Source organism: Anopheles coluzzii, chromosome 2 (assembly GCF_943734685.1).
Source record: "Anopheles coluzzii chromosome 2, AcolN3, whole genome shotgun sequence".
NCBI lineage: Eukaryota > Metazoa > Arthropoda > Insecta > Diptera > Culicidae > Anopheles > Anopheles coluzzii.
Window position 1 is genome coordinate 96,633,935 of NC_064670.1, and position 254,990 is coordinate 96,888,924.

A 254,990-nucleotide genomic window follows, 5' to 3' on the forward strand; every position below is an offset into this window, starting at 1 on the left:
ATACATTACAAACACACTACGCCGCCGTGCATATAGCAAACAATGAGCCAAACGATCTCCCAATGTCTCCACATGCCGCCCCCGGCGTGAATCAACACGCAATGTGTATGAGAATTTGAAGTGAAAATTTGTCAAGCGAGAATTAATTGGGTCTGCCGTCAGCCCGTCACATTTGCCGTTTAGATCGTTTCCGGCCTTACTGGCGTGGTTCGCTCGACTCCCTTGACTGCCGCGTTTGACTTCTGCTCGATGTAGTGTTAATCCTGTACAGTTTTTTGTTGTTCTTGTTGTTGCCTGCCCTCGCACCAAAATCAAAACTCACAACATCAGGAAGAAAAAAAATTACACCTTCCCGTGTGCCGAGTTCGCCTGTTTCGTGGAACTGTGAAATAATGGATTCGTTTGGCGGGACCGTTTTCCTCATCATTGGAGCCAAGCTACCGAGAAAACCCTACCGGTAGCTGGGGTGTCGTCGGTGTGCCCCAGGGGTTGGGGGAACAGAATCACTTTCCGAAAAACGGTTTTTCGCAATGTCGCACGCAGCTGATGCGGGTGCGAGAAGTCATTCGGAGAATCGGTCTTTCTGGCTTGGGGGCGAATTTTCCACCATGTATGTGAAATGTGTATGGGTGTATGGAGGGTTTTTTTCCGTCACTTGATTTTGGAACCATAACCAGAATCATAACACTCGGAGGAGCGAAAAACGCACCAACGGGGTGTCCCTTCAATCGGTTCATGGGGAGGTGTGGTGTGTGTGTGTAGCCAGAATAACAGCGGCGTGGGCCAGAGGCAGAGGTTCAGTAACACACACTCCCCGCTTGGCTCTGGCTGGTCTGTTGCTGTGCTGGGCGTATGGAAAATGATGAAACGCTTTGATGTTTTCACCGTCTACTCTGCGCTCGACGATGAAGGGTAATGTTGGGGTGTGACTTTTTGACTGCTGCCCAAAATTCTCTGGCCATCGGGGTACAACATAGTTAGTGCGATCGGTGGGAGGAGAAAAGGTCAGCTTTGACCCACCCCGATGCAGCAAAAACACCACCTGCCGAGCACACGTGTGTGTGTGTGTGTGTGGGGATGAAGGTGTGCAAATTGCAGCCATGTGTGAACGGGGTGCTCGTTGTAGTCGTTTTGGGAGCAGGCAAAACCGACAAGTTGATTGTTTTGGTACGCATGGACAGTTGGAAAATTGCTATTTGCGAGCAAAGAAAAAGGAAATTATCCAGTCAGTGCAAAGGTTTGAAATTTATTGACTATTAAGCCATGTTTTTGGGTTTTAAAATGAGCTAGAAGTACGAAAGCACAGTAAAAAAAGAAAGAATGCCGCCATAAGACATCGACACGGTGCCGTTGTTGACTTAAAAAATTACACACCGACTGTACGTGACAGCTTCATTCAGGTTGAATAATTGTGCGTTTTTATGACTCGCTGTAGTCGCAGTACAAAAGGGTAAGAAATCGTTTGAAATCCCTTCGTTTCTGCGTTTCACATTTTTCTATGTCTTTTTTCTGGAACTAAACAATAAGGACACCATCGTACAAGCTCTGTACTGTTATTACAGCTTGAGAAGAAAGTAGTTCGGGATGGCGACACGCAATAAACCTTTTTGAGTTTTAGGAAAAGGTAAGTGTCCAACACTTTCACCAGCTTCAATCCATTCATTTCGCTTCGTCCTGTTCCTTCCCTTTGTCTTCCTTATGCCTGTGAGGCAGTGCCCCCGTGGAACGACGGCTAATCGACCCGCCGAAAACGGGAATGTAACGACAATATTTTGACAAATTAAACTTCGATTTCATTCATTTCAATGTGTCGTAAAACTTTAAATTTATGACTTTTCATCCCCAGCCCGATGTCCTTTTTCCGGTGTGTGCTAGAGGCGCGCCGTACAAGAGTATCGATCACGGAGCGAGCGAACGGGCCTTTTTGTGAAAATAAGGGCTCTGACAGTGCCGACGTCCGGAGGTTTTGTAATTGGGACGAGGTGTTTGAGCTTTTCAAGTGTCGCCTGCCAGCCAGCATGCAGCTACAACTGTCCCCGCGTATGGGTAGCTGTTTCCCATGGGCTTTGTTGAACGATTGGTGCTCGTGTTCGTTCGGGTGTTACAATGGGACGGAAGCGGTTGCTGCTATGGGGTAGTGAATTAATAAAGCAAAATTAGTTTCCATCATTATGATAATGGGTTGTTAGCGATGCTGTAAAACGGCTGTCGGTTCTGTAAAGGGTTTGGTATAAAATGGTTAAGCGTTTTTCATAAATCGGTAACATTGTCACACTGGTGAAAAGGTGTAACTGCCTGATGAAGAGGCAGGGATGTTCTTTTTGGTGTGTGTGTGTGTGTGTCGTAAGTGAGCAGGGGAAGCCGAGCGAAAGTGTTGTCAAAGGCGTTATCAATTAGAACGAGCATTTTGAAGAGGACTCTCGGGCAGAGAACAACAAACATGAAACTGATTTACGTGATTTTAATGTAGGTTTATTAAATTTAACGAGTGGAATGGGAATGAGGTAACATACGGCAAGGGAAAAGGCCGTGTCCTTTACTTTCAAACAAAATCATTATAAATTATTGTTAATTTACTTTTCCTTATTTACTTTACTTTACTTATTTACTTTTACTCTGGAGACTAATAAATGTTATAAAATTGTTTACTTACAGTAAAGTCTTTTATTTTGGTTGTTGTATTAGGCGTATGTTTTTGGAAATATATGTTTAATTTTATTCAACATTTTAATGTGTCGTAAGGACGTGTTTGATGCTAAGTTAAATTAATGCTTGTAACTAACATCGAGACTCAAATGTACCGACTTCATCATAAGCTTAACAGATTATCTCATCAAAGGACAGTCAATAGGCTATAAATAGTCAGTGCACACGGAATAAAACCAAATGCCACCAGCAGTTTTAACGCCAAATAAGAGGAAAAAAATGCTATAAATATTACACGTGATCATGAACATTAAGTCCACGCAAAACTATTCGCAAAAATAATTTATCTAGCCTCTAGGGATCAACGCAAGAAGAAAAAAAAAAACAATCGCAATATAGAAACAGATTGTACCAGTAAAGCCATCACATTTATCATAACTTGTGTGAACATTAGTGTTTGCAATCAGAATCAATAGCAAAAAATATGGCCAAATGGTCGTCGTCCCCTCTGTTGCATTTTGTGCCCAAAAGAAAACGTACCAAAAAATCGTTTATGAATCTTTGCAAAAAAGGTTTCTGGTAAGTTAAAAAAAATCCCGCCCTTTCTTGAGCTCCCTTCCGGGTTTTGTCACTTAGGGGCGTGTACACGGTACGACATAAATTGATCGAATGGCACAGCGAGCCAGGAGAGCTGCACACATTAGCACGCGGATGTATTGAACCATGTTCGGTCGTAAATTTACATTCAATGTTACATGCGTTTTTCCCAAAACCACGAAACGATGCACACTATTTGCACGTGTTAGATTGTAGTTCCATTGCACGTGTGTGTGTGTCTGTGTTTGTTCTTTTCCCTCCAATTCTTCCCCACACAGCCGGAAGCAGACGCTCTAATTGAGGTGTTATTGATCGTGTTATTCCCGCATCAGTACAACACTTAATTACTGCACACGGATGATCCTCGATTTGTAGCAAATTGTCTCGGCAAATCGGGCGCGATTGATATCAGACTGATTGCTGAGATCCACATTACTGATCGCGATTGTAATCCAGCACCTGGGGAAACAGTATTTGCATCGAAATAGAATGTTTTCGATGAAGACGAAGCGGAACTGAGCTAGTACGCGTGGTCCCACCTACGTACTATTTACTGGTGCATTGTGAGGGATGAAAATGAGCCTTTATTGCTGCATCGTGTGCAACATTCATTACAGTATTTTTTTACTAACCTCTATTTGTTACAGGCACGTGGCATTGCTGTGAGAAAGAGGATGACCAACGGAAAATCTAGAAATGCGTGATATGTATAATATGTTTTGTATTATTATTTACTTCTATTTGTTTGTCCTTTAGAACATGAATAGCAACAATTTCTTAGATTAGAGCGTTGATACGTTTGTTACGTTGGTAACTTATTCGAGCCTGATGACCAGGGATCCCATAAGTCTTCAAGCAGTACAGTCGAAGAAGTGTGTATGTCATTAGCCAAGTAGCCAATGTCATTAGACAAGTGGAGGAAAACATGGAGGAAATCTTGGATGGTTCCTATTTCATAAAAGGGCGACAGGACAGATGCCATCAACTACCAGGGTATCACATCTTTGTGTGCCATTGCCAAGGTGTTCGAACTAGTGATATACAAACATCTGCTATATGCATGCCGCAGCTACCTAAGCCCGTATCAACATGGATTCGTGCCAAAAAAGTCGACTACCACGAACCTGGTTGAATTTGTAATCCATTGCACTAGCCAAATTGATGCCGGAGCTCAAGTCGATGCAATTTATACAGATCTGAAAGCAGCATTCGACTCTCTTCCGCACGCAATTCTTTTCGCTAAACTCGATAAGCTAGGATTTCCCTGCTCTCTCGTACAGTGGCTTAAGTCTTACCTAATTAATCGCACATAAATCGTGAAAATTGATAAGCACAGGTCCAAAGAAATAGTCAGCAGCACGGGTGTGCCACAAGGAAGCAATATTGGCACGCTTCTCTTCATATTGTTCATCAACGATGTAACCCTCACTTTACCTCCCGACAGTGTCAGTCTGTTTGCCGACGATGCAAAAATTTTCTCGCCTATACACAACACAGGTGATTGTATATTCCTGCAAGACTGCATCAAAATCTTCTGTTCGTAGTGCAAGCGTAATGGACTGACTATCTGCATCGAGAAATGCTTCTATGTATCTTTTAGTCGATGCAGGAGCCCAGTCACTGGTACCTACTTCATGGACGGCACTGCAGTTAATCGATAAAATCATGCCAAAGACCTAGGCGTTCTGCTTGATTCAAGTTTGAACTTTAAATAGCATATCGATGACGTTGTAGCCAGAGGAAATCAAATACTTGGCGTGGTTATCCGAAAAACTAATGAATTCCGCAACCCCATGTGCATCAAAGCTGTCTACAACTGTATCGTTCGTTCAGTTCTGGAATATTCGTGCGTAGTCTGGAGCCCAACTACTGCTTCTTCTATTGCTCGACTTGAGGCGATTCAACGTAAGCTCACGCGATATGCCCTACGCCTACTTCCCTGGCAGGATCCCAATAATCTTCCTCCGTATGCTGCGCGGTGTCGTCTTCTAGGCCTTAAACCTCTTTCGGTTAGAAGACGCAATGCACAGTGCTCTTTCATCGCTGGTTTACTAAATGGCTTTATCGACTCATCGCCTTTGTTGCATCGAGTCGATATCTATGCACCATCCCGAACACTTAGGTCTAGAGAGACTCTACGGCTCGCTATTATCTTATCTTAAGTAGGCCATACGGCTCGTTGAAGATTAAACAATAAATAATAAATAAAGTAAATTACAAGTAACTTTAGTAAATAGAGAAACAATTAAACAAGCAAGGTTTAGTAGATCTTTGCTTACATATTTAATAATACATCTTATCATCTGGCTCTATCTATCGCTTTATCTATTTAAAGTGGAAGTAAAAGATGAGTCAATTGCAGAATGATTAGCGTTTAGAGATATAAATTGGCTTTCTTGCCTCACTAATATATGCAGTTTAAACACAAACCCTTCACAGGAACGATTTGCTCATGTAAACACGCGGTACCTGAAGCAACAATTACAACCGGATTCCGGATGTCAATTACATCAGCGCCCATGTGTCCCACAGCGTCCTTGGTATGTTCTGATGTTCGCTCATTTTTGGCATTGTTGTCGTGACAGCATGAATTATGGATTCCCCGGGTGTACATTACACGAGCAACATTCGGCAAACAAAAATACTTTGAATTGTGTTTCAGAGAAGAAGCAGAAAAAAAACGGTTATCTTTCGTGACCCGCGACAACGGGGAGGCTTCGGTTCATTAAAAAAGCGAAACAAGCGTGTTTACCCTGTCGAAGCCTATCATAATATCAACGCTAATGTTGTGTACGCACTACTGATATGGTTGCTGGTAAGAGGGAGAGAGAGGGACCCTAGGGAAGGCATCGAACTCATCTCCATATCGTTGACTAGTTCCCGCAAGGGAGTTACCGAACAATTACCGCTCACCGTCGCCGTTGAAAGTGACAACAAATTAAGGGTGTAGTTGCGTTGTAATTATCCCGTCCCAATCACGAATGAAAGGGGGTAATGCTATGGAAATGTATCACATATTTAGCTGGCGAGAGATGTTCCTGTCCTGAGGTTTTGGCACGCCGATAGTGCGGTGTATGTTTGACTCGGCTTTTTTTAAATTAATTTCCACCCGTCAAACCTTGAAAACGGGTTCGGTGTCGCGATCGGGTACACTGAATTCATGGAAAATTCATGGAAAATCAAATAAAATCAAAACATCACGCTCTATTCGATGGAGATTTATGCTAATTGAATTCGTCTGTGTTTGCATTCGGTAGCAGCAGAGTGTGCCTGTGTGTGTGTCTGTGTGCAAGGTTCCTGATTCAAAGTTGGGCGAAAAAAAGGGCCACCCGTGCGGCCGGAAATACGGGTCGCTTTTGAATGATTTCACCGACGCAAAGCCGACCGTTTGCCGAACCCTCCCGTTCGGAGGCTTGCTGGCCTGAAGTTGACGTTTGATGAGCCCACAGATGGACAAACAACATAGGGGAAAGCGGGGCAAAATGGGCATGTGGGGCAAAATGGGCACCCTCTATTTAAGCATTATTTGACTACAAAGCTACTTTCCAATGCTCAAAATGTATTCATTAGAGTGTTTTATGAACACCATGTAAGTTTCATAACCCTAACACAACAAATAACCAAGAAAAGTGCAAAATAAGGTTTAGTAGCATATTGATGTAATTTTTGTCACTTCGAAAATAAGCTTAACCCAGTGTCACAGGGATGCGTTGAAGTTTTACATTATATATTATTAAAGATATGATATTTCTATACAATTTGTCTGAAGAAAGCAAGGCGATCGAATGCGTATTTATACTAATATAACATAAAATACAAAAATGCTTCACGTGGGGCAAAATGGGCAGTTACGCTTGGGGCAAAATGGGCAGATACTTTTGACAAATGGCGTTTGGTGAGGCTATGGTGTTGTATTTGTCGCCTCAATAATGATAACAGACACAGCTTCAAAAGAATCGATTTTGTAGATTTAAACGTGTAAAAACTGTTTTAATTTTGATAACATATTTTTGGTAGAATTTAAAGGGCTTTCCTGACCAGCAAAACAAAAGATAGAACGAAAATACAATTCACGAAACGGTGCGCAAAAGCATAGACCATTACCTAAGCGCAGTTGTTGTGGCCCATTTTACCCCAGTGTTTTGACGTTTCACAGTTTGTTTACATATGCCCATTTTGCCCCAGGGCTATGCCCATTTTACCCCGCGTGTCAAAATAGCTTCTCGTAAAACATCAACTTTTATTTTACTCTGTTTTCATGATTTTAAGTTGTTTTCATTCTATGTGGCAATTTAAATCCATAGATAAATAGTGGAGGCATACAATAATGCATGAATAATTGTGTTTTGTGGCATATTCAATGGAATATTCAGTAAACTGCTAAACATGCCCATTTTGCCCCGCTTTCCCCTATTTGACATGTTGGGATGGTTGGTGGTGGTGGTGGTGCTGCTGCTGCATACATACCAGAAACTTCAGACATCGAAGGTTGACTTCCCGAAAAGGGGACCCGGGGAAGGGTTCTGAAAATCTGCCATCCCTAAAATAAAAAAAGCTAAAAAAACACGATCCGATGGTTTGACTTTACAGATTCCTGGTGTACCTTTTTCTTGTGCCGCTCGTCGACATCCTGCGGCAGGGTGAACCTATCCTCTTTTTTTTAACCCTCACTTTCACGTTTTGACATTGAACAGCAACTCTTTAGCAGTTGAAAATAATGTTGGATCGACGTGAAAAAAGCTGACACTGGAGTAGAGCACAATCTTAAGACAAATGCTTTTGTATGGAAGGATTAAGAAACAAGTGAAGCTAAGAAGCAACAACAAAAAATACCGTACACCTTCGACCCTTAAATCCCTTTTCTCCAGGAAGTGCCGAAAAGTTGATCTTGACTTTTATTAAAAATTTGCCCCTCTCACCCCCTTGCTGCCGCATCCTTGCCCTTGGATCTACCCTTTGCACCCGCTAATGCTAATGTTACGGTGGCAATTAGAGGCAAAGCGAGTTTGGTTGCCCACCACATGTAACTCAATTCTCCTTGCTACTTTCCCATGGCACATGGTCAGGAGGAGCAGCATCTCGGATAGAGAATGGTCAATCGGAACGAGTCAAAATTAATTAATTTTTGACACACACAAAACCCCCGGATGATACCCTCGCCGGAACTAATTTTGCTAGGCAGCGGACCCCGAGCGAATGGTCTCGGCGCGCCTGTTGGCGTTGCGAGGGAATACCCCTTTTTTTGGGGTGAGGAAGAAATTATTAGAAGTATCTGCGCACCCTCCAGCTGAACCATCCGCTCGTTAAGCAGTCATGAAAAATGATAAAACAGGAGAAAAGATAATACCGAAAAAAAGCCCCGTCTTTGCTCTCGATTCCGGTCATCCTCGGCTCGGCTGCTGGCTGCTTGGGCATTCATTCAGGGGCGGTGTGATTTTTCCCTTGCAATTGACACGTGACCAGAACTGATTTGTTTATATTGAGCTCTTGCGTAAAACGTATTTAGTGTTTAATAGGAAGGGAACAGGCGTAACACAAGGGACTGGAGACTCACCCGTGTAGGTAATAAAGTGTATTTTACTCGTTTTTAATAGTTATTGTGAGAATTAACTGCAATAAAATATTAAAAGATAATTCAATTGTGCAATCAATTTTTTTAATTCAATTTCAATAATTTCTAGCAAATTTACGCCTTAATCGAAGCAAAAATCACTTCTCAGAATAAACCAATCCAACCGTCAGCAGTTAATTGTGTCAGGTTTTATGCCCTTCTAATTGTTTCAAACCACCCCATAAGCCCATGACCACGACGAATACGAATGTGTGTGTGTGTGTGTGCGGCTTCAAATGCCATACAGAATGGTTAAAGCTGCATGGCGAATGCCACCGATCCGCTTGGCATCCCTGGCCCTGTCTGCCGCCGCGCAATAATACGCTTCATTATGCTTTATTAGTCAAGGTATCATTTATTAGAGTTTTCGAGCAGCGCAGCAGTGCGAGAAGGCCCAAGGCGGTGGCGGTGTGGTAACAGACCAATAAAATACAGAAAAGGATGCGACATTTTTTACTATCATCTTTCCTTTCGATATAATCTAGCAGCTAGACGAGCATTCCACTCTCCACGGCACAGGATGGTGGCGTGTGTCGGGTTGTGTTTTTCAGTGCAATGGTTCTTCCCCCCTGAGGGAAGGTTTAGATGCGGAGAGATGTCATTTGCAAGCGTCACACTTTCGATTTCATTTCCCTTTTTCCATCCACATCCACCCCGAAAGGAAGTGTCCGCTGTCCAACACAAGGGAACGGGGGTTGGGTAAGGTGGTAAGAAAATAATACAGCTTGCCACCGTACTACGCACGGTGACAATATGCTTTGCTGCTGGATTGGTTGTGGAAAGTGTGTTAGTGACGTTTATGTTTCAACGATGTCATCGTGACGATTTAACTTAAGCGGGAAGAGAAGACGCAGAATAGGGACAGGATCCGGTCTGCGGGACGTATTGAATAAATGACACAGATTTTCATGTGTTCCCACACACACACGCGCGCGCACATAGTGGCTTAGGAAATTGTGGACACATAGATAGACAGACGGGTACGAGAAGAGAGAAAAAAAAAACGGAAGCAACGTCCTAAACATGATAGTGATTATCGGGTGGGCTTGGCAAGTGTGGCAATGCATGGGAAATCAAACGGAGTTTTTTTTTAATTTGTCGATGACAATCGAGCGTTGTTGTGCCATTTGTGGGTGACAGAACCATTTACTGAGTGTAGCGAGGAGGAGGAGGAACGATCAGATGGCTAGCTTTGATTTAGCTACATATATTGTATTATGAAGAAATCGTGGTAAACTTAGAGAAAGAAAAGAAGTATATAAAAGTAAAAAATGGGTTAAACACTTTTGTTTAATAATTTATTTGAAAAATTAAAAATACAAACATAAAAAAAAACTTATAACGAAGTAAAACTACTAGAGTAGTAAATTTAAAACAGGTAAAGGTAAAAGGTGAAAAAGATGTTCAGAAAAAAAAGAAATGTAAATAAGAAATATCGTATTGGGAAAACATAAAACTATAGTAAGTTAAAAGAAGGAAGATGGAAAAATGTAAACAATTAGAAAAAAGTAAAATAGAAACACTAATACATGTACTACACGTAGATTGCAAAAATAAACAAAACAAAATTCATTTTAAACTGCACAGAAAGGAGAAAAAATATTGAAAAAAAAAAACAAATAAAAAACATAAAATACTTTAAACAAGACAACACAAACAAGCAGTCTTCTGCCGATGCACACATATGCTGCATCACTGGAAAATAAGTTCATACAAAAAACGAAACCGACACAAACCTCCCGCCATGCCACGATCGGGATGCAATTTTTGTTTTCTTTGCCAATGCACCGCATTCACACCGCAACGCAAAAACCACAAACTACCCTCACCGTTGTGGCCAGTCGGCTCATATCATTCGAAACTACACTGCAGTACCTCCCCCGGGGAAGGGGGGGGGGGGGGGGTAAAAGGAGCTCCCAGCTACGCAATTTTCGTGCGTGCGTGGTGGTGGATTGGTTGGTTGTCCACCGGAATCTTCCCAGTTCGCGTCCGTCCTGAATGTGCATATTGCAACAGAAAACGGATACGGTGGTAGGCCTATACGGCAATATTGAACCACACTTTTTGCTGCTTGTGGAGATGAAAATTATCCAACCGGAAAGGATACGGTGCATACGGTGCGCGCCCGAAAAGATAACAAACGACCAACGAGCTTGTAACGAGTGCTCGGCGGAAAAAGAACATGAAAATGCGGGTCTTGTGAGAGTTGTTTCTTGTTGGTTTATTTTTAAAGTATAGTCCATTTCAATGATTGGGAATACTTTTGGTGTAGGAAAAACAAAGCGAAACGATCATAAAAAGATCAACCATCAGCAAAATAAGTTTCATTGTAGTTTAGCTTTTTCCATCTTTTTTTTAGCATTATAAATTCATTTTCCACCGTATCACAATTGCACAAATGCAAAGCCATCAGTTTTTGCCCCTTCCCATTCGGGCGTAAATAAAAAAGACGTTAAAATTAATTTCCATTTGCCAACCGATCATTTGCCTGAAAATTTGTCAGGTGTGCCCAATGGTTTGATGATGAAGCTCACCACTGCTTTTTGTTACTGCTTGTTTGTTCCCCAATTTGGCTTCTTTCTGTCTCTCTGGTTCTCTCTATTTGCTTTGCCTGTCGCTTCCAGTCTGGAAAGCATGCAAGCGTACTGTGTGCGTTACCATTTAAGGTACCATTTTTCGGCAGTCAATTGATTCGGTTCGCTATTTGCCATCGGTGTTTATTTTCGCTCCGCCGTTCCCATTCGAGTGGCGCTTTTTGCTTTTATTTTGCGCGCGTCCACGCGTCCACTTTGGTGCATTCGAATTTGGTTGGTACACTGCACCCGCAATGCCGGCTGCATATGGCCGGTTCAATTTAACAGTCGAGTTAATAATGCCTTTTCAAATATATGTTTTTGAATTCGGTGTGTGTGTTGCTTTTTTGAACCGCATTTGTTTTTATTTTGCCCTTTAATCGTTTTTTTTACCAACGCTCACCTCTATGGCTTTGAGGTTTATTTTGTCCTATCGACTTTCAATTTCAGCGTTGGTTGGGACTGGTGTGCTCATGATTTTGGGCTGTGAATAAATGTGATTTTAAAAACTGTGCTTTATTTTTTGTTCGCTTCTCTTTGGTTGGTTTCGTACCACAATGCTGGAAACGAGTGGTTTTGATTGGGACGGAGAGTTTTGTTTTTGAAATGATGTTCAAAAAACGCTTTGAAGACTATTGCAGATAACAATATAAAAGAAGAAAGCATCAACCCGAATGCAAATACTAGTCTTGTGCAAGGTTGTAAGAATTAGTGCTTGTATTACATTACCTATAGTAGAATGGACCTAAAAGTAGAGGACATTTACACAATTATTTATAAGAAACATAAGCTGTATGCCACGCTGTATGTTATGACCTTAGAGTACGTTTAATTTGCCTGTTTTGTTGAATTTTTGGTTCAGCTATATAAATATTTATGTTGCATATTGTCCACAAAAAACGACAAAAAATGAACGGTTAAATATATTCAAGAAGAGAAGCCTTCCCTGCAGCCTTTGCGTTCTATATACATTGATTTGTACCTTTTATATGTCAAATATGTTCCTGCTACTTACATCTGTGTATCTTTTAGAATAATGTAATTGAATTGTTTCTTTAGTGCTTTATGTGTTTTGTTCCATGCTATTAAATTGATTGATTTTCTATGTGTTAATAATTATTAACAACCGATTCGCACAGAAGGTGTTGTTCCCTGTAATTGCCGACAGAGGGCGACGCGGTAAATGCTTAGTGTGGACAACGTCCAACACTGATCGGGCAGAGTACTCCCGAAGGCTCACGATCAGGGCTACGGGAGAGAAGAAAGTTCACTCTTTCGCCTTAGCCCGAGACAAGTGACGGATTTTTTAGCGTCTCCTAATAAAATTCTATCTCAAAGACAGCTTAAAAAAACGCTTGTTTTATTAATCATATTTTACTGCGGGCGAAAGAAAGAGTGCTGTTGATAACGTCTCAACACTATGTATTTTTCTCCTTCAGTGTGGTGAAGTTGATTCCTTTGACAAAACTAAAAATATATTCGGCAAGAAATATACTAGAAATCGTATATCTAATTTTATTTTTATTTTCCTTAAAATTACTCTATAGCTATCTGGATAAGAGGGAATTTAAGGTATCAGATAAACATGCTCACAAAAAAGGCTCGGATGTTAAGCATAAGCATAACTTAAAAGATAACTGGCGCAGTTCAGCTTAATTTACTATTCAAACTTATTGTTAGAACACAACTGATATAAAACCGCTCATATCAATGTAAAATACTTATATAAAACAATATAAAAAGTAATGTGGTTTATTTGACTGGTACTGGACAGGTAAATTACTGGGTACAATACACATGTTTGGACTTTTGTACAAACACACTATACTTTTGGTACAACATTTTTTGTGTTGCTTCATTTCGTTTTATTCTTTCCTCGGCAAAGGTAATTGATTTAATTGATTTATAAACTTTTTATCTTCTTCTCTTCAGTTATATCCCTCAAACAAACATTGCACATACACGTCTAGTGCCATTTTCACACACTGAAATATTCATAAGTCGATGACATTCCTTCGCTTTTGTCCCCCAAAGCAGCCCACCCGTCATCCTTCGTCCACCTCAATCGTCTCGGCAGCAGGTGTGACAATCGCTCCTTTGCTTCTCCTTATTTACCCCATCACTTAGCACCTCTTACGAAACCGTCGTACCGGTACCAGGGATGACAGTCACCGATCAATCGCGGTGTGTCGCACTTCAGAACGATCCAATGTGCAGGGTGTAATTGCTCCCAAGAACCATAGCGACTATTTTATTGAACTCCACAGGCTGAGTGTAAGTTCGCGATAGATAGCTATATTCGCTATAAATACGTTACCACGCCGTGTGCAATCGAGTGGACGTCGTTGTGCTATGAATTTGTAGCCTGCTGCCTTTACTTTTCGCAGGCAGTTTCACTGTCTTTGATGATTCCGGTTGCGCCAGCGACCCTGACAGTGAACCCCGGCGAGGATGTGACGAACCATAATCAACACACTTCATCGACATCGTGCCAATTTTCTAGCGTATGTTACCACTCTGTGGCAGTGCGTGCCCTAGCATTACACCGCACCGATGGTGCTGTGGATGTGAACAGAGGGGACATAGAACATCAACCCTAGTTGCCGCAGACTTGCAGAGACAATTTCCAATGCGAGAAAGCATCTGTTACACAGTCATTTAGTGGAAGCTAATAGGTATCGTGCCAATTGTCCTGCAAGATCTCTTGCGAGGCGCGATCGTCCCCTTTTGTAATTCCCTCTTTCGGTTTGTGTCATTCCGGAGGAAAGCAAGGAGAAACGAAAAACCAACACGGAACGATGTCTGACTGGGAAAAGCAACGAGCAAAAAGGAACAAAAAGTGAATTTGTGTGTATTTTTCATACAGTTTTTTCAGCACAGATTTATCAACTTGCCTTTTTCACATAACTCAACGTACTATAATTGAAGATAATGGCGCCTTTCCGACCAAAAACCACTCGCACTCGTAGGTGGCAGATAATTAGCTTGGTATGAAAAGCGTACCTTCCACACGCGAGGACGCATCCTTTTCTTGTCCTTCGACCCAATCGATCGAAAGAAACTGCGTCATTAAGGACAAGCTGTCAATGGTTGGCAAATGTGGCCAACTCCGTCTTGTGCCGGATTTTGGTTGCTCTATGTTCCAGCCATCGTGCCGACGAAACGCTTCCAAACACACACACCGACACACACTAAATTAAGATTCATTTGCACACACCATCACCAGCTTTTCGAAGAATAATTATCCCACCCCACCGGCGGGCTGCCATCCGGCCAGGGCAGCAGATTTTGTGTCTAGGTCCGAGCCTTGTTGGCTTCTGTCTGTGACCGATTTGTGCGCCGTTTGCTCGCACCGCCTCCCACCCGGTTGCCTCGCTAATTAAATGCAAATTTTCAGACGATCAATTTCCATTCAATATTCGCACGACCGAGCCAACCGTCCGGGGAAGGTTTTGTTTTCTTTCGCCGGGGTGGGCGCATCCATCATTTTTTGACGCGCCGTCCGTCAGGCGATGAATTTGACAACGGGGAAAAAGGGACCCATCACAAGTAGCCGGCAACCGAGCAGCGGTAGGTGTATGGCAGGGACACCTCAACCATTTCTCAACCGTTCGGCCCAACGAGGGTGTATGTGTAAGTGTGTGGACAGTCACAAAATGGGAAAGATGCAGGATGGATCCGCCCGCTCGCTAGTTATTGGGCTACATTCACAGGTGATGCAAAAATCAACCAACACACACTTTTGTTTTTCACACTTACCCGTCGGTGGCAGCACAGAAAACAGAAGCAATCGATCATTGACAATTAGAAAAATCACTATTATTTTTATGCATTTCGTACGATTGCAAATCAAACGCGGGGAATGAATAAGTGCGCCAGCGCTAACGATGGGCCAATGGTTTGGTTCCACTTTCGGCGTGATTGCTGTAAATGAAAAAGACTTTTTTTGGGGTGGAAAATGGGAAAGAAAAGGTAGAAGCGAGGAAGAAGCTGAACAGCAGCCGTTGCTGCAGATGATGCACGATAATGGGCGTAATGAGATTGATGATGTAACGGTCGTCAAATTAGTGATTTTGTTGCAGTTTGCGCGATACGGTATTTTTTTTCGGGGTGGTGCTTTATTAAAGGGAAGAAAAGATCTTTCAAAGACGACATGTTTTTTCTTCCCTGAGTGAATATTTCATACATTAGTTTACACGTATTAAGGACTGAGATACAGATAAAATAGATTCAATTAAAGGTTGAAGATCATCATGAATTGAAGATCACACTATGAATCAAAATCTGGATAGGGGGAGCTACTATATCTACTATAGAGGATCTTACCCAAGGAACATGGGGATGTAGCTCAGTGGTAGAGCGCTCGCTTCGCATGTGAGAAGTCCCGGGTTCAATCCCCGGCATCTCCAAGGTGGTGTGTAATCAAATATGACAATTTTTCCGATTACTTTTTTGTAGTGTTAGTAATTCTGTTTGTATTAAGTTGTTGTTTCTAGCTGAATGATAAAACTTGTTTTTGCAAAATAAATTTGCAAATATTATTCTGCAACTAACTGAAACACGGAACTATTCCCAGTTTGACGTGATTACATCCGTTTTTTACCATTTTAAAACAGCATGGACCTTGTTCCAGTTGCAGTGTTGTAGATTGCTATAAAATCTAAAAAATTGGCAATCCAAAATGAACATTGGTGTGGCTCACATAAAAAAAAACGTGAAAAAAAAATCGCTCAACAAAGAGAAAAAGAGAATATTTTATTTTAGAAAACCAGTATAAATTAAATTTTCTTTCATTTTTCGTATTCTCATTCTCCTTCCTCTTTTTCTTTTTTCTCTCATCCTTCTTCTTCTTCTTCTTCTTCTTCTTCTTCTTCTTCTTCTTCTTCTTTATTCTTTAATCTTTCGTTTTTCTTCTTTATTCTTTCTTTTTTCTTCTTTTTCTTCCTCTTGTTCGTCTTCTTCTTCTTCTTCTTCATTATATTTTTTTCTTCTTTTCTTCTTAATTTTGATTATTATTTTTCTACTGCTATTCAAAATAAGCTATACGTAGAAAACATACAAACAAAACATACATACAAAATAAGCAAGTATTTTCTACGAATGAGGAAAGAGTATTAAAATTTATCTAACACACCATTGTACCTATTTAAATAATTTATTATACAAATCATTTATCATCAAATCATTTATCATTCTCGATCTTTTCTTTGAGAATACTCGTTATTCATGGATTTGCAAGTGCAAAGGTATGAAGTATTGGAATAATTTCATCTAAAAATTACCAAATTCCATGTATAAATAGCTAGCTAGAATCTTTATTTATGATTTCTGCCTGCTTGAAATATGTTCGCGTACAGAAAACAGACACATCAATGCGCCATTTCATCTCATAACAGACATAAATCATTTTACATCAATCGCGTACGAGCTGCAGCGGATTGGGCAGAAAATTGAGAAAAAGAACCGTACATTTCGCCCTCCCATCAACCTATCTTGATGAAGTTCCGGTTTTATGGGACAATTAATTTCTTCCTTCTCCGAAATGAAACCGTCCGCGCGGTCGTGTGTATGTGTGTAATGGAAAGTTGAAAGCAGCGATATTGGGTTTTATTCGAAATCTGTCAAAGCTTAAAGGAACGGGACGCGATGGCGATGGGGAGCAAACTCGAAGCCTTTTCATCGCTGCACATAACATTCCATCGCCATCTTTCTCCCACCGCTCATACATACTTGAGGTAGTTCCATTTCCAACGCAATCCACTTCGCCCACATTTCCCGCTTCCAGCGTGGAGTGGATGAAAGAAATTCTATTAAAACACGAGCGTAACTTTGCTGCAAAAAGCATCGAAAAAAGTCCCATCCTGACAACGGCGCAGCGAGGAAACCAGGTTTTCCCTTCATTTTGTGCTATGTACCAGTGGGTAAAAAGAATCGCGAAAGTGAAATTAAATTATGCTGTTCTCTCTTCATCACCATATACCGTGTCTCCATACCGACAGTGACAGTACGTTTGGTGCTGCTGGGTGGAGTAAACGGCAACGGCGATGGGTTTGTTTTTTCCCGCCAGGTATCCTCCTGCTACGGCAGCGTACGGAAAATTTAGATTATTTCTTTTCATCGTTTTGAGTGTCTGTATGCAGTTTTTTTTCTTTTATTCTCCCATTTCTTGCCATTTTTACTTCCACGTAAAAGTGTGTGGAAAATGTGTTCGTTACCAGCGTGCTCCTCCATCGCTTCCCCTTGCGAAGGTACACACCAACAAAATGCTCCCAGCAGGCACGCAGCCAGCCAATACACCCAAAGGCGCAGTGAAGCGTGTACAGAGGCAAAGGACTCGCTTTTTATATCGCCCGCCTTTTGCTAGTAAAAGTAACTTCTGCCCAACAATATCCCCCCTTTTTATGCTCCCCTCGCTCGCACGGTGGAAGCTCAATTTTCTCCCAATGCCATCAGTCAGATCGTTTCTCCGTGATTTCGTTGCTCGTGCGATTTCCACGGGCCACCACCCCATGCCACAGCCCGCCGAAGCAGCCAATGGCATATGACGCCCGCCCGCTACGGTCCCGGGGAACTAGCGCACGCCGTGAAGCAAACCGAGGCAAACAGGCAAACCCCGAAGGAGAAAGATTATGCTGGCGACATCTGGTTTAGACATCTTTTAATAAAATTTTCATTTTTATTGCTATTTAAGAGGGATGATAAAATATATTATTATTACAAAAGTTGAAATAATAATACCGTCGAGATACTCGGGCACGGGTGCTGTGCCTCCGCCATCGTCTCTCCACTACGGAACTACAGCAAACGATGACGATGGCAATAATAATAGGTTTGACGAGCTTTCCTCGCGAGCCTCGCGTACGCGGCTGCTTTTCCGGCTTTCCGGCGTTTGTTTTCTCCATCCTTGCTCACGTTCTCCCCGGGAAAGAAAGTAACAGCAGATCGAAATAAAACGTTGTTCATTTGCTTTCTTTCCGTTCGTCGTTCATCAGCGGGCAAATAAACACATATCTATTCAGTGTGCCTTTCGGAGGCTCTAGCATTACTAACGGAAGGCTTAGGTACATCCGACTGAAAAAAGGAGATTGAGCACAGCAGCACCCGAGAAGCGCTTATCATTTATTGAAGGGTGGACATTCGGAGCATGTTTATTGGATTGGTAAGCACATTATGGGTTTTGTGCCGTATGACGGATGGTTCCCGTGACTTCATGAGAGGAATGGTCGCGCAGAAGGCGCGTATGGTGTTGACAGATTGATTTAGAAAAAGCCGTCAGCTTCAGGTGCTGTTTGCTTGTAAAAGCCAATCATTTGTTTATGAATATGTTTGAGCCTTGAATTATGGACGGAAACTAATGATTTTATTTGTAGCTTCATTTTGAATCAAACTCCATTTGGTAAGGCTAATTACAATGATATTTTTAAACAATAAAAATATATAGATTTTTTTTACTAAAATAATAAGGTTGCAGGCAAGTAGGCTAACTAACAATAGTTTTAAAAGGTTTAGAAAGATGAAGATATTAATGTGTAGGGGAAGGTAGGTAAAGACGGACACTACGGGTAAGATGGACATTTCTCATAAATGCATGAAAAAGAGAAATTTCGACAAATTTAACAATGCAGCATCATAACTTAAAGTAAAAAACACATTTGAGAACATTTTTGCCATAATATATGCAAAATTGGATAAATTCATGAACAAAATAAATTTTCAATAGTGTATCCCTTGTGTATCTAATTTGACTACTGTGGATCTTAAGCTCTGTAACTTGCATTGTTTATATTTTCGAAATTTTTATGACATGAATGAATTGTCGTGACTATAAAGCAAAAAACTGGCGAAGTAACGAGGCTGAAATTATGAAAAATCTTTTTTTGTAGTTTAAACATCCTGTCACCAAAGCGTGAAAGACGGACACTCTGGCGTAGGGAAAGATGGACACCTAATTTATTGATTTATTCTACTTCTTATATCAATTGGTGATGAATAGATTTCATCAAATACCTTAATTAAGGGTATTTCGAAGATATAAACCATCCAGCAACTAGAAAAATCATGGAAATATGCGAGAAATGAAACACAGGTCAAAATAGTAGTAATTCGTTATGCTGCATGCTCCATACTGATTAGGTACTTCCCCAAACCCAATATCTTGCCTGGTCTTCGATTACTTTAATCAACAAAAAGAAGAGGCATTGGTATGGCATCGCTCAGGATAGATCAGAGTTTCTATGGTGTTACATAGATCAAAAATTTAATAATAATACTAATAAATAGTTAATTTAAATAGACTTGTGGCCTTGGAAAATGGCCTTGGCCTATTTGACAAAGTCTATCAAACGTGCTAGAGCCTTGGACTACAGTAATTTCCTAAAGGAAAGGTCTAGACTGTTGTTCTGTAAGCTGGAGCAACTGTCCGCTGTTAGTGAATAATATTTCAAAAATTCCATAAATTCTGCATTCAATGATATGTTAGAAACGGTGCTTAAAATTCCTAAATTCCTGGCTGAATGAATCGTCGTTGAAATTGGTCAAGAATTGGTTTACGTACGTACCGGGACGTGGAAATCAATGAGATATATTAAAATACTTAATAAACCTTTTCAATTCTCAACGTTTTCTAAAGGTGTCAATCTTACCCTTCATGGAGTCCATCTTTCCCATATCAGCTGTCCATCTTATCCGAACATTTCAAAACTGAACGAAAAACCCATGTTTTTATTTCATGAAGAAAACGTAAAAATCGATAGAAACTTGAAAGTTTCAACACATTTTCTGATAAAACATGAGTTTGCACTTTTATGCATTATGCACTGGTATTTTTTGCAACTGACTTGCATCAAGAATGATTGAAATGAGAAGAGTCAAAAGAGTAGATTACTGATCAGAGAGAAGCGAGTGATTTGCATAAAAAAACATCGTGCAAAGAGTAATTTACTTGAATTTAAAAACGAATGAGTCGCTGGTTGGCGCATCATAATGACTGAGTGAGAATAGAAGAGCCACGTCAATCACTAGTCGAAGTACCGCCTGTGAATTGAATCACTTTTTTAAGCGATTCGTAAGTCGGCCTAGAGAGTGTGAACCATTAGAAGATTTGCTGTCGAGCTCAATTGCAAAGGAGCTGTTAGATGATTTGAGGAGAACATTTAAAAAAAGAGCAAATCCTCAATGTATAACTCACATTCAAATGTCAAAGAGTAACTCTCCATCTTTCTGAATTCCCATCTCTTCTTTTAAAACAATGTATGACTATTCATCCAAACCATTCCCTAATAAATATATAAAAAATAAAACTGCTAGTAAATTACTTTATTGACCTTTTTATATGCCGTAAAAAACACCACTTTATCTTATTGTCTTTTTTCAAAGCACTCAATCCTAACATAAAATCATCACACATCATCCATGCTTCTCCCAGCTCTGTTGAGCTGTGCCTCTTTACTGTCCATTTTTATTTCGATGATGATCACTATTATTGGTCCATTGGTCTATGCCCAATCAATTGTTCAGTGAAAACAAACGAAAAACACCCCCACACAAAGCTCCAAAAGTCCTAAACCACGGCCCCCTCTACAATCCCACTTCCCAGCCCAGCGATGATATATTTGTGCCGGAAATAATACATAAAAATATTATTATTATTATCGTTATCATGCTTTTAGCAATGGTGAATAGGTACCGAGTGATGCTTTGTTTGGGGTTGTCGAGTGAAATATTCAAAATGTGGGCCACTTATGCCCTTACACACACCCACATACCATCACACGTTGAAGTACGTAGAAAAGGTTCGGTAATAAAACATTATGGCACCGGTATGGCAAATGCTGCTGCTGCGGAAGTTGCTGCCCGTTCGATAAACGCTGACAACAACTGTGATAACTGTGGATGAGATTACGTTATTTTTCAAAGCCCTCTTCCCCCCGCCCCACTTTCCTTCATGATGATATGTGTTGTTCTTCGTGTGAGGATATGAAAATAATAGACATATTTCTATGCTATGTATTAAAAAGGTACCAGAGCGCGCGCGTTCCCAGAAGTTCGAGTTGATGAAGGCAAGCGGAGGAAGCAGCGACAACGAGTAAAAAAACAACAACGCACGCGTCCTCTATTGGGGACTTTTGTTGCATGACAGGGAAAGAGAGAATGAAAAAGAAAAAGAGAGAAAGATATAGAAAGAGAGAGCGAGAGACACGAGATAGAAAGAGTGGTGATCTCCCCATCTCGAACGGATAAAGTTAAATGAGATTATGCAAAACCCTATCCTTGATGAGCGTGCTCAAGTGGGGACCAGCCATCCCAGCCTCAGAAGTGGATCGGCAATCGAACCGTTCAGGCAAACGGGGGGATAGCCAACACACCATTCTTCCCCTCGCCCCTTTTTTTTGACTCGCCTCTACAACAGCCCACCGGAAGGGATGAATTCTAAGTACATTAGGGCTGATGACAACGAAGAAGCAGACCAGATAGTAGGATGTTGGTTGTGTGAAGGGAGGAGGCGAACAAAATTGGGGACAAAACAGGGAATAGAAAAAAATAGAAAACCTTCTCCAATATCGATGCATCACCCCATCCCCATAAGGACTCGTGGGGAATGGCGCATGGTGCGCATGTTGTGCGGTCGTGTGTAGGTTTTCTCGCACTATATTTCAACCTTCAATTCTCAGCATAAAAGGCGCAGGCAGAACAACAAAAAAGAACCTAGCCAAAGAACACGCTTTTTGCAGGATCTGAAGCATTCCTCCATGCATAAAAGCACGGTGATAGGTAATGAGAGCTTCCCTTGCGCGCCGGGGGTAAATAACAGCTTCATCCCCCAAAAGCTCGCTGGGAGGACACAAAGATGGCCGTGTGGGAGCGCGCGGTTTGATCTGCACGCGCGGTCCCCCGCGCTTCGGGACAATGTTTTTTCGTTGGTTGGTTGGTTAGTTGGGGCCAAAGAGAGAAAGCGGCTGCACATAACGATGCAAGTGTGGAAGGTGGAAAAGGAATCCACCAAACAAAACAACAACAAAAAAACGATCAAACCGGATCAGAAATGAAGTCCTTATTCACGGTTGTTCTTGGATGGAAGCAACAACAGCAAAAAACAAACACACCAGAAATCCTTCCACCATGTGCATGTGCGTGCTGTGAATGTGTACTGGTGAGAACGGAAGGGAAAAGAAGTTGAAAAGGAGCGAGCGTAGCTCCTCCCATTTTGCATACTTCTGACACGGTTTATATACAGCCACTGTGCACAAGGATACGCAACCGAACGCGCGACCGGCATGCTCTTTACGTCCCTTTTTCGACGCTCAGTTATCCTGCTCTTGCGCGCCGTGCGAATATCCTTCGCCCGAGAAAGGAGGAGTGAGATTTTGAGCAAATGAATCCCGATGATGCTGACGATGGAAATCATGATGATGATGCTGATGACGATGCCTGAGAGCAAATCACGGGGTTGAGATTACGTACGGAGCGCTTGCCGCTTCACAGGGTGATGAATATGAATTGAGGACGACCACGGGCGCACGGCACGGCGTCATCATCATCGCCGCCGTCATCCGTCGTAACGGATGCTGTACGTACCTTGGTTTGTGTGCGGGAACCAAATGCAACCGGTGTGGCCTATGGGACAAGGGTTCTCGATTGTTACACAGCCCATTCGCTAGCGTTGACTCGTCCTGTACGGTGCCGAGTCCGAGTCGTCCCTATTACGGAGGAGCCGCGAAGGAAGCGCGCAGTGTCGTTCTGGTGCAGTGTGTGTGGCATGGTCCTCTCGTGTGTTTGTTGGTAGCAGTAGCGATTAGTTATTTATTGGTTTTGCAATTAAGGCAAGCGTGGTGTGCAATTTTCGATTACTTTCTGATCAATGCAGCAAGGTCCGAGTAGGTCGTGAGAAGTGTAATTTTACTTCTTTTGATACAATCGTTGGGGAAGATCCTGCAAAGAAAGCCAGTGCTCGTGGAATAGAAATTGTTTTTAAAGTGTTCGAATTGTGTTTTTGAAAGGGTAAATTGCTGTGTGTGTGTGTGTGTGTGTTTCTGTCCGTGTCTGTTCACTTCTTTTACTCCCAAATGTTCTTCGTACAAAGATCGCGCTTGTAGTGAAAATAGTGACCAAACATCCCGGTTTTTTTCGGGAGGTGAGAGTACAATCATGTCCACGGCCATGTCGACAGCGTTCATGGTGGACAGTCTGCTGCAGGGCAAGGACTCTCCGAGCGACCATGGGTCCAGCCCGGTACACGCAACGCCGGGCGTGACGCACGGTGATGCCGGCTCGCTAGCCTCCATCTCGGACAGTGACGAGTTTGACGAACCGAAAGACTCCAGCAGTCTGTGTGACTCGCCAAAAAGCTTCCACAGTCTGCACCATCCGGCAAGCGAACATCAGCTGCAGCTCCATCATCATCATCTCCATCACCACCATCACCATCATGCACTGTTGGTGCAGCAGCAGCAGCAGCAGCAGCAGCAGCAACAGCAGCATCACCACAATTCGTCCTCATTCTCGGACGACGAGCTGCCGGCGGCCGGACCTCCGGTTTCCCTCAGTGCGGGTGTGAGACGACCAGGTGCAACGTTTCGAGCCCACCCGGACCCGGACGGTGTGGCGGCGCTGGAGCCGATGGATTTTGTCTGTGCCAAGTGTGGCCACTGCCAGGCGGACCTGAACCCCGCGGCCGCTCGGGAGGGCAGTCCCATGGTGGTCGGTGGGGACGGTGGGGGAGATAAGCGGGCGGGGGAAAATAACAACAATCACAGCAAGGAGGAGGAGGAGTGCGATAGTGTTGTGACCGAGCGGCGTGCCGGTGACGGTGAGGGGATTGGTAGTGAGTACGAGTTTCGGTGTGAAAAGTGCGGGTTCGGGGAGTACGTGGTGCCGGGGAAGCAGACCATCCTGAAGGAGAGCAGCAAACCGGTGCTGAAGTTCAGTGTGTCCGCCATACTGGGCGACAGGAAGGAGTGTGTTAAAGTTAGGAATGGTAAGTATGTTTGATGTGAGAGTGTTGGAGCGTGATAAAAGCCTACTCATGGACTGGGATGAGAATTGAACTTGCTACTAATGCTGTATATTTAAGAACTCGTAGCGTAGCTTAAAAGGGACCAGGAATCTGTAGCAAGAGCTATTTTTGGTATTTTTTTGGTCTAAATGTGGTGTTTTCCTAGCGTCGTTGTGGTATCTTGTTGTTGTTCACATTCTCTTCTGCAAAGCAAAATAGTGTTCTACTATTCGTCCTCATTTCATATCTTTTGCGTCCTCACATGGAAGGCTCTCTAAGATCTGCTTCAAAAAGATCTACGGCGTAAAGAGAGATCGATTTAAAGAGAAACCAACTGAACATGTTGCTAGTTTCAACAAACGATGTTTTGAAAGACGATCTTCTATGACCGCAGAATAAAATATAGCTGTGAGTTCACAGTTTAGATGCAGTTTACATTAGAATATTGGTGCTTTAAGAAGTATCATCACCATATTCTCAAATCAAACAATCATTGATGGTCTAGGTCCTGGGAATAACACTCATTCGTTGGGTTGTCTGTGACTAATTCGTGAACTCTTTAGCACCCTTTAGTCAATCCTTCAATATGGGAGCTGATATTTATATGGGACTTGAATCCATGATGGGCATGTTGTTAAATCATACGAGTTGAAATACACCGGAAAATCGGATCGAAAAATTAAACAATGTATGTAAAATTGCGAGACCGTTTGCTTTTTCTTCTTTGGAAATCTTTTTTTTTTTATTTTATAGAGACTTTGAGCCGATTGGCCTCATTTACCTCTTTTAGTTAAATTAATCTAACATTCTTATGATGATAATGGGAAATAGCCTTATACCGTGTAGTCTCGAATTACTTGAAGTTATTATCTGTTGATGTTATTAAAAAATAAGTAACTATTACAAATGTGGTTTTGGTAAGAGTTCTTTATAAAGGTTAGTAATGCGAAGGAAGGAGGAAGGTGTCGATGCTATGGTCCAGTTTGCGTTCCGCAGTATATCCATGGCATTCGGTTAAGATGTGGGTGATGTCGACGCCACATGCTTTTCAGGAAAGAGCGGCCGCTGCTAACCCAATAACCATTCCAGCTATTGACGATGATGGATTTGCTAAGACGAATGAAATGAAGGCGTGGAAGAGTGTTATGGCAGCAGGCCGGGTTATTAGGTCCTGCGTTGGCTAGTCGGTTTGCTATTTCGTTTCCCTGGATTCTTGTGTGACCAGGAACCCAGCAGATTGTGACTTCTAGTGAATTCGGTATATTGCATAGTTGTTGGAAGTTCGGGTCACGGTTGGTTCCAGATTCAAGTGCTTTAAGAACACTTGCACTGTCTGTGAAGATGATGTGGGGGTTGTTTCTGCGTAGGCCTTCATCAGCAGCAATAACCAGGGTTATTGCTTCTGCGGTAAGATTGAGGTTTGGTCTGGTAGTCGGATAGCACTATTGTCGATGCTGGAGTAGATTTCACAGCCAGTGGAACCGTTTTCTACTGATCCGACAGCGTAGATGGTTTGCAATGAAACTATTGCAACCAGCTCGAAGCTGATTTTTGATGGTCCAGTCTATTTGTGGTTGGCGGCAGTACCAGGGGCGAGGAAATCAATTAATCGCAAAAAATCCTCAGATCATTCTCCGTATCTATTGCTATCATTTAAAAAGTTCTTTACTCCAACAAACGCTATATGTAAACCTGATAGTCTCAAATGGCTTACAAAGAAGAATGTTAGATTTTAAGATTAGATTTTATTCTCAATTTAAAGATGCGGATGAGGCCAATAGACTCAAAGTCTCTCGATCTAAATGAAGAGTTTATTATGTTATTTCTATTACCAGAAATAACCACTTAGATTTTTCAGAAAGTTGTTGCATATGAAGGTATGGTTTTGTGTATGGTCAAATGAATTGACAGATTTTGTAGTCAATTCGAAGAGATCAAAACAGTTTCACATTAAAATCAAAACGTGTTATATTGTGTGCAATATCTTTTGATGTCAATATCTTTTCAAACCAAATTGCTCTAAAGACTACAATGAAACGAATTCATCGCTTAAAGCAAGCAAGAGAATGATCAAAAAACATAAAAAATTAACATTTGCATGTTTTTTTTTGCAATTTGCTCTGCAGCTTCAATATATTTTCTACTGTTATTTATCAAATGGTTGGTTTAATGATTTCGTTGATAAATAAAGTTTATTATTTTTATGTACATGTGATTGTACAAACCTTTATAGTTTGTTTCCTTCCTTATAACTAATAATGATTTTAAATGTTTTCTAAATGTATTGCACAATCGTTGTTTAATATAATCTCATCCTTGATTTCTAGCCTAGTACAACTTGTCATACTTAAATTTAAACGACTCTTTGGTAAACGATCACTATTATCGCCATTCACTGGCATCGATTTTTCCGCCTCAAAAAGCCTCAAAAACAACCATTTTGCGTGTCAGCGTTTTTCGTCCCCTGCTTTACTGTTCCGAATGGCCATTCCAAGCCACAACCCGTTGGAAAAACCCATCGTGACCGTCGAAAGGACATTATTCCTCATTTTCACTCTCGTACTGGAACGTACTGGAAATTGGACCCCCGGCGATTGTCCTGATCATCCCCCCATTATCGCATTGGCGTGTGTAATTATTATGATCTGATTTCATGCAGCCACCCCCCGCCACCACACCGTAGGAAGGTTGCAGCTGGGGTGCAGTTTTGCTCATTCCACGGCAGGACAGTGGCAGCATCATCACCGTCCGGTACGCGTGTAAGCGTAGCTGATGAACAAGCGCACCGTCCCCAATGAGGATCTCCGTTGCATCCGATGCACACACATAGGGATGCTACCACCGGTTGCATCGCTTTCAATTATGTCCACCGTTGCACTGCTCATTTGTCGCCGCACTACTTGAGGCATCGAGAGTCATAGCAGTACTCGCACACACACACACATGCTGTACGGTGTGTGAGCGTTTGGAACTGCGTTGAAGCAGTTTATCATCCCCGGTCCGGTCCAGTCGACAGTGGTGCTGGTCGACGTGGTTTCGGCCTCCGTCCACCGTTGGGATGGGAATAATTTATATGCAATTAACACCTCATTTATACAAATAGATGAACAACAACTGGCCGAGTCGATAATCAGTCGATGGTATGCGGCAGTTTCGATCGGCATGTTGCGGTCGTACGCACGTCGAACCGAACGCATGCCGTGCCGTGGCGGGATTGGTTGATTGGTTTTGTTTGATTTTTATGCACCCGTCATTTGGTGCCTGAAATGCGTGTGGAAAGTACGTGTGCGGTACATTTTGCGCACTAGAACTTTCCCGCTGTTTAACAACTTGTTTTTCGGGGTGAGTGGGCTGTCGGGAATCCACCGAACGTCATCCTGGATGGATGATTGACGTAAGGCTAGTCGAAGGCTGATATATTTATTTGCTTGGTGGCTTTGCAATTATAACTTTTTGTGGTTAGTTAACATTAAGACAAAGTAATTTAAATTGAGAATTTATATCTTAATTTTGTGTTTTGTGTGTTGCACAATATTTAAGAATTAAACTAGTAATAACACAACTCGGGATGCTTTAGAGCATTCAATAATATTACGAGAATTTTGTGAAAAAACAGACATATACGTTTGTAGAGAAATTTTGCAAAGTTTTATGTAGAAAAATACGTAACTGTATTGTTTTGTTTATATCCCAATATTAAAGCTTTCGATAATTTACCGTTGAGTCATAATTAGCTTTACGTTAAAAATGTATTTATTAAATAAGAATACAGGTGTTTATTAATTTTGCACAATTTTTTCATTTATTTTGAACATTCATTCCATACATTTAAAATATAGTATTTGATAGTATCATTTTAGATAGGATGTCTGACTATGTATAGGAAAGCAGTGATTACTTCCTGATTTTTTAAAGATTATATTGAATCGTTGACACAATGTAATGGTAATGTCCCAGAATTTCTGACAGATGTGATTAATTTTAGTTATTTTGTTTAATCGGTAACAAAAAAAATGAAACCATCTAATAACTCTTGGCAGCAACCAACATCTATGGAAATACTACTATACTACAGTACTATACTACTATACTACTGGAAAAGATAGAAAGCTTCAGAAATTGTTTGAACGATTATTTTGTTTTACATGCCTTTTTTGGTGCGCAACATATGCTGCAAATTGAGCATTACAGAAAACATTTTAAACTTGTTTTAGATGGTAATCTATTCAATCCCTATATATTGTAATGTACATAACCGGCTATCTACATGCAAAATAAAAAAAATGAGGGCAACATGATTTATTTTAGAAGATTTTCAAGACAAACTGTTTCAAAAATACAAAAACTCCGTACAAAATCACCGTTCACATAACAATGGAAAACTGAGCAAAGTTCAGCTATTTTCTTCTTCGTGCTATTTTTGCTATCCACTGTTGGTTGGATGGCACGGATTCTTAGCTTGTAATCTTTCGACAGGAGCAAAGAAAAGCTGCGTATTTTAGTATATAAAGCTAATGTTTTGATCCGTGCGCATAGGAGAACATGTGTTTTAAGAAATTTCAAAACGGTGAAAACCTATATACTTACATGTATGCTGCTAAAAATTGCCACTATCTAATTTATAAAATAATTGTGTCATGAAAACGCAAAAAGGATCGCTAAAATTGTTTTTATGGCGATGGAAGGGGAAAAATCCCCATCAAACAACTTTTCCGTGGAAAGTTACCTAATAGCAGACATAAAAAAGCACCTTCTGCTACATTTACGACAAATGCATCTTAATGATTATTTTTAAACGGAATAAATCGGTTCTTGCATGTGCTTTTCTTGCATGTGCAGATAGAGAGAGAGAGAGAGAGAGAGCAAGAGAGAGAGAGAGAGAGAGAGAGAGAGACCAAAATAGTAACTTAAAAATTGTTTAATTTACTCATTATATTATACATTTGATTTGATAATATTTTACATGAGTATCAGCTATGAGATTTCGAGATTTAGCGTCATCGCTTTTGCCGTTTGGTAGCTTAATCTAGCTTAACGTAACGAAACATAAATTATCAACTACTATTTACATTACAATTGATTCATATGATTAACCATCTACTTTGAATGTAGAATACAACTAAATCATGACTATAAACATGAGATTTTCTATCCATTTCTATAAGCAACTTAAAATAAAGCTAGTACATTCATGAGGAGTACAAACTATTCATGATCTATTTCCAGCCATGTTACCAACACCTAACTCCAGCAAATGTTTCATTATTTTGCTGCAAGCTACATTTTAATCATTCTCGTTCCATTCCTTTAATATTGTCTCCTCGGATTGGATAAAAATTCACATCCATCAACCAGTAACACCACTCGCACTAATGCTACTAGTACTGCCAGTCCATCAACAACCGATTTCCTTCACTTAAAGAGAAAAGCTGACTAAATAGGTTTGCTATATTTTTTCTTCTTTATCGCCGCACAAAAAAATCACCCAACTCCTCCAACCGAGGCATGCGTACCGAAAGCCCGAAAGCTGCCAAACATCGAGGATCTGGCAACCTGGCAGCCCGGATGAAATTGATTATGTGCTGCCGGATAATTTATACCACACTTATTTTCGGGGCGTCTCACCCTGCCCTGTTGCTGCTGACCGTTGTGTTGTGTATTGCCGCTTGCGTTTAAACAGCCACCAATCTTGGGGCCGGGGCAGCTTGCTGCATTAATTTCTTCCCTTCCTGGGCAAAATGAGGCTATCAAAAGTGTCTGACTCCAGCGGGTAAGCTGGTGGAGGGAAAGCTAATTTATATCGCTTTGATTTTCGGAATTTCGGACGGCACCGAGAGAGGTGACGAATTTCGGAGTGTGTGTGGTTTTTCTTCCGACACCCATGGTGTTCCAAGGTCTCGTTTTGAAGGTGCTGCACCGAAAAGGTACTACTGCCTGTGTTTGCTGTGGGTTTGAAAAAGTTAAGCGAAGGAGTGGCAGTGTGCGCCCCGCTACCCAGCGGTTCCGATCGTTCTTATGCGCTCGTTTATGATTATCGGCGTCTGCAAGTGACAGATTTTCGGGAAGCGAAGAATCGGGATCGATTTGCACAGTCAGTCGGCTGGCTCGAAAGTGGCGATGTGGGAGGGAAAAACATTGGAAAAACGGCCCATCATCATCATCATCTTTGTCGTCGGTTGCCGTCGTCGTTGCTAGTGTACTTGGCTTCGATTGGCTTTTCCCTTTGCTGCTAGGGCTATTCGGACAGACTTCCGGCTGGGTGATACCGGTTTGTTCCGTTGTCGGACGGAAATGTGTTACACGCTGTCCTTAGCTCCCGGAGAAGAAGAAGCAAAAGAGCACCGACCGCATCGAGGTACGCATCGTGTGACGTGCACATGAAATTATAAACACATCTAGCGAATGAACCCGATGACCACATAATGGCTACCCCGGGTTGTCGAAATTTGGGCAAAACCGTCTGGCGTCGCAAACTCTTGGATTCTCTGGACACTGGAGTTGCTCCAAAAATTGCTCTCTCCTTGGGGATGGGACCAACAATCTCTCCCCACCCCCCATTCTCCATGCCATTTGGCGAGAGGCTTAAGATGCGAAATGCGCGTTCATGTGAAGGGTATTTAACGTGCCTCGCAAAAGCAAAACGGGTTCGATCTGGGGGGAGGAAACCGTGCGGTGCTAGAAAATCACATCAGGCGTATGAACATGTTCATACTGCTAACGAGCTGTTCCGTTTCTTCCCCTGTAGCCTTCCTTTTCCCCCCGCACTAAGGGTGTATTTTTTGTTGCAGTGGAAAATGAAGCAAGAGCTCTGGCAAGCAAGACTGGCGCATTCCTTCTCGGGGAAGCAACACCGAACGGCGGTGCCAATTTCATTCGACAACTCAACTTTCCCGCCCGACTACAGCACGGCTGCGGTGGTGGTGGTGGTGGTGGTGCCGAACGATCCTCTAAGTGAGCCGCCAGCTGACGCAAATTATATTATTTTCCACCCTTCGACGACGACGACGACGACGACGCTTCAGATTTTCCGGGACCCGGGGACGGGGGAGAAATATCTTTGGTCGTTTTGTTCTGTGGGGCCGGTTTTTCGGTGTTTTTCTTCCGACACACACACACACCGGGTGGGAGAGTGTTTGTAGCGTCCCAGGCACAATGGAAGGGGCGCTCTGACTTTATGTCTTTTGGACTAGGCGTAGCAGCAGCAGCAGCAGTCGCCTCACGCAGCGCCGTAAAGCAGGTGGGAGGGGAGAACAGCATACCAACAGCTCGACATTTTGTGGAGTCGAAATCTGGTACAGTTTACGTGCTAAGTGTTTTTCTCGTTTAACTCAATTTAGGACCGAGCATATGTTTCAGCAATAGAGGGTGTGTTGTGGGGGCGCATTCACCGAGTGTGAGTGAATTTTCTACCATTTTGCCTCCTTGCCAATGCATAGATAGTCCGCCGCGTATACAGCAGAGCGGCTGAGAGCGTTCCGTTAAGAACTGTTTGGAAGCTGAGCCTAAGGACCGGAAAACTTGGCAAATGGCGGTAATGATTACGATGATCGCATGCCTTTCGCTCTGTCTGTCTGTGTTCTGTGTCACATGACTACGGAAAGCCCCAAAATCGATATTGTCACTGTGGAAAAAAAACAAGCTCAACAGAACCTACCGAAGGGGAGAAAAAGTTTCTGTTTAAGGAGAAAGTTTTCTTCACCAAATGATACTTTGCACCCAAGTCAAAAACGAAAAAGTTGCCTTCGCCCTTTAAATGAGAAATTCAAAATGAATAAACGATCTGTTTATGACGGGTGCAGGACGGGACGAAGGTGAAGTAAGTGTGTAAGTAGTGGCGGGGAAAATGGTTTTTCAGCAACATGAAGTGAGCAGCAAGAAGTGAGCTGCATAAAAGTGCAATTAAAACAAGCCCAGCGCTCGAATTAAAGCCTTTCAAGCGCTCTTTAAAATCGGCTAGCTCATCCCGATGCACTTCGTGGTAAACCAAATAGGCGTGAGCGTGTGTGAATTACAAGGCCTGAAGTGTTTTAAATGATTCAATTTGTTCCAACCCTTTTCTCCCCGCAAAGGCCTGTGGGTGGCGGATGTGTCCAAAACCTCCAAACGCCAGGCTCCGGTTTTTTTTGTCCGCCTGCTGTCCAATGTTGCGGTTTTTGCCGGCGTGTATTATTTATGCGTGGTGGATATAATAACACAAAAAAAAATAAACACACACACGCGAGCCAGCCTTGTAAATGTCCATTTGATGGAATACTGATAGTGATAAAAAGGATGGAACGAGGTGCGTGTGTGATGCTTCCGTTCAGCTACATGATTGTAATAAATATTTATAACGCGCGTACAAGTCTGTATCCTCCCGGCGGAATGGGTGGATGGGTGGAGGGCAGAGAGTAACATTTTTGGGTGCACGGAATGTGTTATTTAAATTGTTGCAGATTGTTGGGCGTTTTTGTTTGTTGTGCGCTTGATTCATTTATTTTATATACTTCTTTTTCAACTATTTTCATACGCTCTATCAAGCTTTTAAATTGTTTCTATTTTCGTGTATGCTCTTGTTTACAAATTTTAATTTTTTGTTGTTGTTCATGATCTATATTCTATTAGGGTTTTTGTCTGTTTTATTGTGTTTTCATTCTTTTTCGTGCTTTCTTTCATTCTATCTTTATCAATAATTTTTTTAAATGTTCGTATATGCGGATGTTATATTGCAAAATCTTTGACATATTGTTACATTCTTTTTCATTTAATTTTTTATTGTTTTTATGCCACGGTACTTTTGTGACCTTGTTATTTTATTTACTTTGATTTCACTCTATGCTAACGAATTGCTTTTTCTATATTATATCACTTTTTGCTGGCTTTGTTTTTTGCCAAAGCATGTGCTCTTGTGTGTTCAACATAATATTTTGATGGCCTTTTCCCAAGAGCTTCGAGCGCTGTTCTGGTGAAGTGTGTTTCGTTGGAAGCTCTCCAAACCTACGAGATAGTTTGTAAAACATGTGAACCAGAGAATGAAACGAAAAAAATACATCCTCCAACCAAACAAGCCTACAACCCGTTGAGCAATGTTCGGGGAAATGGTTAACATGCTCTTTTTTTTTTTTTGTTGTAAATATTGTTTCACGAAAAATCATCCCGCATCTTCACCACCTCCACTGACAGGGATGCAAATGCAGCCCCAAAACTGCAACAATGGGTAGTTATATGTGCGTGTGTGTTGTTTTGGCTGCGATGCATATAAATTATATCACCGGTAATTTGTTAATGTAATACACGATGGCTCGCGCTTGAGGCTCGAGTGGACCGGAGTGGGAAGCACTTTTTGTGTTGTCGTTTTCGGGATGACAGGCGACGAATGAGTGGCGCCATTTATTTTGCGGGTTGCTTTTCCAAGGGAGGGTTCTGGAGCCACGTGTGTCCGAGCCAGTTTGTGGTCAACCATTTCGGTGAAAAACACGGTTATGATGTGCTTAATTAATTGCATATTAATTATGCTGCGAGCGTGCATTATGCTGGAGACATTGTTAGGAGCCTCTTGGGTTGCGGGAGGCCTTGGAAGGGGTTGAGCAATTGACGTCATAGTTGTTAGAAATTTGCTGGATTTCTATGCTGTGTTTGGTTTTCAAAAACACACATTTTAGTTCAATGCAAACACTTCAACACACTGCTTCTTTTATTCATAGTAATTGTAAAACTGTCAGCAGAACCTTCCTCCAGCACTTCAATTTATCATTTTATGGATTAACAACACAACCACAGTGTGGATTAAAGCTGCTGCCATAAAAGTAAAGCCCAACTACAATGAAAAGGAAAACACATTGCCAATGGAAAAGAAACAGTAAAAAAAAAAACAGTCCTTCCAAATTTGCACTTCCCGGGGCGTCCCATCAATTGATCATATAACTGCGTTTAATCACCTCGACACACCACATTGACAGTCCATTTTCGGTGATTCTCCGTCCGTCCCCGTTTTCTCTACCCCTCTCGAGCTGCAGTTTTGCGCAAATCAGTAAAAACATTGAAGAACAATAAAAGCACAGTTAAAAAAAACACTGCCAGACGCACTTTATGCACCAGTGGCACAACAATAATCGTTAAATCGTTAGAAATGAGCAATAAAAAAAGGAGAGGTGGTGCGGAAACGCGCGTGGTGCCCATTCCTGCCACACCCGAGAACCGTTTGATTGAAGACATCCCGGAAAGTCCCGGGATCATCGATCGCACGTTGAAGCGTGCAAAGTTACGCCCCGTGAACGGGCCGGCAAACGGCGAGTCCCTTTAGTTTTCAAAGTACAATAATAACAATTCAGCACACACACACACATTCGTCCTTATGCTGGAGCGTTGAAATACACCACGAGCTATGTCAAAAAAGGAGGATATTCCCGTTCCCGGTGGGCAAGTATCTCGGTGGCCCCGAGGGGTTTTTAGCAACCAGCTGGAAATACCAGAATCACACACAGACACACACCACCGCCCTATACCGGTTAAGCCACACTCTATCGAGCAGCTTTACGCGGCCAATCGAGACAATAATTTAAACATGATTATAATCCAATGTTTTTACAGCCCAGCCTTAGACGGGGCCTGCTGCGGGATGGCGTTCGGTTTTGCTCTGCTCTGCCTAACGTCCTTTTTTAACAGCGGTTGCTGCACGGGCTCCGTACACCGACGGAAGTTTAGGCAGACACGTTGGGCTTTTGTTTTTGTAACAGATTAGGACCAGGATTGAATAGAAAATTGAGCAACTTTGGCATCATCCTTTTTTGTGGGTTCTTTTGAGAAGGATCGCAATTGATGCTTGAAAGGTGCGTTTCGAGGGATTGCTGTTGTACGGGTTTGTTGATTAACGATTGTTACCTTTGCTGAGTGTGGTAAAACGAGCAGTATTTTAGAAGCAGTTCGAAACATAGCAGCTTAAACACAGAATGACTTGGATATCAAAAACACGTTGCCTCTGTCGAATTCATTTTAAATATGTTTTCTGTAACTGAGCATCAATCAATGTTTTAAATGTTTGTTCATTTTTGTTTTAATTGCCCATTTTTAAATTAGCAACGACAAAATATTGAAACGTAGCTACACAAATTCAAATAACATTTCTTCCACATGGTCCTTGCAAAATTCATCCAGCCGTTTGTGGCAGCATCTTTCTTTGAGATCCTTTTTTAACGGTGGTAAAGCAACAATAACTTGATGAAATGTTAAATCTGAACTGACCTGAACTAAACCCAATCGATTAATGAGACACGCGAAAGAAATCGCTTTTACCGTACTGCTTTGAATTACGGACACTTATGGCATTTTTGGCATGTAATAATTTCAGACTAATTCATATTTAATTCGTCGTACCCCAGCATAACTCAATTTACTGAAGCAAACCTTTTACAATTAAGAAAAAAAATTAAGATTTCCAATAATTTTACTCGAAATACTGCAAAAACTTCAAAAGCTGCAACGATATTTTAATTCATATTCCAAACAGTTTTGAGCTCATAAGTCAAATTACGGACGAAAAACAATTCATATCCCGGACAGCCTCAAAATTTCATTTATAATATTTATATTAACACACACACTACACTTTTCGTGTTTTTAACTTATATTTACGTACGGACAACAAATTCATTGCACAAATCATTGTACTCCTAGGCCGACAGGACGACGGTCTTACTGACAATGGGGTTTTTCGTGCGGTTTGAACCGAACTACTGTTGCGCGATTCGAAGATCTTTCCTGTACGGCCATTAAGGCATTGGGTACATGTATCTTCAAATATCTTTGTTTTATTGATAGCACTGAATCTTTGTTATTGTTATTATCACTGTCAAAGACCATATTTTTATGCAATTAATGACAATTTACTTCGGCTGTCCGGACTTAAAATCAAGCTAAACAATAATGCTCCGAATTCCGGTCAGTATTAAATACGTGTTTTAATGAAATTCAGATCACAATATGATAACACATATTTGTTTTCGCGTCGATTACCAATACTACTATAGATTCCGATGTATTTCAATGAACGTAAATGCGTTTAAAAGGAATTATCGAAGAAATAAAACAGAGTCCCAATAATCATTGAACTTTTCAAGTAACTTCATATGAGTAGCAGTGCTGGTTCACACATGGAAAAAGGGCATCTATGTCATAAAATATCCTGCACCGATATTTTGCGTGTAACTAGCGTTGATTTTCAAATATTGTGACAGATAAACAATTACAAGGTTTTCTGAGTCAATTTCCAATGTCTACAACATTTCTCTAGCAAATGATTTTCAGTTCTTCGACATGATTTTCAACACGTCTCAAGGTGGATTGAGTTTGACAGATTGTTATGATATGTTGAAAATCATGTGTAAGAATTGAAATTTTATTCAGATGGAAAATACAATGTGTAACGGCTGTCGAAAAACATCTTGCTGGCGCACATTTGAAAGTGACTTAGAAACCTCTATAAAAGGTACATTTATAGGTTTCTAAGTCACTTTCAAGGTAAAGGTTCAAGAATCTTTAAAATTCAATGGGAACAAAAGAAAACTTTACCAGTTTTAGTATCGTTTTGTAATACTACTTCAATAATTAGAAACACAAATCAGATCTCACAAATTAACTGCTTCAGATGTGTCATCTACAACTATTCAGCCATCCGTGATGTATTAAGTTAAGAATGGCTTGTTAGAAAGATAATCTCAGATATGTAGAGAACATTATCGTGGTTAAAGCTATCATTAATCAAACAGCCTTAAACTGTATATTTAGCTCTCAACGCTAACCTATGGATCATTACGTGAAAAATTTAGTCAATTCAAGCTTATTAGGGTTAGGAAACAGAAAAATAAAGATGATCAATTAAAACATCATCTACAATCCATTTCCCAGTATCACACTAAACCAGAGAAAACTAAACCCGCCACTGCTCTCAGGTTCTCGCTCTGAGCTCGCCATTTTTGAAGTGCTTCCAGCATCTGCCACCATCACTTTGCATCCTTCATTTAGCATTTGAAATATCCTTATATGATAATTTTGCTGCGCCTTTCACACAAAGTACCCGTGTTCCGACCGTGTTTCTCCGAAAGCGGGAAAAACGCTCCAGGCGCCTTCCAAATTCCAGTACTCACGCCGGTACTGTCTGGCGCGTCATCACGGAGTGAAAGTTAGCCGGCCCGATGTTTTGCACCGTTTCCTGCAATCAACTCATCTGCCAGCGTCACTCCAAAAGGCTCCCGTTGAAAGGTGAACCGCACATCCTCACACACACTCATTAGCAGTAGGTGGAGCGGTGGAAATTTAGCGTAACATGCAATAACAAAGAGCGGGCATAGGTAACTTCTACCAGCATACACGTCAGCTTACTTGTCAGTATCCGGTCGGTACGGGGGGAGCAGGAGCCTTTCCACCCCCGCTGAAAGGATTAGGAACAAAGGCACGAGTCGATTAGAATGTTGTTTTGTGCGAAACAAAACAACACGCTGCCTGCCTGCTGCCGTTCCTGAACTCACCGAACTTGACGCGTTGATTGAGTTCCAAAGAGATACGAGCATATCAACCACAATAATCTAAACGGTTCTTAACGTGCAAATGAGAGTTTCGGGAAAATAGCTTTTCACTGCCTGTTCGGTTCCAAACTCATCCCCAAGACGTTAGCATGTCAACCTTTGTGCAGCGTTTCTTCGTAGGGGGTTTTGTGGCGTGATGAGGACATAAGACGGCGGATGCTATCTTGCGCTTCGAGACGGGATCACGGTACCGAGGCAAAGGTGTTAACGCGGAAGTTTTTATGTGAAAACTTTGCACCAGCCAGCGTTAACGTGTCGCGAGTGTCGGCACCTTTAGTGCGTTTAGGTCGTAAAGTGTGTTTGAGTGTCAGCAGCGAAGCGTTGCGTAGTTGTGGGTTAAGGTCGGTACCTTCCAGAAGTCATACGTAGCGGCGAGTTTTGATAGTTAGATCTCGTAGAAGAAGAAAAAACCTCTCAAAAACATGCGAACTATTTCCGGACATTTTGGGACGCAACAGCGCAAGCAAGAAGCAAATGTATGTCACCTCTACCGAGTACCGAGGTATTAATGTAAACTTTGGAACTCTGGGCTTTATGGAGTTGTTTGTTATTGTCATGAACTGAATGTAGGGAATCCCCAATGCTATAGCTTGCCGTTGAACTCTTGTGCGGTCATTCTCCTTCGCGGGGGTTTAAGCTTAACTACCTTGGGTGACACTGACGCTCATCGCAAAAACAACAGTTAGATCTAGAATGTTCAAAACGTCTCTTTGGGTTTGGATTCGTTTCAGAATTTATTCAACCACAGCACCTTTGGCCTTACATTCAGCAGAACCTGATCCAACAGAACCACTTGGCGAACCCGGCCTTCCTCGGCGCCCATCCGCACCATCCGCATCATCCTCACCAGCAATTACCCCCGCATCATCATCATCCACACCATCACCCGCATCATCATCATCCCCACCACCACCATCATCAACCGGGCACACATCCTCTATCACCTCATCAGCAGCAGCAGCAACATCTTACCGTTGGACCCAACGGTAGCCCTACTGGAGGACATGTAACTAACAACAGCAGCAGTAATAGTAGTGGTGGTGGTGGTGGACCCCACCACCACCTGCACAACAGCAACAGCAGCAACAGTACGAGCGAGTCGGGCAGCCTGCCCAACAGCCCGGAACTGCAGGAACCGTCGGCCACCGGGTCGGGTCCGAGAGATAATAAAATCATTGCGAAACCACTTCCGAGTCGACCGACGCCCTTTCTGCACCACAGCCTCAACCATCCGCATCTGCACTCGCTGTTGGCCCACTGCCGCAATCCTTACATGCCAGGTAAGTTCAGTCTAGGCTAGTCGGTGAAGACGTCATGCGAGTTCAGTCATTACACGCGTATGCTCTTCTGCTCTTCTGCCAGGTGGACCACAGGTTTTTCCGCTACCTCCCGGGCAGGGATTCCCCTGGGCACACTCGACGCGAGGGAAGCCCCGCCGGGGGATGATGCGCCGAGCCGTCTTTTCCGGTAAGTTTTATAAAGGGAGGAGTACACATCTTGCAAGGATGTCAACTGGGTGGCTTATTCTACGACTTATTTCTTTGCTTCGTATAGACTCCCAACGGAAGGGACTGGAGAAGCGGTTTCAGCTGCAGAAGTACATCAGCAAGCCGGACCGGAAGAAGCTGGCGGAACGGCTCGGCCTGAAGGACTCCCAGGTAAGATATATCTGTAGTGAGGGTTATGATTTATTCATGCCATTTGGGGCATTGCTCTGCTCAACGGGGAAAAAACCCCGCAAATAATGACCACACAACATATTGTTGGCAGCCTCTTGAGCAGGGCAGCATGTAGGAACTGCTCGTGTGCTCTTTATTGCCGGTGCGCCATCGCGGCTATTGACATCCATAGTCAGTAGCTCCGCCCTGGCTAGAAGTGAGATCTTCTGGAAAACACTCCAACAAAAAAAAACTCCTCAGAAAACTGAATTTTCCTCACTGAAATCAACGCTCGCAACCGGGAAGGGGGAGCGAAAAAAGAAAGATGGCTTGCCTATATACTGTGCCGGAACTTTCGGCAACAACCCCCACTCCACCAGAGGACAGAGGAAGAAAACAGAGAGAAAGAGATGGTTAGTATTATTTGGCTGGAGCACTCTACTTTCGAGGGAGTAGTGCAAAGTGCGCAGACTCGCCCTGGCTTGGGTCGTATTCGTCTTTCGAACGTCCACTGATTTGTCTGCGGCATAGCCATTTCTTTGAGGAAAAACTTTGAATTTTCCAGCGAATAAGGGAAGTTTTGGGACGGATGAGGGCTTTCGGGAGAAAATGGATCCAACTCTCCACTGATTAATGGTCAAAGTCGTTCGTGTTGTGGGGCACGTTAATGGATTGTGTGTTGTCGATGATCGTCGTCGTTGTCGGGTGGTTTTCTGAAAAGGGTAATGGGTTTTTATTACCAACTCATTCGCCCGGGCAATGACTGGGCAGTAGAATGCGCTTTTCGAGGCTGCTGGGGGTTTTGTTTAGAGGATTGATTTCGCGGTTGAACTTATTCCGATGTAGAACCTAAAAATAAAGCTCAAGCTTTTAGAGCCTTCATAATAGCAAGACAGTTTCTTCAAAAGTTTCCCCCAACCGGCCAGCAAGCTTGCCCTCCTATTGGTCACGATGCTTGATTAATGGTGGCTCCGTAAACGTTCCGTTGTGGTCACCGTTTTCTGCACGCCCCACATAAGACTGCACAAGACTTTGTGTTGAGAAATGAACCTCCTTCTGCAAATGCTATCCCCTTTTCTTTTTGCTCCCTTTGTATTTGCCCCTAAAATCTCGTTTTCTCTTGCCCGGCGACCTCCATCCCTCCTGCCGGCGATAATCTGCACCGTAATCCGAGATTGCACTCGACTGGAAAAAGACCAGAAAACCAAAAGCCATTAACTTCATGCTTCATGCCCGAACCGAACCGTTCCCCCGGTTCAGCCTCCCCATTTGCTGGAAGGAGCTTGGAAATTGAAAAGTTTGCCCACCGTACCTCGGTTTCCTCGGGAAAACTGAGGAGAGTATAAGAAAAAAAAGTCCTCCTTCTCTTTTTCACTTCCATTTTCTTCATTTTCCTGTTCTGTTAATGGGAAAGGAGAGAAGGAAAAAAAAACAATCAACCAGTGTACGACATGACAAATAAAGAAACGATTATTTCCTACTTCACTTATGTGGAGAGAGAAAAAAAACCTCCTGAAACAGAGAAAGCGGCAGTTTCTTTTTCTCCTTTTCCCACTCACACTCACACGCACAAGCAGGCCCACATACATAGGTTTGCCCATGCACACGCCGTGCGCACGCTTCCGGCCTGCAGGGATGGAAGGAACCCCCACACTCACGCACACACACACTCATTGAGAGCGCACGTCTGGAGATGACATTTTTCCAACTTTGATAATGTTTTTCCCGCTTTTTTCCTCCCTCTTCCTGTGTATGAGGATTTCTGTTTTTCTTCACGGAAAATCAGGCACCAGAACGAAAAATCTGCGAGACGAGGAATATAAAGAGAGAGAGAGAGAGAGAGAGAGAGAGAGAGAGAGAGAGAGAGAGAGAGAGTCTTTATGGTTGCTCCGAATAATGCTCTTCGGTGGTTGCTCCGAATAATGCTGGAAATTGATTTAATCCGATTGTTATCGGTGGAAGCGTAATGAATATTTTCCACCCACTTTCTTCTCCATCTTCTCGACATCGTGTCCCCGTCCTCATCCAAGGCAGAACAAGATGTTTTCTCTTTCACTCACTTGCCATGGTGGATTCCTCGAGGGAGTATGAGAGGGAGTGGTGAGAAGGAAGCGAAATAATCTCATTGATGATCATGATCCGTGAAATGATTCCAGCAATTGCGTCCTTTTTCCTTCTTTTGCTTGAAGCACACAAGGATTCAACGTGCCAGAAGTGGATTTTCCTTCGCTCTTTCTCTCTCTCTCTTTCTCCTCGGCAATCTTACTGCTTCACAGTCTGTCCTGCGGCCATGGGAGCTGCAGGAATGTTTCAATAAATTCATGAATATTCCTTTTCCACTTTTGTCCACGTTTCGCCTGGGCAAGGGGGGTGTTCATTCTGGTTGGTTTGTGGTTTGCGGGAGAGGAAAATTAATCGTTCATTAATTTTCCAATCTATCGCTTCATCGGCTTGTGCCCCCCGTCCTCCCTGTCATTTCTCTTTAGTGAAAGAAAAACCGGAAGAAAGTTATCTGAAAGAGGGTGGACTTTTTTTTTAATAATTGTGTGAAAATTATGCAATGGAGAAAGGACGGAAATGATTTGTTACCACTCAGGTTAATTGAATTATCACAGGTGATTGAATCTTTTTTTCCTGTACAAAGAATTATTAAAAAAATAGAGTAAAGGTTGGATCAGTCATTATTGTTGTTGATGATGTAGAAGAGGATTACGAAACTAAAAAAGATTGAAAAAGAAAAGCTTGCATAAAATAGTGCAAACAATTAATAAATATTTAAAAAATATATATTTTCTAGCAAGAAATATAATCAAAAAGAAGAAATATAAATAAACGAATGAAAGAAAAACATGTTTTAATTACTTTTGAATCAGTATTGGCACTTAGGAGAGCTTAGAGTTGATTGTTAAACTTAGCGAAAATAATTCAGTATAGAGCGAAAAGAAAATAACGTTAGTTTAATGCCCATGTATTCATCAAGTAAAAGCTTATTACGTCATTGAGCATTTGGTCCTTCGAACCGGATGTACATAATTTGAAGAAAACAAAATACATCCAAAGCCTCGAAAGTTTAACCCAATAATCCTGCATCTTCATCCGATTATGATTCTGTTATCTTAATCTTGTGCTATTTATTCAACAGCTTCTTTAAGTCTTTAATAAAATAAACAAAACCACTCCAACGCACAAACAAGTTCGATCAATATTAGCACACGCAGTACTTAGCTTGATAACTTGATAACAGGGCAACAATCATCACCACTGCCCTGTACACTCCCAAACGCTTGCTTGCGCATACGTTGCTGGCATAACAAATGTATGCTTAATCGACCGTTCGACCCCTGTAAGCGCTATACATGGTGCACGTGGCGGCAAGCTGGCCCAGCCGTTCCTTGCAAGAAGTGCCGTTCCAGGCCCGAGTTTCAACCTTTACACAAAAAACAAGCCCCGCTAACCACCACCGTCTGTGCGGGAGTTTGGGAGGATAAGCATCACTGCAATTGATTACCACCCTCGGCAAAACGGGAAGCCTTCAACCCACCGACCGGGACCCGGTAGTTCCCCGAGCATTCAAGATGGGGTGGAATTCTTCTCAAACATTTACTTGTCATTGCCGGCGGCAGTTTCGATTGTTTTCGGAGCAAATGGTCTTCCTGCGGCTTGTGGCTTACAATACAGTGCGCGTGGAGGGTGTTAGTTGTGTGTTTATTTACAGGAAAATTAAACCCCACGAGGGCCATCATCGCCTGCGAACAAACAAGACAGGGATTTTGTGGAATGTAAATTTAACGAGAGACCGTTTAACGGGATCTGCTGCTCAGATTAGCCTGATTATCCTTTTCGAGTGGAGCGGCTAAAGGCGTCCTAGAGAGTGCAATCACTGTGGGATATTGTCGTTGCGTTTTTTTTGTTGTTCCTTACACTCGGGTTTGATGTTTTGAACGGATGATTGATTGAGTCACCCGAGCGCTGGAAATGAGGCAGAAGCGCACCGAATTGCAGCACACCAGATTTCAGGTTCAAGCTCGACGCGTAACTAATGTAATTGATTTTCTCATTCTGCCGATGACAAATGAGACCACAAGGTGCTCGGGAAGGTTCTGGCGTCATTTTGCAGACCATGATAATGACACATACAGACTGAACTGGGACTGACGGTTGCCTACAGTACTACAGTTGCCTTTGCATTCGTGCACAAACGGGGGTCACACTACGATAACTACGATGACGTTGGCAAAGGCCTAGTGATCCTTTTCAATGCATCTGTCCCCTGCAGGGGTTTGATGGCGTGTGGTTGAGTCTATAAGCCACTGTAGAACCAAAAAAAAGGATCACAAAAACAAAACATTACACGTTGTCAAAATTCATCGATCACCACAGCAAGATTTTGTCCGCTTCACGGTGTGCCGCAGTTGAAAATTAGATAATTGAACGTTACCACTTTTTCGTCACACTTTTTCGTCAGGATGCATTTGGAATGCACTCTGGAGGCTAATGAATTGAGTCGTAGCAAGGACACGGTTTGCGGTTTGCATTTGTGAAGTGTCATCGCTCTGCTTTGCGAAGGATTGAACTGTTTCACTCCTTCGGTTAAGGGGGTTTTCGTTGCATGATGCTGTCAAAAGATGGGGCAATTATTATTAATGTTCAACATCTGGAGCGCAATTTTTCAATGCTTTGTATATCATCGAAAAGAATTGAAACTTATGCCAAAAAACATCACTTTTTGTTAAAAGGAAAATAATAATATGTTTTGTTATTCTTCTCATTTCGTTTCTCACGCCAATTTCTTAATTTATGCTTTATTTAAGCTTTTAATAAGCCAAATTGAAGGCCAAGCAATTTTAGTCAAATCAATACAACATATCAACAAAATTAATAATCACTTCACATGGAATGCACGGAAATACCCTCTTCTGTCATGCAATGAAAACCGAAAGTAACTACGTCACCGCATTGTTTGCCCGTGCGTGAGAATTATTTAGCATCACTCAATTAGCGACTAAGCTGATGCATTCCAACCTATCGATTAAAACTAATTAAATTAGCAGCCAAAAATACCATCTGTAAAACCAATCAATGTTTGAAGCGTGTGTCTCGTTCCGGGATTTCAGCTTCTTCAGGGATCGTGTCTAACGTCAAACGTGCAGACGCGCTCAAGATCATCCACAATGTTCCTCCGAAATCGTACTACTCTGCGCAAGAAGTACATCCGTTTGACGCAAATGCAAATTGTCGATTTCACTTCATTTATCAACAGTTGTTTGGTAAACTTTCCATCTTTTAAATTGTTCCCGTATTTTTTTTTTGTCGGTGCGATGAAACCATCGTTTGGGATGAATATTGGACCCGGGACCCGCATGCGTCACAATCAAAACCCACGAGTGATGCTCGAGTGTGGTGATAATATTTGCTTTGTTGCTGAGGCGGCGAGCCTGTAGAAGAAGAACAGGAAGAGTAGCTAAAGCGTTTGGAGTCTGATGATGTCTGGTAGGAGAAATTTCAGTGCCATTTAGGTTCAACGGTCGTTTTGGGTAGGTTACTAGTGGGTGATTTTTTGGGATTTGGTATTAAACTATGGATGTAATGGTGCGACGCACGTGTCGGATAACGCTTTTGATCACAAGCAATCGGTATGTTAGTGAGTAATATTTCTTGGGGCCTTTGGTCCGGCACGGGATTTTTTGGAAACGATTTAACAAGACACAATAACAGGAACAGGTACGAATGTAATAAAATCTTAAAAGTTCAAGAAGATTGGGATACAATAGATGCTGTGGTTATGAGACACGAAATAATCACATGTGTGATACATTTTGAAATGATGAAGTTATGAAGTAGGCCGGTCTCGTAGTACAGTCGTCAACTCGTACGACTTAACAACATGCCCGTCATGGGTTCAAGCCCCAAATAGACCGTGCCGCCATACGTAGGATTGACTATCCTGCTATGGGGGGAAATCAATTAGTCACTGAAAGCCAAACCCACAAGAGGTAAAGGCAGGCCTTGACCGACAACGGTTGTTGAGCCAAAGAAGAAGAAGAAGAAGTTATGTGTTTGAACGCTAATTTCAAGATGAAAGTATTTCAGGTCGTAAGTTCAATTCGTGATAGATAGATAGACCACATTTTTCTGACATAGAAATACCCTCAGAAATATCTTGCGTAGTTTCAAATAAGTTTGAAATAACCAGACTATTCAAGGCTGGAAAGGCCCTCAAAGACGTTAGATGTAGGGCACCAACAATAGCAGTTGGGATAGAAATAGCTTGAATAGCTTGAAACATTGTTTAGCTGGGTTGTATAATCATTGTAGGGTCAATAACTGATCCTCCAAGTCACTATTAGTAAGTCAGCATGTATCATCTACTTGATACTCAAAAGAAGGTAATCAAGATGAAGTCACACTCACGTACGCCACAATATAGGTTTGTGAAGGACGGAAGATATTGCAGATATTGTTACCCAAATGTTGATTTGAATTCTTCATTTTAAGCAGCAATGTTACAAACAAGTAACCACCGAGTGAGACATGACAATCAATTCGTATAGCTGACCTATAGCTGCTAGAGAGTCTTACTCCGTTCGCTCACAATGTGTTATCCCAAGCTTACCATCTGCCATGATCGATCTTAAAGGACTGGAATATTCCAGTATTAGGACGTAGCATATGCCGATCTTGATTCGCTGAACGATGTTCAGATCAAGTTGACGACTGTACCACCAGACCAACCCATTCTATTAGAATATTCTTCCACAAATATGGTTTAATTCTTCTGATTTCCTTGTCGAGAGGTGTATGTGAGTCCTATCTTCGTCGTAACGTCCTAATCAAGTTATCATTCCTAACAACTTCGATCATCGCGATCGGTTCTTTAAAGTGAATTGCTCATCATATGGAATGACTATCATCAAACTCTTCTTCAAGGCTCACAGACCTGTACTCTAGATATCAAGAACCTCTGCACATTTAAGCCCTGAATTTAGATTGTCTTTAATAAATAATACGCATTTAAGGATGTTTCTCCAATTCTTTTGGACTTGAGCTCCTCCATATTAATCTCCATTGCTAAAATTATCTTCCATTTTCTAACAAAATAATCCTAACGTCACTTTACGCGACAATAAACTCAAGTGCTAATTCTCAGAATACAATTCTAAATCCTCAAAATTCATTCAAACCAGCCGTCTATCCCTCTTACGAGCAGGAGTTATTTAGAAGCTGGTAAAAATACAAACATAAACTGCCCTCTGAACTCTCTTTCATCTACCCACCACCACCCGACTTCATTCACAAATCCCTCCCCCAACCGGCCTCGGCCGGAAAGATCCAACACAAAACTCACCACCCTCAGCGTAATTGTCACCCGGGCCAAAGTGTCTGCCGGTGACAGTTACGAGAAAAGGCGGGAATGTATTGCTTTGAGTTATATGCGGCACGCACGCATTTACACCTCTAGCGCGCGCTCTCTCTCTGGTGCCATTGTGCCGGTGTCGGCGTGTCCTCGTGTCACAAAAGTATGCCCCGGTGTGTGACCGAAAGCATTTTCCAACTAGCTCAAGCGATATGGTGACGATGATGATGATGATGTTGGTTGTTTTTCCAGCCACACTGTGTATCCATTTCGCACTCCCGCTCGCCGCGAGAATGGACAAGAACCCGGACGACGACACTTTCCTGCTTTCCTGTATCGCCTGCGGGAAATTGTAGGAAATTGTTTCGAGTTATTCTGGGCACCCCCCTCCAAAGTCCTGCCGCCCGTTTTTCGGTGCCGGTTGCATGCGTTGTCTTGTGCGTACTGCGCGCCGGGGACACAGCGAGAGGTGTGGGTTTCCGGGATCTGTTTATGAGTAATTGCAATTTCCTTGTTGCAGCACCCCGTTCGGTTCGGTTGCAAGTTTTTCCCACTGCCGGAACCGGAGTAAAGTGTGTACTCTGTGCAAGCCCTGAACTTTGTTGCAAAGTGTAAGATAGTGTAGCACAAAGCTGTGTTGCGATAGTGTGTTGCGTTTTTTGTTCGCTCACTCTCTCTCTCACTGTACAGTGGGTAGAAATGGGTATTTGTTTTCCGAGCGGAGAAGGGGAAGAAAAAATCGATCAACGCCAGATACTGATGTTTTCGGGGCCGCCCTTCGCTACAGCAGCTTCCATGTCAAATGTGAAAAGTTTCAAGTGTGCCATGCCTTCGTACACACATCGTCTGCTGCCGCTTGGTGTTAGCTTGGGACGTTCGCGTTGCTAGGGCAACAACGCGAAGGCAACCCAAAGGTCGCCTAATGGAATGGACAAATAATAAAAATTGAAGTCAAACTCCCTGCCTGCTTGCCCCACATCGTGTGGAGGGATTTTTGGCCACCCATGAAATTTGAGCATTGATTAAACAGTGGCGGGACATTGAATTCGCTACCGAAAAGGGAAGTGGGCACAGATTTGTGGCACTTTTTGTGGCGGGGCCCGACTCGATCGATGGTTGCCGGCTCGCGCCAGCATCAATTTGCACTGAAATCCGATGACGGATGGCAAACGATCGATAAAAGGCACGGTTAAACACACAAACACCATCGTTCCTTCGGGCAGAGGGCCGCCGGACTTGATGAGAAGTACAAATTCGCACATTACAGTTGGATGGACACCATTAGGGTCGAATGGTTTTGGGTGAGTTTGATGGTTTTGATTGTATTTCGTGGAGTTAAAGGTCGATGATTGTATTGGAGAAGGTATAGTCACTAGAGGGGGGTAGCTTTTTACAATTTGGAGGTGCATTTCTGTAAGTTCACGGTACCGATACAAAATTTTGTTCAATTTGGTAGACTAAATCGGTCGGTGAACCGGATTCTACCCAAGTTAAAAGGTTCGTTTATTGCACTTTTCATTACATTTGGCAATTGAAGACGAGAACAAATTGAATCGAGACCGGGTAATATTTGTTCTGGATTAATTCAACTCAATGAAATACTGTTTGGAATACGTTTAGCCCCTGAAAGTATACAATTTGCTTGACGAAACTGTGTCAATAAGTCTTATTGTCATTTTTTGTTTCTTTAGAGCAGTGCTCTCCAACCTTTTTTGGGTCACAGACCACTTGGCTTTGAAAATACATTCCCCGCGACCCACATATATTGAGGGCACATAGATTTATTTCGTAGCTTTTAGATCTACCATATGTTTAAATCATATTCTATTCATGTCTGTTGAATATTAATTCTTCATTGTGAGGAAAAGAAATGCACGATATGCATTGTAATAAGCTTTTCTTTAAAAAAAATCATGATTTTTCGCGGGCTACTGCTGGTAATGCCACGGACCATAGGTTGGAGACCACTGCTTTAGAGGACCATCCAAAGATTACGCAACGCTGTAAGCCATCGAAGATATTTTTTAAAAAAGCATGGCTCACACATATTAACTCGTATGAAGGAATGGAGTTTAAAATCTATTCTTAAAATTATTTCGTTATCAACATAGCCTCGGTATTTCGTACAATATCCGGAAAAAGAAAAGGACAACATGTAACTTTTCTGCTTAAGTGACAATATCTTCTAAAGTGAATAAAAACATAAGAAAAAAAATCAATTTTAGTTTCAAGATAGAGTATGATTTTTTCATTTTTAAAGATGAAGAAACACATGAAATAAATCGAGAAAGTATTCTGAGTAAACCCTTTTTCGCCGAAACATGTTTAAATCATCCATTCATTCTAAACAATGGCAAAGAATAATTAATCAGCTTTTTGTCACTCATCACTTATGTATTCCAGTTTCTATTGATTTAATCTTCAAATTCAAAATTCGACACACGAAACTTTATGTTGAATAGACATGCAGTCGAATAAAATATAAAATCTACAAATAATTCGATATTATAATTCGTAAAAGACTAACGGATCATCAGAAAAAAAAAAGAAATAAAATGGTGGCATTAGAGGGAGAAAGGATACATCAAACCACAACGTAATTAATAGACTAAATTTATTCGTTGAGAATCGACTTTCTTCGACTATGGTGGTGAAGGGGAATGCTCAAAAACAATTATTTTCGGGATACGTTATTTATGGATGAACCTTCCGATCGTATCAAGTTGAATAAACAGAATAATCTAAAAAGAAAGTTGAATAATGGTTTTTTTATTAGATTTTTTAAATTGATTTTTTTAAATTATAATTTGATTTAACAAAACATGCGATAAATTCAAATAAAAGTAGAATTGGATACTTTTGCTGTACTGACGATTATTTGGGCCTTAATTTTTATAAATAGTGTCAAACATTGTACATTAGTATATTGTTATACTAATTCCAACATTTTCTCTCCCCTCCTTTCCTCCCTACACAGGTAAAGATATGGTTTCAGAACCGTCGCATGAAGTGGCGCAACTCGAAGGAGCGCGAGCTGCTCGCGAACGGTGGCTCCCGCGACCAAACGCTCCCGAACAAGAACAACCCCAACCCGGACCTGTCGGACGCCCGCACCGACCGGCAAACGTCGCTCTCACCGCCTCCCCCCGCATCACCCCCGCAAGGATCGACGCCACACGATGGGCAACCACCGCCTCAGCCCACAACCCCGTCGGCCTCTCCCAAACCGGCCCCAACGGCTCACCAACAGCAGGGCGCAGCACCACAACCACCGCCACCGCCGATGCTTACCTTCAAGTCCAAGTTTGAGCTGCTGAAACCGAGCGCCGTGGCCGGCGGTGCCGGTGCTGACTTTAAATTCGACTTTGAGGATCAGGTGGCGGGAGGGAATCGACCCCCCGGTGGACACTTCCCGATGGGTGGCTTTTACCCGGGTGCGACGGATCCGGCCGTCGGGTCGGGCCGATCGAACAGTAGCGCCTCGTCGGAGCTGCAGTCGGGAGCGCAGGCCATGTACTACGACGAGTACGAGTCGGCGGGCGACTCGGACGATAGCGATGAGGAGATTAATGTCACGTGACCTGATACAAGCGACGATGAGCTGATGGGGCAGGGTGCTCCCCGGGCCGGATGTAAATAGAAAGGAAATGAAGAGACAAATGATCAGAAAACACATAGGAACAGAGTTTTGCATAAAATGTACGAAAATGTGTGATGTACCATAGAGGATCGAGGGGGGAAGGATTAAGCCGTTACTTCAGTCAGTGCGTCTAGTTGCTAAGTATTTATTGCGCGAACTTTAATGAATTTGTACCACTGGTTTAACAACTTCTTTCCAAACACAATTCAATCAATCAATCCACAGTACACGAACAAACACGCCCTAAAGCCAATGGTCGGAGATGTGGCGGCTGGGAAAGATTACACAGAATTTCAAATAAATGTAATTCCTGCACTAAAGCTAAACAAAACTTCGATGCAAATTGAAGAGTGTTCTTTTTTAAGAGGATTGGATTTGTCATGAAAAAATGTTGAGAAACGAAGTCAAATTAATTTGTGGATTAGCGAGGAATTAAACAAGCTGTGGGGTTCATGTTCACCTATGAGTCATGTTTCCAATACTCCGATAGACAGTGTCTTGTACGAAGAATTGAGGCATAAACAATTATATGATCTACTGCATGAACAAGTAATCGACGGATGGTTTCAATTTCCCAAATTTAATTCTATCAGATATATTTTGTTATGCAAAGCTCGCTAAAAACGGTTCTATCCATTTCAAAACCGTATAAGCTTGGACATTTCACAGCTAGATGGCGCTGTCGAGCATACTAATGCGTGAATTTGAATCATAGATGGCGCTTTTTGCACAGTAGGAATGGTGAGGACGTATGAAAAGCAGCAGTGTTTCTTGGGTTCATGTTCACAAGCGAGCTACTTGCGTGTATTACCATCGTTTCTTTGGTCGTTTATTATGTTTTTTGATTAATTTTGATTCTTTGCAATAATTTTTATCTTTTCATCAATTTTTTCTATCGATTCTTTCTATTTAATTGAATTACAGTAGAACGTCGATTATCCGGGGGCGGATTAACCGGCGGGCGGTTTAACCGTGCACATAAATGTGACAGCTGTTCAAGCGTTCAGCGAACATTTGCAGCGTTAGCCAACTGGGCAACCAGTTTTTTGTACAGCTCTGTAGTGTCTTGTGGTGTTTTCGAAATACATTTTTGTTCATGAACAGTTGTAAAACCTATAGTTTTTGATTAAAATAATATTCTACTAACGATTAATCGATTGATTCAAAGTAAATTAATCATAAAACTAGTGTATTTTATCATTTTTATATGAATTTGACATTTCTTGGACAATTATCCGTGCAAATCGATTAACCGGCAACCGTCCGGTCCCGAGCTACCCGGATAATCGACGTTCTACTGTATTTTGTGTATCTGCGAGTAATCGTTACTCACGAATTGAAATATCAACTCAAACAGTGGATGAATTCTTTATCGCGACTAGGCTTGGGCAATCCGGTTCATTTATGAACGTGAACGTAAAGTGAAGCGCCGTTTATTCCGGTACACTGGTGGACATAAAAATAGGAACTTTTTTCTGTGACCGAAAGACATAGTTCTTGTCAGAAATATTTGGTAGCCCTGAAAAGGACTGTTTAAGCGGTTGTTGGGAGGAGGTGTTGCGGTGTTCCACAGAGCGAAAACACATTCTAACGGTCAATGTGGTGAACGTTATTCGCTATCACTTCCTGACAGCGTTTGGCCATATCGCCGATGAGCTTACGGCATTCGCTTCTGGGTATGCGTTCCCACATAACCTTGCAGCGTGTCCATAGATCATCGGCTGAACGTGCAGGCTGGTTCTTAAGCTGACGCTTGAGAGTTGACCACAGATTTTCAATCGGGTTTAGGTCAGGACTCAACGCAGGCCACGGTAGAACTTGCACATCCTGGTTTGCCAAATAACATTTAACTGTTCGCGATGTGTGCTTAGAGTCGTTATCATGCTGAAAGATGTAATGCTCTTCGTCTCCGAATTTTTGTCGGGCGTGTGGCAACATCTTACGACGTAGTATGTTTCTATACCCTTCCGAGTTCAGTGTCCCGTTGATACGGAACAAAGGACCCGGGCCGTGCCAGGAGAAGCAACCCCACACCATTACGTGGCCGCCTCCGTGACTTCGGGTTTTTATCGTATTTTTCGGATGATACGCCTGTTTAGGAAGGCGCCAGACGTATTTAATGCCATCCGAACCATCCAGATTGATTCTGGACTCATCCGAAAAAATGATTTTGCTCCACCAAAAGATGGATGCAGCTAAATGTTCTTCGGCAAACCGAATGCGCGCTTCTACGTGGTGCGGCAGCAGCTTACGAACCTTCCGCGGTCTCCGGGCACAGAACCCAGCGGCGTGTAAACGGCGAGACACCGTTTTCGCCGAAACTTGCAAACCAAGCTCCTGCTTGATTTGAGCGCAAGTTTTGAAAGGATCCGCCCTGATCATCTCAACAATCTGCGCGTCAACGTCGGCCGTTGTTTTTCGCGAACGACCTGTCGATTTACCCGTAGCCTCGCTACGAATGGCGTTGTCCACAAACGTCCGCGAACGGCTGAATGCCTTGCAGATTGTATTGATCGGCATGTTCTCACGATATAGCCCCTGAATGTGTTTTCGCTTTTCTGGTGTGCAGTGCTTTCCGCGACCCATGATGATTTTGTGGAATTTTTAAATAGCAACCTTTCACCTTGACCACTGATGGAAGAATGAAGCGCAACACGGTTTGGCTCTCCTTTTATACTGCCGCAAAACGCTGCCGGCACTCAAAACTCAGATAAGTAGCGCACCAAAAATGAGAGTATGAAAGGCAAAAATCGGCTATTGCATATTCAGTACGCCTCCAACTGTTGGCGATGACACACCTAGTGAACGCAAAAAAAAAACACACAAAATTTTTTTCCTATTTTTATGTCCACCAGTGTACCTTTTATCCGGCTGTTCGTTTATTCGTGCTGTTGACAAATGACAGTTCAATACAAAAATGACATTGCGTGTTGAGGAGAATATATAAAAAAACCGTTATCAGAGCACAACGTCATAACAAAAATCGCTATAAACCATGGCAGATTTTAAAAATTCTCATTGGAAAAACATGAATTGGGTGAAAATGAAAAAATTGGGTAATTTTTATCAAAACATATGATAAATTAACACAAATAAATCTGGAATTTGTGATTAAATATATCCTTTGACTCATTATCCGTGTTATTCACATATCAAGGCGAGGTCGAGTCCCAATGAGCCCGGATAAACGGCACTCCACTGTACTATGTTTTTTATTTAGATGAACTGAAGGTGAATCACGATTCATTCGTTCATTTCAGTTTAAGTCAAAATATGGTAAATGGTTTCTTGTTACAAGAAGAATGAAATTTCTTTATTACGTCTTGAAAAGTATTTGGCCGCCCAGGACCATCTTTATTGCGACGGGTAGGACGTTCTTTTTGTGAACGATCTGGTCATACGGTTCACGTTCATATTTGTATGGGGAAAATGAACGACTTGGCGTATTAATACATTCGTTATTTCGAATGGTCGAACGTTATTTTCATGAGCAACTCACTACATTATGATTCATAAAAAATCGATGAACGTAGGTCGCTCGTTCTTTAGGATGAATTTAATGAATCGTACAATTCCGGTTCTTGAGGCACAACTTTAATAGCGACTCGAAGAAATCATATGAATCGCAATTCGGAAGAATTGTAATAAACGAATCTGATGAATCTTACATTAAAAATAAATGATTCAATTCAATCCCAGTTCGCTAGTTTATGAAGTACAGTGCATTGAATCAATTCAATGAATCGCGAATGACGTGAATCTATGGTATGTTTTTTTTTTTTTTTTGCAAATCGAGTCAATTCAATGAATCATTTATTTTCCAATCATGTCGCTGGCTGTTTGTGATTTAAGTACACCAATTAGTTCTAGTAAAGTTAGCGAACGACGATTCAAGTATCAACACAATCCAAAGATACATGTAGTGCAACGAGTAAAATACAGGTTTTGTGACGTAAAGTAGATTTATTATTTGTTAAAAAGAAGAAGAAAAAACAGCTACAAACAAAGCATTTCCAATGTTCCTCGTCGTCTCGGGCTCTTGCTCCCGGCGGATAACGATGGAGTTAACAGCGCTCTTCTACCGTTTTCTATCGTTTTCGTACAAACACGTGCTTGTATCATATCTCTCCTCTACATCGCTGTATCTCAGAGAGAGAGAGAGAGAGGGGGCTATTATATTGCTTCTTTGCTATAATATTAGTTATCGTAATGTCGATAGTTCTTCTTCTACTGTTTTTTTTTAATTGTTGTCACACACTTTGGCTTAAATGCAAAACGAAACAAAGACACTGCACCAGGGACATCTTCGAAACGAAAGGAAACTTAACTCTGCTCTTTACTGAACGAGCGAAGAAACAAAAAACACGCATGCATAGAATTTGTATGCAACATAGATAGAATGAAGAAATAAAGGAAAGTAACATCAATAAAGAACAAAAAACAACATAACAGACACAACAAACATACTTTTCCACACGTGCACATACACACACACACACTAGCACACTTACACACGCACGCTCGTCAACACCTCAATACATGGCACGCCTTGAATCGTGTGCGAGTCTTCCCTCCCTGTACTCCCCGCAAACCAGTGGAGCTTAGTGTCCCTCCGCCTCCTGCTGCTTCAGGTAGGCGGAAATTGCGTCCAGATCGCGCCGCATCCAGTCCGCATTCAGCCGGATCGTCTCGATCGACTGCGACACGGTCCGCTCGGTGCCGGGGAAATCGTGCTCGCGGAAGAACTGCTCCACCTCCTTCGCCCGCTCCTCGGTCGAGAAGTTCTCCGTCAGGTACTTGATCAGCCGGGCCAGTAGAAAACCGCCCTCGTACTGGTTCAGCAGCACCTGCCAGTGCTCGCAGAAGTAGTCCCACGCCATGTCACGTCCCTTCGGGTTGATGGCGACCGACACGATGACGAACACCGAGTCCTGGGCGCGCACCTCCTCCGACATCGCAAAATCGATCACCTTGCGCAGTATGTCGACGTTGCCGATCGAGCCGAGGGCGCGCGAAATGCGATCCTTCTCCTCGTGCAGATCGGTCGCTCGGTACAGGCGCAGCATTTCGTCGTACGTGGCCAGATCGCCGTGCTGGAGCACTGCCCGGTAGCAGGTGCTGCGCAGATCGGCGGGAAGGACACTCTTGTTTTGGGCGTGTTCCTCGAATCTGTGGAGGGGAAGGATATTGAGTGTTACTTTTGCTTTCCACACCTCTTCCTTCATCGAATTACATACCTTCTCTTCGCTTCTGCCACCGTCTTTGGGCACCCGAATGACACGAGTCGACCAAGCACGAGTGAACGCAGCAGCGTGTCGAGATGGCTCTCGCCTGGCTTCACATCCCAGCCCAGCTTTTCTGCAACCGGTTGGTAAAGGCGCACGCCGTACTCGCTGAACTGCTTCTCGGCCGGCGTGTGCGCCAGCAGTAGCTGCAGCTTGGCTAGGCAGTTCGAAATCGACGACCAGACGGTGTAGTTGTTCTCGTTTCGATAAGCATCGATCACCTTCAGGGCCTAAAAAAGGACAAAAATAACGTTTTAGAAGCTTGAACAACATAATGCCCATTCCAGACTGTACTTACATCAACGGTGGAACTCTTGCCTGCCTGCACCAGCGCAAACAGATCGTCAATCAGCCCCAGCCGATCGAGCGGCGGCAGCGTCATGTTCTTGATCGCTGGCAAAAACTGCTCCAACATCTCCGCCGGATACTGCGTCCGGTAGTACCCGATCGTGCCCGGGTTGATCTTCACCCAGTCCTGCTCTCCGACACCCTCCACCGTAATGTCAGCGGTCGCCGTTTCCAGCACGGTCGATACGGCATTGCCCGACGACGGCGTCGACACGTTGATCGGTATCATCCACAGCGACTGTTCCGGCGCTTCACACCCGTCCGCGCAGAACTTGGACTGCGCGATGCTCAAAACGCGCCGATTGCCCTCCAGCTGCTTCGACGACCGTACCTGCACCACCGGGAAGCCCATCCGCTGGATCCAGGTGGACATAACGGCGCCCACCGGTTTGCTGCTCGCCTCCTGCAGCGCATTCCACAGATCCTCGGTGCGCGTGTTGTTGTACTGATGGCGCGTTAGGTACAGGTTCATGCCCCGCTTAAAGTCCTCGTCGCCGATGTAATGGTGCAGCATGCGAATCACACTCGCGCCCTTGTTGTAGCTGATCTCGTCGAAAATCTCATCGATCTCGGACGGATGCCCGACCGGCACCTCGATCGGGTGCGAATTGCGCAAACAGTCCAGCTCGAGCGCCCGCGTATACATGTCCGTCACGAACTGCGTCCAGATGTCGTAGTCCGGGAACAGGTGATCCACGCACAGGAACTCCACGAACGATGCGTACCCTTCGTTCAGCCACAGATGCGTCCACCATTCCATCGTCACGAGGTTGCCGAACCACTGGTGCGCGATCTCGTGCCCCACCGTCAGCGCGATCGATTGCTTCCTGATGAGCGACGTATTCTCCGGATCGACCAGCACGAACGTTTCCCGGTACGTGATGAGGCCCCAGTTTTCCATCGCGCCCGCCGAAAAGTCGGATATCGCAATCAGATCCATCTTGGGCAGCGGATAGGCAATGTTAAAGTAGTCCTTGTAGTACGGCAGCACCTTCGTGGCGACGTCCAGTGCGAACCGGCCCTGTTCGCGCTTACCGACCGGCGTGTACACGCGCACCAGCACACCGTCCGCCGACCGGTCCTCGACGTAATCGTACTCGCCGACGACGACCGCCACCAGATAGGTGGACATGACCGGTGTCCGATCGAACTTGAAGTGCACCGTGTTGTCGGACGGTTCCGGGCGCTCCTCCACCACGGGCATGTTCGACAGAGCCACCAGATTGGTCGGCACAATCAGCGAGATATCGAACGTGGCCTTTATGGCCGGTTCGTCCCAGCAGGGAAAGCAGCGGCGCGCATCCGTGGCTTCGAACTGTGTCACACCGGCGTACCGCTCTTCCCCGGTCGGCGAGAAGTATTTGCTGCGGTAGAAGCCCTTCATCTTGTCGTTCAGTTCGCCGCTAAACTCAACCGCCAGGGTGGCCTTGCCGGGCGGGATTTCCGCCCCGAACACGAAGCAGACCGTTTCCTGCCCTGCATCGAACTGTATGTCCTGGGCGGTGAGCTGCTGGTCGCCGAACGAAACCGTCGCCGTGCCGAGCTTCAGGTCCAGTGCGTTGAGCGTGATGCGATCCGTTGCTTCCACGACCTGGTGAGAAGAGAAAAGAAACATATTAGTGTGTTGCTGTGAGGTACGAAACTGTACGAGATTTAACGTCTCTATTCGCTGTCGGATCCCATAGAGCCGTTGGTAAGTCATTGATCTGACACACGATCAGTCGCCGGATCGAATCCAATCCTTGGTAGTGTGCAAGGATTTTTAAGAAAGGTAATTTAAAGAGACCGAGGCCAAACCAATACCGCGTTGGTGTTGTGGTGGTACAGTCGGTAACTTGTACGACTTACAAACATGGGATCTCAAGCCCCGAATAGACGTAGGATGTTTGGAAGAGTCAGCCTAATAAAATAAGTGTGTTATATGAACTTATTTTGATGTCGAACTCCCATACGTAGGACTTGACTTGATGACTGACTCATCATGCTATGTGTAGTCAGTAAATAAGTCACTGAAAACCTAGCCCCAGTATAATGGATGGTACATGCACGCAAGCCTTAACCGACAAAGGTTGTTTCGCAAAGAAGAAGAAGAAGATGATGAGGATGGAAGAGTGTAATTAAACACATTTTAACAGACACGTACGTAGACTTTTGAGGTCAATTTTCAGACAAAATTGATAAAATAATAACTCTATAGTGGTGATTGTATTACTAAGAAAATAGATAACTTCAAAATGAGATTTGTCTCCAGTTTTGCTCACGTTTACGGTCAACAATAATAAACAACACCCGTCCAGACGCTCGCTGTGTCAGACATGTACCCCATGTGCTCTCAAACAAAACAAATTGTGCATTTCAACCAGCTGAGGTCCACATTTTGAGGTGTTTTTTCCAATTTTTTTTTCTATGTGTCTGGTAAAAATGCTGAAGTACTTAAAATTACAAAAAAACATACACAATGTATGAGAAATGAGAATTTACAAAAAAAAATCTTGTTTACTCCGAAAAAGACATTTTCCGTACGTGTATATTGCACTATATACATTCCCCCTTTTGTACTTCCCCCTTCTGCACAATGCAAATCGCAGCTTGTAATGACAAGTCAGCATTTTATTTTCGTCTACGTGCCCCGTTAGCTTTAAATAGGTTGCGAGGCGGTCAGATGTGTTTTTGCAACGGTCTAGCAAGGTCGTTTACCTTGCAGTTGAACCGTCCCCACCGACGCAGCTGTACGTATCGCATACTTTGCAAAGGAAAATGGTAAGAGCTCATCCATAAATTCCGTAGCGCAAATATTGACAATTGGGGATCTTAGCTCATTGTTAAACTAATTTTAACGTGGGACGTATCTCTATTTTATTTCGATCTAAGATCTCTGATCTTTGATCATGTTTAGGGGTTGCAGTTTTACGGAGCTTAGGACAATAAGGGCACTGTAAAAACGCTGCAATATTGATTCCAACACGTTTCTTTTTACGTGTTTTATGTGCTTTTGAGTTCATATTGAAACATCTTATTTATTATTTAAAAATATCTTTCGGTCAAGATCACGTATGGCATACGTGAATAACAATATTGATTAAAACAGCACTGCTTAATCTTATGCAAAATTTTTATGCAGGGTAAAATGACTATAACCACTTGCCCAAACTGGCCATGAAATGGCAAAACACCAAGTGTCTGAAACTATAGCCTGACATATTGGCAAATAAACCACCAAATATCAATACATTTTTATGAAAAAATAATATTGTAGGACAGCAACATATTTAGCCTGAGTTTAGTAGGATTTTCTAAAATATGGAAATATTTCATAGCATTGATTCTGTTAAAATGGTTGTGCATTTTAGCTCAAGTTTCCAAGACTCCATTTTATTAACTCAACATGGGCAATGTTTAATAAAGTTGCTGCAGTTTTCCGTGTATAATGGATGCCTTAAATGATGAAAAACAATGCTGATTTTCTCCAAGATCAAACTACACAAAAAAACTAGTAATATATATTTTTAAAATTTACTTCAATCACTTTTGGTACAACCCAAATCTACAACCCCTGGGTCGTCAGCCGCCCATTGATTGCTACCCAGCGTTGAGCAACTTTTGCTTTCATTTCATTCATCTGATGTTTCCGCTCTTATCGCTTTGTGTTCTTGCCCATTCTTGAGTCTTTGCTGCTCGGTCCGGCTGTCGAGCAACAGCAACGGTGAAGCAATTCCCGCCGATTTTTATTGCCCATACGTAAACCCATGCGTTTTTGTGTGTTGTGTTTGCGAGATCATTCGTTATGCTGAGATTCGCGATTCCCAAGCCCGTATTGCTTGCAATGGTGGAGACAAATTTGGCAAACCCGAGACGAAAGAACGAATAAACCTGTTTCTGGACTGGATCACAAGATATACCGACTGGTAGATCAGTTTCTTCTTGCCATTTCCGTCCCGATACGTACTGGCATGACGCGTGAGAATAGTTGACAGGAAGTTTTAACGATCACGTTTGTCGTTTCATTGATGATCTTCCGATCGCGACATTGGTTGCCTCAGATATTGATCGCGCAAACCCCTACGTTGTGTTAATTTTTATGGTTTTTACTTAAAACTGCTTTATTGAAATATAACGCGAAACTTTTGTGTGCTACGCAAAGCCGTTGCTCTCGGTGTGTCGGTTCTTGTATCAATTTGATCGATCTTTTCCCGCTATCCTAATCGCACCAATACATACAAAACAGAAACTGTCAAATATACGCACAGTCCGATAAAAAACGCAATTACGTGAAACGCAGTTGAAATATTTCAATTACACCGTAACACACATTCCTAAACAGATATATTGTTAGAGCTTTTTCTCTTGCTTATTTCTTTTTAAATTCCATTTTCCATTTTAAATTCGATTTAAGAACTTCTTGTTCCAAAACTATTGAAGTCTGGACACTTAAATAATCCAAATTGATAGATAGTAGCAAAATATGCGGTACAAACAAATGTTTATTCATATTTATATTACTGACAGACAACACTGCTAACAACAGCAAAGTAGAAAACATGTATCGAATGGGATTATTATTCTAAAATTATACGAAAGAACATTAGAGTCTTAATCACTCCAGAAGGGTAACAGATTACCAGACAGCTACACGATCGTTTCATGTTGATTGCAAGGATTAATATAAATAACATCGAACCCTTTTTTACCCTTAACAACATCCCACCAGCACCACCACCCCCTTTTGCTGTCTCATTTAGAAAGCAAAATAAACATAATCCGTTCCGGATCATAATAAATCGCATAAAAGCAGAAAACGATCGCAAAGAAAAAATGACCGCAAATCTTGTCCAATTTGTTTAAAATTCGAAGAATTCCTAACCCCGAACACGGTCGGCACGTCATTATGCCGGGAAGCCATAAATATGGCGGACGATGATCACCAAACAAACAGGCGATCATCAAAAACACCTTCAAGATGTTAATGAACTGTTACGATCCTCTCGCAAAAGTTCTTCCCAAAAGCTTGTCGGAAGTATAACAAGGTGTAGCTCTGCTTTCCACGAAAACGGCTAATGATCGCAACCGAAAGGGACACACCATAATTCTCCAAACATCCGCTCACGGCTAGCCGATTAGACGATCTTGTCCCCTTCGTCCTTCTGCTAATAGTTCTCGTTTGCTACACACACACACATCCCTCTCAGGGACACCGGCCCGAGAGATGGAAGTGAGAGGGTGAAATACTTCCACTACTCACTACTACCGGGCAGCCTCTGGGTTTGCGTGCCACGCGCGTTGGTGGTACGGAATTCAGGCCTCCGCTCCGGCGTTCGCTTTCGTGAGCTGTCATAGCTGTTTGGTGGCTCATTTTTCTGCACCCTTAACCAAGCTGTTGACGAGGGTCCGACGTTGGTGTGCTTGATTTATGCTAAACAATCTCTTCTCCCCGGTCCGGATTGGCGGCTAATTTCGCTTAACCGCAAACCATGCGGAACACACCAATGACAACCACACGCTCTGTGTAGTGAAGGTTGCCGGAGGTTTAATCGCGGGACAACGAAACAAAAAAATACAAACCGGAGGGCAAACAAATATCTCGCACCTCTATCCCACGCAAATTCGCAAGAAACTCCCAAGGAGGGGGGAGGCGGTTGGTGGTTGGCACCGCACGACTTCAAATGTTGTTTTTAAAACTCCAACATTGAACTATGCCGCCGCGATCCTGAACCGGTCTGCTGAGCCGGCGTGGCGATCCCACACCACGTGACGTTGTGGTTAATGCTGTTGTGGTTTTATTCCCTTGTCACAAAAAAAGAACTGGGATTGGCACACGTATAGGAAGAAGTGGTTTATATTTGTGATTTATAAAAATAAATAGATTGGAAAGCAACATTATCATGAGGTTACTGTGTGAAGCTTTCAGGACAAAATCGCCCCAAGGGGCCAAGACTAGTTTTGGATGTGTGACCAGTTCATGATACTTTGTAAATGGCATACTTTAGCAGATATTCAGTAAAAGTATGATTCAAGACAAGTTAAACGACGCAACACGGGGTTTCGAGGATAATATCGACATGTTCAGCGTGTTCTAGTTTTATTCAGGCATATAATCGACTCTTATTTTTAGGACATTTAAGAATGAAAAATTAAACGCTGAGGCACAGCGTGAAAACATAACAAACGACAGCACTGCAGAATCGTCAACTCCTACTTCCGAAAGAGTCTATTATATGCCTGAACAAAACTACAACTCGCTGGACATGTGTATATAATCCTCAAAACCCCTGTAAAGTCTCACCAAGGTGATCCTCGAAGGGACCTATAGCTTGAAGAGACATCAAACTTAGGAAAGCTGAAGGAACGAAGCTCAGATACACGGCACAGTCAAAATGATCATTTTGGAGAAACCATTCTACTGAGAGAGGATTGGTAGTTTCGAGAAAACTACTTTCCTCTATAAAAGACATGTCAGTCAATTACGGACAGTTTATGGTTGAAATGATTTTGTACTGTCAGATCATCTATCGTCATAAAGCGTTAGCAGTGATCAGTTCCATATCTGCTCTTTATGCAGGTATGTAAGGTATGTAGGTATGAAATTTATAGATAATAATTTTAAGGCACCTTGAAGTATTCATAATGAATGATTTGATAAAAAGGAAAGAAAATGCTGGCATTTTAACTTGAAACACATAAGAAATCGTAAGGGTATGGAGTTGTCTAACGGCTTTTAGACTTTCAAAACTTTCAAGATGTTTTTCAACAGGGATTTTCAAGTCACTTTCGAATGTAAACATTTTTATTCGCCTCGTGTAAGATGTTAATCCACATCAATCTGACATTTCATTTCCATCACAATAATTTATAATTTCTCCAGCATGATTTTCAACACGACTCAAGCTGTATTGAGTTTGACAGTTCTTTGTTATACTTTGAAAACATGTGTTGAAACTGAAATTTCATTTTGAAACAAATAAAGCTTTTGACAGCTGTTGAAAAACATCTTGCAGGCGGTGAATAATGATGTGCACATTCGAAAGTGACTTGGAAAACCCTGTATTTGTGACAGCTGGGCTGTTGAAAAAACCTCGCGCGACTGTTGAATAATGCCGTTCACATTAGAAACTGACTCGGAAAACTGTGTAATGTTTTAGTTCCTTCACATGATTTTCAACACGTCTCAGGCTGGATTGAGTTTGACAGTTCATATGTTGAACATAATGTGTAAGAACTGAAATTTTATTATTCTGCAAATAAACCATTTGACAGCTGTTGAAAAACATCTTGAAGGAGGTGAATAATGATGTGGCTTGAAAAACTCTGTAAGTACTAGAAAAGGATACTACTATCGTACATAATATATCCCACATGGATAAGCCATTACGGTTCAGGTTTAATGTTGGAAATTAAATATGATATAAATCCAAAAAAAATCTTAATTTTAAACCAACAATCTGCCATCCCTCCATCATATGTTTTTCAAATTTGTTATTAATCTCTCTTTTAATGTTTTCTTGTGATAAAACTAACATTAAATTAATAAATTCAAGCAAGCAACATCCCAGGATCCAAAACAAATCAGTACCCATTCAAACGATGATCGCTTGAACAATCCATGACGCGCACCGCATAAAACCGATCCCTCCCCTTTATGGTTTCCATGTTGCATGGGAAGGACAGGGTAGGCGCGATCACACAAATTAAATGTCACTTTGCAACACTGTACCGCCGGCGATGCGGAGGGAAAGCAAAACAACAACAAAAATGGTACAATACATTCACAATCCAACCCTCCCTCTCTCACCACACCATATGATCGGGACGCCGTTTTGCGCTCGTTGCATCATCATACTGCCCCACCTTCCGGTGCCCTTTCCCCCTTTCTCCAAACACCCCCACACATTCAGACACAGAAACACACACAACCTCGCGATCGCGTTTCCCTTACGCGATCGTACCTTTCCCTTTGTGCATGTATGTTGTTGCCCGCTTGTTGTTGCTGCTCTGCTCCTTCAAACTGGAGCGAGAGAGCGAGCGCACACACATTTGTTTCGTTATGCTAATTCGCCCCACATGGGAAGGGCGAGGGAGGGGTGTACCGTTATGTTGTTTTATTTACCACCGGATTTACCGTTGCAAATCCGTACCCCGCGACCCCCCCGCCAACCTCACACACGTTGTCCAGTTCGTGATCGCGATTATGTGTGGTATTTGGTGGTGTGTTGCTGTGTTTGGTATGTTTTGCATTTGTGTTTTTTTTTTACTTTTTGTTTGTTTTAGACCTCCCCCTCCATACTTCCCGTTTCTTCCCGCTCTAGAGTGCAACGTGAGCGAGGAAATGGAATTGGAAGGCAAGAATAATTCTTGATCGTGCAAGAGGAGGCAAATTGATGCTGTTACAGTACCATAGAAGGCCAATGGCGATTATGTTCCTGTGAGTGGTAAGGGGCAAAACAATGTAATACCCCACAATGGAACCCTTTTTAAGGGTGCATTTGAACCTCTATTGGGTTAAACACATCAAGGACTAACCCCACGACACCGTGGGACCGTTCCGCAAACGCCTAAGCTTTCACGATCGCGCGCGATCTGCTCTTTAGCGTTAGAAAGTACGGCAAACGGATTATAGAATTTATTGCCTTGAATGAACAGAATGAACTTTGCCGTGGCATTTTCAAACACTGGCAATAAAGTATCGAAAGAAAGTGAACGAGCGGCTGGAAGGCATTTCTTTCCATCCCGCAGCAAACGCCAACACCGATGGGAAAAATATGATCCGCCTTGTGGGCAGGCATGCAGCGGGAAAGAGCCGAGCCCGTTAATAGCAAATGGGATAGTGAAAGTGATTTTCTAGCATTTTCTCCAGCCGCAACGAATTGGATTCACCGCCGTTTAGCGGTAACAGGAAGCATAAGTTGGTTGTAAGCAGTGTGTGGTGCAAGCTAATTATTAATCGCACGAGGATACTGGCAAAGGGTGACCACCCACTACATTGCGCTTGGATGAGTTATTTGTCCGGTAGGCGGTTTTCTCCCTCTCTCTTTTCGGCTCGCATGTTTGATAAGCGGGGCTCGTCCGTAAAAAGGGCAAAATGATAATGATTGAACGTTTTTCGTTTTGTTTTTTTCTTCACTTGTTTGCTTTGGGGGAAAAACTGCAGGACGAAGCCATTTGAGCGGCGATGTCCGAGTGCCTAAGGTTAATGAACTGATTTTGGGGGTTGGTGGAGGCGCAATGTTTGGCGCAATCCGGCTGGGTTCGGGAATCGATTTTGTTGGAAGTTTGAAACGCTTCTTTTTCTTTTTTAACTTGCGGAAGTTGAAATTGTGTTTTAAATAGATTAATTTCAAAATATCATTCATTGCTTTAACATTTACTTGCACATGGGATGTTGAAAAACAATTTTAGCGTATGAATTACATAATAAATTAAAAAAAAATAAAACAAGTTTAGCAAAGGGCTTTGGTGTTGAGGAGATTCAATTAGGAAACCAATTTTCTAAAAAAAAAAGTATTGTTTCTAACATTTGTTTAGTATGTTCTCACGAAAAATAAAAAAAAACAATTATTTTGTTATTTAGACACCTCTTGGCATGTGTGAGTAAGTGGGGTTTGCGTTCGGTGAGTAAATCAGTATTTTATAAATAAAATTTACCCTCTTTGCGTTGATTTTTTATCTAAAGGGTGGACCAGAAAGTATAAGCAAGATTTATAGACGACGTTACTAGTAAACGTATGATGCAAAACAGCTGCGGTTTGATTGTTTACATTCAAAGCTACTGAACTAGTGCATTGAAAACTATTTTTTAACCGTTTCCGTTCGAATAGGAAGCATTTCCGTCGAAAAGCGCTTAAGTGTTTTACACAAATGGTGTTCGGTGCTCCTAACATTTCGCTAAGCCAATGAACGAAATTGAAAGATATGAGTCATCCAAAAGTTTTGGGAGGAGTCCAGCTTTGAAGATGCGCCGAAAAGTGATCAAAAACCTGAACATATGGACCAAAAGTGTCGCAATTCGTTGGGGACAAGTGTGCGTTGAACCTGCTGGAAGGCGTCGTCAAGTCAAAAGTACTGTGATTAGCTGCTATTACTTTCCGTACTGGCAAAAGTACTGTCATTAGTGCTTAGAGGATTTTCCAGAAGTTCTCATAGCTGTGGGACACTTTATTGACTCTTTCTTACATGATATGAACTTATTGTAATGGGAATTGGACTCTCTAGCACCCTTGTTGGACAAATCCAATAGGAATTTCCAACGAGCCTGTCCAAAAGGGTTCCATAGAGTTCAATTTCCAACGGATAAAGTTCACTTCCAATGGGAAAGAGTCTAGGAAGTGTCCCACGACTATGCGAACCCCTGGAAAACCCTTTATTACTTTCTCGTCCATCCTTTATGTTTTGTTGGTTAGCATATAATCTGATAGTTATATGATGTTTGCACTTCCACCGAATTCCCGAAGACTATTTGGAGGTAAAAATAATACCGTTACAATTCAGTTGGCCGAATAAGTACTTGAGACAATCAAAAACATAATTGAGAACACACACAATGTAAGACCGTTTACTAACAAATTAAGTCATCAATTAACGTTTATACATTTTCCAGCATTAATGAAATGATTCCCTTCCTTCTTGACGCTAACTTTAGCGCCTTTAGAAGAAAGCAGCTGGACAAAGTTATAACAATCACTTCATTGTTCCCTTCCTGCAGTGAAGTTGCTGCTCAAGAAGATAGCAAGAAAGCAACCTCATCTTATCACACCATAAAACACACTCCCCAAACAGTAAAACCGTCCAGCATGAGCCTTTTTTCCATCATTCCCTTCTGTCCCCAAGCACATTTTTCCCTTCCCTCCTCCGAAAGTGTTTTGACGATACTAACAGCAAGCAAACACATGTGTTTGCATGGGATGAAAAATGGCCGGCCATCGGAACGGGAGGGGGGCTGTACACCGTGTCCCACCGCCGATAAGATGTTCCCCCTGGGGATTCCCACCCAAAACGACTCACCTTCAGCTCCACCGCGGTGTTACCCTCGAACGTGAGGGCGGTCAGGTTGGGCTTCAGCGTCAGCCGGTAGTGCTCGGGCACCACGTTCGTGGGCAGGCGCTGAAACTTGGGCTTGCCGGTAGTTGCGGACATTTTGTATTCACTTGTTTCGCACACGTCACTGCCGTCGATGGTGGCGGAGGTGCTGCTGTAGCGACGCTGTGTCTCTCGACCACAGCAGGACACGGTTCTGGCACTGTTTCCGTCACACCCGTACACAGCCGGACGCACCGCTGCGGACCACACACCGGATGATTGCTTGGGAGCGAAATGCACGAAGCAACCGCTGCTCGATTGTTGTCGCTGCACGCACGCGGAAACACGGGAGCGGAGGGGAGTGTTTCGTTGTTCACGCAATCGGTACCGTTGCCACGCCGACGTGAGACCTACTGTCGCTGCTGCCGCTGGTGACGTGACCGCCGACGGTGAGTTGAACAAATAGCACTGTTTCGCGGCGGTGGCGACGGAATCGTTCCACCGTCCGGCACTGTATGGACGCGGTGCTGCTTGCGGTGCTGCTGCTGCTAGTGCTGTGGTGTGCGGGAAGTACTGAACGCAGACTGCGGGCGCTAGACGTCGATTGCCGTACAAAAGGCGCATGGAAAGGGAAGAAATAGGCGTGTGCGTGTGTGTGTGTGTTGTACTTTACGATATAGGGCAGAAAACACGGACCGGACACGGGGAATAGAGCTGAGCAGTTCGACGAGGAAATCGCGACAGGAAGAGAGAAAAAACACCGCACCGACCGAGTGGCACACTCTCTTCTTCAACGTTTTGCTACGCTTCTTGCTGTTGTTGTTTTGAAATTGCCAACTTTTTTGACAGCTGCAATTGCCCCGTCCCTGTTTCGCTGCTGTCGGGAACGAAGAAAACATCTGGAGAGAGATAGAACATTACGGCGAAGCGGATGGTGGTCTCGCTCGTGCAGTGTGAAGTTAGGTGGACTTTACACGTTGACATACGCAAGCCCGAGAAAGCTGTCAAAGTGACGTCGGCAGCTGTTTGCGGATGGTTTGAATTAGTTTGACCGTTAAAGACCAGGCATGGAGAAAACTAGTGCGGAAACAAAGTTTTAAACCGTCTTCAAGGGCAAATTGGGAAACGTGTTGCGATTGAACTGAGTGGAAAGGTTAATTTAATCCTTCATCTGAACGAATGCAACGGTGGACATCAATACAGTCTTTCCCAGAGTTACGCGACACTAGAATTACGCCAAGGTGTGTTTATTAAGGAGGTGAATTGTTAGCGCGTTTTCCGGGCGCCATCATTGAGTATTGTATGTCAAATCGCATACAATTTTCTATACCCCCCTCCAGCCCTCCCCGATTTTAATACCGGAGCCCCCAGTATTGTTATGTCAAGTCGTGAAATGTCAATTTGCTCTGAAGCACTTCACCTCCTAATATCCATACACCTTGGAGTTACGCGAATTTTTAGTGTTAACAGTTCATAGGTTAAATTGGTTCAATTTCTTGCAGCAATTGCCAAATTCCAAATAAATTCCAAAATTTGCTACAACTTTGAAATCGCTTGATTCACAAACATATTTCTACACAAGAACATTTTCTACACAAATTGTATGAAATTAGTAATAATGATCAATACATTGCTAAATTTAATTATGAACAACTTTTATATTTTGGATGAAAAATATGATATACGACTTACGCGAAAATCCGAGTTATGCGAATGTTCCTGGAACGAATAATTCGCATATCTCGGGGAAATACTGTGTTAATTTGATTTCAACAGATAGATAAGTATTGCATTAAGTACTAATTTTCATCTACAGTGGAGCACCGGTTATCGCGCGGATATTCGATTAACACGATTCAAAGGATAGGTTTAATCACACATCCCGGATTTAAATTTCTTCTTTTATTAGGCGTAAGCGTCCTACGCGTACATGCCGGCTTATACAGGCTTTCGAGATTTAATTCATTACCTCGTAGTCGGATAGTCTGTCTGTCCATTGAGTCCATCGTCCGAGGCGAAGGTCCATTCTGGGCTTGAACCCATGACGGGCATGTTATTAAGTCATTCAAGTTGACGACTGTACCACGGGACAGGCCCCTTGAAATCAGGATTTAAATTTATGTTATGTTTTTACAAAAATTACCCAATTTTTATTAAAATCATGTTCTTCTAATGAGAACATTTGAAATTAGCCATGAATAATAGTGTTTCTTGTTATGACAATATGCTCTGATATCCTTTTTTTAAGTATCCTCCTCAAAACGCAATACCTTTGCATTGAACTGTCATTTCTCAACAACACGAATAAACGGACAGCCGGATAAAAGGTACCCGAATAAACGGCGCTACACTGTACTTTTTTAGAAAAAAAGATTGATTCAAGGAAATTAGAGTGGTCATCATGGCTGTCATGCATATTTTAATAACATTTTGGTTCAGATGTTTGGTTATCGAAAAGGCTTACCCTTTCATATGTTGTTTTGAAATCAAAACTATATCGCAATATTAAATCAATCATAAAAACCCGGCTCAACAAAGTACAGAGTTCATTGAATTGTTCGTATTTATTTCATTCATTTAAATTGTTTACTTCACTTACTTCACCCCTACCTTTTACTTCCCCGTTTCAAATCCCAAACCAGAATTATCCATCCTTCCCCATTCTCACCACCATCTCCGTCACTATCCGAAATGGATTTTAGTCGTCATATATATACTTTTACTTTTATTTAAAGTTTCATAAATAAACAATATTTTGCCTGTTTTGTTTCCCTTTCTGTTTGTTCTTCCTGCACATTTTTACTGTGTTTTCTTCTTTCTTTCCATTTCCTCTTCTACCACACCTCGCTACTATCATTTCCTGTTTTCTTTTATTTTGTCACTTTGCTGTGCTGTTCTCTTTTTTGTTTATTCCATTTCCACGTTTCGCATTTCGCCCCCCTCCCCAGTTCGGTGTATTTTATTAAAAGTATTTACAAAAATATGAAAACATTCACCTCAACTCTTGCCCTGTGTCCTTTCCGGAGTTCCCTACCGGAGGGGTTTTACTTCTTCTTCTTCTTCTTCTGTTCCATTTTCTGTTGCTTTCGACTGCTTTTAAACTGAGTTAGTAAGCAGCGACGGAGAGAACACTAGAAACAGGCGGGCGTGGCAAAAAATAACACAAAAATACAGCCAAATAGAGTTTTGCGATGTTTCACTTTAGCTTTTTCTTCTTCTTTTTTTTTGCTAGATCAACACAAAAACACAAAACAATGATCGCGACCGTGCGTTACTTCTTATGTGCTAGTGAGTGGAAAGGCGGCAGCATCTCCCGATCACGTGGTTCGAGCTTAGAAATACAGCACACGTGTGTGTGTTCGCTTTAGGAGACACGTGCGTGTGAGTGTTTTAAGTTCCTTCTCTCTTTCTCTATTTCTCTCTCTCTCTCGCTCTTTGTTTCTTTCGTTTTAAGTTGCTTTTTTTTAGTAATTCTATGGACGAAATTTATGGGATGGGACGTGCAATATTAATGTGTTTTACGTGTGGATGTCAGCTTGTGAGTGAGTGTGCGGTTCTCTGCAGATTTAAAAAATAAATCATTTCTTATCTCTTTCAAGCGGCGCTAAATGCTTCTTGAGGCGGGTTTTTGGATAGGAATTGTGCGAGCCTTTTTTCCCTTAACCCCACAACCACCAAACTACACTTCAATCTCCTTATCCTTCCTCTATCTGCTCTGTTGCATCGCCTTCGCCAAAAAAACAGTATAAGGCTCTTTAATTAGTGATTAGCGAGTGCGATCAACTCTCTCTCTCTCTCTCTCTCTCTCTTTCTACCAAACGATCTTCCATTTCTTTCCGGGGACGGTATGTGAGATTTAGAGTATAAGAACAAGGGAATTTAGGTTACGCAGAAAGAGCAAATGTAAATTGCCGTAAAACTCCTCGCGGCACCAAGGACTGAAACTGAACCTCGCGTTAACGTGTTGCATTGCGACTCCCTAATCATGCCTTTTTCCTTTCTGTGGACCGGAAGTACCTGTGCCCGCTTCATTCGATCGATCATCTTCTCGCATTCTTTACCCATTCATTTTGCTCGTTTTCACTACACAGCACTACTTTGTATCTTTTACTTGGTTTTATTTCTAATGTAAAGAAGTGCTTGCGCAATTTAACGGGACAGGGCAATATTGCTACTCATCTGTGTATTACTCATCTCATCGTCTGGAATCATCAGTCAAGAACGGGTCTACCGAACAAAAAGAAAAACCTGTTTGATTAGTTCGTAGATTAGGCTACTGTACTCGTTTTCCCTTCTCCTTTTCCTCTATTGTATTCTGTTTCAGTTGTGGTTTATTCTATTATTGTTTTTCCCCCTTCTCCGTGGAAGATTTGACTAGCTGTGCTGAGAGCTTGGGAGCGCTACTATTCGAACAGTGAAATTGATTTGCTTTTGAATAATTTGCTTGGGAATTTTATAGTTCTGTTACTTCTACCTTTTCAATCTATCAGAGTGTTGTTTTTCCAGGAATTCCTACTTGCAATACTGCATATACTACAATCAATCTTGATTGCGAACTGTGTGTAACACCTATCTCGCGCTAGTCGTTTTACTTTTTGACTATTTTCTGTTTTATTCATCATGAAAACGGGTGAGAATGTAAGCTTCTCAAGGAACGATCAACGAAACGGCCCTAGCGATCTGACGTGATAGATTCAGGGATTTCAACAACTGCCCCCAGTATCTAGAGTCTCTTGAATGAACTCTGCCAAAACAAACCCCGTTCAAAACGTACAAATTCCATGCATTACTATTTCTCACAGTTTTTTATGTGTGTGTGCCAATTTTGTGTATTCAGAATTAAATGCAACTGAAAAAAAAATTATTACCATTAAGAATTAATGTATCAAAGTTGTCAGATTTAACTATTTCTTCCTGTTTTGTTTATCTTTCTTGCTTGTGGTTTAAAATGTTTCCCTTTTCTGTTTACACTATTTATTAATACTAATTTGTTTCGCCTTCCTGTTCCGGTTTTTTCTTCTGTTCACACAAACACACACACACTCGCACACATACCAGTCAAACACTTTTAAAGTCTTACACAGACATTTGCATTAGTGTTCTCATGGGCAAACGTTTGCTGTTTGCCTCTCTTATCAAATACACACTTCTGTCCCCATCTCCGAAACGCGCCTTACACCTCAACAGTGCGCGTGTGGTGCGTGTGTGTGAAGGGGGTAAAAACACAACGCGAACAAAGAGACAGAGTGTACGCTTGTAGGCCTCCTTGCGGACCGGAAACAGGATGCGGAAGGAAGGAAAAGAGTGGTTCAAAAAGAGTTTCACCATTCAAAATTGTGGCTGTGGCGCGGTACGGCCAACGGCGGTAAATACTTATAAACTGTGCTTTACTTGCGGGGTTTACTTCCTTTCCGGTGCCCATCTGCATTGTGTTTGATTATTGATGCTTACTCAAAAAATCCCTCCTCGCATCCCTTTTTCCCCCTCATCCGTGTGTGTGTGTGTGTCTTTTGCTTCAATATCACATTTACTTCACAGAACCAAATCAATCGTATTAAACTATCAAAAATTCAAACATTTATACATCTAAAGTTCGGTCTCGGGCAGCTGTGTCCACTAATGCGTCTCCTAGTAGTTTGAAAACTGCTTCCATCTCCTTCTATTGGGGTTCGTTTATGTGTGTTACGGTTTTAGCCCGCTTTTTATTGTGGGAACGTGGTGTTTGCTCACTACTTGCTAATATGCCTACAGTGAACGCGGTGCCCGATTCGACTACCCCAGAAAGAACCGACCCCAAAAACGAGGATGTACTGAGTACTAACTTCTACTATTTACTGCTTAAACTGTCCTATGTTTGAGGTGTTTTTTTAAAGAGTTTTTTTTGTTGTTTGCGCTACGCTACGAGCTGACAAATTGATGTTAATGCGTACTCTTTCCGTTTTGTCACCTGTGCCGGACTTTTGTGGATTGTTTTTTTTTTTTCATTCTAAGTATATTACTGTGTTGGTTGCTGTAACGCACGCGCACACGTCTACTGGGGGTCAGTTTTCCGATTGAAGTTTTAAACGTTTTACTTTAAACTTTTTAAAACGAGCGTTCCCACAGAAACGTCAGAACGGAACAGAACAGAAACGTCCCACAGAAACGTTTGCATTTGAATTTAGAGCTGAATTAGTCTGCGAGTTTATAACATCGGTTTGTTGGTTGTTTATCCCCGATTTGATTGGTTTAACTAGAATGAGACGATGGCAAACCTACTACGGAGAGTTTCTACTGTTTTTAATTGGATTTTCATACCCTTTCTCAAACCCTCATTAGAGCTCCTGCTGTTACTACTAGTTGTGTGTTCGTAATGAGCTGTCATTAATTCACTACTCTAACGGTTCTATACTCTATGCTTTATCTACTTTGAAAGTACCTTGCTTATGTTTGTTTTATTTATGTTTTTTGTTTCGTTTTTTTACTTTTCCCCTTTCTTCTACCCTCTGCTGTTTACGTTTATTCCGACTACGTGAAATTTGATTTGCGTTTATTGTTTTAGAAGAAGTGTTTGCAAGTGTTAAGGAGTTTCCTGCTATTACTACTACTAGTTGCACTATCGACTATGGTTTGCCCACGAAAGAGAAGTGGGATGTTTTTTTGGAAAAAGGGGCTGATGGAGGGGGGAATGAGGATAATACTTAACAAATGGCACCGAAAAGTCACACCGAAACCGGAACAACAATGAAGACGATAAACACCACCACCACCACCGGAAATGGCCACACAAAGCGGGCTGCCGGACAGACAGCTACAAAGTATACAAATCTTTCGCCTTTCGAGAAACCAAGATAAAGAATTATACGGTTTCTTCTTTTATTTTTTAGGAGGATTGGATTCATTTCATTTTGATTATCGCTTATGATTGAACTGTGCCAGCTACGTAAGGATTGCAATGTTTCTAATGTCCAGTGTGTGTGTGTGTGTGTGTGTGTGTGTGTGTGTGTGTGTGTGTTAGTGTATGTGTGCGTGTTCATCCGTTTCACCATCTGATCCCTGAGAGAAAACGAATTATTTCGTATGCTTACTTTCCTGATGATGTATCAAAGAAGGGCCAGAAAGATGGGAAAATAAAAAAGAAAAATTACAAATGATTAAATAATAACGTAAAACAACTAAATAAACAAAAACGGTAGTTATGTAAAAAATAAATTAATTCCATCGTATGTGTAGTTTAAAGATTGTTTATTTCGTGTCTATGTATGAAACGGGGGGTTTTGCTGTCTGTCTATAGCTCCGCCTAGCGCTATCTCCCACATAGGCTCCGCGATCTGTCTCAGTTCCGATCATTTTAATAATAAACATTTGCACTTAACGTATAATCCGTAAATCAAAAAAAGCCCATAAAAAAAACAAAAACACATTTTCTATGCTTTGTATCAATACTTTTTTTCCTTCCTTTGATTTATCTCCTAATCCGCTACGACGTGGGGGGCTTTAACGTTACCAGAAAGAGGGGAAAAGGAAAACGATCGTACACATGCGACGATCGATGGCGAACAGCACACCATTTACGTGTAGTAAAATGTATCCCCAATAATTTGTAATAATACAGGGACGATCTAGTGAAACAATTTGTGTTGCGGGGGTTGTGTGTGTTTTACATCGCGATCTGGATATAAAGGAGTCTCTGTTAACGAAAGAACGATGATCCAACTTACACAGCTACACCATCACACACCTTCCGATGTAAAACAGAATAACGGAATTGCCTAAAACTCAGGTGACACTCATCTCGGGATCGTCGTTTTTTTGCCCTACGTTTTTGTGTGGATTTTTTCTTCAACCCAATCCTTTCCTTTCTTTCCTCTTCATTGCCTAACCCGGTAATGTTTTCCACTAAATGCAGCAAATTGTGTACGTGTGTGTGTTTGTGTCTGAATGGGGTTGTTGGTGGAAATATTGCCAGCGCACAGAGTTTCGGAGTAGCAAAATCAACTCAACTGCGCAAAAACCACGCACGCGTTTAGGCCTACCAGTTTGATGTGGATGCGAATTGAGTAAATGTACCTACTTTTACCAACCTCGGATTAATCACACAACGGGGTTTGTGTGTGTGTATGATGAACTCACAGCCTGCGGAAGGGCAGACCAAATCCATCCGCCAACTTCTTTTCCAAGGGTTCAAGAGAGATATAGAGACTAAAAAGCATGTTATTGTCTACCTTAGACAATACCAGCAGCATGCAATAAAGCAATACAAGGAATAGATATAAAATCATGCACAAAACTGGATACAACTCATAATTAGCCCATATAATATCACGCTTATAGAGCATACGCAATTGGTCGCAGGTCGAATTGTTACCTGTTTGCAATAAAAACTTTCTCTTTTGTGTGCGCGCAAAATAGGTAAACTAAAAGTGTTTAAAAATGAAGCAATTGCTGCCTATTCGAAGTATCATCTTCGATTTTCAAAAACAAAACAAAATAAAAGAAAAATAATGAATTTGACTCCCTCTAACTCTCTCTCTCTTGCTCTCTTGGCTCATTTAACGCTCTTCGCAGCACAGGACGGGATATGGAAACCAAAGACTAGGCAATGGCAAAACGTGAGCAACTAAGCCGTATGCAGATGTGTTTGAAATGTGTGTGTCTGTGAGTGTAGGGTGAGGGTTTGCGAGCGATGTATGAATGAATTGATCACATCCTTTAGCTTCACTTTGGTTCCCGAGGACTTCTTGCGTGGCTGGCTCAATCGTCAATGCATGCGTGCGTGACTTTGTTTTTGTCTCCGTGTGCCTGTTTAAGCAAAAGGCAACAATTTGAGGATATCTACTTTTGATTCGGCTTTTCCACACTCCTCCCCCAATCCGGCCTCTGTCTGCTATTCGCCCCGTTTTTGTTCCTATTCTGCGCATTCCGCGCTTTTGCGTTTTGCTATGATCGCTTTCGTGCCGCTTTATGCTGCTCCCTCCCGTCTGTGCACTCACACCGGCTGCCCCATCGTCTTTAACGCGCCAAGCACACACACACCCACACAGTACACACACATTGGTTGCGAATAATTCGGTGTGTATCGGTGTGACGGTGTGTGTGTGTGTATGTGTTTCATTTGTATTGTAATTCATCTTCCACTGCGTCTTCTGCTAACCAGCAACGCAGGTAATCACATTAACTACTAACAATAATAACGTATTGCATCTAGGGTTTTGCTTTGTCTTAACTCTCATGCTCGGTGCCCATGGTGGCGGTTCGGTTCCGGATGCAAGTAAATACCTTCCACGGTGAAGATGGATAATTCTAAAAAAAGGGCAACAAACAGGGCAAAAAGTTAGAAATGAATGTTAACCACGTCGGCATCCTAGTCATGCCCTGGCTCTTACCATCCGGCAGTTCGTATAGCTTTTTTGGCAGCGACGCAAAGTACCGATGGCGCAGCGCCTCATCCGCGCTTATCCGGTTGTCCGGATTGAGCTGCAGAAACGCGGTGGCCATCGTTTCGCCCTCGTTGATGTCGTACAACCGGGGAAAGCTCAGCCCTAGCTTGCGGGATTTGAAAAAGCCTACAAAGAAAGAAGAACGAATTTAGTAAAAAAGAATACTTCCCAAAGTGTCGGTGACGCGCACGACCGAACCCTACCTAGCATTTGTAGCTTATACCCCGGTAGGTGCGTTACCCCGGGCCACGTGTCCTCCGTCGGTGTGCCGAGAATTTTGAAGATCTTGTCCAGCTGATCGTACGTGTCGCGTATGCCGGGGAAGGTCGGCATGCCGGTAATCATCTCCACAAAGATACACCCGACGCCCCAGATGTCGAGCGAGGTGGAGTACTCCGTACTGCCGAGCAGGACATCTGTTTAAATAGAAAAAAAAACACAAGTCAGAATTTAACACGAAAGTTCCTTTTGAATCCGTCTGTTGACACTCACCTGGCGGTCGGTACCACAGTGTGACTACCTCGTGCGAGTAGGTATGACTGGGGACGCTCTTGGCACGGGCCAGCCCAAAATCGGCCAGCTTCAGCTCGCCCGTTTCGCTGATGAGCAGGTTCTGCGGCTTCACGTCCCGGTGCAGCACCCGTCGCTTATGGCAATAGGAAAGCCCTCGCAGCAGCTGGAACAGGAACAGGCGCACGTTTCGGTGGTCGAGTCCGCCCGGGTGTCGCTCCATGTACTGTGACAGGTCCGTATTCTGTTCAGGAGGGAGCGCAACAAAGCAGAAGAAGAATCATTAGTAGTGTAAATAAAGCAGGCAGGTGCACTGGGGGCAAACATTAGTAAGGATGTGAATGGATACAACAACATGGGCGAATTTCCCACGTCCCCTCCGGAACGCACTAATTAGCATGAATAATTAAAACCAAACCTAATGCGCACCCGCCCCAAATTGCGCCATGAGCAAAAGCAGCACCCCCTCGCACACAAACACACTGACTCTTATCCAGCACCGGTACGATCGGAAGCTATAGGTTCCGCTGCCCCAAATGCCATAAATTACAGTTTCCATCGAAGGTGTGTCCCCAACCAACTGTGCCCTGCCTCACCGTAGCCTGGCAAATACCTGGAACTGCCTGGTGGTGCCCTAATTATTAATTTAATTCAATAAATTGCCGTTCCACGCAACCGTTGTTCGATAGCGCTGCTTGACACCCATACAACCACCTAGGGGTATCGCTGGGTTGCTGTTGTGTTTGCAGAGCTCCAAATTTTGGCTTCAATATCTTCCGTTCGAACGATCCCGCCTTGCAGAGGAGCCCTCGGGGTGAAATCTTGCGAAGCGATAGTACGCTTGGTGGAGCAAGCAGCAGGATGTTAAAATCAATCTAGGGGGGATGCAACATTTGGGGACGGAAGCGCAGGGGTGTGTTGATAAATGGGGCATATTAGTAGATGGTGTGCTGCTCCAAGTAGTCCACGGCATCACAACGAAGGAACAGCACTGTGTGATATAGTGTACGGGAAGACAAAAGCTTTCGAGATGCAATCTTGTTGTTCTATCTTCTTATATCCTTCGTTCCTTCCTTGTTGCTTTGCCCAAAAACGCTGTCGACAAGGTGCAGCGAGCGAGAAACCAGAAGTTGTAATTTATGTACTCGTTTCCACCTTTACACTGCTAGAATGTGTGGCTCACTTGCGACGTAGTGCACAGTAGTGATGGGTAAATAACAAATTTTGCTGAAGTCGGATTACCTTCGATTTTTGAGAGCATTTACGTTGGAACTCGTTTGGATACGTTCTAATTCATCTGGAGTTGTTTGAATTCGTCCATAGTCATCTGGATTAGTCTAAAGTCATCCAGACTCGTCCGGAGTCATCTAGACTTTCTTAAATCGTCCAGGGTCATCCTGAGTTGTAAGGAGTCATGGGAAGTTGTCGAGAATCGTCTGGAGTCATCCTAAGATCACTGGATTTGTCCAGAATCGATCAGATCCTTGCGAAGCCATCCAGACCCATCCAGAGACTCCTTAGTTTGTCGTGTGAATCGTTCAGAATCGTCTGGAGTTTTTCTTGACTTATCTGGAGTCGCCCTAGTCGTTCTGAGTCGTTCCGAGTCGTCCGAATTCGCCTGAAATCGTCCGAAGCCGTCCGGATTAGTCATGTGTCGTTCAGTAGACATTCAGAGTCGTTTGGAGTTGTCTGTAGCAATCTGGAGTCATCTGAAGACGTCTGAAGTCGTCTGGAGTCGTCTGAAGTCGTCTGGAGTCGTCTGAAGTAGTCTGAAGTCGTCTGAAGTCGTCTGAAGTCGTCTGAAGTCGTCTGAAGTAGTCTGAAGTCGTCTGAAGTCGTCTGAAGTCGTCATAAGTCGTCATAAGTCGTCTGAAGTAGCCCAAAGTCGTTCGGAACCAAAACAAGTCTTCCGGACACGTTCAGAACTGTCAGGAAATGTCCTAAGTCGTTCAAACTTATCGTTCAGGCATGTCCAAAGCCGCCCGAAGTCACCCGGAGTCGAATCCGATTTTGATTGAGATTTTTCAGTTTTTTGGAGCCAGAATTGGAATAGTTCCACGTTTCCACTCCCGAATACCCATCACTAGTGCAACACCGTATCTTTTCCTCATTGTTTTTCCTTCCCTTTTCTTTCTTTTTGATACTACCGTTCACCTGCGATGGTTTTATTACGGACGTCTTGTAGGATTAAGGTATAAAAAAACAACAACAGCACACACCTATTGCAATCCGTCCTGTTCAGACATCGAGCTGTAGACGGTAAGGCTCTACGCCTCTCATATCGTAAGGATGAATTATGGGAGCGCTTGTTTTGGTTTGTATGTGTGGTTGCAATTTTGGCATCGAACCTGTTGGTATTGTACCAAACCCAGGGTAAACATACCAATCCGACCTGCTGCTGAACTCTCCCCCCGTTGGGAGTGCGCCATGTGGTGTAAACAATTTATGCTTTTTCACCTTTTTTTCTGCACCGAGAGGGAGAGAAGCAGAGCAATGTTTAGATGATTTATTGCGGTAAGGAAAACAAACCAATCTGTCAACCGCAGCAATTGAGCAATGAATGTCTTGCAATAATTGGGTTTGGGGAGGTTTGTTCATTTAAGGGAGACTACAAAAGAGTCGATAATTGATTGCTAGTTGTTTAAAAAGGTTGTTTTAGGATATTGATCTTATTGCCGTTTATTTGAGGAGTAACATTAGAAGTTTAAACCAATTTACAGTCAACGTTTTCTGGTTAAACACTTCAACTCGAAATGTCTAAATTAGCAGCTTTGAAAACAAACAGGTGAATCAATAGACACACTCTACTCCAACGGAATGTCAATAGTGCACGCGATTCCAGACGGGATAAAAGGCGTCCCGACCGCCAACACGCACTACGGGAGGCAATAAATCACACCCGCAAAAGGAAAGACCAGAAAAAGAAACAAAAAAACCGGATGCTGAGCTCCTCCCGCAAACCAGGAGAGAGAAGAATTTCCGATCTGGTGTCCCGGGGAAAAGGTGCTTAGAAATTCATGACGAATTCCCATCCCGATCCCCGCCTGAGTTAGACATTCCCGCACCAGCGCGAGAAGCAATAAATAAAAGCGTACAGAACGACGACGTAGTCTTCGTAGTTTGGCGCCTATTATTCCCTTCCTGCAGCATTCCTCGTGCGTTTGCCTTTGCGTGTCGCTCCCTCATCCGCGTGTGAAGACTCGGAAAGCACACGCAAAAGGTAGAAAAGATGTGGCTGTCTGTCTGTCTGTCTGTCTCTCGCTCCCCCCGAAAGGATCGACGATGGGAGCTTTGGTCTCGCAAGCACGAACACGAATGACTTCAACAACTAATAAAAGGTAATAAATAAGTACTAAAGCACCCGGACTCGGCTTGGAAAATGAGCAAATAATACTCCCCTGTTCTCCACCGCCACCGCCCATTACTTACCACAAACTCGAAGACGAACGTGAGCGTTTCACGCGTGTGCACGATGTCGTGCAGGGTCACGATGTTCGAATGTTTCAGTTCCTTCAGCAGCGATGCCTCGCGTATGGCCGTGAACGGTGCGCCCTCCTCCTCCTGTAACCTGATTTCCTTTAACGCTACCACTTGATTTGTTAAACTGAAACGAAAATCGAGAAAAAAGGAAGAGTTAGCGCAGTGCTCGCCAGATGAATGTGGTGCAAGGGTGAAGATGAATTAGTGGCTCAACGCACCACACCGGCGGACAGTAAGTTATGTGCCTGGACGGAGGCATTAACGAGAGCGAGCGCGCGCGAAAAAAGGGCATAAGAAATGGCATCACACCGAACCCCCAAAGGCATTTCCTTCCGTGCGCTATCCTTTATTCGACCTAAATTCGATTAGACCACGCTTCAAGATGGATGGTGCCCCCGGTTGGAAGATAAATGGTGATCACTTTATTTTGGGGGCGAGTGTATGATATTTCGCTTGAGGTAATATCTTTGTTCTGGGTGGGCGGAGGTGGACAGCCGCGCACGGACACTGACATCCTATTCCTTTCTCTGGCCAGTTTTACAGCTTCACTTTGGGAATGAAAGTTTTGTGCGTTTTGTGCTCCATTCATTCCCTCTTGAGAAGGGACCTTCTGTTTAGGGCACACACACACACACACAACACAATTCTGCAAGAAAATTAGTTCTTCATTGTAGTTGTTGCATTGGACATTTTCTTCAGACAATTTTCCCCGTCTCCCTGTCCCGTCTTATGAATTTAGAAACTTTTGACAGCAAATGTCTACCATTTCTGGGACAGAATTCGCCCGACATTTCTCCTTCCATTCCGGGTGCGTCTTCAAGTTTGCCGCTTCTAAAGAATTCAAAGAATTGTTCTGTCCACGCAGGGCGCAGGTTAAAGTTCGGTTGAAAAGGTTATAAAATCCAAAAACCCCAACTCCACCGTCAGGACAGCCCCATAACAGAGACAAGAACCAGTTTCCTCACAGACAGGCAGAAAAATTCCTACCAACCGAGAAAAAAAGAAATGAGTTGAGATGGACCAAACCTCAAACCATCTAAGAGCGCATCATCTCGAGCAGCAGGTTAAAACTTATCGATTTTCACACAGCCTTGGGACAGATACAGGGCTTTGGAGAAGGAGTCGAAACGAGTTCAGGAGGATCGGAGAAAGGGGGGAAAACAATTTCACGAATGTTGCCCTCCTGCGTGCTGCCCTTCCCTCTTGTCTGTCTCGCCGGGCAGTGGAGGAAAAACTGAGAGCAGAAAATGAAGGGATTATATTGGCAACGCCACGCCATTTGGCGGGAGTTGGGAAAGTTTTTTTTTCTCCCCAACGGCATCTGTGGAACTGTGTCACCGTACCACCGCGTATCCACCCACAGAGCCTGGCGGGCTTGACATTGGCGTAGTGGCGCACGGTTACGGTTTTGCGGGGGAAAACATTCCACTGGAGCTGAAGTCTGCCGCCATCGATGTTCCGTACTCCGTATTCTTCTTCCAACGAAAAAGCTTTTGGGAGAAAATGGAAATATGAGACCTTTTGCCAACCTCGTCTGTGCTTGGATCGGAAAATGGTCAAGGATGTGTCTTTCTCTGAATGAGTGCGTGTGTGTGAACGGTGGAAACGAATCTCGGACTCTTTGCTCTTCAAAGTGTTTCCCAATAACTAGGTCACTGGGATATTGGGTGGAACATTTCCTAAACAATTCTGAACGGCTAGGGAATCGTGAACGTGATTGGAGTACGGAAAGGGCAAGCGAGAATACAAAATTCATGTGACAAACGTATGGAAACATTTATTATTCATTGGAAAAGAAGTATTAAAGGCTTTCCTGTGTGGATATTATCAGTTAAATATTGCGCTTTTGAATGTCCTCAGACTCTTAATATTCCAGTGAAAATCCTCACACAATACTTCAGTTGTTCAGCTCAGTTCCAATGCTTCCAATTATCAGTTAAATATTGCGCTTTTGAATGTCCTCAGACTCTTAATATCCCAAAGAAAATCCTCACACCAAACTTCAGTTGTTCAGCTCAGTTCCAATTCTTCAGAAACTAAGACACAATCTTATCGCTCATACACACGCGCTCTTCCAACAGGTGCGAAAGAAAGTTAGGGGAAGATGGGAAGAAGCGCATTGTTCTGAGTTTCGAGCTGCAATCTCATTTGCTGACCTAAGCTCTTAATATCCTCCCTTCAGTTCCAATTAATCCCCCTCGCATCGCCCAGGCAACGCTTTCCTTCTAATAATAAACTACACGATCTGACCAACCAGCAACATCGTGTGGTCTTTATCAACCTCCAACCAAGCGTAGTCAACCGACTTCATCCCTACTAGCCCGTCTAATAATCATTGATTAAGAGCGTCAGCAGCAACAACCAACCATACACGCATTCTTGCAAGTTGCAAGAAAAACTTTCCCAACCTGGGACCTGGCAGACCTCTGCTGCCGGTATGTGAAAACGTTTTCACCCCAGTCCGCAAAAGTCTGGATGATGGCTTCGAATGTGTACCAGACCGAATGTCAATCGAGGATTAGGCGAATTATTGTTGCTTCTTTCGCTCTCTCTCTCTCCGTTGGGCACTGATCGCCGCGTTAAAGTCCGATCGACAGCCATCGACTCCCCCCCATTGGGTCCATTCCGTTTATGATCCATCCGGTCACTAATCTTCCTGTCGAGAATGGCCGCCTTTGCAGACGGCACAAGGATTAAGGGGGAGCTACCGAAGGACCGAAGGCTCTGTTCGTCCTGCGTTCGTAATCGGGTTTTGCGAAAGTAATCAACAGGAAACTTGAATTCTTGGCTAAGGATGAGGGGGAAGTTACGCGACGACACCAGCTGCTTTAGCGCCATTGTGCGTCGCCACAATTTTGGGGTGGTGGTTTGCGAATAAGACGCACACAAGAAGCAGCTTGAGAAGAGGAGTTGACAAGCCATTATCGTCCAACCGTAACCGATTTCGATGGCTTTTCCATCCACACCCCCCCCCCCCCCCCCCCTGGTACGGGGGATCGAACGAGCGGGCGAAGCAATGATTCTTTTGTTTCGCTCCATTTTTAACGTCTTTGTTTTGCTAGTCGGCACAACAAAACAAGAAGACGACGGTGATGACAGTGTGCCGCCCAAAAGAGAGAGAGCGAGTGACAGTGTCGGCTTTGGTAAGCACCGAAAAGCACGTAACGAAGGAAACGAAATTAATTTCAACCAGTCCTACCAGTGGCCCCCAGAAAATCTTCTTGATAATGGTGGGTTATTGTTTGTGCTTATAGTTGTTGTTTTCGTCTTGATAATATCCCAAGGCTTTTCGGCAAGGTATCGAAATTCGTAATGCCTTTTGTGTCCTTCGGTGCTTGGTGTGCGCAACAAACAACACAACCTTGTCCGCTTCCCATTAATAACGCTCGGCCACATTCGATGAGCAGACAGTATGGTCAGCGATGAAGATATGTTCCCGATGTTCTTGGGGATATACTTTTACGGCAAAATCACTTACCATCGGTACAAACAATACGGGGGAGATTGTGCCATGGAATACGCTATTGTGTGCGCCCATTGTTTAAATACTTAATTAACGACCAAAAATATCCTAATGACGTGGTCATCCTAGTTGCACTCCAAGCAGCGATGGAAAGGATGGATGGGGTCTGATTTATCGTTTAAATTGGGAAAAGGGGCAATTTTCTTCATACTTTGCCGCATTGCTATGGGATCAAATGAATAGTTCGTGCTTTATCCTTGCGAGATACCGAAATTGAAATACTTTCGTCGCGTTCTCCTTCGTCGGCGTAATGATGCGTCGATTCTCTTCTTCAACCATCAAGGACACACACACACACACAACCAAAGGATAGGAAAGGACGCCGTCAATTCGTCCGGAAACGCTACACGGTCCACCCGGCTCCACTGTCATTAATCTCTCCGGCTAAGCCCCGTTATGGGATCGGTTTCGTAAAATGATTCCTTCGCTACTACACCAAGAGGAGTGTCGTGTAGGAGGCGGTAAACGACAATTTTGCCTGTTCATTAGAAAAAAGGGAAGAAACAAAACCGATACACGTTACACGATAACTGTCTTGTGCCGGTGGTTCCCGTAAACTGGATTTTCTGGGTGGATCAATTTACACCACCGGCGGTCGGAGTCACACACACACTGCTAGCCATAAAGTTACCATTAGACGCGAATGATCGAATTTTAAGCAAGGTAAAGGTTTTATTATTTACAGCTTGAGAGAGAGAGAGAGAGAGAGAGAGAGAGAGAGAGAGAGAGAGAGAGAGAGAGAGAGAGAGAGAGAGAGAGAGAGAGAGAGAGAGAGAGAGAAAGATGCGTTGGGTTTATGTGTCTAATTTAAAAAAAGGGATACCAGACGGGTTGGATTTATAGCCACTCACATAATCGAAAAGAATGCATCATAAAAAACGGAAACCGCACTTATTCCAAACCGTCAAATCTTGGCCCAAAGAAATCCTTTTTTTTTTGTTCTTTCGAGCAAAACGCGGGAATGAAAAACTATAAACTCGGTCCCACATCAAAAGCGTCACAAAAAAGCGTTTTTCTTACGGGTAAAGTTTTTCGCCACAGCAGAAAAGTCAACGGAACAATCGTGTTTCGCCCCGCTGGCTTGTGGGAGCAGCGCGCCCTCTGGGTTCCTTTTCGAATCACACTCAACTTTATCGCCCAACGGCAAAGTGTGAGAGAAGAAGCCAATTTCAACATTATGCGGTTTGGTTGCAGCACCAGCCAACCGGCCAACTTTTGCCAAGCTCTCCACCCCCGTGCGTTTGTTGTGCCTTTCCGTTCGGGGTTATCGTCATCAGGATCTGCTGCGGGTGACCTTTTCCCTGCACACAACAGCGCGGTTCCAGGGACACGCACTACGAAATGCACACGAAACGGTCGTCGGATTTTGAAGATTGACGTCGATAGCCGTCCACCACCGAGGAGGTTGGGCGTGTATTTGCGTTTCAGATATTTCTATTTACAATAGGTTCTGCTGTAAGAAAGCAAGGAAAGCAAGTTCAAATGCGGAGGATGGGGAAGACGAGCAAAGGTCAATGTAGAAGCGACAAAAAAGGACAATTCACACACGAACAAAACGTTGCGGGTTAAAAGAGAACTTCCCCGTAATAGTTCGACCAAACAAAAATGCTGCACGACGCTCGACAACGTTATCGAAGTTTGGACGTGGACGTGCTCTTTCTGCACGGCAAAGCGAATATTTATCGTTTTCCCCGCAAAAAGGACTGTCGTCATGTTGTGTGTGTTGAGTTGATTGCAAAATGTTCTCTCGCTTGCTATTGATCTTTTCACTCAATCGAACATCGAGAGAACGCGATGATGGAACGTCTTTTAGGTTGTGAAACAGCGCTCGGAAGAAAAGCTTTGCTTCATAGCCGCATGAAAATGGGCCAAATTGTATGCATCGAAAACGATTTATTGTGGATTTTCTTTTGCAAGAATAATATCTCTTCCGCGTCCGTACTAGTATACATTGTTTTCCCGCTGCAGCGTCTAGAAAATGTATACGCTTAGAGGGAAAGATTTATTGTTTGCTTGTGTTTTGTTTTGCCATTTCGATTCCTACGGGACGGATTCCTTTCGGTTGATGGAAGGAACTCATTTTGTACGTGTACTATTTTATCTTACCCATTTAGTATACTCAACACATAAACGGGTAACGCTGCACGGAACGTAACTGCTCAAAATGATACTCAAGAGACCCCGAAACGAGGCCAGTAAAGCAACGAAATAGCTTTTATAAAGACAACATAATATACAGCGCTTTGTTCACGTGGAATGGTATGAGTTGAAGATGCATAAATGACTAATATATTAAATACCATATGCGTGTTATACAATGGCAACCACAAACTCTCCCCGTTACCGGTGCGATGTCACTCCATTAACGTTGTGCCAAAAGGATGCCATTTTTTCGATCATTTTGTTTTTGTTTTTTTTGTACGAAGCTTTCACAAAAATAAACGAACACAAGAAAAAAACAGCCATCTCATCGTCACGCAGTATTGACAGGCGCACACACACACACGCATGCTGGCGTATTGGACAGCGTACACAACAACAGTACCTTCTTCTTCCTGGCTTGCCAATTTTATGGAGGTCGATTTTCATAAATAATGCAATAAAATTTAAATTTCTTTACGGCCGCTTTCGCCTCCCTTGTCGACGTGGCGGCGGCTACTACAACAGCCGGCCCTGCGTTTGACTTTTTTTTTATATTCTCAATTGCCCTAACCAACGCGACCATCCCGTCCCTTTTCTCCCGGGGGAGTATTACGGGTGGACAAATATCGTTGGCAAATTGTCCGGGATTAGGGCAACCAACGGTATACGTGCTCATGTCACACTACTCTCGTTGTACTACCGGACGCAACCATGCTGGGGCAAGAGAGCGGGCGTGCTGTTACGTTGATACGCGCGACACACGTGCGCGTGTGTATGAGTATGTGAGGATGATAGAAAAGGGATGACAAAATGAACGCATTGTTTTTTTTCTTCCTTCAAAGTGCTTTATCGATCATGAAAAGGAGAGTAAAAAAGAATAGAAAGGAACGGTATGAACGGTGACCGTACCGGTTTTGTGAGCCGTAATTGATTTTCCATTAAAGGCGAATCAGAACGAGAGTGCAGAGCGTTTTTGTGCTCGATTCCGGTGAACACGGTGGGACCGTTCCCGGGATAACCTAAACACATTTAACAACTTTATTGTAGTTGATTTAAACCCTCTGCATGGTTTACGTCGGGAACAATTGTGACACACACACAAAAAAGTGCGCAATAAAATGTGTTGCTTTTTACTTACTTGCTATAACCTTTAAATACCGTCGCGTAGGATCCTTCACCGAGTTGCTCTAGTTTGATGTATGCATCTGATTTGCCAAATGGCGAGTCACCCTGTAAATTGAGAGGAGTAGAAAAACAAGCACAAATTAGTAAAAATAAAAGCAAAATATTACTTATCAACCACAAGTTCTTGGAAATTTTAAACAACATCATGGATGCGCCCAGTCTTTTGTAGCTCGCCGTGAGTGTGGAGTTAGGAAGACATTAAGCTGAGGTCAATATTTTCCGACTTTTTATCGGATTTCTGGGAAAAGAAAACTAACCCCTCCCTTTTACACGGCAACCTTTTTGGTCAGCAGAGCGGCAAAACGACATGAAAAATGTACAGTTGAATATGCAGCGGACCGTACAGGGGCGCGGCCCTTATGAAACTTTTAACACTATCGTGTGGGAAAAGCAAATGTTTAAGACGGCAACGAAACACTAGGCGCAAGGCAGACCACGAAACAGTTGAGGTGAAACAGTTGAGCTCTAGGAAACAGGCTGGCTAAACGGTTTCATTCTTGCTGACCCGTAAAGATACGGTTGGGTTGGATTAAGCGAAAGGATTCGTTGGGGACGCAGTAAAGCTGAACCAAACATCATCAATGTGCTTTATAAAGCTTTAAACATTTTATAAACGCAAGCTGTAAGTTTTGGGTTGTGTTGGAACAAAATAGGACATCATATGATATCAGTTTTGTATTGTTTTTTTGTTAATAATATATTTGTGTTTTTTTATTGTGCAATTGTAAAAATCTACAAATTTCGACTGCGTAGAAACTATAAGTTAAGAGAATTGAATTATTTGTTTAGAATATTTGTTTACGTCTGTTACGTGTTCAATTTCATCAAACAATCGCTTCGGGAAATCAAGAAAGTCAAGTTGCTTTACAACAAACCGACCAAGTGCATAAAAACTTAAACTCATTCGACGAAAAAATGCAACCTCCGACTGTGTATTACCTCCGCGGTACGGTAATTCCACTACCAAATGACCCTGCCACAAGCATACACACATTCTCTCGGCTCCCCTCTCCTCCAACAGGAGATGGTTTATTCACATACCATTTGGCCGTCGTTACTTTGTTGCAACGAAATTACTTCCGCTTTCCGGGAGGTGGGTGAGATAAAGCAAAGGCAAGGCGAAAAGCAATCCTCTCGAAAGGCCAACTGCAGTGTGCAGTCGGTAGTGCAGAAAAGCATCATTCCTTCCTAAGTGTAAATCCTTTTTGCCCTTCGCCTTTCTAAGGGAAAGCATTTCCTTTCCAAGGGGTTTTTGCTTCGAAACCATCGCTAGGAATGGGCTCTTTCGGTTCGGTGCACGGACTCATCGGGCGAGGGGCCACCTATCGGTGTGAGTAAGGGCTTGAAAGAGAAGCACCATCGCAGCCGACAAGGAAGTCGCAATGTGACGTAAAATAAACATCAAAAGCTGACTGGAAAGCACAAACTGCAGATGGTGCTGAAAATACGTTGATGGAAATATAGCAACAGTACAAAAAAGAACAAAGGTAGAGATTTTTGGTTGAAAAATGGAACTTCTTGAGACTTCAAATACAAACTGAGAAGTAGACATTCTACTTAAACTAAAATAAAACACAAAATCTCTGTAAAATCAAATAAAATTAAAGAATAAAGCTAGCTAAACAAATTAAAAAAAATAAATCAAATGCAAAAGTACAAATAAAATAAAGCTAGAAATTTTTGATTGAAACATGGAACTTCTCAAAACTTGAAAAAACATAATTATTCTTCTTAAACTAAAATAAAACTCAAAGTCTCTGTAAAAACAAATGAAAATAAACAATAAAACTAACAAAAATAATAATAATACAGAAAACAAATGTAGAAGTAAGTAATGAAAGTAGTTTACAAAAACCAAAAAATACGACCATGACATTAAACAAACAAAGTGGTTCCTTTTCATCTACATTGTTTGCGCAAATGTTTCATTTCACCACTTTCATTACATCCTTTGATACAGTTTGCTTTGTTCGTGATGTAAAGGCCGGGCTACATTGATCGTACTCGCTGGTGTAATTTCGATTTTCACTAGCGCATCTGGCGGCGGCTGACCGAAGCATTTTGCCAAACAATTTGGAGCCGCTCCAGAAAATATGTTATTTTTCCATGTTTTTTACTTAAATCAGAGGAGAAAAGTTTTGTAAAACGTAGATACACATGTCTTGCACGCATTGCATCCATTTTTGCAATGGAAAACGATGGAAAAACAACTTAATTTTGAGATCCGGCACGACCATTCTCTCGATGACCAAAAAAAGCTTCGGTCAGCCGCCACCAGGTGCGCTAGTGAAAATCAAAATTACACCAAAGAGTACGATCAATGTAGCCCGGCCTTAAAGATTTACTATTTGACACTTTTTCCCGTGGTCAAACGTGGGCTGCAGCATACCTGGCATAGACCCCACCAATACTGCACATCGTCACGAAAGCTTTATCCTTTTGACGACGGTCCCAAACCCACTCCCCAAACTGCGCTATCGAAGCATCTCAGAGTGTTGTAGCAAAACCCTAACGCTGCTATCGCTTCCCGGTGGTCGGGTTTAGGTTTCTGTGGCGTGATCGGTAAATATTTACGTTGTAAAACTTATTTCACCGCTCGGCGCTGTAAATTTCCGCCTGGCTGGTTTGCGCACCCCTCTGTGGCTGGTCTCTATACTCACAGGATATTCAGTGGAAATAGATTTCTTTCCACTTTTCGACTGCAGCTGAAAGCAGCGGGCAAGCAAAACGTTTTCATTTCCTTTGCCCCCTTCGGTGGAGCTGTAAACTAGGATATTGCTTTAACAATGAAACCCTTCCTCTCTCTCTCTTTTCCTGAAGGAAAGGAAAACTGCATCCGTTGCAATATGCTACAGCTCCCTCCTAACAGTGCAAATGGAAGCACGAAGATCATGACCGGCAAACAACCGGCGGTCACGGACAGATAGAGATCTTTCTGGTCGGTAATATCTTGCTGGCAAGATATATTACACCAGCGAAGGGCGGACAAAAACCGAGCAAAAGCTTTCGAGCTGCTGCTACTGCTGCTTACACAACCACTGCACTTGGGATGGCGACGACAATATGTGTTGACACAATCACAGAGTGTTGTTGGTTGGCTGTGCGGGGCTGCTTGCTGCACACTGTTTGTTCGTATATTAACGCCCCCAGGATACAGGAAAGTGTGTTAACGTATTTTCAGTTTTCGAAAGCAAGAGAAAGATAGCAGAGCATGCCAGGAAGTGAAAGCGAAGCATTTTCTCTTTTACGCTGTTTGGTCAGTAAATTTCGTCCCACACAAGCTAAGCTTGTTTGCACGGTGAGCGATTGAGTTGAGGCTCTGATTTTAGCCGTGTGGGCAGACTGTGGGCTGCATTGTGAATTGTTTTGGTGGTAAGAATAGTAAAATTTGAACTTATGTTGAGGGTAAACGAATAAAAGGCTTCAGATTGAATAATATTGTGGGGAGTTTTGGGCGTCACAACTTTTAGAGAAATGAACAATGTTAAAATGAAAATAAAATAATGTTACATACACATAGGGCAAGAAAGTGGGGCAAAATGGGCATGTTAATCAGTTTACTGAATATTCCTTAAAATATGCCACAAAACACATTTTTCTTTCATTATTGTATGCCTCCACCCTTTATCTATAGATTAAAATTGCCAAATAGAATGAAAATAACTTAAAATCATGAAAATAGTGTAAAATAAAACTTGATGTTTTACGAGAAGCTTTTTTGACACGCGGGGTAAAATGGGCATAGCACTGGGGCAAAATGGGCAAATGTAAACAAACTGTGAAACGTCAAAACACTGGGACAAAATGGGCCACAACAACTGCGCTTAGGTAATGGTCTTTGCTTTTGCGCACGTTTCGTGAAATGTATTTTCGTTCTATCTTTTGTTTTGCTGGTCAGGAAAGCCCTTAAAAGTCTTCCAAAAATATGTTATCAAAATTAATACAGTTTTTACGTATACGTTTAAACGTTTTTTACGCTTTTTACGTTTTAAACTACAAAATCGAATCTTTTGAAGCTGTGCCTGTCATCATTATTGAGGCGACAAATACAACACCATAGCCTCACCAAGCGCCGTATGTCAAAAGCATCTGCCCATTTTGCCCCAAGCGTAACTGCTCATTTTGCCCCACGTGAAGCATTTTTGTATTTTTTTGTTATATTAGTAAAAATACGCATTCAATCGCCTTGCTTTCTTCAGACAAATTATATAGAAATATCATATCTTTAAAAATATATAATGCAAAACTTCAACGCATCCCTGTGTAACTGGTTTAAGCTTATTTTCGAAGTGGCAAAAAATACAGCAATATGCTACTAAACCTTATTTTGCATTTTTCTTCGTTATTTGTTATGTAAGAGTTATGAAACTTACATAGTGTTCATAGAACACTCTAATGAATACATTTTGAGCATTGGAAAGTAACTTTGTAGTGGAATAATGCTCAAATAGAGGGTTCCCATTTTGCTCCACATGCTCATTTTGCCCCGCTTTCCCTTATAACATGAACATTTTCACTGTAAGAGAACTGATAAATTAAAGATGTGTTAAAACATTCAAATTAACAAAACTTTGCTGTAAATTAAATTAATAAAAAATGAACCCTCATATAAGGACATTATCAGTACGTCAAACATCAAATGAGCGAGAAATTATACACCAGACGGTAAAATGTGACTTGCACAATGCTGCGACGAATGGGAAACCATCGTTTCAAGAGTCCTTCATGAACACCCGCTTCACTGCTCTCCCTTTTTTCCACTTTCATTACTGGTCCAAACGGTCAATCGACCGTCCGTAATGTCCCCTTACCCGAACACTACCACCAGCAGCCTGGCGCAGACACACAGCATCAAACACAAAAAGAGCGCCCTTCCCAAAAACTCTTGCCAAAGTTATGTAAAATGATATTACACTCGTTGCTGGGCGCACATTTTTTTCTGAAGTACCATTTGCTGCACCCGGCCACCCCTTGGTGAGCCACCGAAACCGTGACCAAAAAAAAAGGACATGATGATGTAGCTCGAGCGTTTCCAAACGAGCTGGACATTGTGATGTACCGAGCGTTGCCGCTGCCGCCGGGGGCAGCAGCACCAGTAACTTTTACGGGTTTCGAGGATGAAATGATTTTTCCATTTCCAGTTTTCCACCAACATTTCGGGGAGGCACTATGATGATGGAAACGGGCGGTGAGCGTCAGAGTGCTAATAAGGAAGGCTAAAATTAGCAACAAAATGGAACGGTAATGAATATGCTAATACTGAGGCGGTGAGTGAGGTTTTTCGGAGCGAGCGAATACACACATATTTCGGGCGCTGCTTTCTATGTGGACGAAAATGGCAACCGTGAATTATAATTTCAACTACCACAAAAATGATAGCATCTCGGTGATCATGAGTGTTCGTGAAAGTGAATCGTGCAGAAAATACATTTTGCCACTCCCAACATTTGAATCAGAATGCTGGCGAGGAATTAAGTTCGCCTTTTGAAGCTTATTATGTATTGCAAATGTGAATTATTTTTACGCCAACGAGCATGCGAACTTCATACTGTAATTCCATCCAAGCGGACCTATTTTTAGGCCGCAATTGAATCAAAACTCATTACTCACGACTACCTCCGCAATCAGTGCCGTTCGGAGTTCAAACCTCGTCCGGGGGTTGGGAAATTCTGCTACATTCTACCGTTCGCCAGCAACAATGTGTGGGGATTTGCACCTACGCCGTATGCACAGCGCGACAGACCGCAAATAGCTCCCGGTTTTTGGACCCACTCAACTCGGTGTGTATGTGTGTGCGGTTTGGGCTGGAAGCGAATTTAATCTACGGGATGAGTTTTAAAAGGTCAAGCCTCCGGTGCTTGATTGGTACCGGAATTATCATGTGGATGTGTGTGTGTGTTTGTGTGTATCGTTTTAATTCAACCTCACCGAGGCAAAATATTCACCAGTGACAGCTGGGATTTCCAATTAGATTTCTACGCCGATCAGCGTGGTACGCGCGTCCGTAGAAAACGGTAAGCACGCAACAGCACCGAGTGACGAGAAAGTTTGTTTCAGCTCGTCATCAGCATCATCATCATCATCATCATCATGATCAGCGAGCAGATAGACCTGGAAGTGAAATTTAATTTCCTCGCACCCAGCCGCAAGAAGCCAATCGAAAACCACAAAACCCAATGGGACAAGGATACACGGGTCGGGAGTGGGTGTGTGTGTGTGTTCGTTAAGATCAGCCGAGCTTGAAGTGTGACTTTTCGGGCGCGTGCTAGTCGAGCAGGCCCTACCGTCCGTGCGTGTGCATAGATAAATCGCCCACTTATGGTCTCTCCACCCACCGTGAAATAGGTCACGAGCTGGTGTTGGTGTTCATGTGTGTGTGTGTTTGGTACGTGCTGCTACAAAAGTACCAAGAAACTTGAAGCCGAGGAAGTCGATTTGATTGAAAATGATGCGGTTTCACTCATCCCCCTTCCACTTAACACCCTTGAGAGGCATCACGCAAGTGGGTGGGTGTGTGTGTGTGTAGCGTGGTGTTGTACCGGAAAACTCCTGCGGCAATATTCGAACGCCCAGCTCTGCTGGTACTATTATTATTATTATCATCATTAGAGAGCCTTCGTATCGTACTGAAACGCATAAAATTATGCATAAAACGAGTAAACGCTGCCACCATCCCAATCCCGCCGACACTGTTATCATTATTCAAGGGATCTGTTTTGACAAGTGTAACCGCCGGCGGGTTGTGTGATTTACTCGCCCACAACAAGAGGGGAGCTGTGCGAAACTTTCTCATTGTTGCCGACGAAACGTGTCGTGAGGGCGGGTGGTTTTATGGACTATTCTGATTGGATGTGAGTGTGTGTGTGTGTGTGTGTGAGCTGCAAGAAGTATGGCACGGCAACGGGGGACTTAATGGCGTGTGTGTGTGTCTGCTTTACGAAACAATGCTTTGAAGTAAATTATGTTGTAAATTGCACACACACACACACAGTAGCACATTATGAGGCTGCTTTAGATTGACTGATACGCACAAAGAGGCTCTTTTTAATTGAACATCAAATGAGGTTCATTTGGAAGGCGTGTGGCCAAATTTATGAGCACACTAATAACGCCATTTCACGCATCACGGCAATCCTTTTCCATGCATATCAAAGGCAACGCCTAAAGCGCCCTCTAAGCGTGCCAACCTCTAAGCGACGTCAAGCACCAGGCGCCTCCATGAGAATTTTTGTATTATTTGTTTTTGCTCTGTTTAAAAAACACTTTAAAAACTTATACAATTGCACAAAGTGTTTTTTGAACCACTTCACTCGATCATTTTTTAAAGAGAGCGCTTTCGACTTCTCTCGCCATTCAAATTCGGAAAGCTGCTTGGCAATCAATTTTTCCTCCCCCATCGCGAAACTTTTGCACTTGTTATCAAAAAACCATTCAGCGAGCCGGAGCGTACCATTACTCGACAGCGGCAATGATGGGCAGCAATGAAATTCAATTTTTCCCTTCCCGTAGATAAATTCTGATTGCAAAGCATATTCAAATATTTCTTCCCACACTATCACAAGCTTCACCACTGTGTTGGCGAGGTCCGGAATGCATATTTTTCTTGTGGATTTTTATCCACAGGTTCGTTGTTGGTGGTACTTTTCCGATACTGAATGGTTGTGGGACCCCAAAGGCATCAAATATTGCCTCACCGCCGGGGAATGTGTTCAGCAAAATCACATCCCGCCTAAAGCTGCTTTACACGCAGAGCCCTTTTATGTGCCCCGCCATCGATGCGTACGGACTCCGGGTGAAGAAGGCAAGAGCAATTCAAAGGCAAAAATCCCTTGCCTTCGGTGTGTTACTGTACACTTTTCTTCCGGGAGAGTGGTGCGCCCAAGTGCAGTTACTTCCTTACTTTTGTGTGTGCGATACTTTCGGTGTGATGTTTTCACTCGGAAACAGTTGCGCAAGAAAGCGGTGAGAAAGCAACCGAGAATGTGGTGCGAAACTTTCCTTTCCCTGAGCATTGTTATTCAACGAAAGTGAACGAAAAGAATAAAATGGAACAGAATAGAATCACTGCGGGTCAAAAGTTCGCAAACGAAAACAGCCCCCGAAGCAGAGGAGCAGCTGAGCTCGAAAAGCAATGGTAAACGAACTGGAAAACTTTCCCAGACTATTCAAACGCTCTCAAGTAAAATGGTAAAAAAGTTAAGCTCTCGACGAGTTTGAATGCCACACAATGCTTTAGCCATCTCCGTCAACCCAAACCACACACACACAAGCGCGCGCGCAAGTTGGCACTTGCGTACAATTGCAGCTGATTGAGCGACATCCTTAGAAAGGGCATTGGTGTGTGGTCGATGTTAGTTTTAAAGTTTTAATAAAATGTTGATAGGAATAAATTATTGTTTGCCGTGAAGAAATAAAGTTCTTTAAATTAAAACGAAAGAAGTTTCAAGATTTTACTTTAACATGAACAAAACTAAATATTCAAACAAAATCACATACTTTCGCTTTTTTTCCACCACAACGGCAAAGTGTGCAAAAAATACTAACATAACGAAAGCAATTGGAGCATCTTTCGAATCGTATTGCATCATTTATGAGGCAAGATTCGTACCCAGCCGTACCTTACCCTCTTGGCTTCACGTATTCAATTTTCCGTTGAGAAGTGTAGTTTATCTTTTCTCACTTTGCGTTGTGGCAAACGATTCGTTTGCCTTCACATTTTACCCCAACCTGTTCATAGTTTATGATGATTTGTGTTCCCAGTTGTGCAATCAGCAGGAATTGTTTGTTTTTGGTGAGCATGCAGACACACATCATCATACATTTATTATGCTCAAGGTGCTCTTACTTTCGAGCTTTAATGCAAGATGCAAAAAAATAAGAAAAAACTTTAGAAAGAAAAATTGAAAACAAAAACAAGTCAAAAGCGTAACTTACTAGCTTAAGTTCCCCCGGAATCATAAAACAATGCAGCATAACACATCGGCAAGTGTTAAAATTAAGCCAACCATCAGCAAAAGAAGCTTTCGCAAATGCACCATCGCTTTTAAATCAACCTCCAGCACCAACGCTTTACACTGTTTGCCCTTCGCTGGCTACATAAAATCCCCTATCATCAGCAGTGCAGGCACAGGCAACTGCGCCAGAAAGCAAACAAACCCCGTGAATGGAAAAGCACTAAAACCCCAGCACAACTTTTGGGTAGCTTTCGTATGCAAATGAACAAAGAATGAAGCAGACATTTTTGTCCCATTTTTTCATCACCGTCGGCTGCCCTTGTGCTGGCGGGGCGTTTAGAGAGCTGGTGGAAAAATGGGTTTAGCAGGACGGATAGGTCATCATTTGTCGTGCATCACTTTTCCGGCAAAGCTCCAAAGGCACGAAGGGAAAGGATTTAAACAGACAGTGTGATGGTATATTAAAGGGAGAAGAAAAAACAATCTGTCACATACAAAACGGAGTAAAAAGTCCGCATTATGCTCACGTATGTACGTTGAATGGAGTAAAGTTTACCCCCCTGATGATGTGTGCCACTGGGCAAGTACCTTTCCCTGTCGAGACCATTGCTTTGGGATGCCATGTTTGGTACTGCACTGACACTGTACTTTGACGGGAAAGGATATTACAAAAAATATATCCCTTTCACTTCATGTAAATGCTGTCGCGAAAGTTTTGTAACTTTGCAGATGATTAATCGTGCCATTCTGCAGTGTGTTTTGATGAGTTCACCAGAAGTTATACGTCGTTTCACAAAAAAGGGGATTGACGCAACGGTAAATAGTATCCTCTTGTTCGCAAAATAGGGCGCACTACTGTCACAACTGTCTTTCAAAGCTGTCCATACAATCATGAGAAAATAAAACAACTTACCCCGAATGCACTAAACCGTTTCCTTCTCGGGTGCGGGTCGTGCTTGTTCAAGAACACTTCGGATTTCGGCCGGGGTGGCTTCTTAGGTCGCATTATCACACGTGTTTCCTCCCGGATGTCGTCGTCCAGCAGCTTGCTGTCGGACGACACCGACAGCTGCCGATGGACGCGCTCGTGATCGCTTACTCTGTTCCAATCTGAAAGTATGAAAAGGAGACAAAAAAATACAGTAAGAAAATGTTGTTCAACTATCGTCCTAATAGGATATCGTCGCTTGCAGCGTAACGATGCTGCTTCCCTTGCTGTCCAAACAGTGCAACTTTGCGTGAGACGGAATTATGGCGGTTTGATTACTTCATCAATTTTCAAACTTGTTCAAACACCGATTGCCGCCATCGGGCAAGCACAACTTCCGTTCTGTGTTATTTACACTGCACTACTCCGCACGCTTCTACCTACTGGAGTGTGCTGTAAAGTGTACGCAGTTAAACAATTTGCCAACTCGAATGTACAAGTTGCACTTTGTTCAAACATTATCGATGCCCAAGTGATGGGAAGGAGGAGTGCCATCTGAAAGAAACACACAGCACACCACCGTCAAACGCGATTTGCATTACCGGGCAAAGTGTACGGGCAAGTGTAAATGTATCCTCCACTTGCTTGCCAGTACGCCTGGAGCAATGATGGAATATTGCAACTACTACCCACCCATCACAACCTTCCCTTTCCGCGCAAGGACAAATATTTATCTTATAACCTTCTGGCAGAAATTCACTCAGCTTAATTTGTTTGCTGTATCAACTACCACCGAGCCCGGTAGGTACACTACTCGGCAGGATCTTGAAGCTCTCCTAGGGAAGGTATAAGCGAGTGTTTGTGTGCGTCTATGTGCGCCCTGGGATATTTCAACCAAGAACTGGATTATAACAACATTTACTCCCTCGCTTCATACTCTGATCGCTGCTCGCCAACTCGAAGAAACCGGTTCCATCTTCAAGAAAGCTTCGGCTGCAGTGTAAGGCAGAACGTCGCGGATTTACACCACCACCGGCCATTCTACGAGTGTGGTTGTAGTTTCGTGGAAAATTGTAACCGGGAGCTAAATTTAATTCGCATCGCTCTTGCCGGAAGTGATTTTTCCTCCCGGGCGCTTTACCTACTGGTTGAGGGAAAGGAAATTTGCTTCGCAGCGATACCGCATTATGATACCTGGCTCGTGGTTCGATCTTTTGCATGGAAATGGAGGGGAAATGGTGAGTACCGAGAAGTACGGTTCGGCCGTTCAGTGGTAAGAGGTGGCCCAGCACAGCAAGCGTTCTTTGCGCTGAGAGCTTTTAACGAGAAAGGAATTATTAATCGATGGAAGAACTGGAAATGTTTTACCATCGGAAGCGCACTTGTTAAGGGTCAAGGATAAGGGATGAAGTGGGTATTGGGATTTACATCAAGTTACGCAGAACAGTATTTATAGGATTTTAAAAGGAGAAACTGCGTTAAAACATAAACTTAATTAAAATTAATTATATTACTTATTTGTTACTCGAAATTTTTCTATGTTTTACTCAATCACATAATACATTTAAGCGAAATTTTCAATATCACTTGAACTACTGTTTCATTTATTCCACAACTAATGGGCTGTTTTCAGTCCAATAAGCTATACAGTTGATTCAACAGTATTTTAGAGCCTACTTAAAATATCAAAAAGCATAAACAAATCCTCCCCAACACTGTAATATTGTACAGATACTATCTACAGTAAGAAACTGATGATTTATTCAATTAAAACCCATTAGCAAGCTAAATACTGCGCCTTTTCCAATCCAAAAAAACTTTAATGTACAGGTTCTGGCTTTGAAATTCAACTCTGGTTTGCCCACGATTTAATACCGCAGCAGCAGGTCCAGGGAAACGGGGTTTCCCAATTGAGTGTGAAATTAATCGAATCGAGTTTTCCCGATCCGGAAAAATTCAACCACAATCATATGCACGTACACACGCAACGACCCGCGGCCACCGTGATCTAAGCCACTGAATATCGAACCGCTAACGAACAGTCGCCCATAAATCACCACAAAACATGAGCAACATACAGAGCGCGATCTACAGCATGACCACCATTACCATTCCCTACCATCTTCTGCTCATCCATCCACCCGTTCCCCGCTCGTTCCTTCCATATGCATTTGCTTTGGACGCGATTAGGCGGGTGGTGTGGAGGAAGGAAGAGAAGCGAAAGCAAGCATAAAAATCTCCAGATCCCGGCCCACATTCCGACAAATCAATTTCACTGTCCATTTGGTTTCAAATATAGCGACCAGCTCTTCCTTCCCTGCTATTCCCTACTCTCTCCACACTCCCGCCCACTCACCAACCTCAACCAGGGGTGGGGTGGTTTTGGGGGATAGGGCGAACGCGAACTCTATTTGCGTACCGATCCGCAATAAATTTCCATTACCGTGGATTATTGATTAATTTTTAATGCTTCCCACGACTCGTGCCGGCGGCGGCATTACGATTCCGCCGGTGCTGGTGTTCTTGGGAGTTTTTCTTCTCTATTCCTACCTACAGGGGGGGGGGGGGGAAACAGTCGCAGAAAAAAGCATAAGCTACTTAATGGGCCTGTCTGCCGATCGATTGCGCCGGGTAATGGAACACAGCGACCATTTCCATGAGAGCTTTTATAATTTTCACCATTTCGCCATGAACTTCCTCGCCTGCTGTCGCCAGGGAGAGGAGGAGATCGTTCTTCTTTTCATTTAAAATGGCGATATTTAATTGCTTCTAGCTACGCTTCGCGCTGCATGACACAAAAGACGCGTGCGACAATAAGTGACGATGTGATGATGAACGCTGTAAAATATTTAATTTTATTTGCTCCGTCCGAAAACACACAAAAAATCAATCAATCGTTGCGATTGAAAGTTCGTACTTTGTCAATGGGAGGGAGATTGCGATCAGGAAATCAAATCCATTAAAAACGTACACAACAGCAAGCACAACAGCACAACAGATCTGCTGTCCTAATCCGGACTGCCCCCGTCAGCGTGCACGGCGGAAGTGAAACAAGATCCACAAAAAGGAAATTAAAACAGAGACGACAGCAATAAAAGCATACAATTAATTTGCACGCGTTTGATTCTTCATTTTGCTTCCTTTTGATATTTCAATTTCGCTTCCCTTCTTATGTCACGGCCCAATCATTTCTCGGAACAAAAATGGCGATTTGTCGCCAGTTATTACTACGATAAGCAACAAACGCGAGTTACGATTGCCACCTATTTAGCAGGAGTCATTGTGAGGTGTTTATAGGTACGGAAAAAAGGCATCCATTTTCCCCTTCCAACATCCAAATTAGCTATTCCAGGAAACGAGGAGATACAAAAAAAGAAACTCATAACATCCACGAACACATAAAAGGTGTCGCACGGAATGGTGCTACTTAGTGGGATGAAAATGGCTCCTTCCAATGGCGCTCAATAAACCAAATGGGTATCTTTTTTTCCTGCTCTAAAGTTTGTTTTCTTTTTTTCGAGCTGCGGTTAAACAGCGGCCAGGTAGGCTCGTCGGTGGCATCTGGCTCGGGATGGCATTTGGGTCGCCCTGTTTTTTTTTATACGGATCTGTTTTGAATCATTTTGTTATTTCGGACAGGAAAAGCAGCCGATGGATTGGGGAAGCTCCAATTTCAACACGGTGACTTGTTTTTAATGTCTTGCTGTGTGTGTGTGTCGTGTGATAGGACAACACGGTCGCTGGATTCTGGAACAGCGTCGTTAAAATTAAATAAACATTTAAAAAAGAAAACCCATAACGATGTACACGGTTAGCTATTAAATGACAATGAAAGTTGTGTGCGTGTGGAATTCTTAAGTGAAAATAAAACAAAACCTTAGTTTGCACTCCTTCCAGAAGGAAAGGCACGTGACGTTAGCTTACTTAATTGTATTTTAATTCGTTTTTATCTTTCGAAAAGGATTGAAATAAAAATAACGAGATATAATTCCAGCACCCAACGGATTACAAATACGTTTCCGGTCCACAGAAAATCTAAAGAATTGACACAAAACACATCCCTGAAAGGATTCGCGGACCGTGGACTTGCAGCTTCTGACGCTTCCTTTTGCTTCTTTAATTCTCGATTAACCCATCCTCTTCCTTGACGCCAAAACAGGATCCTGGCCCACCCCGCCAGGAACACAAACGTGCCCAGATCATTTGGTCACAGATGACGGACACTTTTGGCAAAGCGTTTCCCAGGAAAATGGGAGCCCATCAGCATCGTAAAGGTCACCGCTCCCACCACCATTCCCCTGCCAGTTTGGCTGCGGGCATTGTAAAAAATAATGACCATTCAAAATGATCCTTCCGTTTCGCGTTCTTCCTTTCTGGTTATGTGTTTTCTTGTTCCTCCCCCTTTTATGTCCCTTCACACAGTGAAAGACAGCAACAAAAAAAAGGTATCATTGGTGAAAAAGGGATTTCCACCCCACCCCTGGACACACCGTTTGGCCAGGACGCCTTCGCTTGACGATTTGAAACCGTTCTGTGGTTTTACTATTCGAGAGCTCTGCCGCCGCGGTCGAGAAAAGGTTTCTGTGGGCCGTCGGTCGCTTTTTTGCTGCTGGTTTTGTTTATCCACACAAACTCTACAGCCATGAGGAGTTGACTATCATCTTCACACATCATTCTCGATGGCCGCCAGGGATCGGACGAACCACAGAATGCGTTTCGTTTCGCGCCCCATCGACACCGTCGCCCATTTGCGGTACCCACCGTTCCGTTCCGGGGCCACAGTGTGAATGCCATTTTCTCATTTTATCATCAACCATCTGGAGGACGGTGATGGCTCGGCGGTCGAAGCAGGAATGCCCGCCGTAAGAATAGGGAACCCGAGGGATGGAACGAAATGGCCTGGCGTGTGGCAGGGGACATTCGCTGAACCGTTTTTGCCTGCAGGCAAAATACCGAGAAGGCCATATTGTTCTCGGTTAGAATCGTTACTGACGCGCTACCGGAACAGTAGAAGTAAGTAGTGGTGGTGGTAGTTTGAAGCGCAACACACTGGAACCGAAAACGAAGCCGATTGTCCTGAAAGTGGCTACCATTTGCACCAACTGTTTTTTACACACACAACAAAGAAGCTTAAACCCATTTTCTGTACCATCTTTCCTCCCTTCTTGGTTGTTTGATAATACCATCGAGCGCTTTTGATGCGAAGTTCAAAACCGGACATGCCTGGACCAGGGATATAACGAAGCTTGAAACGAGTGACATCGTACGACCACCTCGAAACAATGTGTTCCGGACGCATCGAGTATTGAGCTAGCGGCTTTAGTATTTGTGCTTTTGATGTCTTTTCAACACTTTAATTTGATAAAGTAACAGTGAGCATTTTCGGCGAAAAGTGGCTTAATATGAAGGTATATAATGAGTGGAAGGAACAGCGTTGCATGAAGGGTTGAAGTTGCTAGCCACATTGACAAAAATGAAGTTAACAACCATTGACCTGAGTAGTTTATTCATGCGATTGCTTTATGGACTATCCATTTCAGTGGGTGAAAACAGTAGTTTTTACGAATCAGATGTATAATTTTTTAACCATGTCATGTACTATTAAATTGTAAAAAATCACTTTAAAATCACGAATTTATACCTGCTAGTACCACTAGTGAGCCCACTTGGTTTTCAGTGACTTGATCGAAATTAGATAGATGACTTGACAGAGATTACCCATTGCAGGATAGTAAGTCCTAAGCATGCACGATCCATTACTGGCTTGAACCCACGACGGGCATGTTGTTAAGTCGTACGAGTTGACGAATGTATCACCAGACCGGCTTAGAGCTGTTTGTACTGATAACTGAAAATATGTTTCTCGTATCTTTATTTTCTAGCTTTAGTATAGTACTTCCTCCGCATTCCTTTGTCACTCTTCTTATTGTACAACAGGAAGATTCAATTCATTTTAAAGATTAATCGTTTGATAAGAATATGTGTAAAGTTGAGATGCATGCTTTAATTTTACCATTAAATAGTGAACATATTTTAATATCCTTTTAGTTGCTTTAATTGCCGGCAAGTCCAAAAATAAATAAAATAGAAGATATACATTTATGATGAAGATAAAAGCAACAACCAGTGCTGCAAAATGTCACTGTCAATGGGGTCGCTGAAATTTCAGCCTGTCAGCTGTTTGCATTGTATAGCAGTTTTCGAGCAGCTATCTAAGTGGGTATAATATACAGGTGGGCTTATCCCAAGGTGTATGAATTTAGAAGGCTGATTTTTATCGCTTCTGCTTCTGAATGAAGATTTTAAGAGTGTTTTGTGTATTCGTCAAGCCTCCAGAAAGCTTGTTTGACCAAAAAATTTCACCCATCCTGTCAAAAAGTGATATTCAAATTTGATAATAAAAAACATGCTATGAGACTACCTGGACTACATACACTTTGATTCTGGATTCCATCACCAAATCTCTTTAATGCACCTTGGGATGAATGTAAACCCCACCTTGTTTTGCCATTTTTCGAGCAGGTGCTCGAATCTAATTCTAGCTTTGAGGCTAGAATAATCTAGACTGAAAATTGCAGGCTAGTTTTGTGTGTGGTTTTGTATGGAGTGTTTACATGATTTCAGCCTCCAACTGTCAAACTCCATACAAAAAACTGACTAGAATCGTAAAGGGCCCCAGTACCAGAAAAAAAATCTGACTGAAACAAAATCCATATCAGCGTCACCCACTCAATTATGATAATCAGAGGTGATACTCAGAACGATTGGTGTGACCAATTCATGCTCGTGACATGTTTGCGACCATCGCTTGGTCAGTCACTATGTCATGACTTTTTTTTTACTGTGGTCAGTTTTGCAAAATGTCACTGACATAGTCATGACCAATTCCGGCTGAAACAAAATCATATCAGCGCTACTGTGATGATCAGAGGCGAGCCTCAAACAGTTGGTGCGACTATCACATGCTTGGTGACATTGTGTGCAACCAACTCTTGGTCAGTCACTTGGTCGCGACATTTTCAATCGGTGATCGTCGCGATGGTCATGGGAGATATGCGGTGCGTGCGAGAGGTTCCAAGAATGAGCATTTTTTCTCGCTCTGTTTGACCTGACAGATAATCAAAACAGATAGAGGGAGAAAGCATGCTCATTTTGTTGTTAGAACCCAACCCCATCCAAGTATATTCCAAGAATGTCGTGATTATCGCCGACAAGAATGTCGTGACCAAGTGAGTGGCCAAAAGTTGGGTGCTAAACTAAATGTCACCAAGCATGTGATTGATTCTTCAACTGTTTGAGTATTGTCACTGATCATCTCAGAGGTGTACGTGAGCTGATTAAAGCTTCGTTTCAGTCATGAGTGTTGATGACTGAAACAATGGCTAAGCATGTCAGTCAGAGAATCGTGTTGGACTCAAGAATTCACATGTCGTGTTCAGCATATCATGGCGCACTGTTATTGACTATCAGCAATGAGCATCAAGCTACCACGGATATGTTCATTGTTTTCTTTGGTGAAAATCTCGTGATACTCATGACATTTTGCAGCACTGGAAACAACCATACAGATGAAATAATTGAAGCAAGAACACTAATTCATGTTTTTATATTTCTTTCGAAAACCTAAGATAGCCTCTAGCAATGTGATTCTCTCTCTCAAAACCCTGAAAGTTGCTTTCCTAATAGCCTCATAAGCCGTAAAAAGCTTCCGAGATGAGATTGCCATCACCGATGTGAATAATAGACACAATTCACCGAAAAACAATCGACAGAATTTGCTAGAATACTCTCTCATCATTTCACCAAACTTTTCCCTAAAAAACGTAAAAAGTACATAGAGCTCTGTGCATATAAATTTCTTCCCGTTTTTTTTTTCATGCTGTCTTTACAATCCTTTACGACGCGTAATGGAAGCGGTGGCGGTTTATGTCGAACACACCCTTTTTCAGGGTTAATTTTAAAAAAGAGCACCAAAACCTTTGTATCATGGACGATTGCAGGTTCGGAAAAGCTTACACATTTTCAGTATGATTAAAAAGCGCACACACAAACTCCCAGAGGAGCAAGGGAACAAAGACCCCACATACACATAAAACGCTCGTCTAAAACCCAATAACGTGTTAGCATCATCAGAGCTGAATAAAGCAGCTTCTGTTAGGAGGTTAAGCTTCATAACGGGGCACAAATGGGTATGATTTATTCATACAAATTGTTTCACTCGACCGAAAAACACACACACACATACACACAGCAAGACACGACAACGACCGTGGGGAAGTCGGCGCGAAAATTGCGCCAACTCCAGCGTATCCCTGATGGCGCCCCAATAATTTCATATAGCACGAGGTAACAGGGGGAAAAAAATGGCGATAAAATGAAAGAATGTACCAAAATGGAAGTCCGCCAACACAGCTAACGACCTTCACCCACATGTAGGCGGGTGCTGCCAAACCGGGAGTCAGTTTATAAAATGTTCCCGAGCTTGTAGACACACGTTGTGGCCTTTTACGCTCCCTCAAAAAAGCTCCCTTCCCAAACTGCGAAAGGAAGAATTTAACGGTGTCATGATTTATTTAATTCTTGAACCTCCTTGATTTGCGCCGCGCCCATTCTATGTCGGCCGACGAACCTAATTTGCATGGGAAATTCATCACCGGCTGTTACGGATGCCGTGTAAGTCAGTGAACAAAACAAAAAAGACGCCCAGTCACGGTGAAACGAATCTGCGACGCGTACCGGGATAACACTGGCATAATGGAGAAATTGGGTCACTAACGCCCAGCATCGCCCGGTTCCATTATCCCGACAGTTTTACATTCAAGCTGTGTTCCGCTTTCAAACTATCGCTCTGTTTTTTTCCTTTTTCCTTCCTTCGCTCTCTCTTTCTTGGTGTGCACACACTGCACTGCCCTCGAACGGTGCGCGCTTGATGCATATTTAAGCAGGAGCTTAACTTACGCCCATCGGCGCGCGACAACACCCTTTGCTATATCCCGTCGGCACTCCGTTAAGCCAGCCGCCGGCACACACTTTCGCTGCCAGACCCCGTGCACTAGGGTTGCAAACAGTAATAAAGTACGAATTTCACCCTTTCCAGGCCACCCGCATAAAGTTGTGACATTTTATTGTACCGACAGGACCAACACTCCCCTGCCGCGTTCGCCTTTTCCTAAACATAACGTGGCTGATCTGAACGACAAAAACCAAAACTCCAACGCACAATACACCACACCAACCACCGTCGTTCCGGGGAATCCGGAAGCGAACCGAACGGAAGTGTCTGACTCAGGCTTGCTTGAAGTGGATCGTGTGGGGTTTGCTAGAGAGCCCTCCTTGTGCGGCGTCCTCTTCCCCGGGGCCGGTTAGTTGTTTTCTTTTGCATCGAATGCACCCGTGTAACAATGCAATTCTGCACAATGGATAGAAGGAAAGTGATGTCATTGCATCCGGCAGAGTGTGCACGCGCGTTAGGCATACCATTTATGCTTGCCTTTTTCCTCTCTCTCTCTTCCCGTGGGAGCTGTGTCGGTTCGTTGTCTGACGTTCTCTTTTTTGTGTGCACTCGCCAGTTAGCGAGTTGCAACTGCGAAACATTACTGTACCGCGACAGGGGAGGAGTTCGGAGGAGGCAAAATGGAAAAAAGGGGCGACGGAAACTACAGCGCGACTGCACACAGGACGATTTAATGTGGGTGCGCTCTGGTTCTCGGCAAGGGTTAGTATTTTTTGCGATTTTATGTGTTTTGTTTTGTTTTTTTTTTTTTGCGGGGGAAGGTTGATAATAAAAGAGTTGTTTTATAAGCATAAAAGATAGCAGCAAGCAGAGGCGCACGCGTGTGTCGTCTGATGAGAACGATAGTTCAAGAACACCGATAGTGGTGGGTTGCAAAGTGTGTAGAACACGTGCATTAATGAATTTGAAGTGAAAGTAAATGATGTCATTAAATATTAATTAAATAAAAAGGTCACTGTTAATTACTCTTATGAAAGAAATTTATGGAATTCCTATTGGAAATTGAATCATTAGTTCACTTCTTTTAGTTTGATAAAGCAAGAATTCACCAAACAAATCCATTTGCAATTGCTATGAGATTTAACTCATTCATCGAACAGAGACACATTATTTTACAAATTAATATCATTCATTCTTCTTGGACTAGTGATTAATTTTGTTAAAAAAACAAATTACCGATTCTAAAGGCAGACCAAGCAAAGTACTTTTTTAGAAATCAATCCTCTGTATAAGTCGACTAACGAATTACACTTTACGAATTACACTTTTAGCTCATTCTATGGGCCGATATTCTCATATTTTAGAGGTTATACTCCTCGAAGCATTGTGAAAAGAGTTCCAAAATTGTGAGTCATAAAAAAGTGAAGAATAGTGAAAAAAATCATAAAAAATATTCGAGCTGAGTAATATTCAATGATTTATTTGGGGAAGGAGGAACTCGCTCGGGGGAAGGAGAATTCGGAACTCCTCTCAAAGCTCTAATAAAAACGTAAAAATCTGATAAAACTATTGCTTGAACAAAATAAATAGACAATACTCATAAGAATTTGGAACCAAAATAAGGAGTTTCAAAATATTTAAATGGAGCACTTCATCCCTTGGTAACAATCTACTACGTTCTAGGAACTATTCAACCTGTCCATCTGTCCGTACTGCCAGAGCATGCCGGATATCCCGGGCCGCACGCCCGAGGCCGCACACTCGCAGCATAGTCGCGGCGCCGGTTTTAATTTCCACGGGTGCATTTCACCCCGAGCTCGCTGCTGCGGCTCGTAAAGTGGCTTGATGTACGATTGTTTCCATCGTCGTCGCGGGTCCCAGTTTCCCGGTATCTTTGGCTTCAGGAGTAGAGCAAAATTGTTTTTACTAAACTTTTCCACTTCCGAGTAAACATTTGCCCCGTCCTTTTTTATGCGAGCAAATTGCAGCACACAGTCAGCGTAACGAAGGTGCAGTCATAAGCGTTGTTGTACGATTGCCGGGTGTGTCTCGTTTTTTTTTTTGTTCTTGTTGCCAATTTCGTTAAAATTTGTTCCACTTTCGCGCTCTATGACAGCCAACTGGTACAATTTATATGTTTTTTAGGACACAAAAGGAGGCAAAACTCCATCTGTTCGTACTAATAAAGATGTAATGTTGCATAACAGTGAACAGTTGTGCTTTACTTTCTCTGTACAGCGTAAAACAACATCGAAGGCAAAGTTGGTTCCAACGACTTGACTAGCTTTTCATTTACATTTTTCCAAGGTTATCGTTTTTTTTCTCTCTCGTGTAAACTTAATTACTACCAGCAAGTCGGTATGAAACTTTCCTATCAAACGATCAAATTGTGCTGTTTATTTTTTATTGATAGCACACGCAGCAATAAATTAAATTGCCGACAGCATACGTAAACACTTGGTGCGGTGTGCGGTGGTTCACAACAAGCAAAAACAACACAAACTCAAAATCATATTCCAAACATATCGAACGGACACAATCTCATTTGCATTGGCATCTACGTAGCAACGCAAAGGGAAAGCGAAGCAGCTTCTAAGAAGGACCCTGCCGCAACCAAACACGCTAATAACAAATTATGATGAAAATAAATTCATATCGATTGAACAGCATCAGCGAGCAACGGTTGCCGCCGACAAGCGGGTCATTTCGGGACATTTCGTCAGAATGTCAGCCCAAATCGTAGAGCGAAAATACGCCACGCGCTAGTAACGATCGTCCGTTACTCTGACTGACTGGCATGAAAATCGATCGCATTGAGAAAATGGTGCACAGCGTGGGTTTGTGTGTGTTGTGACAGCAAATGTCGAGAACTCTCCCTCCCCGTAGCTCCTCGTTCTTTTAATCGAAGAATGTTCAAGAAGCGATTGGATATCATCCATTCCAATCTTAATGATGCTGACAGAACGCGCCACACCTCTCCCAGTAGCGCTCGTTCCTTCGTAGTTCTCCTGGAGGGTGCAGCAGCGATCGTTGGCGATGTCGGATAATTTGAAAGGAATGAAAATTTATATTATAGTAATTCATAAGCGTATGTAGCCCGTTCTAGCGGTGAGTGAAGCGGCTCCATCGCCTTTCCAACTCCCGAGAGACTTTCGTGCCAGACACACCAGTTGTGACACACGCAAACGGCACTTTTCTGCGAGAGGTTTGTGGTACAGCAACCATTTCCGTTCCGGCTAACGAAGTACAGGCACGTTATTATCGTTTCGCTCCAAACCATGGTCACGTTTCGCGTTGGCCGATAAAGATATCATCGTTAAAGTTCCGGCTGGTATGATCGTAGTGGATTATTGGATGATGTTACTTTAATGTTACCTATTTTTTTAGGGATTATTAATGTCTTTTCTGATATGCATTTATATCATACTTCAAAATTCTTACCAAATCTGACCATATAACGTAATGAAATTGAATTAAAATCCTATGAACGTACCGCAGAATACCTTAATTAAAAGCAAGCGTGTGCAGCTTTCCTTTGATTGCTAATCGATCATGCTGGCACGGCGCGCTGCAACATTGCCAAACTCCTCGCCACATTCTCCAGGCAATCAAATCCTTTATTGATTGGCGCCTCCAACCCGGCCACAACAGGATAACGTTTCACACTGATTAGATTAGTTAGTTGCTCACCGCTCTAACAAACATGCATACGCGTGTACACACGGGCGCAACATATGCCTAGGAAGTTGCCATTTTCACCCTCCAAAAACCGGGCACCTACATGCAGCGATGCGTGTACCAAAGCCCCCAAAATCAATTCAATTGAGTGATCGATTCCTGTGGGATGTCCGTGTGGCGTGCGGACGTGGAGGGCGGGAAAGTTTGCCAAAAATGGGAAAAGATAAAGTGCTCGGCTCGGCTCAATCCCTAAACCCCCCCGTGCGGAAATATATTTCCCATCCAATCAAGAACATCGCTAGCAATACAGAGACCGTACACATTCCTTTAGTTCCTTGAGAAGCTCGCTTCGATTCCTTCATTGCTTGCGCGCACACCACAGGTAAATTGAAGTTCGTGTATGAAACGCAGGAATCAAGGGAGAAAACACAACAACAATTCGGAAATTCAAGATACATTCCACACCGGAGGAACTGTTGTCTTTCTTCCAGGAATGGAATTGAATTTGAACAACCGAACAACCTATCAGTCACACCCCTCCAATCGCTAGGCGGACGCGTGCAGAACTCCGACGCGTCGTCTCCGGGGATCTCTCCAGGGACGCGCCAGGGTCCTGCGTACAGGTATCGATTCTCGGGGCAAAGTGGTGCTGCGTTTTCAAATCGATTTTTCTACTCCTTTCCTCTGTAAGCAGCTACCAGCAAACTGAATTGTTGAAATAAGAAAGAAAATACATCTGCTGTAAAGTAAGGCGCGCTTGAGGGAAATGGTTGCTTTCTGCCATTTGATGCACACGTCGTCCGCGTCCCCTTCTTGGATATACGGGAAGGTTCCGCATCACGTGCCAAAGCCAATCACGGTCCTGTCTTGTTCGTTTCGCAAATCACGTGTCAAAAAGTGCGTATTAATAAAGATTGATCCGATGAATAATTGATGTCTTTTTGGAGGGTTGGCCGGTTCCGTTCGACTCAGCACTGTTGAATGGCGGAACCAGGTGTAGGTTGTGTATGTTTTTGTCTACAAAAATGGAAGCATGTTGTGAAAACACTGTGGGTGATATCGTTCGAACTGAAGGACGATTATTGTCTAACAAGAAGGTTTTGAAACATAAATTCCAGCTAAGACATTAAATTGAAATAAACAGTTTATCATCCTATTAAGCTGCCAGCTCCGATCGTTTAATCCTTATGGCCAAGCACAGCACAACTGTGAGCACCATTCATAGCACCTACCGAACAACTTTCCTGCGATTCTGTGGAACTCAGAGCTGTAACTAGCGCTAACTATTGCCGTGGAGGAGTTCGTGGCGCACTTAATACTGTCAACTTTTACACCGATGCTTATGCAAAGAAATTTGCGTATTCTTCTCCAACTTGCTTTTTCGGCCACCTTCTCTAGCCAAACTTGCCAAAACAGCACGACATCACTTAACTTTCCAGCTCGGCGAGTCGACTTTACATTTTAGTTTGGCAGCGGCGTGCTATTCTGTTTGGGATTTTGTCACAACGACCACCTTGCTCCATCCCCATGGGAATTCATAGCATCTTGAACACTGGAGCTTACAATATTAAACTAGGCGCACGTTGCCGTGGGATAACTTTTGCTTCCAGCCAACGAGAACGACAGAGGAACCCGGCTGCCTCTGAGGGATTACTACTTAGTACTTAGGTAATAACTTCACTCGTCCCGCAGATCCCAGCAATGATATTCTGGAGATGTGCCTTTTTGAAGAATCGCACCACAAGCTACGGCAGCCGAACCAACGTCAGCGTCAAGTGTCCTGGACTGAAAAAGTATTTAAAGTGGCAGTCGGAACGTCGTTCAAGTGGAAGTTAAAGATGGTAGCATAAGATGGTGCCACAGTCGGTCGGGTAGAATAGAAATCATATCTCCACCTTGTCGATGTCCCGTCCCATTTCCAAGCATCAAAAGTGGACAAACTTTAATCAACCAAACGGCAAAAAGGTACAAACAACTTTTGATTCCCATTTACGGAGGACAGAACGGAATATTGCATTACGATACTATCTCGTAGGCGTAAAACCCCGGGGCTGAAATGAGATGTCGAGGTGCACAGGACCGTGCAGAAATTGAAGAGAACTTCACAACATAAAACCAGTCTAGACCGGTTTTATGCTTCCAGTGTACTGTCTCCATGGTGTGGAGCCGAGAGAGAAAGGGCGTAGAAAGGGTTTTTTGGGAATCTTGTTTGAAGTACCACGTTGCTGCCACAGTTCTACCACGTGTACCAGCCAAATGGCATCTACCAAACGATTCTACTTCGACGCAAGGTATTTTTCCACGAGCTTTGCTCGTTTCTTTGCCGTTGCTCGCCATTTCCAACAAACAAGGAAAAATGTCTATTTAACGAGTTTCGGAATGACACTTCGAGCGTACGATACACCCTCTGCGATGTGTGTTTATCGTGGACCAAAAAGGGAAAAAGTTGCGAATTTTCCACCACATCTGCCACCCCCGTGCAAAAACAACCATTGATACCGATTAGTGCTTACATGCTTTGTCGAAGAAGAATAAAAAAAACCCTCAGTAATTTCGAAGAAAACATCAAAAAAGCTAAACGTACGTGTACGCGAGCGTGCGGGGAAAACTTTTTTTCGTTCCGGCAATTGCATGGCACAACTTTCACGGAACTCGATAATGCCCAACCCAGGGACACAAGCACACACACACTCACATTGTTATACAAATTCTAATTTGAAAATGGCATCGAGCGATTCCAGTGCCAAACATAACGTCTCTTTCTCCGGATCCGCTTGCTAGCCGCAGTTTGAGCATCGAAAGGAATCCTGGGCGTGCAGGGGGTCGTTTGTTTTAATGGGGCCGAATCGGTAACGAAAATAAATGTTTCACTAATGGAATGAATCCGGATGAAATTAAAATTAACTATCGATGCATACAGTCGATACATTGAACATCGTTGCTAGCTAACATCACAAAACCTAAAACACAAACAAGCAGATATTTGAAAACAATTTAGAACTTTGGCACAACAACAGTCTTCACACAAATCTCGTCCCAGCATTTTGTCAATTTTGTAAACAACATTAATAAAGCCCGAGATTCGGGCTGGCCCCGGCTTCACACCTGCGCGTACGGAAATGAATTGAATGCAAAATTAATGAACACAAAGCACGCAAAGTGCTTCCAATTAGATTGCCGGCCGAGTGAGCTACCGGGCTTCTCCATCCGAGAGCAGGAGCGAGCAGTAGTAACAAGCGCGTTGTTTTCATGATGCCTTAGCGTTTGTAGAATTTTCCCGGCAAGAAGCGAGAACTCGCCGGTCGGTTTTTCAAGCGTAGCCACCGACCGTCAAGTGATTAATTAAAATTAATGGAACGAGAAACCATTTAGCAGAGCGCGCAGAGAAATTGAGCCGTGAGACGGGCGGACGACGCGTGACAATCGAAAGCGCAGCGATGGAGGAGGGGGGGCTGAACCAACTCCGGCAAAAACCGCACGAAACAACTCAGCTAGATGAAATGGATCTTGTGTTTAACAGCACTTCCTGGAGCGCGTGCTCGAATGGCGAACAATCAAAGCACAATTTCCGTTTTCAAGGTACGTTGAAAGCAAAAAAAAGATCTTCTCTTCCATGGAAAAGTCCAGTCCAACACGAACAATTCAAAGCCAAACTCGCCAAGCCGTTTAACTTTCCAACTTAAGGATAAGCTCTTTTGGTTAACAAAATGGGGCCATTAAATCGTGCCACCGGTTCGTCGTCTTCGCCTAAAACTTGTTGAGCGTTGGGGTACAGAGCTCAGTGTGGCACCTTTTCAACGGCTTAGCACAGCATGAAGCCCGTGTCCGTGCGTGACCGTCCACGCTTCCTCCCCGTAAGCTACGGGGACACGCGGTGGGTGACAAGCACCGAGCAACCTGCCGGCCGTGAAAAGTTGTTCAAAAACAGCCATAAATAAAATTCCACCTAAACGACGCACCGTAAATCTGGTGACCTTCTCTCCTGGCCGGTCGTTGCAGGCGCACCACCAACGGGCAAATCTCGGCCCGCGAAGCATAACGGCGCCTTTTTAACACCGCACGGTATAGAGTGCGTAGTGGAAGCTTGGGTGGGTGGTTGGGTGTCACATTTCAAGAAAATAATTTACATCCTTACGTTCAGCGCGTCCACAGAGCAGCCGCGATACTGTCCCGTCCAGGGTTTCCGGGGGAAAACTGTCGAGCTAAACTTGCTTAGTTATGACTTGAACAGATACGGTTAAGCTTCACAAGTGGTAAAGTGGTACGGAAACTTCTGGTCCTTTAAAAAAAAAAACCTTTAGTGTTCATGTTCTCCATCTTCTCCACACCTTTTTCCTAAGGAAATAAAAATGGAAAAGTTATATTCGTACTCAACTGAAGGAAAAAAGAGGTATCGAACATTTGGTCAAAGAATTATAGCAAAACGTTAAATACGTTTTTATGCAAACGGTCACCCATTAACCTGTTAACGACACTTTTCGTAACCATTTACTTCGGAAGGGCTTTCAGTGGAAAAGTTCAGTAGAAAAGCAAGCACGACTTTGATGTTGTAAACTGTGTTTTCGTAATAATTCTCCATCTGCTTATTTTAGAGCCACGAAAGCTCCTAACAAAGCCTTCAAAGTGCCAGAAACACTCAAAATTGGTGTATTTATATTTTCTTCTTTCCGTGACACCTAGATTGAGCTGGGTTTGCTTCCAGACATTTGGTGGGGGTTTAGAAAAGTAGCGTAAAACCGAGTTTTAATTAATTCATCACAAAAAAATCGGCTCTTGTTTTGCTGGTTTTCTTTCTTGCCACCTACCAAAACACAATAAGTAGCCGCCAAAAACATTCGCCAGAAAGGCTAAAGTAAGTTAAAGGACCTGATACGGCTTCCATCTTTTGGGGTGAAAGAAATGAAAGTTTACTGCACGCGGCACAGTAGTAACACCGATTAGTTTCCGGTGGTGATGATGATAGTAGTAGTGTGCTGGAAATAATTCTTAGCTGTCGCCGCCAAAAGTTCACCGCCGCGTTAAGTTTCCACTCACGTAAGGTGTCGGTCGTATCGGATTAAATCGGTTTTATGTTCTGGTCTTGGTGCGGAAGGGACCAATAAATGTATATTTGCATTAATTTGAGAAAACGATAAATGAGAAGAGAAAAGATTTCTTCCGAAAAACAAAAACATATTTTTGTATCTAAAAAAAAAACAGTTTTCATACAAAACAGCTTGGATTGAGCATTTCAAGACCAAATTTCAAGGTTTGAAGGCACTAAAAAGCTCACAAATCGCTCGAATGTCTGTATTACAACCGCAGAAAAAGGAATTTTAGCATAAATTTCACTTTATCTATTACGACACACATTCATCCTGCCAAATCTACGACAAGAATGCGACGCAAAAGCACACAACAACAACAACAGCAACAACAACGCCGTGCAGTGGCGGTCGGGAACTGACGGGACAACTAGACGCCAGTTATTTACTGGCTCTTTGTGACTTACTACTAAGTCACACGTACACATACACACACTGGATGGAGTTTCGTGCCTCCACAGTCGATGGATGTCGTTTAGTGTGGACCGATGTACGTGTGTGTGTATCGGGATGAAATATTGTCACCCATTCACTTTCATTAGATTCAGTTACGGGGCTCTGCCTTGCTTTGTTCCTTCGCCTTCGATCTCTGCTTTTCGGCCAAGAAATTCAGCCATCCAGAAGAAGAAATAAAAACCAAAAAAAAAAAAACGTTTTTCCCTCGCCTCGGCGAAACCCTTCCGTTCGATGGCGAACTCCAAACCTCGCCAAGTGCTTTCGTGTGGTCCCAAACACACACACACACCCAATTCTTGGCTCGATATCAATGAAGCTAGCTCTAGAGCTGATACCACTAGAACGTTTTTTTGGTTCGCAAACATACACACACACGGCGAGTTGCTTTCGCCATGTTTACGGTTTTATATATGTTGGCGCTGTTGCGATAAAGTTATGCGACTCGAGCCATAATCATAAATTTATTTGCGCTCGGATAAAAATATCCTGGAGCCTTATGGCCGGCCGCGCATTGCACACGTTCGTACCGTCCCCGTTCGTCCCGTCGCATATCGGCTGCACGGGTGGGGAGAACGAACGGGCCAGAAATCACTCAAATAATGGAGAGAGCTGGCTTTGGTTTTTTGGGGAAAACTGGAATGGCGTACAGTTGTGCTCCCGCAGGTATGGGAAAGGTTGTGCTATAGGAACAATATATATAGCACTCTATGCATAAAATTTCCCAGCGAATCGATTGGAGCTGGTAGAATTACATTCTTTTTCGATAAAAAAAAGCAAAGACTAAGGTGAAATAACGAGAGCAAAAGAAAATCATTTTTCCCAAAACACATTGCGCGAGAACACAACAGTTGTTTTATTGAAAATAATAACAGTTCACGTCGACGTAATCATGCTGCATGCAACGGCTCTTCAAACGATGTATTCCCTTTTATAGCGAAAATCAATAAAAAAAATCGATTTACGACAACTCTCGCTACTATAACGGCTACAACCCAAACTCGCACCACTTCGTCTTTACGCATGTGATGAAACTTTTGTCTCAGAAAAGAAACAGCAAGACAGACACGTGGCCACTTCTTGCCATTGTTTTCCCTCGCTGCATTGTTATTTGCCCTCTTCCACCCTTCTGGAGGGGGATGTGCTGCAAAGCAACCAAGAAAGAGCCTAGAAAACAGCCTAGGGATGGCCTGGCAAGCCGGAAGAGTTTTCGTTTCGTAATCGTGATTGTAATTTGTTCGCCTGAAGAGCAACGAGACGGCCGGAAACAAAGAAGCCTTCCCCACCCGTGTTGTTGTCTCCAAAATTTTTGGACCAAATTTTGGAAAGAAGTAGCACCAGCATGACGGCAGGGAGGGGGGAGAAAAAAGTTAGAAAAACCATTAGCAATTCCTTACCTCCTTTGGTTTTTTTGGAAGGGCGAAAGAACCTGTGCCCCTGGTTAGAGACGTACTCTTTGTCAGTGACGTAACTGCCAACCCCGAGGGGAGGGTAAACTTTATTCCCTTCTTCGCCTCACATAATGCCACAGAAGACGTGGCAAGAAAACTTCTACTCCCAACCACCGGAAGACGACACCGTGTTTCGTGCTTCGAGTTTTCGTGCCATTCAAAATGGTTCGGCAAACAAAAACGGTGTGTTTAAGCGCAAGAAAACAGATTAGTGTGACAGGGCTGGGCCTTTTTTTATTTTGCTTCCAAACCATCATCATGGTGAGGCGCTTCAACAGGAAGTTTGTTTTAGCCACACGGGCAGACACATCATCGAAGGCGATTGCTGAACTGTGGGGGGAGGTGTTTTCCTGAGGCGTTGATTCTGATGATGGGTCTGATAGGGCAGGAAAAAAACCAAAGCCCGTGGAAAAAATTCTTACAAGAAAATTGGGTAGAAAAATTGAAAGGATTTCATTTTTGCCGTGGATGTAATGCCATAAACTCTGTTTTGTTTACTTAAAAAATCGCACGAGTACTGTCTTAGTCGATCAGAATCCGAACAAATTCGGAAACCCATTCCCCGCATCAGTTGACAGGCCTGTCAAGGTAAGCCGCGCAAACCTGTCAGCATCATTTTACCCCTGCCCTCCCCGTTCATGTAGTTCCACTTACGTTTGCTGTAGGACTTATCGGCCGGGATGTTGCCGTTTGGTTCCAGTCGGTCGAGGTACTCCTCGGATGTGTAACCGTTGAAGGGCACTTTACCGCCACGATTGTGACCATGTCCGTGGTGATGATGGTGATGGTGCGGAAGGTGATGGTGGTTGTTCTGCTGCGTGGAGTCGTCGCTTTCCTCGCGCGATATCGCTGTATAGGGGAAGAGAAAGAGAGAGGTAAAGTAATGAAAATATGGAAACATATTTAAGTTTGGAGGGCAAGACGAAAATTCATCAACGTGCACTGGTGTTGTGAATTGTAATTTATTAGCTGCGTAGCTGTAATCTGCTTGTAAACGCTGAGGAATGGTTTGCCAGGGCTCTTGTTTGCTTTTAATTTAAGACTGTTGACATAGCATTGATTAGGGAAGAGCTGTACATCATCGGTATCTGACAAAGAGTTGAGATTTCGGGAGTTTACGAGACATTTGATGTGGAGCTTACGAGACACAAGGTTAACTACACTTTGTCATCTTTGCTTGATAGAAAATAAACATGAATAGGATTATTCGCTTATAATTTCTCTAAGCAAAACTTAAATTCAGACAAAAAGATAATCATTCTGAACAATGAATACTTAATTTATTTCTTGCATTCTGGAGCATTTGATTAGGCATACTATCAGTGGGGTCCTTTCCGTTTTAAGTTGGTAGGCTTAAAAAAAAATTTCAGCCTGTCAAAATCGAAATTTCAGGCTGTTTGCATTGTATAGCAGTTTTCGAGCAGCTATCTAAGTGGGTATAACGTGCAGATGGGCTTATACCAAGGTGTATGAATTTAGAAGGCTGATTTTTAACGCGTTTGCTTCCGAATGAAGATTTTAAGAGTCGTCAAGTCTCCAGAAAGCATGTTTGAACAAAAAATTTCATCCATCCTGTCAAAAAGTGATATTCAAATTTGGTTGTAAAAAGACCACCTGGACTACATACATTTTGATTCTGGATTCCATCACCAGAGCTCTTTAAAGCACCTTGGGATAAATGGAAACACCACCTTGTTTTGCCATTTTTCGAGCAGGTACTCGAATCTAATTCTAGCTTTGAGGCTAGAATAATCTAGACTGAAAATTGCAGGCTAGTTTTATGTGTGGTTTTGTTTGGAGTAGTGTTTACATGATGTCAGTCTCCAACTGTCAAACTCCATACTAAAAACTGACTAGAATCGTGAAGGGCCCCAGTATCATTTCTTCTTAATTGCTTATTTTTTAACACAATATTTGAATGTTGTGCTCTGTGCTCAATTGTTTTCAGTAAGAAGGAACTTTTCTATAAAAAGTATATTTCATGCAAAGAGATGAGATTTAAAAGAGATGTAACTTAAAGTTAAATAAAATAAAAAAATATAAGAAAAATGCTTACAATCATTCAAATTTTGATACAAAATAAAAAAAAAATAAAAGCTCCCTATCCAAAGACAACAAAAGCACATAATTTCACAAAACGTAAACTTTGCTTTCGCCTACCACTTCGGCGTGCTAAATTATCCTCTCGAGTGTCGCAATTCGTCCTGCCAGCAAACGGTACGGACCCGGCCTGGGGGACACCTCATTTCACCGACCGGCGGCGGTGCCCCATAACGCATAACCTGGGAGATAATGGTAAGTACCATCGCAAAAAAGCACTCTCCGATTAGCCATTTAGCAAGTGGCAAGTTGTATTTTACTCAAGCCGCGGGAAAATGCGACAAAAACAGAGCGCCGGATAATTGTCGCGCGACAGAGAGAGTGAGCGCTGCTGCAGCAATGTGTAAAAATCCCGCATCACAACGACAGCAGCACACGTACAATGTGCACGCGTAAAAAAATGTAACAACGCTTCCACACCATTGCAAACAAGGGACACTGACTGGGACGTGTAGCGAGACGTTGCTCTGCTGCTCCTGCTTTTCTCTTGTGTCGTTTTAATTTGAGGTGCCCCCACGCCCATGCTTTCCTTCGGTCGGTGGGTTGAACCACTTTTCACTTCACGCGTGGAAGACTTCATCAGGCATTCATCAGCGTGGATTTGCTGTCAGAGGACAGCCTACACCGGCCTCGCGTAGCGGAACGCCTCGGGGAAGCAACCGTTGATTAATGACACTTCCTGCTGCTTGAAGTGGTGGTGGTGGTGGAAATAATGTCCCCGGCGATTGTTCACCCTCCATCAACTTCCTTTCTGTCAAGGTTTGTTTGCTTTAGCGGATGCTTAGTTATCTGAACTTTTATTTCATAAAAAATTAAGGGAAAAATGCATATAAATTGTGTTACTTTACCTTAAATGATTTAACGGTAGCATTTTAGTTAGGAATAAGGCACATACAATATTTGCATTTAATAATTTTCATTTCAAACGACTTCAAAATGATGCTGTTTCTGGGTCCCATAAATTGCCCGTACAAGGTCCCATACATGAGTTTGCTCTGTACACAAACACTTGACCTTAAGAGGCTCTGCATTCTCTTCTATAGCGCGCAGAGGTGCCTTTGTCGCGCCGTCAATTCGCTCTCGAAGTCCTTGAACATTCGACGAGGTCATGTAACGCATCCGTGCCTCATTCAGCGCGAGACTAACGAGACGGTGCCTGCGTCTGATATGCCATGCATAGAGCGAACGCCCCCAGGACTAGCAGAAGCACAAAAGTGTCCCACCTTGCCTAATACAAGTCCACCTACACAGACACAGCAAAAAAAATAGCTTCCTGGAAGTATCCATTGCCTAAACCGCACATAGCACAAGCAGCAGCAGTAGCGGCGGAAATAGCAATAGCCAAGGATGGAAAGAAAGCTGCATGAATGAATAATCGTCTCCACGGGGCAATCGAGCAGTGGTGGGAGTGCACAGTTGCCTCTTCCGGTCGCTCTGCGGTCGCTCGCTGAAGATGACAGCATGATACGGCACAGGATCGGGTCGAAATTGGCCTATCAGGGATTTCACACAGGTTGGTGTAATGTCCCGAGCTGGGTGTTCCATCAGTTCCATCCAACTAACGAGCTACCTTCGGAATAGTTCACCATCCCTTGGACCTACCAGGACCAGCACTGGAATATTGAAAGAGCGCGAAGGACACAACTGCGAGAGAGTGAGGGCTGCATCCCAGGGATTTGGTCCTTGGGCGTGACCAAGCGGAAACCAAAAACTGGGTCAATTACCTGCCCCCAACAACCGAGCCGGGCAGATGGCCGGGTGGTGGTGCACGGGAGCAACCGTTTTGCAAAGTCATCGGGAAAACCTTCGCTTCCACGCGTCGTGTGCTCTGCTCTGGGAGCGGATAATCCGGCCAGATGTCGACGTGGTGGTATTAGGATGATGGAAATTTAAATTTAAATGGATTTACACCACACTGCCACGGTGCAGCGGTGTCTCGTTTGTGTAGGACACAGGGATTGTCATGGCACACACATACACGCACAGGCACACACAGAGACCGTGCAGAGTGCCTAGAGTAACCGTTTCCGGTGCTAACGATTGCATCCCGGTTACTGATACTTGCAGAGCTGCACCTCGCTGACCTGTCCGTTGGATGCTACGAAGTAATGAACTTTCGCTTCTACTTTCTCTCGCTCTCTCACTCTCTGTACCATGTTTCATGAGATGTGTTAAATGGCGGTAGTCGTTTCTGGTTTGTGTATGCAGTTCATTTTCAACACTTCACTGATCCTTGACACAGAAAACCTCTGTGTCTGCCCCGCCGTAGGACCAACGGCATACAAGCGTCGTAAAACAGGATGTGAACAGGATACACCACGAACCGACGTCGTAGGTAGGCAACAAAAATAGAACACAGCGTGTACACAGCCCCGGCACACAAACACACACACACACACACACACGCGGGCACAGCGAAAATACGAGTAAACATGGCCAGTTGGATGACGCTGGGGATGGTATAGGAGGATCGAGTGTAGGATGCTGCTGAAATCAGCACAGAACCTATGCAAACATGGTCAGCCTTGCTGCCCAAATGGCCACTCTCGGTGTGCAGAGCTTGAGGCTGCAAACTGGGGAATGAGAATGCGGGTGAGTTTATTCAGATGGATGTGCGCTCTGTGTGTGCTAGCACACAAACATTTCGCCAGAAAACAACTCCCAACGTACCCCGACCGTAGTACTCTGACTCCCTTGCAGGATGGTTTTATAGGGAAAAGGTCAACAACGAAACCGAGCGAGAGAGAGGGAGAGCGAGAGAAATGTTATTAGTTAGCCTTTTTCCTCGAAACCAACGGCGATCAAGCGTCTGGCTGTATGCAAACGAAAACTTCGCTTTGATTGGTTTCCTGTGTAATAACTTGGTCTCCCAGTTTTATCAGAAGGATCGTTCTTCCCACGCCGCATATCCATTTTATGCATTGATTAGCCACTAGCCCGGCACGTGCTTTGACGGCTTTCCTACAGCCCCGATTTATCTTGCGATGCGTACATTAAGGTGGAGGAAAATCACATTTTCAAATGACCGTTTGAAGACGGTCTACAATCCATCGGGCCATTGCCCGATTCTCGAGATGGTTTGATCGTTGATTAGGTTAGGGCTATTGTTGTGCCAGCTAAAAAGTTTCCCATTTAAAGTTACCAAAGGGACGATGATTGGTTGTGTGGCTTTCCAGTGGTCGTTTCCAGTCGTTCCTGCAAACGTTGGGACATCAAAATCAAAGAAAATCTTCTATTAAATTACTCTCGAATCCATTGATGTTTCGTGCACAGGACTAATTTGACTTTGTCGTTCCATGCTTTTTCTTGTTGTCCTCTTCTTTGGAGTGGCTCAGCTAGTAGCCATCCGCAAGGATAACGTTGAACACCCACAGGATGGTGGCAGTGATTCGAAGAATAAATTGCACGTGGCAGGTCCTGGTCCCGGGAGCTCTCCGGTTCGCGGTCGTGGGAATAATGTTTGGGAGTTTATTCGTTAAGAGGACTTTCATCTTGCCATGGCAAACTTTGATAGAATTTTGTACTTGGTAGCACTACTGGCGACTCGTTATGGTGACTTGTTTTCACGTTGCTGCTCCTGTTAATTGTAGAACATTGTGAATAAAGACAAACCCCCATCTACGAGCGACATCCATTAACTGTGCACTGTGCACAGGTTTGGACCTCTTGCTTGTAGTTGATTTGCGGGATAAAGTTCTCCTTCGTCTGTAGATGCACGCGCAAACTAGTTACGAACGAGCACGTCTTCGCATTTGAATTGCCAATATCGTCGTCTTCATAAATTTCCACTGCATCATTACTTCAGAGCTGCGCCCAATTGTTTTACAAGTTATTGGTTTTTTTCCTTCCTTTTATTCTTTTTTGGAGAAATTCGCATCCCCGAAGCGCCCGTAGCAATTGAACATTCTTCCGCCCATCCGTCCAAATCGAATAGTTTTCGGTCGGGGGACCGTGTCTGGTACGTGATCGGGGGCTGGAACCGGCTGGGAACAAAAGTAATTGGTGCTCTGCACAAATTACTCTCATTTTGGCACTGCATGCCTTCCGGTTTCGATTGGGCGAGTGTTTCGTTCGTCCTGAATGCCCGCCAGAGCTCAGGAGAGTAGCTCGATGGTCAACGCGTTTTTTGTTCGTCCCATTTCGTATCACGCTGAAGGCAAAGATCTCAAAATAGCTGCCGAGTTCGGGGCAAAAGGAGCAAAAATCCTTACCACAAATAGCCGGTGGCGGTGGCGGTCTTCCGTTAGCCGTTCCGATTACATTTTGTGGTTATTCGGCCCCGCCCGAAGGCAAAGTTGATTTGCTTTGTTTCCCGCCGACCGGGACGTGATCGAACTTGACAACGAGCCCACGTCAGCCAGCCCAGTCGGCGGCAAACGAAAAGTCAAATGAGCGGTAGCAATCATTACCACTGCGCGCTTGTACGCGCACTGACAATGAATAAAACAGTTTCGGCTGATTGTGTCTTGAAGAATTGTGGCTGCAAACATCTTCATAAATCACAAGCAACACCTCCATACCATGCCACAGCTATTGCCGCGGGAGTTTCGACGCGGTTTCCGGGCCGGCCGAAAACTTGTCATACCCGTCCCGATTTCGACATGCCACAGAGTGCCACAACGGGCCGGGAAATGTTTAATTGAAAAGTGGAAAATTAACTTCACAAACTGCCGTCAAACGATTGTATTTTAATTAACCCAGTCTTTCGGAAAACTGTTCACGCCGGCGGCAAGCGCGCTTCGCGGTGTAGAGTTCTCGTTTTGTGGTTTGACGTTTTGGGGGCGTATTGCGAGCGTGTCCGTTGAGAGAGCTAGAGATCGGGTGGTGTTGAGGGAATGGGACTTGCCATTGCAGACATTTATACGAACAACTCTTTCGTTTCGGTCGCTTCCGTCGGCTTAGCAAAAGCAAGCCGAAGATCTATTCGCAAACAGCTTCCCGCGGCCGAGAACGGGAGGCAGACGGCAGCCAGTACCAGTGTTGTCTGAGATGTAATACTACTTAAAAGAAAGTTAGTGGTAGGTACACACTTAGCGGCACCGAAAGCACCGTGTACGACGACGCCGGAGGTCGCACGAGATGCGCACGTTATTGCGTGATTTCATTCGCTTCCCACACCACCGCTTGGTTGCTCATCGGGAGGGCTCTTTTGGATAACCGGAAAGCTGTGTTTGTATGGGGTTGGGGAAGATAGCAACAGCAGCACTTTGCTATGGCGGAAATGCTGTTAGTGGGAAACTATTTTCCAGAGCAGAAAATTCAATAACTAGCAAACATTGCTCTCTAACGCCGGTGCGGCGTGCGATGCTGTAAAATGAAGCTTTGTCGGGGAAGGAAAGTTTTGTCAATGATGCTTAATGGCTGACAAGGGCAGAGTAGTGCGGGGGCATACAAAGTGGTAAATAAACCGTTGTCAGTTGATGACAATTATGGTTGATAGACTCTAGCATGATACTTGAGACCTTGACAGACGCATTATAACTAATGAGGTTGATGTTTTACATTCATTGAAGTTCATTTGAAGGATGTGTTTTGAACGAATTCTGTCAAGTAGTTTCGAACAAAAATCATCAACGCGTTTGCGATGATTCTACGAAAATCAACACAAACAACTAAAGCCCACGGCTTACATTAGAATCAACATAAGCTAAAAGGTTTCGATTAGAAAGCCATTTGTAATTAATGATCATCGCTTCCATTTGTCTAGTTAAATGCTTATTTAATTGAGGCGCGCGAGCGCGCACGTGTTGCCGCACTTCAAGAACTTGCTGGGGCTGGTTGAAACATCATTAGTCTTTGCAACCGAATGATGATTCCAGGCATATATCCAAATTGTATCCAAATTGAGTTCGAAACAATTCCCTCCGCCAAGAAAAGACAGACGTTTAAATCATCATCCCGCGGTGCAAGCATCCAAAGCCATCTCCATCCTAAACATTCAATTCAACATCTGCTGCTGCTACTGCTGCTGCTGCCGCCACTACTTCTAGCTTCTACTTTTGCTGACTCACACACATCGATTTGTTTGCACCAGCACCAGCCAAATGGATGCTTCCTGTTGGCCGCCAGCGCGACGCAAGCTTTTAGCGCCAGGCCGGCGCGCAAAACCCTGGATTACCTCGTAACGCAACCTCCGTAATTGCAAAAAGTAATTAAACTAATTCCAATTAGTCTAATTGCTGTGAATCAATTTATTTATGTCACACGTTGACAATGGCAACAGCCACGGGCTTTCAAGGGCTCCCGGTGCAGGTTGTTGGCGTGGCGTGTTCCGTTTTGTTCACATCCATGGTGCTCTCCACGCTTTTGCACTTACTACTATTTTGTTGTCCGGCCATGCCGATATGTGTGACTCTGACAAATGCTTTTCCTTTGGCCAATATGGCGATACGAGCGCATCGCGAACGGATTCATCTATTATTTGGTGACACGGCACGGCGATTTGTTTGAGTGTTGTTCCGGACGGACACTTTGTACAGACAGCGGTTTATGAACCTTCTGCAATCGGAAATCAGTGTCAACTGTAGAAGTGGAACAACCGATGTTTATTTGTTTAAAACAATCATTGGAGGTGTTGTGCAAATATTACAACGGACAAACTGATCCGCTGTTTGACAAACGGTTTTATAGCAGATTCATTAAATGGATGACTCGTTAACCGGTATATCCTTAGTACACGCATTAAGAGTTAACTAGATTAGCTTGCTATACGTTCAGAAGTTACAAATACGAACAAAGGATAGTATTATTATTCATTATAAAGAGGTACAATGACTATTTCTAACATTTGAAATAAAACAAACGAAGAATTGTAATCAATTGTTAACATATAAGAGCATTCTATTCATGTAATCGAGTCATCTCCGTCAATTTGATACATTTTTTGTGGTAATTTGTAAGATAATGGGGTCCTTTCCGTTTTAAGCTCGTAGGCTGAAATTTCAACCTGTCAGCTGTTTGCATTGTATAGCAGTTTTCGAGCAGCTATCTAAGTGGGTATAGTATACAGGGGGGCTTATCCCAAGGTGTATGAATTTAGAAGGCTGATTTTTATCGCTTCTGTTTCTGAATGAAGATTTTAAGAGTGTTTTGTGTATTCTTCAAACCTCCAGAAAGCTTGTTTGAACAAAAATGTTCACCCATCTTGTCAAAAAGTGATATGCAAATTTGGTTATAAAACACATGCTATGAGACCCCCTGGACTACATACACTTTGATTCTGGATGCCATCACCAGATCTCTTTAATGCACCTTGGGATAAATGGAAACACCACCTTATTTTGCCATTTTTCGAGCAGGAACTCGTAGGTAATCTAATTCTAGCTTTGAGGCTAGAATAATCTAGACTGAAAATTGCAGTCTAGTTTTATGTGTGGTTTTGTATGGAGTGTTTACATGATTTCAGCCTCCAACTGTCAAACTCCATACAAAAAACTGACTAGAATTGTGAAGGACCCCAATGTTTACTTTGAAGATCCTTTTCGCAACTCGAATCGTAGAATAAGCAAGATAATTTTAATTGGGAATTTTCGACATCTTTACACAGAAAACAAGTTGGAATCATACAACCCTGTCATATCTTCATGCTCTTCAATTCTAAAAGTGCTTCGTCAAACTATATTTTAATTTAAATTATAACCATGCAAGCAGTCTCCAGCTTTGCATAGCCTTGATTTGATTGATCAATGTTTGATTTAAATAATTACCTTCATTAAGCGTATCGCAAATCTCTTCACAACCCGTATCAGATAAATTAATCCAAACCACATGCCTTAAAATAACGAGCGTCACACAGAGCGTTGCCATTGCGGTCTACAAACAACCGCATCAGTTAGCCAATGAAGCGCGCCAAATATTCCAGCAGATTCATACGACGAGCTACCTCATTTGCTTCTGATGAATGATCCACTTCACTTGAACCAAAAAACCTTTCACCATCCGCTTTTTTGGAGTATGTACATTTTCACCAAAAATTTCCACCATCCAATGAGTGTGCGCTCGCGCTCCCGTTGATTTCGTGTTATTGATATGGAATTCCAACGCATAGCACAAGGGGACGAACTGCAGAAGTGTGTCCACGGTTGCGGGGCACGAGTGGCACTTTTAATTAAAAGTCACAAACGTTAGCGGTATGTGGCAACCGCAACACATCACCAACGCCACTCTCAGGGTGCAGATTTATTTGACATTCCACACACTCACCAGCAATGGGTACCGTTTCTTCACGGTGCAACATTGTATGAACCTAACGAAGGAGCTAGCAGAGCAGACACACACCAGTGCAACCAGATCTTTGATTGCACGGAGAGAATTTTCACCGGGACACATGCAAGGTGGCAAGATGGTTTCACGTACGAAGCAGAGCAAATGTCAGCAAGAAATCTTTGCAACCGCACTTCATATCATGTGTCACACTGATGGTGTGCTGCATGAGCGATCTGACATTCGTCCGAGTTTTTGGTGGGTCGTGCCCTGGGTCCATGGTGCAGTTAGCATCAAACAGCAAGGATTTTATGAATTATTCGTGAATATTTTGCGGTTGATGCATTAAAAGTATTTACAAATTATAAGTTCCTTTCTCATGAATTGCAAGTTGTAACAAAAATGCCGACTCGCAACTGCCTGGACTTATCATTCATCTCACTTGCCCAATATTACTACAGGATAACATTTTAGTTTCAGTTTTGCAAAAAAATAGAATAAAAACAAATGCTTTGTGATTTATTACCACATTTCCTTATCGTGGCGTTATGTCATTAATAATTCCGTGACGACCTTTGACCTTCTGATTGTATGTGAGTGTTTTTTTCTCTCTCTTTACTTGGTTACATTCCGTCGCAGGCAAAACAATTCCCTGACGTAAATGGAACCATGAACATGAAACAGGAGACGCCACCTTTTTGTCGCCGAAGGGTTTCTTTCTGTTACTCTTGGTGTAATGCCATGAACTTCACCGATAACCTTCTGCACAAAAACAATCGTATGTGAATAACATACTAATAAACCGGAGCCGACGCCGGACGACGGTCGTGCCTGAGCGGGCTGTGCGACCATGCTCTGATTGAAGGTTGTGGGAAGGGACATAAATATTCTAAGCACGTTTATCGCACGGACAAGGGCGCCTTGCTGGAAAAATTGGCCTCGAGTGTTCCGGATAGGTTGTGTGTTAATTATGACGGCTCTTTGGTCAAGCTTTTGCTAAGCCAATTGCGCCTTAAACGACAGCGAATATCGATCGGTTGATGGACAAATTTGCTCACATTTCATTTGTTTTCGTACTACAGATTACAGTGCAGGAAAATATATGACTCAACCATTTTCGAACGATCATTGTTAATAATGCTACACTGGCAGAGCACACCGACTCGATTCTGATGCTGAGAAGCTGAAACAAATTATTATCGAATTAATTTCCCATAACGGCTAGCAGGCGCACTATAACGGGGTATTAATTAAAAGCTATAATTTTCATCATACATTCGCATCAATCCATGGACCCCGATAATACAATTTATTAATTAAAATAAGCACATACTGGCTGCACCACAGCGCCACCAGTGCAAAATATTATTCAATTAGCGCACATAATCATAAAACAAACGGACGTCTGGGTGCAAATTTGAAAATGCATGCGGGTCTGTCCGTAAAAAACGCCATTCAGTCAGTCAGTGTGATGTTGATGTTGATGTTGTATGGAATACTATTTTAAATTAACTTAATTAGCGCATAAATTCATTCATGCGGGCTACTGAGCTATCAAAACGCTTCTACACGTCTGAGTGGTGATTCATTGGATTGTATGAGGCACACAAAAAATCCAGAATGAAATTACTCAATTGATAAAGCATTTGTTTCGCCGTTGCAAGCAGAAATGCCACCAGCGATTTGTTTGTACACTATCAATAGGATGCAATGAGAAAAATGTTCCATGTTGGGGGGTTGGTCGTGATAACATTCGTTAATGTTTGATATTCCCATCGCTTTTGGTTGATTGGTCTTGTTTCTGTACGCTCTCAATGAAATATCGAAAAAGGCAATATTCCAGAATGAAAGAATCGTCTAAAAAAGAAAGCACCGGAAATGGATCGATCGCGAAGAAACTAATCAATCAATCAAACACGAACGAGCACCATATGCTAACGACTCTTTATGCACGATTTAATGTACGAACAGCGTAAGGAACTGAAGGTAGAATTTTGGGAAGCTGCGTGAGGTTCCAAAAGAAAATTTCTACCAATTTCTGACGGCGAACGAATACGCAACAACCATTTATTGATATCTAACATACACACGTAACGTCCCATAGGACACAATCTGAAGGTTAGGTGTGAGTGGTTTTCATACATCTCGGCAAGTCTTTGAAGGAAGTCTAAGTGCCCAAGAAGCCCACTTCCTCAAAAACACTCACTGCTGCGAGACCACTAGGGCCACACTCACCAGCAGATGGTCGTAATCGTTGCGCAAGCACATTTGCGTGGTTGTTGTTGTGCGTTTGCTAGTGGAGAGTTATGAGTCCTCTCTGCCCGTAAAAACCGCGCCACGTTTGAGAATGACGCTTCGATACCGTACTGAATCACCAAAACGCTGGGAAGATTTGCGCTGTCGTTTCCGTAAACGGGGCACTGTTTGATTAGACCAATCAAAGTTTATTGAAACAGCTGCGACATCATCAGTTGGGCAACCATCCAAGGGCAATATATTGGTGGTTGGTACTGTCGAGGTTTGCTTTTGTGAAAGGTATGCAATTTACGGAGGACATTAACATCAGCAACAGCTGTAAAGAGCGTGCTTACGATGTTTCTTGGATCGTATATAGGGCTTAGGGTACATAAATCTTTGTTTGGCGCATGTTTGAGAACTTTTTCGGGGAAAAAATATCTCCATTAAAGCCTCAGTAATTGTGGAAACATAATTACAAACATTCATAGGCTCACCCAAACCTCAAAAGAAAGTCAGATAACACCGTGATACCAAATAATCTCCTGTCAACTGTTGGAAAGTTCCGTCTACCAGATGGGATGCTATGGGGCCATCACTTACCTACAGAGAGTGAAAGAAATAGAAAAGCAAGAAAACGCTCATTAATTCACAGTAAATCAACGCGGCAAACATTACAAGAACCATACAAAATCACACAGCCGTGCAAGTTTTACGCGATGTTTTTCTTGCGAAAAGAAGCCCTAAAAAGGCTGGAAATGGTTTGCACAAAGCTGCTCCTTATTTAACGCCCTACCAATAACCGTCCCGGGACCTCTTGGTGAGGGTCTTTTCCAGCCTGGTAAGCAAACAGGTTGCAGGTGCTACATAGCCACAAACACACACGTACACTGAATTTCCACAATTTTCATCAGAGACTGCACAAGATTCGTAGCTTTGCCGAGCGCCAAAAGACGTGCGCCATTGCCGTGAAATGAGCCATCGCGAAACCCAACCGTCCCGTGCTCGCGGACACGCATCTTTCCACCTTCTTGTCCCGAAAAGGCAGACATCATCATCATCATCGCCAACAACACGGGGCCGTGGAAAAACGCGCCCACACACCAACGGTAGCGGAAAAACGCCCCATTAATGCCGTAATCAAGTTCGCGGAACACAACCATCATCATGTACGGACACACGCTAGGCTACCTCTAGGCTTTCCCTGCCTCATTTTTACTACTCCCTGTCGTTTTGTAACGTAATAAGAAGCAACGGGAAAAGCTCTGCCAGGCATAGCTTAAGGACACATCGGATACATGCGTGTGTGGTGTGTGTTTGCTACGACGCAAAATACGCAGTTGGCGCCGGTATTATGCGCGCACACAGGACGCACGTCAAAATGGTGCAAGAAAGACGAAAACAAGTCATTACGAATTCTTGCCGGGTTTTTTCGCCAGCCGGATGACGACCGGCGGCGTGAGACACACACGCACGTGAGAGGTGAAGACAGGAGAGCTGTGAGGATATTTCTTGAAGCGTTTGTGCAAAAGAATCTTTGGTAAGGGCCTAAATTGGGAAGACATCCTTCCAGAAGCGGTTTTCCATGACGACATTTCGCATCAAAAGGCGGTCCCAACCGCGCTCTAAAGTGTCACATACGCACGTTGCTTTATTTTTAAAGGGCTTTTTTACACTCCCCGAAAACCCCAGAAGCTTGCCTGTTATCACTATTATGCTAATTTTAACATAAGAACTCAAATAATGTATTGTGAGTGTGTTTTTCGTTGGTTTCCCAAGTCGCGTGTTCTGGTTAGCAGCAGCGAGTATGATTGTTATTCGCTGTTTGTGACAGGCGAAAAAATAAGGACTGTTTGCCTGACTTCCTCACGACCTTAGGGTTCGACGTATGTTCGCTTTTTTTTCAAAGGCGACCTCCACACAGAGCTTTCTTTGTCTAGCCACCGCAACCGTGTTGGAGCGCGTGTTTGTGGTTTATTTTTTCAGAAAAGTTGTTTTTTTGTTTCTTACGAATTTAGGCTCTACTGTTCTACGTCCCGGGGATGGTACGAGTTTTCCAAGAAGAGGAGGGAGAAAAAATCCTATCGTGAGTTCTAACGTGGTACCATGTGGTGTTAAATCAACGCGTCGTATGTGCGTGAACCAATCGCCTCCGAAAATGGTGTTGAAACGTGCTAAATTGAGGTTAATACTTTGATGGGCTTTGCTTCGCTTCAAATGTGCGTTGATGTGCGATACCCTACTGGTGCACGTCCTACTAAAATGGATTTATTTTTAAAGACGTTGAAATCGACACAATATAGACACATTTTGGCCTCTTTTGACACTTTCTTTTTTTCTTTCTTTGATAAGGACTTCAAGTTTAAACGAAATTGTTCCATAACTCACTCTAGAAACAACCAAACCACATTTAACTACTTCTACTACTTCATTCTGTGGAGTATCAACCTGCTTCAGACAGTAATTGAATTACAGAGTATCGCTGGAAGCATTGGAAAACTTTATACCTCCCGCTGGAAGCCATCATCGAAATATTCAACCAACCGTGTACCATCCATTCGCGCTCATTCTACTGCCATCGCAAACCCGTACCACGCCATCATAAGCAATGGGGCTTTTTATTACCCCGGAGGGCTTGATTTTGTATTCTAACGTTCAAACGGAGTGCATGGCGTTAACGGTAGCGAACGCAAATCAGTCGAGGAAGGAAGACCGTCGGTTTCAGTGACATTTGGATGACTTAAAACGACATCTTCGCCTGCGGTTATCTGGAATAATCCATTTATCACAAAGAGCAAAGTTATTTTCCAAAACATCGTAGCAGGGTGAACATCTCTTTACATTTATCCTTAAATATTGAGTAAATATTGAAACGAGGATCATCTATATTGAAGTGATTTCTCCAGAAAAGAAGACTTCAACTTGGAATCAATTTAGAAAGCCTCTGTGCCCTTTCAAATATAATTTGCTCATCGTAGATCTCCAACTCGATCCTACGAAGCAGACGGGCAAAAAAAAAAACAAACAAACAAACAAAATCCTATCATAAGAGCAAATAAAACGTTTAGCTTAGCACAAAACCCATGAGTATTCGAAAGGAACTGCCGCTTTGACTTCATTCGTTTTCTTTCCGATAAACCTCACACCAACCACACAGCCCTCAGAGCGTTCGATGATACGAGCCTGTCAGTTTCGGGGTTAAGTGGACAGGAGAAATGAGAAGCCAACAATTTCTCCAGCAGCGCACAGTTTCACGGTTTCTGGGTGGAAGTTTGCAAACGGTTTCGATTTGCACCCATATACACTTACACTCCTCACACAGACCCAGCACTCTAACCATTGTTGATGCACTCTCCAGTCGCCACCTGCAGCTTTGGTATGCGGGAGAACCCCCGACGATGAAGCATATTTATTTTCCCGATTTGGTACGGGGCACAAGGTACAGTTTTCATTCCCTTTTCTGTCGAAAAGCCATTTCAACACAATTAAAATTCCATTAAAAGTTACTCCTTGTAGTAGCAGCAGCAGCAGCAGCAGCCCTGGAGAGCGGATGCTCTTTTCGATTTTATTGTCCCAACCGCCCAACACCCTAGGCCAAAGCCCGGCTCGGTGTGCAATTTGTCTCGTGCGGTTTGGAGCGGTAAAGCTGATTATTGTGCACCAGTTAACCCAGTGTGGCTTTTCAAATGCACTCTGGCAATGACAATGCATAAGGGCGTGCAGTTACACAACAATAGTACAGGGGAAGTTGGTTTGTTTTAACAAAGTTTATTTTAACAGGCGATTGCGAGGCACTTTTCTAAAGAAAATTAGTAGCAAAATATAACAATAAGTAGAATTAGAAAGGTTTGAAAACGTCTAAACTGAATAAAAGAGCAACCATTCCAACAAAAAAAGAGGATATTTAAAGTATTTTTGCTTACTTTCAAAACACCTGAAGGGTTAGAAAAGGATAGAATAGCTTCATAGAAAATAAGTATCAGCTTATGTAATGCTACAATTTTTAATAGTATCTAGTATGTTCAACACCATAACGACATTATTATTGACCAACCATCCAACAATGACACAACATTCATACTGATAACCACAATTTACATGCCCTGAACGATCAACTTTTGACATTTTAATTACCTTCTTCCGCACTCCAAAGGTTCTAGGCACCACAGGCCACAACATAAACTACGAACAATCCACTAGACACCATAGCAACAGTCTGCAAAACCGCGATGATACGGAATCACGCGGGAAATAGCTTATTTCCAAAACTGTAATACCCACATTATTCCTGACACTTCAATCCGATCTGGCCTGTCCACGAAAATGGCAACGTTAAGCGGAAACTGCCTACAACCCCCTCTCATCAGTGTGCGTGATAATCGCAAAAGCCCAAACTCTCATCGATCTCTAGCCAGGTTTCTAATCAACCTGGCAAAACCGTTACACCGTAACTACTGCACTGGATACTGGATTCCAGTGCTCTCTCGATACAGCCTCTACCTGCAGCCCCATAAACCGCACTAGAGCGAGGTGAAAATCCATGGAAATTGCCTCCAATGCGCTCCCGGCGTGTCCCTGGTAACGTCGGCGTGCGATAAATAAATCAATTTCGCGGGACATGATTCTAATAAATTTTACAGCGGATTAGAGACCCGAGGCCTCTACAGTGTGCTCATGCTGTGCCTTTTTGTCCAATTCAACCCAGTATCAATGGACCGGGAGGTTTATGCGTTGCTGTTGCTGCTGTTGCTATCCTCTGCTCCATTCACATTGTAGCGCTGTATGGGATGAATTTATGCGACGGAAGAAACGACACAATTGCACTCTCCGTTAGAGGTTTTGTTTTTTTCGCTCTCACTCTCCGCTTCCTCAAAGTCTAGCCTGGGCAGGGCATGTTTTGTAACTGTTGCTAGTGTGACAATGGCCATCGCCGCTTAGACGCATACAACAGCAGTCAGGGGCCCCACGCACAGCAGGTGATCGTAAATTGATTCAATTCAAATTTATGCTACACACCCTACATGGGGGGTTACCGTGCACACTGTACACCGCAAATGAACCACGGTAACACTGACAGCGAGAACTCACTCACCCCTCGGTACACCAACACCTACACACACCCAGATTTATGCTGCAACGAGTAACGCAAAAAAAACAGTGACACAACCAACGAACAAACTCATCTATCCCGATGTAGAGTATCTGTTCGGCTTTAGACTCAAAATACCAATGCGGGGAATGTCTGGGGGGGAGTATCTGACAGCGTACACACACCTTCTACGAACGCAGGTGGGTTTAGCATAAATTTTCCAATCAAACGGTCGGGAAGAAACACACGATCGAGCGTTCTGTTAGTGTAGTAACCGTACAGGGAGGAGCGAACACACGTCTATCCTCCCGGGGAGTAGCATCATAAATGCAACACCATTCATCCACCATCGCTCCTTCGGAACGGCAAATCGGGAACAGAAGCGCAACCCCCGTTGCATCACGGGCAGAAAAAGCCGTCTAGTCGCTTAGTCTAGCCGCACAGCGTGGGGTTCGTTCGTGTGTGTGTGTGTGCAATTTTTGCAATTCTAGTTTATTCCACTTCCAATATGTTACCGCTCAACGAAACGTAACGAAACAATGCCTCGACGACCTCGTTGGGATAATGGGAAAAGGGAGGTGGATGGAACAAAACATAACTGCTGCAGTTTGGCAAATGGTAAATTCAAATTTGAACCGTTTATAACAAAGATTTTCGGCAAATCTCCCCGCCAGATACGAAAACAGAAAAGAAAAGCGAATATCGTTTCATTTGTGGTCGTGTTGGAAACATACACGTAAATTCATGTTTCATTGTTTGCTTGTCCGTTCAATGGTAAAGGATTAACATTGCACGAATAAAAGGACTGAGTTTTTTTAGAAAAGAAGCTTACATTTTAAAAAACAAATTTGAATTTAAATGGAAGTGACAAAGGTCAACTACGAACATCATTTTTATGGCTTTTGAATCGAATAGTACATGAACAATAAATGGATTTTTAAGCGGGCTTGGTGTTGTGTGCAATAGACAATTCCTTTCCTATCGATATAGTGAATGTAGCAACAGTTGATCAAAGGCGAACTTCCTAGTCCACTGCTAAGTAAATACACACTCCAGATTCACTATTGCCGTTGAGTAAACAATGAGATTGAGATTCGAATTTGTCTTTCCTGCACGAGGTGTACCAGTGCGAGAGGTGGGTTTAATTTATATACCAAAGCCCGTTGCATCTTCACACACCTCATCGGCATACCGCTTCTCTCTCGCAGAACAAAACGATAGGGTTAATGTTAACACACACAAAAAATACAACATTCTTCGACCTTGTCCGCTTGAGCAAATAGTAGCGGTAAGTCAGAGGAGCGCTATACCTGCCTCCCACGAAAGAGTGTGCAATAAAATTTTAATTACCTGATAATTATGCCTTTTGAAAACAAACAGCACACCGTCGTGGATGTGCCCGAGTTCGCTACCAGTATTTGAAAAAAAAAAGCATTTCTCTCCTCGTTTCCATGCAGTCTGGGGTGGATTTCCAATGAGGTAAACATACTCACCCGTGGGCAATTTAAGAAGTTCACCCGGGAAGTGAGAAAAAAACAGTCTTTAAATGTACAAAGATCTTCAAAGTGGCTACCGAGAGACACATCGGGAAAGACTCTCTCGGGAGCGAACGAACGAAAGTGAAGTGAATAAAACAAAAACAAAAAAAACCCCATTTCACTATCCTCCACCGAAACCGTATCCGGATGATGAGGAAATTGTTCGTCGCTTTTTCATCAGTCCCCGTGCTTTCATTCCCGTGGACTGCGTGGCGGCAACACACACAGCCAAACCGTCCATATGATGTTACAGCAATCTAATGCGGTCCGGGCCCGCAGTGGGCGGTACCACCGGGTAAACAGATACAGATCGGCAGCACTGTTTAAATATGCAAATACTGGGCGGCAGCGTCGGCGGCAATTTCGGCGGGGCGAGAAATGGACGCACTGTTTGGAAATGGATTCTAATGAACGCTTAGCGTCTTCAGCCGAAGTGTGTGCTAAAGTGTAGCTTAAATGAATGGTCGCTACCAACCACCACCAGCGACGATGCAGGGCCAGGTGTGTGTCTGTCCCGTGGCGTGTTCCATGATGTGATAAGTTGTTAGAACATTTGTAAAATGACTGAGGCACAATCTTTATTGTGTCTCGATGATTTTAAATGATTTTCATTAAAGAGATTAAGATGTTTCAAGAATACGCCCAAAGGTATGCAATCAGTGGGACTATCACCCTAAACTTATGCAATTGATAGACCACCAATAGCTTAAAAGTGGCTGTTTAACAAGCAAAACCCCATTTTTAGTACCTTTTGCTATTGAAACTATCAGGTTTAAATCAATTCAACACCTTGTCCCCTTACAATTGTAGCATGCTACCACTAAACTTTCGTTTAAACGCCCTTTCATTCGGCATAAAACCACAAAAGGACATAAAATTCCCATCGAGCGACCGATTGGCGACAATTTATCCGCCAGTGGACACAACAGAGGCACTGTTTTAATGTTCCCCCAAGGTGTATTTGAGCAGGAACATGAAAAACCTTTTTCCCAACTCAAACAAATACTATTTTCGGTGGCGTTTCACTTTTATCCGTTTTCCCCGTTCTCCAAAAACATAACCTAACCCTACGATTTGATTCACAACGCTCAACCATCGAGATGAAAAATACCACTCGTGCAAAACTCTTCGTTTTTTTCCGTGCAAGCAAATAAAAAAAGTAAATGGCATCCTATTAGAATTCACGATTTTACCGAGCATTACAGCCTGTTCGAAGCATAAAAACTTCCCACAATGTAAACGAGATACAGAGAGAGAGGGTGTGTGATGAAATAAATGTCTCCAGAAGAAACCTTCCGTGCACACATTTAGCGATGTACAGGATACTTTCGGAGAATGTTTCCGGTTTTGCAGGGAAGCCTGGGAACGGTGGCAACTTGTGTAGCATATTGTGCAAAACGTCTTGTTGCGCTTAGTGAAAAGGAAGCACACGCACACACATACACACACTTTGAACGATCAAACACTTGCGAATAAATTGTACAATTGTTTTAGGTCATAAGCAACGACGATGATGATGATGATGGTGATGATGCCCGCTTCTAGGTTGTTGTAGAACATTCATGTTCACTTTTACTTCCGTTTTGCTCTGTCGGAAAATGATTCTATTTTGCTTTGTTTATGACACACGTAGAACGTTGTTCTACAGCGCAAAAAAAACTATAGAAAACAGCGAGGCAGAGAGGAGATAAGCAAAAGCTTGACCTACTTCTTGCGTAGGCAAATCTTGCCCGTAGGGCATATACCGACTCTTAGCCGTATGAATAATTCAAACAAGTTTTTCCTTCGAGCTTCGATTGAACATCGGCGAAGCAGGAAAAGCCTACCGTTTAGTCAAATGGTTTGCTCTTCGATTCGAGCAATGTGTGCGGAAGGAAACAAAAGGTGATATGGAAATGGGCAACATTATCATACCACGAGCGACAAAAACATAAAAATATTCCCTGCGCGGTATGAATATGGTTTGCTTTTCTGGGTCGTGGGATTTGTAATTTGGCAAAACAAAACGATCCGGATTCAAGATTATGTCTCTATTGCAAAGGACGTGTGTTGGTTTTGGAAGATAGCTAAAGCAAGCTGTAAGCTATTGTGCATAAGGTAAGCAAAAGCGCGAAGAAAAATACAGAAAATAAAAATGAGATTCCAAAATTCACAACTTAGGTCGTTATAGCTCGCCCGGAGTTGCTCATTAAACGAACTATTTTTGGCATTAATAATGATTTGAGAGGAAAATGATATCGCATTTTGCTGACGCGAAACGACATCAATTTGGGCTCGACGGCGAATGAATAGCCCACGCAGCAAACAAAAAAACAGAGATAATCCTCATTGGAAAAGCAAAGATAAAGCCTAACCATTAAACAACTGGACAGCACTAGAAAACGAACCTTCAAAGCGACACACACATATACACACAGCGTTGTCCTTTGCCATTTTCCGGCGGCTGAAGTAAATCAAACATGATAAATGTGTTCCCGTGGATCATTGGGATCATTTTTCATGGACAACGGACTTCTTTTTCTTCCCACTCCTACTATTTTTGTGCCCTGCTCGGGTTACATTTGTGCACGGTGAAGGCGAGCGCACTACTAGCAGGCACAATCAACGAGCACGATAGGCCGCCGCCCCGTTAGACACCCGTTGGAGTACATATTTTTGCAACGATTTTTAATCCCTGTACCGCGCGCGCGTCCACTGGCGTAACTTCACCGTGGCCTTTTTTCCTATCTCCACGGGAAAACGGATATATTTGGCCCACCACAACCCAAATGCGACCAAACTCTGACGCAAACCGACCGGTCAAAGGTCCTTTTTTTCGGGTCGGGCCGGCCTCAAACGGTTCCCCGGTGAGTTAAAAGCGATTCATTTCAACGCCTGCCCCTTTGCTTAAGCTTCGTAATGGAGGGGAAGGGGGAGAGCCGGTTGAAAAATGACTTTTTTATGATAATTACAATCCCAGCACGATCCCATTTCCCTCCCCTACACCCTTCCGCTCACTAATCACTGCGCGCGAAACGTTTGGTTCAAATAAGCGGAAGAAGCAAATAATCCCATCTTGAGAGGTAAATGGGAGCATTTTTCAAAATTTTGTTGGAGCTGAATGTTAAAAAAGGTTCAATTTTCTGGCGTGACAAAAGCGTGCGGGACAAATTGGGTCGCGAGTGTAGGAAATAGTTTAATTTTAAATGGAAATGCGATACGATTTTATGGTTAAACAAATTTCTAAGCCAAATTTCGTTGACACTTTCAAACGCTTTATTTACCATTGCAAGAGTCTTGTGTAATTTGATCTATTTCCACTTTTGTGTAACGTAATAGCAGAACAAGAAACAAAAAATCAATTTTTAAGAACCTCTAAAAAATGGAGGAAAAACAAACAATAAGAAAAGTATTAAACTAGATCCGTCCTTGCACCCCAGGCAGCTCGTGGGCAAATATTTGCCGAAAATAATAAATCGTGTAAGCTTTCCCGTCGAACAAAGGCAAAAACGAAGGAAGGGGCAAGGAAAACGAACCGCACACAAGCAAATCCATGATGGAATCTTCAATCACTAAACGCTTCGCTGACAGTACCTAAGAACGAGTTTCCCCCTCCCAGCAGGTTGTGTACACCACGCTGAAGAGGGTGAAAATGTTTCATCCGAAAATTATGCACCACCATCGAGTTAAATCGCTCGCGATATGCCACCGGGACGCACCCAACATGGGGAGGGAACCGATTTTCATTTTCATTTTCCCAATCAACAACGGCAGGGAGGAAAATGTGGATAAAACCATTCACCCCAGAGGGTGATTTTTTGTCCCCCAGTCCCCACCACCGCGAACGTTGTGCAAATGTAGCTGCGGGGGTTTGTGTGGGTGGAGAAAAATGGCTCCTCTATGATTGCACGCGGATTATCATTTAATGAAGGGTAGTGAAAATCACTAGGCCTTCTCCCCTACGGAACACACACAGAGCCAAAGCCATCCGTCAAGCCCAGTCCAGTAGCGCACCCGCAGCAATCGGTTTGACCGCGGCAAAATCCACTCGTCTAAACCATCTCTCGGGGGCTGGGATAGAAAAAGGCTACCGCGTTTATCCTTCGCTCAATCGGAAACAATGTAGCCGTCTGTCCCCTCTCTCTCTCGGGTTGGTATAACTTTGGTACTTTCCCTCTCCATCTGTGGCTCAAGATTCAACTTTCACTCCCCCGCCCCATGACGAATCATCCCCCTCGACGACTTCACGACAAGAGATAAAACCATTTATTACACAATTTTCATTGGATGTTTTCAATGTGCTAAGGGGACACAAGGGCAGCATCAAATGTGTCACCCGTCCCTCCTTGTTTTCCTCCGCATGTGCCGTGGCACAGCCTGTTTATGAAAGGGAGCTCTCTTCTGCACAAAGCTCGTCGTGAATGAAAATGTTTGTCCAACTAGCGACACTGGCAACGATGGAAGGTTTCTTAAAGATCTCTCGCTGTTAAAGTGATAGAGCAAGGATTTTCTCCGAATCGATTTCGAGCCTAGCCGGGCCTAGAGCTGGACAAAATCCCAGTCTTGAGAAGCTGAGCAGTAGAAGAGACAGAAGAAAAAGCATGCAGCAGTAAGGATATAATCGGGGCCATAAAAATGAGCAAACGCAGCCAACGGTGGAGGAATTCTTCGAAGAAAAACGAGCGGATAGTTACGATGGATGTGCGGCCGTAGGCTCTGCTGGAATGAATATGATACCATCAATCATTGTGCGTGACTCCCTTTTCGGCTGGAACAAAACTACACAACGTTTTTGTCATGTACAGTCAGTTGCGAACATTTGTTACACTATTAAAAAAAGGCAAATACAAATTAGTTCCTCTCATTTTACGAAGAATATCTATTTTCTCTACAAATTGATGTGTGGCATCATTACGCCCCTTTTCAATTTTGCAAATATGTCCCTATGCATGTGTGCCATCTTGGTAAAGATGTATTCCCCTAAAATCCTGTTGTGTTAAGCATTACAGCAAAACAGGCAAATTGTTTCTAAAAACCTAAAATCAATGATAACCACGGTACCCAGATTATGCGCCCCGGCACATACATAGATTAGATTTCACGCATATTTCAAGCGCAATTTGTCTGCTGCTGCTGCTGCTTCCAGCAGTGACGCAAAATGAGCGTGAAACCATTAACTCAAGATGGCGGAAGCTAATCGTTGTTGCTGCTTCCTATTATTTCTTTACGCCGAGCAGAAACTCCAGTTCTTTCGTGCCGTGAATGAAGATAACAGGGCTTGAAGTGTGTGTGTGTAACCATACTCTACATACATTCTTCAACTTTGCACAGTACACACCGTGACGCAATGCGTCGAATCATATGCCTTCATTAGGAGGGCAGGGGAAACCGCAGCAGCACACGGGCTATACACATCGTGTATCTCATTGCTTACGAGGTACTTAAAAACGAGGCACACTTTTAACAGCATTCTAGGGGCTATCAAAGCCTCCCACCGAACCGGAGTGCTTCGCCAGAGAAAAAGAAGGTCTTTATTATGTTTCATACTTTGGCATTATACCGACAAAAAGACACATTATTGCCACTCTGCTGCATCCGAGGTAAAGGATTCGGTTGCATATTGGATCATTAATGGCTTCAGCTAATAAGCTACTCAGTGAGGAGTTGCACGGTAGAGTTAACTTCAGGAAGTGAATAATTATTTAAAGCAAAGATGTAAACTCAAACAATGCTTGTACTCGCTGGTAAAGCACTATGCCTATGCCTTTTGACAGCCTTCAAATAGAAGCTTTACAATCATCCATCCACTGGAAGCCACACTCGAGAGATTCAGCCACAGAACCAGGAGCCGATACACAAAATGTGCGCTCCCTTAGGATTCTTTATTTTCTGTCAAGCCATTCAAAACGGGCTGCAAATGACATTCATCATTCTCGGTGACATGAAGTTGCGTACTCTAGAGACGGAGTGTAGCATGGAAAGGAAGAACCTTCGCTTGCCCTTCTACATGACAGGTTGACACGAAATGAATGGATGTTTGAATGAAACGGCCTGAAGATGGCTTTAGTGTCATTCTCATAAAAAGGGCTACCGCCGTTCTTCCTACGCTTTCATACGCAATACAGTGACACCCTGTGAATGCCGTTTTACACGTACGAGAGCGTGTAGGAATTATGAGGAAGAAAAAACACATCATGTTAGAAAAAGTGGGAGTGGGGTTTAATGATGAAAAGATGCGGCTTTTCTATGGTTTAAACGCACTCGACTGAGATAATAACAAAAAAATGAACCCTTAAAGCTGTGACACATGTAGCCCGATGATACAGATCAATCATTGACAGGGATATTCAAACTTCTCGAATGGTGTCTTTATTTTAATGAAAATGTTACACTTTCGGCAAGATAATGTTCAGTAAAAGTGAACAAAAAGGTAAAACAACGAACCCAGTTTCCAACCGAAAAGCAACACAATAAAGTTGCTGTGAAAGGGAGGAAAAATAAAGTTTGTTGTCTAAACTTTCATTGCGCTGTTTTCACCACCCTGTGAGGACGACAATCAAAACGGAAGAGAAAACAGAACAAGGAGAAAAACGAATCAATTGTCACTCGACGAGTTTACCACTTGTGAAATTAGAAAAGTTTCTTTTTGCTGTGCCTTCCATTGCGAGCTGTACATTCTACGCCGAAGGGCCATTTACCCCATAAACCGAACCACACCGGCAGTAGAGCAGTGACAATGTTTTTGTAAAATGGACGGGAAGGCGAGTCAGAGAGCAGGATGTAGCGTCTTTGTGTAACGCTTAAAAGCTTGTTTTCTATAAAAAGTAATCGTAAATCGTCTGTGTCCGGTCCGATTACTGCTTTCGTATGAAATGCTTCGAACTGTTTAAATTGGTTTGCATCGGAGCGCGTGAATGAAGTCATCTTTTAAATTTGAAATTGTGGATCAGCGAAGGAGCTTGTACCATACCACTTCCGCTTTTCAGTATTAGTTAATTATCATCCTTGTAACGACGTTGGGCTACTCACCTGCAATGAAAAATAGTAAAAAGTCTATTAGGAAACTAAATCATAGCACTATTGAGTTGTAGAAGCAACTAAAAAATCTTTATATGGGAAAATGCAAACAACCAGTGTTGCAAAATGTCACAGTCAATGTCAATGTCAGTCATAACAAATCTGACTAAAACAAAATCCATTTCAGCGTCACGTACTCAATTGTGATAGACATAGGAGATACTTAAAACGATTGGTGTGACCAATACATGTTTCGTGACATTTTGGCGACCATCGCTGAGTCAGTCACTATGTCATGATTTTTTTACTGTGATCAGTTCTGCAAAATGTTTATGTTATAGTCATGATAAAATCCGGCTCAAACAAAATCATGTCAGCGTTACGAGCTCTACTGTGATGATCAGAGGTGAGACTCAGTTATTGCGAAAATCACATATTTGGTGACATGTTATGCAACCAACTCTTGGTCAGTCACTTGATCGCGATATTTTCTATCGGTGATAATCACGATAGTCATGGGAGAAAGCGGTGCTTGGAACCACTTTCCAATAAACAAAATGAGCATGTGTTCTCGCTCTGTTTGACCCGACAGAACACCAAGACAGAAAGAATGCTCATTTTGTTGCCAAGCATATTCTAAGAATGTCGTGATAATCACCGACAGAAAATGTCAAGTAAGTGACCAAGATTTGGGTGCTAAACATAATGACACCAAGCATGTGATTGATTCTCCAATTGCTTGAGTCTCACCTCTGATCATCTCAGTTGTGTATGCGAGCTGTTTTGAGATTCGTTTCAGTCATGAGTGTTGGTGACTGAAACAGTGGCATTTGGCAGCACTATTCACAGGCAGAATAAAACATGTTTATGCTTGCGCCGACATTAAGCTCAGCTTGTCAGTCACAGTTTCGTGTTTGACTCAAGCACTCGCATGTCAAGTTCGGCATATCATGACGCAATTTCATTGAGTATCAACAATGAGCATCAAGCTACCACGGATATGGTCATTGTTTACGTTGGTGAACATCTCTTGATACTCATGACATCCTGCACGACTGCAAACAAGCCTTTAAAAAGCTCTTTAAAACAAGCTTAAAGACCTAAAGAGAGAAGAAAATAGAAACGTATATATTGCTAAAAAATGTAACACTTTTTGCAATCCCTATCACCATTTTTTCATCTCGAGTGCATCTGCATCACTTATGCTTCTTGTCCTGCAGTTGGTGGCATCATAACTACCATCATATCACAGTAAAAAGGAAGCTGATGTTGAACAGCTTGTTTATTTAAGTATTTTTGACATTAAAATCACATTATGACCAACCGCCTCCCATCCTGCAGTCCTTCCAGCAGAGCAAGGATCGGCAGCGGGTCGATGATGACAAAATTTGACCTCTCTCCTTTCCTCCCCCTAGCACCCATTCTCAACGCTCACACCGAGCTAATGGTAAACGAGTTGACACTGCTATCACTTGCGCTGCTGCGGCTGTCCAATAAAGTTATTGAGTTTTGTGAGCCAAGCACAACGTGGACAGCAGGACCGAGCAGGAGAACATCATTTGACAGCTTAATAGGTGTTGCAGCAACATCCCGTGAGTCCACAACACCATCGCTACTACCCCCACTGGGAAAACATTATTGACAGCTTAAATGATCTGACGAAGACATTTTACAAACCATTAATCAAAATTTCGTTTCGCTGAGTTCATAATATTCTATCGAACTTACTTGGAAGTTTCAAATTGAATAATCGTACTCCAAACACTTCTGTTCCAAATACTGAAGCAACATTTTACTCGTGTTTTTTCGTAATAGATTTAAACGAGTTGAGTAAAAATATCGTGCAAAAGCATTTAGTTTATCAATTTAAAAGTTTGTTAAACAATGGATTATTTCGCCAGCCAGCTAACGAACGTCAACCAACATTGATTTAATTTCTCCACTGCAGATGGAAATGCCCGGAACCTTGCAGGAAAAAAATAAACCTCGAGTCTCTACAACCGAGTGAGAAATATTCGAACCGATACTAATCCAATAAAGTATGCTACGTCCGTTTAGCTCACCAGCTAGACACATCTCTCCCAGTGTTGGTTCAGTGTTTTTGGGCTATAAATTTTCACTACCACCAGCAGCTCCTATAGCCCCCGCTACTAGAAACCAAACTATAAAACGATGGTGCATATTTCGGTGCTTTGCTGGACGGGCTCTTGTCAAACCCGATTTGTTCAACCACCGATCACTGTGTTGCAAGCAAAGCTATGGTTAGAGGACGAGGGAAAGCATCAGAGGATAAAAAATAACCCACTAACGCGTCTACTAGCATCTTTCCTTGCCAATTTCGGCCCCGGCTTACGATCTACTGCAGTTACTAAACGAGAAGAAGATCGAGAAGAAAGACGTAGACGTTTTTTTTGTTGTTTTTCTTTCCCTCGTTGCTGGTATCGTGTGCCAAACAGGGCAGGGAGGGCTTTTTTCGATTCAGTTTCTGTTCAGGTCTGAAAAGCGTTCGACAAGCTGTCATGAATAATTCAAGCTCACACGCAAAACTTCCTGCAAAAATCCTAGATGTTCTTCCCACCGGCTAGGGTTTTAGCACAAGCGACACATAACATAGCAGCAAACTGCACCGTTGTGTGTGTGTGTGGGTAAGGGAAGGGCACACCAAAGAGACACACCAAAACGGCACAAAGTGTGTGTTAAAATTTTCTTCTTTCCGATGTTTTTCTTGGGGATTTTCCCACACAGAACGGGCGGTTTGCTTTCATTCGAATGAACTAATGTCATTAAAATTGGATTTTTTGTTTCAGCTCCATTTTGTAGCTGCAGCCCATAAATGCACATAAATTCTGTAAGGATAGAAGGTAGTGCCAAGAGAAAAATTAGCATAAGAATAAAAAAAAACTTTGAACCTAAGCTGATTAAGAGAACAAAAAAAAAGAAGGAACGGGCAAACTTTTTCCACACAGTTAAATTTAATTTTCACACGAGAGACGATTCATTTACCGATGCCGTGCAAATTTTGGTTTCCCACTTTTTTCCTCCAAACAGACTGGTATAAAGTGTTTTTCAATTGGCTGAGCAAATAACATTAAAAATCAATAACGCCAAACCACAACTAGAAACAACGGAGCCTTCCGCTTTCTCTCTCTCTAAAACCACTCAATCAATCAACCAATCAATCAATTCTATTCAATCCCATCGGCAAAGGATCTTCCTTCGTCTTCCCCCCCTTTTGGAGGTCAACATAATTTTCCCAGCCGTGCATATCCTGCACACCCGCGAGCCGGACTGGGGTAATGCATTTCAGCACGGCATGGGGATGCTTCACACACGACACATAGCAGAGATTGTGGCAGCGTTATTGACACTGATAAAGCAATACCACCACCCCCGGGGGGAGCGTACACCGAAAAGGCCTGCTTGACACGCTGCATAAATGACACTCTCCATGACTTATTTGCATACACAAATCCTGTCCATCAACAGAGACAAAGAGGAGCAGGAGGAGCCGTATTCTCTCTCTCAGTCCATTCTGAGTTCTGACCCCCAGAGCTGTCAATGACCTTCCTCCCCGGTGCGACCGAAAGGGCACCGAACACGAAAGCTTCATGTTTATGGGGTGCAAACTTTCACACACCAACCTGCCTGCTTCAACCCCCTTCACACACGCACACGTGTAGAAGTGGTGGGCGCTTGATGGGTTGATCGATTTTCCATCCTGCCTACGTGCATGGGAACTGTCCACCATCGCACACTGCCGTGGGTTGGCACGAGCCGAACAGGTGAAAAATTCATTCAACCATGTTTGCGTTGTGATTGCAGGTGACATAAAATATTCACAACATGTTGCAAAACTTTCGGAGACGCACTACACACACACCCCCAAACCAGTGATGTCGGTGAAATATGAGTTGGCCGCTGCTATCCGGGGTCTGCTGCTGGTCTGGAATAATATTTATCCACTGAAGTATTCATAATTTCCATAGCGCTTAATAAAACATGTTTGCAAGTTTTTGTTCCGCAGGGTGAGCTCAAAATAGTCCAAAACTATACATTTCTACTCCAAAAGCATAACTCGGAGTGGGATGGGAATTATTTATAATTTAAATGAATCAATAAAACTGTCATTATATGTGCGGAATTACACTAAACCTGTTTTGTCAAACTAATAATATAATACAGGTGAAAAATGGCTCAAATTTGTAGTTCTAGCACCATGTTCTTATGGGTAATTTTTGTTCCTCAGGAATTGATTTTTGTTTATTTATTTATTTTTTAAATATTTTGGGCATTTATTTTTTTTTTTGCGGAAACAACCGCTGCCGGGCAAGGCCTGCCAGTACCACTACTAATGAGCTTGGCTATTAGTAAATAATTCCTATCACTCTTATCTTATTTAAATATATATCATATAATATTATAGTAATGTCATAAATTAGCTACCTTAACATCTTATCAAGCCCTCAGTTTAACTAGCTGTAGTGTCACACTGAATATTTGAAAAGTCACACTTACAAAGCAGCCTGATGCTCCAAATCAATTGTAATTGGTGCTACGTTCCATTTTGTGGTTAGGTTCAGCACAGTCGATAATGCGCGTACCATTAATTGTGTGGTTTAGAAGAAAGACACAATTAACGCTACGCACGATAACGCATCCGTCCATTATCACGGCTCTATTCATCAGAATCACCACAAAAGGTTTATCGTTTAATCGCTTCAAAGCGCTTAATTGCTTCATAACCAAGTGTACAACATTCAAGATTCGCCATGCATAAACTTACAGCTTTAAAGTTAGCTTATCTCTCTTCAAGCACCCAAATCATCTAGATGTTCTTAGTGCACAACACACCGAAGCATACGATCATCCAACACACTCTGTACCAAAAAGCATAAAGGTACCACTCGAAACGGTTCCAGCGATCAATATTTTATGACGGAACATAATTTGAAGACACACATCAAAGACTGCTTGCTGCTGCTGCTGCCCGGCACACAGGAACATTGATGTGAGCAGTACAGGGTAAAGTGCACACGCGGCGAGTATTTGAGCAATTTTTGGATGCCAAAATCTCCCCTCGGCGAGCCACGGCACGCGTGACTTTGAATATTTGATTCTGCCACCGTTTGGCCCTCGTCGGGCTCGGTGCTTCGTGTGCTTTTAACGTGCATTTTTGTTTCTCGTGCCAGCGTAATAGAATTTAATATCAGCGATATAATACATGGATACAGTGCAAACAGGAAAAAAATGAAACACACTGCCCTAAAAAAACAGAAAAGATGCCGGTAAGGATATGTGAGATATGCTTAATGGTGGGAGGTATTTTGGAGTATCATTAAAATGTTTTGGAAACTAATATGCGGTTCGCTGGGGCCATGGATGATCATTAAAAGGTTTTATGGCATGGTGGAGGGACACGCCTACGATTCCACTTTAAACGATAAGCTGAGCTTGATGATTCAAATTGAAGCAATGAAGCCACAGAGACATGTTTTTAGATATTAAAGATACACGAGATGTATTGTAGAGGACAGTTTTACCATAAAAGTACAAACGGCAACACTCCTAAAGCTCTGACTCGATTCGGTGTGAAAATTCGTGACATAAAACCACAAACAGTACACACTGGTGGCGAAACTGTCGTCTCAAAAGCTCACCCTAGTTATACTGTTAACCACACACACACATTCAATCCTTTCGCACAGTTAGATCCTCGGGCTGGGAATTAGTTCAATTTACCGAAAAGCACTTCAACACGTTCCACATACGACCACATCAAACACACCGAAATCCGTTTGCCCGGTGTGTGGCGCGTGCACCCGGTCGGAGGACGGAAGGCAACCGAAACCACAATCTGAACTAAAATCACGCATCCTGTCATCAAACAAAACAAGACCGGATCTTTTTGTGTTTTACCGATATAAACATATCAAAACAAGGCTCTTGTACAACCCACAAACGACGCACGTAGAAACTCTCTTGGACGATAGTAGATCCAGAAGAAATTGTTGAGTTTAGTTCAGAATTTTGGAGGAAAAAAAGTAACCCGAATATGTGACAATTGGGCGTTGGCTGGACATAAGACATCTTTGCTATACAACAAGTGGAGAAGACACAGAAGTCGTCTCTGTCAGATTTAATTTAACCTAAAAAATGATCCAAGGAAAACATGATCTTTGGTTGCACTGACGTTATCTTGTTCTAAAGTCTGGAAACTAAAAAGCTGCATTAACAAATCGACAACACAGCAAACGAACAATGCTCTTTTGCCCGTTTCTATCTTCTGTTTTTCCTCCTGAACCAAACAAACCATCCTACGCCTAGAACGCTAACGAAGAAGCGAAGAAAAGTACGCAGTTTTCAAGACCAATTGGTACCCGCCTGCTTGGCAAAAGTCGTGCCAACACAACGAGCTACTGTCTGCATGCCGTTCTGTTGTTTGCACAATGTTCTTGTTTGACAACAGTGCGCCTACAACGGTGCCTACGCGTTGACTTCTTTGCCAACTGTGCCATCCGCATCGAAGCAGGTGATTTTTATGCGAGAACACGTTTCTCGGGCGAAATCATGTTCTGCCGTATCGCAACTCACAGCACCCTGACCGTGCTTGAGAGACGTTGTGTACGTTGTTCTCACTCACGCAAAATACCTCTGCAATGTTCCAGCTATCCAGGAAAGACGAAAATACATGTATTTGTGCGGAAGAAAAACAAGGCTTTTCTTGGCTACAAAGACTGTTGGGGGTTAGATTATAAGGCAAAAATGATCCTGTTACGTTTGATGGGCGTATTTTCGGTAACACTCAATTAAGGTTACAAGAGAGCGCCCCAAAAAGAAGATTATTTTCCAATTGAATAGCGATGAGATTGTGCCGGATACGTCTATTTTAGATTCGTTCAATCATTTGAAGAAGGATGCCTCAAGCCTTCAAAACTATTCCAGACAGTATTTTTTTTTTGGAGAATGTCGACGTTTGAAGGCTTTCAACTCCTCATACAAACCTCAACTAAGGACTCTTCAACACATTACTCACAGTAATACTCACAAGAATATATTTGGAAGGATTCAAAAATCTATCTGACGACCAACATACAAGAATCCTAAAAAATAAAACGGCTTTTGATTAAACCCAACCATACCACATACAATCAGTCCGTCCCTTGGGACTGCACAACTCGCCAATACTTCACCGAGAGCTATACTGAAATGGACGGTTAAGCACAGCATTTAGAAAGCATCAGGGTGCATCACCACACGCCTTTTCATTAGTTCCCGATGAACAGAGCATCACTAAACCACCGTGCTCTAAATCAAACCGCTGCTCTCATTATGTCCTTTTCTTCTAATCTCACGCAATCAATACGCTCCCCCTCTGCTCTAGCTGGACCTCCCATGCATCCAAACTCGCGTAGCGTAACGGACATCGACCCAAAAAGCCCTTTCCAGAAGAAGGCCTGTAATACCATCATATTGCAGCTTATTCCCATTCACCGTGGACCGTGTGTGTCGACGTGGGGCCACCGATGCACATGCAGCAACCCCCCGCATGGCAAGATGGTGTTCACGCTGTGTGCACAACAACGCCGAGTCCAGTGGCGAAGGTTCAGCGAAATTCAGGCGTCTAACCCTTGCTTCGTCATATTGAACACTCTCGCGCTCTTGCGCTGTAGAAAACATCAAAGAGACAACAACACACGCTTGCACACTCTAACACACGAGAGCTGTGTGTGGTAGGGGGGGGGGGGGGAATTAAAATGCAGCACCACGTCCCCGAAACCAACGGAAGGAGGTGGCCAAAAACCCTCCACTGCACCGAGGGGACGACTTTGTGCGAGAGAGTGAGATCAAATAGACCATTTTCTGCGCTGCGAACGACACGATGATGCGACGGTCGCGTCTGTCTCTGGGCGGCCTAAGGTTTTATGCAATGCAGCTGCACACGGAAACTGAATGCTCCCGGATGCTGCCCCTTCAACGTGCCCGTTGTTGTGCAGGTGTTTTCGTGTGTTCGTTGCGCTTTATGCATACTTTTACTACCCACGACATCGACCATGATGATGATGATGACGTTGAAATGTCGGCCGAAACGTGTAATATTTCTAACTACCCAAGCATTCCGTGCACTCTCGTCTGCAGCCTCGCATGCACAGGGGATGACGACATGAGGCACCATTTATTATGCTCTGCTCGGCCCTTTATCCAGGCCAAAATTTATTTCATTAGGTCCATTTGTCCACATGGGCAAGCGCAAAAGCAGCAGCAGCTTCCAGCCATCCTTTCCAACTCACAACGATTGGGTATGGAACTGTTTCGCATAAACAAAAAGGGAAAAATGGTGCAAACGAGAATGAAAGCAAGCGCCCGCATAACGCATAATGGGCAGCGAAAAATGTGCTGGGTGGCAAATAATTTACACAAAATTTGCCACGGCACCGACTACTTTTACTACCCAATCGGTACTCGCCAGTTTCACCCACGGAACACGGACACAAAAACAGCACGACCATTCCCCTTTGCAAGTGCATTTTCCCTGCTCGGGAAGTGTGTGACACAACTCATTACACCCACACGAGTTGTTTTTGTCTTTTCTTTTTGCTTGGCGTTTGTGTACCTCTCTTCATCGAACATGTTTGAACAACTGTGTCCTCTTGTAGATGTGTGTGCGCCATGTTAACGCTCTGCATATATAGTACGCACGTGTCGCATCCGCCATCGGCCCGAACGGTTGTGTTTTGTTTTTTTTTTTTTTTTTTTTTTTGCCACAGCAGTGGCAGCTTCTCGAGATGTGCAAATTGTTCTTTAAAATTCATACCCAGAAACTGCAGCACGTTGCATGGTCCCTTGCACACGTGTGCAGTGGTCGAAATTATCTGCGAAGTGATGCTCGTGATGCACGTGTTCCTGTTTTCACTTACTGCTTGCCCCGCGGGCACAGTTGGCATGTCCATTCCATATTGAAATTGACAAAATGGGAGGCATTTTTTTTACAAAATGTATTTGTTCGTTTTTTTTATATTCTTCGTTCGTCTGCCGCAATGAATTCATTTATAAAAGAGCTTCACGCAATGTAGTCACTTATTTTAATAAGAAATGTGGGAAAAAATGCTCAGTTAAAGGAGTTAATAAAGAGTGAGTTAGTGTGTTCGAATGTTGACGTACAGCGTTAAGAATAATTTTAAAAAATATTAAAGGATTACAATTTAGTGCAAAAATGGCAAACTAGTGGCCCGCATGGAAAATGTGGCCCGCGAGGTCTTTCGGTGTGGCCCGCGACCGCTTGAGCCTAGATTTAATAGTAGAAGCATTTCTGCACAAATATGTGATGAATAATTTTTTAAATAAATAACTCGTATTAAGCTTCAATCTAATATTGTATTAATGTATAAAACCCGGAATGTCCGGATGTATCTTACCCATCTGTATGTGATTTTAGAACATGATTTTTTTAAGCAAGGTAATGCTCAAGGTACTTGGTGACAAAAAAGTAATTTGTATAAGAAAAAGACTAGGGAAAAATAACAAAATTACTCAACGAACAGGAATTCAAAACGCAAGCTCTTATTTTTTTTACTTCTGCGAAACGTTTAAAAAACAGATGAAATCAGATGTCATTTTTGATAGACTGTTACAAACGATCACAAGCTTTCCATGAGGCATCCTACCAAGATCAATGTGATTAGAGAAAAAAACAGATGGGGTAATGACTCTGTTTTTGTTTGCCATAATGAATTAGGATTATTATGGTTATTGACAGGACGGGAGTAACGGTTACGAAGGACTTGTATGACACCTTGCACTTCCCGACTGTCAAATGAAGATTTGTCCAAGTTTGGACTGGACTGGACGAACCGACCTGTAGTAATTAATGGAGCTTGGGCAGCATCAAAAGTAAGAATTCACGGTTTTTTAACGCAAGTAAATACTGTTCACAATTAATAAAAGCTCAAAAATAATGATAATCAAAATGACATCAATATCAAGATAAAATTTACTATTCAGTATTGGATAAACCAACGTATTAAGTCATGAGTCAGGACCAGTTTTTGTCGTTATCTTCTTGGAAGTTGGCACAAAATTTTGGAAATGTAGGAAATATCATAAGTCTATAGCTAATTGAAAATAATTTGATACATTTTTAACTTTATTTTACATTAAAGTTTTGTATCATTTAAAGATCTGATCTAAGAAATGCTAAAGATCTGATTTTTGTATCATATAATAGCATAAAATACTAGGCTGCGGCCTGTGCTACTATTTTCAGTAGCATTTTGGCCCGCGGGGTCAAATGAGTTTGACATCGCTGATTTAGTGCAAAGAGTGAATGCAGAATTAACTCTTGAAAGAGTTGCTCGACTTACAAATGATTTTACTCACTGTGGGTAGGTTACAATCGGGGTGAAGAACAAAATCGACGCTTGAAAGAGCTAAATCAATCCATATTGAATTCTCTAAAGAGTTATTCTATTTACAAACGTACGTACTAGTCATCGCGAAGAGCGAAACCAATCATCGTGACTTAACTCCCGAAAATGATTTTTAACTCACGAGAGAATTATTTATCTGTTACTAAGTCGCTAGTCGCCACAAGGACTTAAAACGCAAATGAGCGATACACAAGTGATGATTTATTTCACCTCAATCTTTGCAAAGATTTAGTTCAGGCACTCATTCTTAGTTATTGAATATTTTGTGGACATATAAATGTTAATTTATAGAAGATATAACTAGGAGATGGATGTATATGAGATGCAAGTGTGAGCTCGCAAAGTATGATCAATTTTTGGATTTACATTTTTCTGTACAAAAAAAATACAAATTTTACCCATTGCTTTGTTTCATTCCTCATTACCAGCCTTAAACAATAGTGATTGTTCAACTTTATGAGCGCCGCAGTTATAAAAAGAGGCATCATCTCCCATGGCACAAAAGACAAACCTTCGACAAAATGTCTGTGTTTGTTTTCAAACAACTTTTTCCCCAAATTTCGACACCCAATATCGGATGTAGAAATAAAATCGACCGCAGCAAAACATTCATTATTTTGGATAAAGTTTTCAAATTTATCAAAAATAAAGTTGCACTAGGGTTACCCATTACCCCAAGCACAGCATTATCATCCTGCTTTGGTGAAGGGCGAAACAATAATCAACGCCCTACCCCATCGCACCACCGAAACGCACAATCTCTCTCAGAGTCTCTTCTCGGCCTGACGCTACCAACCATTTCCTTCCGGTCGATACAGTCCGTTCGCTCCATTCACTTCCGCCAGTGTGCGCTCGACTGCTCGTCACTTCACAACAGCAGCGCACAGCAGACGCCCATGAAAAAACAAAACAGCGAGCCCACAACAAATGAGGTTATCAGCGCGTCCGTATCGAATGTGGCTGAATGCAGCGTGTGCTGCACTTGCCCCACACGTCTAACACGTCTCCTTCGGTGTAGTGCGCATCTATGCCCGACAATCGGGACCAACGTGCTGCTGTGAGAATATTTGGAGCATCTCCTGTGGCTTTCCATGAACTCGGTCGGTGGTGGAGATGGTGGTTCCGCACAATCTCGGCTTTCCAGCTGAACGATTCCGGAAAAACAGGCAACCGTTGACCGTCGCCACATTTTCCGCCCAACTAGAAACGAGAAACGTCGCCACGCATCATGTTATCGCAGAAAAAAAAAAAAAACGTTCCCAGACTGCTTTTGGGAAGCTGGTTTTTTTTGGGGTGTTACCATTTTCTATGCGTTACTTCCTCCCCGATTTTTTTTCCCACGACACGCTCACTCACACCATCATCTCATCATCAATTACGCTCCTCGAATTTGAATGCAAACATTTTCACGTCAAACTCGGGATGCAATTTTTAAGCACTTCTGTGGGCTAAACGGCATCACAACGGCATCGCGGCAATAGCGAAACAGATTACGTTCAGTCATGCGACACCACACGACCAACTTTTGCACCACAGGAAAGCACAACCAAGGCCCGCCGTACAACAGTCGTTCTCCGTTTCCCGTGCTTTTCGCGCCGATTTTTAACCGTGTGCCGGCGTCGTGTAAATCGAGTGGGAAAATAAAATTACCGACTTGGCCAAACAAAGTGAAACTAATTAAAAAGTAATTTGCAAACACAAGAGGCACAACACGGCCGGGGGTTTGTCGATTCACTCATCCAGGCCCGATTGATAATGCATTTTGCGCGGCTCACAGCGGCTACGGGGGAGAACTTTTCCACTTTTTCGGGAGGCCGTGTACGGAGAATGGGAATAGTAATTCAGCGAGTCGTACAACCGGTACAAAACAACCACTTACAGTTGTTCAATTGGTAGTTTACATCATTGATGAATATGCATTCTTGTACATTACTTTACAGTGGCATAGTTAATTACCAAAGCAGTGGGTTTGAAAATTAATTTTTGCATCGAATTTAAGCATTAAAATTGAGTTTTGTCCATAGGGAAATTCTTAATTAATTAAAAATAACTTAATGAACAGTGTTCAATAACGAAGGAAAGCGACAGATCAGCAGCAAACATGTACTACGCTGTCTCTACTTGCTGTATCTGCTGCACAACAACGCACTACTGCACAACCAAAATTCAATGTAAAACGTCCCGTTCACATTTCACTTGCCACAATAAACAGAAATTTAATTAAATGGTAGAATAAAACGATTACTTCATCACTTCCAGCACATCAAGGGCAAACAAACATTGCCGAAAAACGAAACCATAAAAAACTCAAGTGAAACGAATGGAAAATTGGTGAATTTTCTCACACGTTCCCGCGCGTTGCTGGTGATGATGGGCAAGCAAATCGGCTTGCCTGTTAACACTCACTCGCTTACGGCAGCATCGTCAGCAAACACAGCTGCACATATTATCCATCGTCAAAAGCAATAGCGCGCAATTTGCGGATTTTCTTTCTTTTTCTGCGGAATGGCATCCGTCAGACGAACGTTTATGTCATCGCGAGACAGAGAGATGCCGTCAAAATGTAACCAGCAGCTTCCAATTTTATTGTACGCTTGCGAAAAAGTTGCTCGCTTTTACCAAAGTTTGAAATTCGTAGTCCCGGGCATTTAATTGCACAAACATTCAGCCAAATGCTATCAAATATGCTTCACACTCGCAGTATGTAGGACGCATACACACACACAAGCAAGAGTGTAATGAAAAAAGTGCACTGGCGCTACCATCACGTTTCACGTTTAATTGCAAGTTTAACAGCGCATCAAACTCATTTCAGATCGTTGCACATACATACTGGGAAAAAATAGCGAAATTAATAGGGATCTCCCTTTGAAACCGTCTTTTTTTTTTGCTCTCATGTTGTACATAGTTATCATACCCACCGGTCCAGATCATCAACACCAACAGCATCACTTGGTGAGTGTGTGCAAAAACTCTTCTGCTGCAGCAGCGGGAAAATCATTCCACCGCGTAATTGTTGTGTACACTTTTATTCCAGTATGCCCAAGTGCATACAGACCTCGTTAACGATGCGAATTGGATTGGAAGCATTTTTATTGAATTAGTGGTACTCAAGTGAACGATGATGATGCCCGGCTTTACTTGCATATATTCAGCAAAGTTGCTGTATCGTTTTTAAAACGATGTTTGAAATGGTTGACTAGTAATGAGTTGGTTGTTGTTTTTAGCATGTAAAGAAGTAATAGAGTATAACCCGTTCCCAATTAGTGGTATCTTTGATTGCTTGGTGCATTCTGTTCGGATTTGAACTCGCGACTCCAGGTGCATTGGTCCTAGCACGTTCCCACGGCACCATGCGACTGTTCGCTCTTACACACGTCAATCAACCTATAGATTCGCAACACTTTTAGCGCGTTACATACCTATAGAAATAGCAAAGCATAAAGTCCCAAAAATAGCTTCCGCAATCTAAACAACGCCCAGATATGCAAAAATCATACATAAACTACCATAACAAACGATGCTCGAATGGCTTTTGCTCATTGCGATTTGCGGTATAAAAATATCTTCCGGTTCTATTTTTATCAGCAGTGGGCACTTAGAAAAATTGCAGCACCGTAGGTAAGGCAACACTATCGATTGGACGATTTTGGATGCAAGAACCGCACAGCGCTAGCTTGGCCCCATGTCCTTGGACGGGGCAATCGAAATTGACCATCTGTACCCAGCTTTTTTTCTTCTTTGGCTTCCTTATGTCCATTATGTGATTATGCAAACATCATCCCAATTCTGCATAGTGCTTTTTCAAGAGGAGTTCCGAAATACTGAGCAATCTATGAAGATCTGGGAGAGGGTAGTGATCCTCAGGTATATCATACAATACTATAAATAAACACTTTTATTGATTCAACGCTACCGCAGCTCCGGTTTCAACGGCTATCACTCGCACACTTTATTGTGCCTATTGCTGTACCGTATCACTTTCCACACTATGCTAAATTGTTCCAGGAAGGGTGTACACACATATAGTGCTGTATCATGTTGCCTAACCGTACGCAAACTTTCCCAACTTTACAACAGGGAAAGAAAATAACTTCCTATGGCTTTTGCTGGTGCAGCACACGCACACCAGATAAACAGAAAATTTTCCACGAAAAACTACACTATAAATTATGGCTGCCGAGACTATATCGCTCAATATCGCCCCCATGAGGGTAGAATAACACAGGGCGCAGGAAGTTTACGATAAAAAAATCCCCCTCCTCTTCGCTTTGATGAGGTGTACTGAGATTCACTAAATTTACACTCACTCACGGGCACTCGGCTGACACACTCCGGTCCGGTGGGGCAATAAAACGAGCGATCGTATTTGTTTGCCGAGAAAGGGTTTGCCGATTGCTATTAAAGATCGTTCACAGTGACCCAATTTCAAATTTTAGAAGCTTTCTAAAACGTGGGAGGAACTGCAAAAGATACACTAACCCAAACTGGGATATGAGGCATACACAATCTAATTTTGAAAATGTATTCGTAAGTTTTAAACTAAATGTACAATACAAATTTACTTACATAATCGGCCGAAGCTGTGCGATAACCGCTTTTTTATCTTCTGCAAAGCACCTCCTTTTTTCTCGCGCATTGTTACTCCTGGAAAAGATGGGATGATATCAAACACAATTAGTTAATGAGATAATGATTGAGAACGGATGACAAAAAATATGTTTAAAAATGCATTAAAATTGAGGGTTTGAGAAAATATTAAAACTATTGGAAATAATGGGGTCCTTCATGATTCTTGTCAGTTTTTTGTATGGAGTTTGACAGTTGGAGGCTGAAATCATGAAAACACTCCGTTCAAAACCACACACAAAACTAGTCTACAATTTTCAGTCTAGATTATTCTCTCAAGGGTAACAGTGTGATCCAATCAATCGGAGTGCCAATAACGGTGTGCCGCATAAGAAAACAACATCAGAAAGCAACAGCAACAACAGAACAACAACCGTTAGGGAAAAGCATCCAAGTGTTGCACAATTAGTAAGCATGTTCGCTCTCCCTTCTCCGCATCTTTACCCCTGCCAACGGCCGTAACGGGCAAAGAAAACGTAACTGTTGGAGAGAGATTTCTGGCAAACGGAAAAATGCACAAAAACTTTCATCCAACGCAAACCACGCCAGATAGCAATGGTCCCGGACGATACTTTTGCACCCCCCCCCCCCCCCCCCCCCCCTTCGATCCAATCGATACGGGATTGGCATGGGAATGTAGGAACGTCCGCGTACGGGAGCAGCTACATTATCATTTCGTAATTAATTTAAGCACATAATTAACCAATAATCCGACTGTGGGGAGGGAAATAAGGAAATAAAGAGTGTTATACGCCTCAATGCTAATGAACACTATCACGTTTTATTTGTTTCAATTCCTCCCATTCTGGAGCATGGCTTTGTGGGGAGAAAAATAAAGCAAACTAAATTTAAAAAAAAAAACAATAAACATTATTTCACAGGCATAGTAAGCGCGATACGCTGGATTAAAACACGATAGCAATAAATGTGAGTTTGCTTTTGAACGCTTTTGCCCCACGAGAGACCGTGCTAAAAGGAAACCGACTAGAACGGTGTCGCCTTTTACGTCCGCGTGGTTCAAGTTCAATCGCGTCACACGAGTCTCCTCATCACATACAAACACACGTATGGCAATGAACGCACGAACGCAGAAAAAATGGATCGCGTCTATTGCTCTTCCAGCGCGGTCCGCGCAGTGTGGCGCGTTTGTTTGCTTTCCATTCATTGCTAATTATTGCGCGGAACGCGTCGTAAACTTGAACGGGGAGCGTACGGAACGGAACGGAATGCAGTCGGTGTGTACCAGGGACAACTTGCATACACGCACGCACGCACGCACACACACGGGGTGCCATCCAGTGGTGCATCCAAAAAATTCGGTAGCACAGGTGACAGGAGGGGAGCCCCACGCCGATGCCGCGACGGTGACACAATCGTTTTGGACCTCAATGGAACAACACCTCGTCGACGCATCGTGTGTACATTTTTTTTATCCTTCGCTGACCACACCGTTTCAATGGTAAAAGGTGCGCAAAATGCAATCAGGGCCACCAGCGAACAAAATGGACTCCCACCCCATCACTGACGCCCCTTTGTCGCACACACTGACACCTTGTGCGGGTATAATTGTCATCACCCGAGAGGGACCAACTGCGCTGAATTAAAATGATCGCCGTAGCCGAGCGCAAAAAAGGAAGCAATTGTCGACCGTTTCAATTTCAAATTCCAAATACTGTACGTGACCTCTCCCACTCTTTGCTTCTTTTCGTTTCCCTTCCTTTCCTTCGAATGGTTTCGCGTCTAACGTATGCTGGCTCGGTGCTCGGTTTAACTTCTCCTCTCGCGCGAGCCGAAAGGTCAGCTAGATTGGACTGAAGCTCGTGCTCGACCCGGTCTGATTGACACATGCGGTTGCTGTTGAGCTGGCGGAACGAACTTCGCACGCTCGGTGTAGATGGTGCAGTGAGGAGAGCATAGGTAAAAGAGCGATGCAACTCAATCAAAATCTGGGATTTTTCGTAATTATTTTCTGTGAATTTTTGTTAGAAATTGCAAGACATCAGCAAAGGCGTTGGAGATGTGGTTAATAGTCCAATAATTTCAATACATTGTGAATGTTGTTAGATGACTGTTCTCACTAGACAACAAAACCCTAGAACTTCATCAAGACACAAAACCAGCAACCCTTAGACTTCCTTACGACATATTGGTTTGAAAATAAAACTGACTGAAAGCATGAAAACTGTTAGCGACTACACAACCTCAATCAGGAAATTACACACTCATGCATAACCGTGATGCTAAACAATAAACCCACCCAAGTCACAAACAAAGACAATTGTTTAGAAAATGCTTTCTACGAATGCGGAAATATTATTGTTTATTCGATGACTGCCGCCGAAGAGACGATGTCTACAACTCACTGCACATCTACTACTTGATCCCGGATTATGTTTATGATTCAGAAATCCAAACCCTGACGACTATCGGCAGATTCGATCGCTATTGCTTCACCCTTTCAAAACAAAACGCATTAACATTGTGGTGCGCGACGGAAAAAGAGCAGCGAGCGACAGAAGCCTGGAAGATCAAAGAAACACATCACAAACAGAAAATAGAAAACGGAGCTATCATATTGCATCCTTACATTGCGTTTAATGTATTGTGATGTTTTGCTTTCGAGCATGAAGCTTCGGGCATGGGAGCATGAAAAGCTGAAAATGACAACCACTGTATTTTGCAGGAAAAAGTGTAGGATTAATTTGTGGAAGCAAAACCGAGTTCGCTTCGTGTCTGTCACGCATTTGCTCTACCAAGAAATGGATACTACGTTACTCCCCGCGAAAGCGGAAACGTTTAAACGCTCTTCGTGCAGCAACAATCAGCACCATCATCCTCAGCGTCATCATGAGTTAGTCAGCCTCCTGTTCCGTTCTTTGCCGTGCTTGACATCTGCTGTTATCGGTCAGCGACGGACAACAGGGCGCGGTGTGGTTTGCAAACTTCAATCAATTCGCGACCGACCGCGTCCGACACGCCGTGCACGAGCAGCATGGCGTGTTCTTGAACTCGCGCGAGCTCGAGTGAAACCCACCCTTAACAAGCCAATCTCGACCGGGGGAGACACATCTGGGAAATGGCTTCCTGTTTGATCGACACCGGCGTTCAGATAGACTTGTTACTGGTTGCCAGTGCTTCTGTCCCGAGTGCCCCCGTGTGGACAGTGGCAAAGTGATAATAAGTACCCTCTCTTTCACACGCACACCAAGTTCCCATTCCATTGCTACAGTTCCAACGAAGATGGCAAGTAAGGATTCTTGAGTACGAAGATCGTAAGAGCTCTACTAAGAGCTCTCTCTTATCACGTCACATTCTTAACGATCCCCGTTGTGTATGTTTGTTGTCCACCAGGATGCGAAAACGCTTCTGCTCTTACGGAAAGACGATGCACACGATTACTTGTTGACTGAGGACACAAGTCAACCGTCGGCACCAGGGTGGAAGGTGGCACGTAAACGATCCCTTCGCTAGCCAGCTCGAACAGCAGCAGGAGTAGTGTGATAGGGCGATTGACGATGACAACCACTGTAGCGCGCCGTTAAGGCTACAGCGAAGAGCGCACTGTGTTGGGTAACTATCTTTAATTAAATATGGCGCATCGTTAGAGCTGACAAAAACCGCGACAGCGACAAATGACTTACAACGAACCAACCAACCAACCAACCCACCAACCAGCACAAATGTCAGCCACGCTCTACTGGAAGGGGCAGATTGCTATCGCACGAAACAATTGTGAATATTTTGCAATATTATCAAGCGCTGCCTCTCGGGCGGAAACCATCACGCTTCACCATCTTTGATTAGAACAATGCAGACAGTGCGCACTGGATATTGCATTAGATCCGGGGTGTTCGGAGCCGTTGGGGATATGGCGGACACGAGCACAGTGAACACGAACTTTAGTGCAGTCCATAAACTGGACTGGAGATGATGGCTCGGAAGATAAAATCGTAAACGTCACTCTGGAACGAAGCAACAACAAAAAAGCCGCTACACCACACTACACATTCCAAGGTTTTGTAGAGAAGCACCACCGTACCAGAGCGACCAACGAACGAAACGTGATTATTGACCACGTTTTCGCAAATTGCGTTGGCACATACTTGGAAGCAATCGTCCCGTTCCCAACAGTTCTCGGAGTTCTCTAGCGGCTAGCTAGCGAGCAGACAGCGTTGTGGGAACACTTTGTGGCTGATTTCTGACACTCCATAGCTTCCAGTGCCAGAGTTAAGCCACGACACTCCACTCCAGAATGAACTTTGTCTACTTCCACCTCCAAGCGCAAGTCAACACGAACGCCTCGTTCGCATCGATTATCAACAGCAACTCCAACGGAAGAATGGTTTACGTTGACAGATAAGAGCACTGAAACCTTCTTTTTTATGACTCACAACAACGAAAATAAAAGGTGATAGAAATGATTCAAACAAACCTTCAACTCGTTGACCCAAAACGGAAACTGAACGGAGGTGTGCTAGACGCTGATAAAAGGGGGGAAGCACTGATTTTGTTTGGTCACGGTTTATGGATGTTTTGTAGCTAGACAGCTGATTAGTTTTTGTACGCTTCGTTTCGACTGTTTGCATTTCGTAAATAAATAATAACATCTACAAGACTTCCTGTAGTGGCTGGTAGTATTAATCAGACATTCAAATGCAATGATTAATTGAGTGTGTAGTCTTCGTTGGCGTCTTGATCAATCATTTGGAATTATTCAGAAATTGAATCACATGAAGTTTTTGTTAATTGAAATGGCGGAAACAGTCAGGATTTAAGACAAACTGACGAGGCACTATAATGTCTCAGTTATAATCGGTATTGGTTTGCTGTATTAGTGTTATTTTGCCCTAATCATCCACTTACTACCGCTTAGACTTCACACAGATGACCCAATGACTGCTAAATTTACGTGAAGTGAGGCATACAATTTACCATATCAAACTTTTTTAAGCCACCAGCAGGTTCCAGGCCTTCCAAAACAGACAAAACCCTGTCCTCATGCGACACAGAACCCTCCTTATCCGGTGAAATTACACAATCAACGCTAAATCCAACTTCTCACGTGCACTTTCAATAGACAATAACGTCAAAGGGCAGTAACGTGTTGTGATTACGACAAAACTGTCCCGCCGCCTATTAACACACGATTGCACCAACATTAATCCACACACCCGTCGTCCACAGTCGTCCACACACTGTGCTGCGATAGATTACTTCGGCACTGGTGTTGGGCAGCCTTCGAACTTGCAAACTTACCCCGCCGAGAAGTTGCATCACATCGCACCTGTTCAAATCGCTTCGCAGTAAAAACGAAGCCGAAGAAAAGTGAAGAGAAAAAACTATTTCTCTCCACCAATGTGCACCACACGCATTAAAGACACGTTTTAGTACGCCACGCCGCACCATTTGGGTATGTTGGGCACCCAGCCGCAAGATAAGTGCCGCCATTCGTTACAAAACGAATCAAACCGCCGGTGCAAAGGGTTTGCGCGAGAGAAAGCAGTGCACGGTCCGGGCACACCACCATATCGGGGTTCACACCCATTTCGAAGGTCCTCAACAACAACAACAACTGCTCGTGAAAGACGTTTGGATTAATCGCAATCGAGTTTATCAGCACGCGTCGTCCGTTTGCACGTCCGAAAACGGAGGTCTGCATCCATATTTAAAGTTGGTACACCCGGGCCTTCATTCACACTGTAGCGGTGCAAGCGCGGCAAGAATAACGTTCCGAAATCGGCCAGTAAAAGACGCAACCGACATGAGACAACGAACCGGACAATATCTCACCCTGAAGAGCATGGGACCTGGCCATCCCAGTTGGGCGAAGATCTCTTTGCTGCTGGCTGTCGGTACCACCATTCTGAGCAGTTTCTCTGATGCCAGTCCCACCAACCCCATCCAGCCCGTCTTCATCCAGCGCGACCTGCCACCCGCACCGTACGCGTACGGCATGCAAGACTTTGACAGCTCCGAGGAAGTGACGATCGTCAAACGGGCTGGCCAAACCGTATACACACCGACCAGCACCACGCACCTGACCACACCACAAGCACTGCCGACTCCACTGGCCCAGGTGCAGACCGCAACACCCGCCCAACCTCTGCAAGTGCCGCTCTCCCTACAGCAGCTACAAAAACCACCCAAAAAAACGATCCCCACAGTAATAGCCGCAGCAGCAGCACCACCAACAGCAACAGCCAATGCGGCATCCGACACCGTACCGACTGCAGCCGCGACTGCGGCCAACGGCTCCACCAATGAGGCACAGCAACAGGTCTCCAAGGGTTCGCCCGAGCAAACCTCCCTGATGGAGGTCGAGCTCGAGACGGCACCGCGGCCCGAAGATCTGCCCCAGCCGGCCGAGCTGACCAACGCGATCCCGCAGAAGCGCAACGTCTACAGCAAGTACGCCGCCCAGGTGCAGCCGAACGGGTGCGGCTGCGGCGGCTACGTGCTGGTCGAGAAGAAGATCTACGTCTGCGAGCCGAAGGAAACGATCGTGCGGCTGATGAAGCGCAGCCACGATGATGTGTGTGCCGCGCAGGAAACGCAGCACGTCGGCGTGACCGCGGACAACCCGGAGCAAATGTTCCAGCTCATACCGATGCAGGACGGGATGATGGGACCGCAGCAGCATTGAGCGTGTGGATATGGAGAAGGAGCACGCACATCGCTCGATTAGTTTCTAGTACCTGCCACCTATTTATGATCTGTTTTAAATGTAAGCGAGACGAAAATAAAGTTTAATTACACAACGCCGTGTTGTTGTGCACGAATGTACTTCAACTGTGAGTTTAATTCGTTGCTTTGTACAGTTGTTCGCTGGACCACTGTGCAAATAATGGATAATTTGCTTGCGCAACACGTGCTATTTGAGTGAAAATTTTCGGAACTACAGGCAAAGTAGGACACAGCTAGCTAGCTAGTTAAACTTGCTGCCCGATTCCATTATTACCGAAACAGTCAGCGCCAGTTCTTCGGGCGCCCTAATGATGATTATGAGCCATTACCCGGGCGAAATTGCAAACCAAAGAGAAGAAAGCATACCATGAGGGGTTGCTGTGAATCGAACAGATGATGATGGTGATGCTGATGATGATGAGCATGAACCACCAAGCAGTTACATCAGACTGGACGACCTCGCGTTCGATGAGTTCGCCACAGGGAAAGGCAGCAAAAAAAGGAGAGTAAAACTGGAACGAAAAAAAAACCCTGACTCCACCATATGCTGATTCCAACTAACAGCAGCAGTAATTGATCATGATTCGCACAGTTATCGATGAGTTTGCGGTCAATGGCTAGTTCTATCCGGCTATCTGGCACTAAACCAATAATGCTCCACTGATGCCGCCACATCTGGGCAGAGAAGCGCAGCAGACGGGCGTCTGTACACACAATCTTCCACCACCAATCTCGCTCACTCGCTGCTCTAATATCCATTGGAAAGCCAGTTGCGGAAGGTTGCTAAAACTAGTAACTAGCTGTAAGAGGAACGAGCAAAGCCGGTAGAAAAAACGAAAACACTGTTCTGTTTGCCTCGCATCGGACAGTCACGAAAATGAACGATGGTGAGTTAATCAACTTGCGCGATTTGCTCCCGGTCCGCACGAAACCAGGATGGGAATGGGAGCCTGACTATGGCCTGGGCAGATGGGCAGATAGCACAAAATGGCGTGCCGCAAACGACGGTACATTTGGGCAGCGGAATTGCGAATTCGTGCACCGGCGGGTTTTTTTTTGTGTGTGCTGCTGTGTCCCAGTTTTCATGCTCCATCTAATATCCAGCAATGCCTGTCATTACCCGCGTGATGGGGTTTTACCCAAACGATGGAATCGTTGTAGAGTGGTGGTAAAATTGATTTCAAAAAGTGGACGTTTGTTCGTTTAGTTCGTCTGGTTGAAGTTCGTTCTATGCAGGATGGAAATTCTTTTTACAACCTCAGTCATCGCAGCGAGTTTTGAGCAGCAGGGACGAGCTGCACGAAACTGTTCCATACAAAATGCAGCCCAATTTGTCCATTCGCCTCGGGTCGTTCGTCATTCAATTCACAGCTCTGTATCCTCTCATTAACGCTAGTTGTGCATAATTATCTCGCATCTTGTACGGCCCCCCTTCTCCCTGACGGTTCTTGTCAAGCAAGCGCACGTTACACACTAACCCGCAACCGAACTGAGCACCACATCATTGCTGGCAAAATAGATTAGCTTTAATTAGACGTTCAATTAGCGAACCCGCGCACATATACCACGGAAGGCGAAGGGAGATGATCGCATACAACAACAAAAAACAGCCTGACAAACGCGTCAATTAATGCAACGCATTCCCGCTGGAGAGTGCTATCCACCATTCGAAAAACTAAGCGTGAAGTTTTTTCTTTCCTTCTACTGCAGCTTATTGCCATCATAAATCATATGAAAATGAATTTGCCTTCATCTGCTCGCACTGACCGGTCACACTGTATCGACCCATTCTGCCTGTTCGGTTTAAATTGGCGAGAGAACGTTCTGCCCCTCGCGAAGGAAACATTATTTTCACACATTTGGCGGACCATCATGTCGTCGTTCGTATCGCAAGAGCAGATCTCGCTGGTACGTTCAGCATGCCAAAAAGTTAATGCATTTATTTATGATAGTCCCAACAAAAACAACGAAAAAAAGCCAAGAAAACCATTTAAAAGAATCCGGAAATTCGACAGCGCGAAAAGGTAGCTTCAAAAAATGGTGATTATCATCATAACGGATGCTCGGCATTTTAATGCATTTTGCTTTCGGAGCGAACCGAAACATGATGGAATGAAAGGTTTTTTTTTTTCAAAATAACGTCATCATTTTCACAGGCTCAACGAGAAATTATCATTTTAATGCTACAAATTCTTCAATGACATTGCAAGATGCATCAGAAAAATTCATTTTTGCATCTGTTATGCTTTAATTCGTAAGTGGCTGCTAAATTCAAAGAAACTGGTTAAGTGAAACATTCTCTTTCAAAATGGAACAGTTCTCATCTCTCTTTTGTTGCGTTACCTTTGTCGTATTATGCGTTCAGGAAACCTCACAACAACACGTCAAAATGAATTAACAGTCCGTCATCGTTGTCGCATAAGCACAAAATAAACATTAAAACGAAGCCATTAAATATGGCCATCCAAACGCAAACATAAAAGCACAGCAAATACATGGAAAGCATGGAGGCTACAACTGCATGTGCATGTTGGAGCTGCCGCACAATAAACTATGCAAAGATATTCCATTCCCGACCGGATATAGCTGACGACGGAGAGCTGGACCCGCTGGACAATTGATGATCTGACAATATCTGACCAGGTCGGGTCATAGAACCTATGAGGCGACGAGCCCGGGTCGGTAAAGATCGAAATAATGCCGGCGACTTCACTATCCCGCGGGAGTAATAAAGTTATACGACCCGGATGATACCCAGCCAAAGCTGTTACTGTTCTGAAAACAGTTGATTTGGTTTGGCTTTCTTACAAACAAACCAAAAAAGAAAACCGTTCCAACCCAGGGTCGCGGTAGTGAGTAAGCGAGGTGCACAAATGGACCCAAAAAAAAGACATCCGAGACGATCAAAGCGCATAAATGTTACACAAATGCTGGCTCTAGCGCATAAAAAAGAATGCTTCTTTAGCTGTCACTTTTCACACGGTTTTTTTGTTCTTGTACCGAAGCGTTCTTTCGACGGCGGAGTGAGATTGCAGCCGTAGAAGTCGCTCACAGAGAGAGAGAAAAAAACAACGCTCGACACAAATAGCACCCTTCTCCCCCCCCCCCCCCCCCGCACCGTATACACACATACGATTTTATTATGCTGACGAGCTTTCGCCACCTGGACACAGACGCGGATCAGAAGAAGCCATTTGCTTCTTCCGACCGAAAGAACACGAGAACGTGCCATTTGATTCAAACACACACGGATCCACGTTCCCCGGCGCAGGGCAGCGTAGAAGATCTTTTGTGCGACTTCTGGTGGAGTGGCGAGAGGGGTAGTGTGCTACCCAGCAACAACGTCCATTCGCCCCGCGATGGCAGTACGGCTAAGGTGAGCAAGGTTGAGTTCAATGTTCAACGACCCGCTCGCTCAGGGCTGCCGCTAACTCGCCCGTTTTTTCGCTCGGTTAACGTATGCAAGCCGCCGAACGACGACGACGACAACCGTGGCAAAAACAACTGCAAACGGCAAAGGGAATATCCACCAAAACCCGAGCTGCTGGGTCCGGAGCGTATCGGAAGAAACATTGGCCGGACAGTTGCCGGTTGTTGCTACGCACCAAAGACGCGGCCAAAGCGGACGAACGCTCTTACGATTGCCAGAAGTGTGGTGCAAGAAACGGTGAGAATGAGAGCAAAAACCACTGCCTTTTAGTGGGTTTCGCTTTCCATTCTCACTCGCATCTTAACGGCACACGGCAAAAGAGCTGCTACACAAAAACACCTCCGGGAGCGTTACAGAGTCTTCTCAAGCCAAGGGCATTGGGGGAAGAAGCCTTAGCAGATTTCGCACAACACCGGATCAGTTCCGAAGTGCTCTGCTGCAAGTCATCACCATACTTACACAAACACGCACACTGGGAAGTGATTTCGCCACCATCACCACACAATGGAAGAAAATTATCTCGTCCGATCGATTCGCGTGGTTCGCGGGAACGCATGACGGATGGATGAAGGGACGCGGCTTGCGTGTTGATACTTGCAGCAGGCCCAAGCTTTTGAACGCTCCGTTGCAGCAGGTTGATCATGATTGAACGAGCATGATGATTGTACCCCGTCGACCGGCGATGAACCCGGAAGATTTTCGAACCACTGCAAATTGGTAGTGTATTCCGCAAACGATTCCGGGATCTACGCTTCTGGGGGATGGACTTTCGAGAGCAGAGCTTTTGGATGTTTGATTAATGAGAGAGTTTGAAACGAAATTGAATAGACGGTGCAAAGCGGTGAAGTTTCTGCTGTAGTTGTTACCTTCCGGCTAGTTGGTCTATTTGTTGTCGGTCTTCAGTTTCCACTTTCAATGCTGAAGCAAGACCCAAAATGACACCACAAACCCACAAAAACCAGCAAATCAGTAGTTTCTGTTGGCAGAAACTACCAGTACTAGACTAGTTTGTCAGTTTTCATCCATCAGAAATCTTTTCGAATTGCGAATTGTTCTTTAGGCAAATTTGGAGCCTCCTGAGTTGATAAGTTGAAACTTTTACGCGAATTGTGTTACTAACTAATGACATTACCAGAGATGTGCTTCTTTTTTCTAGCAGTAGCTTGTTGCAAGATATTCAACATACTGAGGGAGGTACAAACAAGTGATCTTGAATCAACTTTACCACAAATTAATCATTAATTGATCATTAAGATGCTTAGTTATAACATCAGGCCAATAGTTACTACATTAAAGATGTACTTTGGCAGTAGATCCCGCAAAGTCAAGTCCAGCTATTACAAATCATCCCAGTGTAAGAAAAACTACTGAAACTTTAAAGTAAAGACAGCAAGTATATTGAGGAATTGATTTTTGAGAAATTGTTGGAATTAATTCTAAACCATGACAAAAGTTCAAAATACAATTGAAGCTGCTCCGTTACTAAATGTTCTCAAGTTTATATGCAATATCTTGTAATATGAAAAGTATAATTAAATCGCTTATTTCCAACGTCAGTATGTTTGCGCGTCCGGCACCTTATTATTATACATCAAGAACACTAATTTGAATCTACATGCAAATTTCTGCGTAAACACCATTTAAAGTGAACGATACGGTACCATTGAAACGCTCTCGTGCAATGTTCCTCGATCAGGATGACGCTGATGATGCTGTGCACCACAAACCAAAAAAAAAGCAAAAAACCAACAATTTACAATATACAGACATTACCGACATCTGTTCACACCGTACCGCAGATGAACTCCGGTCGGTTCAATTACCACGAGAAAAATGGTGTCTGGTACGTGGAGTCGAGCCTCAACTGTGTGCGGAGAAGGAAGCGACGGTTTCATCATGTCGAACGGTTTGGAGAGTTCGACCCCCGGATAGGATAAACAAAAAGGGCAAAATCATTTCAGCATCCGAGATCCCCATCCTATCATACCGGCCCAAGTCCGGCCCAAGTCCCGTGTGCGGTAAGAACCTTTGCCGTGTACTACTCCACTGCTGGCAAGAAGAATATTCAAATCAAGAGCCCACACCGCACAGACGGTACGAGGAAAGCAGTAGCACGAACAAATTGTAAACAAATCCACCCTTCCCCAATGCTTCGGTGAAACATTCTAATCTATATCTCGTTTTAGAATAAAGGCAAGGCAGCAAGTAGTCGTAGTTGTAATAGCACGTACAGCATCAACGCTATTACATCCTTCTATACAGAGTTCGAGAACCTCTTATAACTTTGCCTTCAGAACGGAGCTAGACCTGGGAACTGCGTCAGAGCATAGAGTTGCATTTAAGGGAGTTTTTTATAAAACAAACCGATTTTCCACCTTATGGACGCATCCACTCACACACAGACGAAACAGACACACAGACGAAACATACCTTCCTTTCTCGGGTCCTTCTTGATGTACATAGGCGGCTCAATTCTGGCGGTTTATTTTGGACGGATCCAAACGGATGGCGGGTGTGACAAAATGCTGCTCTTGCTGCCTGCTTGCTTACTACCACTACTACCACCAGCGAGTACACTGGCCCTTTTCCTTCCTTCTCACTGACTGGCCAGGGCAAAACGTTCGAACGACCCCTTTTATTTGAACCGTTTTACGTCGAACCAAGACCAAAAAGGGGGAAAACCAATTTTCCACAATACAGCAACCTTCCACTTTCAATGAAACTCTCGTAGTACAAACAGGCACAGCCACACAGAGGCAACCCAACGCACAAAATGCTCGGAAGCGTAAGCGTAAGGACGCGTTGCACCACCCTCTTTAGCGGTAGGGAATTCCGCGTCCGCTGATTACAAAAAAGGGGGAAATATTACGAAATCACGATACACACGCACACATACACATACATACACGTATACGTACGGATAAGGATTATGCACAGGGACGAACACCCCAGTCACCCTCCTTTCACTGGTGTTAAACTTCAAATACTCACACAAATACACATACACAAAGGTGCTTTGAGGCTCTTGTACGCACTTGTCACCGGAAAACTGCTGTGCACACGTACAAATACAATACACACTCACACACGAATACACAAAGAGGAAATTGATACTAGAGTTGAACCACAAATGCACAACGATTTTGTAACCTTTTCCAGGGAGTTCCAAATCCCAGCAATGGCTTCTTTGGCCTAATTCATTTCAGGAACTTCCCTTACGACCAACGAAAAACTCACTGGACACTTTCACCGTTGCTATGAATTTTTGATGTTTTAATTTCGTTTAATGACAACTCCACGAGCCTTCAAAAAGTTGAAAAAGAGATCAAACTTTTTCCCAAACTGTTCCGTCAAGCCAAACTTTTCAGTGTTCGCCTCAGTCTAGGTCAGGGCATTCGCGTATGACGCACCCCTTCCACACTGTGGGGGGGCTACTCTCGTATTGATTCTCTATTGGACTCCGAAGACGGCAGCAGCACGTTGGCGTAGGATATTCTGTGGCCGGATTCTAATTAATCACCGCCCCACCCGTCCCGAATGACGTAATTGTTGTGGGCCGCCTTGCAACTGAATGTTCACCACCACCACAGAGAGGCACGAAAAGACGCCGGAATTCTCAATTGGCCAGATGTAGGCGACGGGCGACGCTTAGGCACACGGTCTAGAGCGCGTTGTAGCTCCGTCCGCTCCAAGAAGCTTGGATCAACAAGTTTTGAGGTTGCTTTTGATCCACCAAACCACCGTTTCACCGTTTTCACATTGTGCAGTGCACCTTTCAGATGATCTCACAATCCCGGTCCTCCGGAACTTCTCCGCAACCAGAAAGGGCTATTTGTGTCACACCAGTAGTGATTGAAAGCGCTAGGGATTTTTGGGAATTTCAATCGCTTACAAGTACACCTCCAAAACTTACACCACAAACTTCCAGCGGGTCGCACCGGAGACTAGAACGCTTCTGAGCGCGTACCGTTGTCGTAGTTTGTGCGGGAAGCCGTTTGGTTTGGAACGCTTGTACCTTGTAAAACCGCGGACACGCGTACCAGGCGCGAACGAAGCTGCAGAAAGACCAAGATTGAACTGAGTGAGCAAGTCTTCGGTGCGCTCTCCGTATGCTGCTCGTGCCGTTTGGCCCACGCACACGTCCGCCGACGCCTTACTACCAACACCAGTGCACGAGTCGTTGCTCGCGCGTTCGGCTGGCCAGAGCGTCAGAGAGGGAAAGCGCGCTCGAGAGAGCTTGGCCGCCAGAGCGCATTCACAAGCACCACCCGGAGAATGGGGTGGACTTTTTTGTTTCTTTGGTTTGTTTGCAAGGGTGTTAGAAAGTAAAAGTGTGCGTTTCCGCGTGCGAAGTGAATGGTAGACACGGTGCGGGCGTCGCGCGACGCAGTTCGAAAGGAATTCTGCATAAAGAAGCGAATTGTTCGGAATCGAATATGGTTGGATGTCATTTTATTAAATATCCTACATTTTAGAAGCGATCTTGAAGGCCGAAAACGTAATTGAAGATGCATTTTGATTAGGTTCCATGTTTAACTTGTATTCTTCATCAATTCTGAAGAATATTGATAACTTCCATGTTGAAAATGTGTTCTTCAATACTTCTGAAGTAGTTTACAAAAATCCATGTTGAACCTGTGTTTTTAAAGAATTCTGCAGAATATCTCCAAAAATGCTGAAGAATGCCAATATATTGGTAATTGGACCGCAGTTCCTTAAGACTTTTGAATAATATCAAAATAATGCATATTGAACATAGTTCTTCATTTCAAACTATCAACGAATGAAACTAACATCAGAACCTAACGCAAGATACATTGGTGGACCCCTCGATATGCTCAACTTCTTCTCAACCAAATCACAATTTACTCAGAATAGACAAACTCTCTCCCTCTCTCAAATGCTCTACAAAAAAACACATTCCCCTGTCTTATCACCCACGCGGATTGTTTGTTACTAACGCACTAAAGGGGGTGGTAGAAAGAGCAAAACAAAATTACCAACACCACGAAGCAACGAGCTCTCCACAAGCATAGTACATCCCCAGCAGTGCACGAGAGAGCACAAAACGCCCCACACTAGCAGAACTCTCGATCTCTCTCTCTCCCTTCCCGGATTGCTCCGGTTGCGTCTAGCGCGCCCGAAGAATGAACGAAGTTCAAGTAGGGCACAAGGCATATTATGAATCATCTCGACGAGATTCCCAGGCAAAGGCAGATACCCCACCCTAACTCCTGCAGCCGTCAGCCGTTAGAACTCCGGGTCTACCACTCGCAAACAATGCCCAGCTACGGGCGGGCGAGAGATCTTAGTATGCGTGCGAGTTAACCTACCTCTACGCCACCCTGTATCTTTCTCTCGCTTACTCTCGCGACTCCTCTGTAAGAACATCCTTGTCTAAAACACAGTCCGCCATCCAGCAGGCTTGCTACCTTCGAAAAAAGGGCACGTGGCTACGTGTGTGTGCGGGTATACGGGTAGCATTAGGTTTGGAGTGTGTTAGTCGTCGGCTGCTACGGAATTGAACCTTTAGCCCAGGGATCGCAATCGCGGAAGGGGACCGAACAAAACAACTTCATGACGTCAGGAACTTCCGCACACGAGCGTAGGCTCCGGTGTGTTCAGCCACTTCTAGCGTTACGCCACGCTAGCTTCTTCACTCCCTCGCTCTGCCAAATAGCGAAAGACCCTTCTCCATCCTCACCCTGCGCGGCTAGACAATTCGATACGGGCAGTGTGTGGAGGCGGTACACGTCGGAGGGTGACTGAAAATAAGAAGTATGAAAAATAAAAAAAGAAAAGAGACACTCACGCCAAACCCAACCCAAACAAATAGCGGTACACACACAGAAGCTTTACCGCACGCTCTTCGATCGAAGGATACCGTGAACATGTGTGTGAAACGGGTCCTCCTTTTGGTGGGTTGACGGTTTACAGCAATGGAGGCGCGCACCTGCAGCTCATCAAAACTGATTTGGATGTGCATAAATTAGGCTAGAGAACGGTGATGAATTATGGAGAATTGTCTAAACCTGCCGCAGAATAATGGATGGTCTGGAAGTGTGGGATACCCTTGGGGTTTTACTACTGATCTTCTGTGTATTTTTTTCATGTACGCATTCGAGTACTTATGATTGAAGGTATGTTTAACATGAGTTTATGCTACAGCACGAACAAAAGGTGGGTGTACAATACCATGCTGCCGTGAGCATTTTGCACATTTTAAAATCCTGATTTGACAATAATTGACAGTAAATAGGCATTTTTTAATAATATTTTGATTCATTTTTTTTTCAAAATAGTACATTTAAATCTAAGAATTCGTCAAGCTGGTTTTAAAGTATACTTTATTCTTAGTAACAATTACATACATTTTAACACACAAAATTCTTGTTGTTTGTTTTCTTTTAAATAAACGAACCAATTGTTGTAATACAGCTCCTTAAATGATTAAAAATGTAAATCCTAATATCGAATACATTCTGATTTGTAAGGTACTTCCAGCTTGCAGCTACTCAATCCCCTTTGTACGCAAACGTAATGAGATGCTCACTGATTCGTCATTATCGATCAAAATTCAGGTACGGGTATTTCCCGATATTCGCTATTAATACGGACCGGAGGCATTAGCGTATCTCGAATATTCGCGTATATCGAATTTCGAAGTTTTCAGTGAAATTATAGCAAATAAGTTAGATTTAAGTCGTAGGTTTTAGCAACTAAATTAATTATTTAATCTGATTTCAACAGAAGATTACAATTTGTACTTTTTAAAATGTGTGTTTAAATTTAACTAAAATGGTTTTTTTACATTTGACAATAAATGTGTCAAATCAGTACAATTTGTCCAAAAAACTTCAGGTTTTCAAACCATAGGTTGTTTTCAGTGTCCAATCTATACAAATAACAACAATCTTATCCCAAAAGCTCTTTAGCTCTTAGCTCATCTTCTAAAAAACTTAAATAATATTGGATTGTAATTGAATTATAATCCAACTATTACTATGCAATTAAAATGTTAAATTTGATATATGAAACTAAAGTTTCAGTTTTTTATGGTTTTATTTACTAAATCATTCAAAATAGCAGAAAAATAATCGCAATATTATAAAGAAAGACATGCGACAATGTTGTCTTATTTAAAATGTAATGCGGGATTTGAAGAAATGAAGGACACATTCGGTCTAACAACTTGACAGATATACCAGCGGACAGCTGTACCAAATCATGACCTTTGGCTAGCATTTGGTTCATACTCCAAGTGGGCTACAGTGTCACTGTATGTATGGCTTGCCTTACAGGGTGTTCCAAGTCAGTTTCGAATGTAAGCATTGTTATTCTCCGTATCCAAGATGTTTTTCAACAACTGTCAAACGGTTTATTTGTTTCAAAATGAAATTTCAGTTTCAACACATGATTTTCAACACATAGCAAAGAACTGTCAAGCTCAATCCAGCTTGAGTCGTGTTGAAAATCATACTGTAGAAATTAAAAATTATTGTGATGGAAATGAAATGCCAGATCGATGTGGAACAACATTTTTCATTCGGTGAATAACAACGTTTACATTCGAAACTGACTTGGAAAACCCTGTATCTGAAAACTTCAAATAATATCACAGCTTTATTAATTTTACAAATTGTCTTGATAAAATAATTCGAACGGAATTTGTCGGACGGTATCTACTACATTTGTGCATTAGTACTACATAGTCATTGCAGCTCTCGTAGATAATACGCATTTTTTAGGTACATTGAAAATATCACATCCTACTAATGTCTCTGCCATTGGGTTTCATTATAGTTTTGTAGTTTAAACTTTCATATAAATGGGCTACACACCAATTCCCATTCGTGATATACAGACACGTTTAAGGCATGATCAAGTTGAGAAATCAAAAGAAGTGCATTTTGGGAAAGAAAATGTCTGTAAACTTACACTTTAAAACGTGCATCTTACATTATACAAAACAAAATTATCTTAATGCGTTCCCCCCATTTTTGCCCCTGTTCCCATCCGACCATATCATCTACAACGTGTAACTTACACTACACTCGCACCGGCAATTGCTATCTTCCTGTATGAGGTAGTGGTGAACGGTGAGATTATCAGCTTGCTTCCTCGTGCATGTGCATAAAATGGGTTTAACTCGCGTCGTCACGACCTGCTCTACAATTACCTCGATTGAATCAAACCAAATACAATAATCACACACATAGACCGCCTATCCACACACACACACACACATACCACCAATTGACACGGTTTCGGAAGCCGTTTTAAACATTATTTACTTGTTTTGTTTGAGTGTCGGCGTTGTTTTTTTTTCTTCTTCTTCTGCTGTCACTGCTATTGCCGCCCTATTGCTGAAAACATTGCACATGTTTTCCCACATTTCCCCAAACCACCCTTTAAACACGCTCCTTCCTTCTCAGAGTCGGTTGCGGGGCTGTGCAGTGAATGGTTGTAGTTGTGTGGTGGCCTTTTTTTTCCTCCGCTTCTGTATCGCACTTTCCACGTCGTCGATTTGGCGATGTTTAAAAATAGTCACAAATTAAAAATAAACCTCCATCACACGACCGATCGTCACCCGTACATCGAACTGGTGCGCGCACGGGGCCTTAAAGGAGTGTTGACTGGTGGGACGACACATACAAAACAGCACGATCACATATACACACTATACATTTTCCACTACCTCCACTACCAGCTCTTGGCAAGCAAATCTCGTACCGCAATGTGTGCAACACAAAAAAAACCCCAACACACAGGCGGGCGCGAGTCAGCCCCCAACAGGGCCGTGTGTATCCCACCAAACAAACCGGGAGATGTTATGTTTATGGTGCAGCAGCAGCAGCACTGGTTTGGCCCCGCCACATACCCCCCCCCCCCCCCCCTCTCAAATGGGGAGGGGCAAATGGTGCAGCAGTATGCCACCAAAGCATAGCAAGTACACCGCGCAGTGTATGATTTAATACAGCGAAACGAAATGTGTACGGAGACCGCCAGCGTCACGGTACTAAATCGTTTCAACATTGTCATCGTCACGGTGGGGTCTGGTACAAACCCCATATGATGGGGCAAAGCATTGGCCAAGGTATCGATGCCCCAGCGCCCCGATACAGGGAATAAGCGTGAGTTTTGATTTATTTCCCATTTCTTTTCATGCTCCAAGCATCGAAGAGCACGATAATAAATGTGCAACATCATCACGAGCCATTTTCAGATTTATCTAATTTGCTTCAACGCCATCACGACCAATGAGGAGAAATACGCCACGAGGCGTAATTGACGCGATTTGCAGCCCCCAGCCTTCCCACAGACCCGCCGCGGCCCGATTTTAAACAATTATATCACACAACAATTTGCCACACATGTTGTGTATTATCGCTATCAATGATTGGATTATTTCTGACAAATAAAGCATGTAAATCGAACCCGAAGTCGTTGGCGGCGGTGGTAGTTTCCATGCTAACGAGCACGGCGGCACAAGCTGATGGATGAAAAAATGCGCACACGAGAAACAACACACCAAACGCCCGCTCACTACACACTCAAACTAATCGCCCACCGGGCGCGGTAAGCATAGATACAATCGCGCTCATTCTTCATGCCGACAAACGCATATTGTTGGGTGGGTGGGCGCACACCACCTACAATGTTGCCGACACCGCCAATACCGCCTCTGTCTCCACAATTTTGGGAGCCAAACGCATTCGGATGAAAGCAAAACTGAACCCAACCAAATTGCACCATGTTGTAGTTGTGGTGCTCTCTACCCACCACTACCCCCACCACACCAAGAGATGATTGAGGACTTACTCTGGGGGAATGAAAAATATGCTTCCATTAAAAAGCTATGTTCGCCGATCGGTTGGAAACAAATAAATACGCGAGCAATGGTGCTGTGATGCAAGGTCTTTTTGCTTTTTCTTCCCAGTTTTGCACTTTTGCACACGTGGTGTCCATTAGCGGAGCACTGTTTTCGTTCTACACGGGCTAAGAAGAAGGAGTGATGCGCAGTAATATTTTCTCGCTCGTTTGGTCCATGAATCGAGTGGAAATTGATGATTTATTAATACACTGCCACCATTGAGTGCACAAAAAGTGTGCGTGAATGTACAAAGAATGTACAAAAAAGAAGGCTTTATGCATATGTTTGCAAATTTTTGGTCTGAAAAAGAGTGAAAATGCATCATCAAGGCTTTAAACTGTTTGTATTGAATGTCGTTTGACGTTTGATATACAACAGTCTTCGATCTTCGGCCGGTATGTGATAACGCAGAAATTAGAAGAAGCGTGAAAATGAAAATTTAGTTTTTTTATATATTCAATTGTGCAGAAACAGAAATACAGGTATATTTCACATAATGGGTATTGCCATTCCCTAACCGCTGAACCAAATTAAGCTCTTTTAAAATATTCCCTCAAATTTCCACGGTGCGTGTGTGTGAAGAAGTGGTCTACAGTGAGAAATAGTATAATATTTTGAATTAAACGGTGTATATTCATTATTCATAATTCATAATTCATAATACCAATAAATAATCAGAACCTACGTAGGTAGGTGTGACGTACAGATAGGAGAACGTACTTTTGAAGTCGTCTCAGAATTCAGCCATCTTGGGTCAAAGGTCAGCAACGAAAAGAGCATGGAAGCTGAGTTGCGCGCATGGATGCTGGCTGCCAACCGGTCATTCTACAGCCTGAAAAAGCAGTTCGCCTCAAAGAGTCTGTCGCGACGAGCGAAGATGGGACTATATAGTACCTATATAATACCGATACTCACATACGCCTCTGAGACATGATCACTGTACAAATCTGACGAAACCCTCTTAGCCGCGTTCGAGAGAAAGATGCTCAAAAGGATTCTAGGCACCGTAAGATGACAAGCTATACGAGATATATGGCAACGACTGTCGTACAGCGTATCAAGCTCGCCAGGCTCCGGTGGCCTGGCCATGCTGTACGAATGGAAACAGACGACCCAGCCCGTAAAGTCTTTTTAGGTCGTCCACAAGGAAGAGGAAGCGTGGTAGGCCCAAACTGAGGTGGCAAGCGTCCGCCATTAAGGCCGGGATAACGGAGTGGGAGATGAAGGCGCGAGGCCGTGAGCGTATTCGGACACTGCTGAGGCAGGCCAAGACCACAAAGCGGTTGTAGCGTTGGATAAGTAAGTAAGTATATTCATAATTATTTTTTCCCTTCATATGTACGGAAAAGCATAACATACAATCATGATTTTTTTCATTTTCACAATAACGCTCACAATATAGAATGTACATGTACAAATATGTCCAAGCTAATATTTACTGAACAAACTCAACTATACTTAAATACACTATTAGCACTACTACTGATGCAGTCAAAAGTGACTCAGTCGACAAGTCGTACGATCTGACAACACGCTATTCGTGGGTTCTAATCTTATACAAACCGAACTCCAGCATACGTAAAACCTATAATACATACATTTACGCACCATACATTATGCAGTGGTGAATAAACCAAATAGTTACAATAATCCAAGCCCCAAAAAGAAACTTGAGAATGGACTAAATACGGATTGTTGTGGAAACATGAAAAAGAAACAGGACTCAGAAATATAAAATTCTATCAAAATATTTCATTCGTCAATTTGAAACAGCTGTCACAAACACTATCTGATATCCAGTGTATTTTATATTTTAAAAAATCCAGTTTTGACAGGAATCATCGAAACTTCAAGCTTTTTTTCACTAACACAAAATATTTTGAAAAAAAAAACATGCATACCATTAATACAATAGAGCAAACGAACCGGTAACACGGAACAGACTAGTTCTTGTTAACATTTTATTCTACTCCATCACTTCATTGCTATGCATAGGAAAAGCGCGTGCCATGGCAAGGGAAAATTTTTTAAATTGCATCAAATCACTATCCCAGATGCACAGCAGAACCGAAAGGATAAAGCAATACAACATAGATTAGAAACGGATTTGAAAGCACCACCGAACCAGCATCATTTTGTTCTGCGCATAAGAAGGATCCAAGGAAACAGCTTGTTTTCCGTTTTTTCCCCTTCTGTTCTTATTTCTTTTCAAATCAACACATTTGCACGGGATGGCAATGGACCAGGAGAGCATTGGCCGCCAGTGCTGTTTGCATATTAAATTACCATATCTTAAACAGCACCTGCACTTTACGGGCGTGACGATCGAGCCCCTTCGATGGTCATGAGCCAACGCGACCTCCGGCCAAGAAAGGCTAATGGCGAGAAGGCATCGCAAAAAAAATTTGCTGTGTCTCTTTGTCTGATGTCTGCGTGTGACTCGACTTTTTTTCTCTATTGATGCGAAATTCAATTTCTTTTTCCGCCAATCGGTACTGAACTTATTTTCCGCGCCTTCAAACAGCATAACACAAAGCCACCTGCTACTGCCAAAATGCTACAGCAAACCAGCTAGGCAAGCGGTAGCAGCAGCAGCAGCAAACTTTGACGGATTGGGTGTTGAGGTAGGCAGTTACGGGAGAGATGAAAAAAAACGGGGAACCTATCTATGACGACTTCATCCGGTATTCCTGCGTGGAGCGGAAAACGATACACCAAAGCCAAAGCCAGCACACAAGCCCGCCCCGCCGAAGCCACCAAAGCCACAACCGGCCACCGATGCTGATGATGGAAGGGACACATTTGCATGCGACATACTATTTACCATTTCCGTCTGAATGCGCGCGTGCATGCAAATAGTTTCCCGCCGTGCGTCGACTGCATGTGATGTGTGGAGCTTTTGGTCCGGACGGGGTAAAACGGAAGCGAAAGAAGAGCGCGGCACATGCTAGTGCCGCTACCCCCATTTCGGTAGACGAAATGTCTGCATCGTGTGCTGCTCCTCCCGCCTGCTTCCAGTCGATCGGAAATCCATTTGCGTAAATATCAAACCCGCGCGCACACACCGGGGGAAAAAAAAAGGACACATCGCGAGCAGCCCTCACCCAAACGCGCGGAGATCCGTGCGCGTGAGATGGTAATTGCCTTCCGCAAAGCGATACCGCGTGGAGGGGGTTTGCGTACGCAAATGAGATTTTGCAAAGAAAAATATCGCGCACCCCTACTCGCGCCGTGCCTCAAGGGAGCGCCGCGTGAGGGACTCTATCAAAGTGCGCATCGCCAGGCCGCATCGATGCCGCAGTAGCATCTTTTGCAATTCAAGGCTTGATACACACACACAGTGAGACCGCTCGATATTCCAAGAGTCGTGCAAAATATGGAAGAGAGGTAAAAACAAACTCAATAACTTTACCCCGCCCTAGCCTCTTGCGCCACCGACAACCACAGTGGATGAAACGGACATATCGCTGCCTTGGAGTGTGAAGGGCAGCCACGTGCAATTGACATGCGATGCGCCAAAGAAAATAGTTCCTTTGCAAGACAGTCCACACCACACAGTGTCGCCGTACTGCGCTGGAAGTATGTTGAAAGATGAAGAACTATTTTTGCCCATCATTTGACTGGAATGGGGATGGGTAAATTGTAAGGAATTCGAGCAAACGAGTATTATTAGCAATGAATAATATAGAGCAGTAGTCAATCAAATCTTATGAAAATGTGTTACATTGGATTTCAATATAGTTCGTGTTTCGTATTTATTTAACAAAAAATCAAAAATAAAATAGCTTGCATTCATATGAGCATATTTTGGACCATTTTTTATTTAATTTGTTTGGACAAAAACGTAAATTTTCCAAGCCATTGATTAAATTCCATAAAAACCAGTTCAATTATGAAGGGATCATCCATAAAATAGCACAGCACTTTGAGGATATAAAGACATTTTTTGTGTTTATGACAAAAGAGTAAAAAAGCCATACTATTGATCGATTTCAATACAAAAAAGTTAAATCATCAAGAATCATCCATAAAATACGTTACGGTCTGAAGCTACAAAGGAATAATTAATTGTTTAAATAATTAATAATAATTGTTAACTATAAATAATACACTTATTTCAAACCACATTTTACGATCAAAAATGATCAGAGCAGAAGAAAATATTTGTCGGAAGTACGGCATATTGTTACATAATCATTATAAAGAGGGTTGCTTCCAGCGTTACTCTTTATCAGATTAAGAATATCCCTTAAAGTCATTTTCGGCCGTCTACAAGGACTGCGAAGTCGTGTAATATTCAGGTTGCGGTGGAGGCGTCCGGATTGACAGACGAAGGCGCGAGACCATGAGCGATTTTGAACTTCTGCTGCAGGAGGCTTATACCACTTCAAATAGCCCATCGCAACACTTGACCAACAGATCTTCTTCTTCTTTTTGACGTAACGTCCTACGTGGACATGCTGGCCTATACAGGCTTTCGAGACTTAATTCATTACCACGTAACCGGATAGTCAATCCTTGCTACGGGGGGACAACAGTCCATTCTGGGCTTGAACCCATGACGGACATGTTATTGAGTCGTTCGAGTTGACGACTGTACCACGGGACCGCCCCTCATTAACCATCAATAAATAATATAAAATGTTTGAAGTGAGGAGATATGGTTTTAGTCACGTAATTTATGGATAAGCCCCGAATCAAAAAGTTTTTCTTTCGAAATTGCCATAAAGTTGGAGTATTAGCAATTAGTAAACATAAGGTAAGAAAATGATAAAAATATTCAAATATTTTCATCCGATTGCACTCCACGCATAATTCAAACTGAGTTTTCATTTCATTGACTAGTTGAAACGAGTTCATTCAAGATGTTAGGTTCCTGCAACTGCTTTTGACACAAGATGTCAAGGCGTTTGGCAAGAGTTAAATCTAACCATCATTTTGCCGATGCCGATTTTATTGTCCTCCTTCCAAACAATTAAAACCTACTAACGTCAATCATCTGACAAAACATTTCATATAAGTGACCGTGTCATTGCGCTGACATTTAATTACCTTTCCTGCACATTTTATATCACGCCCTTACTGAAAAAACGCCACATTGTACGAGATTCGCCTTCGAGATTCGCCACTGCGGTGGTGTACCAGCTGCACACGCCAAAAACTTGACACTTTGCCTCGCACAGCGCGAGCGCCGTGAGATGGTAAATGGATCCAATTAGCGGCATGTCGCCAATAATTAAGCTATTAGAGAGGGCTAGGGCTAGATCGCACAAGTATCATAATGGATTCCCTTTTTTCTAGCCTCCCAGCCCGTTCTGTAGCCTCTGGGCAAGGGCGCCACCAGACGAGAGATGGTGCTAATTTCATCTTTCTGCACAATGTGAGATATTGCAGCAAACCTACTATTGCAGCGAAGGAAACGGTTGGCAGTGTACCGGGTAAGACGTACCGCACATCACGAAACGCTTGATACAATCTAATAACCGTCACATTCAATCGCTTGGCAAGAAGTCGGAACATCTATGAAAAAAAAGTCATTTAACGAAAAAGTGTACCATCATGCTATGCGTAGTTATGTGTTAACTTTTTGTACGAAACTTAAGACGTTTTTATTTTATTTTTTGTCTCGTTAGCGTTACTCAAGATAGTTTAGGCACATTTGTTTAAAATAGTAGTACTTTTTGCTTGATTGAACCAAAGCAAGAACGCTTATGCAGAGACAAAAAAAAAACAAATGAAAATAAAACACACTGTTTCGCTTCGAACGGAGAAACGTGCTTCGTGTTTCCGTTTGTGCTGATTGTTCCAACACACACAGCAGCAGCAAAATACTGCTCGATCGATCTCGACCGACTGTGGCAAGAAGAGAAGTCCCTGCACCCACAGCACGTACCCGCTGCTCGTTACCAGTCGGTGCCAAAAACGTGACACGAAACGTGGGTGAAATGGGTTGTGCTGCATCGGCACGTGATCGTAGCCACCCCGTGGGGCTGCTCTGCTACTGTTGCTGTGGCCACTGCCGGCGAACAAGCGGCGGTCTACAAAAACAGCCCTTTCTCGGGGTCACAGGCAACAATGTTCGTTCACACGTAGCCCCCGGACCAACGTTCGATAACTGGAACAAGTTGGGCGATTTGTTGCAAACAGCAGTGGGGGATGTTGCAATTAAATTCTTTTAATATAGTTCTGATTGATGCGATTATCATATGTTTTATTTTCTGTTGCAGAAGTTGCTGTGCTGCCCTGCCCACGCAGCGTTGCGTGACAAGTTTTAGGGAATTTTGACAGCAAGCAGCATACAGCATGATTAGGTGCATATTGTTTTAGATGTAGCGCAATGGTGCAATAGTTACAATGTAGAATGAAAATAATATTTCTTTGTTTGTCCTAAACCTGTTTAGAATTCAAAGTACGATTGAGCAATAATTAAGGCATGAAATGAATCAACTACAGAGGAAAAGATTCCCGAAAGTCCTTCCCAAGTTTGAATGAACTTTTCTTTAATAGATTAAGATTAGAAAGGAAGAATTATTCTATAAAGAAATTTAAGGATCTTTAATAACATTTGAAAGTTTGAATTCACCCCAAAAACCTTTGCCTTTCAAAAGACTCCAGCAATAGAACACAAGACTTATCATACACTGCTAACCATCTGGAATGCTCTATGGGTAATAAATTCTATCTAATGGACAAAGCGATCGTTCCATTAGTATAGAGAGTTCAAACCATTCATGAAACGATAGTACTATAGAAGATTGCTAGTAGTTTGGCCGACGATACTCCAAAAAATTGAAATAACCAGAAATATTACAAAGGCACTTTATGGAGTTCCCCGTCTTAGATCCTCCCATGGGTATTCAAACTCATCCAGAATGGAAGCATGGTTCAAGTAGTTCTTATACACTTCATTCGGTGAAGCAGCACCATTTAATCATAAGACTAGCTATTACACACACCAAAATCTATATTTCATCTCCCAGCAACCTAATGTCGAGCTTTTTTACAATCCATTGCACTCATTTCACCTCAAGAGCTGCTAGAGAGTCTACTGGCAGCACATTTTTCCAAAATTCCCAAAAAAAACCCAACAAATTCCTTCCCCAAAAAGGCACAATCCATTCTCCGAAGCCCAAAATGTCAGAGAGATAAATTTACTCTACTTTTTGTGTTCACTGTACGCCCTGGTACATAAATGATGATGTTCCGAGATGAGTAACGGACGAGCGACTCCCTAGTCGAGCGAACATTCCTACAGCAACCCAACGAAAGCAACGCTTTCTAAGCACCAGCACACCGAGCTTAGAGCACACTGTCCACCGATAATTTGATTCCAGCATAAAACATAAAATAGCCCAAAAGCCCAACAGTGTCGAGCATGTGTTCCCTTTTTCGAGGGTTAATCCTTCTCTTTTCTGTGTTTTTTTCTCACCTTTACACCAGAAAGAAAAGTGTACAAAAATTTTCGCCCTGAAGTTACATCCCATTCTACCTAATCGGGAATTTTCTTTTTTTGTTATCCACAAGATCTGTTCCTCAACCATTTAACCAGTTTTTTGTTTGTTTTCGCGTTGTCCTTTATCCTTTCCGTTGTACGGTCTCTATCCGGGAACTGGCCATTTGGGTTAGTTACCTGCGAGAAGAAGAGTTCACCAGTTCGGACCAGGTATTTGTCCCCTTTAGTCCTCTGTGAGGACTTTCGCACTCCCGAAAGCTTGAAAAAAACCTGTTTCAGGACAGAAAGGACCTAAAAGGATGTGTCTGTCTGGACACATGATGGCGCCATTTAAGCTGGACATTTTTACATTCCCTCTTTTTTATGGGGCTCGTTAAAATAATTTGGTTAGCACTGTGTACGCTCTGGCAGTATCTAACGTACCGAACCAGGTAAAGGGCGACTTTTCCGTGTTGATTAAACGGTGAGAGTTCTTTAAGTTTTTGGTTGCGAACGATTTAAGGACCTTTTTTTACGTCGTTTATTTAAAGCCGGCGTATGTTTTTCCACTTTTGACCAATGAAAAATTGTTTAAAGCGAAAAAACAACTTTGACTCCTTTCGCCAAACGACATTTGCCGTTTACGACTTACATCGAACGCTACACAAAATCTAATTCTTCGTCCATTTTGGCTTAACACCCCCGAAGAGCAAAACTCAAGAGCACAAACACACTCACACACATTTTCAAGTGAAATCATTTGCATCCCGGGCTAGTATTCATGTGATTACAAATTTCCATAAAATATTCATGCCCTGCCCCAAGCCCGGTCCTTTGCTGGAACGTTGTAATACAACGACCGAGCAATCCTCGACAGGCCGTGTGGCCGTAACGAAGGTGGGGTATGAAGGGATTCCATTATACAACTCCACTCATCAGCACCAACAGGGCAGCAAATGGATAATAGTACATGTCGTTACTGGCCAGGGCCGATAAGGAAAAGCCAGGCGGCGGAAAAGCTTGAAAAGTGCCTTCATCAGTTTACGAAATAGTGTGTTTTTTTTCTTCTTTCGTCAGCGCTTCATACCTTCAGGCAAAATTCAGACCAAAATCTATCCCTACTTTTTCTGCCCCCGAGAGCGGACAGACGAATAGTATTAATCGGGATGAGAATATCCTCGCATCTCGGGGGAAATAAAGTGGCAAATTAAACGGTTCGATGTACGGATACAGTGTTTCACGGGGATGGGGCACACACAAAAAAGCCGCCCTCAGCACGACCACCTGTCACTCATTCAGCGTCCTCCCCGGCCCCTAGCCCACAGTGAAAACATACGATTATGTGGCTCCGGAAAATGTAGCAGCAGCGGCAGCAGTTAGCGTTTAATTCGTCTTTTAGCATGAAAACTCACTGCCCGAACCCAATCCTTTCGGGGCGGCAACTCGACGGGTTCAAACTGTCCCGCGCAAAGATGGATAGCGATGGTGGCCGTTATGTAAATACCCATATCATAATCATAAACGCCACTTTCCTTCTCCATTCGCCTCCGAATGACGGTCACATTTCTATCAGGATGGAAAGTGGAGAGCAAGAGAGAGAGAGAGAGGACCTTAAATGACTTTACTTAATAGTCGATTTTTCGGTCCGTAGCGTTCTTGAGCTTGCGCCAGGGCGCGCCAGAAAGTTGGCCACCTGTCCGCCATGTATTTCGCTTCGCCGGGGCAGAGCACGCCAGCGAAAGGGTTCTGCCGCCGCCCGATCGCTCCACCACTCGCTCCACCACCGAGCGACGCACGAGTGGGTTTGAAAATTTATGCTGACATGGATGAAACGACCGTTTTCGCTTAACTTTGCCACCGCCTTCAAACACACGCGATAATATGTACACGGGACTAATAGTATGTGTATTTGTGTGTGTTCCGATCAAATGACGCATCCGGTGCGCGGGGTAAATAACATTATTCTAGGCGATATTATATTCGTAATCGACGCAAGCTGTCATAACTTGCAGCAGACGACCCGTAGTGGCCCCCACAAACTAAGTCGTTTGATGGTGTGGGGGGAGGTGAGGGGGTAGGAGTAATGAATTTGATAGACAAACAGATAAATTCATTAAAACCTACGGCTTGTGTAGTAGGTCTGGTTTCTGCAGTCTTGTGTATGTTGCTGGATTGTTGTAGGAGGATTCAAACTACTTCAAGGGTGTCTAGGAGTTCAAATGTTACCTGCAATAAAGAATAGAAGAAAAAAATAATTGGGAATTAGGTTTAATTGTTTTTTGAACATTTTTAGTACAGAAGATTATACAGTCGTTTAAATTAAACAGTTTGTTCGGAAACAATTCCAGTGCCGATTCCGATGCTGGAGTTGACTCCGGAGCCAATTGCGGAGTAGACTCTGAATCCGGAATTGGCTCTGAAATCGGAATTGGCCTGGGAATCGCAATTTACTCCGCAAATGGATTCAGAATTGACTCCAGAATTATAATTAGCACCAGAATGAGAATTAGTTCTGGAATTGAAATAAGGAGTTTCAGAAGCAAAATCAATCCGGAAATCTCCATGAGAATGAACTGTTCACTTTAAATTTGGATTCTTTACGGATATCAATACGTAGAATCATTAGATCCAAACGTCACTTGTTATGTAGATGCCGAAACCAGACTTCGACTTCGAAGCCGATTCTGATTTTGGAGCCAATTCCGATTCCATAACCAATTCTGGAAACTGATTCCGGGCATACTATCCGGAATCGATTCCAGAAAACTTCGTAGCTAGCCGGAATCGATTCCGACGAAAAATTCATTTTTCCCATTATTACAGACGTCGTCTAACCAAACTTCTTAAATTATCAGCCCAAAAAAATCTCAACATATGTTCATTCTTTGTGCATCTGTATTTGATATCAAAGAGCAATGATATATTCTAGAAAAATGTAAAACTGTTCGAAACTACGTTTTGAAAAGTAATGATACTATTTTAGCTAATTTCAATCTGAAGAACGTATAGATCCAATATCCATTATGGCTCTCACATTAATAACAAGTTTCTAAGGTCACCACGTTGTTAACTTCGTTTACAAACACCAACAAACGGTGACACGAATTACCCTAATGCAAATTCTAATCGTTCTTGCCATTTATTCCATCATCTACTAGATTCGAGGCAGTTTTATTGAATATCTTCTCCCACTGCGTGCACAAACACACACACCGCAGACTCACCGTTCAAATAGAATGTAAGTACGCCTTCCGCCACGTTTACGACGCACTTAGGTAAAATAACTTTAAATACCAATCAACCATTACGCTGAGAATTGGCAACGCTACCACTCAAAACAAGCCGCCTTCCCTTTTGCTGGTTAACCACCTTCAACACCATATTCAACCGAAGCACACACACACATTTAATTCCTTCTCCACAACCAACAGGTCAATGGGCAGCTCTAGCGCCCATTCAAACCCAAACCAATAATGGTATCGTTTTCATTGCCACAGTATTGCTCATCGACATATCGACTTGCAGCAGCAGCAGCAGCAGCAGTATAAACACGACATCTGATGTCGTTGAGCAGCACCATCGCCACGGTATCAAGTTTACTCCCACCATCACCACCCTGCGCGGGTTGGCTGCGGTCAGGACAAGCTACTCGCTCACGCCCGTTGCTTAAAGTGCGATGCGTTTACTTTCAATTCCATCTTCCATCGTTTGTGCCTTACCGTTCGCTCGCAACCCATCGCACACAAGCAACATCTGCCCGGGTAGACGGATTCGAATGCCTCTGCTTTCTTGACGTTCAATGCACAAACGTTAATCCTTTTCCGACGCCGGGCGACTTGCACCGTGCGCTGCCGCCTGCCTGCTCGTACGACACAAATGGTCACCAAGGAGCGGTGATTGCTCTCGATTACGTATTTGCACAGACGCAATTTTCTTTGGCCTCGGTATGGAAATGGCAACGGTGCTGCGAACCGTAAGACCCGAAGAAGCGCCTTCCCGGACTGGGCAAACATTCGGAAGCTTTGTGAACTTTGAAGCTTGAACCGGAACAGTGCGCTCCGAGGGAAAATGATTCTGTTCTCGAAATGTTCTTGACCCGTCGGGGGAATTATATCGGAATGTATACACTCGCCAGTCCTGGGACCGGCATGGTGTGGGTTGAAAGGTGTCATAAAATTGACCTGTGCTCTAAGTTCTGATCCGGTGGAGTGCGGATTGATTTGATAAGTTATGAGAATACAATTTATGTTATTAAAACAATTTATGTGTTTGAGTTACAGGGTTTTTTTATCTGATAAAGTTAGCCTACTTTCTGAACGCTTTGTTACAATAAGTGATACATTTGTGCCTTGTTTGTGATATGACAGATCATGACATCACTTCACAAGGTGTCCAGAAAGCGCGCATAAGTTATCAGATCCGCCGAAAACCTCTGTAAAGACACAGTTACGAACTGTTAACGCGAATCATACATTTCATAATCATAATCATAATCCATATAAACGCAGAACTTCCCAGATGAACTAAGAAAAGACACTGTACAAGTGCAAACAATACCAGTAACTTCCAGCAAAGAACTTATCATGCAACGTAATTTATGGATGTTCCCTTATTCAGCGAAGTAATCACAATATTATTTTAAATCATTAAAATGAAACTTCAATAATAAAATAAGATATTTATTCAGGTTTGTTTTCACAATACATGATAAAATTCAATTGATGCTCAATCGGCCACTCGATAATTTGCTTTTTAACCTAATATATTTCATATAAAGCTTGAAGTAACACACTTTTTTAACATCAAAATTGGACACCGCAAACCATGTTCATAAAAAAAGGAAAATATAAACCAACACTTTTCCACTAGGACCCACTCTCGAAGGAAGTTATGATTCTCCGTGTGACTAAATTTATTTGTTCAACTTCCGTGCGGATTGCGAACACCAACGGGCGGCCGTTGTTGTCAAATCTCATTTGCCAGTCGTTGGACAGACATTTATTCACTGCAGATACATTCCCCATAGAGCTCAGCCATGAGAGATTTTAAGCGTTTTTGTGTGAACCGCCCGGTTTTTCATCCCGCTTGACTCCAAAGACGAAGAGCGCAAACGAACCCGGTCCGGTGCGGAAGTCGATCTCACGCGAAACAACGTCATAATTCGACATGACCGGACACTGGCTTTGGGCCACCCGAAACGATCGACCCCCTCTCACCCCCGCCCGATTTGTGCTCTGCTCTGCCGCAGTGGCCTAATTCTTGTGTCACCGGGACACGTAAACGGTGCAGCTAAAATGTGTCACCACCACGCCATACACCTTTGGCTGCAATGTTCTCGGGATGGAAAATGGGAAAACATGTGCCCCGTGACAGATGCACTATTATGCACTTTACGACGCGAGTGAGTGTTTTTGGGGGGTATGACACCATGGTCGATATGTACGGCACACCATTACCACACAGTAGAACACACCAAACGAGCTCCTGACGGACGGTACAGCAAAGCCATGCCACGTCGTTTAACCGTGTTTCGGAGTCCTTCTTAGAGGATAACAAATGAGCTCGGCTTTTCTGTTTCATCTTACACTAATAGCAGCGCAAGCAAGCAACTGCTGCTGTACCGCTTCAAACAACGGTGGAAAACATGCATCATACAAATACGTTCAAATTAGTGGAAACGATTTTTCTTCCTAACATTCCACCCATCGCACTATTTTGAGACTCCAAACCTATACACACACAGCGCCAATTTACCCGGAACGGGCCGCACCAAACTGCAGCAACAGCTCATATACCGAACACATCGCGTACGAAAATGAAACGAGATTGATGATGACGTTAGCCAGGCGAGCTGCAACAGAAATGGAGTGGGTTGATTTTTTTTTCTCCCACTTCCCATCTCCAATCAGATGCACCAGATGCACCAGCTCCGATTTGGGTTTTGTTTGTTTTTATTTTCCTTTTTTTTGCTATGGCTTCTCTAAAATATTTCCAAACGAATGGATATCGCCGGAATGTCACAATGTTTCAATCAAAGTGCCACAGAGAACCAAAATAATTCCGTGAGGTATGTATTTATTTTGACATGGCTTTTCGAACGGAACCATAACGGGGAGGGGAAAGGTAGAAGGTGTTGGATTTGAATTGTTAATGACGTTTTCTGGATGCCAAAGTTGTGATGAATCAGTCAAAAATGGTGACGATTTTAAACATGTTTACAAAGCAAAAATTGTCAATAATAATCAATATTCTAACCATGATAAGAATAAATTGTATTTGTAATATATTCATCAGTTAAAATGTTATGCATTCCCTTTACAATAATATCAAACTTGCGTAATTATATATTAAATATGGTTTAACTATCTAAAATATGAAAGACAAGAAAAAAAAAAGAAATAAAAACAAATTATAAACAAAAATACAACAAAACGAATAAACAATTGAAGAAAAAACAAAGAAAAATCATAGAGAATAAATAATAGAATAGAAAAGAGAATAAACTAAGAAACATTTTATTTAATCTAGCAAGATGTTAACCAGGTAAATAAAACAGAAAATGCTAACTAAAGGGACCAGATTACAGCTTACATTTATTTCGCAATGAAATTTGAAACATTTTAATAGTTTTTAACACTAATACAACACAAATGAAAAGAGCTTTCATTTAAAGCCATATTTTTGATTTGAATTAATAATCTTTCCCCAAAACTCTCTACATTCATTCATATCGCAAAAAGAACTTTTTTTATCAACTTTAGATCGCTTTCTATGACGTCAATAACGACCCTTACTAAACCATTCATTCGCACAGTAGCAGCTTTCGAAAAATAACATCCCAAATTCCTGTTTCCCGTGTCCATCTTGGGCCAACTTTGACAGCTTCATATTAACCTACAACGAACAACGGGATGGGAAATGTTTTCTAGAGGTTCCGCACGCTTGATGTGTTTTTTTTCTCTCTTACCCTTCCAACTGATTTGGCTCTACTGTGCCGCAAATAATAACCGGGAGAGGCTCACGATGAGGTAGAAAACTTTTCCACGTGCACCATCCCCAACACCATCATCTTTTGTCGGCGAGGTTTGTGATGAGAAAGCCGGGGCTGGTCAAACTTTCAACCCCAAAGGCAGCAGCTTTTCCAGGCCTACCCCACCATTACCTTGCGTACCAAAAGGGTGTTGTTCCCCACCTGTATTCGACTTTTTAAAAGGGCCAGTAAAGGGCCAGTCAGATTTTCAAATCCCACCACACCCCCCATCCAAACTGGGATTCCAAAAAAACACTCTGTTTTTTGGAGCAAAAGCATTATTCGGAAGGGTACTGTGAGATAAAGCAGAAATGGGCAGAATAAAATTGCCGATGAAATGAATTTCAAACTTTGTTAGCAGCGATGGCACTAAACCGGCATCACCTCATCATTAGAGGTTTTGCTTTGACGTCATCAACGGGCTGGAGGTGGCTACCGAACCGTGAGCGTGAGCGAGATAACCCATCAGATAAGCCTATCGATGCGAATCGGGGAGAGTTTTTCGCAAGCTGCAAACTAGTGATGTGCGGAACGAGTCGCGCCTACCGTTTCGGAGCCATCCCTAATTTCGGGTCGACATAATATCAATTCCCAGGTCGTTCGGGTTGACCCAAAATGTACAAGCAGGTTCAGTAGGTGCAAGAGAGCATCAGCGATTCCGTGAACGGTTCTGGCCAAGATAGGCTAAATTTTGGTTTAAAAATGCAGTATACAACGCCAGTTTTCCGGGCTCATCGGGAATCGACCTTGTCGGGATACACCTATAATACGTATATTTGTATATTTGTTAAAACAAATTCAATAAGTTTTTTATAAGATGTTTTAGTTTTGGTTGTTTGGTGCGCTAGTTTTTGGTAATACCTAGTCAGCCGGATAAAAGGTAGATAAACAGATAAACAGCTTCCTATTTTAATTTTGAGTATTGAGAGTGTAAAATTTAGATATGCAATTTTTAATTTAGACACAGATTTAATTCCATTAGTTAACTCATATGGAATGGTTCTTTTTGGTGTTTTGCATTTGTTTTTTTTTTTGTTTAACTGTTCGTTCAATCTGTACAATAACTAGTGGTGGTTATGCGAACTCGCTGTTCCAACGGGTCGGTTTCACAAGGTTTTCCGATTCAATTTCCATTGTCAACAAAAACATTCATCGCTTGCGAGATATTTTTCAACAGCTGTCACATATTGCATTTGCATCACAATGATATTTCAGTTCATCTACATGATTTTCAACACGTCTCATGCTGGATTGAACATGACAGTTCTTTGTTACGTGCTGAAAATCATGTGTATGAACCGTAATTTTATTCTGATGCCAATACAATGTATGACAGCTGTTGAAAAACATCTTGGAGTCGGTGAACAATTATGTGCAAATTCGGAAGTGACTTGGCAAACCCTGTATGATATCGTGCACCTACTGATCATTACTCGTATATACTCTATCTAGTTGCACCTCGTCTTGATTACGACTGCGTTCTAACGCACCCGCTGCACTCATAAGTCCGAATCGATTCCGATAGGCTCGCACCCGAATCCGAGTCGTGAAATGAATCGAATTTCCCATCACTACCGCAAACCAACCAAAAGGGATAATAATGTTGCTAAATTTCTTTTTTCTTTTTTTATTCATAATCGTTTCGTCTCATTAAAAAAGCTTCTTTAAAAATATGTGTAATTTCAAATGTTTCCAACGGCCCCAACGTGACTTATTTAAGCGCCACACAAAACAGTTCTTATTTATCGAGCAAACAGAACACACGCAAAACGGAAAAAGCAAATAGAAGACTGCACCTATTACACCATCGCATTGCGTCATCTACTGTAACACTTTATTCAACCACAGAGCTCGGCATGGAGGTGGTAGTGGAAGGAAAAGCACAACGCGGCCACGATGTCATTTTGTAATACCATCACAATACGATACTGCGCTGCTCCACAGCTCTACTTCATCGCTCCCACCATAGCAACATCGTCGTGAATTACAAGCGCTGTTGCCTCTGCTGCTGCTGGTACTGCTGCAGTTAGAAATAAGTAGGTTGATAATGGGATTATCAAACAGCAAACGCGCTTCCTTGCGCTGCTTCCACCCTACCGCTTCCGCGCAACACTACCTCCGACGCTCCGACGGACACCATTTAGCGTGCGCTCGAACAATCAAACTTTGACAAATAGATTGTATTTACATCACACCCCGCCCGCAACACAACCATCGCTGGGTATCGGATGGCAGTCAGTGAAATTGGGTTCGGAAATGGGTTCAACCATCACTACCACCGCACTACCGGTCGGATCCGCGGAAGTAGAGCGACTTTTCTGTAAATCGATCGAATTCCGTTGTGGCTGGAAAATCGAAACACGGCGAGCACAACGACAACGACGACGTAGTAGTCGCCGGCAGCCTCAAACTTGGGTGCGTATCGATCGATGAGCGCGCATAAAGCCGATAAATGATCGTCGGTTGCGGATTATATGGGGTAGAATTTTTCACGGTCTGGTGCAGCATTGTATTCGTATCGAAATTGGATCGAAGCAGGGATCGGTTTAATCAACCGTTTGATATTGTTTATGAGTTGCGTTATGCATGAGATAAGGTCAAATGAGCGCTCCGAAAACAATGACGCGACAGCAATCTAAAATCGAGATTTTTTCGCACAACAACCAATTCCATACATTAATAAATGACGTTGTTTCATTCACTTTTTTTCTACTTCTTCATATTGGAAAAGACAGCCACCCATAGAGAATCATTCTAATAAAACTGCTCAACATATAATATAATTGGATAAATCAGTAATTGCTTCTATTGAGATTCGATCCCATAACCTCTGCAATATAACACCGCCAGCTTATCCATTGCACTATGCAGCACCCGCTTCAACTGCGACGCTATTACGAAATATAAATTATCGCTCCAATAGGCCCATCCTAGTACAGAGAACAATCTAGATGAACCTTAAGTAGGAAGATTATGCATGCGCCTTTTATCCTGTCCGTAGAGCGCTCTCGAGAAAGTTTGGCTTCCACTTATGCATCACCTTCAATTAGAGCCACCTTTGCCGGAGCAGCCAGCAAAGTGGAGATGATTAATTTGCCGAAAGTTGCTCCGGAATGATAGCGCTGCATGCTAAGCTGCACACCGCAAAAGCCCAGCAAAGATAGATCTTTCTCCACGGAACTAACATCAGAGGAGGGGGAATTTGCTACAACGGGAAGGTGAAATTCTTCGCGCTCTTTTTGTGTTACACCTTTTATCACCCAAATGATGATAAATGGCTGAATGATGAACGCTTTCTATGGGCAGGGACAGGGGGCACGTTGTGTGTGAGTGTGTGTCGGAGGATTTCTTCGGGGAAACGTGTCTTCTCCAGTGCAGCAAGAATCGTGATCAGCTACTCAAGAAGGAGGTCTTGCCGCTACCGTGGGACGTGGGGTACAAATATTTGGAACTTTTTTTTCCATCAGACCGAATCATTCCGGTACAGCACAAAAGACGTCAATTCCAATCACGTGAAGCTGTTATATTAGCAGCGTGTCTTGCTGCGTGTATTAGTCTTCCAGCGCCGTGCAGCGTGTACACAGCAGTATTGGAGAGATGTATTCGCCTGCCCATTGCGTATAATGTTTTACTTTGCTTCATTAATTCAATCAGCCTAATGCCGTGGCCTAAAGCTCTTTAAGTATGTTTTCTCCAATTTATGTCAAACAACTTAACATGTACGGAGGGGTAGAAGGGGAGGAGGATAGAACGGGAGCTTGGAATGCTTGCAAATGAAAATAGTAGCGCGCGGTGGTGGTGCATAGTAATGAGCAGAATTAAATCCGAGTCACGTGGTGGCGTGATTAATGAGATTGTCCGTCGCTTCCCGCATACGATACCTTGCGCGGCTCGTAGTCGGATCGGTTACAAGAATTTTCAAAAAAAAAGTTTACTTTCTCACTCTCTCTCTCTCTCTCTATTGCCCTGCCCGAACTAACTACTAAACGAGGGAAAATGGTTCTACTTTTCAGGTGAAAATCTAACTGCATACAGTCCAACAAGCACACGGCCGGAGGGAGAGTGTCATCCAGACACGGGTTGAGACGATGCGCGCGCGTGTGCGTAAATATGTTGCCGACAAAAAAAAACCCCAGCGCGTTAATTCCGCGCGTCACCTAAATTGGTGCAACCAGGAGCAGCATTTGTGCGTGTGTGTGGGGACACCAGAGTGTGCACCTATAAATACTGTCTGCAGTATCGTGGCCAGGCGAAGGTGATACTCCACTGGGGAAGGCATTCCATTGGACATAACACTCCGGTGGAATGGTAGAGACACCGGATAAAAGGAAACCCTACACTCAAGGCAGCCCGCCACGAAGAGTCGCCACTCCTCGCCCGAGAGCAGCGGTTGTGGGTAGAAGATTGGTACCATTGGAAAGAAGGGAAAGTTTTTCCACCGGAAACCAAACGAACCGAGTACACCGAGTAGCAGAATCGAACGATGACAATTTTATCGTCCCAAAGCGGGCTGCGCTGTGCTTCCCATATGTCTCGGGTTGCTGGATAGCAGCTGGGTGGTGCACTCGGGACCAGGGTAGAATGTTTCACATTCCGTGAAGTTAATCTTGCATGGCATTGTGTTGACGTGATTAGTGGCAACTATTGGCATCGACGTGGTGGGTTATTTAAACACGTTCGCGGTTTGAAATCGAGCAACCGTGGCGTTGTCCCTGAGGAGACAATGTTTACTAAACTGCTTCAACGATTCGTATCTCCAAAAAACCTTCGGATCTTTAGGCGCCATTTAATTGTCATGATCAGGTCATTCATTACATTATAATATCGAATGAATTACTAAACTGGGCATCAATAGATGTTTTTCAGCGTAGCATGAAAGTGCTGGAACTATAAGGTCCCCTAAAAAGTGTCCTCTTAAGCTTGCCAAAGTATTTAAAACAGTAAACTTCAATACCTACATGATAGGACATTTGACCCATGATAGCTAAATATTTTGGAATATTCTTTTTGCCTAGTTTATAGTATTTAAAAGAAATGTAAGGTTTCGTAGGTCTCTTTCACAGAAATATACATACGATGGGCTAATTCTTGTTGGCAACGAACTTCTTAGTTCTATATCTCTAATTCCTGATCTTCAAGAGCTATCATAAGCAGTACTGCAAAATATCACTGTCAATGTCATAAAAAAAATCTGACTGAAACAAAATCTATGTCAGCGTCACATACTCAATTGTGATGACCAGATGTGATACTCAAAACGATTGGTGAGACCAATACATGCTTCGTGACATTTTTGCGGCCAACACGTGGGCAGTCACTATTTCATGACTTTTTTACTGACTTATTCCGACTGAAACAACATCATGTCAGCGTCACGAGCTCTACTTTGATGATCAGAGGTGAGACTCACGCATATTTTCATAGTTTTCGGTGGTGATATCACGTAATTCTCATGACGTTTTGAAGCACTAATCATACAGCATAAGAACTTATGGGAATTTCGACTAGTTACTAAACCATTCCTGAACTCCTCAATGCCTTCATAGGCATTATTGTATAGATGTTCTAATTTGGTTGCTGCAAGTAGTCTAATTCCATTTTTTTAATCTTTTCATTTAGAATAGATATATCAAGGGAGATCAAAGTACTTTGTAGAAACGAACAAAATTATTACTTTAATCAATTAAAATTCGAGGATGCAAGTCTCCACATTATCGAAAAGAATATCATCCTCATGAGGACAACCGTCAAAAGTACCCTTACCGACAGGTTGACGAGTTCGCACATTCTCTCCGGCACGATTCATGCTAGTGTCCCTTCTTGAACACGAAGAGAGGGGGGAAGGTGTCGGCGAGAGATTTGACGTACGGGATGCAAATTACTTTAGATTAATTATACCGCACTGTCACCGTTTCTGGAGGGCGGGATAATTGATACGGAGTGTAATTGATTATGAACGCTAATTATCTTGAAATCATATGACATGAGTCGGAGGATTGTAAAGCAGTAATTCTATGCCTAAATATGACGTCCAAGTGACTGTGATTCATATCAGAATCAGCATATCGGTATACGTGTGATAACAACCAACCACGCTTTGTCTCACTGGTACATATTGGAGGATTTTTTACATGTAATTTGTAAGACATCCAATGCGTCTTGTAATCGGATAATCATAAATTTAATCAAAGCGACTAAGTGGTACATTAGATGAATCACACTGATAGAAGCGACGAACCGCATTACGCACTCAGTGAAATTATTTATTTATCCAAGCAACTCCATTGAAACATTACTATAAAAAATGTACTCAATCAAACATGCTGCTCAAGTGTACCCACTTCTCATCCGAGTGCAAAGAACGGTCCACAACTACTCGATTGAAGTAGAATTGTCCAGGGTGAGGCATACATTTTCCGCTAAATGGATTAGATAGCAATCACTAGCGTATCCCTCTTCAGCTGCAAACCATTCCCCAACTCATCCTCTTCTTTCTACTTTCCACTGCAGTTACAATCAATTATAAGCGGACTGCATTCGGCTCTCTCTCCCACGTTTGATGTGAACTTTGTGCTCTTGTAGGAAAAAAAACGTTTTGCAACAGAACGATTGCATTTCGTATGCACGTCGTCTTTGCATTTTTTTTTTTAAATATTTTTTTACCTCCTTTCTTGCTCGGTGGTCCTTCAGCAGAAGAATAATTTTGAAAACAAAACAAAGAAAAGACGAAGAAAAGTAGAAAATCCGCTCCCAGAACTGGAGCCGGAGTGTAGAACAAAATTCAAAAGCACTGCACTGCAATCTCTGTCGGAAGTGAGCCGGAAACTGGAACAAACGTACCGTAAAAGAAGACGCGAAACACGACAACACATTAAAAAGAATCACAAAAAAAAAATAAAAACTGTCTCCCAGCGTTAAACGGATTGCAGGTAGGAAGTAGATGGAAAGGCGCCATCAAATAAGGTTTGCAAGAACAAAACAAAAAAAAGAACGTACATAAAATAAGTTTTCCACGTTTTTTTTCAGTCGGAAAATCTCTCTTTTCAGGCAATTTCTGCCTAACTTAACAGCATGGAAATTTCACGAGCGATGGAAGCAATGATAGAGGAAATTTTATAGGCATTACGGATACAGCCAAAAAAAAACTCTTTTAAACAGCTTACCCAGTATATCAAAATTGTTCAACCGTTTTAATTTGAAGAGTTTACCTTTATTTTTTTTAATCCTTTTTTGCTCCAGCTTAAAACGATAAGTAGCGTTCGAATGCATGCACATTAAAAACGACACTTCGCTGCATTTGTATGCAGGAAACGGAAAATAAAAACGGAAGGCGAAGCTGCCCAACATAGCCCGCTAAAGCGTGTTATCAGTGAAATCTTGCACAAAGTTAGATTTTTTTTCGCTGGACTGTAATTGTGCCGATTTGTGTCAGATGAAGGGAAAGCTGCAAAGCCAAACAAAAACACACCGCAACCCATTTCCCTACATATGTTCTAGTTTCGCCACACTCTGGCTTAAGTGTTTCACGTTCAAGTGGAAGCAGCAACAACAACACACAAAAAACATGCGGGAAATTATGTGAACCGAAGTGCCGGTACAAACGTTCTAAGCGAAAACTAAAACGACAACACAAACACACACGGAAAGAGGAAGAAAAAAACACGCAAACGAGCGAAAGAAAAGCACAACATCATTTCACTTTTGTGCATTAAGCGTTTTAGCAGGCGAAGCGATGATGCAAACCCATTCGCATGAATGGCTCCAGCTTCCAGCATAAAAACACACACACACGCGCGCGCGCAAGCCGAGATTTACGGTGAATTTGGTACGAAAGCGATTACTGTCTCTCTTTTTATTTTTCAGGGCAGTTGAAGAGATAAAAAACACTATTTCCACTGGGAATTTGAAAAAAAGGATGAGAAACACACATCGTACAAGTGTTTTTGCGGCCAGTTGCGAAAAGCGGATGTGGCAGTAGTGTGAAGCATGTTCTAGTGAAGTGAGAGTAAGAGAAAAGAGAGGGAAAAAAGTCCACCCCGAGCTGTTTGTGGTGCTGCTACACACTCTGTGGCAATCGATTGTTTGCAAAACAATTTCTTACAGTGCACAAATGCAGCCCCGTCCGTGTGTGCATCAGGGCATCCAACGCAGCCAACGAACTGGGGGGTTGTGCACGCTAAGCGAAATTGCAATGTAGCGCCGTCTCGATGACATTTGCCATTTAAGCAGTTTTTTTTTTCGTTTTCTTCTTGTCTGCATTGTGTGTGTGTGTATTGTAAATGCTAGTAGAAGGTTTATTACTCACAGAGCGACTGCTGAACTGGGTCACAAGATAGATTTCTAGAGATAAGACACGATAAACGCCTGCAGGTATGCAATTGGTACAGCAAAATTTCTGTTTTAGTGTTGCGGTAGTGTCATGCTAATGGGATTACATTCAATTTTATCAGCAGAATGCTTAACGGATACAAAATAGCCAGCATAAACATGATGAAATACGTCACGGAACGACGCACGGAATTTCCCACTCACCAAAGAACGGTCGCAGCAAAAAGGGTGCAATAATTGTAGATATTTCCGGTCTGCATCGATTCTCAGCCATGTTTGCGCCTTCCTTCACAGGTTCTTGTGTCCAAGCAAAGCCGTTCATTGCTCATTCCTTTTTAGCGTATGTACGAAGAAACGCACACACCGCAAAGAGTTTAGCCATCGAAGGACATTGGTTGCTTTTGTCTGTTTCCTTACCCACAACTACCACCACCACCAGCAGCAAGTTTGTTTGAAGATGCTGGCTAGACGGAAGAAGCAAGATCAAGTTTCTGCGCCCGCCAAGCGCAACGATCGTGAGAAGGAATGTACGAGAGACACGGTGTGACACCCGAGATCTCAGGGCGGTTTTGCAGCAGAGCATACATTACTTTTCAAGCCGTTCCATGTAAATCCCCATTATTACTGCAAAAAAGGTGCAATTGTTGTACAATTAATTATTTAAATAATTAAGCCTTTCTACTCGGATACAGAGTTTTCCAGGTCATTTACGAATTCGAAAACATTTTTTTTCACCGCGTGCAATATGTTACTCCACATCATTCTGATATTTCATTTCCATCATAATATTATTTAATTCTTCAGCATGATTTTCAACACTTCAACGGTCTATACGTGATGAGATAATGCTTCAAACCCCGGTGAAAAAACGATGGTAATATACTTTTGAAGTGTTGAAAATCATGCTGAAGGAATTAAAAATTACAGGGTTTTCCAAGTTTTACTTCCGAATGTGAACTTCATTATTCACCTCCTCGAAGAAGTTTTTCAAAAGCAGTCAAATGTTGTATTTGCATCACAATAAAGTTTCAGTTCTTCCACATGATTTTCAACACGTCTTAAGCTGGATTGAGTTTGACAGTTATTTGTGATGTGTTGAAAATCATGTGTAAGAACTGAAATTTTATAGTGATGCCAGTACAATATGTGACAGCAGTTGAAAATCATCTTGCAGGTGTAGAATAATGATGTTAACGTTTCACTGTGACTTGCAAAACCCTGTAAAACCCACTGTACAGGATTGTCAATTGCAACGTTTAAGCTCTCGATCGAATCCACCAGCCAGTGAAACCAGATGCCCGATACGATCGCGGTGGGAACACAACCCTTTTCTGGTCTGGGGGGGCGGGGGGGGCATGCGTTGTCTCGCCATTTTACACACCCCAGGTTCGCTGTTGCACCGGACGGATTTCATTGACTTTTGCCGTTTCTTGTGTGCGAATTAATTCTTTGTTTCTTTTCGCGCGACATTCGCCCCGGGGCCTAGGGTTCTCCTACCAAACACTCCAAACACTCCTCTCGTGTACTCTCCCCGTTGTGTAGGTTTTAGGTCGCATCTATTGGAATGTAGTCCGGACGTGACTTTGCACACACGCACACACACACACTCGCAGGGAAGAAGTTTTCGCGCAAAACGGAGAGGAATTAGCAAGTGCAAAATCGAAGAATCGCTTTGTCCTAAAATCACACTTTCCCAGAATGTTAATATCATTTCCTTCGGAAGCTATTTTACAAAGCCTTCTCTTGGCTAGCCCATTTAATGTGCAAAACTTTGCTAAGCGCACGATAAGATTATCTTTTACCTACAAAAACTGATACCACCGGTGGGGCGGGGGGTATAAATCGGAAACAAAAACCACTGTAAAGGGGCTTGGGACAATCGGTACCGCGCTTTGTGGTCGGTGCAGCTTATCACCAAAGGCGCTGGGCCAAAGGTTTGCGATAAGTTAGCGAGAAAGGAAATGAGAGCACCCTACAGTAACAGGTTGAAAATGGTGGTGGTTACAGGGGATAACAAAAAAAAGCCCACCACCCACACTCAATGTAGGGTTGTGTTGAGATAAAACACACACGCTCGTTAATTTCAAGCTTGCCCTCAATAATGGTAAAAAACAGTGAGGCAAACGTTTTGCAACCGATTAGAGATAGTTTTTGGCCCTTAAAAAAACCTTATCAGAATGCGGGGAGGGAGGAAAATGGCATTTCCACGCAACATGCACGTAAAATAGTGATTATTGAACGGGAAAAAACTGCACTTCACACGTGACTGTACAACAATCGACCGCTCCAAAAACCTTCTCCTGCTTCCAAGGTTTATCAATTAGCACCGATGGCATGCTGGCCAAGTCGTCGTACATCGCATAAATTCGATTAAAAATGGAAACGACCAACAGACGCAGGTAGAGCAACGGACATCGATTGCAACAACAAAAAAACAACAACATCCCCAAGAGACATTTGGCTTCGGGGCACAGACCACCACATCATGCCTGTCGGGCGTGTGTCGTTTGGGGCCAACCTTTTTTTTTTTTTCTTTTTTTGGGCGCAACCTTGAAACGTGGCCTCTCTCTCTCTCCCTCTGTCGGGGGTAGGCGGATGAAGAGTGATTCGAATATTTATGGACAAATTTTGGTTTTTGAAGCTGGTCCACCCACGGCCAGAGCTGTGGTGAAGTGCGAGCTGGCATGTGTGGGTCCATAAAAGACCGCCAACAGCACTACCACTACTACTACTAGAAAAAAGCATCCAATTAGAAGGATGAGAAACGAGTGCAATAAAAGAAGAAAATTACGAAGAAGAGGAAAAATATTAGTATTATTTTTGTATTCCAATTTTTTCTGCTAAATCATAGCTTTTAAGTGAGTGTATGTGTTTGTGTGTTTAAGTCACGGTGTCACTTACCTTCTTTAGCGGCTTTCGTGTTGTTCGGTGGCACCGTGTTACCGTTTCCGCTGCCAAATCCGCCACTGCCGCCACCGCCGCCCGCGCCTCCGCCCACGCTCCCGCTGCCACTTAATCCCACCACCCCGCTCATCATCACTCTTACCACACACACACACGCACGCACACCTACCCACGCACCGGTGTGTACCGGACCACCACTACCGCACGCACAAACACACAGGTACGTTGCACACACGCCGGGTTGGTTGGCGGGGAATTGATTTTTATCTACGCTTTACAAATTTTACACAACTATATTACGCACACACCCCCACCAGCACCTTCCTCCCGGTTTCCCTTTACAAACGGCTTCTTCTTCTTGTGTGTGGGAGGTTAAGGTTAATTCTCGCCGTTTCCCTTTTTTTGTTGTGAATTATTTATTTTTCACCTTCAAATACACTCACACACACACTCCTACAATTACTAAAAACACAACAACGACGGCCAACAACGGAAAACACACACACACACGCCCGAGCACTTTTTGTTGTTGTGTTGTTGTTGCAATTCGGTTGAAACAATCGCGCGAAAGCGTTACCACACACACGCACACCTGTTTACGCGGCACTGTGATAAAAAGGAGAAGGACGAAAAAACAATCAGCAACAATAAAAGAGCCGTTTTTTGGAGGGGGAAGATACTCAAAATCCGTCACACAACACACGTACAACCCACACACAGACACATACAGCATCGCAACAGCATCGATTCCGAAATTCCGACACTCTGGCTGCACACACTGCGAAGCCTACGCGCGTGTTCTGCTGCGAGCAAAGGGCGGTGAGTCACGCACACACACACACCTGGCGAACAAAACACACGCGGCGGGAGGGAAAGAGAGCGAATGCCGTGGAAAGGACTCGAAGCAAAAGGACGTGTGCAGGACACACAAACACGCGCGCGCGGTCAGAGCAATCCAGCAACAACTAGCACCAGCTCACCCCGGATAGATCTCGCCCACTGCAAGGGCGCTTCGTTTTTGACAGGTTGGTTACGCGCGCTCTCTCGCTCACTCACACTATCTCTCTCCCACTCTCACATGCGGTGGCTGCTCTGTTGTAGGGCGCTGGTGCTGCTGCTTGCAAGAAAAGCAAAACAAAACATCAGAGCGGTGCTGCTGCACACACCGATGCACTTCTTGTGTGATGTTTTCCTTCTATGCTCTAATATAGACCCGTATGTGCGTGTGTGGGCGTGTGTGTATGTGCTACTACAGCACGCAGAAAATGAGCGACAATATCGTCGTGGTGGCGACCGTCATCATCCTCCAAAAAAAACACACAATATTTGCCCATTTCTTGGGCCCTTTCTTTTGCTGCCGCGCTGCTCGGTATGTCCCCGTGGCTATGCTGGTGTCTCGTCCTCTCTCTCTCTTTCTTTAACACACACAAACTCATCACGGCACACCATCACAACCTTGGCATGCTAGTGCACTTTGCTATTTCTTGCGCTTCTTGCTCTTGCACCGTCCGTGCCTCAACTAGCTGATCGAACCTGTCCTGCCCTGCATGCCTTTTCTTCCTGCTTGAGCTCTTCTCCTCTTCTTTACGGCTTCCACGCGAAAACCATGCGTATGTGTGTGTGTGCTCTTCTTTTCCTTCCCACAGCCTGCTGCAGATGGTTGCCCTGCGAGCTTCCCCACGCGATGGGTTCCGTTCCCGGCGACGGTGTGCCCTTTCACATTCCTCCCTTCCGCTCCACCATACACCCCAAACACACACACACACGCATACACAGAGAAATGGTGCCGGGTGGCGAGTTCGATCGATCACCTGACCTATCGCACACCGGTGTGTAATATGTTGCGTTACATATATCTTCTTTCTCATGCTGCCCTTCTATTCCAGGTCAACCCCCCAAAAAAAAGGCACAGAGTGGACATTCCACACATACATGCACACACACACACACAGTTTCCAGGGAAGACCAAAATTTCCGGTTCCCGATCGGGGCACTGTCGGGGGGTCGCACACACTCTTGCACGGCTACCGATGCACGACGACGACCACCACCGAAGCGGTTCCAATCCACTTGCCATTTGCTGGGGGGGCGGCAAGGGAGCGTTCGATCGTAACTGTAGCAGATGATAGTTCCCCGCATCCACACTCACCCCCTCCCTGGACACTGAGGAGCGGAAGATCTTTCGCTCACAGGATTCACAAGGAGAGCGATGGCCACACACACACACACACGCGCGCACTCAGGTGGGGAGACACAGACCTGCCACTGGATATTGTGCGGAACTTTGCGTTTGCTGCTGCTGATGCTGCTGTTGTTGTTGTTGCTGGAACGCAGCGTGTCGTTGTCGTCACTGGACACGCACGAATACAGGATACACAGCACTCACACACACACACCTTGAACGCGGCACGCTGCTGCCTGGACGCTGCCTCACCGTGCGGCAGCCGAGATTTATTCTGCGCTTCCTCGTTCGGTGGATACAACCCAAAAAAATAATAATACCAAATGTTCCTGTTTCCCCCATCAAGCTACAACAAACCGACCTCGCTTATCCGTCCCGGACATTGGCAGCGGCACGGATTAGCGGCGCTTCGCGAACCGCGCACCGCACACTGCCCGTACAACAAATTACTGCAGTTGGCAGAGCTCGCGAGACCGCTCCAGATCGGTACGATTTTCACTCGTGCTGGCGAGCATTTTTGAAAGGCGGAATTAAAGTCCATATAAGGCACAGGTCGATGTGGGCTTAGGCTGGTAGCAACGCTTTTTTGCATGGGATTTCATCGGACGACCTGTCAAATTTTTACATGGGATTTGACAGATAGCGTCGGACGACGAATCATATGTCCAACATTATCTATAAAATCCCATATAAATTTCGGCCCAATTGCATCAGATGAGCGTTGCCACCTCCCTTAAATATTTGACGTAGAAGAAGGCTCAGGATCAAGGATAATGTATTTAGAAGGTTGATTTTTACCGCTTTTGCTGGGCGACATTGTGGGGGACATCTGTCACTCTCTGCATACACATTTCATTACCCCGCACCAGCCCTCCCCGATTTTTACACCGGAGCCCCAGGAAGAGAAATATCAAGTCGAGAAATGTCATTTTGCTCTGAACAACTTTACCTTGTCATTTATAACACCTTGCTCAGGATGACAGTTGCTTTGTCCAGTTCTTTTGTGTAAATTTTGGGTCGAATGATACATGCCGTTCATAAATTTTGGGTTTTTATTCCTACACTATCTTTAAAACGATTTTTTGGTGTTATTTCAAGTGTAATAATTATTTATGAGTGCCATACACCGCAAAAACACCCAAAAAACTTTTTTTATTTTGAAGAATGTGTCTAATAACCGTAAAAATTTTATTAAAAAGTAAAAGAAACTTTTTTGACTTCATTTTAGCGATTAAAATGGATTTTTTCAACATGATTTTAAAAGTCTCATCTCAGTGCTTTCCGGAGCTTCTACAAACACCTACGTGAGAAACCGGTTGTTAATTCTCTCTAAGCCATCTCTCAGCTGTAGTCTCGGTGTATGTAGAAACGCTCACACACATGAAATTAATGAGGGTGACGTGAAGAGAGTGGTGGAGTGTATTTTTTGCAATTTAATTTTGTCCTCCAACACAGTCGCACACCAGCGCAAGCTTCTTGGCTGGCGGTCATCAACCCTCAAAAAGACTCCAAACGTCAAAAACCGTCATTTCGCCGTTCAAAAACGCTCACCAGCACGAGGGAAAATCGCACCGATTTGGAGCGATCTTGCGAGCTCACAAACTGCAGTAATTTGTTCTACGGGTAGCTGACAGCTGCAGATTCATACTGTCGCGTCCAGTGCTTGCCGACCGTTTTTGTAACGTTCATTTTCAAATCGCTTATATTTGCATTATTTATTTTATACTTTTAGTTTCCGTTTCGCTACGTTATTTAAAGTTTCTTAGCCTAATGCTGCTTCCTGTTAGAGCGTCAAGTCGAGCGTCGTCGGATTGCTGTCCCGGCTGGAGCTGTCGGCCGAGCTGAGCGTTTCCTGCGTTTCCTCCCGTATCACCCGCACAATGTTGGGATCCTTCTTGTCCTTGCCCTTGTCCCGGTCGCGATCACCCCCGCCCCGCTCCTTATCCTTCTCCCGGTCCCGCTCCCGGTCCTTGTCCTTGTTGTGCTTGTGTTTGTGCTTGTGCTTATGCTTCTTCTTGTCCTTCTTTTTCTTTTTCTGTAAAACAAAAGCATATTTGTTACATTTGCTCTGCAAAAAACAATTCAATCGGCCCCAGCCCGGCACGCTTACCTTGCTACCATCCGTCTTGGAGCTGTTCGGATCGACCGCTGCGGAAGATTCGTTCGCCATTCCCGCCTTGCCGAACATGCCCGGCTCGAAGCCGGTCGGCCCGCCCGCTCCCTTCGAGCTGCCCATGCTAATGCCCGGCAGCGAGATCGAGTTGTCCGAGTAGAACTCTGCCTTGATCTTCTTCGACGGCGGTTCCTTCTCGAGCACACCGGACGGCGGATCGTTGTCGTCCAGATCGATAACCTCCTCCTTCACCTGCTCCATCGACTTGTTGCCCGTCTCGCCGGCCTCCTTCTTGATGCTCGCCTCGACCGTCTCGATGATGCGCTGGTTTTCCCGCGCCACCCGCTCATTGTCCTCCTGCTCCTCCCGCGCGCGGCTCTCCGCATCGTCGTACGGTGAGCCGTCGCGGCTGCGCGGTATCATCACCTTCGTGTCGCCGATCTCGATCATATCGAACGATTCCTTCACGTCGGCCGGCTCGGGTGTGGCGGACCGATCGCGCTTCGGGATCGTGTACGGCGCGAGGGGCATCGCGTCGTCCGGGGCAGGGGAGCTACGCCGGCTGCCACCCCGATCGGAGTACCCGAAGCCGGACGAAGGTTTCTGGGCGCGCAGAATCGACCCAAGCTCCTGGTTGGACAGGCAGGCCGGCATTCGCACACCGTACAGCGTGTAGTAGAGATCGACCATATCGCACCGGAGCCGTGTGTCGTGCGATAGCTTCGAACTAAAAAAAGAAGAATTAATGTCACTCACGTGCTTCAATATCGTGCCTTTTTGTTCTTCAACTTACTTCATGTTTTCCCAAATGCGCAGCGCAAGCGCTTCCCGGTCCAGACGGTGCCGGTTCGATTTATCGAACGGCAGTGCCTCGATCATGCACCGGCCGAGCTGATGGCGAGCCATCGGGTCGGGATCTGTCTCGAGCAGCTCCATCAGATGCTCTAGATCCTCCCACCGGCCATCGATCTTGACGTAATCGACCAAACACTCCATCGCGGCCAGACGTACATCGATGTACTGGCCGTAGGCGGCGTAGCTGCGATAGATCTTCGGGTTCGTCGGTAGATGGCCACACTTTTGCAGCTTGCGGATCACCTTCAGGCACGCGATCGACACGGTGTACTTGTACGATGGTAGGTGCTTCTCCAGATTAAGAATTCTCGTCACTTCCTCCAACACCAGCCTGCAAAAGGGAAGCAAATTAGTTGAATTAATGAACCTTCTTTGACCGCGGAATGGACCTGCCAGCTGCTTACTTGGCATCTTGAGACAGATTCTCCGACGAAAGTGCCCGTCCCTGATGCACCACCGAGATGACCGGCGTGATCGTGTTGCCCAGCGCCTCTACCAGCGCCGCCCGGTAGTAGTTGTCCGAGTAGTGGTTCTTCGAATTGTCGTTGTACTTGAACAGATCGAGCAGGAACCGGATCACCTCGGGCGGACAGATGCCGTGGGCCGTCCGCAGGCCCGCCATCGCCACCGGGATCGTCTTCTGCAGGAAGTAATGCTGAAAGTTGGTAAAGTTGTTCTGCCGTATGATGTGCGGCGCGCTGAACGAGCCGAAAAACTTCTTAAAGATCGTGAGCATCGCGGGCGGTCCCTGCCACGACGTGACCATGGCGTTCGCGACCTTCGTCAGGCAGATGGCCGCCTGACAGCGGACCTCGTAAAACACCCGCTCGCTTTCGATCGTGTCGGTCAGGGCGAGGCGTGTCTGTGGCGTGGCGTACTTTTCCAGCGCTTTAATCGCCTCCAGCTGGGCCGTTACGTCGCGTTCGTGGCGCAGCTGGAACTGCCACTGGAAGTCGGGCTGCTCGATGTTGACGGAGCGCAGCAGCGTCATTTCCGGATCGAGCCGTATCCACAGGACGGGAGATTCACTGAAAAAGAGGAAGCGAGGAATTATTGCATTCAAGAAGCGGATGTGCTCTGCACGCCCATACTTACGCCATCGGAGACAGATCCATGTCCACCTCCTCCCCCGTGCAGAGTGGAATCTTTTTCTTCTTATTGCGCCGGCTCTTCGAGTGGCACGTAATGTCCGACTTGACGATGATGTTCTCGATCTGCAGCGTGTGCTTAAACGTACCGTCGAGCTCCTGCAGCTGAATCAGCAGCGGACCGACGTACTTCCGCACCCCGCGCTGGTTCACGCAGTCCTGCCGAATTTCCAGCTCGATCGTGTTACGCTTCGAGTTAAACACCGACGTCATCGTAAACTTGGCATGCCCGCCCGTCCGCACCCACTGATCGATAAACACCGACATGTCCTTGCCCGTCACCGTGAAGATCGCCTTCGAGAAGACGTTCGTCGAGATCAGCATGTGGCCCCACAGCCCGCTGCCAATCTTCGTGCCGGCCGCGTTCGACGCCAGCGCCAGCTGCTTGTTGAACACCTGCAGCAGCAGCTCCTGCCCGATCCGGTGCTCCAGCATCCGTATGACCAGGTGTGACTTTTTGCGCATCAGCTCAATGTACTTCGGCGACATCGTGTGCAGATTCTTGATGGGGAAGTAGAACGGATTGTCGTTGTACGCTTTCTGCGGCGCGGCCGGCGAGTTGTTGATGGCCGACACGGCGGGCGGTGCCGGCGCCTGGCTGCAGTCCAGTATGATCCCCCCGTACTTCTCCTCGTACCGCACCACCTCGTCCAGCTCGTCCCGGATCCAGCTGCGGTACGCATTGTTGCCGAAGCACTTCTTCGAGTTCAGCCCGCACAGGTACTCGGCAATGCCGCGCGCCAACCACGCATCCGACCAGTTTTCCATCGTGATGAAGCAGCCGAAGAACTGCTCCGCGATCGCTTTCGACATCACCTTGCGCGAGTGGAACGTCTGATCGATGATCGCGATCGAGTGGAGCAGATGCGTCGACAGCAACGTCATCGTCGCGTACGCATTGCACTCGTTGTCGATCTCGTCCACAAAGACCTGCTTGTAGCAGGAGAAGGGATAGCGCGTCGACAGCGCCTCCTCGTAAAACTCGAACGCCTCGTGCAGGTAGCGCACCGTGTTCTTCAGCAGCGGCATCAGCTGCGGCAGACAGAAGTGCGTCACCTCGTGCATGTGCGGATCGACGAAGATCTCGAACGGCCCGACCGCCAGCGCAATGTTCGGGGCGCAAACCGGCACCGACACCACATAGTGGTACGTTTTGCGCTGCAAGTCCGGTGTCATGACCACCTCCACCAGCTCGCCGCACGACACGGCCGTCATCGTTTTGTCCACGGTAAACTCCAGCTTCCAGGTGCACGGTTCCGCGTAGCTGTCGATGCAGGGGAACCACATGCGCGACGAGTTCTCGTGCCCGTAGGTGAACATGTGCGCCGCTCGCTCTTCCATCGTGCCCTCGCCCTCCGGGATGACAAAGTGCACGCCGCCCGGCGGATCTTCGAGCGAAAACTCGATCCCGATGCGGACGCCGCGTCCCTCCGAGATCAGGTGCTTCGCTTCCGGCGGCACCACGATCACCAGCTCGCCCTTGTTCTCGTCCGCGTCCGTTTGCCGGGCCACGTCCAGGTGGCTTTTGGAGAAAAACTCCAGCGACTTGTTCTTCGTCTCGCCCTGGCAAATGTCCTGGAACGGGTCGAAGTAGTGCATCTCCGCCTCATAGCTGTCGTCGAGGATGACGCGATAGATGCGACACTGGCGGCAGTTGAGCCGTATCACCGGCAGCCAATCGCTCGTCGGCACAATCAGCAACTCCACGAAGCCGATGATGCTCTTCCGCTCGAAGTTGATACCGGTCAGGCTGAGGATTTGGTGTGCTGTAATGACAGGAAGAGGCAAGGGAGGGGAAGAAGCCAAACACGATTACACAAAACAGCACAGCAAACCACGTGCAGGGGCCAATTGGTGATACTTATAGTTTAAACGGGCGGGGTGTCGCCTCTGAGCCCTCTTTCTTCATTTTTAAGGGCGTTTATCTGGTTCCTGGGCACGCAAACATTTGCACATCGCCGCCGCGTATTGCTTTGCTCCGATGTGAACGCGTTTGTTTATTTGTTTGCAATGTTTGCTAAAAGACCAGGTACGTCCATGCTGTCATTTCCTTGTTGACAGCTTCTCGCGTTGATTGCGCTTGACAGCTGAGAGCAACGAACAAATCATCATTTGAATTGGGCGAATTACGCAAAAATAGAGAAAAAATATGTTATTTAACGGTATTTATTCGAATTTTACGAAAATACTTCAAAAAATCGTGCTATCGAGTTATTTCCTTTAACTTTTTCCCGATTTTTTTCACAAAATCAAATCTTTCCTACTTTCGCTACTGTACACTGGGTGGCGCTAGCAGCACTCTGCCAATTTGACAACCATCTCGCGATGACAGCCAACGCAGAGCCGTTGTTTTGAATCAAACGAACTGTGGCTGTGTTGTGAACGAGCTGACCCATTGCGCTCCAAACACTTTTGCGAAAGAATTGCGTTTCCCACCCCGAAATGGATGAAATAATGCGCTTCAAAGCGTGGGCAACAAAGCTCGGCTGCCCGCCGGAAAAGATTCCACCCGATGAGACGCTGAAAAAGTGAGTAAGCTGTACTTAATCGCACGATACCTCAGCTAACAAACAGAGGGCATTTCCACTTACCATGGCAGGTCGTTCCGGGGCGAGCAGAGCACCATGTTTCACCACATCATGGAAAAAGTGCGCTCGCGGCAAGAAATTGAAGCGATGCGAAGAAATGTGCTAGCACACAAGCTGCAAATTTATAAGAAAATGGACAGCATTGTGGCGGTAAGACCGATCCAGGGCTATACATTTTCCATTTGCTACAAATTGATGGTTTTCCTTTCTGCAGAATGCATCCTTTAACACACTGCCCGTGGAGCTGCAGCGCTACATGAAGATGCAGAAGCTGAAGAAGAAAATTGACGAAACGCGACACCGTATAAAGCAGTCGGTTGGAAGCTTCGACTCGTTCAACTTACAAATCAAAGAGAAAAGTGAGTAAGAGTGAATGTTTTTGCTGGATTTTCCACCGTCTCTAACCACCCACCCATTCCCCCTTCTGCAGACATCCAAAAGCTGCAGCTGATGAACAAGCAGGAAGAACTGTACGCCAAGGTGTCTCTGTACCTGGCCCACGAAACCACGCTGAAAGCCAGCCTCGAAAAGGAAGCCCAGCTTGCCCAACGCATCGAACGCATTATGCCCATCAAGCGCTCGGATACGTGCCGGCCAGACACGGCGGAAAAAGCTATCGAACGGTGCATCGAGCTGCTCGCACAGTTTTACGATAGCTTCCAGGAGCAGAACCAGGAGGCGGGCTGTGCGCTGCAGGAAAAGCTCTGGGCGGACCTGCGCGAAGCGTTGCGCGGCATTCCGAACCACCTGCTGTGGAACGTGCTGCTGGCGATTAAGGATCGGCATCTGCGCGAAATTGCCGAGCATGAGAACCGGCGCGACGAAACCGAACACGGCGTAACGCTGTCCGATCTCGATCTGCTGCAGACGAGCATGACCAAGATGTACACCAGCCACGTTAACGTGTTTCTCGACGTGGTTTCCAGCCGGAACAAGGTGAATGCGGCCCGCGTCGAGTACCTGGCCAAGTATACGCCGAGCGCGAACGAGCTGGAGGCCAAGATGGCCCTGCTGAACGTGATGGACGACGAGGCGGAGGAAGCGCTGGAAGAGTATCTGGTGCAGTGGAACTCGCGCGAGTACAACCAGGGCCAGATCGATTATATGGTGCGCGAGTGTGAGCGCAAGCGGCAGGAGCTGCACGCGTACACGCAGCGGGTGCAGAACCACGAGCAGCTGCTCGGCCAGCTGCGCGGCATTTACGGCCAGATCGAGGAAATATCCAAACACATGGAGGCGGAACTGCACCAGGTGCGACAGATCAAGCAAAAGGTACACTACACCAAGTACGTGTGCCAGCACACGGTCCACACGATGCGCCAGAAGAGTGGAAACAATCACAACACGCTCAACCTGAGCGATCATTCCTTCAGCCGAATGGACGGTACGATGCTGGGCGGAGTGGGTGGTACTGGCGGTCCCACTTACAGCCCGGCCGTACTGCCCTCGTTCGTCCGCGAGCTGGAAGTGTTCCGTCAGATCCCGATCGCAAAGTACGTTTCGCACTCGAAAACGGTTCTGCTCAGTGTGGAACCCAACCCGGCCATTTTCTTCGAGCTGCCGGCCGTACTGGCCCTTCTCCCTTGCACGGGTGTTAGTGCGGAAGTGTCACTGAAGCAGTTTGCCGAACTGCAGGAGCTAGAACAACACGCCCAGGGCTCGACCGTGGATTCGTGCACTGTAGTGGCACCGGCCTGCGACCACGAGCAGCTGGAGCAGCGATGGAAGTCGAACCATGGCAAGATTTGCGAGCTGCTCGATAAGATCGAAACGCTGACGAACAGCTCGCGCCAGACGATGGACAGGGTGCGGCTGTACTACAACTTTGCGCTTGCCAACAACTTGCGGAAGTTCGTGCCGCCGACAAAGCTGTTTAACGGCCGCAGCTACCGCGAGTACGAGAACGAGTACCTCATGTACTACCGGATGATTTATGGTTTCGGTGCGAACTGAGGTAAGCGAACGCTTTTTCAATGTTTAACAAACAAACAATAAATGTAAAATAAACAAACTCACAGCTGCGCATTCATATCCTTAACTATTCTTAGTAAAAGTCTTCAAGTATCATTTTATTAAAATCACACAAATACACACATAGAAAGCTTATCACATAACTTAAAATCCTATACAAGCGACCTCCGCTGCCAATCGAGATCAATGACCTGCATGTCTCACACACATACACACACACACATCTTGGCTAGCCTTCCACGCCCATGTTGTAGTCGGCAATTTTGGCCAGTATCTTCTCGATGTCCTCCTGGCAGTGGATGCCGATCTCGTGCAGATCCTTCTCGCACAGGGTCAGAAATACGTCGAAGTTGATTTCCTCCTTCGTGAAGATGCGTATGTACTTCTCCAGACCCATGTCCTTCAGTATGTTCGACACGCAGATGCGATGCTCCAGTTCACGCTTGGCCACCGGTGTCACCACGTACACTTCATCCTCCTTTGGCGATCGTTTGTACTGAGGACTGCGCGTGTACGCAAAGGAAAGAAGGAAAGAAAATAGGATGACACACAAAGCTCTGATACACGCCCTCACACACACACTTACCGAATCGGTTTGGCCAACAGGTACGTCTTGCCCACCACGTCCTGACGCTCCGTAGCTCTCGGTGTGTTCATACGGGGCGAGATGCGGAACGTTTGGCTTAGCTCGATCGGCGACAGCTCCGGTGACGGTATCCGGTCCTGGTGTACCATCGGCGAGAAGCTGCGCCGTTTCGAACGATTCTTCGGCTGCTTGTACGCCTCGAACGAAACGTCCGCGGTGCAGTTGCCGTTCGGGGAGATCTTCTGTATGATCGGTGACGGTTGCAGTGCGGTTGCGGAATTTACCACAGCGGTCAACTCGCTCGCTGATTATGGGGCGAGGCCAAAAAAACAAGGATGACAATAGGGTTTAAAGAAATGATCTCCAGCGATTAATGTGTTCCAGCGTACCTTTAGATTTTGTAGTAGCCATTATAAAAAGACACAGTACACAAGGGACACACACACAAAAACAATAGAACGAAACAAAAACGGCTAACGGCTAACTATCTGCAGATTCACCCCGTGCAACACACTACACACAAAGCCGGGCAGATTAGTAAAGCGGCTTTTTTTGGGCGCTGGCAAAATGGAGGACAGGAAGCAGGATCCGACTACCAACCTTGCGGGGCCAATGGAGCGATATGCCGTTTCAGTTTACAGTGGAATCGGGCGATCGGATTTGAGTGTGGACAGAGCTTGTGGTGAATTTAATAAGGAAATTCCCATTAGACAAAATTAGATATCGATGTTCCGATCGAAATTCTGGTTAAATGTATACGCTGTTTCTAATGAAAAATGAGATATGGTTTTAAAATTGCAGATGAATCAATTTGTAAAATTGTATTTAATAAATTTATAAAAATTGAGAAAATTCTAAAAAAGAATGAAATTTAATTATTCGCTCGAGCAAAGAATTCCATGTATAATTCCAAATCCTCCTTTTCCTCGCATCCCTGCGGACTCGAGGCTTAAGGTCGAGTGTTTACGTTTAATATGATCGATCCATATGATCGAAGTGATCTAATTGATAGACGTTATTTTTCCTTAAAAATTAGATCCTGTTTAATTTCCTTGTCGATTTGTGTTCTTTTCCAGAAGAGGAGATAGATGACTATCATTTGTTTCCGTGGAACGTTATTCATACGGCGACCGATCACCAAAATGGCAGTTATGCAAAACGGAAGAATAAACATTTTACTACAAGTTCTACAGCACTTCGGTGATCTTGGACGAATTTCTAGTCTGCCGGATTCTTTCCTTTCCGTTTCTTACTACGCTGTATTTGTTACATTTGATAATAAATAAAATAAAATATATTGTTTGGGGTGGTCTGTCCGGAATAGTCTGGACTTGATCTCATTCGAGTACAGATACTTGACGAATGCATCTGTATTACAATTGAAATCAACTGGGTTAATGGAGGACCCATAGTTACTAGATAGACTAGTTCCAATCCAACTTTGAGTGCGACAAAATTAACCCGTCTCCGAATAAAAACCACGCAACGACTACGCAATTCTGGACAAGTCGTTGATTGGACTTGACCCGACAAGAACATAGACGAGTTCAAATGACTACAGGCGAGTGCACGCGATGAAAGAAGAATCTTTATGACGACTTAGGGCGAGTTCAAAAGACTCCGGACGTTTCGAGACGACTCTGTAAAAGCCCATGTGACTCCAGACGAGTAGAGACGACTTTGTACGAGTCTATGCAATTCCGGACAGATACAGCTGACTTTGGATGATACCATGCAATTACAAACGTGTCTAGACGACTTCGGACGAGTTCAGATGACTTCGGACGAGTTCAGATGACTCCGGACGACTCCAGATGACTCCGGACGACTCCAGATGACTCCGGATGACTCTAGATGACTCCAACCATTTCCAGGCGACTTCGGACAAGCTTGAATGATTCCATTCTAGTCCAAACAACTCCGTCCAAATCCGTATGACTCAGGACGAGTTCAGACGACTTCAGACGAATGCGGTCAACTTCCGACGAGTCCAAACGACCCTTGACGAATCCAACTGACTTCAGACGAGTCCATGCGATTTCTTCTTTCAGACGACGAGTTCAACCGATTCCGGACGTTTAGAGAAGACTCTGTAAAAACCCATATAACTCCGGGCGAGTTCGGACTCTGGATGAATCCAGACGATTCCGGACGATACCATGCGATTGCAAACGTTTCTTCGGACACGACTTCGGATGAGTTCAGACGACTTCTAACGAGTTCAGATGACTCCGGATGACTCCAGATGACTCCGGACAACTCCAGACAATGACTTTAGACAAGCCCATATAAGTCCAGAAACTCCGCACAAGTCCATATGAATCCGAACGAGTTCAGACGACTCCGGAAGAGACCATACAACACCCGACGAGTCCTGACGAGTCCTGACTGAACTCCAATCGATTCCCGAGGACTCTGGGCGAATCCGAACGAGTCAGAATAACTCCGTACCCACCGTAACGAATCCGCACCTTGAATCTTCCGGGATTTCGGTGTGTATCGTAATTTGAATCAACACCAACAAAAGTTGCTATTTAAGTTTCTTTCTCACTCAATTTGTTTAAAAAATAAATTCAAACACACACTTGATTTTTAATATTTGTGCATTTACTGACTAGAGTAACTTATATCTAGACTATATTACAATTACATTAATAAAAGAATGATCATTTGTGACAAAAAAGTGAGTAAACTAAGTGCCTATTTCAATTAGATAGTTAAGATAGAATAAGCTTTGACCCGGCCCTCATGATCAACTCCCTTAAATACAGCACTATTGTTCTTCTTTCTATTAAACCTTGTAAAACTTATTTAAGCTTTAAGTGTACATGTACACGGCTGTACACGTCTGCCACTCTTTGTCTCTGTTATGTTGTAATGTTTTGGTGTTGCTGCCCCCGCTGCCACTGCCGGCCATCGCTCAGGGTTCCGTCTTTCTCCCGCTTTAAATTGAAGTTTTTGGGAGCGAAAGCAAAAAAAAAACATCATCTGTGCAATACTTTGGAGAGCTAGCTTATGGTAACTAGGGTGCGCTCTAGTACATTATAAATCGAGATAAATTAAACGGTGCCTCCCCACGCCCTTTTGATCACTCCACTAACTAGCTAAACCTCCCCTTCCCCCCCCCCTTTCTAGTAGTCAGTTCTTCGGGTGGCAGCAAGCACACCCCCCCCCTTCCCCTCCCTTGCTTGACATTTGATCTTAACCTGCGCTGCTCATAAGCTCATCGCCCTTGCCAACCGGACGCGGAAGTCACGGTACAGCATCTTGCCACCGATCGGCACGCGGCTCAGGTACATATCGAGACTCATCAGGCATAGGGCCTTCCCGTTCATGGGGAACTTCTGCGCCAGCTCGGGACTGATGTCGAGCCCCTCCGATTGGGCCAGATTGATCAGCCACGTCCACACGTTCGCGCGCGTCCAGTCCCGCGGATCAACTGGCAGCCCATCCGCTCCGTACTGGACCTTCTTGGCGCTGGTTTGCGTGTGTCCGCCCGTGCCGGAATCGCCGCGCCCATTAAGGTTTGTTGTGCCACCGTTGCTACCGTTGTTGTTGGCACCGTTGCCCGAGCCGTGATTCCAGCGCCTTTCCGCCTCGTTCGTGAGCACGCTGACGGCGGACAGGTCCAGTGGTGGGACGCGCCATTTCGTTGCACTTTCCACCTGCATCCTGGTGATTGTGGAAGTTATCTGGAAAAAGCAAAAAGAGAGAAAGAGAGAAAGAGAGATGTTTAGAAAGCTTCGAAAGCGGAAGGAAAGGTGATATGCGCCCACACTGCGTTAGAACAATCATGGACCATGGAGTGACACAATTTTGTTTGGTGGAGGCGTCAGTGGAGGGGGTCGAACAACAATCCGTGCGCAGAAACAGTGTCACAGCAGTGAACAACAATCGCGTAGAACACGCGGGAACAGGAAAAGTCAACCAACCGACCACACAATGCACACGCCGATCGTGTAACAACCAAACGACAATCGGACAACAATGCGCCCATTTGCACGCAGCCAGCGGAAATGGTCCGATGTGTAACTGCCCTCAGGGAGGGGTGATAGTCTTTTGTTCCGGTGACAAAACTCGATTTCGTCATTCCAGGCCTCTCTCTCTATCTCTCTGCGTGTGTTGTAATGTCTATCTTCCTCTCGTTTGGAGGTTGCGGGAGGAAGTCCGTCAATGGCGGCGGAGACCTTGCATTTCTATCGTGAACTGGTTGGTGCATATAGGGCTTCCGCAGCATCGGGCTTTTGTCCCATTGCCCGGGGTTTCCTCCCACCATGGGTTGATGCTGCCGCTGCCGAGATGAATGCACTTCCGGGCAGCAAATGACCGAAAAGGTGTGATCGATCGAGCAGCTCTCTAGCAGGCGATCGGATTGCGATCGGAATGTTGGATGCTCACAGTTGGACCTCCAGCAGTTTCTCCGGGTGTGTGTGTGTGTGTGTGTGTCTGTGAAGTTGTCATCAGAAAACACTGAAGAGATGACCACCCAACGTTGGAGTTCGCTCCAGGGCTACAAGATCTTGTCACTTCCCGTCTTGTTCCCGAGACTGGTTTGAAAGCGAACCTTTCATCGCGCCCTCACTAATGGTGCGTGTGTCTGTGTGTGGGTTCAAAATCCGTTCCACCAGCGTTCCAAAACCCACCCATAACACGCCGACACAGACGGATCTTCGCCGGTGATCTCGTTCAATATCGGACCGTTTCCATCTTTGGAGCATTAACCAGAACGGGAAATGATGAGGCGATGAGGCGTGCTGCGAACGACGCGTCTTTTCACATGTGTTTTTTTCCCAACCGCAAACGCTTGTTCCAATGGCGCCCGCGGATATGATGCTTGATGTCCGGATGTCACGGATTCGCCTGGGAAAGCGGAAGCAGCTTCTGGAGATGCGTTTCCTTGCTTCATGCCACGGCCATTCCCGCCAAGCGTTCCTTTCGGGGAGGCACAGACGACATCTCAACGCATCCCGGGTGGATCCCGGAAACGGATGCCAGCTCTTCTCGCTGTGGTCTGCCTTTTGCCCCTTCTCAAGATCGAAAGAATATTTGTATCACACGGTGCTTGTGTGTGTTAGATGAGTGTGTGCGCGCCCGTGAAGTGATTCAAGTGGCAAGATTGTGACGCCCATGTGCGTGGCTTGATCTTTCAACGTACGCAGCACTCCGTCAGCGAGCACCGTCTTTACACCCTTGCCGGGATCGACGACCCCGCGCGGTTGTTTTCAAATGGCGCTGGGAAAATAAACACCACACGCTCTCTTGCCACATCGTCCAGGCGCTTCATGCATGCAAAGGGGGCACGACATGCGTGTGCAGTTTTCCACGGGGCGCAGCCTGTGACGTGAAGTGCGACAGTGCGTGATTTTAGTGAAGTGCCAACAAGCGACCGTGTCAGCGCGGAAATTCGTTGGCTCTCGATCAAAGAAGATGGGGATTTTGAGTGTTTTTAAAAGGGTCGAATTGGTTTCCTCCCTCACTTTCTCGACTTGTTGACGTGAAAGTTGACGTTTCTCGACTTCTTATGTCTGTTTATATTTAAAATTGATTTTCTATTCGCCTTCGACTCCCCCTCCTACATCTATCTCCCCTTGGTTTGATTCAATAAATTGATTCAATTCGACCAATGTCCGACGTGCGGCGTTCGATGGCGCGTGTGTTGCGCACGGTTGCGGCTAATTGAATTCATTCGCGACCGGGACGGCAACGACGAACACCCACAGCCCACGCAAAAGCTACGTGTGCGAGCATGGGGGGGTTTCCCCTTGTCGGATATGCTGCACCCCCTTGCAGCATATCGCACACCGGAAATCAACGGCATGTACACGCGAGATCTCAAAATGCGTTAAATCGCAGCGCGCGTTCGCGCTGCCGCGGAATGTCAATGCGCGTTAAACGCGCGCGCGGGTGTGAGAGATAGATAGAGGCTGAAAGAGTGCGGGGTGGTGGTGAAACGCCAACGTACGATAGGCGGGTACGTGTGTATCGGCTGCCAGACAATCAACGCCAGACAGACGGACGGACCGACCGACGAGACGAGCAAGACCGACCAGACCAGACAGATAGAACAGAAGCGAAAGCGAACGACACAGATAAACAACACAACACCGGGACTTGTCAATGGAGGAGGCTGTGGAACGGTGGCGTGTGAGTGCTTAACAGGGAGAAGTAGCGGTGAGCGAGGGTCTAGAGTTAGAGCCACGCAATGCCATAGAGACGCCGGCGGTTCGGTGCAGACGCAGACGAAGTTAATAAAATTAAGCAATTACCAGGGATGAACCTGGCGGGAAGAAAGATGGACAGGAAATCTAAATTCACATCGCACGGAACATCCCCGAATCTCCGGGTGCGTTTGTAGCGATGGGTAAGCGGGAATAGATTTATGAATTCGGATGACTTCAGCCGACTTCGGACGATTCTAGGCAACTCCGTTTAATTCCTGATGCCTCTCAACGAGTCGTGGATCCAATCTGGTTCTGAGTCAGTTCAGTTTCGAATCTAGAAAATCAGAAAATCAGTTTCGAATCTAGACGACTAGACTATGCCGACGACCGATAATTCCTGACGATTATGGATGAATCTGGATGACTCCCTTCGTGTACTTGATCCAGTCCGACGACAGATGTGAAAGACTGCCGGACGACTTTAAACGTGTCCAGACAACTTTGGATAACTCCCGCCGAGTACTGAATTCACTCAAACTCCGGCTCTCTGAAAGACTGAATCAAACTCCGAGTCAAAGTCGGATTCGAATCCCAATGACTCTGGACTACTGCAGACCACTTAATCCTACTCCGGATGACTTCCGTTGACTCCCGACGACTCTAGGCTCTACTCCAGATGACTCCTGACGAGTCATAGATCCACTCTGACTCGGACTCTGAAAGACTGAATTCGACTCCGAATCTAAAATTCATCCGGACAACGCGGGGTTACTGAAACGACTCCAGACGTGGATTTCTTATTGCATCGAAGATAAATCTGTACATTTGCACCTTCATTCAAAGCCATTTGGTATGATCCGAATTCACTAATAGTTGTCCGGACTTCGTTTATCCGGAGTTTCGTCCGAAGTTGTCGGGAGTTGTCGGGAGTTGTCAAGAGTCGTCCCAAGACGTCGGGAGTCGCCCGGAGCCGAAGGAATAGTTTGCAATTTATCCATCTCTTATGCGTCAGTGTATCGTTGCTTCACGTTTGACACACGCAATGTAAACATCAGAAATTTAGATAACAAGATTCCAGTTCAAATACGTCCTGTTCCTAAGCCGTCATCAGCGTCATCTTCAATCGCCCTCATTTATCAATAATTACATTGCTGCATCCTTCCTCCTCCGTTCGATCTAATTAATTCCAAAGCAATGCGCTAATGGGCCTCAAAACCGCCTCAAAGAGCAATTCCTCTTTCCACGGCTAACATCATCCTCCCAGTCACGTACTTTGAATGGACTTCCTGAATGGACCGATTCCACGCAGTTGGCTACCGGCACTCGGCAGGGACCACAATACACGAATCAACTTCCTTATTAACGTCGTCTCGCTGTGGTATTCTCTCTTTTCTCTCCCGCTCTCTCTTTCTGTGTTCTCCTTTTGTGCAGCAGATGCACCGGAGGCAGCAAGTGCGCACGTTTTTGTCCCCTTTTTCCTTCCCCCTTGGCGGATGTTGCTGTGCTGTTGTACCCACCACCGTCCGCTATTTCACATCTTTTCAGCGCCACACACGCACACAGGGCGTTTGTTTCATTTCCTTCGCTTTCTTCGAAGCGAACGAAGTTCCCAAACACACACACCACACCACACGCGGGATCATCACCACACGCGGGAGCCGCGAGCCTTTTAAGCCCGTTTTCGTCCTCCTTCGTCATCTTCCTTCGTCTCTCGTTAAAAAGGGTCTCCGGGTATTGCTTCCTGTTCTAGTATGTTTCCTGCCCTCTTCTTTCGATTCGTTCCGTGCGGCGTTGGGCTTCCTGGTGCCTGCGTCGTCCTCCGGGATTCCTTTTTTTGTGTATATGACAACGTTGTTTTTTCCGTTGCTGTTGTTCTTCTCTCTTATTAATCTCTTTCACCATGCTCTCTTCCTTTTCCTGCTGTCACGGGGTTTCCTTTCGACGCACGGGGCTTTTCCGGTGCGTTTGGTTAAAGAGACCACGGCTTAAACCGAACCGAAGCAAAAAATAAACTATTCCCATTCTGCTTTTCCCCGGCTCTCCACTGAAAATCCACTGCCGTGTGTTTTACACGCGCAAAGCGCATTCCAAAACATAAATATAGACCGAGCGCGCGAGCGCAAAACACTTCGGCAAACATCTCGCGCAAAACGCGACCACGTGGTCGGGGTGCCTCTTGCGTTCTCCGTGCTACTATTACGCAAGTGAGCAGGAAATGGTGGCGCACAGAGAAAACAGTATGCCGGTTGGTTGGTTGGTTGGTTTCTGTTTCGCACACCAACCAACCAGCGGAAGAATCTGAACTATGTCTCCAAAGTGTGGATTTATGATCTGTGTGCTGCGATCGTCGTGATGCGCTTTTCTGTGCACGATCAAAGTCTAATAATGCCAACCCCCGACCGGATGACGGCCATCCGGGCGTTCTCTGTGTGTGTGTGTGTGTGTGTGTGTGCAGTGTAAGCGGGAGAGGCAACGGAGCGACGACGAAGTTCGGTTTACGTTGATAGTTATGTAATTATCCTATAAAAAAGCGTCGCTTCCCGGTAATACTTTTCCTGTCCCGGCAGCAGTAGAAGCAGCAGCAGCAGCAGCAGCAGGGGTCGTCGGATGTCTGCTTCCTTTTGCCCCAATGCCCGGATGGCGTTCCTTCAACTGATTCTTCATAGGCCGTCCCCAGAACTTCTTGGCCGGTTTGTAACAATCTTCCGCTTTTGCTTCTCTTCTGTGTTTCCTCTCTTGCCCTCTCCTGTTCCCACAAGAAGCGCCCTCGTGATCCGGTTACCGGCTCTTTTAAATCGGTATCTAATGGATTTCGTTCCAGTGTTACCGGGGGCCCACCGTTCAAGCTTCATGGTCTGTGCGGTTGACTGGGGGAGGGGCCCAAGGAGTAGGGCGGTTTGGAGATGCAGTGGAGCAAATGTTGCTCCAGTAAATCTCCAGTCTTTTGTGGGCTTTATCCGCTCTTTTTCTCTCTTGTGGCTCATTGCTTTCTGGAACCTCGGTTCTGTGTGCGTGTGGGTGAAGATTTATGTTCGCGCAATCACACGGCAACAGGGAAATGGAAACTAAATCCTTGCCAGGGTGAGTCTACACGACCGGTTCTAAGAGCTAGGCAATAAACCTTGTTTTATCGCTTCCCATTTCGGAGTCTCCCGGTTCAGGCTGAATCATGAATCAGGCTGAAGCGAGGATCGTGTCGTCGATCTTATTGGATTCGTCTCGTGACGACGTAGCCTGCGCATGCAGTATTAAATTCCAAGGAGTTGCTGCAATCGTTAAACTCTACCGTTTTGCTTTACGGCTGTTTCCGGTGTGCGCACGCAACACATCGTTCGATGGTGCGCCAAAATCCGTTTGCTTCTTTGCTAACCCAAACCCAAAAAGTAGGTGAACAGCAGCGCACTGTTGTTGCAACTTCCAGCTTCGAGCGGAGGTTAGTACACAATAATTCGCAATGTGGCAGCAGAAGAATGGGGGAGAGGGGAGAGAGCCACAACATACACACAATGCAATGAAATCTAAACGTTAAACGCAAAAACCAATAACCGAACGGAAATACTTTACGCATCTATGGCGGATGGGCCACAGGCGGATGTGCTCGGTAGTTGCTGTTGTTGCTGCTGCCGGTGCTGCCGCCGTTTCCTCAATTTTCTATAGCCACATGTGTGCATTCGGTAAGACGCAGTCCTCCGGGCCAAATCGGGGTCGGTCCCAAGGGGTCGTTGTAGTTACACTTCCCGTTTTGCTGCTGCCTGTTGTGTTGCCAAACAAAACGGATGTCCTCCGTCGGCGCACATTGTGTCTGTGTCGTGATTTAAGACAGAGTAGCACAATTTATGACCGCGGGATTGGAATTGAATTTTACTCCAGACGCTACTCAAAAAAAAAAAAACCCCAAACGAATTACGACCTAAAACTAGAGTCTTCAGAGACGCGACACGGGGGTTTGTCGAGATCTTCTTCCCCAGATGTCCCCAGATGAGTCAAATCAAACATCACAGAAAGCAGTAGCACGGAAAAAAGGCCTTGAAATTGAAGACATCAGGAGTGGAGCCTTCCGTCTGCATTTGTTGTGCTCGAAAACAAGCAAATCCAGGCCACACCTGCTGGAAGCAATTGTCAAACGTAATTACAAACCTCGCCGCTGGAGACAACCGGACAGACACCGGAGTTCCGGCTGTGTGCTTTACGGGCAAACAGGGGAAAAAAACGAAACGTAACGAAACGAACGAACAAAATAAATCAACGCGCACACTCATCGCGACGATCGAGCCGTTGTCGATCGACATGATCCGCAAAGTATGACGGATGTTACCTCAGCGTGATTTAGGTTTTTCGGGACGGAAGGGGAGGCGGAGGAAATTACGATTGGACATTTTGAAAACTGGGCAAACTCTGAGGGTGAGAGCGAGACAGAGAGAGCGAGCGATGAAGAGAGTTTGAACGGAAAGGCCGCTCCCGGGTTGAAGGCCACCGTAGAAGGGCAGGAAGTTCCCTCATTGCGTTACATGCGGCGATCTCGTTTGGCGGTTGCTTTGTGTGTGTGAACAGGAATATTAGTCTCATTTCCCACCAACTCTCAATGCGCTGTGTTTAGCAATGTTTGCCTGCCAAATGACAGCTACCACATGCAGTGGTGCAAAGAACGATTTGTGTGCACTCTTTATTCTTCCATCCAGAGTTCACATTTTGGACGTCCGGAGCTCTCGCTTCCGGCTGTGACAACAGGAACCTTGCGCTAAACGGGCAATGGAAAACCACACAAACGTCGAACGGCATCTTCATTCCCGGGAATTGCATCCGAACCTACTTGCGGCAGCAAAACATGCTGGTTCTGGCTTGCCAATCAAGCGTTCCCGCTAATACCTCCCCCCCCCCCCCCAGTCCCGTGGAGTCACACAATGTTAAAGCGAAAGGAAATTGTGACATTTTTCCCCACGCGCTAATTGCACGCTTCCTTCCCGTGGTGGTTCTGCTACAGCGAGAAGAGTGAGCCATCAGCGCAACCGATCATGCGATAATTGCACCGATCGGTTCATGACGCTGCTCGATCATGGTCACCGCTATATCCGGTGGCTGGGTCGCTCTCCTGCTCTCCCTCTCTCTTTCTCCCTCCGCTCGATCGCTGTGTTTAAATGCGGATAAACAAACAAATTTGTATTGCTCAAGGTAAACACGTACGGACGGGGAAGACGCGTATCCAATGTCCGAACGAACAGCAAACGAAAAAAAAAAAAAACAAGCGCGTTAATCATTCATGCCGCTAACCACCTCCAAAACGGTAGCCAAATTCGCCGTTTTACCCGCCATAATTACCCTGACGCAGTTTTGGCTGACCGACATTCGGTCGGTGCTGCCCGGTGGCGTCACTTCCGCTCACTCCGTTCGCGCGTACGTACGTGCGCGTGTGTACAAGTGCAGACAACCGCAAAACCGTATCGAAGTCAATGCTAAATGAGGTGTGCTCATGGTGTGCGGACAGACAGAAGCAATAAAAGCAGGCGTTGAGCATAATATGCCATCCTCTCTTGAAAATTATGTTCTGCTTCAACACCATTCCCTTCGGTGGTGTCGGTCGGCTGCTGCGAGATCATCGAAGTTCACCGAGCCACTTGCCCGCAGAACGACGCGACACACTTATCAGTGTGCCCTGTGCACCTTTGTGCAAAAATCTTCCCCCTCGAGCAGTGCGATGACTGATTAGGTACGTCGCTTGACTCTCTCCAAGTGTGACGTGGGCCGACGCCGGTCGAGTTAATGACATTTGTTCGACGTTTAAATTACCGGCGCGTGTCTCTGGCATCCTGTCGCACCGACAGACGAGACACTAGACACTGCTTTCGACATACCAACGCAGGCGGAGGGCTCATTTCTGGTTCATTTGCTTCGCTTGCAGCAGTCGTCCTCCGCATTAATTAAGGTTTTGCATTTGAAACAGTACGTACCCCTGACACGAGGAGTTTTTAAAACCACTGAACCTATCAATTTGAAAACACTCAAATCGGGCGCAGATAGGGCCGGTGTCGGTTCGTCTTCACATTGAGATTGGCGCCAGTCAACCGCGGCCAGTGTACGGAAGTTTGGTTTTTTACTATCAGCACGAGCAGCAGCAGCAGCTCAAATTCGGTGCATGGATGCCTGATAACCCTCCAATTTCCTGCACTCCCGCGAGAAAGGAGAGGTCTTATGAGATTGTTTTTCAACAGCTTCTAGCGCTTGTTTTTTCTGTTTTTGTTCCCCCAAAGTTCTCAATACCAGTACGATTTGATGTCATGTCAGTAACCTGCCAGGGAGAGGTTCGATACGTCGTAATATTTCGAAGCTGCTGCAAAACACGACACTCCAAGAGCGCACAACGCAAGAGGAAACGATGACTCAAGTGACGACTCGAGTGAACGAATGGACGATGAGAAAATGTGTGCACAAAAAAAGGCTGCCCTGCCACCGTTTCCATTAGCACATGCACATTTGGATGTTGCTCCAGTTGCTGCAGTTTGCCGACGCGTAATATAAGAGCTGGTGCGAAACATAATTCCCAAGCTTTCCACTCTTCACTGCGCCCGAGCCCGGCTGGCTTGGTGGTTGTAGACCCGACTAGAACGTCACAACATCGCATGTGCTTCAGTCTCATTCCAACTCCTGCTCGGAGCCAAATGGAAGTAAGAATAGGCTGTGGGAAACGAATGCTTGCTGTTAGCCAAGTCGAACTCTGCCTGTCACGGTTTCCAAACACACAGAGCGAAACCGCGCGCGCATTGTTCTTGCGCAAAAGCCGGCAGCAGTTTCTAAGGCGTCTCTCTCTCAAACTGCTAGATTCCACTTCTAGCTGCTCGGTGGTCTTTGCAACACGTCGTGGAAAAAAGGAACCTTAGCCCCAAGCTCACAGAGTTGTTCTCACATTTCCAACCAAAACCGAGGAAGCCCCCCCCCCGGGGTGGAGAGGGAAACCGCGTGCGCGGAACGAACTGAAAATCCGCCGACCATAACCGAGACGCGGAAACCCTTCGAAAGCCGTTCCGTTCTCGTCGTCGCTCGCAATAATGATGTCGATCGCGGGGAGGTTTTGGGAGCCGCAGGCGTGAATCGAGGGCAACCACCGTTATTTACACTCCAATTGTTTGCCTGCCACAGCAACACCCACCGGAGCCGGAGTAGCAGCTGTTGGTGCGGTATATACGTCTCTCGTACCCCCTAAGACGTTCCCGACCGCTGGTGGAATTAATTCCACATTAATCTAGCCCTCCTTTGCTGCCAGGTGAGCGATCCCATTACGGGAATGCCTCATTTCCATTTCTCCGCGAGCGCGGTCGGCCTGGAAAATTCACCTCATCTCTAATGCGGCCAGCAACAGGTTGGAAGATGTTTAAGATTTGGCCGATCTTCACCACCAGCAGCACCAGCAAATTCCAACCACAAGCATACACGGTGATGTTATCCGATCGATCGGATTGTGCACACCCTCCCACCTTCGTCTAATTTGGAAAATAGTGTTTTCCGATAGGCACTCCGCTCGTGGAACGCGGCTAAATTATTGTTTATTTGCACCTCCAAGGTTCGGAATTTCGTTCCTCAGCTGTGTTGCGCGCTCTGTTCCGGTCCGGTGAAAACGATCCTAAGCTGAAGCGTGAGAGAGATTAAGACCATCGCACAAGATCAGCACACCTTCGCATTAGAGAGCGCGCGCTGATGCCGCAGGTTAACGTACGATAGATGGGCTTTTTTTTGGTGGTAATTAAATCATCATTTTAATACAAAAGGGTTTTCTGGGTGCGTATAAAAGCTTTAAACATGGAATAGAGATTTCATGATCTGGAAAAAATTGGGTCTTAGTTTCTGAAAGTCATGTCCATCAGACAAACCGTAGGCTGAAAACATCGACGTATTTGACGCCTCTGAGACGCTTCGTTTTCCTGCTGCCATTGAGGATGTGACGCTCTGCTCTGCAGTAAATTGTTAATAATGCTATTCGCTTTTCACCATTGGATGCTGTGCTGTTTTTCCCCGCACAGAGAACGAGACCACACAAAACCTTGGGAAAGAATTCCTAGAGTTTGCGCTTTCGGGGCCCGCCAATCGAGCAGCGGCGATGGGATGGGAAGGAAATTCCCCAGTTTTCTCCCCCAGTTTCCAAGCGATCTTCACACACCATAACATCCCGGAGGGAAGATCGCAATTTTCACATCATTTCCAGACCACGAGAGCGTTTTGATGTGAGAGCACACACACACCCATCGCGGCCAGCAGCAGCGGCAGCAGCAGCAGGCGCGTGATCGTTCAGTTCCGTTCCGCTAATAGACGCTGTACAGTTACGGCGGGTGTGAAGGTTTTTTTTTTTTGGGAGCTAAAACCGCTTTTTCAGATTTGTTCGGAAGACTGTTTTGGAGTTCGAAGTTTGATAAAATCCGGCATAAACCTCTGGCAAAAAGAAACCAGTGCCATATGGTCATTTTAATGCACCGCAAAGCTAGAATGCCGAATTTCCATTCGTAGACTGCGATGTGCGATAAACGGCACATTTAAGGTTTGCTGAGGTTGGTTTCCGCCTTTGTTTATGTGTTTTCGGTACTCTTCCGAGGCTGTGGATGAGTCCACCCAACCAAAATGGTTCCAAAATTTGGAGATGTACAACAAACAACTTCCCCAAGGTGTGGTAAGCGTCAAGGTGTGTTTTGTTTCCATCCATCAAAGTACGCCAACCACGTGACACACTTTACCTCCAAAAGCTGTGGCGAAACATCCATTTCGGGTATACGGACTGAAAAAATTGGATGCGCTTTTTTGGGTATGGAGTTTTTGGGTGCTTTTTTGGCTCACCATGTCACTGTTTGGGGGCATTTTTGGGGCGGTAATGGAAGGTTCGTTTTCAAATTGCCTGCTAGCCCGCCCAGGGTGAGACGTCATAACAAAACGTCGGAGGCTCGTGATCGTGCCAAAGCCTGCTGAGTAAGGCGAAAATTTTGAAGGTTTCGTTTTTTACTCCAAATTTGTTTATGTGTTGCTGTCCCGCTCTTTAATCTACTTTCAATTGAAACTCACTACCGGTTTCACGATTGAGGTTATTTTAATTGATTCTGGTGAAATCATATGTTTTCGTTCCTTTCTCAACGCTGTGACACAATTTCCCTATCGGGCGAGACAGTGCCACCAATATCAATCGACTGGGAGCTGGATTGTTCATAAACTTCCGCCGCGTTATCGCCTGTTTTTTCGTCGGTAAAGCAATACAATTCAACCTTTTGTGCTTGTTTGGTGATCTACGGTTACGACATTGTGATCGCAACGAAATCGGGCACGTCCTAGAGAAAACTGGGCCATCGTGTCTCCTCTGCAGCGACGGCGAAACGATCGAACGCACCAGCGAGAGTTAAGCCGAGTTCTCATCTGGAAGGTACGATCGTGTAGGCTAAAATTAGAAAAATACACGCGAGATGAATCAATGTGAACAGTGCGCCGTGCGCTGCCCGTTGGATGCCCGTCTTCTGAGTCACGGGCGTAAGGGCGCTTCCAAAAATAAGTATCCATCGTGCAGAGTACCTTTACTTGCTGCGGTTCGTATGTCTTATCACGTTATCTTCCTGTAGACAACGGGGGCCGTTCAGGGCCGACCGCTACCGTTATCTCCCGTTGGGGTGAGGTGGGAGCGGATGTTAAAACCCGCACCGAGTTAAACATGCCGGTGTGCATCCGCTGACTGTGGGCAACAACAACCCGACAGCCAATGGGGTAGGCAAAAGGGTGCGGGCATATTTAGATAGTTTTTTTTGGGGTGTTCTCTTATATGGATTAGTGTGCGGCCGGTTCCTTATACGGGTAGGGCAGCGGAAAGGAATCACCAATGCCGATGTAACAACCATCGATGGGATGAAAGGGAACTTTCACCGATTGAAAGTGTTCGTACGAGCGTTTCAACATTCAATTAATGATCCCATCGGGAGCAGCTACTGCTCGAATGGGACCTACCGTGATTGATCGGTGTCACTTCCGGTAGCTGTCGGTAGGATTTTTCGAGGAGTATGGCTCATTGGAAAAGGAATATCAAGGGAAATTCCAAAACAAACGCATTGAAGTGGTTATTGGTATATCGATATGTGTCTTTGAGTTGTCTGGGGGTAAATGTGAATGTGGCTATTCTTGGGTTTTAATTAGTTCCAGAACAACACCCGCTGCTTCCACGGTTTGATGCATGACTAACAGATGGGCTGTTCATTGATGAAGTCATCAATCTTCGACCGCGCGTCATGTTTGTGCATGAGAGCAATAATTGACTTCTGTTCCAGCGAACGCTTCCAGAAGCACAACCAGACCACCCAGAACTATCTCTAGAATTGTAAAAGATCGTCCAAAAAGATGACGGAATAGGAGCGTATTGCATTAATGCTTGACACTATACTTGATGCAGCTCTGAGATTCTGAAGACCGTATTACATTTCAAATAAAGCTCTCCTACAGGTGATGGTAGAGTTTTACAGCCTGAAGACATCATAGTCTGGAGATACCATATGCACCACATATAGCTTGAACCCATGACGGGCATGTTATTAAGTCGTACGAGTTGACGACTGTACCATGGGACCGGCTTACCGACTCCTAACATAAAAGAGATATTTCAACAAAAGTCTTCAAGCCTATGTTTCAAATGTCCAAAAATGATGCCCAAAAGATAACCAACTTCAACTTTAACGCATCACTTCAACATAACAAACACTTCTTGAACTCCAAATTCAGATAACAACAGAACCTTAACGATAATTTGTTGATTACGTAAGACCACAAAACTGAAATCTCCCTTAAAAACGTCTATAATTCAACCCATAACCCAACAGAACCGCACGCTTCGCCTTATCTGTATCCCACAGTTCTTTATCACCGCTCGAATAATCGTCGATCATTAGCGTCCTCATCCGCTGTGGCCGTGATTTCATCTCAAACCAACCAACCAACCAAAAAAAACACCTCTCCCTCCAACAGATAGATCCGTCATCCGTCCATCCGTCCGACTTTTCCCTAATGATCTAATTTCCCTTTTCATTCAATTTCGCCACCGCCTGTGCTGTGGCACCGGACAGAGAGACACACAAAAAAGGGTTAAAGAAAACCGGAAGCAACCCGAAAGGAAGTCAATTTCGTGATCGATTCTCTCGTGCTCCGTCGTGCGCTGTCGGCATGGCGGAGTGGTGATGCATCCGGCACCACACTGCGGGCCAGTGAGAGCGCGCGCGCGCGCATGTAAACAATCACCACAGTCTTAGACGACAGCCTCGACAGTTCTATATTTAAACATTTTGCGCGCGCTTTTGCGCGCCAACCCCGTCGTCGTCTGCTGAATGGAATGCTCTATCCTCTCGTGGTGCTGCTGCAATTATGCTCTTGGATGATCCCCCTTAAAAAGGTGTCTGTGTTTGCTGCGTGCTATCGTAAATTAAATTTTGATCACTTTCGATCATGTAACGTTCCAAAGCGGATGGAAGCGAATGGTGGTGTCCAGTGTGGATTGGGTTCTATTTCAAACAGGCATCCGCCTGGTAATGTTTGCAATGTTGTTGTTGTTTTTTTGGAGACGCGAGAGACGCGCCGAATTAAAAACGAAAAAGAACACAACAACTGTTCTCCACGCTGCTGAAACGGAAGCTCTGAAATGAAGCAAACGATCGCGCGTCCGCTCGATGATGCTTCGGAAATGGATTTTGATGTGTTTTTGGTTTGCGTTTTTTTTTTCTTCACCCCCATCCGCCCGTGTCTCTCCTCGCTTCGGGAGATGACCACGGATGAAATTTTGGGGGGAAATTTGAGCTGCTAATGGTGGTGGTGGTGGTGGTCCATTTCCCGACTCGCTCATCCCGTGTACGTGTGTGTTTGTGACGCGGTCACTGTGTGAACACGCACGCACGGAGCGCATGCACGCACGGGCAGGAAATGTCCGCATGCGTGTACGTGTGCGCGGGAAATGAGTCGACAAAGTGCGCCGTCCGCGCGGCAAATTAGACGGGTAAGGAGACGGGGCGGCCGGGTCACCGCAACAGTGAGCGGAAGGCCGGGTTTGGTCACACGGTTTCCGAGCCGGAATGTGAGACCTTCAATATTATTAGATCGGCCATACGCGCGACGGAAAGGGGACGAGGGTTTGGTGCCCTTTTCGCGATGCGGGAAATGGAGTTTTTCCTCCGCATGTACAAAGCGAACGAGGAGTGAGAGCGAAGTGGAAGCAAAGAGTGTGTGTGTTTGTGAGTTCGTTGTCATCGCCCGGACGGATGCTTCAAATGATCTTTTTCCTCCCATTTTCTAGCAGTTCGTGGTTTTAGAAAATTCGCCCCATACGCTCTGTCGCGTCTCGCCTCAGTCTCGCCTTTTGGTTTTTATCGATTGCCCAGATCTGGCAGGCACGTAAATTGAATTAGTTTTCCATGTTTGTGTGCGGGTTTTTCTCAGAAAACCGGGCTTGTCTGGTGTGATTAATTTCGGTCTTTGTTGATTTGCTGCTTGATTGCGTTGCTTACTGTCATGGTTTAGGTTAGATGGTAATTAATTTAATTTATCTTATACTGTTTGAATCTTATTCACATCTTGCGGGCATTATTTTATCGTCTACAAAGCTTGATTAAGGTTTCAGTTACAGCAGTTTACAATTGATTGGACTGAATAAATGATAAGAATGTATCTGAAATCAGTTCGATTGGTATTAAATGATTCATCATCAATAAACAGATCAAAATAATCTTTTTCTTTACTGTAGCCTTATTTATGGCTTTTTTGTCATTTTACGTTATAGTTTAAATAATTCTTTTTTTTTGTTTGTTTTCTACTTATTGGATTTTTCATTGTTTTCGTAAAAAATCTCAATTTGCTTACTTATTTTTATGTTGAAACAAGTGTAGTTCGCTTTCTTCATTGTTATTAATTACGTTTTTACCATTGTTCAATGAACAACGTTTTAAAATATCGCTTATTAATTCATTATCAACCTTTGTCTCTTTTTTTGTTTTTTTTTGTATTTAAATGATTCTTATTTTTTTTTCTTTGTTCACTGACTTTTAAATGTTTTATTGTCACTTGATAGTTTGCTTTTCTAATGTTGCAAAAATGGCTGGTTATTTTTCCATTGTTATAACCTCTGTTATTAGCATTTGTCAAATACCTCTTAGTCTCGAGTGTAGTCTATTATTTTCCTCCTTTTTGTGTACGTGGATGTTTAAATAACAAGAAACTCTTATTGTTTCATTGTTTTAGTCAAATATACCTTATCTGTTTCGTGTTTGTTTTTGTTTAACTAACTAACTAATTTTCCTATTTTTCCGATATAGGTTCGTTAAAGACCCATTTTATTAATATATTAACGTCATTTTTCATTTCATCATAAATGTTCGCTTGTACAGTCAGCCCTGCTTAAGCCCTGTCAAAGTTGCTAGTTAAAATATTATTGAAACTTTGCTCCAAGTATGTCAACTCCATCCTGAGTGAATTTCGAAAACACAAATCTCAATTAACACCCGTCTCTGTAAAATCCAATGCGTTTGTTTATTTTCCCTCCATTTTTGCACCTCCCCCTTTCCCATCCCTCCCTTACCATACGCAAACAACCAAAAAAAAACGCAACCATCAATGCCTCCGGTAGTGACTTCCGGCTTCTCTTTCGCCGCGCACTCTCGTTGCAAAACGCGATGGTGTAAGATTTTCGTAAATTAATAATAGATTTCCTACGCTCATTAAAACGCACCCTTACAGAACGCAACCCCGGGAAGAAGATGCTGGCCTGTGGACTGTTCTTTCCTGTTGGCCTTACGTGTGTATGTATGCATGCTCAAAACAAGCATGCTGGCCGCTTTGGTTCGTTTGCTACCCATTTCCCACTTATTGGCTGTGGCCACTTGGCCAGCAAAAGGGGAACAGTTCAAACGCCGCGATCGGGAAATGCGATCAAACGGGGGTCGACAAACAACAACAAAAAACCCAAACCCGGATGAAAGGCGGACCTGCTTTCCGTGGGCCGATCATTTTCTTCACCTTCTCATTACCGCTACACCATGGCTACCAAAGGGCGCCCATACACGGCACACACAAAAAAGAGGAAAATGAGCCGCAGCAGTAACGAAGGATTGAGCCGAGAAAATGAGTGTTCTTGTCAAAAGTAGATTACGCACAAGTCGCACAGGGGGCCACTTATTAGACGCCGGCCGGGTTGTTTCGTTTCCGTTTTCGGGTTTCCAGTTAACCCCTTCGACCGGAACTGCCGCCGCTGCCACTGCCGCTGGGTGTAGAACAAACGGCGGCAACGTTTGGCTTCCCAGCCAAAGCTGAGAATCCCTAATCCAATTTCTCGTTTCCATTTCCATAAATCAAAGCCGGTGACGAAGAACGTCGGTCGTCGGACGGATATGGTAACACACACACAGACACACACGCCCATATGTGGTGGCATTGGATTGGACGGGGAAAAGTCCGGGAAAAGTGGTTCTGATCGATTTCGACTTGAGCAAACAACGAAAAAATGGAAAGAAAAGTGGAATTTCTTATTGCAACTTGCATTCCCGTTTTGCACCGCCTGGCAAACATATGGTTTCGGCAGCCCATTTCCTGGCTTCTGCGGAGCGATCTTCTGAGGCACACAACAACACCACACGCACATGTTTGCGCATTTTTGTCGTTCAATCGGCACCCACCCACTTGAAAGCCGAAGAGTGTAGGGTGTAGGTGCCTCACAACCACTGGGCCTCATCGGGAACCGGGGACTTTCGAAGCAATTCAATCGTGACGCGGCGGACCTCAACGGGGAAAAGAGGCAAAAGGGGAAAGAAACGAACGTTCCAACAAACAAACGGTTGTATTATCCCCCAAATGGATATGGGGATCAAGATGCAGTGCGTGGTTGTGTTTTAAGTCTGCGCCCAAGCGAACGGCGCCCGGAATGGAAGCAATTTCATAGATTTTGTTTTGCCTCGCGGGCTGTTTTTTTTGTACTCATTCCTTTGCGGCACGATCTAATTTTGTGCAAACGTTTGGAGGGTTGCGAAGACGTAGGGTAGACTGACTGAACGTGGGTGAGTTTCGGGGGTATGGTGTGTCGATGAGTTGATGAGTCGATTTCTCCAATTACACTTTCGGTAGAAAAGAAAAGAAAAGAAAACGTAGCTGCACGGAATTTCTCTGTATGGAGCGGCGTTAGGTGTTATCGAACGCAAAGGTGCTTTGACTCATAACGTCGCGGAGGGTTATTAAATGAGTCTCCATTGCGTATTTTAATATGAATCATACACAGCTTGCTTTTGTTTTTAATGAAAGCTGGTGTAAAATGAGCCTTTGTTTTGTGTAAAATTATGCTTCAAATGAATTTTTAACAATCTTATTAAAGTCTTTTTTCAATATCAGCCTGACTTAAACTATCAAAGCGATGTCATGCAAATGACACCGATCAACCAAAAAACATCAAACACTTATAAAACGCAATCGTCTTGGTCCATCATTGTTCTATTTAAAAAAAAAGATTTGTTTGCAATAAACTTAAGCTTACCTTTCTTGTCTGGAACGAACTTCAAACAGAATCGGAAGCCGTTTCGTTTCGTTTTACGTCACCAGCGACCGGCAATCTCAGCACCCGGTTTGCCCCGGTCGATCGGTTGCAGATGTTTCCGGTTCGATGGTGGAATAAATCAGCCGGCGCTGCTGCTTTAAAGATGCTGTCGCTCACCGAAGACGGCCTGTGCCGTGTGCCCTTAACCGACTGGACTGGAGAGAGAGAGACACACACGCACACACACAGAAACACGTGCCAAAGGGGCTGCCCTGTCGTCTCACCCAAGGAAAGCAAGCGCAACGGACAGAACAAAGTGGGTGCAAATATGCGTCTACCGGCTGCCGGCAACCGGCCTCCTAATGCTGCTTGCGTGATCTGGATGCGCTCGTCCCGCTCGTCACGTGATTCTCCTTTTTGGTTCCTCTTTTTACTGTGTTTTAAGCTTCACCCTTAAACTGGCCAGTTGGTTACGAAATGCGGGACCCAGCTGGATGCTTTGAAACGTTCGTTTTACAGAGATTATCGAAGGCGCACTGCTGGATGATGATGATGATGGTTGGACTCACACTGTTGCACTCTTGCAACCCCGTTGTTGTTGTGCTATTGGTGTGCAAGGTATATGATGCCGTGCCGGTAGCTGCCAAACACTCGACAGATGTTTGAGTCGAAAGATGTTACTGCTTGTAGGGTTCTGTTTATGTGCTCACGTTGGTTCCTTTAGCGCCGGAGAACACCGGAGTTGCTACACGTGGCCACACGAAACACGATACAAACACCCAAAGGAAACCCGGAACGACTTGTATGAGTTGTGGCTTTGTTTTTTTTGTTTTTTGCTCTCCTTCTCCAAATTGATTATCGTATTTCTAATTAGTTCACGGGCGAGTGATTTCCTCGCCGGGTGTTCGCTGCGCGTTTGCCGGTTCGTTGCGCGAGGTCTGTAGAACACTTCCCGGAATATGATTAATTTGCGCTCTCAAAAAAAAAAAAAAAAAGAAAAAGCCCAATCTTCACAGGTAGAATCGCTCGCGATCGCACGTCTTATCGCTAGATCGTTACACCCGGCAAACTGTTTTCTTCGCTTTTCTGCGCGCGTTCACTTCACCGAATCGGGGTTTATGTTTTACCACTTGTTTCCGCCTGCCAAGCTAAGCGCTGCTTTTACACCTCAAGGCTTAATGTAATGGAAGCACACAACACACACACACAAACACACGCAAGTAAACCGTGCACAAAGTAGCTAATTTAAAACATCACACACTGGCGCACTGGAATCGCGCACACAACACACGACGTTCGCCCTCGAGCGGCCCAAATTGCTGCTGCACTTTTGCAGAACTCCGTTCGCACAAACTGCAACGATCGCACGCCACGAGCACACAACGTGCACACAAACGCAAACGATCTTGTTTCTGCTGTCGCGAGAACTAAACCAGTAACAGCTCACACAACTGCCGATGCTGTGCTGCGTCCGATGTTTGCTTTCCGCGAACGAAGGAAGGAATGAGTGGATGTTTATGCTCGGCTCATGGTTTTGTTTGGTGCAACGCTTACGATGTAAGTGAAACGGGAGAGCCAGATGGTAGGGCGATAGAGAGAGAAAGAGCGAGATAGCCACACCGGATAGGCACTATGGGTTAGGATGGCGATTGCGCGAGAGCAAATGTATTATTTATTTGTTTATTTTATTTAAATTTTTCTTGTTGCTGTAGAAATTTGTGTGTGTGTCTCAAGGTTAGAAACTTGAATAATAATATTTTAAATTCAATCCTTGGATACTTCACTAAAAATATTCCTGAAAAATACAACAGGCCATAGAAATAGCATAAAAGAGCTTTAAGACGGTTTTACTTCACCTTGATAAAGCTTACAGAGAGATTTGAATAGAATTGATTATTTTCATTTTATAAGTATGACAAGAAGAAATAAAAGCTAAAGTTACAGTCTGAACTCACTAGCTGACTTCGTTTGCATGCCAACTTTAGTCTGACATCATCAGTAGAACTTTGAATGTCTGGTAGCTTTAACAAGAATTAGTTGACACTTTTTTTTCTTACGATTTTTTCGATAGGCATGAGAAGAATTGTTTTGTGTGTTTTTGTACATATTTGCATGTACAGGTATGCGTTTTACTTGAACTGTCATTAAACTATCGTATAAAGGCGACCCTCGACCCCTCCTTTGAGTTACGACTATGTGCAGATACGATTAATTTGATTTTTACACCTTAAAGCTGTCTCTTAGAAGAAATTAAGGTTTTTTTTAAATTAAATTATTTACTGATAACCGTTACATACACATTTATAAATATTCTCCAACTACCCAATCTTGAATATTTATATCATGTAAACGGCTTTTTAGTAAAATTAAAAGATTATCTAACGTTGCTTTCAGTTAAATACACGATATCATAGATTTCGACCCTTCAACTTCGATTATAAACTTTATAATGACAGATATTCGACTTACACCCTGTTTTGGGACATGTTTTCAGTCCCAAATACAGTTGTATCTCGGGTCTCACCTATATTTTCAACTAAAAACCTAGCCAACTATAAAAAGAAAAAGATCCAAATTTGACACTTTTTGCACTATTTTTCCAATATTTCCAATATGATACATAAGTTATATCAAATAATTCGTCTAAACTATTCCAAATCAAATAAAATTACTCATACAATGAAATCTCTCTCAGGTGAATCCTTAATAGACCGTCAGCTTTGAGCGATATTCATATTGAGGTAAAATAATAAAGGTGTGGCTATGAAGTATCCACGAGAAAAACCTGGCATTTTTCAGCAAAAATTTTGTCAACTGTCACCCAAAATTCATCGGACATAGAATTTTGTCTTTCAAATCGCATATGCAGCTTGAAGCATATTTGCCTTAGGGAGACATTCATCTTGAGATATAAAATGTTCGGAATAGGATGAGACTGTCAAAAATCTTATCTTTAAGAAATAATGCGTCTTGAAGAGACAACATCTTAGAGAGATTTCTTTTCATTACTGATCATTTTGCGAACGTCATGATTCTAGACTTACACGGACATTCGAATTCGAAAATGTATACACAAATGTCCACTTTGTTCACATAGAACTGCTTAACTTTCCCATAGTGCTACAGGTAGTAAAGCAATCGCACGCACACAACCAAGCAGCAAACAGCTGATCGGTTCTAGTATCGCAGAGTCTCGCCAAGAAATAAACCAGTTACAAGTATGTAATACAATAAATGGGGAGGAAAAACACAAAAATATGTTCAAAACATTTTTGGTTTCCAGATCGGGAATTTTATGAATAATTATTTGCTTAAGTCAAAGACTAATACAAACAAAACAGTAATTTGTATCTATCTTTTTACGATGTGTTTTCCAAGTTTTATAGCGTTTTAGTGCATTTAATTACGAGTTTCAAGTGAGCAGATCTGCTTCACTGTTTTCATTTTACTGCCGTTTCAAACGTTTCCAGGTTGTAAAATCCGTTTGAAAATAGATTCATCCGCTGCATCCTCCTACTCCTCCTTCACGTTTACGATCATTTTGAAAATGACCATGTGCGGTCTCGAGCCAAGAACTAGACCACCGCGTCATAAAAAAACAACAACTCCCGCATGACAGTTTTACTGATTTGTAAACCAAACCAACCCGATTCGAGAGTCCCTTTGCCGAGGCTTGACCCGGCACCCGGGAGGAAATATGAGCGTTTCGTTACTCTGTACCGCCATCCACGACATGATGCTCGTCCGGTCGTCAGCCCTTTTTAACGACCGGATCGTTGAGCGTCATCTGCCGATCGACCGCAGGGTTAAAAACGGACCATTGCAGGCCGGGAGATTTGTGTCGGATCGCAAACAAACCTCTATCTTCACACACATACATCCCGTGCTGTTCTTTACGACTCGCCCGTGCAGCGACGCCCACCAAAAAAAAAAAAAAATAACAGGACCAAATCCTTGCGGTCGGTTAGATGGGGTGGGGTTTAGTTGTTGATTTTTTGTTGGTTTTCAAACGCTACAAACGCTTGCATCCGACCGGGGAAGGATGTATCGATCGCGCGGGAAATATCGTATCGCTTGTATTTACTTTGGCGACCCGGAATCGATCCCGATTTGTCCTTGTGTCGGTCGTTTGCAGGGGCGGAATGAAAGGGCGAACGCAAATAGAACGAACCTACAACGATGTGCATGTGTATTTCAAAACAAAAAATACGACACTTCCAACACAAGCAATCGGAATGAAGTTTTTCTTTACATATCCGCTCATCCGTTTAACCGCGTCGTGAAGCCATGCAGCAATGTCAAATGTGGAGAGGAAGTCGACGATCCTTTTTTTTTACTGTAAAATCATTCACAATCAACACCGGGAATGCATAAAAAAAACATCCTGCCACAGGAGAGCAGCATCCTTTTTTCCTTCCCTTTGCTTGAGTCAGTTTGTGCTGTTTTTCAACACTCGATTTTCGAAACATCATCCGGCAGCTCGGGAAAAAAAGGACGAACTTTGTTTGTCGAGCGAGGATTAAAGAAAAAAAAGAACATCACAAAACCCTAACAGGGCAGGAAGCGGCAAGCAGATCAGATTGATAGCTTTGAGGAAGGATGCTGCATGTGCGGAATGAAGAAGAAAAATCCAAAACCCACTCGGAAAGTGTCGAATCACGGTGACGATCGTACGCAAGCTGACGTCCCGGAGCCAGAAGCGGGAATGTGCCGCCGTTCTTTTGCTTAATTTTAATTACGCACTTCCTTGACTGCAGCGACTGCAACGAACACGAAAGTGGAATTCAATTTAAAGTCGGGGTTGGGTTTGGTGCACGGGGACCGAAAGCAAACCCCTCACCACCTTATCGAGCTAGGGCAATCGCGATCGTGCCAGGGATGGGATCACTCTTTCTCCCCCGTATTTGTTGCCTTTTCGTCCGTTTGTGCAGCTGCACGTGGCAATCGATGTTTGAAAAGCAAGTTCCCCGAAAGTGCAGCCGTCTATTTACATAATTCACCCATTAGCCGGTGCGCAATCTGTCTCTGTGTGCAGATGGTGATCTAGGAAGGACACACTTTAAAGTTTGGTTCGTTTTGGAAGAAAGGAGAATAGAACAAGATCGTTCCTGTACACCTACCCATCCACGGCGATCAAGCGGCGAGCGGCCGTTAGCGGATGGGTTTCGGGAGTATCCTTTTTCCAACGTCAGAAAAGTGTCACATTTCACGCGGTTGCCTTGTTTCCTTCGCTGCAGCGACGGACGAAAGGAGGATGTAACCAAAAAGCGTATGAAACACAAATGAGAAACGTGTGCCGCGTCAGGTTTTCGATGTTGTAATAAATCATGTGTTCTCCTTACTTGGCTAAGGTTAGTAACGTTCAGCTGATCGAGTGTTTTATGAGAGGAAATGCGTTCAGGAAAGTGGTTTTGTTTGTAAAAAATGAAAAACATTTATCTTTGTTTTTAACTTGATGGTTTGTTCAGGCTATTTTGCTACGGTACATGTTTGTATTATGATATTGATAGATTACAATTAAAGCGCGGTAATTATGTACATATTTAAGATATAGCATTTGGTAATATGTATTTTGGGGTTTGTATTTAGTTTGAAATTGTTAGAATTACTAATAGTTTTCTCACTGCAAAATCGGAATTTTATTTCTCTTTAAAACTACTTGCTATTTCATACGCGATCACATCAATTCCACGATCCATCGACGATACTTACAAAAAAAAACCATCGACGATACTTATAAAAATGATCCATCAATGAGACTTCCAAAAGACTTGCACATTAGATTCACTATAATTCTACATTTATATCCCTTTTTTAAACTAAACATTATATCAATTATAATGGCATCAATCTGGTCACAGTGCAGTAAAAGGGACGGATTTTATTTCTTTTTTTCTCTGATATAGTCACAAAGTATCAAAAAGCCTGGAAAAGGATCCACACTTATTTGGATAGAATTCAGCCAAGTTTTTTTCAATTCCAATTGTATTTTTTCCCCTTAACTAAATTGTTCCTTAATTTTGCAATTGTTAGAAATCTACTAAGTCCTTCCGGCCAAGGTTGCCATTAAGAATAGAATTCAATAAGGAGAGAACATAGCTTCGTACCCATTATCGTGTAAGATTTCAAACTATGGTACATACTAATGAAATTTAAAAATGGAAATAAAAGAACTAACTAACTAACTAACTATTTGGATAGAGCTCTCGCTTTGCTGTTAACAGCACATGGATAAGTTTTCAGTTGGACTTCAGACAACTGCCAAACGTCATTTAACACGCACAAAACCGTACCATTAACCAGTAAAATGCTACAAAATAAAAAGTCTTTGAATAACACAACAGATACAGATAGGCAATACCGAGAAGTAAGAATACAAAAAAGTCCAATAAAAAAGTTCATTGAAACCCTGGCTAAGGCAAGTTACACAGATAAGCAGTACGTTCTACAAAAATAAAGATGATTTGCAGGAAATTCCATTGAGATGTCGCAAATGAATCCCAAATTGAAATATTATGAGACTGTCACAGTTTTTATTACTACGTCCAACAAATATAGCCCAGCGATCGGAAAACTAAGGCTCTTAATCGTTCATATATTTCATAGTACTTCCACACGTTTTTGCTCTTGGTTTATTAATTCACATGAAACTCTACGACCATTTTTGAAGAATTTGGCTCTTTCGGTCACAAAGTTTGATGACCGCTGGTGTAGCCAGTTCCACGCATAGTTTGGTTTTTCACGCATGATCATGAGTACATCGTGAAATTCAAGTCCGCGGCCAAATGTAATTTAATTTGACAAACGAGAAATAAGTCACGAATAGGTTCATTACTTAGAACAAAATGGCATGATTTATAGAAGAAGAAAAAAACATAATTGTTAAAATCCAATTCCAAAATCCAAAGGTCTCAACTTTTAATCCGGTTCGAAGGACCATGTGTTCTAATAGCAAAATTAAATTTTTTTCCAACGCACAAAGGTTCAGAAGGAATATTTGGTACAATTACTGCAGTTTGTGTAGCCTTAATCAAGCGATTTTTAATCGATATAGTTACTCGTGTCTAAAGGCTTAATCAAGAGCACTTTCATTTAATTATATTATGGATGAATGGCCGGCTTGATGAATATTGTTCATCATCTTGTTTTATTTAACAAAAAGGAAAACAATTATCATTGTTCACTCCTTTTCTCTATTTTCTATCTCTAACAATACTTATAAATGTTCCATTTTATTTTGTAATGTCAGTTTTAATTGATTTCCAGTTTTGTTTTGTCCATTTGACCCAGGCAAACCCACAAGTACAGCTGAAGCCATTCCGGTTTCTCCTCGACAGCATGCGGAAATAAACATCCGATCGCGCGAACCGTCCACCGTTCCTTTTCCCCACCAAAGCCCAATTGGTTTCGACTCTCTTCCGGTTTCCGGTTCACCCCCGCTGGTCGGCTAGTAATAACGATCAAAAAGGATGTGCTGCTTTGCTGCTATCATCCGGCCAGCAGCAGCAGCAGCAGCAGCACACAATGCGCAGCACAAGAAAAGCAAAAGAAAGCCAAAGAAGGTTTTATAACTCAATAGCCGACGAGGAAACCCCGATCGGAAGCGGAATTCCCGGCCATCCCGGGTTCGAAAACGTATTGTATTTGTCACGTTTTGTCGCCACGGGACGAAGACGCTCGCAGCACGACTGCGTATAGGGAAAGAGGTTAAAAAGCTTTGAATGCTACCAACGCCGGAAGAAGGGAAATGCAACACATGTGCAACACATTCCCCTTGATCCTTGGTCCTTCCCTTGCAATCCTACGACGAGCGATAGGATCCGCCAAGAAGCTGAGGGTAAAAGTCGTAAAATCATCGGTCTTCGTTGTTGTGCCAAAACTGAACCTTCATCACGGGCGGGTTTTCCGCTCCTCCGATTTACGAGCCCACCCAAAAGGGAATTCCAATTGCACACGAATTGCCACTTTTTTGTTGCTGCTGCTTTCCTTTCATTTATGAACTTTTGCGCTCGCTTTATTTCACACAATTAGTGTCTCTGGACGGTGGAAAGGACCTTGCCGGGCTAGGCCGAACTGCAGGGATGGAGGCCTTTGTACTGCAATAATTAATTCTTTTGTACAGCCTAAGCAAACACAGAACCGAATCCTGACAGTACAGGAAGTGTGAGCTTGTGGCAAATGGCCACGGGGGATTCTCTTCCGGAAATGGCAAAAAACGGTAGTGTAGATCGTTACATCCGGTCAGGGATTACGGCTTATATTTGTGAAATGAAATGTATTTTAGTTGATTTTTTTTTTAATTTTAGTACTCATTTAAAACATTTAAATTAATAAATATAATCAAAATGAGATATTCAATAACCAAACAATAGATCAATAACCAAACGCTCTAGATTCGCTATGTTATCTAAACAATGTATCCATTTTTTAATGTTCAGTCCTTTTTATGAGTATTGATAAGGGTTCATCCATAAATGGTGTAACGCTATGAAGATAGAGTGGTTCAGTATTTTCAACATCACATATTGTCATTCTATGGAAAAATGTAGCCAAAACGATGTTAATATTTACGTTACGTAATTTATGGATGCCCCTTGATGGGCCTTTAAAGCAAATCATGACGAAATAACGTTACAAATTCATACTTTTTTCACATGAAAGGTTACAAAACATATCTGAAAGACAATCAATACCAGTAACAACTATGAGAAAGATGCTAACAATACCAATAACAAGCGCACCGATAGAATACAATCCATTTCCCGGAAGGATTACAAACCCCGTACAGAAAAAGGTGTCCAGCTACCGGACATAACACGGAGCGGACGCGCTACCGTATTGGAGTTTCCGTAATTCGGGCTTTAATCGTCTTGTTTTGATCACACATAAAGCGGATGGAATCAAACGCCTTCATCTCATGCCTTCTTACCGATCCTTCCCGATCGTTCCCGAGCTGTCAACGTGATAAATCGAACGACCAATTTCCGTGTGCTTATAGGATTCGAGGGGTCTGAGCGCTTTCCCCTGTCCCCGTGCAATGATACCTGCTTCGGTTGTGTAAGTCTTCCTGTCCAAGAATTATTCTTCTACGCTTTAAGTCTGCTCCCAACCACACTAGATTTGATATTCACCGCCGAGGAAGGGAAAAGAGCACATTCTCCCACGACATTAGGCGCGTTCTTTAATCATACCGGATGCACTTTTCCAGCTGAAAATCACTCACTCACACACAATCTGCCGCATACAGCGGATATGAGCGGTCGGCATTTTTTAGCACTTATTAGCAGTGTCCGGTTTGGGATGATTTACCGAAGCGGAGGGCGTTGAAATTAGATAAGACTTTTTTTGTGTGCACCGAAAGACAGACCGTTTCCTGTCAAACGTGTGCAACGTGCTGGGCGAAACGCACGATGATGAGCCGTTTTGTATCCTCTCTTGTTTTATGTGGCGCGGCATTAAAGGTAGGTGTAGTTATCCTTGCCAATCCACGCGCGTCGGAGCTGAGGATAGAAGAAAGGAACTCTCGGGACATGGTCCGGGGCATGCGATCCAAGGGATCGCAAAAGGGACTGCAAAAGGGATGGAAGAAAAGCTTTCTCCGCAGTCCCTTTTCCGCAACTTATTATCGCTATCCTTTCTGTGCTGTCTGTTCTTTCTCCCTTTCGGGGGTTTGAGGTACGGGGCCGCAAACTCCCGGGCGAGGGGCAATTTAATCCTTGTTTTGTAATTATAATTAGTCCGCATAACAATAAAGAGCCAAACGGCCAGAACAGAAAACCGTTCCAGCTCTTCCCGCGTGTGTGTGTGTGTGTGTTTGGGAAGGAATGGTTCTGCCGCTGGGGTTTAGAACTTACACCCAGGAAGGGGCAGGTGAACGTTTGTGGCATGACAACGGAAGGTGAAGAAAGGAAATGATGAAGGCGGCAAAGAAGGGATAAGGCAATACGGAACATGTGTACATTGTCGTCATTCCGTCGCTTCCTTTACCGTGTGTGTGTGTGTGAGGAACCGATCGAACCGCTAGCACCATCTGTGTGCGAGTGCGCAGTGATGGAATGTAAACAAAACGGCACATCCTTTTTCGCATCGGAAATGTGGCATATTTTTGGGAATTGAACAACACCACAAAATTGATTCCATTTGCGTCGACGTGCAGAGGCGGGCCGCAAGGAAACCAACCGGAAGGGACGCAACAATAACACTCACGCACAACAATTAAAACGTCGCAAATCCTGTACGCAAACGTCGTCCGGGGTCGGGTTGCGGATGATGATGATGATCACAACACAATGAACCTGCTTCCTGGGCAAACGGTACCACACGGGTTTAACAGCCGATCGTCGCTTTGTTTTGAATGGTAATCGCTTCCTTCGTTCCCTGCACACGCACACACAGCCTGATCTGAGCATCCTCTTGTTTAAGCCAGAGACTTCAACGACCAAACAGGAAAGGCAATTGGAATTGATAATGCTTCTTTTTTCGTCGAAAAAAAAAAAAACACATCTGAACTATTTTACTGCTCAACCTGTCCGGGACGTACATTACGAAGCAAAAATTGTGGAAAAAAATATTACAAAAAATACCTGTTGTTTCTGTGTTCCCAACAGTTTCCACGATCCTCACCTTTTCCATCCTTTCCTTCGTTTTTTTTTCCTTTTGTTCGACAGACAGGACAACCAAAACCGGACGCTTCCATATTGTACGGTTTTGTTCGTCGTTTGGTATGGTTGGGTTTAAAAAGATGGGCCTCCAGCATCCTGTAGAGCGCATGAATGAACCTAAAAAGGACATTATCCCCGGTTCGGTGCGGTGTGCGGATGTGTTTGGAACCGTCAACACACTGGGTATGGTTTTGTTTGTACAATTTTATAAAAAAACGCTGTTGTTTTTATTATGTTGTTTTTGTTCAATTCTGGCCAGAGCTTTAATTGTCCCGGAAGTTCTCAGCGATGTGACCCCGTGTGTGTGTGTATGTGTGGGCTTGATTAGGTGTGAAAAAGGGCTGCTTATTTTAATTAAATGCAAGGATTAGATTGTTTGGACTGCTGTTTATTCAAGGTGAGGCCCAAGAAAGAATGGAATATTTTGTTTGGTTCATTTACGATCCAACCTTATTACAGGCAGACAATTAAACTGGAACCTTTGCAGATGTAGAACGCTTTGTTTTTTTATTAAACCTTTTTAAATTTAAATTTAAATTTTATTTGAAGTCTGTTATAGTAGTAGGTATGAGTTTTGTTTATCATGTTTCTAAACATTTCCGACATTGTTTTATTTTTGATATTTTGGATAGTTTTCAGCCCAGTCTCATCATGTCCCTTAATATTTGACCCTCTATTTCTCTTCACCCCGCCCTTAAATGAGCACAAACATCGATACATCATGTAAACATGATTATTTATGGCTACCAATCTAAAAGCTTCTTCGCAACAATTATGTACATTATGTACACTTCAGCGGATCATAGTTGAAGATTTGGGAGACACGTGTTTTACAGTTTTTACAGCAAAACACAAATTTTAGCATTATGGGGTTTATAGGAGTATTATGATTCTTGCAACAAGCACCGTACATCTTTTTGGATGTCTCATCTAATGTCTTAAGTTGGTTTGAAATGGTGTCTTAAGTTGACAAAGCTGTGTTCGCAACATCATACAACGAATCGCTGATCAAAACCAACAATTCTTAGCATATAGTTATGCGAGGGACATACTTATCCGGCGCTACAACCGCGTTGCGATATTGACCTGCCTCCGGAGTGTCCGAAACCGCTCACGGTCTCGCACCTTCGTCTATCAGTCCGTTTTCCCGGTTTTAATGGCAGACGCCTCCACGCCACCCTGCTACCTCATTTTGGGCCTACCAGGTCGTAAATGAGCCCGCTTGTAAATCAAACCCGCTCGGGTAACAGCGATCTTCTCAACCGTTCGACACCAATGATTAACCTTCCCGCTAGTTGCTCTCTCAAATAATTTGAGGAGCCTATGCCGCAGAAGGGGGTGAAGAGGGATGAGTGATTTCTTTCGTGATCCGAATATGCAAAATTAAAAAAGACGAGGTTTCTTAGAGTTGCAAAATCCGAATGGTTGTTTATTGAAAGTTCGGTCCCTTTTATACCCCCGGAAGCCCATACAATTTTAGGGTGTTAGTGTATCCTTTCCGAGGATAATTAGTACATAAGTGTACGTACGCGTGAGTGCCGTGTGTTAGTATTTGTGTCGCATATTTACTACGCTTTTACTCGTAGCGTACCCAGTTTCTAGATTAAGGTGATCGCGCACCTCGCGAATTTACAGTTTGAGACATTCGTTACGGAATTAATAATCGCGAACGTAACACCGATAATTTCGGTACCGACTCCGGAAGGTAGGTCCGCTTAGTATTATCCGGAGTCGTCCAGAATCGGTCGTAATCGTCCGGAATCGCCCGGAATCGTCCGGCGCAATAAGGGTCATCCGGAGTTGGAATCGTATGCAGTCGAAGTTGGAATCATCTGGAGTTTGAATCGGTCGTTGTTGGTCCCAGTCAACACGAGTCGGAATCAGAGTCAATAGCAATGACAACGTGAAAGACACTTTATCAAACATGGAGGCAAAATTTCATATAATAAATGGGTTCAGAATTTGAAGCTACGTTTATCTAATTTGCTAAAGTCGTATATCGTTTAGAAACAGAGTTCTGAAGCCAGCTTACCAAGAGCACGCTGTGTTCCGGCTCCGGCTAAGACTTCGTGCTAGTTGGCCAACTCTGATTCCGAACAAGTTCGACGTCGGCCAACTCCGAGTCCAGACTAGTGATGCACTCACTGGAGCGCGCCCATAATTGCGATCCGACTGCGGTAATTGTTAATCCAATTTTGTCTACTGTAAAATCGGAAACACTAGTTCCGCCGGAATCGTCCGGAGTCGGAGCAGAAATCAGAATTGTTCGGAGTCGTCTGGAGTATGAGTTGTCCTGAGACGGAATCGGAGTCAACCGGAATTAGAATCAAACTAGGTGTTTACTACTCGGGCTACCCACCCTAAGTGAGCGAATACGAAAAGCCAGGTTGTCGTTCATCACGGGACTTCTCGACGGCCGTATTGACTCTCCGTCACTACTGGCTGCCATCAACCTGTACGTTCCGGCCAGGCCGCTCCGGACTCGGGCAATGTTGGCCCTCGACGACCGTAGAACGCAATTTGGCTCCTCTGACCCGTTCATACTTATGTGCCGTGCTTTCAACGCAGTCAGCGACGCTTTTGAGCCGAGGATTTTGCCAACTGAGTTTAATGATCGTGTTTCTGTGTTAAATTTGGTTCCATAGTGCACATTTTTATGTTTTATGTTATTGTAAACCAATGTAAAGAACTCATTGTAAAACATTGCTAAAATGGTTCGAGAGGGCATTATTGTCCATCGATAGACAAATAAACATAAACATAAACATAAACAGGGGTCGCGGTCGCCCGAAGTCGGTTAGTGTCGGGCTGGCATTTAATTTCGTTTTGTTTTTTGTTTTCGACTTTTGCTTTGCGTATACACTGTGGCCTTTTGTAAACTAGCATTTGTGCAGCAATGCTTTGCGACAGTATCCGGCCGATTCCGTTCCGACCGACTCCGACCCAACTCCGGTGGATGCCGACTCCGAACAACTTATACTTCGGATGACTCCGAATCCGATGTTGGACGACTCCGACTTTTGATGACCCCGTCTCCAAATCCGATTCTGGATAACTCCGGTCGGCCCCGGATTATGCTGATCGGACCTACTTTTCGGAGTCCTTTCTGAAGTTGCCGGAGTTGGTTCTGAAATTGTCGGAATCGAATCGGAGTCAGCTCCGTATTTTTTTCATCTTCACCCATCACTAATTCAGACGCCTACGAATCTGGATGGTCCGGGATTTCTCGGGAAGATTCTGGCTGATTCCAAAAATTTTTGGTCGAACCTATCTTCAAGTATCAAAGGCGACCACAGGTTCTTGCCCACCACTACAGTTATCCAATTTCGCATGCGAATTTCTCAAACGCGATTATCGCACCACCATGTACAACAGTGTGCAAGGTTGAAAATAAAACTCCATGCGGCTAGCCCACTGTGTCGGAAATAAATGTCGCGCATGCTGTCAGTTTTGTTTACAGTCAGTTCTGTCAGTCTGTATGCTGTCATTCCGTGTCGGAAAGGAATTTTGTGGAATTATATACCTACTATTATGATGATTTCTACAAAATTCGTCAAATTATGGAACCTTATTCTATTTTCATAAAACATCGATACTCATAAACATGAAAAATATAAAATATCACATGACTACTATATGACCACACGATCGACCGCTGTGATGACAGGTCCAACCAAGGTGACGCACAAATTACGTATTATTTCATTACATGGTGTTATTCATTTTTAATTCGCGCGTGTATAGAATTAATAGCTGTAGCCAATATTTGTGTCTGTGATAGCGAAACAATCTAGTGTGTTTTACAGCAAATCAATACGTACCAGTTGCCTGTTTGGAGTTAGTGTTGAAATAACGTATCCGTGCTTTTAGCAAGCGACACCACCACCAGAGCACAACAATGAAACCTCAGCCAGAAGCGATGGACGAACAGCCGTCGAAAATATTTATCAATCCAAAGTTTGCTAAAGCACACATTAACCCGATGTTTTTAGCATCCAATGGTTCGTTCAGGCAGCCGGAAGTGCAGCAAGTCGTGCCAGCGTCCCACCAGAGCAAGATACACCTCAATCCTGCCTTTCTGAACAAGCTCGGAATTCAACAGGTAATGCCACCAACAACAACAGCAGCAGCACCAGCAGCACCAGCACATCCAGCAGTACCCACCGTGCCCCAGCCGCAACCGCCGGCGTCACATTTGTTTGCTCCTAGCAAACCCGCATTTACAGGGACTGTTAATCCGATAATTAAAAATACAAGAAGAAAACTCGTTCGTGCCACCACCGCCGTCAGCCTACCGAGTGACGCATCGACTGCCACTGCGATGGTAAAATCTGTTGCTAAGGAGATGCTACCGTCGAGCAATGTGCATCCACCAAAGATTCTTGCCCCACTGGTTAGGATAGGGAAGAACAAGCTGGTCCGCAGCGCGGTGTCTGCGACTGCGAGACCGGAAATTGTGAAACCGAGGGTGCCAATGAATGCCCTACCGGAAAGGAAAAGTCTCCGAATCGATCGAAGGTTACCAGCAGTAAGAAAATCCCTCGCCCAGAAGCCCACGTTCGTGAAACGTTATGCCTTGTCGAGGATAGATGGCATCACACCGAAGAAGGTGGTCGTAACCGATCCGAAGTTGTTGAAATTGTATGTAAATCTGTGCTACCCTTTTTGCTAAACCATTCCACTCGTGATGCTACATAATTTGTTTTGTTTTAGGAAACGTAACCCAACCGCGGTGAAGGTGCACGAAAAGTCCGCCACGGGTAAGATGGGAACGATTGCTTATGCGTCGAAAAACAAGCAGCTTGTGCTGGTCAATATCAACGGGGTGCTTTATCGGTCCTCGACGAACAAGCTGCAAAAATCTGTATCCCGATCGGGAACAGCACCATCATCATCATCCGTCATTGGACATTCGCCGGCAAAACCGGCGCGCAAAACCAAAGAACACTTTTTGATCATAAGAGGCGTCCGCTTCGCCCTGGACCGTACCGGGATGAAGCTGCGCTCCGTTGGCGGCACCACACCGCCCACGGCAATAACAGGCTCCAGAGGCTATGCCGAACCACGGCTAAACCGCATCGACATCGGTGGACTTACGTACAAAGCGCGCAAGGATGGAACGTTCATCCGGACGGATAGCCACCGGACGCGCAACCATCTGAGCGTGGCCAAGCAGCGCAGCATACAGGTGCTGGCGAGCAAGCTGAAGAAATGTAACGAACCGTGCCATATTTACCGCCGGCTAGGGAAATGCCTGGCCCACCAGCGGGGCAAATGTCCGAAGGTGCACGATCCGAAGCACGTTAGCATCTGTCAGCGGTTTTTGCGCGGCGAATGCCTGCTCGACGGCTGTTTGCTGTCGCACGACATTACCTCGCTGGAGAAGATGCCCGTGTGCCGGTTCTTCCTCGAGGGGCGGTGCGTGCGTGATCCGTGCCCGTACCTGCACAAGAAAGTGAGCGAAAGTGTGCGCATTTGTGATGCATTTCTGAACGGGTTCTGCTCACTGGCCGACAAGGTAATGGGATTAGATATGGGGATGTTTATTTTTATGCCACCTTTTACTCATCGTCGGATGTGTGTTTTTTATTCGTTTTCCCCCTTTTTGGTTGCCAGTGTCCCAATCGGCACGTGTTTCAGTGCCCAACGTTTGAGCAGGAAGGTAAATGCGACCGTGCTCGATGTCCCTATCCGCATGGGAAGAAAGAGAGCAGAAGGAAACAGGACAAACCTTCCACTTCGATGGTGGCGCACAAATCGGAACCCAAGGAACCGGCGACGGTGCCACATGTTCGGTACTACAAGGACGAAGGGCAATTACTAACGATAGAAACCGAACACAACCGCAGCGAAACGGGTGAGTTGATGAGTGCTAGTGAACGTAACCAGTTGAAGCGTATGCTTGGTGAAGTGGACAAAATGAAGCAACGGTACCGTGAGAACGATGACGACAGTATGGCGACAGAAAACCGTCCCGCGGAAGGTAACGAACAAATTGTAAGTATGCCCGAAACTGCCCCGACGTTGGCCGGCGGTGACCGTTCCGATGCGTGCTACTCGCCATCGGAACCTACACCGGACGATCCAATGAACGACAGTGATGGCCTGGAGGAAGTCGGGGAGGAAGATACAAGACCTCCGGCATTGCGTCGGAAAGCGCTCGGTCCGCTGCCGGCGTTTATTCCAATTTGAGTCACACAGGTCAAAATACCCAAGAAGAAAAGAAAATAACGTTTGAACCCAAAATTAAAGCAAAATAGAGAGATAGCTGTTGAGAGAGATGAAACAAAAAATGCCACAAAAAGTTTCTATTAAGTTAAAGAATAATTAAAAAGTATATGAACGTGTTTTAAAAATGGACGAAATAAAAGATGATAGCTAAATGGTTAAAAATACCCCTCTGGTGTGTTTGTTGCAGTTTCTTTTTTGATTGCATCCGAAAGCTTATTTAATTGCATTATTTGAAATACCTAGATAAAAGCAATATTTAACATGAGACGTTTTTATCCGTATTTAACTGGAAGTTATTTACGATAAAGAAACAGAAGCTAGTTTTACCCAACTACTGGACGCCGTATACCGAAGCTGTTCTGGAATACATCCCGGAACGTACTAAGTTACACCAATCTCTCAAACTGATTTTCAACAGCTGTCATATATTTGTTGAATCTCGTGATCGTAGAATACAGGGTTTTCCCAGTCAGCTTCGGATATAAACGTTGTTTTCACCGCGTTCAAGATGTTTATTTCATTTCAAGCTGATATTTCATTTCCCTCATTATAATTTTTATTTTCTTCATCATTAGCTCATGATTTTCGACACGTCTCTAGCTGGATTGAGTTTGAAAGTTTTTTGTGATGTGTTGAAAATCATGTGTAAAAACAAAAAAAAATCATTTTGAAGCAAATAAACCATTTGAAAGCTGTTGAAAAACATCTTGGATGCAATGAATAATGATGTGCCCATTGGAAAATGACTTGAAAAATCCTGTAATTCCGGAAAATAGTGTGTATGTTTGGCAATTCATTACAAGCCTTGCTCAGGACGAGAATTGTTATCTCTTTTGTAGTGTCACTATCGTAGAAAGCATTGACAACCAACAACACATTTACTTTAAATAATAGATAAATAGAGAAAAACTTACCATTGAAATGAAATATAATTTGCCTAATTCTACTGAAAGCGAACCTTAAATGGGTTTCCAAGTCACTTTCGAATGTGTACATAATTATTCACCGCATCTAAGATGTTTTTCAACAGCTGTCGAATGGTTTATTTGCTTCAAAATGAAATTTCAG

General features: G+C 44.0%; 8 protein-coding genes and 1 non-coding gene across 11 annotated transcripts; 4 read left to right on the forward strand and 5 right to left on the reverse strand.

The window, feature by feature from the left end:
- Nucleotides 1–15,764: 15,764 nt before the first annotated feature.
- On the forward strand, nucleotides 15,765–15,836 carry Trnaa-cgc (transfer RNA alanine (anticodon CGC)). The gene has a single exon. It is a non-coding gene; the product is annotated as a tRNA-Ala (tRNA).
- Nucleotides 15,837–22,786: 6,950 nt separating this feature from the next.
- On the forward strand, nucleotides 22,787–51,685 carry LOC120952120 (transcription factor mef2A). Its single transcript, XM_040371266.2, has 5 exons — nucleotides 22,787–24,400; nucleotides 38,709–39,257; nucleotides 39,340–39,444; nucleotides 39,532–39,635; nucleotides 49,967–51,685. Exons 1-5 carry the CDS (start codon nucleotides 23,572–23,574, stop codon nucleotides 50,567–50,569), a joined length of 2,190 nt encoding a protein of 729 aa, XP_040227200.2. The 5' UTR covers nucleotides 22,787–23,571; the 3' UTR covers nucleotides 50,570–51,685.
- Nucleotides 51,686–54,572: 2,887 nt separating this feature from the next.
- On the reverse strand, nucleotides 54,573–68,094 carry LOC120948360 (puromycin-sensitive aminopeptidase). The gene is made up of 4 exons (XM_040364598.2): nucleotides 67,255–68,094; nucleotides 56,213–57,853; nucleotides 55,867–56,144; nucleotides 54,573–55,798 (listed from the first exon to the last, which is right to left on the reverse strand). The coding sequence occupies exons 1-4, from the start codon at nucleotides 67,891–67,893 to the stop codon at nucleotides 55,231–55,233; spliced, it is 3,126 nt and encodes a 1,041-aa protein (XP_040220532.2). The 5' UTR covers nucleotides 67,894–68,094; the 3' UTR covers nucleotides 54,573–55,230.
- A 6,382-nt stretch (nucleotides 68,095–74,476) lies between these two features.
- LOC120960999 (cyclin-dependent kinase 14) lies at nucleotides 74,477–206,461 on the reverse strand. Of its 3 annotated transcripts, none has more exons than XM_040384528.2 (11): nucleotides 206,184–206,461; nucleotides 203,922–204,530; nucleotides 158,183–158,260; nucleotides 117,684–117,878; nucleotides 97,396–97,592; nucleotides 87,482–87,573; nucleotides 80,628–80,802; nucleotides 77,181–77,442; nucleotides 76,892–77,104; nucleotides 76,635–76,814; nucleotides 74,477–76,551 (listed from the first exon to the last, which is right to left on the reverse strand). In XM_040384528.2, the coding sequence occupies exons 2-11, from the start codon at nucleotides 204,055–204,057 to the stop codon at nucleotides 76,478–76,480; spliced, it is 1,602 nt and encodes a 533-aa protein (XP_040240462.1). In that variant the 5' UTR covers nucleotides 204,058–204,530; nucleotides 206,184–206,461; the 3' UTR covers nucleotides 74,477–76,477. The 3 variants fall into 3 exon arrangements, with proteins under 3 accessions (XP_040240462.1, XP_040240463.1, XP_040240467.1); XM_040384529.2 differs by having other exon boundaries at nucleotides 206,321–206,460; XM_040384533.2 differs by lacking the exons at nucleotides 203,922–204,530; nucleotides 206,184–206,461 and adding an exon at nucleotides 170,787–172,468.
- A 1,345-nt stretch (nucleotides 206,462–207,806) lies between these two features.
- Nucleotides 207,807–212,024, reverse strand: LOC120950253 (transcription initiation factor TFIID subunit 2). The gene is made up of 5 exons (XM_040368150.2): nucleotides 210,170–212,024; nucleotides 209,479–210,102; nucleotides 209,013–209,405; nucleotides 208,217–208,946; nucleotides 207,807–208,141 (listed from the first exon to the last, which is right to left on the reverse strand). The coding sequence occupies exons 1-5, from the start codon at nucleotides 211,819–211,821 to the stop codon at nucleotides 207,890–207,892; spliced, it is 3,651 nt and encodes a 1,216-aa protein (XP_040224084.2). The 5' UTR covers nucleotides 211,822–212,024; the 3' UTR covers nucleotides 207,807–207,889.
- A 557-nt stretch (nucleotides 212,025–212,581) lies between these two features.
- Nucleotides 212,582–214,827, forward strand: LOC120952553 (augmin complex subunit dgt5). The gene is made up of 4 exons (XM_040371944.2): nucleotides 212,582–212,750; nucleotides 212,822–212,960; nucleotides 213,025–213,169; nucleotides 213,241–214,827. Exons 1-4 carry the CDS (start codon nucleotides 212,665–212,667, stop codon nucleotides 214,761–214,763), a joined length of 1,893 nt encoding a protein of 630 aa, XP_040227878.2. The 5' UTR covers nucleotides 212,582–212,664; the 3' UTR covers nucleotides 214,764–214,827.
- An 8-nt stretch (nucleotides 214,828–214,835) lies between these two features.
- Nucleotides 214,836–216,011, reverse strand: LOC120952555 (uncharacterized). The gene is made up of 3 exons (XM_040371945.2): nucleotides 215,757–216,011; nucleotides 215,368–215,671; nucleotides 214,836–215,284 (listed from the first exon to the last, which is right to left on the reverse strand). Exons 1-3 carry the CDS (start codon nucleotides 215,776–215,778, stop codon nucleotides 215,011–215,013), a joined length of 600 nt encoding a protein of 199 aa, XP_040227879.2. The 5' UTR covers nucleotides 215,779–216,011; the 3' UTR covers nucleotides 214,836–215,010.
- A 1,941-nt stretch (nucleotides 216,012–217,952) lies between these two features.
- On the reverse strand, nucleotides 217,953–238,549 carry LOC120951272 (ETS homologous factor). The gene is made up of 2 exons (XM_040369874.2): nucleotides 237,031–238,549; nucleotides 217,953–219,059 (listed from the first exon to the last, which is right to left on the reverse strand). Exon 2 carries the CDS (start codon nucleotides 219,036–219,038, stop codon nucleotides 218,583–218,585), a length of 456 nt encoding a protein of 151 aa, XP_040225808.2. The 5' UTR covers nucleotides 219,039–219,059; nucleotides 237,031–238,549; the 3' UTR covers nucleotides 217,953–218,582.
- Nucleotides 238,550–251,359: 12,810 nt separating this feature from the next.
- On the forward strand, nucleotides 251,360–254,086 carry LOC120950710 (zinc finger CCCH domain-containing protein 3). Its single transcript, XM_040368966.2, has 3 exons — nucleotides 251,360–252,332; nucleotides 252,405–253,209; nucleotides 253,308–254,086. The coding sequence occupies exons 1-3, from the start codon at nucleotides 251,590–251,592 to the stop codon at nucleotides 253,881–253,883; spliced, it is 2,124 nt and encodes a 707-aa protein (XP_040224900.2). The 5' UTR covers nucleotides 251,360–251,589; the 3' UTR covers nucleotides 253,884–254,086.
- Nucleotides 254,087–254,990: the final 904 nt, after the last annotated feature.

Excerpts from the sequence above, each read along its gene's own strand:
- LOC120952120 (XM_040371266.2), top strand. The coding sequence starts at position 23,572 with ATGTCCACGGCCATGTCGACAGCGTTCATGGTGGACAGTCTGCTGCAG. Across the intron at positions 24,401-38,708 it reads GTGTGTTAAAGTTAGGAATG|AATTTATTCAACCACAGCAC; the intron begins GTAAGTATGTTT and ends GATTCGTTTCAG. Across the intron at positions 39,636-49,966 it reads TCGGCCTGAAGGACTCCCAG|GTAAAGATATGGTTTCAGAA; the intron begins GTAAGATATATC and ends CTCCCTACACAG.
- LOC120948360 (XM_040364598.2), bottom strand. The coding sequence starts at position 67,893 with ATGCGCCTTTTGTACGGCAATCGACGTCTAGCGCCCGCAGTCTGCGTT. Across the intron at positions 57,854-67,254 it reads ACACCGCGGTGGAGCTGAAG|GTCGTGGAAGCAACGGATCG; the intron begins GTGAGTCGTTTT and ends TCTTCTCACCAG. Across the intron at positions 55,799-55,866 it reads GTGGCAGAAGCGAAGAGAAG|ATTCGAGGAACACGCCCAAA; the intron begins GTATGTAATTCG and ends TCCCCTCCACAG.
- LOC120960999 (XM_040384528.2), bottom strand. The coding sequence starts at position 204,057 with ATGATGAGCGGGGTGGTGGGATTAAGTGGCAGCGGGAGCGTGGGCGGA. Across the intron at positions 97,593-117,683 it reads CGATAAGTCCTACAGCAAAC|ATTGGAACAGAGTAAGCGAT; the intron begins GTAAGTGGAACT and ends TCATACTTTCAG. Across the intron at positions 77,105-77,180 it reads ACTGTGGTACCGACCGCCAG|ATGTCCTGCTCGGCAGTACG; the intron begins GTGAGTGTCAAC and ends CTATTTAAACAG.
- LOC120950253 (XM_040368150.2), bottom strand. The coding sequence starts at position 211,821 with ATGCACTACTTCGACCCGTTCCAGGACATTTGCCAGGGCGAGACGAAG. Across the intron at positions 208,947-209,012 it reads CGCATTTGGGAAAACATGAA|TTCGAAGCTATCGCACGACA; the intron begins GTAAGTTGAAGA and ends TTCTTTTTTTAG. Across the intron at positions 208,142-208,216 it reads CCAAGACGGATGGTAGCAAG|AAAAAGAAAAAGAAGGACAA; the intron begins GTAAGCGTGCCG and ends TTTGTTTTACAG.
- LOC120952553 (XM_040371944.2), top strand. The coding sequence starts at position 212,665 with ATGGATGAAATAATGCGCTTCAAAGCGTGGGCAACAAAGCTCGGCTGC. Across the intron at positions 212,751-212,821 it reads CCCGATGAGACGCTGAAAAA|GTCGTTCCGGGGCGAGCAGA; the intron begins GTGAGTAAGCTG and ends TTACCATGGCAG. Across the intron at positions 212,961-213,024 it reads AAATGGACAGCATTGTGGCG|AATGCATCCTTTAACACACT; the intron begins GTAAGACCGATC and ends TCCTTTCTGCAG.
- LOC120952555 (XM_040371945.2), bottom strand. The coding sequence starts at position 215,778 with ATGGCTACTACAAAATCTAAAG. Across the intron at positions 215,672-215,756 it reads GGCTACTACAAAATCTAAAG|CGAGCGAGTTGACCGCTGTG; the intron begins GTACGCTGGAAC and ends CCCCATAATCAG. Across the intron at positions 215,285-215,367 it reads CTGTTGGCCAAACCGATTCG|TCCTCAGTACAAACGATCGC; the intron begins GTAAGTGTGTGT and ends GTACACGCGCAG.
- LOC120951272 (XM_040369874.2), bottom strand. The coding sequence starts at position 219,038 with ATGCAGGTGGAAAGTGCAACGAAATGGCGCGTCCCACCACTGGACCTG.
- LOC120950710 (XM_040368966.2), top strand. The coding sequence starts at position 251,590 with ATGAAACCTCAGCCAGAAGCGATGGACGAACAGCCGTCGAAAATATTT. Across the intron at positions 252,333-252,404 it reads GATCCGAAGTTGTTGAAATT|GAAACGTAACCCAACCGCGG; the intron begins GTATGTAAATCT and ends GTTTTGTTTTAG. Across the intron at positions 253,210-253,307 it reads TCTGCTCACTGGCCGACAAG|TGTCCCAATCGGCACGTGTT; the intron begins GTAATGGGATTA and ends TTTGGTTGCCAG.